This window comes from Apostichopus japonicus, chromosome 8 (genome assembly GCF_037975245.1).
Source record: "Apostichopus japonicus isolate 1M-3 chromosome 8, ASM3797524v1, whole genome shotgun sequence".
Taxonomy (NCBI): domain Eukaryota; kingdom Metazoa; phylum Echinodermata; class Holothuroidea; order Aspidochirotida; family Stichopodidae; genus Apostichopus; species Apostichopus japonicus.
Window position 1 is genome coordinate 40,241,686 of NC_092568.1, and position 288,358 is coordinate 40,530,043.

The 288,358-nt window shown below is 37.3% G+C and overlaps 12 protein-coding genes, 1 long non-coding RNA gene and 1 pseudogene across 18 annotated transcripts; 7 read left to right on the plus strand and 7 right to left on the minus strand.

Moving 5' to 3' along the window:
* The first annotated feature begins 5,835 nt into the window (after positions 1 to 5,835).
* Positions 5,836 to 13,769, plus strand: LOC139971996 (uncharacterized). Of its 2 annotated transcripts, none has more exons than XR_011794566.1 (3): positions 5,836 to 8,300; positions 8,784 to 10,113; positions 13,242 to 13,769. It is a non-coding gene; the product is annotated as an uncharacterized lncRNA (long non-coding RNA). The 2 variants fall into 2 exon arrangements; XR_011794567.1 differs by having other exon boundaries at positions 9,200 to 10,113.
* A 6,794-nt stretch (positions 13,770 to 20,563) lies between these two features.
* Positions 20,564 to 59,181, minus strand: LOC139971984 (acetyl-coenzyme A synthetase 2-like, mitochondrial). Of its 2 annotated transcripts, XM_071978847.1 has the most exons (15): positions 58,452 to 59,167; positions 56,072 to 56,168; positions 51,247 to 51,393; positions 49,703 to 49,755; positions 41,216 to 41,391; positions 39,919 to 40,071; positions 37,354 to 37,501; positions 36,514 to 36,651; positions 35,438 to 35,530; positions 32,679 to 32,788; positions 27,888 to 28,014; positions 27,175 to 27,302; positions 25,720 to 25,783; positions 23,295 to 23,416; positions 20,564 to 22,460 (listed from the first exon to the last, which is right to left on the minus strand). In XM_071978847.1, the coding sequence occupies exons 1-15, from the start codon at positions 58,840 to 58,842 to the stop codon at positions 22,293 to 22,295; spliced, it is 2,115 nt and encodes a 704-aa protein (XP_071834948.1). In that variant the 5' UTR covers positions 58,843 to 59,167; the 3' UTR covers positions 20,564 to 22,292. The 2 variants fall into 2 exon arrangements, 1 of the variants encoding a protein (XP_071834948.1); XR_011794558.1 differs by lacking the exon at positions 20,564 to 22,460 and having other exon boundaries at positions 23,341 to 23,416; positions 27,126 to 27,302; positions 58,452 to 59,181.
* A 2,741-nt stretch (positions 59,182 to 61,922) lies between these two features.
* LOC139972688 (U2 spliceosomal RNA) lies at positions 61,923 to 62,144 on the minus strand (annotated as a pseudogene).
* A 1,649-nt stretch (positions 62,145 to 63,793) lies between these two features.
* On the plus strand, positions 63,794 to 71,821 carry LOC139972005 (uncharacterized). Its single transcript, XM_071978867.1, has 2 exons — positions 63,794 to 63,951; positions 69,452 to 71,821. Exon 2 carries the CDS (start codon positions 69,506 to 69,508, stop codon positions 70,643 to 70,645), a length of 1,140 nt encoding a protein of 379 aa, XP_071834968.1. The 5' UTR covers positions 63,794 to 63,951; positions 69,452 to 69,505; the 3' UTR covers positions 70,646 to 71,821.
* Positions 71,399 to 94,351, minus strand: LOC139972006 (tubulinyl-Tyr carboxypeptidase 1-like). Of its 3 annotated transcripts, none has more exons than XM_071978869.1 (10): positions 94,190 to 94,351; positions 91,529 to 91,764; positions 89,444 to 89,544; positions 88,408 to 88,464; positions 87,437 to 87,511; positions 82,605 to 82,776; positions 81,320 to 81,365; positions 79,511 to 79,590; positions 77,336 to 77,419; positions 71,399 to 73,949 (listed from the first exon to the last, which is right to left on the minus strand). In XM_071978869.1, exons 2-10 carry the CDS (start codon positions 91,736 to 91,738, stop codon positions 73,776 to 73,778), a joined length of 999 nt encoding a protein of 332 aa, XP_071834970.1. In that variant the 5' UTR covers positions 91,739 to 91,764; positions 94,190 to 94,351; the 3' UTR covers positions 71,399 to 73,775. The 3 variants fall into 3 exon arrangements, with proteins under 3 accessions (XP_071834970.1, XP_071834969.1, XP_071834971.1); XM_071978868.1 differs by having other exon boundaries at positions 91,529 to 91,769; positions 94,190 to 94,349; XM_071978870.1 differs by lacking the exon at positions 94,190 to 94,351 and adding an exon at positions 94,062 to 94,089 and having other exon boundaries at positions 91,529 to 91,769.
* Positions 94,352 to 94,391: 40 nt separating this feature from the next.
* On the plus strand, positions 94,392 to 98,211 carry LOC139972008 (uncharacterized). Its single transcript, XM_071978871.1, has 5 exons — positions 94,392 to 94,538; positions 95,626 to 95,716; positions 96,022 to 96,119; positions 96,900 to 97,036; positions 97,628 to 98,211. Exons 2-5 carry the CDS (start codon positions 95,668 to 95,670, stop codon positions 97,776 to 97,778), a joined length of 435 nt encoding a protein of 144 aa, XP_071834972.1. The 5' UTR covers positions 94,392 to 94,538; positions 95,626 to 95,667; the 3' UTR covers positions 97,779 to 98,211.
* A 3-nt stretch (positions 98,212 to 98,214) lies between these two features.
* On the minus strand, positions 98,215 to 127,175 carry LOC139972004 (inositol-tetrakisphosphate 1-kinase-like). Its single transcript, XM_071978866.1, has 10 exons — positions 126,812 to 127,175; positions 124,909 to 124,933; positions 111,475 to 111,600; positions 109,884 to 110,001; positions 106,426 to 106,536; positions 104,307 to 104,350; positions 103,512 to 103,671; positions 102,426 to 102,493; positions 101,628 to 101,796; positions 98,215 to 100,264 (listed from the first exon to the last, which is right to left on the minus strand). The coding sequence occupies exons 1-10, from the start codon at positions 126,892 to 126,894 to the stop codon at positions 99,933 to 99,935; spliced, it is 1,236 nt and encodes a 411-aa protein (XP_071834967.1). The 5' UTR covers positions 126,895 to 127,175; the 3' UTR covers positions 98,215 to 99,932.
* Positions 127,176 to 130,384: 3,209 nt separating this feature from the next.
* LOC139972002 (26S proteasome regulatory subunit 4) lies at positions 130,385 to 139,205 on the plus strand. Its single transcript, XM_071978865.1, has 12 exons — positions 130,385 to 130,532; positions 131,795 to 131,854; positions 132,142 to 132,235; positions 132,620 to 132,744; positions 133,029 to 133,214; positions 133,517 to 133,645; positions 134,368 to 134,464; positions 134,935 to 135,023; positions 135,366 to 135,466; positions 135,770 to 135,921; positions 136,730 to 136,884; positions 138,012 to 139,205. Exons 1-12 carry the CDS (start codon positions 130,530 to 130,532, stop codon positions 138,144 to 138,146), a joined length of 1,326 nt encoding a protein of 441 aa, XP_071834966.1. The 5' UTR covers positions 130,385 to 130,529; the 3' UTR covers positions 138,147 to 139,205.
* A 1,625-nt stretch (positions 139,206 to 140,830) lies between these two features.
* LOC139972001 (poly(A) polymerase beta-like) lies at positions 140,831 to 185,350 on the minus strand. The gene is made up of 18 exons (XM_071978864.1): positions 185,083 to 185,350; positions 160,698 to 160,844; positions 159,481 to 159,629; positions 158,345 to 158,454; positions 157,727 to 157,780; positions 157,180 to 157,291; positions 155,499 to 155,588; positions 154,907 to 155,045; positions 153,975 to 154,050; positions 153,424 to 153,544; positions 151,264 to 151,348; positions 150,882 to 150,935; positions 150,238 to 150,360; positions 149,445 to 149,621; positions 148,505 to 148,868; positions 146,946 to 147,233; positions 145,010 to 145,063; positions 140,831 to 144,554 (listed from the first exon to the last, which is right to left on the minus strand). Exons 1-18 carry the CDS (start codon positions 185,088 to 185,090, stop codon positions 144,450 to 144,452), a joined length of 2,256 nt encoding a protein of 751 aa, XP_071834965.1. The 5' UTR covers positions 185,091 to 185,350; the 3' UTR covers positions 140,831 to 144,449.
* LOC139972000 (uncharacterized) lies at positions 169,119 to 184,833 on the plus strand. Its single transcript, XM_071978863.1, has 3 exons — positions 169,119 to 169,327; positions 171,493 to 171,606; positions 176,003 to 184,833. Exons 2-3 carry the CDS (start codon positions 171,568 to 171,570, stop codon positions 182,027 to 182,029), a joined length of 6,066 nt encoding a protein of 2,021 aa, XP_071834964.1. The 5' UTR covers positions 169,119 to 169,327; positions 171,493 to 171,567; the 3' UTR covers positions 182,030 to 184,833.
* Positions 185,351 to 196,129: 10,779 nt separating the features above from the next.
* LOC139972009 (piggyBac transposable element-derived protein 4-like) lies at positions 196,130 to 200,967 on the plus strand. The gene is made up of 3 exons (XM_071978872.1): positions 196,130 to 196,378; positions 197,700 to 198,068; positions 198,536 to 200,967. Exons 1-3 carry the CDS (start codon positions 196,178 to 196,180, stop codon positions 200,009 to 200,011), a joined length of 2,046 nt encoding a protein of 681 aa, XP_071834973.1. The 5' UTR covers positions 196,130 to 196,177; the 3' UTR covers positions 200,012 to 200,967.
* A 2,813-nt stretch (positions 200,968 to 203,780) lies between these two features.
* On the plus strand, positions 203,781 to 217,600 carry LOC139972011 (seipin-like). Of its 2 annotated transcripts, none has more exons than XM_071978875.1 (8): positions 203,781 to 203,858; positions 205,693 to 205,777; positions 206,436 to 206,511; positions 206,911 to 206,978; positions 207,950 to 208,084; positions 210,990 to 211,087; positions 213,196 to 213,434; positions 214,428 to 217,600. In XM_071978875.1, exons 1-8 carry the CDS (start codon positions 203,800 to 203,802, stop codon positions 214,745 to 214,747), a joined length of 1,080 nt encoding a protein of 359 aa, XP_071834976.1. In that variant the 5' UTR covers positions 203,781 to 203,799; the 3' UTR covers positions 214,748 to 217,600. The 2 variants fall into 2 exon arrangements, with proteins under 2 accessions (XP_071834976.1, XP_071834975.1); XM_071978874.1 differs by lacking the exon at positions 203,781 to 203,858 and adding an exon at positions 203,865 to 204,505.
* LOC139972012 (phosphatidylinositol-glycan biosynthesis class F protein-like) lies at positions 216,526 to 224,263 on the minus strand. The gene is made up of 5 exons (XM_071978876.1): positions 223,958 to 224,263; positions 223,105 to 223,217; positions 222,272 to 222,388; positions 221,532 to 221,640; positions 216,526 to 219,770 (listed from the first exon to the last, which is right to left on the minus strand). Exons 1-5 carry the CDS (start codon positions 224,207 to 224,209, stop codon positions 219,654 to 219,656), a joined length of 708 nt encoding a protein of 235 aa, XP_071834977.1. The 5' UTR covers positions 224,210 to 224,263; the 3' UTR covers positions 216,526 to 219,653.
* A 32,766-nt stretch (positions 224,264 to 257,029) lies between these two features.
* On the minus strand, positions 257,030 to 262,419 carry LOC139972014 (uncharacterized). Its single transcript, XM_071978877.1, has one exon. It carries the CDS (start codon positions 261,411 to 261,413, stop codon positions 259,971 to 259,973), a length of 1,443 nt encoding a protein of 480 aa, XP_071834978.1. The 5' UTR covers positions 261,414 to 262,419; the 3' UTR covers positions 257,030 to 259,970.
* Positions 262,420 to 288,358: the final 25,939 nt, after the last annotated feature.

Below are 288,358 nucleotides of genomic sequence, written 5' to 3' on the forward strand. Positions count from 1 at the left end.
TTGTACGCTACGCACCAACTAATGGTGGCGCTCCGCTTAGAAAGTGTCACAGGAACTTTCGGGCACAAATGTTTCTGCCCCAAAACTGAAATGGTCCCGTACGCCTATGATAACACGGCAAATGATTACATGTTATTAGCATGCGGTGTAATAACCGATGCAAGCCTATATGGACATTAAGGTGTTGAACGCGCGCGGAGCGCACGAAAAATTTGGTTATATTTTTCGGGCAAGTCGTTACAGCCTCCCCCCCCCCCCCCCCCAATAAAATTTGGCTCCTACGCCTATGGTTACAGTTTTATTAAACTGAAATTTTAAAGTCACAGTGCTTGTGATTTTTTTTTACTGTTTTTGTTTATAATATGATGATTTGTTTGGTTTTCCTTCTTTCCATCTATTCGTTTCTTTTTAGTTCGTAAGTTTTGATCATGATTTACATTTGTAGAACCGTGTCATTATCTATACCCACGAGGCCATTTATTATTGCAAATTCTTTTATTTCATACACAGTTTGAATGAATTATTAATATCAGCACAACTTTGGTATCACAAGATTTAATACATTAACATATTTATCGAGTATATAAAATGGCAATGTCAGTAAAGCTGGAACTCATTTTTAACTTATTTTTATCACTATATAATTTATCTGTTGATGATATAAGCAAGTTACGTTATGAGCCAACAACAAAGAGAAAGCTCATGAAAACTTGTTGTTTCACTAATCATAAACTTACACTTGAATTTACTGTGCTTGTGTTTGAAATATGTTCACTCCATTATATAACGGTTTTTCTTTACCTCTATCTATTCGTTTTCTTTTAGATGGTAAGTCTTTATCATTATTTACGATAGTAAATACACGTCATTGCCGACCCCGCTATCAAAGTACCACCAAGGAATTACTTCCTGTAAATTCTGTATCTTCATTCACAATTTGAATGATGCATTATAATTTGCACAACATTGGTAACGCAATTTAAAACAATAACTGAATTATAATGAATGACGAATTGAATGGACATACAACGATATGTTGTTAGCTAGTAAGGTTCTAAACCAGAAGCAGTGGGAAAGTACGGAAAACTAGTTTTTACAGTTATGGTAAACTTTCTAGTCCATTCATTACGCACAATTTAATGCAATATAATGGTCATCAATTACATACATCGTAATGCCAGATCAGACATAATTGTTTTGAAATGAATTTGTAAATCTATCATTATTCATAAATGTGGTGAGCTAGTGAGGTTCAGAACCAACAGCAGGGGAAAAGTTAAGGAAAACTAGTTGTTTCATTTATGATAAACTTTGCTAGTCAATAGGTCAAGCACGATTCAATACAATAAAATGGTCATCGATTACACAGATCGTAATGCCATGAAGAGAGAACGATTGTTTTGAAATGAATTTGTAACTTTAATATTTAACCATCAATGATATCAGTTAGTCAGGTTTAGAGCCACAAACAGTGGAAAACTAAAGAAAACTAAATATTTCACATGTAATAAACTTACATTTAAGAGCTACTGTGCTTATGTCCTTGCTGTTTTTGCTCTATTAAATGACGTTTGTTCTTTTCTTCTATCTATCCGTTTTGTTTCAGAAGGTAAGTCTTCATCATGGTTAACAATTGAACTTACATGTCATGACATATTCCCCTGTGCTAGTCAATTGGTAACGCACGACTTAATACAATTAAATGGTTATCGATCATATAGATCGTAATGTCAATGAAGAGAGAAGATTGTTTTGGAATGAATTTGTAACTCTTACATTATCCATAAATATATTGTGAGAAAGTGAGGTGAAGAGCAAACAGCAGGTGAAAAGTTTACGGAAATCTAGTTTTAACAGTTAAAGTAAACTGACATTTTCAAGTCACTGTGCTTGTGTTTTTACTGTTTTTTCTCTATTATATGATGATTTGTTTGTTTTCTTCATTCTATCTTATCGTTTCTTCATAGCCGGTATGTTTTGCTTATGATTAACATTTGTAGAACCGTGTCATTAACTATTCCCAAGAGGGCATTCAATTTACAGAAAATCCTTTATTTTCATACAAAATTTTAATAAAATGTTACAATTTGCACATCAATTTCGATCTTTTACATATTTTATCAGAAAGACATAGTGCTGTTTACAATTGTCCAGAAGGATAATTCTTTTTTATTTTCCAATGTCTGGAATATATACATTTAACAAGCTTAACTGATGGACAATATAAACTTTTATATTTAGTAGTTTGATAATTATTTACAGGAAGCGCGTATCTCGTACGATTGCTTGCTTAGCTTCATAACATGGTGTTCGTGCAACAACTTAAAACGAATCATAGAAATGATGAGAACGTTCTTTGTCGTCGTCGTTGTGCAAACGGTTCAAGACATTCCAAAGAGTGCGGTTAGGTAGACTATATGTATTTTATTACGCAGTGGCCAAACTGTAGGCTTGTAATATGCTATAGGCTAAATTTAGTTCATTGCAACTACCCAACTAAGTAGCTGAATCAGTTGGCCTGAATGTTACTACGATTGTATTCGGAGCTGACGAGTATTCAAGATCAAAAAGCTCTGACGAAATACCATGCCAAAAACAACAGTTTAAAAAATCCACATTGAAAGGGGGGGGGGCAGTCGCTCCACTTGCTCCCCTGGCTACGTCCCTGATTCCTGCGAGGGTAATCAATTCCTGTAAACTCTTCATTTCAATACACAATTTGAATGAAATATGATAATTCGCACAACTCTTGTACGCACGATTTAAAACAGTAACATGTTTATCGATTATATGATATTTAAAGGTGATGTTGTTATAATGGGCGACTTCAATTTTCCTGACATTAATTGGAGAGATGGTTCTAGTAGTAGGAAGGGTAGTAATTTTCTAGATGTTGTGCAAGATTGCTTTTTACATCAACATGTTACTTTCCCTACTAGGGGGGATAACATCCTGGATCTTGTTTTGAGTTCTAATCCAAGCAATGTTGTTGATTTAACGGGTCTAGGAAAACTAGGAACTAGTGATCATGATATACTAGCTTTTGATGTTGTTTGCAAAGTCGTAAATTCTGTTAGCAATGAAAAAGTCCCTGATTTTTCGAGATCAGATACAGAGGCAATTGAAACTTTACTAAAGGGTATAGATTGGATTAATTTGTTTAGAGATATGAGTGCTTCTCAGTCTTGGATTTGTTTTGCTGATAAACTAAAGGTCATTATGGAAAATCATGTTCCGTGGAAGAATCGTCGTCGTAAAAGCAGTATGCCTCACTGGATGAATAAGAAAGTTAGATGTGCAATTAGGCAAAAACGTAGAATGTGGAAGTTGTTTAGAAGGACTAAATCTGAATCTCTTTTGGCCAAGTTTAAAATTCATCAGCTGAAGATAGAATGCTTAGTCTTTGATGCAAAATTGAATTTCGAAAAAAGCATTGCCCTAAAAATTAAGGATAACCCAATGGCCTTCTTTTCTTATGTCAGGTCAAAGCAGAAAGTTAAAGATGCAATTGTTTCTCTCAGGGCACCACAGGCTGATAATATAGTTACTGATAGTCAGGATCTTGCAGATCTTTTGAACAACTATTTTGTGTCGGTTTTCACAAGGGAAGATACGAGTAGTATTCCAGATTTTCAGGGGGGCAGTGATAGGCCTAAACTGGATACGGTCTTATTTTTGGATGAGGTTGTCTTAAAGGAGCTGCTTCGTCTAAATGTTCTAAAGCTTCTGGACCGGATGCAATCCATCCGTATTTGTTGAAGACTTTTGCACACCATTTCTGCGTTTCACTGTCGTTGGTTTTTAGTAAATTTATGGATGAAGGTTATGTTCCTAGGGACTGGAGATGTGCTAATATTACCCCAATTTTCAAGAAGGGTGATAAGTCTAAGCCCTGTAATTATAGGCCCGTTAGTCTCACTAGTGTAGTTTGTAAGGTCATGGAGTCTATTGTTAAAAAGTCTATGGTCTGTCACTTCAGCAGTCAGTCTTTGATTAGAGAGTCTCAACATGGCTTTTGTCAAAAAAGGTCTTGTCTCACTAATATCCTTGAGTTTATGGAAGATGTAACAAGCTCACTAAATAGGCAGAGGTCTTTAGATGTTGTGTTCCTGGATTTCCAGGAGGCCTTTGATAAAGTTGCCCACCATCGTCTTTTACTTAGGCTGAAGAGCATGGGTGTCATAGGGAATTTACTGTCTTGGATCGGAAATTGGCTCGGTAATAGGGAACAGAGGGTGGTAATTAAAGGCTGTACTTCTTATTGGCAGAACGTTACTAGTGGGGTTCCGCAAGGGTCTGTATTAGGTCCCTTGTTGTTTGTTGCCTATATAAATGACATCAACGGAGATATTTTGTGTACAGCTAAGAAGTTTGCTGATGACACCAAATTGTATTCTGAGGTCTCTTCCAAAAGCGATTCTGAGAAATTTCAAGCGGATTTGGATAAGAATTTTTCCTGGTCTCAGGGGTGGCAAATGCTTTTTAATATTGATAAATGTTAGGTAATGCACATTGGTAGTAGTAACCAAAAGTTTACATACTATCCTAATGGTGTGGAGTTACAGGAGGTCTCTGTTGAAAGAGGCCTAGGCATCTACATTGACTCATCTCTGCAACCTTCTAAACATTGTCTTGAAGCTGCTAAAAGAGGTAATAGGGTTTTAGGTATGATCAAGAGGAACTTCAGTTTTCTGAAAGAGGACATCGTAGTTAGGCTTTATAAGCAGTTGGTTAGGCCTCATCTGGAGTATGCTGTACAGGCTTGGAACCCTTATTTTGCTAAGGATAAGGCAGTACTTGAAAAGGTCCAGAGGAGGGCTTCTAGGATGATTAGTTCCTTAAAGAGGGTTCCTTATTATAGGCGGTTACAACTGTTGAATCTCACCACACTGGAGCTTAGGAGGTTACGTGGGGACTTGATCCAGGTTTTCAAGATTGTGTATGGTTTCGACAATTTATCCTTTACCGACTTTTTCATGTTTGCTAACAGTAGTTGTACTAGAGGTCATTGTCTTAAACTCCAAAAGTCGCATTGTAGGATTAATATTCGGCATAACTTTTTTTCTAATAGGGTTGTGAATGAGTGGAATGGTTTGCCTGAGAAAGTTGTACTTGCAAGTAGTGTCAATGGGTTTAAGTATGCTTTGGACAAGCACTTTAAGCATTGTAATCGGGTCTGAGTGTTTGTGTCTTCAGTTTTTTTCCCTCTCTCTATAGGGTCCTTGATGCGGACTTAAGTGTCCCTCCTGATCCTTTTTTCTACTAAACTAAACTACACTTATGTCCTTGCTGTTTTTGCTCTATTAAATGACGTTTTTCTTTTCTTCTATCTATCCGTTTTGTTTCAGAAGGTAAGTCTTCATGATGGTTAACAATTGAACTTTCATGTCATGACCTATTCCCTGTGCTAGTCAATTGGTAACGCACGACTTAATACAATAAAAATGGTTATCGATCATATAGATCGTAATGTCAATGAAGAGAGAAGATTGTTTGGAATGAATTTGTAACTCTAACATTATTCATGAATATATTGTGAGTTAGTGAGGTTAAGAGCAAACAGCAGAGTAAAAGGTACAGAAAACTGGTTGTAACAGTTATAGTAAACTGACATTTTAAAGTTACTGTGCTATTACTGTTTTTGCTCTATTATATGATGATTTGTTTGTTTTCTTCTTTCCATCTATTCGTTTCTTTATAGTCGGTAAGTTTTGCTCATGATTAACTTTTGTAGAACCGTGTAATGAACTATTCCCACGAGGGTCATCACTTCCTGTAACCTCTTTATTTTCATATGAAATTTTATTAAAATCTTACAATTTGCACAACATTGGTAACGCACGATTTAATATGGTCATCGATTACATAGATCGCAATGTCAATTAAAAGAGATGATTGTAATGAAATGAATTTGTTACTCTAACATTATTCATATATGTTTTGAGCTACTGAGGCTAAGATCCAAAAGCAGCGGAAAAGTTACGGAAAACTAGTTTCTACAGCTGGTGAAATCTCTCGTGCGTGGTTTAGCCCTCTATGGTGCAGAAAGTTAGACATTAAAACAGAAGGGCGATGATTGCTTTGGAATGAATATGTACTATAACATTATTAATTCATGTTTTGAGCTTGTGAGGATAACAGCCAAAGATAGGTGTAAAGGTGCGGAAAACTACCTGTTACAGTCTTACTAAACTGACATTTTAACGTCGCAGTGCTTGTGATTTTTTTTACTGTTTTTCCCTATTATATGATGATTTGTTTGTTTTCTTCTTTCTATCTATTCGTTTCTTTCCAGTTCGTAAGCTTTGATCATGATTAACATTTGTTGAACCGTGTTATTATATATATTGCCATTATGGCAATTAATTCCTGCAAAATATTTCGTTTTTATATACAATTTGAAATAAACAAAAATATACAAGAGTGAAATATTATAACTAGCAAACTTTAGTAACGCACGATTTAATAAAATATATGGTTATCGAGTGAATGAATGACAAATTCAATGAAAATACATCGATATGTTATGAGCTAGTGAGGTAAAGAGCCAAACGCAACGAAAAAGTAATCGAAAACTAGTTGTTTCTGTGATCATCAACTTTGCTAGTCAATTGGTCAAGCACGATTTAATACAATAAAATGGTCATCGATTACAAAGATAGTAATGCCATGAAGAGAGATGATTGTTTTGAAATGAATTTGTAACATTAATAATTAACCATCAAATGATATGAGTTAGTCGGGTTTAGAACCACAAACAGTGGAAATCCGATGAAAACTCATAATTTCACATGTTATAAACTCACATTTGAGGGCCACTGTGCTCATGTCTTTTCTGTTTTTTGCCTGTATTAAATGACGTTTGTTCTTTTTTCTATCTATCCGTTTCTTTTCAGGAGGTAAGTCTTTATCATGATTAACGATTGTAGATACATGTCATTACATATTACTCTTTCAAAGAAGCCAACAGTGAAATCAATTCCGATTAATTCTTTATTGTCATACAAAAATTTTTTTTAAAAATATGATAAATTTCACAACATTGGTAACGCACGATTTAATACAATAACAAAGTTATCGAGTATATGAATGGCAAGTACAATGAACATACATCGATTGTTTTAAATGAATTTGTAACTTTATTATTTAACGATGATTGATATTATTCACACGTTTGTTCTTTTCTTCTATCTATCCGTTTTGTTTCAGAAGGTAAGTCTTCATCATGGTTAACAATTGAACTTACATGTCATGACCTATTCCCCTGTGCTAATCAATTGGTAACGCACGACTTAATACAATAAAATGGTTATCGATTACATTGATCGTAATGTCAATGAAGAGATATGATTGTTTTGGAATGAATTTGTAACTCTTACACTATTCATTAATTTATTGTGAGAAAGTGAGGTGAAGAGCAAACAGCAGGGTAAAAGTTACAGAAAACTAGTTAATAAATGAAATATTATACTTTGCACAACATTGGTAACACACGATTTATTACAATAACTTGTTTATCGAGTATAAGAATAACAGGTTCAATGAACATACAACGATATGTTGTGAGCTAGTAATGCTAAGAGCCAAAAGCAGGGGGAACAATACGGAAAACTAGTTGTTACAGTTAAAATAAACTGACATTTTAAGTCACTGTGCTTGTGTTTTGAATATGTTTTATCTTCATTATATTACAAGTTTGTCTTTACTTCTATCTATTCGTTTCCGTTCAGATGGAAAGTCTTTATCATTATTAACGATTGTAGATACATATTATTACCTATTCCCTTCAAAATAAGCCATCAGGGAATCAATTCCTATGAAATCTCTATTTTCATCATTGACAATGTCAATCAAGTATTACACTTTTCACAACTTTGGTAACGCACGATTTAATACATTAAAATTTTAATCGATTATAAAAAGGTAAAGTTCAATGAAGACAGATCGATTGTTTTGAAATGAAGTTGTTACTTTAATCTTTGAACATTAATGATATGGACCAGGGATATTTTTTCTGCTTATTTTCATTATTAAAAGAAATGTTACAATTTTCACAGCAATGGTAACGCACAACGAGCATGTTTATCGACGATATGAACGACAAGTTTCATGAACATACAACGTTATGTTGTGAGCTAGTGAGGTTAAGAGCCAAAAGCAGGGGAAACGTTACGAGTAACAATTTTTGTTGACAGTTTTAGTAAACTTACATTTTAAAGTCACTGTGTTTTTACTGTTTTTCCTATTTATATGATAATTTGTTTGTTTCTTCTTTCCATGTATTCGTTTCTTTATAGTCGGTAAGTGTTGATCATGATTAACATTTGTAAAAGCGTGTCACTATCTATTCTAACGAGGGCAACCACTTCCTGTGAATTCTTTATTTTCATACACAATTTGAATGAAGTATAAAAAATTGCACCCCTTTGGTAAAGCACGATTCATTACAATAACATGTTTATCGATTATATGAATGACTAGTGAGGTTAGGGGCCAAATGCAGGGAAAAAGTTGTGGAAAAATAGTTGCTTCAGTTGTAATATATTTTGCTAGTCAATTGGTTTTAAAATGAATTTTTAAATCTAACATTATTAATTGATGTCGTCAGCTAGTAAGGTTAAGAGCCAAAAGCAGAGGAAAAGTTACATAAAACTAGTTTTTACAGTTATAGTAAACAGACATTTAAAAGTCACTGTGCTTTTGTTTATACTGTTTTTCTCTATTATATGATGATTTGTTTGACATGTTTTCTTCTTTCCATCTATTCGTCTTTCTTTTTGTAGTTGGTATGTGTTGATTATGATTAGCATATGAAAAAGCATGCCATTATCTATTTCCACGAGGGCAATCAATTCATGTATATTCTTTATTTTCATACACAATTTGAATGAGATACTATAATTTGAACAACATTGGTAGCGCAAGATTTAATGCAATAACATGGTCATCGATTAAGGAGATCGCAACGCAATTAAGAGAGATGAATATTTTTAAATGTATTTGTAACTCTAACATTATTCATTGGTGTTGTGAGCTAGTGAGGTTAAAAGGCAAAAGTAGCGGAAAAGTTACATAAAATATTTGTTACAGTTATCGTAAACTGACAGTTTAAAGTCACTGTGCTTGTGTTTTTACTGTTTTTCTCTTTTATATGATGATTTGTTTGTTTTCTTCTTTCCATGTATTCGTTCCTTTACAGCCGGTAAGTTTTGATAATGATTAACATTTTTAAAAGCGTGTCTTGATTTATTCCAACGAGGGCAATCAATTACTGTAAATTCTTGATTTTCATACACAATTAGAATCAATGTTATAATTAGCAGAACTTTGGTAACGTATGATTTAATACAAGAACAGGTTAATCGACTATATGAATGGCAATGGCGATGAAGCTGGAACTCACTTAACAAAAATAACTATATAATTTATCTGTTGATGATATGAGCAAGTGAAGTTATGAGCTAAAATCAAAGCGAAAGCTCATGAAAACTAGTTGTTTCACTACTAATATATTGATAAATGAAGTCACTGTGCTTGTGTTTTGAATATTTTTCTCCATTATATAATAAATAATTCTTTTCTTCTATTTTTTTTTGCCCCTCAGAAGGTACGTCTGTATCATTATTAGTCACGTTATTGAGTCACGTTTGTGTATACTTATCATTATCAAATTACTCTTCAAAGAAACCACCAGCCAGGGATATCAATTCTTGTTAATTCCTTTTATTGATAAATAATATTAATGGAACTGTTTTCATTTAACAATATTGGAAATAAATTAATGAAATAACATGTTTGTCGATTGTATGAATGGCAGTGTCAATTAATCATATATATAATCATCGATGATGATGAGTTAGTGAGGTGATGAGCCAAAAGCAGGGAAAAACTACAAAAAACTAGTTGTTTCAGTTAAATTAAAAGAGAAAATATACTCTGGGGTTTTGAAGATATTCTTACATCCACTGTGGAGTAGTTGGGTTTTATTCTCTTACAAAATTGAACTACCTTATTTGGATTTTACCGCTGCAATGTTATTTTAACATGTTTATTTTATCTAAGTTCTTTCTTTGCAATTACAGGCCCCATACAACTAAGGGGGAGACTTTGCAGGTATTGAAATATTGCCTATTGGTACCGATGAGGTGATACCAATTAGCTACATATTATTTTTACGCCTTTTGATGAATCTTGAAAGAAAATCAATCATGTTGGTTTGCTTGAAGCTATACAGGCTTTTGTACGAAGCGCGAATTATGGGAATGACGAGTGGCCATTACGAGTAAAATATATGAAAGTATCAAAGTGGCACAGAAAACAGCTTCAGTAAGATGGAGACAAGAACACAATTTAAAATGAACACCAAGGTTCTTAAAATAATAGCAAGGTAACAAACCTACCTATAGAATGAATACTCGAGTAGTGATACAAATAATAAAATATCACACTATAACTGAGTGTATTTGTTATGTTCATTAATTATGTGTATTGGATTTCATATGAAAATAGGCAAAGCAAATGATTATTCTCACATGTAAAGAAAAAAGCAGAGCAAACAAAGCAAGCATTGTTAAAGTAGACAAAGAAAGGAATACCAAAAGAATGATATCAATGATACTTTGAGGAGCAACAAGATAAAAAAGAACAAAAAAATAAAACCCAGTTTCAAATATATATATATATATATATATATATATATATATATATATATATATATATATATATATATATATATATATATATATATATATATATATATGTTGAGACTAGTTGATACTAGTGGAACACTAGTAGTAGTATATATATATATACATATATAACCTATGCCTGGATCCTCTGAATCCAGGCATAGGTTAAAATCCTACAGATTGGGGTAAACGTTTACATATTTGGTCGTGTGACCAAATCCCACAGTGGGGGCATGGTTGATTTCCTTCTTAAACACCAACCACAAAACAGTACATATATAGAGTACACATCTCCAAGGGCCTTTTTGTGGCCAGGTAAAGAATATGTAACACCATTTTTGTTAACCTATGCCCAAACATCATTTAATTTCACTTTTAAGAGGCATATGTTAACACAGGCACAATATAGTGTTATTATGTATGGGAGATATAAAACTATAGCATGCCAGTTTGCATACCTACACATATATGGAATAGCAAAATCACAGTCACGCTTATATGTAGATGTAATGGCAATCTACCAGTGGTGTCCTGGAAGTGGTGTAGGCGGATTTGATAGTCTGGTGGCATAGATAACAAGGGGCATATATGGGAGGCATGGGCGCAGTGTTAATCATGCAGGCGTAGGCAGAAATTTGTGAAGGAGGGAGTAAATCGTAAGGCATGGTTTCTGGACACTGGTGTTATGGAAATAGTGTAGATGGATTTGATGATCGGGGAATGGCAGTGAGGAGAAGCATGGATAGGAGGCATGAGCGTAGCGGTAATCATGTAGGCTCGTAGCCAGATATTTATTTTTTTACTTAAAAATTATCTCGAGGCGAGGCCTTATTATAAATGCATGAACGATAGAGTGGAAGGAGTGTTTTTTTAATGACGCAACGAATACTGCGTTCGAACACATGATTTTTTTCAATTTGTATGCTGATTTTGATAAGGACGTTTCTCAAATCTGGCATGTAAACTCGTTAAAGTGGTTTATTTCATTCTGGAATTGTTTTTCTGATTATTAATAGAGTTGCATCTCAGATTTGAATAGATCACAATGTGTTTAGCCTTGCAGTTTGATTCTAACAGAAAAATTTACAGTATCCAAAGGCACTGATATTTTTTCGATCTGTATGAATTTGTATAGGAAAAGTTTCTCAAATTGAGCATGTTAACTCGAAAATGTGTTTCATCTGATTCCTGAAAGTAGAAACAAATTTGTAACAACATTATTGAAATCAATATTGGTGATTCTCAGATTTGAATATTGTAAACTGAATAAGCATTACCGTGACGTTTTTTGAAAGTATAAACGTATGCGAAGTACTTCAATCTGGGACCGTTTCTTAGTGAAATTTACTTCTGTTAGTTAAAAAATGTGTTATTTTTTATGATTCCTGAAAGTACAAAAAAAATACATTTCTGAAAATAAATATTGATGGTTCTCAGATTGGAATTACAATACAGACCTGTTTGATGTAACTGTACTATAGCATGTAGCCGGCGTAGGCGCGATTTGTCCAGAATTCGTGAATGTTAACTTATATTTTAAATTGGTCCCGGAGCCAGAATTAGGTTATTAGAAATGTTTTTAACATAAATTTAAGTTTTGAAAAGCGATCTTCTAACTAAGAACGAAGGAAGGAAGCTAAAAAATAATTATCATAATTGATTGAGTACATTTAAAAAAAAATTAACTTCTTTGAGCAGAACATCTCCTCAATTCGTGCATGTTATCTCTAAATATGTTTTCTTTGATTTCTAAAAGTAGTAAAAAGGACAAATGGATTAGATACATATTTCTCTCAGTGGATCCCAAAGATAAACACCAAAACAACCACTGAGTAAATGACCTCCATTGTCTTCCTCACTACCACAATGTGACTCTGGTGATATCTGACTTCCATGGTCATCCTCACTACCACACTGTGACTCTTATCTAGTGGTATCTGATTTTCATTGTCTGCCACACTACTACAGTGTGACGCTGAATATCTGACTTACATTGTCTTCCTCACTATTACAATGTGACTCTGTAATATAGCCAAATACATGCGACAAGTACTCAGGAAAAATTTGTTCAAATACATAATTGAAGAATCAATTGGGTTAACTAAATATACACACATGCAGGGGGTACGAAGCTTCCAAAAAAGTAGGGGCACAACATGCTATAAGCCGATACACACCGGCCATATCACTTAAATATATATGATGTGCTAGTATGCTATCAATACTATATGGTGCACGTGACTCTGTCAACCTACATCTGTACTTTTGCCCATCCATAATTTAGAACTTCCGCAAAAGTTCTCCTGTGTTCATTCCTTGAACAAAACTCTTTAGCAACCTCGGTTAAATCCTTAGCAAGTACAAAATATAAATAATTAAAATAAAATATTAGAATTAACAAGGCTTAAGGTATCCAAAAGACAGTTCTTCATCAAAGTGGCACATTTTATTTGCCAGTAGGGCTCATTTGCTATTTTGGAAAAAAGTGGGGGCACGTTCCCCACGTGCATGTGTATGATTCGTGCTGACAATGATATCCTTTGTTCTCTCCAGGCAGAATTCAATTGGACGTAATCCAACAGAATGCTCTGATGGGCCAAAAGTCAAAAGTGGTCAACCTAAGCTCCATGTTATGAATTCTTTCGAATTGGTGAACTGATTATGTGATATTATAGAGTAATAACTGAAGCTAATGGAATATATTTTTTCTACCAAAGCATGCAAAATGTGCTACTTATTGGGTGATTTTAACGAGGAATTAGAGAGTGCGACATGACGAAATTATTAAACCCAGTATCACTAGTTAATATGGAGAGAGATCCCCGACTTTTATCTTGATTGCTAGTTACTTATCCTGACGTAATGATATGAGACCCAAATATTTCAATCATTTAAATTATGCATATTAGGTCAATTAAATCCCCTTCCTGTCGGATATTTTTATTAATTAACTAATATTTGAGTGACTTAATTTATTTTATTTTAATTATGGAGAAACTTTCAAGTAATAATGACTACAACAAAAAATGATCATATATGACTTCATAACATGGACTAGCTTAATAAAGCCACGAACTCTCACTGCTGTCATTTGTGTTTCTTCCCTTCTGCAAATTTTATTCGTAAATGTTTGCGAACATTTTCTGCACTCTGTGTAGAATTGGAACGTTTATGCGCAAGCAATTTAAAGCGTTCAAGCCGAACATAGAATATGCTCTCTTTGTGCGCAAGACAAACGGTTGAGAACTGGCAAAATATGTGCATATTGTACCTTATAGTAGGGCATGCAAATACGTACTTTGAGAATGCAAGCTTTTCGCGCACAACAGGCACAAAAGTGTCAATATTTTGACGTATTTCGTGTAGAAAAACATGTCATATTCAAAATCATTTTAACTGCTTGTAGAATTTTAGCGCTCCACTCAGAAAGCTTCATAATGGTCCCTGGAAATGCCTTGAAATGCCCCCCCCCCCCCCCCACTTTCACACACACACTACTGTGTGTAATCTGTTCATGTAGCTCACAATATCATGTCAATTTTGCATAGTGAGTAGTAGTTTATGCAGGATAACAGATTCCCTCGTTATGTAGTGAAAGTGCAAAAACTTTGATGGATTTCTATATTCAGTCACAGTCACCAAAGTAAGAAATTTTAGCACGATAAGTGGCTTGAGTGAGTCGTTTTGCCTACAAAGCGTTGTCCGAACATGGTTAGTGAATTAGGCCTGGCTAGGTTGATTAGGCTTTGCCTACCTCAATACTCAGATTACTGGCTAGGCCTATACTGCTTACGCCCTTTTGCCACATTTACAGTGTTTGGAATATTTTTGAATATTATTATATTAATTATAGATATGTTAATAGTCTTAACTATTCAAGACTTAAGTTATGACCTAAACTAGCCTAAATTAGACCAAGAGCAAAGCTACGACTATACCCATAAGTTAAACTAAGCCTATTTAAGTAATATTTAATTGATAGTAATATAAGCCCAGGACGTCATAACTGTCATCCAATGTTATTCTGTCAAGTTTATTTATCGTTCGGGATACAGTTTCAATTAAAATGAGGAGGTGATAATTGTTGTCATTAGGCTTTAGTCATATCGCATGCGAAAGGACGCCGTAACCGGTATATGGGCCTAGGCTAACTACATCCAGGGTGCACTTATATCCAGAAGGCCTGGATGGGCAATGGATTGTGGGCACCTGATGCATGTATCGGAGGTCCATCAGGACAAACAATGATGTAGAGGATAATTAAAGGATAGGAGTCAATACTTAATATCCTTTAAAAAATGAGATATACAAGTGTTTTACAAGAGTTAATAGTCGTATTAAAAATTGCATTACATTAATAAATAAAGGTGATTGCAGACATTTGCTCCATAATATTGAAAGCTTTTTAACTTGTTCCTTTACAGGGTGGCATCATCTTGTCCAAGGGAAAATTGAAGGCACTGGAGGGTCAAGGATATCAGAACATACAAATAGGATCCTGGGCAATTTTTATGAAGAACCCCAATAGAGTTTCAGGTATCAGGAACTAACTCCTCGCCTGTCCCTACGGGGAGAAAAGAGGGCATGGGCAGGGCCTTGGGGGTAGTTCCCAAGTGCGCTCAACCATGGTTAACTATTGCCCCACTCATTTTGTGTTTGGGCAGTTTCGTAAAGTACCCAACAAGTTTGTTATTGATCAATCATTCCATTGTTCAGTTAGTATGCATACAAACTAAAGTGTCACACACAGATATGCCGACCTGACTTTATAGGTTCCATTGCTTTAAACGAAGAAACAAAAACTATTTCCAATAATTGATATCATCGCTGTTCAGCTATACAGCATGTCCTTCATAGTGTACACACCAAGGTTGTAACTGATTTCTTCACAAGGGACCACTTCACAGATAAAGGGGAGGAATGGCGAGTCTGGGGGCTATGATACTGTTATGAAAATCTGTGGGTACCTATTAGGTATTGTTGTTGCATTTGAACGTTATTAGGAGACATGTTCTTTTGATTTTAAATAGAAATACACAAGGACAGAGAAGTGTCTTTAATTTCAGCTACCAGTTATTTAGTTAGGTGTATTATACTTCTTTTATTGGTGAATATACTTTTAGACTGCTAAAAACTTCTCTCCCCCTTATTTTGGTGATATATACACCCGTGCGGATGAAATTCTCCTGAAAGCCATTTTAACCTACCAATTACAGTACCCAAGGCTAAGAACCCTAACTATAGTATCCCCCGCCTCAATACAATGCGCATGCCTAACAACAAATAAAATTTCACTCTATTCAAGCCCAATGTAAAGATGTAGTGACCAAAAATACCATACCCACCAACGTATTCGTAGGCGCCGACTTTATCTACATATGTGTAATATTTCATACCAATTAAGAATTAGGGATAGTTACTATATCTACACATAGGCATATATATATTCTCGCTCTGGACATGACTTTATCAAACGAATACAACATGTTAATGAGAATACATCACTTGTTAAAATCATCTGGGTTTTTCTAAAAGACATACTTAATAAAGTTTAAACTTAGCAAGACCAAATCATTTCACACGACAGCTCGATTTTACCTCTTTCACGAAGATCGATAACTACATCCAAATAAGATAGCGCTGGTTAACTAAATTTATTATTACCGCCACTTGTACTTAGGCTAATCATCAATCATCCTTCTAAACCTAAGCTATCCTAAGAATCTACAGTCTCGAAGCAAAATTCCAGCCAAATTGTATCCTCCTTCATCGACCTAAATCATTTCAATGCGCCTATAATAAGTTCGGTAAGCCATTCTGCTCCTCAAAAAAAAAAAACAGTATTTTCTGCTGACAAAAACGTTGTAAAGGAAAGTACCGTCAAGGGAGAATAACGGGAACCTTAATTCTGTCCATTCTTAAGCAGTATTAGAAGAGCGTGTAGTTTTTAATTATTATATTCTATAGACAGGTTTCTATTGTTAAATATATTTCAAGGGCGTAGGAACCGGGGGGGGGCTGGGGGGCGCCAGCCCCCAGTGAAAAATGTAGAGGGGCGGAAGTATCATTCCGCCCCCCCCCCCCGGTTCGCAAGTCAGAAAACCCCTTTTTCATTTCCAAATGAGAAAAAAAATCTCATTTGGAGCACCAAATTGCATCTAAGGCCAGGTGAAAATACAAAATTTAAGTTTACAAAATGGAGTGGGTGTTGAAGTGTGCTATATTGCACCAAATTGCATCTGAGGCCACCTGGAAATGCAAAAAAATCCAAAGGGGAGGGGGACACCCCCTCCCCTTAGACCCCTCCCCCAGGCTGGCCATCAGTCTTCAGCCCCCAGATTTTCAAAAGAACCTTCCTACGCCACTGATATATTTAATGTTTTTAGGGGGGAGGGGGTTGTTATACAATAAAGATATCAACAATGATGGCTCAACAGAGAATTATCCAGAAAAGTGTTTTGATTGTCTCCACGAAGAGCTAGGTCCTGTAGACTTAAATAGTGAGTCTTTGGAAGAAATTGTCAGCGATGCTTCTGTTTCCAGTAATGGAGAGAATGGATCGATGATGCAAGGTAGCGAAGATGAAACTATTTCCAAAGGAAGTCAGGCTCACTATGTTCAGAATCATAATTTCGTTGGAAATTTTAGGAGATTTGCAAATCTACACATTTTTGGAAACTGTATACTGTAAGCAATGAGAAAATCAATGTTTACTATTTGCCGGACGCATATATGGCATCCATCTTGGATTTTCAAAATGGCCGCTTTAAAAATGGGTGTTTATATCTCAACATGTTGGGGACCCAGAGTCCTGATTTTAACGGCTAAACCTACATTAGTAGGGGCAAGGAATCTAGTGGTACCAAGTGCAATAAGCTAAACGTAACCACAAGGCGGTCATCTTGGATTTTCAAAATGGCCGCCTTAAGAATGGGCGTTTCTCAGTATCTCAACTTCTAGGTGACATAGAGTCATGATTTTAACGGCTAATCCTATATTTTTAGGGGTGAGGAATCCTGTGGCACCAAGTACAATAGGGGAAACATAATAACAGATGGAGATGATAGTAGATGATCCCTTAGGCCTATTTGGTTTTACTCATGTTTAGCATTTGAAAGCACTAATTGCACTCAATAGAAGATGATTCATGGTTCTAGAAAGCCAGAAACCAGATTGTGACATCAAAAAGTTTTGATCCGACCAGGTAAGACATGAAATGTGTAGTTGATTTCTTAGGATATAACCCAAGCCTTTGTTTTATGTGTCTTTTCTAAACGTGAACAATTCTCTGTATCATTCTAAGGAGTATTTGTATGTAACTAAACGCAACTCCACTACTGTGTGCTATATGCAAAATGGACGGTATCCAGTCAAAACGTCCCTTTACCAAAACGTCCCCGCTTCTTAAGACCAAAACGTCCCCGCTTTTTACCAAAACGTCCCCGCAGTCAAAACGTCCCCGTGAGTCAAAACGTCCCCGCTTTTATAATCAGTTGGAATTCAAGTGTGGATGTTTTTAGTTCAAATCAAAGAGTAAGGATAGGTATAGTTTAGGTTGAAAACACAGTTTTTAGGAGTGGGAAGTGCCGGGTATGAGGGCGGAAACATTTTTGAGTATAATTTTCTGAGGTAAGATACTAGAAAAGGGAATGCAAGAGGGCTGTAGGGTAATAGCATTTTTTTAAACACGAGTTGGTTTCTGAATGAATGAATATATAACGATATTGAGGAAAGGGGAAAAGAATTTTTGTTTTGTTTATGTACAAGTTACTTTTAGAATATGCGAGACGGACTGGATGAAAGTGATATATATTTTCGTACAGCACATACGTTTATTTTTTTCTGAAGACACATTATATTTTTGATTTTCGTGATTGTTTGCCTATTTTGCTACCCTTCTCCAGAATTTATTCTGCCTTTCTTATTTTTGGATGGTCTAGAAGTGGGACTACGGCTAATGCCCCAGCCCCTTTCCCGTCTATGTCCTAAACGAAATATAGTCCTTCATGATTTATTTAGCGCCTGTAATCCAACTTGCATGCCGATAACTTAGCCAAATAATAACTTAAAATTAATATATATTAACAACTGTGAATGAATGTATTAGACGGGGACGTTTTGACTTACGGGGACGTTTTGACCAAAAGCGAGGACGTTTTGGTACGGGAACGTTTTGGTAAAGGGACGTTTTGACTGGTAAGCAAATGGACACTCTGTTTTTGGACATATTAAATAAGTTTTTGAGGTGTGAACCTAATTGCAAATTTCAGACAACTCGGTGCTTATGTAGTCTAGTATACCTTAATGCAATGAACAGTTTCAAAGTGTCGGGCTTGTCATTTGTAAAAGATGCACATTTAGCTAACATTAACTGTTTATATTCACCTTTAAGGAAAAAGCAGAGCAAACAAAGCAAGCATTGTAGAAACGTAGAAAACGAAGGAATACCAACAAGAATGACAAAAATAATCAATTGAGGAGCAAAAGATAACAGACGAAAGTATACCCAAGAGGGTATAATGACAATATGACTAGTAATGTTTTAATAGTGTTAAGACGGCAAAGGGGAGGCAGTAAATATTCCATTATGTTGAAACCCTACAAGTATACCGGTACGTAATTGCCCATGAAAAGTGTGAATAAATTGCCAATGTATGTAGTCAACGTTTTAATAAATACACCTCGTCAGTAACATCGAACAGATTACACACGCCCGGACATGTCTGACTTCTCCCTCAGTCATGGAAATTCGGTCACCCTGGGGAATCCCACCATGGGTGAACCTCCTAGAGAAGCTAGTCAGGAAAATTGACCATCACTATGGCATTTGTTGCAACTGACATAGTATATGTATATGGCCAACTGGTAAAGGCCCTACAATTCTTCATCCTCCCTATAAGAGTGATGACATGATAACTTTTACACAAATATACAATTGACATCATTTTCTGAATTGGATATATTTCAAACGTAAAACAGGTGTAAAGGATTAATAGGTATCAATAACACAAACAAATTATGACACATAATTGGAATAGAGAAAGAATATCCTCTACATGTTTGGCATGCAAGCAGGGAGAGTTAAATGCAACACGATAAATGGAGAAGATTGCAATTGAGGAAGATAATACTCAAAATTCTCCATTTGTAAAAATGAGAGATGAGATTGCTACAAAATTGCAATCATTCAAAAGAAAATAATGCACATTGTCTCACAAGTAGATATTGTGCAACTGCCTTCTTCTCTATTTCTTATAAGAAACATTCAAACCACAATTATCAAAGTATTTCTTTACAAAAGCACATGACAACATTTTGATTTCATTACGATACAAGGAAACGAGGGCAGACAAATTTCAGATAATCTAAGCCGACATATAATTTGTAGACAGTTCCCCCATTCGTTAGTTTAAAATCTAGCACAGATGAAATGCTGCATAAAACAATACGCTTGATGAAAAAGATGTATTTTTTATCTTCATTCCTCTATACCTGTGATATATATTAATAACATACTTGGTGTGGTAAAATGTATATGCATGAGTACAACACGTACAACACATGGTCATTTATGATCCATTAATACGTTAAATCCCACTAAGGCTTAGAATTACTGACAACTAGTTCCACTTAAAGTGTTTTGTTTTGCAAATCTTCCAATCAATGGTCATACATTAGTATTTTAAACCAAATAACACCAATCCACACATATTCACAAATTAGATATGGAATCATAGGATACATTAATATCTCATTAAGGTTTTATATTACTATATGTTTTTATGAAAATGAAATAATTAAAACATTCATAAAAACCACAATAACAATAACAGGAAAATAAAAGAATAAAAGAAAAGAAGGTATACATTCTAATCTTATATATGTCCATTTTTTTTATTGGGAGGGCACATTGCTTACAAAGTGTTTTCCCACAAGCTATTGCAGTTGACAATTGTTACAAGAGATCAAATGTAAGATAGACTTATGCTGTGTCAATTATCCAAGTTAAATGTATCAAACGTTTTGATTGGATGGATTTTAAATGGCCTACTTGGCTTTCCAAAGCCTTTCACTTGTAGTGGTTAACCTATGAGGTTACATGACAACTGTACTCATTTAGTGTAAATTTTTATTACCTTTCTTTGCATTTACTAATGCTTATTTTATATGTACATACAGTACAATGCTGCATGCAACACATATTTTGTTTTTGTGCATAAGATATTACTATACTTTAATCGAAAAGACTTGATTCTTAAAATGCAGATCCCTTCATGCATTTAATGTAAAACAAAGTAAAGGTGAAATGATTACCAAACATTACTGTGTAATTGCTTTGAGTAGTTTGCCCTCCTTAAAACTGTAGTTCTTATAACTACATATCCTACAGTTTATCATGATGGGATGAGTATCAACAAATAGTCATTGCAACTTACACATCAAAGCCCTTATAAAATATAAGCCTCTGCAGTAAAGGCCTAATGCATAATGCAATGTAATAGGCAAAAGTACTTTTATTAAACTAAATTAGTAATAATATTTAGGGACATGGACAGAGTCTAATTAAGCAGAAGTTGACATGAATTGACACTATTTCTTGTCTAATGTTTATAATTGTTTGTTGGAAGGGTAATTAAAGTAAATATACCTTAACAAAATAAGCACCCGTTGAACCACAAATTAGGCACCAAAGTGTGAGTAGGACTCCAAATACAAACTCTACAAAGAAAAAGAAATTACCATTTAATTTTCTTTTGAAAAAATATAAAACATGCCAGGATGATACTACAAATTACATCTATGTAATTTCATCTGAATGGGACACTACGATATGACAACTGTAAATTGTTATAACGTTCAAGTTAAATGAAAAAAAAACATTAGCCAGTTTACAGATACATGGATACCATGATCAGAATGTAACAAGCAACCATAACTTTGTCATCCTGTTAAGAAACATTTCTAAATGACTGTTACCCCAAACACAATTTAAACCATTACTTTTCAACAGTGTAATCCCCACATATGAAGCAAGTTTAAACTTGATGAAACAAGGCAGTTTTAACTTTTAAATGTGAGGAACTTGCCGGACATTTAGAAGAGCTTAATATTGAACGATGCAATTACGCTGACGGCAGAAGCGATCGGCAGAATCGATGCTTATTGAAGAGCTCATATGACCGACTAATTATCAGAATTTCCAGCACATTTGGTTAAAATATTGACGTATTAACATCAACATTTCAGAACGGGTAATATCACCAAACTGGCAATCACCATTAATTATCCTTTATTATATCAATATATTTAATTTACCGAGATCTTTCAGAGAATAAATCATCACTAACAAATACTTTCCTTTCATGAATTCCTTTAACCATTTGAGTCCTTTCGTTTCTTTAAAATAGATACTTTCTCAAATCTGGCAATAATCAACAATATTTTGTTATCATTTTCATAACAAGAATTTCATCTTATTTTCCAAAAATAAATCTTTTTAATCCATCAATCTATACCTGAGTGTCATTAATGTTGACCTTGATGAATACACTCAACGATCTAATTTTGTTTCAGTCTTTTATCTTTACCATCTCTCTTACTATGTTACTGTTTACTAGTCAGTTGTTCATGTTTTTCAATCAGTGTTTCCACTATGGAAGGATCGGCTAGGGTAGAAGTATCTCCGAGGCTTTCTTTCTCTCCAGCACAAATCTTCCTTAGTATCCTTCTCATAATTTTACCAGAACGAGTCTTTGGAAGTCCTGGAGTGATCTGTCACCATGATAAGAAAAAAAAGTATGATTATTATACAGACAAACGCAACCTACAGCTGGGTAATTCGACCAATGAGAACAGCAGGCGCAAGCTTTCTTCCAGAAAGTTGAGACATTTGTTTCGACGATACAGCAAACCCTTGTTACTCTCAACAACATTCACCTCATAAATTGCAAATAATTTACATGAAACACAACTCTATTGTTTTAAGCATTTAAATGATGCTTCCTTCATTTTCATGCCATCTGTTTTGTATTTGTTTGATCACGTTTACTTATGATCACCCAATGACTTTATTCAAACCTTCATTGATAAACCTTTGACCATAACTGACAGCCTCCATGCACTTAACAGTACAACTTCAGGTAACCTTTGACCTTAACTGACAGCCTCCATGCACTTACCAGTACAACTTCAGGTAACCTTTGACCTTAACTGACAGCCTCCATGCACTTACCAGTACAATTTAAGGGAAACTTTAACCTTAACTGACAGCCTCCATGCATTAACCAGTACAACTTCAGGTAACCTTTGCCTTAACTGACAGCCTCCATGCACTTGCCAGTACAACTTAAGGTAACCTTTAACCTTTAACTGACAGCCTCCATGCACTTACCAGTACAACTTCAGGTAACCTTTGACCTTTAACTGACAGCCTCCATGCATTTACCAGTACAACTTCAAATAACCTTTGACCTTTAACTGACAGCCTCCATGCACTTACCAGTACAACTTCAGGTAACCTTTGACCTTTAACTGACAGAATCCATCACTTACCAGTACAACTTCAGGTAACCTTTGACCTTTTACTGACAGCCTCCATGCACTTACCAGTACAACTTCAGGTACAGCATAGCCAGCTATCTTTTTTTTGGTCATTGCTTTTAATTCTGCAATTATCTGTTCTTCAGGTTCTGTTATACCATCTTTCAGGATTACATAAGCATAGACACCTGCAATAATTACAAAAACAATACAAAATAATTACATGAAATATAAAGGGATGTTAATGACAGCTGCACTAAGTATTAAGTTCTAATGTTATCTGTTCTTATGTTCTTTATGAGCTAAATAACTTTCAGAGCATCTTCTGAAGAAGATTCTCCTCTAACCACGACATCAAAAATTCTCTACTTTACTCACCCTCAGCAGGTAACACACTATAACAAATCCACCTTTTTTTTATCACTATGAATCTTTCCTTCTACTTCTGTCCACTTTCAGACAGAACCTGATTTCAGAACAATAACTTCAAGACTAAATTCAGCAGATAGAACAAGTGTCTATCAAAAATGTTATGTCAATACTTGTTTGTTCATCACACCTCTTCCACAAACCTTGAGCAAGCTAGAACAACGGCATGTATTTATTTTCAATATTTGGTTGCTAAGGAAGTTGTGTAAATCTACATCATTGCTGTTTCATTATAATCTTAATAGCAGGCAGGTCCAGCACTTTAATCTACATCTAGTTGCAGGTTCACATTGCTTACACATAAACAAACAGAAGTAAAAGTGCTATATACTGTGGATCTGACAACACAGGCACAATAAAAATAGAGAAAATAGAGAAGAGAGGTTTCATCCTGAATATTAGGTGTAAGACATCACAGTGTTTGAAAGTGCATGTGCAGGTGAGAAAAGAAATTTAACATCTTTGGTAAAAAAAAAACAGGTAAAGAGGTAAATATGTCAACAAAAACTGGCAAAAGCTAAGCAATGCTACATAACTCAGCCAGAAGAAACTATAATGCAAGATGTATTAAACAATAGCAGTGATCAATTTATATGCTTCAAAGAGATAAAAGAAAATTTAAGTCCAGCCAAAACATGAGGCTTGCAATAGATGCCTACATTGAAAAACATGGCAAAAATGGTGCACAACTTATTTGCTAACCACATGACAAAGAATATATAACATATTTGGCTTGTTGCTAGATATGACAAATGGTTTTGATGCTCTTTTCCAAGCAAGACAAACTTTCTGGAACATTTATATTTTATGTTACGAGTTGGCAAAATTAGAATCAACATTGTAATCAATGTAATATCATCCAGCATTGCACAATGATTTCACCAAATCTGTCAACAGCATTGTCTTTTGAAAATGATTTAATACTGTCCTTGGCATTTTCTGATACTATTAAGACAGTGTTCAAAGGAAACCTATATTCGTTGTTTCGATTGTGTAGTTTCAATATTTACTTTAGGTTTCACTACATTTATAAACTATATATTCCTCAGTGGCAAGAAATAACAAGTTTCACAATTGCCGCTACTATTGAGTTATGTAATTCCACAGTATTCTTTGATCAGGAATCTGTAGTGAACAGAGGTGAAAATTCGAATAAACTATATATCTCTATACATCCAAGACCAGTGCCGTAACTAGGTCAGTTAGGCCTCCAGAACATGGGCCACAGAGGGCCACACTGTCAAAGAACAAACAATATGAACATCAATAGGCTGTCTTCAACAGACAAAGCCTGAGAGGGGCACGTCTAGATGCCTAGAGGTGTCAAATCTAAAACCAACATGGAACATAGAGTCTCCTTAAGATTCAATTTCTATTACTGCACAGGTGCTAGGTTGCTCCTCGCTATGCCACTGTTCACGGCCGGTTTTTTTTATACCCTCTATGTCACTGCATGATTCAATACTACCACACAACCTAGTCAAGGTAATACTGTACCTCAGTGGCAGGAATAGACCAGTTTTAAAAATATTGTTTCAAATCAAGCCTGAACTGCACAGAAACCCACTACTCTACAGCTAGTTCATCTGTTGAAGGAATACACATATTTTATAACTGAGAGTTTTATTTCCCTTTTATGAGAGTATCTCTGATCTGGCAACAGGGAATAGGTGACATTGTTACTTCAATAAAGAGGCAACAGGTCTTTTTGGTAAATTGCCATGTCCATTACCCAAACACAAACTGTACCTTGGTGAAGACTTGAAGTCAGAATATCAGCTGCTCCTTTGAACACATATACCAATTTAACAGAAATATTACCATTCATCCCAGCATTCATTCGTCCTACCAAGTTTGTTACTTTTCAACAACCATAACTTAACTTTAAGAGAGAAATAAATCAAATCAATATGGCCTGCAGAATCCTAATCAGCTCCTGTCCTCCACATGCTCAATTAATCTCAAGTAAGGAGTTTTCTTTCACAGCTCATTCTAAAGATTAACATGATCTGATGCACTATCATACAAAACAACAACAACAAAAAATTTGTAGTTCCTTTACCTTCTCCTTTAATGTCATGAGGAAAACCAACCACTGCTGTCTCTGCCACAGCTTCATGTTCATCCTAGAAACAAAATAGAAAAGGTTAAAGGTCACAACATTAAAAAAAAGGCAACGCTAACTAACTTTCCAGCAACATATCTTATCCATTTCTGAGAGCAGCTCCATCTTTCTCAAATTAGTATAAATGGGAATGTTAAATATAGGACATCTTAGTGAATGGGGAAAGTTTCTTTCCAAAGTTAGCTTTAGAAAGTTACACAGTATGACATTAGATTTCAAAAGCAACACAATATGACATAATTACTTTTAAGAATTTACGAAGTGTGACATAGTTAGCTTTCAAGAGCTAAACACTGCTACATAACTTATAACTATCATGCAGGATGTATTAAATAACATAGCTAAGCAGTGATCAATTTATGTGCTCGAAAGAGATAAAAAATTACCATTCTGAGCTTGAAGTCCTTAACAGTTTAAGCTAACATTCTTCTGTATTTGCTTCAGTATTAAAGCTTTTGAAGAGAATGCTGCTATGATTGAGAAGTCAAACCCTATAACATTCATATGTTTACATTCGCAGGCTGTTTGCAATAGATACAATGCTTTTTCTCTCTTTAATTTCCAGTATTAATCACTTAGTTTTAAGAAGCTCAACATTATTACAGTATTAAGACTGAGGATATACAGGTTTAAGTAATAGTATCAAGTATCCAAACAGTATTACTTTCCCTAGTTTTAAGAAGCTCAACAGTATTATATGGCATTAATACCATTAAGCCTACTTTCAAAGGCTTCATTTATCTCAAAAGGAAGTTTTATTTCACAAAACAACTCACATGTTACTATACAACTATTTCATCATAAATTGCACAAGATAAATTCTACATGAGTTTCGTTCGTACAATATTCATTGTTTTTCTTCCTTACCTGCAAAGTTATAATCTTTTATGACACCACTATAAATTCCCTTTCACCATTCCATTTTAAACATACAAATGCTAATTCCCATATTGCCTGAATCACTAATCAGGAATTACTTTGTGTTTTTTCAAGATCAAATGCATTATAGGAGTGTAAATGGCGTGGCTCAAATGGTTACATCCACAGTGAATATATTTTTTCCCATCTGAAATGGTTTTCTAAATTGAAAAGATTCCAAATTTGCGTTAAAATGTTGAATTGGAAGCCACCCGACGTGTAAGTTGTAATCCATAAGCCCTTGCGGGCCTCTCCCACATTTGTGGTCGCTTAAGCGTGGTAAAAATAACTGCTGATTATTATTATTATTATTATTTATTATTGGTGTTATATTTCACATGTGACTCTCTTACCATTGCATCCTCCACCTCTGCACAATGAATACATTTATACCCGGTTGTTGATTTCACATGTGAATATCTTACCATTGCATCTTCCACCTCTGCTGTTATATTTCACATGTGAATATCTTACCATTGCATCTTCCACCTCTGCTGTTCCCAGTCGATGACCTGTGACATTGATGACATCATCCATCCGTCCTGTGATGTGATAGTAACCATCCACGTCTCTGTGAGCCCCATCCCCAGTGCTGTAATAACCTAATATATGCAAATAGATGGACCTTCCTCATGCAGTCATAATGATGATAACATTTTTTGGTTAATTGATGATAATTCCATTCTCATCCCTTTCTGGGTCCGTCCAGTTGCCATTGCAGTAATAACCTAACGTAATGCAAAGTTTTGAAAGGACATTGCTCACTCTTATTATAATTTTCTACATTTTAATTTTACTTTAATCATTTTCTAACTCCGATCACATCTCTGTCTGGTTCACCGCCACATCCTGCAAATGCATATGCATAATAACAGGACAATATCCAAACATACTGATGGGTAATTTTAATGTGATGATACTTTTCACATTTCATAATGATTCAGTTCACTCTTACAGAATCTCTTTCTGGGTATACCTTTTCTACAGTGCAGTAATAATAACCAGATTGATAAAAGTCAACAGGTTTACTGTTAACTTTTGACATTTCATTTTTAAATTGATAAAAAATTCCAAACTCATCTCACTTTTGGGGTAACTATTACCGTACGAGAATAATAAAACATTTAAGTGATAACTCTTTCGCTACTGCAATAAGACTCCAAGACTCAGTTGACCTGTGACCTCACCTGGAAAATCTTTGAGATATGTAGCGACGAACCTCTCGTGGTTACCGTAAATAGTTCTGGCCAAACCTGGCCATGGTTGTTTTATGCACAGAGCACCAGAGACATTGTTGCCTTGGATTTCTTGTTTCTATGGAGAAAACAAAATAAAAACATATTCAATCAATGAGGGCAGTTTTCTTTCACTTTCCAGAAGACAGATTCTTAACTGACAAATATGTAAAAAAACATCACTGCTGTATGGTTATTTTTTGATTGTATACGACAACCAGCCAAACCGCTTCAGGAAATACTGATGTATCCAATAAATAGTATTATGAATACATTTCAAAAAAGAGATGCATAATATTGGCATCAATTTTCTTGCTGCTTAGGAGGGCTGTAAAATGGCTGTTACCAAATCCTTTTTTTTTTGATCAATCTAAAATTAGGGATGCCATACATTTCACATATTTTTCACCCTCTTAAATAGTACTTCTGTTCCACTTTGTTGTTCTGACTTGATAGCTGTTCATTCTGGAGACTGGATTAGGCTACAATAGATATCACACAAATATCCTGCAGACTATATAGGTACAATAGATACCACACAATATTCTGGAGACTATATAGCTAAAATAGATGCCACACAACATTCTGGAGAGTGGAATTTTGCAAGATTTTCGAGAAAATTGTTTGCTTGAAGAGTGTTTTCCCGGACCATATGATATGCTCAAATAAGCAGTTTCTTTTGCATAGCATCAGTAATCGATATGATCCTGATGGCAACCCGTATTGACGCGCACATTAAAAATTATACAAAATTGGTCATAACTTCTGTTAGAAGCTTTTTTTTTATTTAAATGTCATAAAGTCATTTAATTGCTTTTGGCCGGACAGTTTTGTATGGTAGCAACCTTACTTTCTGAAAATACTAGACGGTCAAGTTGATCATGAACCTCGTAGAATTTTCAAACCAGTCCAGACATGTTTGGTTTCACCAAATCCTTCATACCATGCAACAAAAGTACATTTTTTGAATATTTTTGTGGTAATACTTGAATTTTTCATTTTGTTCAAACATGTGTTTAAGCATCATGTAACGTAGTTAAATACACATTTGCCCAAAATGCAATGATTAGGGGTACAGTAGACCCAGTATATTTTATGGGTTCCGGCGTGTCTACGTTCCGACAATTGTTTTTGACTCTGAAGTTCTTTTGACCAATATTTTTGACCAATATGTTTTCGGAGTTCGGACCAAATTTTTTTAAGACCCATAATTTTTTGGACCAAAATATTTTGATGACACAAATTGTTTTTACTCTAAAATTTTTTATGACCAATTTATTTTCGGACAAGCACTATTTGGGTCATAAAAAACTTTGGGCCCTTTTATTTTTTGGTTTCATAAATAAAAATTGGCGCGTCCGAAAAAAATTAGTCCCCCCCCAACCAAATCAGGTCAGAAAAATTGTGGGTCCAAAAAAGTTGATTCCACAAAAAAAAATTGGGTCCAAATAAAATTGAGTCCCCCCCCAAAAAAAAATTAGGCCGGAAAAAATTTGGCCAAAAAAAAATTAGTCCCCCAAAAAAAATCGGGTCCGAAAAAATTGAGTCCCCCCTAATAAATAGTTAGTGAGACAAAATTTGGGTCTAACAAAATTGATTCCACAAAGAAAATTTGGGTCCAAAAAAATTGAGTCCCCCCCAAAAAAAATAACTTACTGTAAGCCAGACAAAATTTGGGTAAAAAAAAAAATGAGTCCCACAAAAAATTGGGTCCAAAAAAATTGAATCCACAAAAAAATTAGTCAGACAGAATTTGGGTCTAACAAAATTGGGCCCCCCCCCCCCAGAAAAAAATTGGGTTCAAAAAATTAGAGTCCAAAAAAATTGTCGGAACTTAAAGAGACGTCGGAACATAGAGACGTCGGATATGTCACCCTTCTTAATACATTGAGAAATAACTAGTCAAAAATATTTTCTGAAGAAAAACCGTACGATATATTTCACAAATATTGATGCTTAGATAAGTGCTTCCTCACAATTAACGAGCCGCCCCGAAATTCACTCCGCTTACGTAAAACTTCTATATATATATAACACGTGGAAAAACACACATAATTCTCATTGACATTGTTTACGGAACATAAGTAGGTCAACGACATTCGAACTTGGCAACTTGCCCAAGTTCATTGCATCGTGGGAACGACACAACAAATTGTACATGATTGTACATTTTCCCGCCATCTGGACGCCCGAGTGTAACTTCTGATGTAATATGCAAATTATTAACGGTACTGTACGGTTAAAACTTAACCTATTGTGACACATACACATTTTGGGAAGTTGTTGTAGATGTTACTTTTGTATCAAATGTAAAGTACTGTATGGTACTATAATTTATAAAAGACGCTTTTCCTCAGGTGGTAGGGAAAAGGGGTATTTCGGTGAACTCGATCTCTTTGTATAGTATTTGGATACTTAAAATGACCATTTACTGTACATGCAGTTTCAATTCTATTTAGTAAGCTGTTCTTCGCATTTTTATCCTTTGTATATCTTTATTGGAATAAATACGAAATGTATTTTTTGACGCCAGTATTTAACGGTAAGCATTTTTTAAATTGTTGACTGAGCTTCAAAATCCATTTTCTAAAAAGTCGGTTTTCATGAAGGTTTTATCAAATATAGCTAGGGTAGGAAAATATTAATTAACCACATTAAAGAAAGTTTTTCTATTATCCAAATAAAATACATGTTTCTCGTACTGAGATCTGAAAAAAAAAACAGGCTGACGTTTTTCTTCTTTTCATGCGCTACTACTAGTTTGGAATATGTGGCAACCTTAACAAAATAATTTTTAAGGTTAGTTAGATTTCTTGAATCCGAATAGAGACTCGGGAATCAGGAAAAGGGAGGCCCCTTGCGCGGACGATGAAGATGTTTTGTTTTTAACCGGCCCTGCTTCAAAGTTGTTGGGTGGAATTTTTTTCCCTTTTCATTCTGTTCGAACCAACGATAAATTATACAAAAACTTAACACAAGAAAGGCTTAGTAGTACTTTATTATTCTTCAAAATGTTGCCAACTATTCAAAGTAACGTGGAGCATAATATCTACAACTAACACTACTAGTAACAGAAAAGTCGCTATCCGTACGTAACGTTACTGTTGTTAAATAAAAAGTTAAAGGTGTAAAGTTGTGAGCTGACATCAAAAAGTTTTCAAGGCGGAACCCCTGTAAAGATCGATTTTCGCACAGTAGAGTAGGAACTTCATGATACACGATATTACGACTTAACGAAATAGCGTGAATAATAAAAACCCAAAGCCCAAACGAAGTTACGAATTGTGATGCGCTCAGCTTGAAATCACGATCTCACGATATAACGTGTTTAGCGTGAATGTAGCAGTCATGCTTGCTATCGTGAAGGTCTGTTATCACGATATAGCGTGTGATCGTGGTATATAGTTATATCGTGGTAGCGTGTACAAAAAATTTACAGTAGTCAGGTTTCACGATAGAAAACGATAGAAAAAGATAAGGGCATCACGATACACGATGCCACGGCCGATTTAATGTGAACGGTACTGTAGCTAAAATAGATACCACACAAACTTCTGGAGACTATATAGGTACAATAGATATCACACAAACATCATGGAGACTGGATATAGCTACAATAGATACCACACAAACATCATGGAGACTATATAGCTGCAATAGATACCACACAAACATCATGGAGACTATATAGCTACAATAGATACCACATAAAACATTATGGAGACTGGATATAGCTACAATAGATACCACACAAACATGCAGGAGACTATATAGCTACAATAGATACCACACACACATTATGGCGACTGGATATAGCTACAATAGATACCACACAAACATCATGGAGACTATATAGCTACAATAGATACCACACAAACATCATGGAGACTATATAGCTACAATAGATACCACACAAACATCATGGAGACTATATAGCTATAATAGATAGTACACAAACATTATGGAGACTGGATATAGCTACAATAAGAAAACCACACACACATGCAGGAGACTATATAGCTACAATAGATACCACACAAACATCATGGAGACTATATAGCTACAATAGATACCACACAAACATTATGGAGACTGGATATAGCTACAATAGATACCACACAAACATCATGGAGACTATATAGCTACAATAGATACCACACAAACATTATGGAGACTATATAGCTACAATAGATACCACACAAACATTATGGAGACTGGATATAGCTACAATAGATACCACACAAACATCATGGAGACTATATAGCTACAATAGATACCACACAAACATTATGGAGACTGGATATAGCTACAATAGATACCACACAAACATCATGGAGACTATATAGCTACAATAGATACCACACAAACATTATGGAGACTATATAGCTACAATAGATACCACACAAACATCATGGAGACTATATAGCTACAATAGATACCACACAAACATTATGGAGACTGGATATAGCTACAATAGATACCACACAAACATCATGGAGACTATATAGCTACAATAGATACCACACAAACATTATGGAGACTTGATATACTTACAATAGTTATCACACAAACATGCAGGAGACTATATAGCTATAATAGATACCACACACATTCTGGAGACTGGATATGCCACACTAGATACCACACAAACATTCTGCAGACTGGATATAGGTACAATAACTAACACACAAACATTCTGGAGACTGGATGCCACACTAAAGTGTAAAAGATCCAAATATTTACCTCTTCATTTAAAAGCTGAGGATTGATTCCAAAGAAAGGCCTCATAGGGCCATGTTTGATCTCTGCGTTGGGGGCTGAGGGTCGGGGGCTGATACAAATAGCACCAGTCTCTGGAGGAAAAGGCAAAGACATAGAATATATTAATAGACAGCCTAAAAGGATTTTCTGGTGACAAAATATTTTAAACTTATGTTGAATGAAAATATTCCACACTGCTAGTTGAATTCCCCATCTCAATATCATGCCCCTAACTTGAGATATGTTTGATTGAATGCAACCTTTTCTGACTGGCTAAACCTTCAACTACTCCAGGAAGTTGGATCACAGTAGAGGGTCTGTGATGTCATTAAAAGCTTTGCTTACAGTAGGCTATTATATAATCTTCTTGTTGATTTATCCATGAAGCCTGATACATTTGGAATTTTTGCTTAGCTGTCAAATTTCTCTGTACAAAATAATTATATAAATTTCTTTTTTATGTATCTCTCTTGAGGAAACATTCTTTTCCTCTACAGATAAATGACTGACAGATTATAAAGAAAACAAAGACACTTTCAGCTGCAGTGTCCTATGACATCCATTCTGCTGTTGCCATATGCATTGACAAAACATCACAAATTTTAAAAATTCATATCTTTGCAATACAAAATGCAATGAGGATGTGTTTTTGACCTATAAGTTCAGAATTTTGTTGTTGTTCAGAAATCAACTTTAACCACTAGAATATCCCTTTACTAAATTTTATTCATTTGGAGGCCATTTATTCATTCAACAACACTCTGCACAAATTTTATGAAGTGCCCCAATTTCCATTAATTTCTTTGCCTTGATGATTAACTCATAGCTACGTTTCTTGCTGTTCAAAAAGGTCATACAAAAAGCCACAGAGCAGTTTATACTGACTGAGCAGCGTTTAGGTTCATGAATTACATGCACAGACTAGGCTTATTGTCTTTGCTATCATAGTGTGATAGGCTATGTCAGTCTTTAACTTGTGTTAAAGAAAGCAAAGACTTCTTAAATAACCAAAAAGGCAATAAGATAATAATGCACAATTAATACTTAGTTTCTGCTTAAGAGAACTTGCAATGGCAGATGATGAGGTCAACTAATTTAATTAACATGTACTACTTCTAAATTCCTAAGGACACCTAGCCAATTTGCCCTGGCTATATTCAGTACATTTGTTGTGTGTGATAATCTCATTCAAAATCTGTTGACATTTTTTGAAAAGCTCTTTTTGTTTCCAAGATATGCACATTTGAACTTTGATCAATCTGGGAAACTCATTAAATATTTGCAAACTAACATGAAGTGTTGCACTTATCAACATTTCTTATTTTAGGCCTTAAGAAGTTAACCCCTAATTACAAGCCCATATATGTCATTTGAATAACAAGATGTTCTTCTTTTCAAGGAAGACAAAATAATTTAAAATATCACCTTAGGCCACAAACCTGTGTTCAGTGTCTTTGAAACGAAGGTTGTAAAAACAAAGGATAACATTACAGCAAACTTAGGCAGCCACTCCTGTTATATCATCAATGTGCATAATCAGCTAATGTTTATTCATAAATGAAACTAGAATTAAGAAAAGACTTGTAAAATGGTCAATCTTCAATGGAATTTGATGGGAGTTGCAGCTATTTTCATGATTTCTACTGTCTTTAAGAGTAATTAGGACAATGTTGTTCATAGGTGCTCCCTAGACCTTAAACTATTCAAAGAAATAAAGAGAGTTATAGTAATAATCTTCTTGAAACCAATTGTGTGTCTGCAATTTCCATTTATTAAAATAGATTTTTAATATTGATGAGTAGTATAAGTTAGGTACTTGTATGTATATGGATGCCTCTACACCTACAATCTAACTTCCAATTTTCCCAAATTTATTCCCTGCTTTCTAATCTCTCAGTTATTTTTATAATCCTTCATGGTTTCAAAATTACCATACAACAATCTTCTCAGAGTAAGACAGATCTAGGCTTTGGATTGACAATGAGAAATTACCAGAGGAAGAAAGTCAAAATAGGAATAACGAATCACTCCAGACACTGAAGACTAAGAGGGATTTGATCCTTCAAGAGAGGGTGTGGCATTGTATCACTTTTCAAAAACTGAAATGGTGTTTGCATGAAAATTATTTCTTAAGCTTGGTGAAAACTGACATAACATAATTGTAAGTTGTTCCGCTCATGTGATTTGCAATTGGGGAGAACGTGTGGAATACAGAGTAACACAAACTGACACAAGAGTCACTCACCAATTTTCAACAAACAATCAAACAGACAGAGAAGTGAGAATAAGCCTAACATGGTTTCAAAAGCTTAGCTTAATGTGCAGTGTTTGCAGATTCTTCTTGCCCTCATGTACAGCTTTTCACCACCATTGTGTACAAGAGTGCAGGAGTGTGAGGAGACAGGTGCAGCATGGAAACAGAGTAAATGTGTGACCTAATATGACTTAAAACCTTTTCTTCAAACCATGCAGTATAAACAATCATATAGTATAGTTACAACACATTAAAAATCTGATATTTGCATATATATATATGTATATATCTGTATATGTGGTATAAATCTGATAGAGTCAGCACGTTTTTGCCAGTAAGACAAACAAGGCTGCAAATAGTTATTTTTCCAATTTGTGTTACAAATCATCAAGCGAGATTTAAAGAGCTAAATGTGGCTGTTCTATTAGGTAACAAACACCAGTTAATAACAACTTTCCTTACCTGAAACCAAGCATGTTCATCTTACCTGTTTGCCACCAAGTATCCACAAGATCACACCTTTTGTCACCAACGACATCATGATACCATTCCCAAGCTTCATGGTTCAATGGCTCTCCCACTAAAATTAAACAATAAGATAGCCTTGTACTGCTCAGTAATACATGTTGCAACCTTCTCCACTGTCACGTTTCATCATAAGATATGATTCATTAGTTTATCCTGTTTTAGCCTTCATAGATGTAAGAATAAAGTACATGAAATGCCATATGTGTGACTATACTGTAGGACGTTATGCACTCTTACTTACAGGTACATGAAATACCAAATGTATTACTGGACTATTATACAATCCTATAGATACATGAAATGACATAAGTGTGACTATACTGTAGGACTATATACACTCTTACAGGTACATGAAATGCCAGATATATTAGAAATGGACTATTATACAATCCTGTAGATACATGAAATGCCATACATATGAAAATTGGACTACTGAATATGCAATTGTATGGGTACATAACATACTGTACCATTAAACCTATGACTATAGGACTATGTTGAACTCAGTTAAAGTAAACTAATTAGATGAATGCATTTTGCAATACATAGAATTAACTGATCGATCTATTAGCAATTTCATCTCTTTAATGTGATAAAAACTATGCAATGATATAACAATATTAATGTGAAGAATTGTTCCTTCAACCAACTGATGAGAAGTATATTAAACTGTGCAATGTTCAGAAATATCTTTCAAACAGCTTCTTGGAAGCTTCTATTAGTGTTTTAAATGTCACACAAAAGTGAGCCAAATAGATGCTGATCAAACAACTAATTCTTTAGCAAAATGAAAGTTTGGGACTGAACTGGCTGTGGTACATCATTGCTACCCAAATCAGTGTGGAAAATACATTTTTCAAACAGTCTAATATCTGTGAAGACAACTTCACCAGATACAAAGTTATGGAGGGTCCTCAATTTGTACAACCACCTTAGACAGTCTGATACTTAAACAGCAACAAAGAAATAAATTTTCAGTGAAGTTAATCTGCTGCTCTCTGAGAGTTCAAAGCAATCTACACCAGCTCCACTTACCACATCCTAATGTCCGTAAGGAGGACCTATCATACTTCTTAACGAAAGTGTCACCGGATTTCAACAGCAGCCTCAGGGCTGTTGGGGCAAGATATATCTGGTTCACTTTAAGCCTCTCTACTATTTCCCAGTAACGACCTACAAATATAAGAAGACAAAAGGAAATAATGGCTTTAAAGACCTAAACATTTTAAGCACACATAACATGTAGACAGAAAAAAAACATGGAAAAGCTACAAAGAACTGTGTAAATTTGCATAGTCATATACTTTTGCTACACCTTTTTTGTCAAAATGCTGTAAATGTAGAAAGAGTTGGTAGATGCCTCAAACAAACATCAGTAATTTCATTACTGAACTACCATTTATACATATCAGATTTTATTAGGGGTAATAGCCAACCCATTTATACAAGTTTTTGCAGGATCTTGAACCTTGCGAGCCGCTCGCACAGATTAACTCCGAACTCTCGCCAATGCATGGTCAGCATGTTGCGCTGTTGTGCAACCCACATTCCTGCATAACAACGACTACAAAGGACTTGTGATATCTCGCAAACATTTGTGGCCATAACATCAACCACAAACAACAGTCTACTTTGCATATTAGAATCAAGGCTAAAGTTGTTAGTTTCATTATAGCTATAACTAAGGATAATTATTTTCAACTCCTGCTGTAAGAAGAAGTACTTTATAGTTAGCACAGACCATTGCAACTTGAGTGAATCTGTTGGGGAGTGAAATGTGGCCATGGAATGGAACTAACTGCCATAAACTGTTGCCAACTAGCACTGACTGTCAGTAGTATGATTTGCCATGGTGATGAGAACAACATAACTAACCTGGGTCTGGATAGGTTGGAACACTCTCAAAGAGTATTGAAGTAGCACCATTGCAGAGGGGACCATACACGACAAAACTGTGACCTGTTATCCAACCAACGTCAGCCACGCAGGCATAGATATCTCCAGGACAATAGTCAAAAACAAACTGACAAAAAATAAAAGAAAAATATGTACAACAACACATGGTTTACTTAAAAAGCTTAATACTACCTGCTATGATATATGTACTATTCAGGGCAATTTAGCTTGAAGCAAAGATCCATAAACTTGTCCATAGGATATTTCCAATCTGGGTGACAATCCCATCTGGATAAGACATTTTTCAAGAAAATATCTGCCTTTCTAGTCTAGCTTAGTATGTGAAAACCTTGCACCTACCAAGGCATGTTGGGCACTAGGCAGTGATAATAGCTGAGTGTACAAGGAACTTTCATAAATCTTGATTAATTTGTGAGAGAGAATCATACTAAAGGACTGGAAAACTTTTTCAGCAGGAAATATGAACTGTAGTCATAACGTTATAATGATTACTGTACGTGTTTTTAACTTTGAAAATGGAACCACTTGTAAAATATGACTTGTTTGATTAGTTTTTGCAATCACACAAGGGGTTTTCCAGTTTCCATGTGAAAGAATTGTCTGTTTATGCTCCAATTGATCGATAAGAATTATCTAACTGTCAACAAAGAAAAGGTGACCAAAACGTCACACTTTGCTGTAAGTATCAGCGCTGCATTGTTAGGTGGGAGCTATTGTATGCTATGGTACACTCTGCAACATAACAATAGCAGCTAGCTGTACTTAAAACATCAATAACAACCTGTTACAGGGCCTCAGACATAGTATCATTGAATTGGCCAAATTACTTTAGTGCCAAAATTTGATCAATATAATCATAGCATTTAGCAATACAACATTATATAGGATCAAGTGTCATAACATGCAGTAATATACCACTATAAAGCATCACATTCTCCAATCTCCATACACCATCATAGCATGTAGTAATATACCACTATATAGCATCAGGTTTCCTTCTACAGTATGTCATCATAGAATTTAGCAATATCTATAGAATCAAGGTTCCTTGTGCACCATCATAACATTAAGGAATGTACAGTACCACTATATAGCATCACATTCTTCATAACCTATCATAGCATGTAGTAGTATAACACTATATAAGATCACGTTCTCCATACGCCATTATAACAGTTAGTAATATACCACTATATAGCATCACATTCTCCATATGCCATCATAGCATGTAGTAGTATAACACTATATAAGATCACGTTCTCCATACGCCATCAAAGCATGTAGTAGTATAACACTATAGGATCAGGTTTCCTTTTAGGTCATCATAGCATGTAGCTAGATATATAGCAGAAAGCATGAAGTAATAATGTCATCATAACATGTAGTAATATCTTTCGCATTCAGTATCATTGTGTGCCATGAAAGCATGTAGTAATATACCACTATTTAGGATTAGATTTCCTTCTGTCATCATAGCATGTAGCAATATATAGTATCACATTCTCCATACACTATCATAGCATGTAGTAATATATCACTATATAGCATCACGTTCTCCATACACCATCATAGCATGTAGTAGTATAACACTATATAGCATCACATTCTTCAAATACTATCATAACTTTAGGAATATACCACAATATAGGATCACTTTCTCCATATGCCATCATAGCACATACTGTAGTAGTATAACACTACAGGATTAGGTTTCCTTTTATGTCATCATAGCATGTAGCTAGATATATAGCATAAAGCATGTAGTAATAATGTCATCATAGCATGTAGCAATATCTATAGCATCAAGTTTCCTTATGCGCCATCAAAGCATGTAGTAATATGCAACCATATTGCATCAAGTGTGCTGTCAAAGCACAAGATAACAAATAGTTTGCCTGTGTGGATTAGCTTGGTACTGGATCAAGCATTATCGATAGGCTTACACTACAGGGTCAAGTTACCTTGTGTGCCATCATAGCATGTAGTAATATACAACCATATTGCATTAAGTGTGCTGTCATAGCATATAACAAATAGTTTGCCTGTGTGGATTAGCTTGGTACTGGATCAAGCATTATCGATAGGCTTACACTACAGGGTCAAGTTACCTTGTGTGCCATCATAGCATGTAGTAATATACAACCATATTGCATCAAGTGTGCTGTCATAGCACATAACAAATAGTTTGCCTGTGTGGATTAGCTTGGTACTGGATCAAGCATTATTGATTACACTACAGGGTCAAGTTACCTTGTGTGCCATCATAGCATGTAGTAATATACAACCATATTGCATCAAGTGTGCTGTCATAGCATATAACAAATAGTTTGCCTGTGTGGATTAGCTTGGTACTGGATCAAGCATTATCGATAGGCTTACACTACAGGGTCAAGTTACCTTGTGTGCCATCATAGCATGTAGTAATATACAACCATATTGCATCAAGTGTGCTGTCATAGCATATAACAAATAGTTTGCCTGTGTGGATCAAGCATTATTGATTACACTACAGGGTCAAGTTACCTTGTGTGCCATCATAGCATGTAGTAGATAACCTGCCTGGGCGTGGATTAACCCTTTAGGTGATCCGGTAGAACCAGATGTGTACAGCATAAAGAGATGATCATTAGCATCCATAATTTCAGGAGGACACTCAGTTGATTCAGAAGCCATTGCCTGTAAATAAAATATTCATATTTTTAATGCATGGATGAAATAGTATTTGAGCTGACACCAAATTGGATCAATTAAGGCAATTTTCTGAAAGCAAAATTGCATGAATGATCAGATGTACAACAATCAAGAGATTAAACAAATGACTGTAACAAAGCAATCATAGTATAACAATTAGCATTGTTTGTTACACAAACAAAGTCTTTTAATAATACCAAATGGAAAACTTTTAAATCCTCCAAATGCTCCAAATCCTCCAAATCCTCCTCCAAATCCTCCAAATCCTCCAAATCATGTGTCTTGCTAGTTATTCGGTAGCAACGAATGGATGGAATCACCATGGAGTCGTTCTTGGGATAAATTTGGGCATTTTTTTATTTGATGAGCAAAACTAATAAATATCATATATGTAGATATATGACAGCCTGTTTACACACTGTGGTATGTTTTGGCCTATCATGCTATCATGATCTGACCTCTAAAGTTAGAATAGGTCTATATGGAGTTTGAACTGTTAGATATTGGATCCAAATGATACCAAATATGACAAATCACAGACAAGCAATATTTCATAGCTTGTTTGGAGCTATGTAAAAATTATGTATTATTATTATTGTTATTCTCAGAGGTATCAATAACAGCAACTGAAAGGGTATTAAATTAGGGGAATGTCAGTTAAAAGTGAACTTTATACCTTTCACCAATTTTCATCTTTATGCAACTCTGTTTAATTCCTTTTCATATTTCCTTTTTCATATTTTTCACTAAATGTGAAATTAAACACCTTATTAACTCTTCCGGCTTCACATACTGTAGTCTAACAATCAGGACTGGATTCATTAATCACCAATTAAGAGAGACTAATGGAAAACCATATTAAGAACATCACATACCCAATCAAGTTAATCAACCGCATTAATATCAAACATACAAACCACAAGGGTGAATAAACTTCAATACAAATAACTTTACCCAAGAAGATAACAGAACTTCCAAAATCAGGCAATTAAAGCTCTCTACAGTTCTTTTATCTCCTCTTATCTGCTTCTTAAATTTCTTTTGTACCAGAGCAAAGCGATTGTGGTCAATCTATCTGGAATTAATGACTCGTTCTGATATTAATACCATAACTATTGCTACGGGCTACCTGTTCTAACGGAATGTCTAGTTGATGAGCCGGGACCTGGTTTCCAGTTCTCTGGGATACAAACACTCTCTTGACCCCTGGACACTGATCCAGGGCAGCGTTGACTGTCTTCTTCAGCTCTATAAGTTTGCCTCCTCGGACTCCCTGGTCTGTGGTAATGATCGTCTCTGCACCAGCTACAGGACAAAAATCAAAATAATACAGTATTTCAAGAAATAAAGTGATTCAAAATGATTTCTCATATCTGAAAGGGATTTACGATGATATTTCTTCAGTCAAGAACTTCATTTCTTGAACTTCATTAATTAATAAATCATAAAATAATTAATGTAAACCTGATGAGGTACACGTTTGGGTCAGGAGTCCTGATGAGGTCTTGTACACATTGGGGTCATGAGTCCTGAATGACTGCATTGCAGTTGTTATTGTTGAATAAATATACCATACTTTCAGTTACTTTAATTTGCATCTCATAAATGTTGAATTTCTTTAGTAATAAATTAAAATAAATAACACTAAATTGTTTGTATCATTATTAATTTGTCAACCATTTCACATGCTGCTTGAATGAATGTATACATTAATCTGCTCCTTGACCATAAAATCAGAAGAAAAATTGATGCAAAATAGCGACAAAATTTCAAACTAACAGATATATTTTGTTTAAATTGTCCTTCTCTAAGAATAAAAATCTGTTCTCATTGTTAAGTATGTCTTGGTTTCTTGCCCAAGATAGCTTTGCCAGTTATCCAGTGCTGTTATTATTGGAATAGATAATAATGGATATTAATTATGCTACCACATAATGGTAATCAAATTTTAGAAATGAAACCAGATGAATAATGTATTTTTAGTTTGATTTTATATTTTTATATTTACTCAAACAGCGATAAATGCTATCGTACATAGTAGAAGGCACCTGTTATATACTATTAGTAACACTGTTATTCTAGAAGTAATACTATTACAAACTAGCAGTATAAACTAGAGGTAATACACTAATAGTATTGCACCAGTGTTATAATACTCGCATAAACTGGTAGTACAAAATAGTATTTTACAATTTAATACACTAGTATACTAGGAGCATAAACTAGTAGTATACACTACTAGTATTGTACAAGTATCATAATACTAGCATAAACTGGTGGTACAAACTAGTATTATATACTAGCTGTAATACACTAGTATAATAGCAGCATAAACTAGCAGTATACACTACTAGTATTGTACAAGTATTATAATACTAGCATAAACTGGTGGTACAAACTAGTATTATATACTAGCTGTAATACACTAGTATAATAGCAGCATAAACTAGTAGTATACACTACTAGTAATGTACAAGTATTATAATACTAGCATAAACTGGTGGTACAAACTAGTATTATATACTAGCTGTAATACACTAGTATAATAGCAGCATAAACTAGTAGTATACACTACTAGTAATGTACAAGTATTATAATACTAGCATAAACTGGTAGTATACACTAGTATTATATACTAGCGGTAATACACTAGTATAATAGCAGCATAAACTAGTAGTATACACTACTAGTAATGTACAAGTATTATAATACTAGCATAAACTGGTAGTATACACTAGTATTATATACTAGTGGTAATACACTAGTATAATAGCAGCATAAACTAGTAGTATACACTACTAGTAATGTACAAGTATCATAATACTAGCATAAACTGGTGGTACAAACTAGTATTATATACTAGTGGTAATACGCTAGTATAATAGCAGCATAAACTAATAGTATACACTACTAGTAATGTACAAGTATTATAATACTAGCATAAACTGGTGGTACAAACTAGTATTATATACTAGCTGTAATACACTAGTATAATAGCAGCATAAACTAGTAGTATACACTACTAGTAATGTACAAGTATTATAATATACTAGCATAAACTGGTGGTACAAACTAGTATTATTTACTAGCGGTAATACACTAGTATTATACTAGCAGTAACACATAATTAGCATTATATTTGCAAAATTAAGAAACCATTGTACTCTTAAAGTAACATGCTTAATAGTATACACTAACAGTACACAACAGCTCATACACTGTACACAAGTAGTAATTTAACACTGAAGAAGGTACAGTACTTGTCTTGTACTATTATCATACTAACACAATGCACAATGCAAAGTTTATTCACATGTACACATCATGTACAAATTAAAATTGTTGGTACAGTACATGTACATAAAACAAGTTTTAAATGATTTATGCTAACAGAATAAAATTTGACAAAATTGATAAAACAATAAATTCAAGACAATGGACTAAACTGAAAGCAAGGATATGAGGATACCTTTCCACTTTGATAAACCATAGCCATACTGTACTTATAAAAGTGGACATTTGAGGAAATTGATAGGTGGTAGCGGTAATTCTTTGATCTCAATTTCAGTTAACATGACAGTAAATTAATGCCGTCTGCAAACCCCTGTAACTACTGTTTTCCTACCTAAGAAAAGGAATACAATCATTTGAACATGTAGATACTGAAATTTTCTTAATCCAAATATGATTTATTGATATTATAACCAACTAAGAGGAAAATAGCTGGATAAAGAAAGTAATAGAAAAAAAGAAACTTAAAAATTGGAAGAAACACTGCTTAATTTATAATATAAAGGCTCAGTCAATTTCTCTGTAATAAACTGTTGATTTGTAATCAAATTTTCTGTATTCCAGTATACTTTCAAGTACTTGGTTATGGTACCAGGTTCCACCAAATTCCATGGCGTTGTAAACATGGTGAGATTTACTTTGATATTCCCACTCGTTAGTATAAAAAACGACTTACAGCATAAATAAGAAATGGTGGGAGGTGTTTGGGTCAAGGGCGGGATTGGTGACAAGTTGACTGATTTAGCAATCAGCCACTTTTTGAAGTACTGTATATAAAACAAACCTAAACAAACAAAAAACTGAGTTCATCTAGATACTGTGAAGAATTTTCTAGTATTACTTCAATATTTGATAGATTAAACATATACAAAGCAATTACTTCAGTTTTAAACAATTGAAGACTCATCACTCACAGGTTACAAAATCTGCAAAATCACCTGTTTTCTTATAAACAAGATTGGCACGAGGTTCACAAATTAATGGAGTGCATAATCATCATCAAAATTATAATGAAAACACAAAAAAAGATTTCAGGGACCTGTTGAATGAATAACAATTGCCAAGGTCATAAAAAAAGTAACACAATCAGTCTCCTTGACTCCTTCATAAGAAGCTGTTCATTGGTTAAAGGGATTCAATACCTCATCAAAACCCATTTATCCAGCAGAATATTTGGGCATTAACATTACTTATGCCTGAAGTTTGCTGCTACATATTGATCATTATAAAGATAACAGTAATAACATAATGAAAGGAACTTTCATGTGCCTTGTTTAACATTAATATGTAACATCTCTCTACCATGACTGACTTGACAATAATGTTGCAAGACCAGATCGATATAAGTCATGAAAACAATCAATATGGCTGCTTGCCAAGTAAAATGCAGGTAGTATGTAGGTTGTAAAATGTAGGTGGCAAAATGTAGGTGGTAAAATGTTGGTAGTCTGTGTGGAGGCCGCCATTTACTGCTTTAATGTGGAACATGTGGGTGTAATAAAGGACCTCTTTAGTCCAGCAGTGACGAGGCGATCCTGGAAAGCTATTCAACAGGCAACTGCTTCAGTCCCAGAAAACATGGTTCCCACTGGCAAATAAAAAAAGTCTGTCTTATATGAGTACTCATCTTCGGAGCCATCATTTACCAATTTTTAAGAATGAAATCGACAGAAACACGCACTTAATAATAGCCAAAAAGAAAAACATGAGGCTCTAATATAAGTCAATGGTGTACTTTGCTTTGGTCTGCAACTATGTATGTATATATATATGTATGTATATTAGATCCTCCTGCAAGCAGGAACTCGCGAAGAAGCCTCATTGGCTTATCAAAGCCGCAAGCTGACCGAAGTCAGTCTCTTACATTCATATTTAACGTCCATGATTATGAATTGTCAATAACTCTGTAACTGGACGACATACATTAATCTTGGAGTGACTTGAACCGGGACCTTATGATTGAAAGGCACCGTCGTTAACCACTGAGCTAACACTCCAACACTCCAAAACTATGAAATTGATCTCATATATAATTGGATACACCATAATATAAGACTTGCATGGAGTTACAACCATTTAGCAAAACCAATCTGGAGATTGTCATTCTGCTAAATATTATAAATCTGTTTAAATTCAAAAGTTCAAACAACAACATTCACTCTCGCTCTTTGAAATTTTTCGTGGCAGAAGAAATAAAATACAACAAACTGCTTTTAGGGGCTAATTAGAAAATACTGTGGCAATAATATATATGGCTCTTGTAGGCTCATTAATATTGTCTACAAACAAGCTAGAATGCCCAATAATGGTCAGCCATGCTCCAATACACACCATGCAGTTTACATTCCCTTCCCCACCAAACCCAAACCCCCACTCATTAGAAAAAAAAGAAACATTCACAGAGACATGTGTCCAGCTAAAGATCCGGGTCAGAATTTCTGAGTAATTCGACTAATTTTCCAGGTATTCTGGCCAGCTAAACTTTGGGCCACTACTCGTGACCATGCATGGAAGGTCATCAGAATTGGTGCCAAAAATGCTAGTAAATCAATTAATGGTCACCCATTTCATGGTGCAACCCGCAAACTATACACTGAAATTTCTATTTTAAAACTCTTCCATGTCTGGAAAATAATTTGGAACGACCAAAATTTCAAATTTCAATTTTAAAATATTTAGCCATTTTCAACATGTTCAAATGTGGTGTCACTATTGGTGACATTTTAATTTAATATTCCATCTTTTAAAAGAAAAAAATATTCAATACATGAACTGAGGAGCAGGGAGTGAAACAAGTTTTGCTTTATTACAACAATTATCTTCCACAACTTTATAAAGTTTTTCACAATACTAGAACTAAATATTAAAATATCAGATCAAAATTGCTCCAATTCGCTCACTTAATATAATTTCAGAGGAAATATATCGGTCGACAAAGCAAGAGTTGAAGTATCTTGAGCAAAGCTGCAAGTACAAGTGCCCCTAATTAGTCATCCACAGGAAAACAATTGATATGGAATGACACACCTTAATCAAACACCAACCATCAAATGGCTGTCCTCCTAACTAATTGTATTATCCATTGAATATTTTTAAACACACTTGGTTTAACAGACCTCAACGAATTGCTTTGTTCAATTGAACTCTGCTTACGTCAGAGACGAACCTTTCAAGTGATTGGCATTGAAATGTAGGTGTTAGTTTCAATATATTTCAAGGTAAAAGTCAAAAAAGAAAAACAAAGACAGCCAAAAAACATCCTTTTTGACAGTCATATCAAATAAATCTGTTTATATACTATTGTCATGGCAACCAAGCAGATTTTTATCATTTCCAAAAGCATGAGTTCAAACTTAATGCTATCATAAAACTCGGGGAACTGTGTGAACTACATCATTTGAACAGGAATGTTTTTGATTTTTTCAATCAGTCTGAAAACTATGACAATTTTATTGAATATGCTGCACCAGTTTTTGGTGTCAAAACCTCAAACCCTGACCTCATTTTACCAATTTACACGATAAAATAATGAATAACGTTGAACAGAAATGAGACAGCAGTTTATTTCTGAGAACACCCAACTGAGAACATCCAACTGAGAACAGACTTATATCTTAAACTATTAGTAACCGACTATAAATTTTTAACAATTATAACATTTTTCACATATCAAATGCAAAATGGTAAACTTTTAAACTTCTGAGCGTTTTCCTTTTTTTTTCTTTTTTCCATTTCATGTGTGTTTTTTGTTTTAAATGATTTGAAATGAAGGTTTAAAGATCAAGATAAAGGACTACATGTTTATGGGGATATTAGCATAAAAAAGATCATCAAATTTAATTTTTAAAGTTGCTTATTATATCCTTCTTTTTGCAATTAACCGTACCTCTTTGAGATTTCAACAAGGGAAAGGCTTCTGGCAAACCATTGAAAATATTAATGGATGAAATTTGATGACTTTCACCTCAGGTAAATTTACACATTTGATGCATTCTCCATGAGCAAACAAAAAGTGTTGAGTATTCTTACACAAGGTATGACATATCAGATCTTCTGAAAGTTCTGAACGAAATAACTAGCAATTCGACAAAGCAGCACTCTAGTCTCTTGAAGATTTTGAAGAGCTACCTGAACAGTAAATGTGTGTTTTTGATTGTTTATGTGTCTTCGTCACTGTTAATACTGGTGACGTACCCAGGATTTCCAATTCATTCTCTGAATTAATTGGTTACATATTTTGTAAATTCATTAATTTCTTACTGCAGTAAGTAAAGTGTATATGCAGTTATTTTTGAGTTTGATGTATGAGACCATTCTGCAATTTGCTTTCAGGACAATAGATATACACTGAACTAAGTCAAATTGCTTAAAAAAAAGGGGGGAAAGGGGGGGGGGGGGGTTTCATCCAAACTTACAGATTTCTGCTGGCATCAACTGTATGTTGAGTCTGCTGTGAGTGATGTGAGTAATTACTGTACTGAACAATGTCATTAGTTACACTTACAGGAGGTAAATAAAAATCTTGTTCCATTTGGGAAATATCCTGTGTAGTTCAAAGGTCATATCCGGGAACTATCAGTCGGTGAATAAGTGATGTGTCACAGAGCGACTAGGATATGAAACTGTTCACCTTTTCACATATTTTCCATTTCCTATTTTTCAAGTGTAGAAATTTAAATGTTTACACTGACACAAATGTCATCATTACGTCATGAATGCAAACAGTTTCAATATTTTAGATTCAGCATCTACAAAACCCATGTCCACTACAGAAAATAAATATATTAAGAAATACAGCAAAACTTGCAACACTGAAGGACATGTGGCTCGAGACGATGATGATAAATTTATTCGATTCTGCAAGCTCAAGAGTGAAGGAAGATCAACCCTGTGATTTCCCAAAGGAAGTATGATGTTTCCTTATCTGTTTTCAGAAAGTTGTTCATAATGGTATATCTCTGTCACAAAGACCAGTAATGTTTGTGACTCCTTTTTTAGGTTTTCCAAACAAAAGCACAAGAGATCTCTATGATCCCATAGAAATCTCTATGCTCCTGGAGAGATAACTATGATCCCCGAGAGATCTCTATGATCCCAAGAGATCTCTATGATCCCCAAGAGATCTCTATGACCTCCAAGAGAACTCATTGATCCCCAAGAGATCTCTATGGTCCCAAGTGATCCCTATGATCCCGAGATATCTCTACGATCCCTGAGAGATCTCTATTATCCCGAGAGATCTCTATGATCCACAAAAATCTCTATTATCTCCAAGAGATATCTATGATCTCCAAGATAACTCATTGATCCCCCAGAGATCTCTATGGTCCCCGAGAGATCTCTATGCTCCCGGAGAGATATCTATGATCCTCGAGAGAGATCTCTATGCACCCCAGAGATCTCTATGATCTCCCAGAGGTTTCTATGATCCGCGAGAGATCTCTATGATACCAGAGAGATCTCTATGATCTCCCAAAGATCTCTATGCTCCCTGAGAGATCTCTATGAACTCCCCAGATCTCTTTGATCCCAGAGAGATCTCTATGAACCCAGAGAGATCTCTATGAACCCAGAGAGATCTCTATGCTCCCAGAGAGATCTCTATGATCTTCCAGAGATATCTATGATCCCTGAGAGATCTTTATGGTCCCGGGAGATCCCTATGGTCCCTGAGAGAACTCATTGATCCCCGAGATCCCCGATGATCCCCGAGAGATCTCTATGAACCCAGAGAGATCTCTATGATCCCAGAGAGATCTCTGTGGTCCCTGAGAGATCTCTCCAGAGATTTCTAAGATCTCCCAGAGGTCTCTAAGATCCCAGAGAGATCTCTATAATCCCAGAGAGATCTCTATGACCTCCAATAGAACTCATTGATCCCCAAGAGATCTCTACAGTATGATCTCCAAGAGATCTCTATGATCCCCGAGAGAACTCTATGATCTCCAATAGAACTCATTGATCCCCAAGAGATCTCTATGATCTCCGAGAGATCTCTATGATCCCCGAGAGAACTCTATGATCTGCAAGAGAACTCATTGATCCCTAAGAGAACTCTATGATCCCTAAGAGAAATCCATGATCCCAGAGAGATCTCTGTGATCTCTAAAGATTACTGGACTTACAATTGGCAGTGTATTGTATTAATGCTAATGAGGGTTTTGTATGTGGGTATAAGCCTTTCCTTCTTGCTGTATTCTGATGTTATCCTTTCTTTCTGTTGGGATAAGCAGGGGAAGGGGTAGCAGCTTGTCTCAGTGTAGATGACATTCAGTTATTCATCGCATCAATCATTTGTTTTATAATTACTTGTGATCTCACTTACCGTCCCTTATTCTACTACCTAGAGCATCAGCACTGAATCCGGCAAAGACCACACTGAAATTTAAACCAAACAGGCAAATATTACTTCATATCACCAAAAATTGAGCATATTTTTGGCTAGAACAGCTGCAATGCACATGTGCTCCATTTCATTGTAGCCACACCAACTCATGCACCCAGGGCTACAACCTCTCATTTCTTGGTTTCATTTATAATGCAATCCTTTTGCTTGTAATCATGGCATGAAATCCCCACTTTATTAGAATATTTTTGGTTTTACATGACTGCACATTGTTTTCTGTCTATATGATGTGCAATCATGCAATGCAGTGAGTATATGTTACCAAATCAATCTCCTTTCGCACTAAATTTTGCTGCATGGGATGCCATATCAACTGCAAATTGCAGAGAACCTTGCATGCAATACGCTTTAATATTAAAGGTCCCATTACCTCTGGAATACAATACTATTTGGGTTAAATTTGAGCAAACTCACACCTTTTTGTAACAATCACTTCATTTACTTACCTCAAGTTAGGAGAACAGTTGGTGACCTAGCCTCAAATTATAACAACTAACAAAAAATATTTTGACTTTTATGCTCAAAGCGACATGTGGCACCTGGGTGCCTGGACAAAATCTATATTCGGATAATTCTCCTCCATTACTTTGGACTAATCTATGTCAATTAAAGTTATCTGCAATGCAGAATACTAGCGTCCAATATTTATCAAGCATTTTGCAAAATATTTACCTTAGACACCTCAAAGAATAGAAAGTAGCTTAGCAACTGGGGCATTATATGGAGAACAATATATCATTACCAATGTAGTGCAATGCCAAAAGGTTAGACACTATAAGGCAACTTTCCAGTAGCTGCTATAACACCCGACTATGACAAATTTTAAGTGGAGGCAATTAAATTTTAATAAAACACAATATAATTTAGAGCATTCATGATGTAGTCAGCAAAATATTTGAAATGCAGGCAAACACTTTTATATATCATGTACCCTTTTGAGAAAAGCAATCATGACCGACGCCCTATTTGACGGGCATTTTGACATGCCCCTTTATGTTGTTTACAAAAGAACTGGTCACAGTTTAAAACTACTGTCTTCTTAATCATTAGTAATTTCAGTCAAAATATGTCAGCAATTGCCTGTAGAACCTTGTGAGGCCACTGCTCCACTATTGTTGAAAAGACACAATTAACTACTGTACTATAGCAAACTTGCCTCAAACATTTAAAGCCAAATGACTAAAAAGCACCAAAATCCCATATGCATGCTGATAGGCTAGGCCAAGTACCTCAGCATTGAAAGTGTGGTAGGTCTACCGTAACTTGAGAGTCTTGACATTTATCTTGAATAGATACTTTAAGGAAAACGTTCTCACCCATGCATTTGGAATCATCTTTTGTATCATAATTACCAAACAAACAAAATAGTTTGTTTCTGTTCAAACCCATTAAAGCTTTTTCTGGTCTTCTATTTATAAACCTTTCTCATTAATGACAACACAAACTGTGCAAAGACACCATACCTGTGAATGGCACCGATTCGTACACAAGCCAGCATGGCAGCCACTGTAATTGGAGACACAGGCATATAGATGGCCACACGGTCACCTCTCTTCACTCCATGGGTCAGTAAAGTATTGGCAAGTTGATTGGTCATTTCATAAAGTTTTCTGGCAGGAGATTAATTAAGATGATGAGTATGGGAAATGATATAACTGAAACATTAAATACAGTATATACAATAAAGAACCCTTGGAACTCCTGTGCCAATTATGGTAATTAATTTGATCTGTTTTCATTCATTTCCTGATACCAGGGCTACGTTTTATTGTCTTTCAAATTTTACATTGCTTAAAGGAAAACCAGTTTCTATAATATGTAGTCTGTGAGCTCAATCTTACAAATGTTTACAGATTTTTGAGGGAAGCAAAATCTTCCCTAAATTCTGACAATCCACAGAGATGATCCTGGTTATCTGTCAAACGAACATCAAAACTGGAATGATTGTTTGTTTTAGTATCTGCTGTTCTTTGGCTGAACTTCTTCAGATACCACTTATCAGTGAAAATTGATTGCCAAAAAAAAAAATACTTCAGATTTTGGAATGATGCATTCTAAATTTCCATCGGCCAGCGAATTGAAAACTTGGATAACTAACCAGTGAGTGATGAATGGAGTACTAAAACAGTTTCCTGGATAAAAGAGACCAAAGTACAGACCGAATACTTAAAGCCTACTTCAGTTGGATTCCTTGGCAACAGAAAAATACAGCACTTATAAAAATTCATATAAGCAACTCCACATAGGAGAATGCAGATGAAGGATAACATGTCACAAATTGATCATGACAACATCAATTAAAGACGAGTTTGCATGCGACAGCGAGACTCTTTCTTTTAACAACAGAGATGATCTTGTGGAGTCTCAAGGTCATCAAAGTTTCCCTCAAATTTAGTGTTTTGAAAAGTGCTCAACGTTTCAAAGAGTACTTGCCACGACTTTCTCCTGATTATTCCCAGACAAGGAGAGAGGGTTCACTTAGATGATTTCAAATGTCTGAGAGAAGAACAAACCCTCTAAGTGTGTACGATAGTAAAGTGACTGTTCATGTCTTAAAAGGGGTGACCAATGTTTGGACTCTCTAGCATACTTGGAGGCTATACTGGCTATCCCATTCACACATAAGTTTCTCGTCAATTTTACAATGGTTTCTGTGGTTGCATGTGACAAGGTAGTGATTTTGTTTTCTTTGGACATCTACCTCAGGGGTCCTAAAGCACCTCTCGACCAGTCCTTGGATCCCTCCCCACCCCCTCCTCCTTCACACAGGCAAAAAAAGCCAACCAACATCTTCATTTCTTCTGAGACGTCACAACAAGTTGATCGACTGCTTTAACTCCGAGGTCACTGACATTGCTTTCCATGTTGTCATGGATGAGTTGAAAATGACAAGAAGGGGGAAACGGTTTGTCTTGGTACAACGAATGTTTACTTCAATCACGATCAGTGAACTGAACCATTCACAGCTTGTAGGCCACTTAGTAAATAATACAGAATAGAGATTCATAAAACAAAAGAAAGAAACCCTGGAAGGTACACTACCAAACAAAGTCAAACATCTTAGACTTTATATAGAAAACCTTCCTTTTGTTCTTAAATTTACTAGGTCCTTTGACCGTTACGATACCTTTCTTCAGATCAACATTCATCGAACCTCCTTAAAGCTAGCAGCCATTTTAAGCACAATCAAACTTGAGGCCATGGAGACAGACGACCTTAGAGGCAATAATTCTGAAAGTATTTAGACAAATTCTTGACAACTTGACAATAAGAAAGTTTACTTTTCTTCTCTAAACTGATCCTGCTTCATACAAATCCAAAACAAGCAATCAAACATGTTGCAGTCATTTAGTAATAGTTTAGGAGATAAGTGAAAGTTCAATATTTATCCAAGAAAGAGTAAACTATGGTGAGAAAAAGAGGAGGTGCATTGTAAGGGAAAGTTTAGACTAAAAATAACTCAAGCGTTGCCGAACAAAACCAACAGAAAGACAAAAGAACTGTGTGCTTGCACGGAGGTAGGCAAATAACCCTCTCTAACCTGTGTGGCTCTGAATGGAGTACTATCCACAAACTGAAAATATACTGCATTGTTCAAAGACACTGAGCTAAGAATAAACTTGAACTAAAGCAGAGAGTTTGCAATGAATGGTGAAGTCTACAGTTATAGAGTAGGGGACATATTTGGGTCTGGGAATAATGAATCTAATATTATTGGATTACAAACTGCTATAGATCTTTGGAAAATGAGCAATGTTCTAGAGACTGTTAAGATGTTTAGCAGTTTTTGTAGATTGATAGGCAACCATAGTATTTTATAAGAGACAAAAATCAACGCCAAGAAAACTGCTGCAAAATTAAAACACTAAATAATTCCCTTTTGCTGTAGATTAACTTCAAATGAATTGCCTGTACCGATCCTTGATTGGAATTATGGATTCCAGTGTCAAGAAACTCACATTTTGTCTTGTAACGCTGTATGCAATTGGTCGGAATATTGAGGAGACTGTATCTTAAGAGAATCAAAGGTGCCAATCACACTTCACCAATACTGTGCATAATAATTCAGCTCTAGAGCTAACATGTAACAGGGACTACAGCATTCATGGTTCTCACCATACTACACTTCTACAGTCCTAGATATAACATATACTGTAGGGCAGACCACAGCATACATGTATGGTTTAATTCACACTGAATACCTCTACAGTCCTGGATATGACATATAGGGCAGACTACAACATACTGTACATGTATGGTTTAACTCACACTGAACACCTCTACAGTCCTGGATATGACATATAGGGCAGACTACAACATACATGTATGGTTTAACTCACACTGAACACCTCTACAGTCCTGGATATGACATATAGGGCAGACTACAGCATACATGTACGGTTTAATTCACACTGAATACCTCTACAGTCCTGGACATGACATATAGGGCAGACTACAGCATACTGTACATGTATGGTTTAACTCACACTGAACACCTCTACAGTCCTGGATATGACATATAGGGCAGACTACAGCATACATGTATGGTTTAATTCACACTGAATACCTCTACAGTCCTGGACATGACATATAGGGCAGACTACAGCATACTGTACATGTATGGTTTAATTCACACTGAACACCTCTACAGTCCTGGATATGACATATAGGGCAGACTACAGCATACATGTATGGTTTAATTCACACTGAACACCTCTACAGTCCTGGATATGACATATAGGGCAGACTACAGCATACATGTATGGTTTAATTCACACTGAATACCTCTACAGTCCTGGACATGACATATAGGGCAGACTACAGCATACTGTACATGTATGGTTTAACTCACACTGAACACCTCTACAGTCCTGGATATGACATATAGGGCAGACTACAGCATACATGTATGGTTTAATTCACACAGAATACCTCTACAGTCCTGGACATGACATATAGGGCAGACTACAGCATACTGTACATGTATGGTTTAACTCACACTGAACACCTCTACAGTCCTGGATATGACATATAGGGCAGACTACAGCATACATGTATGGTTTAATTCACACTGAACACCTCTACAGTCCCGGATATGACATATAGGGCAGACTACAGCATACTGTACATGTATGGTTTAACTCACACTGAACACCTCTACAGTCCTGGATATGACATATAGGGCAGACTACAGCATGTATGGTTTAACTCACACTGAACACCTCTACAGTCCTGTATAAGATATATAGGGCAGACTACAGCATACATGGTTCCCCATACTGAACACCTCTACTGCCCTGGATATGACATATAGGGCAGACTACAGCATACATGATTCCACCCCCCCCCCTACTGCACACCTCTACAGCCCTGGATATGACATATAGGGCAGACTACAGCATACATCATATTGTTTAACTCACACTGAATACCTCTACAGCCCTGGATATGACATACATACTATAGCATACATAGCTACTCACATTGTAGAACTATGCAACCCTGGATATATATTTGCATACGTACAGTTCTTACAGTGCCTAAGTTATTCATACAGTGTTGTAGATACAGTAACATTATCTATGATATCCAAGTAACATACTTATGATCTTTTGTTATCTGGTTTACTATCAGCGCTATGTCAGATATACTGTATTCTACAGATCTATGCTATCTTAACATCACTAATATCAACCTAGATGATTCTTTGACTTTATGAGTGGATGACAAGTGACTGCACTCTGCTGTGTAAATAAAATGCAAACATAAACAATATTTACTCAGACTCATACTATGGCTTGCCTGTTAAGGGATAAATGTATGTAAAATAGAAAATATTTAACATCCACCCTTACATAAAGGCACCAACAGAATGTAAAAATCTATTTAGAATAGACAAAGCGTACTTAGTTTTATGCAGTACTCCAAAACTACTCAAACACAATTACAACTGGAAATTCAGGTGCTGACAACAGAGTGATGACCCTATATGACCTTTGACCTCCACCAAAATCACTAGAAAACTAACTATACTTTAATGGCCATGTACTCCAAACTTCCAAAAAAAACACAAAAACTGTTTAAAAGGTATTTTCTTGAACTCCACCAAAACTAAAAAAAAAAAAAAAACAGGTACTAATGACAGGGTACCTACCAACCTATCACAAAGAATCACCATGAAGCTTTAGATATTGAGGAATAACCTTGTTAACATGGTTGTTATAGTTTGGTCAAGTGGAATGGGTAAGTAATTGTTTGAGTATCACCAAAGTCCTCCCTCTCACTTACTGATAGGTAATCTTCTCCTCTTGGCCAGGTTCGTCTTTCTCCCAGATGAGCGCAACATTATCTGGATTAGCATCTTTGTGTCGATCAACACAATTTACTGGTAAAGAGACAAAATTGACATAAGAAAAATCAAATTTATGGTCTTTCCACAGACATTCTGGGCCTTGAAGAATGTATTATAAATTCAAGACCCTTAAAAGGACTCAAAATTTCTGGGTTTTGTTTTTTCTGGTTAAATGCAGTGGATTTAGCAATTTGCCAGTAGAAAGGGAAAGGCACTTGCATGTTTCTACAGGAGTCAGTAGACATTAAGAACATATGAATAAGTCGGTAATGATCATTAGTTAAAGAATCAGCAAATTTCGGCACCTAACATAAGACCCCCACCTATATTACTACTATATTATCAACAAATTTTATTGGGCTGTTCTCATAAGCCTGTACAGTAACTGATGTGTGCGGTAATTCAGACAAAAAAATTCAGAAGGTAGTGAACAAAAGGCTAATTTAATGACTGAATAATGGCGCTGTGAATGCTTAACAGGATAACAAAGGCTGAGAATTAACAAGGATACACACACTTGCAAAATGGATCACAACAATCAAACCTCCCAGCTTCATAATTTGCTCTGTTGCAGTTCACTCACATAATTTGGATGAGTGTTTTGTGCAATAACCTTTCAGGTCATACATGGATGTGTGGACTACAGGGACAAATTGCTTTTGGTTTCATTAAACTCACACATAGTGTGACATATTGTGAACTAACATATGGTTGTTATCATTCATAACTACAGTAGCACATTTTAGCAATGAAATGTTGCCCACTGTTGATTTGGCAACTTAACACACATCTTCTGGTCCTCAACCAATTATCAGAAAACTTCAATGTTGAAGTATTTTGAATCACATCCCCCAAACTGAGTCTCAGCATTGAGCATCAGCAAAATAGGTCTCCAAAATGGAATATGCTGGACATAATCATACAGGGACTCTCCTTATAATTGTAGAAGACAATATATGTTTTAAAAATGTTGTCACAACCAGCACATAGATTGAGATATATGTTACAGCAGTGATATACAAAATCATTAGAGTTCTATATATACTGTACATGTGCATTTAGGACCAAGGGCTGTATCTAACTGCATTGTTAGGACCACTATGACACGCCCTCTGCTGAAACACTGAAGTCTGCACTAAGTTTTACTCACTACTTGATAGTAAACCTCTGCGACTTAATAACAGCAGTTCTAAGTCTGTAATACATCAAGTAGAGTACATGTATATACAGCACAAACTGAGAGTATCTGAATATCTTTGATGATATCAAGCTGAGGCAAACCAAACTGTGCTTATAAAGTTCACTAAGTACTAGATTATAATACACATCAGCTGTATTTGATTTATCACTGATAGTGCCACTCTTATCTAAAATAAACATTTTTATCAGGTGAGGAACAAAGTCAAAGTTATCTCCAAGTCATTGATTTTATCAGGTAGTTGACTGCGTAGTTATCCAGCAGAGGATTATGTGATAGAATTGTACTGTGAAGTACACATATAGGAATCATAATAATAATGATTAAATTTATATAGCACCTGATCCAGAGAAAAGCTGCTCTAGGAGCTTTACAAACCAAATAAGAAGAATGAAAAATGCATACAAAAATATATACAACAGACAGAATGAATTATCAAAATGTAAATTGTAAGGAAAAAATTTTCTTTTAAAAGAGTCAACTGATGGGGACTGTTTTAGATGAATGGGTAGTGAGTTCCAGAGTTTAGGCGCCGATAGAAGGAAGGATAGAAGGAATGATTGAGAACATAACACATTATTACCTATTCATGGAAGAATTAACAACCTTCCTGGCCTGAAGTCTATTTATGTTTGGATCCTTGGAAAGTTTTGAACTACGTTTCCCCAATGTTGATAACATCTAGAACTAGAGCAATTGCATAATACCCCACAACTGACAGGCTTTTACATTGTTTACTTTTGGGACTTCCTGTCATAATCTGTGATACAGTATGGTTCAATCACCATTGCAGCCTAGCATAGCTAAGTTACACCTAGCATTAGGTATTTACTCCAACTATTAGCTTTTAGCTTCAGTAATTTAGTAAGCTGGTATCTTTTGGGTTACACTACAACTTTACAAGGTGATGAACATTTTGTCATTGCATGCTGTCTTTGAAGTTTTCCAAAAGTGCATTATCGGGTTTTTTTTCCAAGGTCAACTGTGTTTACCTAGCCCTAGGCCAGCACTCTTTGCACTGCTTGTTCTAGTCGAGTCGTGATATAATTAAAAGTTGAGACCGTGCAATAACATGACCTAGGGGCCTAACCAATTCCACGAAAAATAATGGTTCAAACCTGCTACGTTCAACTTTCCACCAGAGAACCACTTTATTTTGCCTTCGGCAAGATCACAGTCCGATACTTCATGGAAGTCTTGAGCCCACTTTAATCTAGATCTTGCAAATATGCCCCAGAATATGTCTGGATGTTGCAAGGAGAAATTATAGAGTTCTTGGTGGGTGTTGAAACCATAGCCTTTGCGTTCGAAGTCAGCTAGCTCGGGTATTTCACTTGATGAAATTTGGCTTGTTGAGACTGTTGGAGACAATGAAAAACTCCTCGAAAATTCGAAATGACTAAATTTACGACCTGATTTCGTGCCAAGCAAATCTGAACATTGCAAGTGAAATCGTACAACATTACATGATATACGTTTCCATGCCCCGATTAGTCTAGCGGACGCCATGATTCTTGTTTACATGTTACACGGCAGGGAAGTATTTCGTCGCGTAACACCTGTAGTGTTCAGTAGTAATGTTGATAAATATACGGAAATATGAGGTACCCAGATGAACACGTCATAGATTTTATGGCGGGAATCTATCGTTCATAGTATGATCTAAATTCCAAAAGAGCACTGCTGCTAATCAAGCACAGGTTTGAAACGGGAAAGGGGAAAGACAGAATATTGTTTGGTGGGGTTGGAGTTATCCCCTATGAAGACACCATGACCGCGTGGAAAAACTGATGTGAAAAATTATCCATAATTCCCTTTGCCCCGGTGTGGGGCCAGCTAGGTCCTGTTTCACGAGGGATAAGTCGCGTCTAAATAAGTATAGGACTTAGTGTTTCACATATCACTAAGTCGCGTACAGAATTAGTCCACTCTGCACTAAGTAGCGTAACAGGATGTAATGTTTCTCTTGACTCCAAGCGTGTATAATGCAAGTTATAATCACAAGTACAAACAGATGGAGAGATGTCAAAGAGCCTGAGTGTAACTACATATATCTTTATTCAATATGTTGGATACCACTCTGCTGATGAACAGCATTGTATATTGAATACACAGTAACTCTTGTGGTCAAAGGGGTCTAGAACTAAGCTGGCACCCAGCAAACACAAAACGTTATCATAACATTTTTAAAGAGCCTCTAAAATATGTATTTATAACGTAAATGTGGTGTTATAAATACGTCGGCATAACGTTTTTATGAGATATTAATGCTATATTAATGTTTTAACGCAAAAATGTTTTGAAATAATAGCCTGAAAACGTTTTCGTGACATATTTATTACACCACAATAAACGTTATCAAAACAAAAGACGAAACGTTTTAATAACGTTTTAAAAACGTTTTTGTGTTTGCTGGGATAATTGTCAACCATTATGACATCATCTAAGGCAGGGTTTTCCTATATAACTTTACCACACCCCCCCCCCCCCCACGGACAACCTGTGGATGTCAGAGTTGATCACGAACCCCCAACTTTTCGAGACACGAAAAGGCTGAGTCATTATTATACTTTAATACGCATAACAGCCCGTGTCTGTTCAGGGATTCATCACTGTACAACTTCCTGCAGTCTGTTTCATAATTCAGTTATTTATCACATATGCACGGTACTACTATGGCAACATATGCGTATGGAACGCGGATGAGATTGTCGACGATAGGTACGACTACTGTTCATTACTAAATTATATGATATATCAGATTTTAAAAAAAAAAGTACCCTAGTGTTGACTTTTAGAAACGTCTCACGAACCCCTGGGATGGACTCACGCACCCCCTGGGGGTTCATGCACCCCAGTTAGGGACCGGCCTGATCTAAGGGGTAGAGATTTTTACTGTGGTTTGGGATTGATACACTTTGTTACCAGGTGGTTTGCTATAGTTGCTCATCATTACACGGGACTTAGTCGACGTCTCGTCTGTACAAGACTTAGGGACTGATCTTAGTGTATTACTAGTCATGTGGTTGATCTGGTGCCAATTTTGAAACTGTTAAGGCTGTGCAAGTTACACTATAAACAAACGATCTCAACTTCAACGATGATGGCCCCACTTGCAATGATCTTATGCGAAAGAGTTGCTGCTGAACTACACAGAGAACACATATTCCGGCACCCGAGTTATCCTCTCGTCAGCTACAACGATGAAGACATGCATGAGCGATATCGTTTCACGAGAAGCGGGTGCAGGGTTGATGGACATGCAAGTCACGCAATTGACGGATGCTCTGCAAACAAAGATAATTCACCTCCGAAGGTGTAATATCTTTCTTGAAGATCTGTATCGCTCTACGCTTTTATGCACTGGTCACGCGTACTTGGATCACCACGGAGTGAGTAAAGGCGGGTGGGTGCCTGATAGTTCGGAGAGCCAGCTCTCATCTGATCAGGATGATCAGATGAGAGCTTGGGCGCCGTTACTAGATTCCTCACCACGCCACAATAAGTCATGGCAATTCGCAACGCAATGTGGGTGCAGCAGGCGCGTAGCCAGGAATTTGCCAAGAGAGGGGCGAAACTGCAGATTCGGCATTGCAAACTATCAGAGCCGTATATAGAGATATATACGGCTCTGCAAACTATCTAAGCGTAGCGCCATCATGGATTGGCGCGAAGCGTACAAGAAAATTTTGGCTGTAAATGCCTCCCAGATCGCCGGAAATGGCACTCACTTCCCATGCCTTGTAAGTTGCATCTTAGCATTTTCTCTTTTGAAAATACTAGCGATATTATAAAAACCTTTAAAAATTTTGTAAAAAATATGCTCAAGGGGAGGGGCGGTTGCCCCCTTCCCCCCCCCCCCCTTGGCTACGCGCCTGGGGTGCAGCAATGTTGCGGGATTCCATCGCATTGTGAGTACAGTGGACTGTAGTCATGCTTTCCTCCGGGTTCGCGACTTGTGGATGATACCTACGTTTACGTCAACCGGAAGCGCCGTAAGTCAACCAACGCTCATTTATGACAGACGTTACAGAATTACTTACGTTGTCCCCTCACTTTTCAATTGGGATTGACGCCCCCACTTCTACCGTCTGCTCCTGATAATGCTCCTAATACACGGTAATAAACACAGTCGGCGATATTGGTTGTTAACATAAAAACAAAAACAGGAAATAATTTGCAGCAAGCATAATTGTGATGAATATTTCAGTTCTGCCATGTGGTTATTTAACGCTACATGAGACATGAGACATGAGATAATTTGTGCTTTATTTATTTTTATATTTATTTTAATTTTTACAATTTTTTTCAAATTATAACAATCATAGGGGCATCACTCTGAACAGTAAACTGTTTTCTTTTCAAGTAATGAAAACACAGTAAAATATTATAACAAATAGAATTTATCGGCATTACTTGTGTTATGAATGATTGTCTGGATGACAGAATGCTGAAAATCGAGTTAGGCCTAAATTAATTAATTAATGATTCCCTTGTTATTTACCATCAGTAAGTGACATCAATCTTAAATATGGATAAAACATCCCCATGGTTGCGGGAAGTGTCGACCAAAATGCAAAAAGCTATACTTTAATCGATCTTAATCAAATGAAAAATACTTTTTAAGAAAAAGTCGCCCAGGAAAGAACCTGGGCACGAAAACCAAACTACTAAACGACTGATACGCTTCTAACCACAGTCCCCTTGCATCGGGACTGTGACTGTGTGATCATCGTCAGGTGTGCATCACCATTCCACTCGAAAGGGAACAGATACTACACAAGATCTTAGCCAAAAGGCCGAGAAATGATCAAATGATCAAATAATCAAATGAAAGATATGTCCATATCGCTGCATGTGGTCAAGTGGTTAAGGCAGTGGGCTTGTGCTCTAAGGATCACAGGTTCGAGCCCTGGCTAGATCATTGCGTTGTGTCCTTGGTCCGAGGCACTTTGTCTACATCGCCTCTCTCCAACCAGGTGAATAAATGGGGACTTGCGAGGTAACTTGTAAATATAGTTGCGTGCGCCGGTTTGTGGCTGCACCCTATGGGAAGTCCCCCAGGGGACACGTGGCTGGGGTGCACTGTGGTGCCCCAGGAGAGATTGATTGAATTGTGCACACTTTGGTGTGTGGGTGTGACAAGTTACCAATGACCAGTTACCAAGTTACCAATGTACAGCGCGGCGATACTTTTTTGTAAGTTGCGCTGTATAAGAACTGTTAATTATTATTATCATTACATAACTATTGCTGCATTATAATTAGTATTACATAACTAATGCTTCATTACCATTGCTGCAGTGGATGAAGATAATACCTTACGAGTATGGGATTGTTTAATTATAGTCTTCGCCATTTTTGGTTAATATACATAAGTGCCAACCAAAAACATTTAACTGCATTAATAATAAGGTATATGCGTTACATATGAAGAGTTTAGTGACATGTGCAAATAAAAGAAGTTCGTGTTCAATATGTAGGTTGTGTGCACACCACCCTAAGTATTATGAAAGGCAATGCATACCAATGTAATTGTACCTAATGGCATAATGGTAGCGCAGTGGTTTGTCAGACTTTAAGAAATTAAAAACTAGGGTATTTAAAATTGCAAACTAATGGTACTTTTCTTTCTGTCCTGCGTTCTCTTTTCGTCTTTGTTCTTCTTTCTTTCGTTATTTTGCGGTTTTTCTTTTCGTTTTTTTTTTCTTAAGCGGTTAATTATTACAGGTTTTTATATGAATCATGCGTGCTATATGTGATTAGAAAAGTGCAACTTGTAAAGGTGCCGATGACTTATAGTCACATGACAATATTGTTACGTAACCTGTCTTTCGAGTTATTGAGAAAGCACTGTCATGCACAGTCACGATTCCATTTAATATAGTATTCTGTGGGAAAGTATTGACATTATCATATAGGCATATCAGTGTAGGCCTATGTGTTTTTGATTACGCCTATTTACTTGACGTCTATTCGAACTGGAAAACAAATATAGGTGCAAATGATATATGGCAATCAACTCGACGTGGGAAATAACAGCTTATGACGTCATCTTTGACGACAGAACACTAGGGTGGATCCAAAACCTGTTACCTTGCTACCATAGATTTGTAACGCAAAATGCAACAACAACAACAAACAGTTGCTAGTGTTACTGATGACGTAAAAGTTACGTGCCCACGATGAAATATACGAACGATATATAGCATGATACCGTGGCTGATTTGATGAGGCGCTAACGTGTGAAGCGAAAAATCAAATATCTAGCTAAGTAAACATCAAATGCTAAGCAACTATCGTTTTTTTTTTCTAATTTTTTTTTTTTATCGAATGACAGTTAAAAAATGTATAGCTTCCTTTGGGCCAACCGTTCAACAATATATATATGACAAAATGCTTCAGTGGTTTTCAATGGAACCGATTGACGTTAAAGCTTTACAAATTCCTCTCTATTATTGTCTTTCTTACCTTTTGTTGTTGATTCACCGAAGTTGAACTCCCTTGGTCAAAATGAAAGAAGCAATACACGAGAGATCTGCTCATTGAGTGGTTGGATCGAATTAAAGTCAGACGTTCCACATTTTTGGAAAACTGGAAGGCATTATTTATATATTCGTAAGTTGAAATTAATCCTTCGTTCAGTAACATTAATACTGATTAATAGAGAGGTCAGTACTCTAAGTATACAGGTTTAATGTTTAAAAGATTTATAGTTATTGTATACTTTGTGGAATCAGCAACCAATTTCTCCCTATCTGCAACAGGCCTGCCCCCCCCCCTCACCCCGACCTAACCAGGGAAGGGAGTGAAATAATAACGTATTGTTATATATAATATCCTCAAGCAGAATAATTAGCAAAATCTTGTATGACCAATTTGAAAGTTGAAAAAGTTACTGTAAAATCCATGTTTCGATATATTTATGTAGGCCCATTTATATACATATATATAACAAGCTGTTTTATATTCAGAACTGTTATTATTTCTTCAAAGCATATATTATATCTGCTATATTCTGGAAGACCTACTTAATAGTCACTCTCTGTTGATATGTTATATTGTGATATTACTGTTTTTCACCTCTTTAGTGATCTGTTATATTTTGCTATTTTTTTCCCAACCTTGGTGTGTTTTGATAATATATATATATATATATATATATATATATATATATATATATACATATATATATATATATATTTATATATATATATTTATATATATACATATATTTTTATATATATATATTTATATTATAAATTTCTTATCTATTACATCTTAACATCTACTGCCGTTATCAATTCTTTATTTTATCTTGATCACCATTAATAAATGAGATCAAATGATTGCCTGCAATTCTTAACGTAACAAATATTATATTTATATAAGTATTGTCAAGCGGCACAACCTTTGGTGAAGTTAAGTTAAAGTACAGGGTAATTCAACGTTTTCAAAGGACAAAGAATAATAGAAAACAATAGGTTGGGTTCAGTACAAAAAACGATACACTTGTGGGCCTGGGAGGGGCGGATGGGGAGAGGCGGAGGGGTGGAAGGGTGTCATACAGCGATCTGTTTGCTACGTTTCATCCGTTCGTATTTCATTGACTGTAAAAGAATACCCATAATTTTACAGTATATGTAGAAAACCGACTGACCGGGTATACTCTTGACTCGAGCTGTATAGGAATCGAACTCGGACTCCAGTCTACCGGACTCTGACTGCAACCTACGTCACTAGTAGACTTATATAAATAACCACGCTGTACGCTAGAACGAGAACAATATGGCGGCGAGGTATTCATTTAAGTAAAAGATGTTTGTGATTAAATTTTTGGGTAAATCATTAATTTCAATAATAATCATAAATAACAATAAATGACTTGTTGAAGGTCCTTAGCTATACGGGCACTTAATAAATATATCAGTAGTGCAATGAATATTTCTTAAATAGTGCAGGTTATATTACGCAATAAGAATGCTGTTTCCAGTTTTGACTAAAACTACCAGCTACGGAATCTATAAGTGAATAAGAGTTTCATATACACTTGTACGAACATTTACGCCCAAGTGATATGCACTGTTTAGAATAGCAATAACATAAGTTATATATTGATTCCAATTCACAGCTAAATTTAGGCAAAACAAATAAATTACAAAATTGCAAACTTTGAAATTAATGTCAAGAATAGGTGGCCTACGAATGAAATTCCTTTAGTGACTATATACCATTAATTTGAAACAAACGTTCAGCTATTAATCACAGAAAAATATCCAACTTAGCAAATGCACACGGCGAGAAGGGTTCGTGGTTGCGATTATATTGTTAGCATATTTCTTTTAGCGCATTGTTTTGAGAAACTAATGTAAAGTATGTGATAAACAGTCAATATTCGACTACAGACAATGGAAAAGTCGAGAAAATATTCAAAACATTGACATAAACTACTATAATTTGGTAATAAAAATCTTCAATATTTGCGTCAAAAAGTCTACTATTAAATATCACCTAAGTCAAGAAATAAGTCAATAAAAGTCAGCATCTTGAAAAAAAACTAAAACTTTTGAAAACAATAGTTTGAATTTTGAGATAAAAAGTCGGAGTTTTGACATAAAATGTCGAAGCGTCAAAAATTTAGACAGGTTATGCGATAATTTCCAAATAAAAAGCTCAAATTTTGAGATAAGAATTAATCTTGAATCCGTTTCGACATAGTCCGTCGATGCTCTCGAAAACTTTCAAGATTTCAAGAAAGGTCGACATGTGAACATAAAATAGTGGAAATGCTGAGATATAAAATATATAATTTAATCAAAAGGTCTTGCTCTTATCGATAGCTTCATTCGCCGCTGGTTCGCCAGATGCAAGCAGTTAACAGCAATGGAACTGTGAATACACGAACAAATTATGAACGAACAATTTTCTCTGTGTTGTTCCGTTGAGTTGACCGTTGAATGGACCAAAGGTATACATCCTCTGAGGGAGCTATTTCGATAGATTGAATTCGGTGACAGTACTCTTTCAGTGGTACTAATTTTGTCCATGAAACGATACAAACATATTACGTCGGCCTAATTTGGGAAAAATTGTCGTAATCCTTGCTATATATATATATATAATCCATTCGGACATGCGAGAGAGGAGATGTAAATGATACATCGCTTTAAGTTGAGACAAACGGGTATGAGGGGTGTTATTGGATCATAAATTTTGCTTCCCACGCAACATACCCACCCCCCATTTCCCCGCACACTCGGACGTGAAGTACTCGGACAAACAGGTCTCGAGTACTCCGATCTAGACAAACAGGAGTACAGAAAACTTTATTTTGTTGTATAAATTGGTTTCCCTGAATCAAATATAGTTAATTAATCTTAAATCACAGTCTCCGTATTGTTGGAAATTTTGCTTTCATCTGAACAGACCGAAATTATAGTCATTAATCTTGGAAGTTTTCAATTTTCAGTTAGAAATACTTAGAATTTGCCTTCAAACATTGTAATTTGGCTTTAGGCCGTCGACGCAATATATCTGACAACAATCTCACAAATACAGGGTTAAAGTCAGCTGTTATAATGTCAAAAGTGGGTTACTAATGTTCCTATATTCTCATGATCTCTCCCACCCCGCCCCCCTCTCCTCTATTTCCTTTTGTGAGGGTGAGGGGCAACAAGCGGGTTGAGAAGTAGCTTGTCGGACTGAGTAGGTCCGTGCCTCCTGCCCTGTCCTCGCTGGTTACGTCACAGCGATAGTACGCCAATGTTCGCTTTTTCATTTTCTCGGCATCTTCCAGAATAATTCGGTATGATATATATAATGTAGTAGTTAACTTTCTCCGGCAGGGTAGTGAGCATATCCAATCCTGTACATGCCAAATACAACAAAATACACCATTACAGTAGCTATGCTGAACGTCAGGCGAGAAATCAACTAGGTCCCACTTTAAGAGTCTTATGTACGTGACGCAGCCGGGATTTGATCACTGCATGTTTAATTGGCTACAACTGATTATACAAACACTTGGTAACTGGTAACTTACTTGAGAAGCAATGACTTGGACGTTAAGGACACGAACACTAATAACTCGAACTCATATTTTATAGACTCCAATTCGACACTTTTGTTTCAATAAGAGGACTCTCAATGTAGTGGATAGAGGGTGGCCAAACCACCCCCACCCCCTTTCTTTAATTTCCATTTCTTTTGTAAGTTGTTCAAAGAGGGCGACATTTAAATGTCAAAGCACTGACTAACTGGACAAAGACCAACCAATAGTAATGTCGGGTTATTATCATGTGCTCCATTTCCTACTGCGTCATAAGTTCATGCATATGTCATTCGTGTTTTGCTATACCAGTTAATTAACTAATATGTACGGATCCGGTTAAAAGGTTCGTCTTCCCTTCAATTAAATACATATACATTCAGTTTTTATAACGTCTAACAATTACTGTACAAAGGGTCATTTATTTCCTCCTTTTTATAATACACTAGCCGGGGACCAAATCCCCCCCCCCCCCCCCAAACACACACACCCTTAACGTGCGGCTCCTTCACCCCATATACTTGTCAAATTGTTTCCAAATTCTATATCCATTTGATCACCAACATGCAACCGAATACTAATTTTACCCCCCCTTCCCCTTCCCCTCCCCATCAACACACACATATGAGTCACCTTCAAAGATCCCAGGTCACATCAATCCCTTCTAAACTCCCGACCCCCCCCCCCCCGCTTCCCCGTCGTTCGAGATAAACTGATAGAGCAGTGGCATAGGAAGCTATTAGAATGGAAAGAGGGAAGTAGAGGGTATTCCCCGGAAGAGTTTTAGTTTTGGATGTAACGTTGGAAATGTCAATAATTATCTCGAAAATTCGATGCGCTCCAAAATGACAACTTTTGTGTCAAATTTCGACCATTGGTTCAAAATAACAACCATTGCCTACGGGGGAAGGGGTAGGGGGCTGGCGAGGGGCTGAACATGTGAAAATCACACGAAACTTCTGGAAGTGGGTGACGGTCCATGATTGGAATTATCCCCTGCAATTAAATGTGTGTTTTGTCAGATACGTAGACACATGTAGACCTTTAGATCACATCTAAGGCACAATTACGGATAAGCACAGCATTTTTCTGCTCATAAGAACCCAAAACCCCTCGGATGAAAGGTGTAAAGTATATTACAATTGCGGGAATAGTCACAACGAAAGAAAGAAAGATTCCAAGAACTATACCAAGAACTAATTCACACGTAATCGGTGATTGGCTGTTGAAGTCAAATAACTATTTCAGAAAAGTTGTATCAATGCCAATGTTTAATTAGCTAAATGGGTTATTCGACCATAACCAGTTGAGGTTAGAGGTGTAACTGGAATTTACGATATAAAACAAGTTAATTACAATTTTTAAGGGAAAACCCCAACGTAAAATAAATGTATAGGTCCGTTACAAATGACAATCATCTAGCATTTACTTACTTCCTTGACCTTGTTCTCTTTGTTTTGCCTTCAAATATGGGAAGATTACTTTTCGATAGAAAGACATGAAGAGTAAATACAGTCAGGATTATGCTATGCTATTTAATCTATAATCTTGTCTCATCAAAATCGACCAACAAACTTGTCTTGAACAATCTAACACATCAAGTCCACGAGTCGCCCTGGTAACTTGGCGTGACATATTAGACAATAAGTCATCTCAAATCAGGAAGCAGATTGGTAAGGGGAAAACACCTCACAGCCCGAACAACCCACATTCTGCTAAATCACGAAAAGGAGCTTCTAACTCTATAACAGTTCCGTAGATTTATACCAGAATGCTGTTATATTATATAGGCTCTTGAACAAGGACGGTGGAAGGGGGTGGGGAGCGGGGCAACCAGAGGCGTAGCCTATGCCTACCATTACCCCCCCCCCACACACACACACTCAATTGGTGACAAGGGTAATACAAATACTTGCCCTTTGTGATGGCAAGTAGAAAGTGCCCATTTGTTGTAATAAAGAAGTACGATCAAGAAAAAAGTATTTATATTGAAGGTACTAACGACAGCTTCATCTTGGACGAGGTGAAAAGTAGTCGACTTATTTTTATTACTCATGTTTTCCCTTGTAGATATGATCATCAAATCCTTCCGTGTCCCCTCACCACAAATCGGGGTTTTTTACCATGGAGAAGTGGTGGCTGACGGATGACGTCGACCTATGTGACCCCGGTCGGTCACCCGATGAAATCTTTGGAAATCTTCCGAGTGATCACCTGTCAGAAAGTGTCTCAGAATTGTCGCTAGGTGGTTTTGATGACCTCGACAAGCTCCTGAACAGCTATAGCAGTTTTGCGCCACTAGTGGCGACATTTGATGATGATGACGTCATCAATTCACCGCCACTTTCAAACCAGAGTGACATATCGGATGGTATGACGTCACCAGATAAAGATGACTTTTGTCTCCTCGATAATCAAGGTTCGTTCGGAGTGAATCCGTCGCCTCATCTTGATAAAAGTGTTCCCGTGCCAGATTCTGGGTGTAGCGTTCCTAGTGTCTCCTCCCCTGATACAGCAAGCAGTGTGGACTTTGATAAAGCTCTGCCGACGATCACAAAATCACAATTTAATACGGCTGAGGATATTTTGACTTCTCTGATAGCGGAATCCTCACCAACTATGCCTAAAGCTGTAAATCATTTAGTAAGTGTACTCGATTTATCAAAGTCCGCCAATTACTCGGACAGCCTGTTTACGCCATCGCCCCCTGCAGGTTACGTCACACCGCCATGGTCCCCGGAATCCACCGCTCTCATCAACAAAAGCACTCAGATGTTGAATGGTGACGAAATTGAAAAGCCACGTTCACTTTCGGAAGGATGCCTAAATATTTATTACTGTCAGTACTGTGGACGGGAATTTAAGCACAAGATAGGATTAAAAAATCACGAACGCAGCCATCTTAGAGGTGAAACGCACATGTGTGGTTACTGTGGCAAAAAATTCCGTTATAAGAATAAGTTGCGTCGCCACGTGAACGTACACGCCCGAGAGCTAAGAATATGTCGTTTCTGTGGTCAAGTGCAATCGAACGACTACGAACTAGTTCAACACGAGAAACAACACAAGAAAGACGGCGAGAAAGTATCCGATATGAAGTCTCTTCCTTGTAACTCATTGAAATGTTTAGACAACCTTTTCTCGACCGACAAAGAAAATTCCACCAAGGTACCTCAATTCTCCAACCAACCATGGTCCTCGTTACGCATGGCGTTCTTGAGAACACAACCTTATCCCAAACCCATGCGTCTAAACTCAGTTTAAAAAGAGATTATGATATCAAACTATGCAGAGAGTGGTGGTCAGAGAGAGAGAGAGGGGTTGTGGGTGCGGGTGGGGAGGAGGGGGCTAAGGGATTTTCTTCACAAAAATCGTTTTTTTTTTTTTTTTTTTTTTTTTTTTTTTTTTATAAAAGCAAAGGTTGGTAACTGATTCAAATATCATGCCCAATGTTTTAAGGGCAACTGATAACCAAAATATTCATGAAAGAATCTTAATTTGTTAATTAAATTTTACTTAGTGCTTTTCGTATTCGCAGCATCACGTTGATCACCACAAGTGTTTTTAAGTTTTGTCTACAACAAGAACAGTCACCTTGTGAAATATACAGTCATCTTGTGAAGAAAATTACATACCCTTGGTCAAAACCTGAGAATATATTCCCTAAAATTTGTAGTTGCATAGAAGATACGTGGTTATAAGTCTCGGGGATTGGGGAAAATAGTTGAGTAAACATGTCCACTTTCGGATCTCTAGAGGATACTTTGGAGTAAAATTCTCACCCCTCTTTCCCCCTCCCTTTACCTACCACCAATTACTTGTCACAAGTATCCATGGTAACTGCTTATATTTAGCAAGAGGCAACTGGACAGGCCTGCCTATAACAGAAACAGTTGATACTTAAAACAGTAGAATATATAGTCTTGCTATATATTAATGACGACCTTCATAACAAGAAAAGTACTGGTCAGGTCAAATATACATATTACTAAAAATGAACAAATCAGTGACTGCATCTAAGAAATGAGCAATCCTTTATTTAAAAGTACCAAAGAAGCATCTGAACAAATAAAAAATTGGGGTCTTCTTTCACTTTTTTCCCTTTACTTTTTATTAATAGAAATTCATATTTTGATCTGTACTTCTAATGAAATTGAGAACCTTGCATAAAGTTTAGTGACTTGAGACTCACTTAAGATGAAATAATTCCTCATGCACTGCAAGGTGATACTGGCGTTCAGTAATTTACAGCATTGAGGATAAGTTGAGTTTGCAATTGCCCACTGTATATGATTGCCGCATTGCACGGACCATTGAGTTTTACCCAGATTTAGGCTTAATGCATATGTACATTACATAGTTATATTATATATGGAAATTATATATTAAAAGAAATACCAAATAGAGTAATATATACTTCTATTGCAGTTAATCCAACTTCAATTTTAGTGTGTCACTATTTTCTTTCTGTTCATTTATTTTTGCAATGAGAAGCTCATGACACTACATATGTTTATTTAAAGCTTATGAAAACCATGAATATACTACAGACCATGCAACATGAAATGTGGATTCTTCATTTCCTGATTACCGGAGGAGCTTCAAGCCTAAACATTTCCAGCAACTGGACTACAAATATATGAGCACTATATATATCTTTTGCTGCAAATGATCTGCATCTTCAGGTCAACAGCAATCCTAAAAACATTTTGTATCGTGGAACAAAAAGTCGTGAAAATCTTATGAAATTTAACAACTGCAGAGCTGGCAACAGCAGACTTTATTTGGTGATGTCTGCTTGGCAAATTTTGCTGAGAAATATCAGTAGTGTTTCTTTATTATTTTAAAAATCATTGAAGAAGCAAGTTTTGACACTGATACCAGTCTAATTGCAGTCAACTTTGACAACTAAAGCAAACGTTAATGTAACACATTTCAAGGATCAATTTGACAATCCACATTACATTAATGTAAAGCTTGTGTATTACATATGCCATGTTGACATCACAGATGACATGTGATGACCCACTTCCTGGAACAAAGAATGGGTTCATCTGGTAAAACTAGTTAAAACTTAAAAATATGTCTCTATACTTAGGAATATGAGACATTCAGATGAAGCTTTCAACTAACGAGTACCGAATCCTTTCCCTTTCATATATTTTTGTCACCAGAATTGAAATATTTTTGTCACCAGTAGTAGAGAACAACACCCTGAAAATTGTAACATGGTGACCAGCACCTCAACACTTATTCTCCTGGCTACACTGCTCTGTACAAACACAAACTCATAAATTACATCAGCACACACACACACATTTTCCGTTGTACACCCTTGTTTTAGTTGTAGGTCACAGGTGAATTTTTAACCAACCACACAGTACATTGTGTGGCATATATTATATGCATTGCATGTATAGTATATATATTGCCAGAAAATAAGTATTGGTCAGCCTAAATTTATATTTAGACCATAAAGTATATAGACAATATGGCATATGGTTAATCTAATGAAAGGTACAAAAGATTGTTGTAGAGTATTATTTTATAAAATTTTACAATAGATTTCTATTCTTAAACAAACAAAAACAAAACTCCTGAGAAAACTAAGAAAATACAAAAACAGTTCAAATGGTAGTTAATGGTATGACCTAAGAAAATTGACCTTTGCTTTCACAAAAGGCAGACAAACTATGAGAAAGTTTTGTCAATAATATAAATATGCGACCACAAATTATGGCCACACAGAGTAAACAAATTAAACAATATACTTAAGGCATATGAGACTTGCGTGAGAAACTATTATTTTTCAAGGTCAAACATAAAGTACTCGAGGAGGGGTGGAGGGGGTCAGTCTGTCTAATTATACATTAAAGTATTTGCATTTTGGGGGTTACTTTTGTTTTGTGTAGAAAATAATGAACCTTTTCCAAATTTCTAAATTAGTGCTTACTTTAAATAACTTTTCAGGGTGCTGACAAGGACAGGCATAGACATGTTTTAATGGAAAGAATTTTGCATAAACTTAAAAAAGATAATTTTCAAAATAATACATTAGGTTAAATGCCGTACTCATGGCTTTCACATCTGAATCTTTTCAGGTTAACGTAGGTAATGTTCTGTCACTGACCAGCTTTTAATCGATGATTCTTTAGGAAAGCTCTGTAACTATGACATGGTTCTAGATCTCCCTCTTCTCAGGTATAACATTGTTACGCAATTAAGCTTTATGGAAGACTTCCCTCCACTTTGTTCTTTTGTGGAAAAACAAATAAATATATAAAACATAGGTGATATTCTGTCACTACGCAACTTTGAAGGATTCTTGAGAACAGCTCTGTGAACTAGCTACTTCAGACAATATTTCCTTTTGAAGTCAACTTGATAGTTATGCTTAGTCACTCTCTACCTCTGTGTCTTTTGATGTAAACACCACTGCAGGGGAATATCCCCTCGAGTTCCTGAGACTGTGAGATCCCACGAAGGGTTCCTTTCTGGGAGATGTAGAGTATGGACTGAAATCTTTGACATGCTGATAACTCGATCCTTGAAAACTACTCCAGGAATGCTGAAGGAATATAGCATAAAAATATAAAATTATTACCATCAAATATACTCAAAATATATAACATAACACCAGTCATACATGTGAAGTTGATCAAGGGAGTGAAAGATTTCAAGCATTCAATTTCACTATCATGTATTTACATCCAGACGTTAAACTATAAAGTGAATGATAGAAAGAATGTTATTGTGTCCTAAATTACAACTAAGAGTGCATCTGCAAAGCACATCAGGTATGTCCTTGGGAATGATAGACAAATTAATTGGCTTCATCAAGCATCCTGGGAAGGATTTAATACAATTAAAACCTCATTATAATAAAGTAATCACACAAGCTTGATAATGTCCATTTGCTCTTGGCCGGAATTTAACCCATTCACAGTCTTTCAGGGGATATATGCAAAATTCAGACTATAACCTCGCCTGTGTTTACTCATGCAAAATTTTAATCAGAAACATGCACCGGCCAGTGTATTGACCTATCCATTTAAAACTGTACATTAGGATATATGCTGGACTATGTACTACTTGCTGTTGGCATTTATACCTAATGTTTGGCTCTCTCTAACACAACGTTACCACAGCCGAGCAAACCCATTGAATGACAAATTTAACAAATACCTTCGCGGCACGCCTAAGTTTTAATGGTTGTTCAGTCAACCGAGATATTACATTACAGAAATATAGTTATTTATATCATATTTAGATTAAATTGAAGTAAATACCTCCAAACAGTGAACAATGATAAATTATTTCACCCCCAAAGCTGGTATTCTATTCCCCAAACCTACACATCTCTCATTTAGTGTATATATTGGTGTTCTAATCACCAAACCTATACATCTCTCCTACAGTGTTCATATTGGTATTATATTCACCAAACCTAAACACATCTCTCCTACAATGAACATATTATTGTTCTATTCACAAAACCTACACATCTCTCCTACAGTGTATATATTGGTGTTCTAATCACCAAACCTATACATCTCTCCTACAGAGTACATATTGCTGTTCTATTCACCAAACATATACATCTCTCCTACAGTGTTCGTATAAGTATTCTAATCACCAAACCTACACATCTCTCCTGCAGTGTACATTTTGCTCTTCTAATCACCAAACCTACATATCTCTCCTACAGTTTACATGTTGCGGTTCTAATCACCAAACCAACACATCTCTCCTACAGTGTACATATTGGTGTTCTATTGGCCAAATCTAAATATCTCTCCTACAGTTTACATATTGGTGTTCTATTCACCAAACCTACACATCTCTAATAAAGTATACATATTGGTGTTCTATTCACCAAACCTATACATCTCCCCTACAGTGTTCATATTAGTATTCTAATCACCAAACCTAAACATCTCTCCTACAATGTACATATTGGTGTTCTTTTCACCAAACCTAAATAGCTCATACAGTGTACATACTGCTGTTTTAATCACCAAACCTACACATCTCTCCTACAGTGTTCATTTAAGTATAATATTTACCAAACTTAAGAGTGTTCACTGTGTAGCCTATATTGTTTTTGTTTTTCCAGTATGAATTAACTCCTATGGCCAATGCACTTGCTTAAAATTTTGAAGTGACTGTATGTGGATGAACACAGGAAAGCCTTGTCAATGTCTGAAGTTGTATTTTGCTTCTTCTCTGCTAATGGGCAAAAATGTTAGCAAAAAAAGTACCTTATAATGATTGTAAGATTAACAACAAGATATGAACAAGATATGCATGCCCATCATATGAATGCATGAACAAGATATGCAAGCACAAGATATGCATGAACAAGATATGCATGCACAATATGTGCATGCACAAGACATGCATGCACAATATATGAATGCACAAGATATGCATGCATGCACAATTATATGCACAAGATATGCATGCACAATATGTGCATGCACAAGACATGCATGCACAATATATGAATGCATGAACAAGATATGCATGCACAAGATATGCATGCACTAGATATGTATGCACAATATATGAATGCATGAACAAGATATGCATGCACAAGATATGCATGCATGCACAATTATATGCACAAGATGTGCATGCACAATACATGCATGCACAATATATGAATGCATGAACAAGATATGCATGCACAAGATATGCATGCACTAGATATGCATGAACAAGATGTACATGCAAAAGGTAGGCATGCATAAGATATTCAGATTGTCATAACTTTAGGTCAGATGGAAATTTATGACCCTGTGAGTGGTACCACACATTGTAGACTAGTTGGTAAATCGCTACATGTTGTTTTTCCAGCTGAAACAAATGCGACTTAACACTGCCAATTGTGATCAGTTGTAAATCTTGAGCACACATACACTGCCTAGACGATAAACACAATTTACCAAGTAATGGTGGTGGAATTAATTTGTGTAGTGATCTGTTGGACAATATGCAGCACAGCTTGATTCAAACAGATTTCAGTAGATTTATCCTGTCACAGGGAATGATAAGTGTAAGTGAAGAACAGGTACTTATATGTATACTATAATATGAAGCAAACATCACACAACAATTTTTTTTTAATTAGCCCTTTCTTCAGTTACAGTTATATTTTCACCACGGTTGAATGGACATACCTACGTAACAAACAATCCATAAAAATTTTATGATTTCCTTGATAATTGGAATAATTTCCCCCATTAAGTTTTACAACAATCCTCTGCTTTTTTAAAGTGTAATTTGTATTGTTTGCCACTGGAATACCCCTTTAATTGTTGTTAACTATATCAAGAAAGAGCTCACTGGAGTCGATATGTCTAAAGACCAATTTAATGGTGTGTGGATTTCAACACAAAAGCAGAACCGGTAAAATACTCTGCCAAGTGGGTATTGCTTTCACTTGCGTCACAACCATAATACTTTTTCACCGCAGACAATGAAGGCTCATTTTTTGTCTAATTTGTTTACCTTGGAATACTGATTTACCACAGAAGACAAACATAAAGTCAAACAGGATGTCATGAACAATCAAAACACTGGTGTTTCGGAAACTCAGTGGTGGAGACACTCTCCTTGAACTCTCACCCCTAGGTTAGGCAGGTGGAAGTTCTGGTAGTAAGAATCGGTGCAAAAGTTACATGTATCCATCTCTTTCTTACTTCTCTGGATGCTTAGTTTTAAGGAGAACACTTGCTATCAGTCGGGTGTTTATATCCAGAACCATCACAATGACAACTTCTCAAATCAGCTATGATGTAAAGATTCTGTAAGCTAACCATCAGACCGAACCAGATTGAACCGGACCAGGCCAGATTGAACCAGGACTGGGCCGAACCAGACCAGACTGAACTGTCTGCTTAATAATATAACAGACTAAATGGAAGATGGTGAGTTGATGAAGAGACTTACCCTGGTTTTCATCTCCCGAACAAACTTATCCAGACTTTTTTCTACATCTGGTCTAGATAGCTTCACCATCTTGAGAGTGGTAGCCTGTTAAATGACAAGGTTTATTTCATCTTAAAATAAAGTTGTACTGTTTAAGGAATTTGTTTGTCATAAGTAGGTTCAGACCTGTGCAATAAATGATATGTTGAAGGAGTTTACTACTGCAGGTGGTATCTCTCTCTCTTATGATTATGACTAAATATGGCGATGGACATGTTCAAGTGGATCAAGTCACCTATATGGATATCCTTTCAAGTCAAGTCACCTACAGTTTAAGGATATTCTTTTCAATTCAGCTCACCTACAAGGATATCCTTTCAAGTCAAGTCACCTACAAGGATATCCTTTCAAGGCTACTCACCTATAAGGATATCCTTTCAAGTCAAGTCACCTACACCATTGGTGACCATAGTCACCATAGTCACCATTTATGGTGACCATAGTCACCATTTATTAGAGTAAATAGTGTTCATAGCCATAACACAAGAGGTAGTAGTTTTAATTTTCAACTTCCCAAAATTAAAACACACTGTGCTGGGTCTTTTTATTACAATGCAATTAAAAACTGGAACAGGCTACCTGAAAACATAAAATCCATCCTGCTGAAATACAATTTTAAAAAAGATGCCAAAGCCTACCTTTTAAATCATATGAATGTCTAGCTTGTAAATATCTTTCTTTTTTACAGTGTTTGTATGCATGTTTTAGTTTTTTAATAGTTTATTTCTTATCTTTTGTATTTTAATGGTTTTAAGGACCCCTTTGGAATTAAGCTTTTAGCTTAAAGGGTTATCCTTGGCATGTTATCTTCTTTTTGATGCATTTAAGTATATTCCCTTCTTGTATTTTAAATGTTTATCTTTATGTGCAATTTTTTTTTTTTTGTATGCAGATGAAGATTGATATCTTGCCGAATAAATTCAAATCAAATCAAGGATATCCTTTCAAGTCAAGTCACCTTCAAGGATATCCTTTCAAGTCAACTCAATGGGTTTAAGAATGTTTGGACGAGCACTTTAAGCATTGTAACCGGGTCTGAGTGTTTGTGTCTTCAGTTTTTTTTCCTCTCTCTACAGGGTCCTTGATGGGGACTTGAGTGTCCCTCCTGATCCTTTTTTCTACTAAACTAAACTAACTCACCTACAAGAATATCCTTTAGACCTTGCAACTTTTTTGTTTTTCTAAACATAAAACGGAAAAATAGCTAACAATTTGCATAGACAACATTAGAATGCTAAACGAGTCCATATTTTGTTTCATTGTCAATACATTGACATTATGTTAATTAAGTTAATACTGGACAACATATCATATATAAAGTTTTAGATTCGTTGCTAGGTTACTACAAACTTGAGCCACTGCAGACTTAGGATTACATTGAGACACAACAGTTTGCTGTTTTTGTGTACTCTCTAAAATGAATTGTTGTACTCATAGGAAACTTAAAAAAGTTTAGCTTCAGTTTCTGCATTTTAAGTCCTGAACTAATGCCCAGACAACAACCAGGCCTTTGACCTGTGCCAACGACCTAAACGTTGTCAAAACTTGACTTACATCACAATATATGGCATGCAATCAGCTTCTTTGATTTTTATCTCTTTTTCAGTTGTTTAATTTCTTTTTCAGCAGGTTCTACCATGAATAAAGAAAGTATGTAGACAATGCCAAAAGCATTTGAACCAACAAGGTTTTACAAAACAAATTCAGGATCCAGCTGTTATGATCTCGACCTTTTGAAAGTCATCAAGTTTGCTTTGGGTTCGGGAATAACCAATTTGTTTCAGTTATTGTCTGTTTCCTTTTGTTATTGTTTTCTTTTGTTTGGTTCCTTTCATTTCAAATGTTTTAGTCCTTTGTTTCCCTTTGTCTAACTTCTGTATGTAGTTTGTACAATTATTTAGTACCCTTAGGGTAACACTAAACTATAGTCTACACAAATCAGTTGTCAGGAGCTAGATACAAATTTCCACTGTAAAATAATACAATTTTTGAATAATCAAATCATATATCATATTAATATAAATATATTAAAAAAACTACAATAATATTTGTAATTTTTCTCATGTCCTTTTATGGAAGGTTAGCTAGGGGTGGAAGGTGGCAAGGGTAATAGGGGGAAAAGATTTTAATAAATACCTTCCAATTAATGGTTTCCATACTATGAGGGTCATGTGACACTGGCCATCCAATCTTCACTTTCCTTAGGGTGTGAAAGTCTGAGAAAGAGAAAATGTAATCGTAAGCCTAGGTGATTCTAACAACAAATGATTAATATTGTAGAAATATTAATATTTGTGTGGGTTTGATAGAGTTATTAAACAAAGCACTAATCCTTGATAACCCAGATTAATTTGTTCTTTCAACTCTCATGTCAAATTGTTCGGTGCTGTTTCAGTTTACCAGTAAGGTAGTATAAAAATATCTTTCACACGCGACAAGTAATTAATATATTATGACTGTATATATTTTGAGTGATATCAATCTCTGGTTTAATACTGCACAAAGGGTTTCATTGCTAGAATTATTAAAACCTGACAAAAAGGATGGTTAGGTGGGTTTGGAAATAGAAGAAATTATCTTCAGGCCTAGAAATTCAGGCTTTTTACTGGCTAAATCCCAGAGGATTTAGCAGTTTGCCAGTAGACAAAATGGAACTGACATTTTTCTGCCATTAGACATTAAAGGGTGTGAAGAGTCGCGCACAAAGAAACGTCTCATGCCGGTAATCTGACCTAGTTTCTAATGAGGTGTAACAGAAGTGTTAGACACCACCATCGATCCCAGAAAATACACACAGAGCTTGCTACCGTCAGTAATTAGACACTAGTGTACAGTCAGTACATGCAGCTACAGTCAATGCCCAAAACACAGTGTACATAGCAGCGATGGACATCTCAGGTCTAGATAAAAGATAACAAGGTACCAGGTTTCATTACTGTCTGCATTTTGAAGCGACAAGAAGAAAACTTCACTTGCAAGCAACAGAAAGTTAACTTTTTCAGAGCGCAGCATGTGGTTTGGGGCGAGTCTTCAATGCCTTTAAGAACATGCATGCATACATACATACATAAGTCTATTATCAGCAAATACTAGTAGTCTGCTCTTAAAAGCCTATACAGTAACTATAAATGTGTGTGATAGGAACATAACATTGAGAACTTGATTATAGCCAGTTTTAGCTATTTACAATACAATACAAATTTGTTATGGAGAAATGGTGGTCATGAAATTTGTGCTTATAGATATCCTCTTTTCTGGCAGTGATATCAGAATTGATCAAACAATGGATTACCCTAAACAGTTGGACTTGGATTGTGGAGCTGAATATCAAATTTATGTCTTCAACAAAGCATTACAAATGTTTAACATGGTTTTTTAGTAGTAAATATCTTGAAATCTAAAATAAATCTTGAGCCATATATAATACCTGTGTTTACTTTTTGCTAATTTGTTGGTTTATGGCCTATCAAGGCTGACAAATAAATTATGTCTAAAGCCATTCTATAGCAAAATATACCAAGGGGAGGGTGGTGTGTATATCCAGGAGGGTAATTACATGTAAAAATAATTTGTTCATATCAGATATTTTGAAGACATGCAGCATTCTCTCTGTGTATATTAGGTCGCTATGTTGCTTCAAAGTAGACTGAAGGGAGATACACAAGGGAGAATCATTTATAGATTTACCTTGATACATACAAGGGGGAATTTATGACAAGAGGGACAGGGAGGTGCACAGAAGGGGTGGGGGAAGGGAGGGGGAAACAGCAGTCTGCTATGAAAAAGTTTCCTTAGATTACCAGAGGTGACGAGGTGAGTCCACATGCAATCTTATACCGATTACAATCATTTACCCTGCACTGTCATTAAGCAAAAATGTTTCTGACACATTCATAGATAATTATGACCAGTTTACACTGTATACCAACAAAACAACCAACTTACTGCTTGCATACGATTCCTCAAAGTCATAAATAAGGTCTGACAAGGACTGAAAAATATAAAGAGAAATGGAGAAAAATAAAAATAATTTAATATTTCAACTATTTGTTTTGGAATATACAGGAGGGAGATACATACAGAAAACACACCCACAAAATGGGGGGAGGGGGAGTTAAAGGGGGTGGGCGTAAAGAAAACCAATGCATTAGCACTGGAGTAAATTCACTGAATTGTGCAACAAAAATAAGATAACAAAAAAAGACCAAAGGGACAAATAACAAACTATTATTTATTAATAATTCATTAACACGAATGTTTGTTCTTTCAACGGCTCCTTCAGAGGAATAACTTGCCAATATAAGCATACACCGGCCTCTTTACTCTGTTTAATTTTAAAAAAAAGGTTCATCGACTGGAGCAAGACTGCTGTTTATCCATTTGTATCTGTAAGCAGAAACTTAATAATTTGATGTTTTTGAGGAATGGTACATAATTTCAAGACAGAATAGCTAGGGTTGATATATGTGTTATCTGCAGCTACATAATATCTATGTGTCAAAGCATTCTGTCTTTAATGTTTAGGAAGTTTTATGTTTGGCAATTAAAAACCTCATTGACAGTGGCGGAGCGTCCATACAGTCAGGGGGGGGCGGATGCCCCCCCTGACGGACTCAAATGGACTGCTGGCGCCCTTTTCAGCTCTTTAACACTTTTTACTTATTCGCGATTATTGACTTTTTTATTGTGCTCTCATCTACCTCATTTTGTTAGTGTAATTTGGCGATGACACCTATTTATGCTTCGTTTATCTGCAAATTAGCCAGGCCCGGAAAGGGTCATATCAGGCGATCTAGGGAGTATCTTTACTCAAAAAATTTCTGTACGCTACGCGCCAACCTGTGGTGGCGCTCCGCTTAGATAGTGTCGAAAGCGCCCCTACAGACCAATCTCGCCCCTCCTGACCAATACCCCTAGCTCCGCCATTGCTCATTGATGTACATGTATGAACAAAGCATTTAAATCAATTGTAATCTCACCAATCTTCGTTATTTAAACTTTGTCCTACATAGTTTCTGTTCTCCCCTCTTGATTACTGCATGAAGATTCGTTTGATACAGACGACAATTAATAGTTTTAATGAATTGGCTAGAAAACGAAACTCAACACAACAGGCAAAAACCTTTAGACAATATACAGTCAAATAAAGACAACAAAATTATTATTAAACAATTTTAAAGTATCAGAAATAGAAACACAAATGTAAAAGTTGATATTGATGAAGAGTAACCTGGAATTCTAAAGGTTTGTACATCAAATCTTCTCTCCTACTCATCCCCATGGCACCATACCTGCCGCTGGAACAGACCCCAAGAACAACATGGCTATGAACGTGACCAGAAAAGGAAGTCTTAAAACTGATGGGGAACCGGTGAAGGTTACTGGTACCGTTGGTGAGGTAACTGAATAATACAGATATAATTAAGGTGTCATTGGCACAGTAGAATGTATTTGGTTTTAATAATACAACATTTTTAATACTTCTTGCAGTCCTACTCAAGAAAATTTGTGCTGTAGAAAGAAGGCATTAAAAGTTAAGACTATGTACGTCTCATCCCACACAGCTGGTACTTCAGCAATTCTAAGAGCTGGCATATAGCTAGTCCAGTATTCTGATCTCCAAAAGCAAGGAGGCTATAGGCTATGTTTATCCAGTCTTAACAGTGAACTAAAGCTATTGTCTTATGCCATGATATCACAGTTTTACTCAATTCAACAAAGTTCTTTCATGTCATTGATATTTCAACCTAATTCAGTGACCTATTTATGTACAATTTTTCGTAAAGCAATGTCATTGACTTGAACAATGGAAAGTCAATATATGTCAGTAGTGATTGATGATCCTAAGCAAACAATGGAAAATATTCGTCAAGTGTGAAATCCCACGATAGCACTGACTAAATTCTACCTGATAATAAACTAATGAGAGTTCAAAATAATGCATTTCTTAACAGTATAAATCATTCAATTACAAGTTATTTTGACGACCCAAAACTTCAAACATTTAACTCTCAATAGAGAATTTTGTAGCCCATAAATCAAAGACTCAGACTCTCCAAATTGATCTGCATTCTCTTGAATGTCCTTGAAACAAGTCGATTTCAGGACATCAATCCTGTTTTTATTATAAACCAGTCATTGTGTATTAATTATAGCTGACACACCCTAATTGTTCATCAAGTTTTGGTCACTTCAAAGTCTTCGAGAAGATTATTGATAGAGTTTAATTGTAGAACCAGGCTTCAAAATTCAGGCAACTACTGGCTCAAAGTCAGTGGATACATCTGACTATTTACTGGTAGAAATAAAAGACAGTTTTCTATTGATTTATGCTGGTTTTCGTGTTAATTCAAGTGAAATGCTAGTGGGGATTTAATTTTAGACAATATAATTTTTCTATGTAATGGCATTATCTATCAAGTGGTCCAAATTGTGAAATTCTCAGCCTGTAGTTCTATAAATATTTAAGTCAGTTTTATTCTTCTTGTAAAACTTTTCTGTCATACACAATGTAGTCTAGGATCAGAGAGAAGACATTTCATATCTCAAGGGGGAACAAAATGTAAATTAATTATGAAACTTTACTACAAAATTCCACTGGAACCTTTTCCTCTTAGCCTTCATAAACCTCTTTTCTGAGCATGTAACATCCCATCCCATTATGTAAATGGAATCCCCCATACACGACAGAGCACTAGGTTAGGTGTTTACTAGTAACAGAATTTTGGTACCTTCAAGTTAAAATCACTCTTGATAAGAATAATGGGAGAAACCAAATGTTACACCTGTTGAAGCTTTTCAAGGCAATCTGATGGTGAGACAGTTTACACTGCAACAAAGGAATCACAAATGATTTCCAGTTGGTAAGCATCATGTTTCATCTCTATAGTAAGGCAAATATGTCACCAAAACAGAACTAGTATTGTTCGATACAGGTGGCAGACACCTACAGTGGCTTTACGACCTTCCTTACCGGTTTCGAACCTCTGGACATACAATCAGCGTCCATAGCCTAGTGGTAAGGGTGTCCGCACATAAAGCGGGAGGCCCTGGTTAAAATCCCGGTGGAGGCTGGAAGTTTCTTCACTGTTCTGGATTTTCCAACTCATTACGATATCAATTATATATATATTCATTCACCTTTGTTGTTTACCTCCATTTCATTAAAAAAAGTCTGTTTAAAGTATCTCTTTCGAGAACCGGCTTTAGGAATCACAAATGATTTCGAGTTGGTTGGCATTATGTTTGATCTCTAGAGCAGGCAAAAACGTTACCAACACAGAATTAGTACGGTTCGATACAGGTGACAAGCACATGAGTGTATATATATGTATATATATGTATATATATATATATATATGTATATATATGTATATATATGTATATATATATATATAGATATATATATCACATAATATACTTAACTAAACTACCATCATACTGCTACTCGGAGTTTAACGGGTACGGCTCGCGCACCGATCATCAGGCAACTGAACAACACAGGCTATCTCGACTTCAGGCGTGTGTGTTTACGGTTGCCATGGCGACAGTGCGATAACTTCTGTTCTGTTCTGGTGTGTGTCGGATTGCACCGCCTTACAACGCAGCGCTAAAGAAAAGCGGGTACGAACGTACCATCTCATACGACGACGGGGGCGCACCAACAAAACCCAAGAAAAAAAGAAAGAACCGCCAGAGGAAGATCACGTGGTTCAACCCACCATTTAGTAGGAACGTGGAAACCAACGTGGGGTCACAGTTCCTCAAGCTCATAAATAGGCACTTTCCACGTGGGAGCAAGCTGAGGAAGATCTTCAACAGAAACACAATGAAAGTGAGCTACAGTTGCATGAAAAACATGGATTCCATCATCAAGTCCCACAACGCCAGAATAATGCGGCAAAACAACCCAACAACAAATGCCACCAAAACTTGCAACTGTAGAGATAAAGGAGCCTGCCCTCTGCGTGGAGAGTGCTTAGCCGATTCAATTGTGTACGAAGCCACCGTCACTTCCAGTTCCGACTCGCAGCCATACGTTGGGCTCAACGGGGGTGATTTTAAATCTAGGTACCGCAACCACACGAAGTCGTTTCGCAACAAAAAATATGAAAAGGAGACAGAACTATCCAAGCATATCTGGGCACTGAAAAGCAAGGGGAGCGATTATACTATTGAATGGAACATATGGAAGCAATCCGACACACACCAACGCGAACCAGGATCATGCAATCTATGCATGGAAGAAAAGCTGGCCATAATACAATCGAAGGACAGATGCATCAACAAAAGAACAGAGCTGTTATCCCACTGTCGCCATGGCAACCGTAAACACACACGCCTGAAGCCGAGATAGCCAGTGTTGTTCAGTTGCCTGATGATCGGTGCGCGAGCCGTACCTCTGAAACTCCGAGTAGCAGTATGATGGTAGTTTAGTTAAGTATATTATGTGATATTCTAGCTCTGCCTTGGCATAGAGCACTCTTTGTGAATATTGGCCACCATTATATGTGATATATATGTATATATATATATATATTTATCTTTATCTAGGTATGGCAAACCCAATGCTCAATAATTGGACAAAACAGCTTTACTGACAGATAAAGCAAGTTTATCTATAATTATTTAGCATTTGGCATGTCATATTTTCATGCCTACTTAACAGTAGACAATCATGGCAATATGACATACACAGTCCAGCTAGTTATTAGGCGATTATGAAAGGTCGCACTGTTAGAATGTCGGTGATAGTATTGGAAATAGCCTCTCAGAAAACTCAGAAAATTAGAAATTATATGACGAGAAATATCAACAGAAATGGCAAAAGTATTTTAATTTTGACATGATTTTATCCTCCTTAAAAATGTCAATTATATCTTATAGAGGTAAATGAGTTTCTTTCTTTTCAACCCAAAGTACAGCTTAAGACCAATTCAATTTTAATAAACACTAACTTGCAACTGCAGCAGAAATCCACTTTCCCTTCCATGTATTAAACACATCCCATACTCCTCTAGATAAGGTTTACTTCGATCTTAACCCCAAAACATTATTTTGCATTTGCTAGTTATGTCATGAAGCAAGAAAAATGATCTTAAGGGCTAAGAAAAGTATGTTTTCTGGAAGATTTTGAAGCTGGACATTCATGCCAGAAGGGGGGGGGGGTAGGTGAGGGATAGCAATTTGTTTAGTCTCATGTACATTTCTAAGGTACAGCCATGAAGGGAAACTTAAGCTAATTCCTTCCTTTTCTATTTTTTTTTTTTTGTTCTCCTTAGTTTCATGTGAAGTATAAACAAATATTAGTGGCTAAATAATGTGTGCATTTGTAGTTACTACTTCTATACAAAAAGTACAAATTTATAAGCAAAGAAAAGATTAAAAATTATAGCATTAGTATCCCTGCCTTATTATTATTATTATTATAATTGGTTTAATAATTTCATCATGGATGTATGTACAGTAGTTGTATTCAGAGCAATGCTTTAATAGGTATCAAAATACACATAGAGATGTTTGCTTTAACAATTTTAGGGAACTGTCCACAATTAATGTTACTATATAAATTAGACTATCGTGAAGGCTGGTTATACCTACACATTCATTTCCAGGTTTGCATATATATATAGAAGTTCCCATTTTCTAGCTGCTCATTTTGTGAGGGAGCTGTTTAACAATTAAAATCATGACAATATGGCACTGTGAACTGAAGACTGGATCACATCTCATTTTAGAATGGATCACCATTGACATCGATGGCATAGTTAGTTCTTTACAGGACTAACATCATCTGATATCATCTTCTCAGCTTTTCATCTCATTTGTGAAGTCTATTTAGTACACTATTCATTGTTCATTAATCCAACTAAGTTGTCTGCCAATCTGTTTAGTTTTATTGTGTCCTTACTCTATTCTAGGTTCAGTTTGCCTTTGAATGAGAATTCCACTGTAGGAGGTGGAGTAGATAAATGAGAGAGACAAACTTCTAAGAGAAGCAACGAAGCATTTATTATTGGAGCAGCTGTCATAATCACAGAGATGAGTGTGTTTTAAGGATACATGCCAAGAATGACAGCTTCCAGACATTTGATGGGGAGAGATTCTCTGATCATGTCTTTAGCCACTTCTAGTAATCTATTGATGAAGAAAGAAACAAATGGAAATATTTATATTAAGGTAGCAGATAGTCCATTCCAGTATTCATCTTCTCAGGCACTTCCCAACCTCTTTTTGTGCTAAGCCTACACATGTGTGTGTGTGGAAGAAACTGAATGGCTTTCAACTCATGCTTCACTTCGGCTGGCTATCCAATTTAAAGTTTTAGATCATTTGTTTGTTTCGTTTAAGAGCATTTCAGACTGGACAACTGTGGATTTCTCCTGAAGAGACCCACCTTACGTTAGCTAGCCAAAACTCAAACACACAACCTCCTAGATGCTAGGTTTTGTTGCTTCGGACAGCAACGCCTTTATCAACTCAACCATAGCAACGGTTGAAATGGGACAATGGTACTCTTGGAAGGCTGAAAGAATTGATTGCCAACACATACAATCAGCATCTTTGATATCTTTTATAAAGAAAAATCCAGTAATAATACAGCACTTTATGAAAATTGCCATTTTTAAACTGTTTATGGAAATTTAAAATCTAACTATTCAATTACATTCAATCCTGTGACAATCAAATTGAGACACAAGCCAGTAAAACAAGGCCAAAAAGTACAATCAATAACAACCGCAAAGGATCATGAATAAAATTATGATTTCAAACTTTGGAAAGTATTGTAGTATTTTCTGCCAAATGGTTTGCTTATAACTTTACAAGTCTCTGCTGACTTTTCTGAAAACAATGAGTTCTGCTGAGATATGGGAAAGGTCTAAGGGGGTCTAAGGTATATTACAGTCTAACCTTGCTCTTAGGATTTTGATCACACAAACAAAAAAGAAACATTCCAATTGTCTATGGCAGTTGTCTACTGAAGCCCACTTACCCCTACTCTAATTTTCAATGCTAGTGGTAATGTTACTCACCCTGCAAGAGGTCTGGTCTTCTTAATCTCAAAAAATTGCATTCCAGTGTGATTATATCTGTCCAAGCAGTCAAGGGATCAGATTTCAGAAAGATATTAAGCAATAACAACAAATATGGTAAAACTTTAAAACAAAAAGAAGGATAATACATTATTTGAGAGGTATCTGTTTGGCAATACAGAATTAAGAGGGTAACAGCTATGGACAGGAATTACAGCTTTAGAAGTAAAAACTTGAAGGTTTTGTTTTCCAATGTAGACTTGCATGTCAGATATTTGCATTACATAATCCTATGAAAAGAGATAACAGGTCTGCATTATTTTTATGAGGTATTGCCTCAAAATAAGCCAGAAAATCAAATAATGATCAGTTATGGTTGTAATGCAATATCTTGATAAATTTCAATAAATATTTGAGTGATTACTAGCATTACCTGAATTTTATATACAAACATTGTCTAAAAATTGCATGTCAATATTGACCTTTGAAGCGACTGCTGAACTGGGATGAAACAATACCTTACACTTTAAGGCTTGCCCATAATTATTATACAGCTCTTGTGTAATCGACAGTCAGGTTAAACGAGATATAAAATTTGTCTCTAATTTAATCAAACAAGAGCTAGAATGTCAAATCAGTACTGACTTCTTGTTGTTATTGACTTCTCTTTGACTCGGCAAGACTAATCAAACACCTGGGCAATTTAAATCTAGACCTGCTGGAACATATTCCACAATACATTATATGCAATTCCAAATGTTTACAGGGAAACAGTTAACACTGTTTACAGTATATGGATTGTAATTATGTTTCCATACATTAACCTAAATAGATCATACATGTTTTGTTTTAGAGCAGTTTTCGCTAAAGTTTCATAACCTTTAGGACATTTCGGAAAACAACATGACAAGCATAATAACAGATGAAACAGCCTTGGCAGATGGAAGGAGAGAAATAGAGTGATGGGCTGGTAGGCTTAGAGGGCAGTATTTAAATACTGTTTGACTGCTTAAGAGACATATTAGTAAGAGGATACTGTAATTGGCTCATATAATGTTGTATGGACTGAACTTTAGAAGCTGGACTTGTGGCTGCAGAGGTTGCAGGATGAAAGCTTGGTGGCTGAGGTATGGCTACCTGCGAAACAAAAAAATATAAAAAAGTATTAGGCAAAGAAAGTCCCAATATTTATAGCATAGATCAAGATTTGTTTTAAAGCACTGTTCTGATGGCTGCTATGCACAATATACATAGTTCCAAAATTATCTTAAAACTTGATGGTGGATGAACACCTTTTGCTTATCGGCTTACATCTGGTGCTTTATAAAGTTACTTTTTAACTGATACAAGCTCTGTCCATCATATGGTTTGGGGAAGGGGGGGGGGGGGTCAGCACCCCATCATGAAGGCAAGAATTTGATATGAAGCCTGTCTTTTTCTCTGCAGTCTGTCCTGGCATGTTTGCTATGGTTTTTGCTGCATTATATTCTTCATGTGATTTTTTACTTAATGATGTAATTTCACATCATTTCATTCAGCTATAATGTTTATGACAGTGACCGTGAGCTAGCTTCTCCTCTACGTCTTACTCCACTTGTATGGATTGCTTAAGTTAATATCTAATCCGAAATGTAATGTCACAGATGAAACTTAAAGGATTGGTTCAGTTATCATACATGTTTACTGTATGTAATATGAAAGAGGACAATAAAAGAAACACAATGGTGAAAAACTGTTCAAATATCTTTTCAGTTAAAGAGATATTCAAGTGTAAAGTTTTATCAGATTGTGTAGAAACTGCTGAAATCTGACTAGCTGTGATGTCACATCCTCACATTCCTGAAAAGTCTTCGTTTTTTCCTCTAAATATTTTGTGAGATTTCATGACTTTCAACCAAAAGATATGTCAGGAGATCTCATATTTGTCAAAGGAAGTATTTGAGATTAAACATCTGAAGAATTTTTGATTATAATATTTTCAAATGTGTTAAAAAATGTAAATAATTTGTAAAAAGAAATATATTCACAAATGTTAAGGAAGTGAGGATGTGACGTCACACCCTCACAGTAAGTCTTTCTAGACCAGTCGTTTTCAAAGAAATTCTTCAAAGTGTCATATCTCCTTAACAGAGCATGCTATCATGGTACAGTAGTTTCTTCACTGTTCTTTTTGTCATTTTGTGCTCTTTCATACAAAATAGACATGTCAAACACCTGAACCAATCCTTTAAATATTGAAATACAATATTTCTCAAATTTAGATATGAGCAGAGTCTGTGACTTTTCAGTGTGCCATTAAGTTATAATTTAATCTCATAATAATGTAATTGATTTTTTGTTTGTTTTTGTATGTGATACAGTAGACTAGATTTTTTATGGTTGTTCACCAATTTCTGCTGATTTGATCAAGCTTACCGAATACTCATCAAATGATAATTTATTACGAATAAACTAAGACTCTGCTCCTAGATTTATCCAAGATATCAATTGCTGTTACTTCATAATTCAAGTTGATTATGAATCATTGTGATGATAACATACTTTTTTCATTGTAGTTGTAACCACAAGTATACAAAACTGTATATAAAGGAAATTTTACATACAGAGCTTTGGCCTTTTACAAGATCATTCTTTAAGATAAATTGCATTCATTGGTTTTACGGCAAATTTAAATCAAATGATGACAAATTCAGTGCAAAATACTAGTGCGATCATTGCATTGGTTGCTATAATTGTCTTGAGGTCTAAGAAATTTTCAGTGATTAAATGCCATGCAAAGAACAATTTAGGATACATATTTCAAGGCAGTTATATGATATATTTGATACATTTGCCACTGAAATACTGTATATTAAGCCATTTGGTCACTTACTGGTCAATTATCCATTTTCATTTATCATATAAATCAGACCTTATTTTACAGTGGCTATATTAGTCATATATACTTTTCAATCTGCAAATGAGGTTACATTTAGAGTCGGTATCCCATTTGTGATTGTCAATAAATGGCCCCTTTGCATCAAGCTCCTCTCAAACTGAAGTAACAGTTGTTGGTCCAAATGTCACCATCAAGCAGAGGATAGGCCCTTCAAAAGTTTAAAGTCCTGTGCCCCTAACTTACTTTAGGAAGACTGTCCGAAGTTTGAATGCCCTCTACCATCTTTTCTCCCTCTGGGTGCACCTTGGCAACATGGTCCCACATTTTCTGCAATGTCTTCGATGACAGAGGCACTCCATCCTTGTTAACATAGAACAGAACTCCTCCAGGAGTAAATGATGGTTCTTTGGACTTGTCATCTTCATCATCTGATTTTGATGCATCTCTATCCATCCCTCACAGGCCTTGAAATTTATCACCTTTACTATGGAAGACAAAGTATGGTAGGTTAAAGAAACTGTATGTACAAGTACGTATTGAAAAAGTTTAATAGTTTTATCATTTTCGTTCAAGGGTGTAGTTCGTTACTTTGCTAAGCCCACCAGTGTTTGTAATGCACTTCTTTTCACTTCATGCTTTTTCCTTTCATTTGTATGTACTCTTTGATTTTCTCTGGACAAAGGTTGTGAAGAAACAAATAAATAAATAAATGAAATGAAATGAAATTTTAGTATTTTGGGCCAAATCTTGTCACTAGATCTCATCGGCTACGAGCCTCATCTGTCAATTATTTCGTTTTATTGGAAAACAGTGATATCTCTTGTTAAGGCTTGAAATGATTCATGTGCTTCAGAAAATAAAATTAATGTTTTCCTTGGAATAGTTTTAACTATTTTCGTTGCATGGTGTTGATTCAAATAATATTTGAAAACGTGGAAACAATTTGGCAAATGTTAATTTTACTGACGATCAGGTAAATAAGCACCATTGCATTGCTTACAAGACAATAGCGTAATTAAGTACTGTAGCAGTGTCACATGATCCCTGTTGAACCCACGATCAGGTAAATCAGCACCAGTGCAATGCAAAATTAAACCAAAAATCAGGTAAATGTAAACAAGAGCGCCATCCTTATTGAGCTGGGGATCGAGTCATTAGTCACTAGTAGTCATGCTTATTGAATTGTGAAGGAAGGGAACATCCACTTTGATGGCTGTGGTTCTTTCACAAATTATTCCACCCTCTTACTAGAATTATACAGTTAATATTAATGCCTACACAAAGTTCGAAAGGTGGTCAACCGCTTCACTCTGCAGCTGGCAGTATATGAAAAACCATTATGCTATCTACCCTGCAGTCAGAGGAAAAGATTACAAGTTCAACCTGGTTTGCCCTCCCTTGGTTTTTATCAGGGAAAAACAGCAATTTTCTAGGTATCACCTGACCTACGAATTAACCAAAGCTATCTTCCTTATCTTAGCTAGCTATTTCTGGGTATAAACCAAGAGAGGACTAACCAAGTTGAACACGTAATAAAGGTCTATGAATCTGGCAGACGGGTCAATTCAGGGGATTCTTCATCTTTTAATTTCCTCTACAGCTGGATGAATAAGGGCCAAAGCAATTGCACTATTACCCTGGCTGCCAGGCCAAAAGAAAGGGTATCATGTTATTCACCCATCAGCCAGATAAACAGAGTCACAAATATGACTCTGCTGACAAATAAGGCATACTGCCCTCATATTCATCAGGATGCTTGGCGAATGAAAGGACCTGTTTCGTTGATCACCTGACAGCTGAACAAGTGTGAAATCGGATGTAAAACGCTGCATGTTCTGTATCTAATTCATAAAAATATTACAAATAGAATAGTGAACCTGTTTACACATGAGGATTAAGAGCCTACCGAGAAAGCTGGTTACTAAAATTGCACCTAATTAAATTAATTAAGAATCGATTCTCATTTTTTCAACACCATAAGGCATGTTTTAAACTGAATGTGCAGGTTGACCAAATATACTCCCACAACATATGGTGGTGTAAGGTAACTTCATGTCCCCAAAATTTGCTAAGTACTGACAGCAACTGTACTGTAGTTGCCATGTTCATAATATCATTAAAATTTACTAAGTACTGACAGCTACTGTACTGTAGTTGCCATGTTCATAATATCATTAAAATTGTAATTTGTAACCACTTTTTACTTTACCCTACGGAAAACGCCAAAATTGTGAAACAATTAGGAAACAACATTTTTTTATTTGGAGACACTTTCATGGATTATCCACCCAATTAGCTAAATTATACATTAGGCGTAGGCCGAAACAGATAAAGTTTAAACTTGCACCATGGGTCAAATTAGGGAAATTTTTCCTCGCTTCGAAAAGTTTGATTACCAACCTCTACAAGTATAATTCTTTCCATTTCTGCTGGAATCTGGTCAAACCATCCATAAAATCACATGTCAGAAGGATAGCCTAGAGCTAAGCCAAATCTGGGAGTTCATCAACACGGCTATGGTTTAAAATACATAAAGGTACATACCGCCATACCTTTCGATCCTTTCCGCCACTGCGGAAAGGATCGAAACCTATGGTGGAAAGGTACATTTAGCAATAGATTTTCCACTATTTTTTTTTTTTAATAACATAGACAAGTCTACCTATATACTATCGCAAATTTAGTGTAGGCAGTAGGCTATAACATTATCAATGCAAAGGTTGTGTTGGGTACAACGTTGGGAAGTTAATTGAATCATAAAGTTCTGTTATCTCACCCTACAGAATATGAAATAGCTTTATCAAATTTAGGGCTTTACTATTACATGTGCTACAGGTACCGGTTACACGAAAGTTCGCCGACAAATTCTTCACTTCATATATTCAACATTATAACTTTACTCACTGTTAACTGGTAACAAGTCACTGCTACCGACGTTACATGCGTCCTCCAACTTCTTGCATTTTTGGCAAAAAGTTAGCTTCTTACATGCAAACTTTTTCTATTACTGAAATGGAATCTGAGCGTGATACGGTGCTGGATAGAAAAATAGCGTTCTGGGCACCGTAGCAACGTGAGATGGCGCCGTTTACAAATTGTCATTTTGGCTTGCATGAATGCTACAAGTTTATGTGCAGCATACACTCAGCTGTAGAATTGTAGAAAAACAAGACGCACAACCAACTACTAAAAGTACTAACTAGTAAAATTGGTGTACCATGCAGATAGATTTATGCACACAGAGTCTTAGAAGGTAATATCTGATATTGCTATAATTATTAATTATTAAAACCATCCCTTGAATTTTCTGATTGTTTGTGGCTCTAACTTATGAAATGAATAAGTGATGCAACTACTAATACCATAGGCTAGGCTTAGGCCTATATTGTGTAACTAAGTAAGGCCTAGGCTTAAGACAGCCTGCCTAAACTAGTTAGAAATCGGCCTAATTAATTCAAACCTTGTTCCATTTACTTTAACATTAAGGAATAAATAGCCTAATGTGTTAGGGATAAACATACTAACGGGTAACCTCCACTCTTTTAACCTACATAAGGTTATGACCGTACATCAACTTGGATAATTATTATGCTTTTATGTGTTGTTTTGAATGTAGACCGATACAATATTGTTATTATGCCCAGCTTCAATCATATCCTGCAGATACCATGGCTAGGGATGAAGAGTAAATAGGCAGCTGAATAACAAAATAAGTAATTATTAATTTTCTAACTTCACACACAAACTGTACTTTTAAAGGTCAAAGGTAATAATGATATCTCTGACTTTGCTCTGTGGTTTATTTTTATTTTTTAACTATTACTTTGATCAGATTCAGCCAGAGTAATATATATATAGACTTGGAAAGGTCTTGAGATCTTTAGATCATAGGAAACAATGACTCATTTTTACCCACCGACCAGATGAATATGAAGGCACTATTCCATATTAACCTGGTTGCCTGGTGAATAACATGATATGTGTCTGCGGTCTCCCATCAGTTGTGTGACATATCTGATGAATGTGTTGCTCTCATCATAAATAAAATATTGTTTCAAAATTTCATGCAAAGGCAACTTAAAAGAACTGTTATGATGAATGAACATGATGAACATCCTATCACTGTTGAAAATCTTTGCTCTAAATGTATTACCATTAGCAGAGATCATATTAGGTTTTCCTTTTACTGTAGCTATGGTATTAAGTAGCAGTCATAACCATTTCTAGGTACATGTCTGCCAACTTACCAACATGTTAAAAATAGTTTAGTAATAACAGGAAGTATACTTTTTGCTTTATTTTGTTTAAAACTTTAACTCTTTCACTGTATACTGTTTCAGATGAAGACTTTTGGGAACTGAGACTCATTTTTGTCAATTAAGATGAATTCTGCTGCTGTTGGAAATGCTTCTTGGGACAATTTTGTTCAAGGTAAAGTCATCAATGACCAGAGTCAGAATGAGCTAAAGTTTCTATCATATGTTTCCTTACTCTGTTCCATATCATATTCATATTCATATTCATACATGTTGACAGTGACAGAGGTCTACCAAATTTGACAATGAAAGCTAACATGGCAAATGGATAAACTCAACTAACCAATTTCAAAATGTGAACATTTAAATTTAAAACAAAAGTGCTTGTAATCAATTGAATGATGCTTCGTCTAGAATAAAACAAACTTCAAGACTGATATCTTTATCATTTTCTGTCCGCTTTTGTCTTTGTTTGTGCAGATCATTTGCTCCAACATGGCATCATTGATGGAGTTTGTCTCATCTCAAAGCTAGGGCAGATTCTGTACCAGTATGGTGTTCTGGTGGAATTGACAGAGGTTTGATATCCATAGATTCCTTACTTAATGTGTGCAACACAGTCAAAGAAATTTGTGATTTATTGAGGAAGTTTTATTTGAAATTATTATATGCAGCAGCTACAGACAGTTTTAATGCATAGCAGATAACTGAACGGTAAATTGTTAAGAAACTTCCAAACATCAAAGAAAGTTTGGCTAGGTGGAGACCTAACTAGTGACAATGACCTTGGGAGTAGAATGTCTATGCTTTATCAACTAAGCCTATCCAGCCCCTAAATCATCCTTCCTCATGGCTAGTATGTCAGTCAAGAGTTGTACTACCTTTTATTTTACAGTAAGTATTGCATACCCATAGTATATGTGCACAAATAACACTGAAAAATGTCTTCACTTTTCATGGCAGTCAGTTTTGAAAATATTTGTGTATAAATAATGTCATGTAACTCTCATTACTATAATTAAAGGTATGGTTGGTGGCCGAGCTGACTTGTTAGCTCCAAATTGTTAAAAAAAAAGTCCATTTGATGATCATATTTCTATGTGTTTACAGTATATTTCACATAGGAAGACTGTTCTCTCTGGATGTTCAAACATTTTGGAATAAAAATTCTAAACTGTTAAATCCATACCACTGAATCAATTTGGTAATGTAAATAAGAGATGGACATCTCTAATCTTTTCTTGGTCTAACTTGATTCTGGGACAAATTTAACTCACTTAAGTCAGATGTGTTGAATTTTGAGCAAATTTATATGGCAAGCAATCACAATGCCAACTGGCTTTCTGGTTTTCTTTTAGAGTAAAGTCAGCCAATTCCTCCTCCATTTTGCAAACTCCAAGGATGAAGATGCAGACCAACTTATGCAGAGAGGGTTTTGTGTGACTTTAAAGGGTGCACCAGTGGCATTGCATATCAACAAAAAAACTAAGTCTAGGTAAGTTTAAAGTTTAAAGGAACTTACTTGACTTTATAATTCAAACAAAATATGGCAAAGTGAGCATATTTATCTTCAAAGGCTCAGCTAATATGAAATTTAAATGTGAAGGTCAGTCAGTGGCTTGGCTTTTTAAGGTCATGACCAAATGATAAAGCAAGATAACTTGTACCTGCAGTAGGAGAATTTGTCTGTCAAGGAATTTCTTTGTAACGTACTCATCCTTATTTAAAGATTCCTCTTTGCCGAGACATTGCCTTTTTATGTACATGATGAAGGTTGAAACAATGCTCAGCTGTGACTTGGTCCAAGATCTTAATTAATTAAAATTGATTTCTATTTAAACTCAAAGCATGAATAGACAGAACACTGGCTTGCTGACCTCCTTTCCAACTCAATCTCTTGTCTCTCTCACTCTTCTTCAGAATAAAAAGACAATTTAAAAAAAAACATTGGCCAATGGTCAACCTGGGCTGCAAACTTTCTGAAAAATCACTCTTGTAGTATCTTATGTGTTCACTTTTTTTGTTTATCAGTCACATACTGCTTTGTACAGATTATCTTCACCATGATTTCATGTTTACTTTGCAGTGTTTATGCAGTAGCTGGTGGCAGCCAAATGGCTCTGTTGGTCGGTAATCTTCCCCATGGTGTATTACTCTGTACCCATGTCCCTACTAACAAGACAGCTGGCCAAGCCATCAAACAGTTTGAACAGGTCTGTAGTCTGCTTCGAACCTGAGAGAGGCATCTATGGTACCATCTAAGATGGATGAGAGAACCAGAAGATGCAAGTCACAGAGGAGACGGAGGAAAAGTTGAGAGGACATCAAGTAGTCCTGCAAGGATAAAGGCTCTGTCCGACAGAAAGAGCTAAAATTGATAAACAAATCTGAAAAGAAATTTAACGAACCAACCAAGCAATAATTCTTCCCAAGTAACTTTCCCTTGGGATTTTGACAAACAGGAATCCATGAGAGGCATGAGAATGAACATGCTTGAGTCATTGGGTTTGGAGGTCCAAGATGTTTAGGAAAGTCTAACCATGATGAGATTGTTCCAGGTACATTATATTAGATTGTGGGTGATGTTAGTTGTATCTCTATTATGTGACCATGTAAACCTCTAGGCTGGCTGAAGAGACAAATGCAATCAAATAACCACACGCAACACAATACTGTTTTTGTCATATATTTATTGTTTACTATAATCGACCCACAGAAGGTTCATATTTGAAATATTTCCTTAACTGGATCAATTCTCTATTAATTTCTAAACCAGATAGTTGTCCTAATTCAACAAACAACCTACTTTTAACCTCTTGTAAGAACTTTGGATGAAGTCTGCCACTAAAACACATTCATCATCGTCGTTATACACTCAAGGATACTTTACACAGGATGTGCGCAGTAATCACAATTCATGGTTCACGCATGTCACTCAAAACAGACGGTTTCAAGATATGTCAAGCAAATGTGGAAAACATGGTCGCGTGGTCTTCACCGTTCAGATGGAGCGCTTTGCCTATGGGTTAATACATCGCATCTCACTGGATCAGAAAAACAGCTAGAATAGGTCTGCTGTTTGCTTAACCATTTTTGGTTGTCTTTTTCACTAATGATGAGTGTAAGGCTCATTGATTTCCACTATCATAGTGAAAAGCAGTTCCACGTGAATTCCAAATCTTATAGGAATAGTAACATTTCCTTCGGCAATGCCAAACCTAGAATATCAGATATACTGGTTAAAGTCACAGCATATGCTGTGCAATATTATGTTGAATAGTTCAAATTTCAGAAAACCATGGAAGAGATCTAAGAACAGAATTCTGAGCGATATTACGAGGAAGAGAATTGAAAAAATATCCCTTTCTAACCTTTGAAATGGCATTAAGTTTGCAAAACTTACAAATGTTTTAACTGCAGTGAGTAACAGTGAAGAGAGGAATTATCACAAAATTTCAAGGTTTTAATATGTGTCCTGTCAAATGGGGGGTACCTTGTTAATCTTACATTCAAATCGTTTCAATTAAACACCGGCAGACTCCAAACAAGTTGGACTTTGTCTTTCAACTACTACTACACAAAGAATTTGAGAGCTTTCTTTAAAGATTAAATATTTAACTTCTTAGGAATTGATATGTCCAACAAAAGGCAGCAGTAGTTAAATATGGAGCTGGTTGAAAAGATCCTTCCCTGAAAATTGTCGATTCATCCATCTCCTCTTATAGACTTAAGAAAGTGGTATAATCCTTTTTAAAGGCAAATACAAGTTCATAGGCGAGTAAAAAGTTCATAATAACAAGCACATATTTTGCACCAGCTTACCACCTGTTACTCTATTTGCACATAATTCTCATACAGCAATGCAAATATTCCTCACTTTGGTAATTTTAAAACAATAACTTCTTCTACAACCTGAACTGTCTTTTGACCTCCTTTTCACCTTTATCTTACCCTGGGTATGCAGAAATATTTATGAATGAATTAACCTTGCAAACATCTTCTTGAAATAAGATCCAGAATAAATCAATAAGATCCTACCTCACCTCCCCTCTTCTGCCCTCATTCCCACCTATTTCTGTTCCTCTCCCTCCCCTCCCCCTCCCCAGCCATACAAAAAGATTGAATCATCCCAGAAGTGATGTTGATACTAAAACGAGAATATTAAGAACATGAGCAATCCCAAATATAATAACTTGTTTCAAAAAGTGCTTGGTCAAACAAATATAAACAGCAACTTGCAAACTGTTAAAGAACTTGGTAACTTTTAGTATATATGCTTAAAGAAACAAATCACTAGAAAACCTGCCAGTATAAAAGCTTAGGTCATGATAGCCTTGTTTTAAAATACTTAAAACTGACATGCATAATAATAAAAAAAGATAGGGTAAGCCTCAGCTATCACTGTTGGCTGTTATTGCAGCTCGTTTTTGGAAGAATTCCTTCTCGTTTTTTTGTCCGTTTCGTAGATGATCGCTGAGGGTATCGCTACTGGATGATAGAGAGCGCTTCAACTGACGTAGCTGCCCATCCTTGCAAAGTTCTTTCTCTGTGAGGTCATAACTCAGGATCTCTTTGATCGATGCCTCCTTTGGGCTGCTCTCATCCTCTGACGACAGACAATTGTTCTCAGAGTTGAGAGGAAGAATGGAATTGGTCACTTTTGAAAGCTCTTGTTGCACATGATTAAATAAAGCTTGGCGAAACTCTGGTACTCCGTCATAACCTGTGAGCAAAACACACAATTGGATCATTAATATCTGGTACCTTGTCATAACCTGCAAACAAACACAACTCGTCATACATGTCTGGTACTCTGTCATAACATGTTCACAAAACATGACAGATCATGGATCTCTGTTACTCTGTCATAACCTGTGAGCATAACACACAACCGATCATAGATCTCTGGTACTCCGTTATAACCTGTGAGCAAAACACACAACTGATCATAAATTGCTGCCAAATACACAAACGCACCAGTTCTATGGTTGTGTGGATCAAAGGATTCAGTATAATGAGAAATGAGCCCGAAACATCATCATTTTCTTTCCAATTGGAAAATAACTATAGAGTGTTAATTGGACTACTTTCAAATTTGACATACATGCTACAAGCCATAGGACCCTCCCCCATTGTAATACACCTGCATTGTAAAATACCCATTTTTATGACATTTTTTTTTATTACATGCAGTAACTGTATCAATTATGAACTCATTAATAACAAATCATACTTGCAAGCTTACTTTGCAACCACACAAGTTTATAGATAACATTATTGCAATATTTAGTGCTTAGCCCTTAGCCAGGAATTCTGAGTTGAAGTGGCTAAAACAGTATATGGCGGGACCAACAATTTATGGAGCAGCACAAGGCTCATGTCCTGTATTCTTCATTTTTGTTGTTGAAGTTTGCACATATGAATGTGGAAAGGATGGGGAAGGGGAGGGGAAAGTAGTCTACAAGGGGATGACCATCCACCCCCCCAAACCCCTGCACTGGTCTGGTTACCAGACTGTCTTAGCCTGATGATAACTTCAACTTAATGTTATACAACCCTGTCAATGGCTAAGAAAACATCTGCGAAGCAGAAAAATACACAGCTCATCTGCTTCAGTTTGTTTGACATGACAATTATACAACCCTGTCAATGGCTAAGAAAACATCTGCGAAGCAGAAAAATACACAGCTCATCTGCTTCAGTTTGTTTGCATGACAATTACTTTCACTTTGTAAAGCATAGCGAAGTATAAGAGTCCACACTAGTTCATTATTAGAGTCCTTAGGGGAAGCAACAGACTGCGACAAAACCAGGAAATAACTTACAAATTCTAGAGATCTAAATATGTCAAAGTCTTTGCATATAATTGGAACCTCATCGTCCAGACGAAAGTAAAAAGAACGAAAGTGCACGATTGCAACTTTTACCCTTCGCCACTTTCTCCCTACCTCACCATCCCAAACCCGAAATCCTCAATTCATCCCTACCTCACCCACCCAAACCAAAAATCTCCAACTTGTTAGTAACCGATTACACAGTTAAATATACAATGGATATATATATAGTCCTTGCCACACTGTACATACCTGGGAATGCATTAATATCTATGATATAATGAATACCAGAATTATTCTCTACGATCACATCAACTCCAAACAGAGCCATGCCCAGTTCAATTCGTAAAACCTTGGCTAGTCTATTTAAGGTGTCTGATTCAGGTTCTATAGCTCGCCTGTTTAGATCCTTTTCGTCCAACTGAAAAGAAAACAACGAGAAAAAGATGTTGTCTCTGCTCTCTGAGGACAACAATCGAGACTTGTTCATCTTAACATTCCAGGTACTTAAAAGGTCAAAGTTCAGATCAGACATGACCTGAGGGATGTCCTCAGTAGTACTAAAACAATTCATAGTAGGTGAAGGACATACTAATACTGACTAATAATAAAGAAAAGAGTACTTTGAAAAATCATATTTATCTTGATTCAAAACACAAAGTAAATGCAGTCTCAATGATTAACTAAGTTTCATTTTGACAAAGTAATGCAGGTACATGAAGACAAACAACAAGAGCGAATTTCAGTTTCATTTCCATTTAGACCTCCAGTACAGTTTGTGATGAAATTTTGTGATGAAATTTTGTGATCTTTTTGTGATACATTTTGTGATCTTTTCAATACATTATCGTCTTAATTTTTAATGAATCACCAACTATGCTTGGTCCATCCCCTTTCTCTCTCTTCCTCACCTCACCAATCTCTGTCTTAGGGAATAGAAAGCTATGGTACATCAACAGATCAATTCACTACATTCTAGAAAAGCTAGATACAATATAATGATGAGGTTAAGTATTATTTAAATTACACTCATTCAAGAATTTTACTCACCTCGTTGAGAAAGCTAGAGGAGTTCGGTTTAGAGACATCATGACTGTCAAAGAATATTGTACTATGCTCTGTAAACAAAAAGAAATGATATAAAGGCATTGATTTCCTTCAGTCCCCAACTTCATCAACCCCAAGTTTTTTCTCAAGATAAGAATACCAAACTAGGCTTTAAAAAAATAAGCTCCTTCATATATAGCTATTGAGTTTTTATTCTACTGGCTTCTAAAATTGTATAACCCAAACATTTCATTTGCTTGTTGTTTTTTTCTATTTACTATGTCTTCCTTCTTTCATACCTTATATTTTTCTATGCATATCCATCCCAAAATTTTGTATTTCTACACACACATATTTTAGATTTAATTATTTGCCAAGAAAAACTGACTTCTCAAGCTGATGAATTGCCTTCTGAAGTTCTGATGATACTTACTGAAATTTTACCAAAAATCAACATTATAAACTGATTTAAAGTGTGACCAGGCAAGGAATTCATCAGATCATTATTCAGGTATTGTAATGAGTACTCCTGTTGATGAGTACTCCTGTTGATGAGTACTCTTGTTGATGAGTAGTCCTGTTGATGAGTACTATTGTTGATGAGTACTCCTGTTAATGAGTACTCATGGTACTGCACAATCATGGTTTGGACACCGTTAGTCCCAGTTTGTTTAACTTTAACTAGTCTGACCAAAAGTCATAAATTACATGTAAAAACTATGAATCTCTTGTGACGATGACATTTGACCTCTGTGACTATGACATTTGACCTCAGCAGCAGATCCTACAAGAGTCCATACATCAGGTCCTTTCAACTGCTACGAGAGGTCTCGTGATGAGAGGTACTCCTGGAATGACTCTTCTTCACAAAGCCAAGCAATGTTTTGGAGGAAATGGAGCCCAGAGCACACCAGACCAGTCAAGAACAGGCCGGGCGATTGTAAGAAAACATGGTTGAAAAGTGAACTGACAAAACAGCTTTTAACTTGGTATGGCTGTCTCAGATGTAATAAATACTGAGAAATAAGAAACGTTAGCTTATAATCATCTAACACTTACAACGTTTACCACGACTCAACCACTACTCACCACCGGCTGTGAAGTTTTTCAGCGATGGCCTTTGCACAGTAAAGTACTGATCCCCGATAAAGAATAGCTTATATAGAACTGCATTATGACTGATAAACGTTTGGGCCACGTAAGGAGCGACTACGTCTTTAAGACCAGCCTCGTTAAATATGATTGCCATCTGTGAAAGAATGCAGAACATGTTATGCTACAACTAAAATCTACAAATTCAGAAATAAAGTTAAAACTGTGGGCTCCTCAGAGGAGATGTGAAGTTGAAGCATTCAAAACACTTAAATCGCCCAAAAAAAATACTTGACCAGTTAACTGTCAGCTCATATGATAATCCTTTAAGAAAAGATGCAATCATGTTTGTAATACTAAAGCATTATTTTTGCATCGAATCTCACAACTTATTGTTTTGTGTCACAACTTTAATTTCACTGCACATGTTCCCTAAATTATCACACTTAATTCAGTCATGAAAAGCTGAGAGGTATTTGAATTAATTTTTCATCTGGTAGAGCAAGTGATTTTCATAATTGTTAAATGCAACAATTCGTCTCAGCAAACCAACTTAACAGAATGGATTCAACTGGTCCGAGTTTTGTCAGTATATTTTGAACAAAACTGGCCAATGGTTAAATGCTTGATAAAAGGATTCTAAACTAATGATAAAACAATAATGTCTCTCATTAATGTGTTCATGACATACTAAAGAAATGTTCCACTTGTAAGACCGTCGGCTTAGGTATAGTGAAAATGATTTCAGAAATTGTATTTTGTGGACAAGAACTTCAAGGTAGATGTGTTTACCTTGTGAGAAGTAACAGATCCGTGGGCCTGTGATGGCTTGCATACTGTAGAGAGAAGAGAGACATCGTTCCTTAGCCGAAGAAGTAAAGTCACCCATGACAAGGTGCTGGTAATGAACACCACTAACTCTCACTCACCCGCACCCAAAACTTACTCCTTCCCAACCTGCAAACCCCACAAGACGGACACTAGGGTAAGTATGGCATTACGTTGTACACTTTTACAAATATACAGATATGGTGGACAAAAGTAGCCATAAAAATGTAAACTTCTAACAACAAGATTCCTATTATTTGTAGACCAAAGCATTTCTACAGAAATGCAGATAATTCTTGAGTGTAAGTTATAACACTATTTGATCATACTTAAACTCTACACCTGTGACATGATCCTATCAGCTACAGCCAGATAAGTGCTGTCTCATTGAGATTTTTCATGCACCAATTTAGTCTCAAAACGATTGCTACTGTACTATATACAGTACCAAGTGAGATCCCCTTCACTGCATAATATTATCAATTCCACAGAATACTCTCCATGGTTGATGACTGTAAGTGTCAAAGTTCCCATCCTCAATCTTTGTCATTGAAACACTTTATCGAATAATGTCGATAGGCACTAAGCACAAATAAATAAAATACACACAGATGAAACGGTTTGAATGTAAAAGAGACAATTTACACAAAGGTTACTGGATACTTGTCAATGAGAGGCTATGATACTCTGATCATGCATGATCAAACAATTGTATCATTACTTGACTAAAAGTGAAGGTTTCTCCCTAAAACTATCTGTTGTGCTGCTTTTCTAACCACATTACTGAATCTTATCCACATCTGTGTGAAAAGGTATTTTACTTTTAACTCCTCCTATCTGTACTTTTGAAATAGTACATATTTCAAAAGATATGTCTGATTGCAAATATTGGCTACCTTGGCATACTTTATTTTCAATTTTTGTCAAAATTGAGCATACATAGAAATCAACTGAGATTTTTGTTTTGTCATTCTCTTCTAACATGCACAAAATGGTCTTAATCTTCATTTTGTTTTTTGTTATATAAAATGTGAAGGAACAACAAGCAGATGACCAGAAAGTCAATTGCTTTCCTTTTTGTCTACAAAGTTTTCAGACCTTGACCTATGTTGACCTCGAAGATGTACTTTTTGAGTTATATAGTGTTTTACAAGGTTCTAGACTTTGACCTCTGTCGTCCCCAAAATAAACTTTGACCTCTTGAATGCAACTAGACAGATCTACATGCCAAAGTTATAAATTTGATCCACCATGAATATTTCGAGTAACAGTGTTTATCAGCAGGTGTCACAAACACAAGCACCCACACACACACATACTGTACATACACACAGACACACTCGCCATCACCATCTCATAGATCCCTCCTGCCTCTGGCAAGCAATAAAAAAACAAGCAGATAAATAGTAGGAGCTAGACATGAAGGCACTTTCTGAACCTATCGGATGTGTACAGAATATGATGTTAGAACACCCTCTTGGACCTCTCCATCATCAAATTGAGTAGCCTGCTAACAGAGTTGGAGGAGAGCAAAAGAGCAACAGAAGATATATCCCAAGTAATGGAAATCTAATACTTAATAATAGAAAACTACCCAGCAATAACACTTCTTTCAATTCATCACATCTCTGCACTTGAGAAGGCTTGGGTCATATTCATGACATACTTGTACTGCGTAGACAAAGCGGAAAGCCTACAGCGATGCATTCATCTGACATTAGAGATGAGAGATAATGATCTGAAACTTCCCTTGAACTAAACAAGATACTAACCAATTCACTCAGAGAGATATAAATCATCAATGTTACTGAGAAAGTCATGTCTGGGGAGGAGGGGGGGGGGGTTTCATACCTGCCCCAAAGACGTACTGCTTTGGGGTATTAACCAACGACAATACTAACCCGTCTCCCTTACCTACGCACACATAAGTGAGGAGTGAAGTTAATACGGTTGAACTCACACGAACTTGCTAGCAAACCCAAACAAGATCATAACTGTAATAAAGTTTAAGTGTTAATATATATCTCTCATCTTGGTTTTTTTCTCCCAAGGTGATCATCGAATTGACAAGGGGCCCTCTTACCACATGGAAAACTGACTTGAGCACATTTGAGTGCGGCAGCTGCCTTCTGCGTGGAGATGGAAGAACTCTTGATTTCAAAGAAACGTGGAACAGCTACTTTGCCTTTAAGCTCTGGGTAGAAAGAAATAAAGAGAAATAAAGAGAGAATAATAATAATCATACAACCAACCGAATCATGAATCACACACATCGTGTCAAGCGATATCTACATCTCTCAAGGTCTGAGTTCATAACTACATCCATTCAATGTTAACTTCATTGATAAAACTTGAATCAGTTAAACCTTTCATTATGTGCCATACTGTAGGTAACAAAGGGTTTGTAATAGCAATAGTATAATGCTCTTTTGCCGTCGCCGCACCGGTGCTATGGAACGCTACACCAGTCAATATCCCCACATCTATGTCCACAAAACATTTCAAGAAACAACTGAAAACATTCCTCTTCAAAGTGGCCTATGAAGGTCACAATTTTGTCAATTAATTTGTCTTTCTACTCTGTACTTTTTCAGTCGTGAATTTTTGTCTGTGTTGTTTTTTAGGTTTCTGTGCTTTTTTTGTTGTTTTTCCAGTGCATCGAGATGTTTTTAATGTTTTTTGCGCTTCATAAGAACTGTATATTATAATTATCTTTACTCGTAATTTCAGTACAAATCGTTTTTATCGGGAATATTTACAGCCTACAGCACTGTTCAGCTGTATAATCTGACCATAGATGGTTAACAGTGATAAGGTTTCATTCTACAGTCTGCTTCAAAAAATGGGGTAAAGGCTATCGTACCATGGAACCGTAGAGGAAAGAGGAAACAAAAGTAGAATTACTGTCCTCTATGGACAGATAAAAGACTATATTAAACATGTCTGATGTATATATACCTTCTAACCGTGGTTTGTGTTTATCAGTATCTCAAGCAATCAACAGGCATATAACTTAGGCTATATAAAGTAAAGCTAGGACTGTACTTTAAGGAGTTTATTTATACTTAGAGTGCTTACATGACATTGAGAATGTAAACTTAAAATTAACATTTTTTTTTAAAGTCTTTTGCTAACCTGCTGGGGCTGTGATATCAGGCTTGTCCCCCCCCCCTCCCCAACACTAGGGAGATGTTCAGTATCTGTATCAAACTATAAGGAGCATCACAGTGTAAGAAACAAAGACCTTTGTCATGTGTTGTTTTAATTTTGCTATACAATGCCTGCACACAGTCAACATTTCTATTCTATAAGGTTTCTATAGACAGAAAAATCTGAATTGTTTGTTTAAATGTCACAGAGAGCTAGACTTCCTGCAATGAGGTACAGTATGGTTCAAAACATCTGCGCAGGATGTTAGGTTCACACGGAGTATCGACTACTGTTGTGATATACTGATATATCTGTTCAAGTACTGTGTATGGAAGGAGACACAAATCAGACCATCACTATTGGTCTATGTGATAGAGATAACTGTCATGAACAACTTCCAAAACAGCAACGAAAAATCTAAAATCTCATTCCATTTGGGAGACGGCACTGATTTTATGTTGCTTTGTAAATAAGGCTGGAGTCTTGATCAAGTCTAAATATGACACCATTGAGACACTTGTGCTTTAATATTTTGGTCTCTCTTTGTATATATATATTACAATGTTTATTTTCTGTAATGGAGATGGACTTTGCAGATGAATCATATATATTGAACTTCCTTAATTTCATGACCTCATGATGACATTGGTCTCTGAGTCAACACATTAACATTCTGTCTTGTAAATAAATAAGAAAGAGAATGTCAAAAGTTGCAGATGCTAATTGTACTATGCCATCACATATTTACAAAATGCAGCTCTCAGACACACCTTTTAAGCTACTGTAGCATATATTTCATAGATGGAATTTAAGATTTTTCTTTGCAGGAGTTTTTCTTCACAAATATCTCTGTCATATTATACAGCATACTGTACAGTATGCTTTTGTACGTGTCCATTATAATTATTCTCACCACAGAGACTAAAAAAAGCAAGCTATGTGCAAAGAATTTTCAATTTTGTAGACTTGAGTACAATTATTTTCTGAGAATTGCAAAGTTATTTGTGATATGCTAGTACCTCCAAACTGATCAGTAGCAAGCCTGGTACAACTGCATATATGATACCTACTTAGACTACAGGTATAATACTGTATGTTAATTTTTATATGCAAAGTGGATGCTACGCAATTGTCATGCAAATTGTGTACATATATGGTAAAATTCTCCTAAAGCCTCAAGGTCACTAAGTTGCAATGGGTGTGTGTCCTTTAACTACGTAGGTTTTACTTTACATAGAGTTGTAGTAATTGTCAAGTGCCCAAATGCTTTCAACGTTTATTCCTTTTCTTTTTTTATTCCATTTTCTTTTCCTGCTGACTTCAAACCCATGTGATTCTTCCTTTTTTGTTGCGTTAAATTAGTACACATTTTCAGTCAATGTAATATTATACATGAATCAAGAATATCTTGAATTTTCCAAATTTTCCAAATAAACAAAATATGAAAGGTTTGTAGCTTCGGCATCTACAATGTCAACTCTCTCTAATCTGAACTGCAGAGATCCCAATCCTTCCAATTTACACAGATGTCTAGGTAAACCAGACCGTCCAGACGCAGAAGTTATAGTATGGGTCAACCAAACAGAAAAGTTAACCAAATCAGCTAATATTTTGCTGAGAGTAAAATATTTCATGAGACAATGATGAATGCATCAGGCCAAAACAACATTCATTAAAGGATCTTGTTTACATTGGAAATTTACCAGTTTTGATCAAATAAAGTGATTGCAACAAGTCTAAGTCACTCACTAGAAGAATACTGCACTATCTAGCATTGAGTAATGCTCAACCTTACAGTATAAGGTCAGCAGCATTGCCAGATAGCAACAACAAAAAAGAAAATCTCATATTTTGTGACTGCTTCCTGCTTTACACAGTTTACTTTGTAGGTTTCATTTTACCAGTAGAGGATTGTAAAAGCAGCTTGATATGCTTACATATGTAGTCAACCTATAAATACATGTACTTCCACCTAGTAATCTTTAGCAAAGAGTCACCCAAATGCCAAGAAGACATATAAATACATCGTAAATCCTGTCAGGGCTAAGGAACCCTTTAAAACTGAGCAACAACAGTGGACGTTAATCAAAGCAATAAAACCTCAGGGACCCTCTTTAGTCTAAAGAATAAAAACATATCAGGATGGAGGGAGGGATATTGATCATTATCCAGAAACTACCTGTTTTAATAGGACTGGTATTTAAGTGAGAATATCTTTGCATGAAGCATACTCCATACTACAGTAAGTTAACTTGAAACTTCCTTCAAATTCATAGCATTGATAGCACTGTAAGTCATGAATACTACGGTAACTCAACTCACTAACAGTTGAATGTTTGTTGTTTTCTTCTTCTTTTTCTGGTCTTAGACTTCTTCATACCAATTACTCACCTTTGTTTCTTCTTATACAGTCCTGTATGATCTGATAACTTTGGTGTCTGTCCATGAGCTTTCTAACGGCATTGATTGGATCTAGAACTATTACGTGAGGGTGCTTTCGTACATACTCCTGCGAAGGAAAATAAACAAGATTCACATCATGACTGCAACACTGAGGATAGTCAACACTAAAACTCAATATGCACGTAGGTCATTTTTGAACAGTATGAAAGACACTCAAATAAAGTAGTTAAACTCACTATGTACTTAGGTCATTTTTGAACAGTATGAAAGACACTCAAATAAAGTAGTTAAACTCACTATGTACTTAGTTCATCTTTGTACAGAATGAAAGACACTTAAATAAAGTAGCTAAACTCACTATGTACGTAGGACATTTTTGTACAGTATAAAAGACACTTAAATAAAGTAGTTCATGTAGAACAGAGAGAGCATAGCTAAAATTTTACCAAGTGCTAAACACAAAGAGGAGCAAGAATGCAGTCATTGTGAGGAGACAGGGAAGGTGAGAGTGAAGTAACTATAAAATATTGTATCACTACCAAACAGTGCAGTTAGTTGAAATTAGCCTCAAATTCATCAACATATAAACCATGTCCGCCCCGATTCTTCTATGCAAAGTGAGCCATGTAGTAATAATGGGCTTGGGCTTCTCCCAATTTTGCCAACATTAATGGTCCCTGGAATTGTCCAAGTCTAATTAAATATCCTGATATTTTGTTCAGACAGTTAACATGAAGTTTTCTTGATCAATGACACTTGAGAAGGCTACAGAATGATACATTTCCTCCTTCACTGGACGCTAACTAGAGCAGCATCGGAAAAACAGTCGACCAATACTTGATTGTATTTGCGTATTCTGTAATATACTGTGTCAGACATACTGTAAATAACTCTTTATTCAGTGGTCAAACAGGATGCCATACTTGCTTCCTGCATGCAAATATAAACAGACGGCTACACTGGCTCTTAGCAACAGGCATATTATACAGAAGTGTACAATTAATGTTGATGCTATCCAGGGAATCATTTATCACCTATCGCATTGCAAAATGCTATGCAAATTTGGTCAACTTGGGTATATATCAGCATTTTCTTTACACAGGAACCAAAGTATTTAATAGGAGACTAATTCAAAGCCTTCAATACTGAGCTATGTAACAACATTTGAACAGTAAATTATTCCTGCTACCATTAATGGAAGTCATGCAATTGACTGGTTAAGTCAAAGAGATCTAGATCTAAAGACAGAGGACACAGTATGCTCTAAATTTTCTACATTCAAAAGTTTACTTAAGACCCATGCATCTTTTCACTACTTCTTTTGTAAATTAATTCGCTCTCTTTGTAAAGTGCCTTGAGCAGTGACTTTTGTCTACTGATTTGGCGCTATATAAGTCTCATTTATTATTATTATTATTAATATTATTATTATTAAATGAATGAGTATATTCCCAAGGAAATGAAGTCATGTTTTGCAAACTTTGTGTTGTTTTGAGAACTCCTGTAGTTGTCTCGAGGAACAACCAGAGGAAAGAATCCGTTCCTATTTGCGGAGTAAATTTGAAGATTAGTTTCTTACTTGTAGATTTGACATCATCTGTTTGGCTTTATTGTCTCCGTCCTGAGCTCGAGTGATGACATCTGTAAGTTTGTGAATGATGAGGTCATATGGTCCTTGGTCCTCCAAAGATTGTAGTAAGTCCACCTGAAACAAAGGAAAATAAGTTGTATTTAAAATTGGCAAATAACATGTACAGTAGTAGGATAAATCAGAGAAAATCACAAGAAAAAAAACACATCTCAACTGAACATTGCAGTAGTGCTAACCCAATATTTACCATTCATAAAGTATTACAAAAATTACATGGTCCGTTTCTGTGACTTTTAAAACTCATCAGGCAAACAAAGCAATGACAAACCTCTTAAACTCTTCAAGTTGAACACAACTGAGCATAATATACTGTAACCATCACAATATATTAAGCCTATATTTAAAAATATCAGAAATTTGACTTTACTGTATACTGTGAATTTACCACCAATCTGTATACAATGACCAAAGCTTTTCACAAAATATATACCTGCATTGAATACTGCAATGTATATATGGTTTTTATTTGTTTTCTAATTAAATACTTACATTTACTAATTGATTCCAATTTAAAACTAGTACAAAGTTACTACCACCCCATCTCACTGAATCCTCTCCAATAAATATCGAATGAAAAAAATATAAAAAAAAACAACAAGACACCTGATCAGTAACTCAATCTAGTCTCATTTTACTTACATTAATTTGCATACAACAAGTGCATACTTACTGTATGCAACGCCCAACAGATATCATATCCATATCACTGTATTGATCATGTTTGATCACTGTCAGTTAGTCAGTACTTTATACAGCTGTATTCATTAACGTCAGGCCCACTTACTATACACATTCTCTTACACAGGCTCTTTTATGGATAAACAGTTTGCTAACAGCTTTTAATTTTTTTTATTTTCATTAGTAAGAGTCAGAATATATGCTATACGGTCATCAGAGCTGTCGTGGTATAAATTAATGTTGCGAATTGTTTGCATTTTCAGAATTACTGTCCAATACAGTACTGTACTTAATTGCACTGTACATCTTCAGTAGGTAACAAACTAAGGTTAACCTGTCTGGAATTATCCTTCTTGAGGATGATATTCATCAGCATAACCTTTGTCATACATCAGAATATTATTCATTTTTACCAGTTGTTCTCCTAACTCTTGAGCCAATGACATCTCCATTTGTAGCACTGTATAATACACTGTACTAATACTACCTTTTACAGAGTATCGTACCTATTATATACAAAACACAAAGCAATCAAGATTTTAATTAAAGAACAGAAAGTACAGTCCAGTACCATACATGTGTGTAACTTCTCTAGTTACTAAATTTGAATAAATTTTCAGATTACATTCTCAGAATCACTGTCCATTGCGAATGCACACATCAATGAAAAACCTGATAGCACATTCAATCTGTACAAACATTTCTGTTTATTAGTCATTCTGAAATATTTCTTTTAAGATATATGCACGGCATGATTGGCATACATACTGTAGACCTTCATTATGTGATCTGCAAGTATGACGCTTCATATGGGTTATTACTGTCAACAGCTTTAATTACATACCGCAGACTCTGTAACAATGTCAAGTGTATACATAGATGTGCACAGTTATATTGACTTTGTCTACAGTAGTAGTGAAACTGTATTATTGTACAGTGTACGGGCTAGCTGTAGCCTGTAGCTACGGTAATGAGAACGATGAACTAGCAAGCCGACATACTGCACACCTGCTACGTATGTACATTAAATGATCACGGTATAAATGACGGGAGATGATAATAAAATTAACCACGCCTAGAATTTAACAATTAGAGCCGCATTCTAATAATAAATGTGCTGGCTAAAATCAAGTCCTCACTTGCAATTTTCCTAAAATGCAACTCATAACATTGATCAGTTACCATACAGGATTTAGAAAGCAGCCTAATATATCTTTCCTGATATATCAAGCAGTATTAAATTGACTTTTCTGAGATACAGAAATCATCCTTATTCTTCAAATAACTGAAGACTGTTACAATCCTTCATTTATCATGTGTTTAAGCTCTTAATGGCTACTGGCAGAAAATACCTACTGTATAGGTGCCTTTTTTTTCTATTGGCAAAAGTCAAATTTTACTGGGATCTAGCCACAAAAATGCTCAAATTTTCAAGGCCTTATTAACAATCTGGAGATCTCTTAACATTCATTAACTGATATGATTTCTAGTCCAGTTATTAACAATTCAATACAGTCTCAAATATTCATTTTACTACTCTCATTAACTAATTTGACTCGCTAGAGTGATTCCATGATTAAACACCGTCGTCCATTAATAAACCTGTGATACTGATTTCTGTGATTATGTTGTAGCTTAATTTGATCAGGGTTGGCGATTTCTTAAATATTTCTAATTATATGTACAGTACGTTTACATTTTTCATGCATTAATTGTTGTAGACACTTTGTGAACATGTTTACAGCACAGTGTACTTTTAATGGTGTTTATTGCCAATACTTGATTCCACAAACTTACTTCTGGAACTTCTGGAAAAGCAACCATAAAGATACTGAGAACTGCTAATAAAGCAAAAGGCCTGTTTTGAAAAGTGCGCACAAAGGCAAAAGTTCATACAGCACACATATAAATAAAGCATGATGCACTAAAGACAACTAAGATTTTGCACAACTGGTACATGTACAAAAAAATAGACAGGCATGACAGGAAATGTAATAAAATCTTCAAGTCCAAAAATCTGCAACATTTAATATGATACTTATCAGTGCTTGATGCAGGTAATGTTATATTGAATACAGGTCCTAGCTGCCTGCAGAAACTTCACCATAAACTTTTAAACCAACAAGATTCCAATGGATGTAAATCAAACTAGAAAAACAGTTGTGAGCCTTGAGGATGGTAGATTTGGAAGGAAGAGATAGGTGTTATGTGGGGGCGCAATGCTAAAATGTTACAAACTGTTATAGGCTACAGTAGGTAGATTAAGTGCATAAGTAGAATGGAGACATGTAAGAGAGCGAGGTGTGAAGTAATTTGAACGATTTTCATGCTACATTAAAGACTTAACCACAGAGAGTGTATTGATATTTTAGTATTTAAAAAAACAAAAATTATATCAACCAACCTGCCTTATATTAGATTGGCTAAATATTGATCACTTCCCTGTTTTACTACATTAAGTCATGGCTGGTCATGTAACAAATCTTGTTTTGTTTTTTTCTGTATGTCTTACATTCCTTCAGATATTATCATTAATACTCTGCCTAGAGAAGCAGACACCAGCAATTCCAGATTAAATTTAATCCCTGAAATCTGATACAAGTTTAATGGTGGTACCCCACCTGAGCAGTACGTACTACACATGCATACAACAAACTTTAACTGGTTCCAATTAAACACATTGACTGAGATACACTGTACACAAGTTTGTTCCACTTGTAATATACCTGTTTACAGCTACAATGTACAGTGGATGATGCTTACAACAAGTCAGATGCTTGAAGCAAGTCTGGTAGTGTTTATGTTATTTTCATCAGAAAGCGACATTACCTTTAAATTATGTGTTGCTTCATATGCAATTATTATTGCAAATCAACCAGAGGTCACATTATTGAACATTTTGCCCTTTTCCAATTTGCTCTTTGTATGTGATTACTACAGATATGGAAATGTATTGATCCGGGCAATCGTTCAAATTTATGAACTTTTCGCACAAGTATCAGAATTTATTGTGTAAAACTGTAGGAAATAGGAAGACCTATATCAATGTGAATTGCAAGGAATCATTTATCTAGTCCTGCATCACACAATGCTTATTCTTGGCCAAAACGTTTGTAATTCTCTTTCTCTCGCGTGCAAACTGTACATGCCTTAGAGTCTGTTTCTGCCTACCACAAATGTGTTTGCGCACTGTATTTTACATGTCTGAGGATCTGTCCGATACAAACGTCTTGGACATTTCTCCAAAGGGGGGGGGGTGAACTTATGCAAATCACAAAATCTTTATTCATATTATTATTACGAAATTGCATGGCATGTGAGATTATGTTTCTTGAACAGCAATTAGCGACCGTCTCGCAGTGTAGAAACTAATCTAAGGCCAAGTAATTGTTCACTGCGGGAGGCAGGGCTTGAATCAACATTTTCGGGGAAGTGGACCCAATTGGCAAACCTGATTGGCTTCTTCGCTTTTCCGAAGCAATTTGTCTTCCAAAATCAAAGGAAAACATAAGATACAGTAGCTTGGGAGGAATGTGCAAGACCCTAGTATCAATCTAAGGCATTGACGTGGGCATTCTCTGGGCAGTACAGCATATAGATACGGGAAAATAGCTTTGTGAAAAAGAAAGGTACACTAGGCTGTTCATACTAGGATACTGTAGTGCTCAGTGTTTACACACAGAGACCATTGCATTTTAGGAGAGATCAAATTAAGAGCCCTCAACAGCTACTATATACAAGTACACACACTATGAAAAAACCCTAGCTACAGTATGACTTGAACTGACTCATATCAATCTTTTCTTAACTAGCCCACTATACAGTAGGTCTCGTAAGATTGCTGACAAAGTGCAACAAACGGCCGTAATTTACAGAAAGTCTGGGGGTAATAATGCATCAGAAGTGATATGTGCATCTGTAGCCATGCCCATTAAAATCATACAATGTACTGTAAATAAGATATATAGTACAGTACAGTATTGTATGTGTAGCAACAAGCTATAATGCTCTAGTACACACAAGAACATACCTGTATGTAAGTACCCCTGTACATGATTAATAATGACCAGATTCAAGGATCTGATGCACTGCTACGTCATGAGAAAGATTAATTTCCTGACCTAATCACCACCAAGGAACAATCTCTTTAATTATACTACAGTTTGTATCACTAACAGGGAGATATATATTCAAAGTTATTCATTCTGTAGTAAAATATTTATGCAAGAACTAGCACGTTACATCTACTGATGTATGCTGTTCTTGTGTGTAATTAAGGCTTAGAAGCAAATGTGATTAGCTGTACACTGTAGAGCTCTACTCTACAGTACATACCTGTATTTAAATTATCAACTGACTTTGCCATCTTTGATTGTGAGGTACAAATACTGTATTTGAATATAAATTTAAAAAGCAACCAACATAAATGTTCTTGAAAATGAAACAGCCTATTACAGAGAAAAGAGAAATTGATTCTTTCTAACATTAGTGCTAGAATTTAAGAATCTTCCACCTAATTAGCCTCTTGCTCAGAGAAATAAGACAGTTTTGTTTGCAACTTTAACAAAGTTAAGTAGACTTTAAGTGTTTACAATCACAACAAGGCCTGAGACTTACAAAAATCCTGACACTTGATCTGCTGACATTTCAAATCCATCGGAGATCATTTAACTGTTAATGTATCACAAACCAAACTGAAAGTTTGTGCAATTATGAAGTTATTAAATTCAATCATAAAATTATAGCTCATGTGGCAGTAACATACAGAAAAGTATGCCACAGTGCCATTCACACTGTATGTGACAAACAACATTTCAACATACTGTACAATCGGATATCAGATTGACTGGTAATTGTCATTATATGCAGTATGAAGCCAATAATGTGCAATGTAATGGATGCAACATTGCATACATATCACTAGCCAACAGAGCTACAGTACCTTGAGAACCTGTTCCATGCAAAGACAGAAGTCGCATAATTTATATAACAAGTTGTGCATTGTCCTACATAAAGCACAGTGTACAGTAACAGTAATTGACTGTCTGTTTATTCAATTTACAAAATGTTAAAACACTTTGCAAGTGTTAAAGCAGTTGGATAAAAAAACTCAAGATGATTACAAATTTAAGATTTAGTCATTTTTTTTTAAACATTCTTAAATTTGGCAAAGTATGGTATACAAAGAAAAGAGATTAAATTGCAAGGCCGATCCATTGAAACATCTGTAAATTTATGGGGACTGAAAATATTCATATTACAGTACTACAGTAATCTGATAGTTGTATACTAATTACGCATTTTTATATTGCACAAGTTACATTATTTACACAGTTTTTAACAAGTTTTTGAGTGGTAATTCACCACTTGTAACATAATTAGGCAGTTCTGACAAAAATCTGTGGTTTTAGGTCATTGACCAAGGATATTCCATGTGAAATAAGCTGCGACTGATTAGACCCCAACCCTAATAATTGATGCTCAGAATGCATGAAAACTAGCTTGGACTATGGACCTGATGTTGAAAAAAAAAAAAAACTTCTAATCGATCTTTGTCAGTGCAAGCTCAGATAACTGATCAATTTTGCAAGACCTTGAACTTATTCTGTGACCCACCCAAAAAAATCTTTGTCCCAATTTTGGGTCTTCCCCCTGTTGTTTAAAGGCAATTGTTTTACAGATGATCAAACTCACCCAACATCATTAGTCAATATGGAAGAGACATAACATCTTAGAAAACTCTTACACTACAAAGCAAACCAAAGTGAAAGGTTAAAGGTTTCACATCCTTGTGGCAATACAGTATGACATTACCTTGTGGCAGTACAGTATGACATTACCTTGAGGAAGTACAGTATGACATTACTTTGTGGCAGTATACTATGACATTACTTTGTGGCAGTATACTATGACATTACTTTGTGTACAGTATGACATTACCTTGTGGCAGTATAGTATGAAATTACCTTGTGGCAGTATAGTGTGACATTACCTTGTGGCAGTACAGTATCATGACATTACCTTGTGGCATTACAGTATTATGACATTACCTTGTGGCAGTACAGTATCATGACATTACCTTGTGGCAGTACAGTATGACATTACCTTGTGGCAGTACAGTATCATGACATTACCTTGTAGCAGTACAGTATGACATTACATTGTGGCAGTATAGTGTGACATTAACCATGTGGCAGTACAGTATGACATTACCTTGTGGCAGTACAGTATCATGACATTACCTTGTGGCAGTATAGTATGACATTACCTTGTGGCAGTACAGTATGACATTACCTTGTGGCAGTATAGTATGACATTACCTTGTGGCAGTACAGTTTGACATTACCTTGTGGCAGTACAGTTTGACATTACCTTGTGGCAATACAGTATGACATTAGTTCCCTAACAGGACTAAGTATGAATCAACTGGAGCATGGGTTCCTTATACATGTGTTCATCACAAACTAGCTCTAGAAATCATGGAAGATAAAGATAACAGTTCCAGGTGGGATTTCTTGACTTTACTTATCTTTTACAGTTAGGCTTCTCATTCTTAAGGACAGCAGTACTTGCTCAGAATTTTAACATTCATGTATAATAACTTTTCCATCATCTTTTACTTATATCCTGGATTTCTGACCCTTGCAAACTTTATTCCTTTATCCATCATGTACTGTCAAAGAGAAATAGCTATATGAGTGAAATATACCTGATCCATGCTTTTATGCAAGCTCTGATGATTCTGTGATATTGTAGAGCTATCTCATTATTACCTCTTATTACTCCTTGTACATGTCAGTACTGAACATTGTACAGTACATTGCTGCATATAACTACTATACTGTTTAATGTAAGTACTGCAGACTGGCTGTGTCAACAAATTTCCGATGTTTTCATGATCAGTGATTCCTGATGAAACTGAGTGCAGAATCAATATGGGATACGTTTGCACAATTTGGTTGTATCTGGTTAGAGTGGGAGGGCTGAAAGCCATGAATATTCAGTGAGTTTGTTCAATTATATACTATCGACAGTTAATTAAAACTACACAAAATCTCCAACCTCCTTCCCCTGACTCCCTCCACTGATCAACTTACACATTCACACTGTAAAATACTGTACCGTGCAATAAAACAACCATCGGTACCTGTACATGCAGGTATCGTACGGTAGTCACAACCATTCTATTACATATGGACATAATATGTTGAAAGGTCAAGAGAATCATTATCGATGTTTGCACTTACAATAGTGTACAGCAATATATATCTTGCTACCGATGTCCCTGTGCCAAACTTATGTATCACTGCATAGCAACACTGATGACACAGAAGTACAGAGCAGTGTTATGAAGCACACATTAACTGTCATGAAGGATGTGATTGGTGAGGATGCCAAATGGGATTTCACTCTAATAACTTAGAGATAAAGTCATGAATCAACAGAGCAGAAACACTTCCAGATGGAAGTGAGTAAGCTCACCAAGCTACATAGAGGTTAAATCACAGTGGTTGTAACAGACTAAGGTTAATAACTAGTTATACCTACAGTAGTCGGGAATGCTCATGTCCAATTGCAGGGAAAGGATATGACAACAACAAAGAGTGTGGTAAAGAAGAACTTGTTCCCTTGATTCAAAAACAAGGATCAGAGTTTGATTCAACGTCAGAAATCACAGGATTGTAAAAGTCTGTACTACTAATAAATCGGAAAGCATTGAAACGGAACATAATATAAAATAAATACACTGTATTCCACTGACAGACATTTTGCAAGATATGTGCATTTAAAATTATGAAAGCTCAGTCAAAACATTACAACATTAATTTTTGTCCCAGGGATAGGTGAGAAATAAATCATGTTGTCACAGATAACAAAACATACCAGTCCGTTTTTTAGCCAAATGGGGACTCACTTGGAGCCTTGTATTGGCCCGGTATATTTCTTTAACTATGTCATTTTGTTAAATATTAAAAACTAACTATCCATAAATACACATCTAGAGTAAGTCTAAAGGTGAAAGGAGCTTTCAGAATTCAGCCACTTTGACTATTATCAGCAAATCTGTATTATTTCAGTATTATTATCTGTCTGTATTATTATCTGTGTCTGTATTATTATCAGCAAATCTTCCTGGTGTTCTCTGTGTCACTTCATAAACTGTATGAAATCATGTATACTTACATAAAAGTCAGTTTAAGATTTCTGATTAATTTGTTTTCAAAAAGTTGACAAAAAAATTAATCAACTCAACTTTACGGTTACTATATTTTGAATCACACGTCCTTGTTTTTTCCTTTGCCTTGTACCTTGTTTGTCTTATTTATTTCAACCCATACCTTATACACCCAGGCAAATGAACCACATGTTTCACTACTAATAAATTGAATATATACGACACATTTGACAGTGTGTATAGGTCTTCATAACTGTAGTTCTGTATTATGATACAAATGGAATTGTACATTAGGTGGAAGTGGGTTAGAGTGTACTCAGAGGTAAGACTACCAGGTTTTGTAAGTTAGGCTACATCGGTTGTACTTGTAGGAAAGACTTACACGTACAGATATTAAGAGACAAGTGAGTTTTAAACCAGTCTTTACCTTGCCCATATAAATTGTATCTATTTTGATTCAAAGAATCATGCACAGTAAATAGGAAATATTTGCACACTACAGTATTTATCCTGTAACATTTCATTTAAAACATTGCCATATGCACCACTTACACATTCTTTCTATTAACTTTACATTACTATAGTGTTCAAGATGGTACATTACCCACAGGTTGGATTCCATATCCTGTCTTATTACTGCCAGACATATAAGCTTTGATCATGCAGTCAGTATAGTGCTACAAGTTATGTAAGGAATGTCTAATGGGAGAGCTTGCAATATTAGCTTTGACTGATTAGTCAATGAGTCTTGGTCCTAGTGTTCATTCCAGGTCACAGCTGTTGAATAACCTATGTTGACATATTGTCATGATAACAATAACTCTTCAAATAAGATTAGAATGAGCACTCAAAATGTAGTGCATATACATATATAGCTACAGTACAGCAGAGAACAGTCTGTAACTTAATAACAGGAAGTACTGTACATGCAGATTCTACTCTTACCAAACAGCAAACACCTCTTGTGCAATAACTGCATGTGACACAAATGTTGGCACTTCCAGTACAACATAACAGTAATATATACCAGAAAATTCTAGAAACTAACTGAAAAACATTTGCATGTATGCAATATCAACTTTAAGAGCCATTTTATGTTGGTAATGTTTGTTGGCAGGGTTGGCATTTTCCCGGGAAAAACCTGTTTTTCCCACTAAGCGGTAAAAACCAGGTAAAAACCGGGAAAAACTGGTAAATACCGGTAAAAACCGCCTCCGTCTTGAAAACTAGTATTAATTGTCCGTAAAATGCAGGGTCATCAGTAGGCACGATATTGTTTCATGACAGGCATATTTTATTGAATATGGGAGTTTCGTAGATTCATTTTGAGCTATTTTATCACATTCTTATTCTACTTTTTGTGGAAAAAAGAGTATTTTTTGTATTGCACATGTATAGTTATTCTGTCACGATCTCTTTAGCAGTATGCATTGCCTATTGCCCAAACCATTATAGGTCTACACTGGGACATTCACCCCTCCTAAATTCTTCAGGCCTATTATGTGGCATGAACAGCGGAGGATAGAACGACGAGGCGGACCATGGCATCCAAAGCCTCAAAGGGACAAGGAACCATATAATAATATAATATTATGTGCTCAGACAGTTCATTCCATTAATACAGTAGGCAACAGTCTATTGAGGTGAACTTCAATCCAGGGGGCTCAATAGAAACTGCTTTGAAACTTTGTAAGGCACATGGGCCCAACTAAAGTATTAAACGCACAATGGCCCTATGGAGCCATTCACACAACCAAACTGTTTACCTTGATGCAAACATGGTCCAATTATTATACAACTTCATGCATGAGTGATTAAACACTTTGAGGTGGACAGGTGAGGTGATACTTGGCACTTCCTGTGTATAGGCTAACTGAAGAGGTAGGAGTATCAACAACACAAGTAACTGTTCCAATTGTTACTTATTCTCAAATTAGTTGATGTCACAACAGTCACTTAGTACAGTGCCTATAAGCAATATAAGCATAGTACAGTGCGAAGTGTGAACAGAGTACAATTTATCGCAGACATGAAGTGATCGTTCTTGGATGTGAATCATCATTTGGATCTGAGCGGACTAATGTGGCATGTATAATATGACGAACCATAGCCCTAGGAGGCACCAACAGTTTGATACGAGTCCATTCTCTAGATAATGGAATTATGCATCTCGATAGGAAAATAAAGTTGGTTGATTTGAGCATCCAATATATTATTTATTTGAATTATTTATAATAGTCTAATCGGTAAACTCACAAGTTATAGATCATAGCTGTTCTTTGGATGTAACCCAACCCCCTACCATAAGATGCCATTTTCTTGTAGATTCTATGCTCCTCCACAAGTTCCACATGAGTTTTTAGGAATTCTATATAACTTGAGGTTTTTCCCGGTTTTTCCCAGTTTTTCCCACTTATAGGTGGGAAAAACCTCCCGGTAAAAACCGGTAAAAAACTTGTTTTTACCGGGGCGGTAAAAACCGCCCGGTAAAAACCGCCCGGTAAAAACCGGCCAACCCTGTTTGTTGGACTCATGGATTTATGGTTTTTTTGTTCATTTTAACATAAGGTGACCATATTTGCCTGACTGGAATCAGGGACATTTATGGCGTGACTGATATGGGGGAGGGGTATAAGGGGATGGAAAATTTTCAAGTGCCTAAGGTGCTTAGATGTAAAATGGTGATACTAAGAAGCACTTTTTAAATCAATTTTATTTTAAAAAATGTAGCTTTTTCTTAGATGAAATTTACTTACTTTACGAAAGAGAGCTAGGCTAGAGAGAGGAGAGAGATGAGTAAATCCATCGGGATGCAGGGAAGGGAGAGATGAGTAAATCCATCGGGATGAAGAGAAGGGAAAGATGAGTAAATCCATCAGGATGCAGGGGAAGGGAGAGATGAGTAAATCCATCAGGGATGCAGCGGAAGGGAGAGATGAATAAATCCATCAGGGATGCAGGGGAAGGGAGAGATGAGTAAATCTACTAAATCCATCGGGATGCAGGGGAAGGGAGGGATGAGTAAATCCATCAGGGATGCAGGGGAAGAGAGAGATGAGTAAATCCATCATCAGGGATGCAGGGGAAGGGAGAGATGAGTAAATCCATCAGGGATGCAGGGGAAGGGAGAGATGAGTAAATCCATCAGGGATGCAGGGGAAGAGAGAGATGAGTAAATCCATCATCAGGGATGCAGGGGAAGGGAGAGATGAGTAAATCCATCGGGATGCAGGGGAAGGGAGAGATGAGTAAATCCATCAGGGATGCAGGGGAACGGAGGGATGAGTAAATCCATCAGGGATGCAGGGGAAGGGAGAGATGAGTAAATCCATCAGGGATGCAGGGGAAGGGAGAGATGAGTAAATCCATCGGGATGCAGGGGAAGGGAGAGATGAGTAAATCCATCGGGATGCAGGGGAAGGGAGAGATGAGTAAATCCATCAGGGATGCAGGGGAAGGGAGAGATGAGTAAATCCATCAGGGATGCAGGGGAAGGGAGAGATGAGTAAATCCATCAGGGATGCAGGGGAAGGGAGAGATGAGTAAATCCATCAGGGATGCAGGGGAAGGGAGAGATGAGTAAATCCATCAGGGATGCAGGGGAAGGGAGAGATGAGTAAATCCATCAGGGATGCAGGGGAAGGTAGAGATGAGTAAATCCATCGGGATGCAAGGGAAGGGAGAGATGAGTAAATCCATCAGGGATGCAGGGGAAGGGAGAGATGAGTAAATCCATCAGGGATGCAGGGGAAGGGAGAGATGAGTAAATCCATCAGGGATGCAGGGGAAGGGAGAGATGAGTAAATCCATCAGAGATGCAGGGGAAGGGAGAGATGAGTAAATCCATCAGGGATGCAGGGGAAGGGAGAGATGAGTAAATCCATCAGGGATGCAGGGGAAGGGAGAGATGAGTAAATCCATCAGGGATGCAGGGGAAGGGAGGGATGAGTAAATCCATCAGGGATGCAGGGGACGGGAGAAATGAGTTAATCCATCAGGGAGGCAAGGGAAGGAAGTGATGTGTTCGATATCTTGTGCCAAGGGGTAGAAAGATGCACAGCAGAAGTAGTCTCAAACCTTTCTTAAAATGGCAATTTCCTTAGGTCTTTTCATTTCCCTATAAAAAATTTCATTATCAAACTTCACTTTTAGATTTCAGTTTAATTGTAGGATTTCAGCTCACTGAGAGCAAATGCTAGCAATCAAAGATCATTGTGCAAATCATGAATGATACAATTTCTAAGTGGCCAAAGGTACATGAAATGACTGGATGTTAGCAACAATGTAGATTAGATTGTCTAGAAGACACTCAAATCAATACATCATTTTAACCTTAGATATGTTCCTGTACATACTGTAGTCTACAGCAGTATATACCTCCTCCATATAAATCTACATATTCCAGTCAGACCAACCAAACTAAAGACATACAAAGTTGTCCATTAGTGGACAACTTCTCCAAAGTCAATTAAGTGAGATATATGTAATACAACAGAGGACATACTCACCGGTGCTACAATGATCTCTCTGGCCCTGAAAAAGAAAGAAAAGAAACTAAGGTAACCTGTCAGAAATGAAAGACTTGAAAGAAGATCCAAGTCATGACTCAGATGAAGGACTGAGCACCAGGATTCAATGCTTGCAGTTACTAATAGATAAAGACTAGATGGATAAGAAAGTACATGATCTGAGGTGCAGAGATACTGTAGGAATGGAGTTTTGCTGTATGTTTCAGTCTGCTAAGTACAGTAGCTTTATAAAGCATTCTGGTAACTGTATTTTGAGGCAAATATGGCTACTGTATTTCCAACAGTTAGAGTTAACAAAGTCCTGTTACAAGCACATAGACTGTAGATGTATATAGAGCTAATCGAAGAAAGTTTCAGTAAGCTAGCGGAACCCTGCAAGTGTGAAGACAGATATAATTAACAACAAAGACTTAAAATCCACATGTATTTAACCATGTACTTAATCACATGTCTTAAATCCAAATGTATTTAGTGCCAACTTTTAGCATGCTACAAATTCTTTAACATTTCCAAAGTTCTACTTTTCCCACACATTAAAAGAGTTTAATTTGTACTAGATACATCCAACCAAACTGTTAAGTAAAGTTTGAGCATATGTGACCATAATTTGATATTTTTAGCATATTTGGGAAAGATATTCATGACCAAGTACTGTACTAAGGCTGTCTATACCACACAGTAAAACAGCACTCATATATGGGATGTATGCTGAAGGGTAAAAATAAAAATTACCCAATGGGATCTATTATTTTCAAAAAGTAGAGCCTTTTACACAAGAAATTTCTAAATTGGGAGCTTTGTTTGACCAAAGTGGGAGCTAATATGAAATGTATCAAATTTCAGTCTGTATACTGTATCAATAGGGCCACTGAATTTCCGTGATCACCCAAATTTTCATAGGATTCGGTGTTTGTCCCACAATTTTGCAGAATACACAAAACAGGTTAAAAAAAACAGACTATCTTTATCAAAACAGTGTATCGACTCTTACGAACTTAAACTTAAAACTATTCAATCAACATGTACATTAAAGACTGTGTATCTATTCCCCAATAACCTACAATTCAGTCTATCCAGCAAACCGTCACATTTGAAGGCGGTTTACCTATCCTTCTACAGAATCAAAAGAAGTTTCACTGTTTCCAGTGTAAAATCCATTCCTAAGATGTACCTTTCCGCCATAGGTTTCGAGCCTTTCCGCCATGGCTGAAAGGTATGGCAGTATGTACCTATCGCGGCATGTACCTATGGTGGAATGGCACTGGAACCGTACAGTATTACATCAACTTGAAAGAAGTCCATCAATGTTTGCTTTTCACAGAATTCACAGAAATGAATTGGGTATAATAAGAATGAGTTTCAATGGAAAGTACAATGAAATTAATAAGAATTCAATGCTCATTGCCATTATGCTGTACATGTTTAAATATTTGCCTATGGGATATATTGTAGATGGTTTGTATGTTGTGTAGGCTATGTCATTATGTTGTATATGATATGGTTGAGTAACCGTATATTTCCAAAGCTTTGCAAACTTGATGTAGCCACTCAAGTTGATGGGGTGTGTTTACATGGTCGGGTATTCTGTAATGCTCCAAACTTGCTTGCTCATTCCAATTTTGGATATATCCCCAAGCAATAAACCCTACTTTGACTACATCATACATGACATAGGCTAGGCCAGGCTCTAGTATGTGACATCAGTAAGCTTAGGCTATAGGCCTATTGCTTGTTTGTAAGTTATTCATTTCACTGTAACTAAGTGTATTGGTAATAGCCTAGTACTAGGCCTACAGCATTTACTTTTAAGGTATACAGCTATATGAAAATAGGCCTAGGCTAGGCCTATTCTATGATAGCCTAAGCACTAATCGCAGCTTACTTGCATAGAGTTGTGAAACTGTCGAAATTAAGTTTCTTCCTTTTCCTCTCGGGTAGAAAGTAACCAATTTTCTTTGCCTTCATTATTGGCTTCTAAAAGGCAGCATCGGGAGAAAATTTGTATTTGGTGGGTCTTCCTTTCTCGACAGGGTATGTTGGTAACGTTACTACCTCTCATGCAACTTGAAATAAAAACTTTCTGGCAGCAGCAAAATCATTGACATTAGTCCGATTCTGTACTGTATAGGCCCTACAGTAGTTCTCAATGCCCTTGCTTACTGTGTCAATGTGGCGCGTACACATGCAGACTTAACTAACTTTGGGGAGTAGCCTACACCCAAACATGTATACAGCAGGCTCAATTACCATACTATTGATCTATGTAAACATAAATTCTCAATATCTTATTACATGTGAAGTTGCACTTGGTTATACCGCCTCCTTTTCAGGAAAATAGAAATAGCGCCACGACATCAAACGATGCGGATCTAAGAGATCGGGAGCTACTTTTCGACCTGACACAAAATTTAAAAAAAGTAGTTTTAAGCGCAACCTTGCGTTGAATCCTATACATAGAATTAATTGATAGTCTTTTTATTCCTCAGAATGCACCATTTTGATCCCAGTAATTTTTTTATCTCGAGACGGACCACAAGACCCCTACAATGGAGTCGGCTTTAGTGACCCCAGTGCAACACTCCCCTCCGTTTAAAATGATGTTTCTGCCCCAGATAAATTTCTTGTGCAGTTCGGGTCCATGAGAGCTGGGGAAGGTGGAGTAGGGAATGATGTACTACCCTCTCCAAATAATTTGCAAAAGAAAGAAAGAGGGGAGAAGGAAGATCTATTCCATAGAAACTTCAGACTTATCGATCGTAGTTTGTTTCTCTGCGAGGCGGACCGACACAAAATGTATAAGAATGCTAAAGCCTCCGGGGACCCCATCGGGACCCTCCCAATTTGACGTCCTCCCTAGCAGTACTCTCCAGTCAATAACAACATATACTTTTGAACACTATAGAAACACCCTCCTACAACTGGGATATAAAAGCAGTGGCGTAGGAAGGTACTTTTGAGTGGGGGGGGGGGGGGCTGCAGACTGATGGCCGGCCTGGGGGAGGGGTCTAAGGGGAGGGGGTGTCCCCCTCCCCTTTGGAATTTGTTTGCATTTCCAGGTGGCCTCAGATGCAATTTGGTGCAATATAGCACACTTCAACACCCACTCCATTTTGTAAAGAATTTTGCATTTTCACCTGGCCTTAGATGCAATTTGGTGCTTCAAATGAGATTTTTTTCTCATTTGGAAATGAAAAAGGGGTTTTTTGAGTTGCGGAGCGGGGGGGCGGCGGAACGATACTTCCGCCCCCATATTTTTCACTGGGGGGGGGGCTGGCGCCCCCAGCCCCCGGTTCCTACGCCCTTGTATAAAAGGCTGGGGTCGCCAGACACAACATCCCCCGGATCTAAGCAGGACTTTCCCTCTTTCTTTGGCCGCCTGTATCGCCAGTTAGCGGCATCGTTTTGAAAGCTATCACCGTGAGAAACACCCTAATATAATTAGGATCTACGTGAGGCTGCCGAGAATCATGGAGGGTGAATGAAACCGAGCAATCGACCCACACAGAGGACAATTATGTAAACTCTCCATTTTAGCAGCCATCCATTGATCGCTGACCTGCCGACCACTGGAAGCAACCCCCCTCCCACCCCTTCCACTGAAGGCCATATTTTAAAACATATATTTTAAAGGTCAATATCTTGTAAATCGGATCTATTTATAGAAATTTATGTCAGCCGAGTACTCAACTTATATATATTCTCTTGCTTGCTTCTCGTAGAATGGATACTATAATTAAAATAATTTGGGTATATCATAAATTCGCAAACCTACATGGAACGCAAAAAAGGAAATCCTGGTAATGTTGCCTAACAGTATATTTTGTTGCTGTTGTTTTCTTATTTGATCAAGATAACATTGTCGTACGCAATTAACAGTTGTTGTTGTTTCAAATAAACGCGTTGTTGAAGATCTTTCAGTGTTGAAATAAAATTGATTGTCCTAATTTAGGCTGGCGGCTAGTTTCGTTACTTCGTTAAAATTTCATGCTGTCCTTGTTTGTCACACAGTTTGCTTGGGCAATTCAGCGCCGTACTTCAACTCAAATTTGGTGATCAATAATACTTGCTTTTCACAAATTGGTGCGAAGTACCGTTATCGCCTTCAATTAGTAGTTTGTTGCTGTTGCTGCATCTATGTTCATCTATGTGGCCTATGGTAGACCCTATGGGACAAAATGTACCATATTATATACGCGTATTAATTCGATTATATAGGCGTGTATACATGAGCAGCCAATCAGTAGGACGATTTATATAGTTGTATTAAAGCGAATATATACGTGCATTAATTCTGACTTATTTCTTCTGCTTCAGTAACGATTTTCAAGCACAAAAGTATCTTGTTATCAATGATTGTGGACTGTCAATTTTCTAACAACTCCGTTTCATACAACGAATATATTTATGCATGGCAAACGTTATTTCCTACAACTTGTTATCCACTATAACGGAGTTAAATCAGGCATGCAAACCTTCCTGTTTAGAGCTGGTGTACACGGTTTTCTTGAGTTGCTAAAATGGTGCGTAAGCCTACTATCCACCCGTGGGCTGTTTGTAGGCCTAATACTTAATGACAAAAGTAAAATCCACCAGGGAGATGGGGGCGGGGGGGGGGGGAGGAGTGAGCTACTAGCGAAAATAGGGAGCAAAATATATCTCTTGAAGAAAAAGAGAACCAGCCTAAGCTTCTCGAAGTAACAGAGACACACAATATTTCTCGAAAAATAGACAGAGAGAGACGCGAAAATATATTTTCCGAAAAGAAACTCGTTATTTCGTCAAAGGCTGCACATGTATGTACGGAAAAGTTAGGGTGCCTTGAAATGTTATAAGATCTTTCCGTCAATATAGTAGCAATTTTCAAACAAATGATAAATGAGCTGCAACAAAATGTTAAATTCCTTAAACAAACTAAGTTAGGAATTAAACATGTTGCTATTTAAAGACAAAATAGATATTTATCAAATGTCATAATTCATAAATGTAACAATTCTCAGCAAACTGTTGAATTGATCATTAATAATAATAATAACAATAATTAATACCATATATTAAAGTGATGTTATCATGAAATAAAACATGCTCAAAAGCACTGTACAAAAGAAACAAAACCTGAAATATAAAATTACTAAACTTAAGAAAACCTAAAAGTAATAAAAACAGCAGTAAAAGTAAAACATGATAAGACAGGGTAATTAATAAACCACAATAAAGGACATAAAAATATAAATAAACATAAATATGGGCACAGTAAAGTGAATGCATTTCACCAATTCAATATTTTGTAACAAAATGATGAACTGCACTCAGAAAGTCATAGCAAAGATGAAGAAGATGAATTGATCACTTTATATGTCAACATTTACGTCAAACTAAATATTGCCGAAAAAAATGTCGACGGCACTAATGGGCTCTCGTAATTGACACTGCGTGGCCTTGTTTGCTTGCCGGATTTAGCCGATTACTTTAGCTGAAAAAATACTCGATACTGGACACTTCCTTCATTTACAGAGGACATCACGAACGCAAAAACACCTACACAAACGCGTTCAAAATACTGACGGAATAGGGCAAGAAAATCAGTAAAACACGACCAAAGCATGGTAAGAAATAAACCTTGTGTCTCAGGTATTAAACTTCTGAGTCTCACTTCTCTTTTGATTAGCCCTGCGGATCGCACGAGTTCGATATGATCACATAGTTCTTGCAGGCTTAGTGGTAGACATATTATGATATGATTGGCATGATGATGCGGAATTGAAAAGATTACAACGATAGGCCCCTATAAGCCTAGTGTTAATAATAGTGGTACAGAACAATGTCTACCGAAGCAAATGTTCAACAGCGTTATACCTTAGTAACAGGTAAAGTACTGTATTATCCTACACTGAGTAGCTGCGCGAGTTTACTGAACCGACAAGTAAAATACCCAGCATACCCATAAAATATCCCATCTTTTTGTAATTTGCACCTCACACTTTTTTGCCTCGAGTGCACTATTTGTTAAAATCGTTAAATTTAGATGACCGTATCTTGGAAGTAGTATGTAGGAATTCCAACAACAAAAACTACAGAATGCTTAGGCCTAGGCCTAGATTGTATTCCCTTTTCACAAATTAAAAATATAAATTCACTTTTGCAATAGTTCTTGTTTGTGGACAAGAGAAAAACCACAGTATGGCTCATGCTGATCATAGAGCTGGATGAAATTGTATCAAAGTCATGGGTATATCTAGTATTTCCACTATGAATAGTTAAGAAGCACTCAGGCCGGGGTAAAAATTCATGTTCATTACCAGCTGTAAGCAAAGACAGAAATATGTCAGTGTGTTAGGTGATGAACATAGCAATTAGTTGAATTGATTTTGCTATAGTTTATTTACATGTCTATATGTAGAAATCTGTGTGACCATTATTCTACTTTGTTGTGTTATGAAAAGTTCAAGTGAAGTTCAACTAGGCAAAATTCATTCATTCATGTGGTAAACTTCATCTTCTGAAACAGTGTTAGAGATTAAGTGCTATAATGGGGAAATTGGCTGAAACTTACAGAAATAGACAAAGAAATATCAGGACTGTTTCAGGTTGTCCATTAATTATATACCCATGGAATAATTGAAACAGACTCACATCCCAAAATGAATGCTTCTACATTAAAGCTTTTCTGTGTGTATACATAAGTACCTACAGTATTATGTTATTTCAGTGTTTTGTGATATGGTAGAAGGCATGGAAATCTCAAAACAGCTGCACAACATTAACAGTAAATTATTTCCCTGTTTGATCTTGTTTAACATGAATGAACATGAAGAATTTGAACAAACTTCCTGTTTATTTTATATTATTTCTTTTGTTTATATTACAGGGCCAGAACCAGTCTGGTGCACCTGGAGGTGGTGACAAAAGTGGAGGGAAAGATGACAAGGTTTGATTAAAATAATCGTTTTCATTTTAGAAATAGTTTTAGTTCTTCCCCTACCGTTTTAAGCTTTGTTTTATTACATAATAAAACCCATGGAAAGCAACAAATGACCAAGATTTTGTTTAAAGTTTGAAGAAGGCTCAATTTGAGCAAGATAATAGGAATACTCTGCATGTTTCAAACATTTTCCTTTGCAAAAAATGGTGCTGAAAGTTAAAATGCAACTATGAATGGATCCCTCTCCATGAAGGTAAAAGTTACCCAGTTTCACTGTTAAATTTTTTCTCAAGGATAAGAAAAAGAAGCACGAGCCTCCAGTTCCTACTCGTGTCGGTAAAAAGAGGAGGTCGAAAGGACCAGATGCAGCTAATAAGTTACCTAAAGGTAAGCCTCCAAAGCCTTTAAAAGATTCCACACTACTGTTGATGAAACAATTACTTGTCTAATGACTAATGACACAAATGTCTTATGACACAAATGATTTGAATCATAATAAACAGTGGACTATGATTTGACTTGATTTGAAGAAATGCATCGAGGAAACCACTCTTCCAAGTTTTCACTTTGACAATCCTATATAATACCCTGAGTTTGCTTATTGATTTAAAATTATTTTTAACTTAATGTCCAAGATTGACAGGCATTGTTGAATTTGCTTGAAAGTATTTAGAGAATCACGTCATTGAGCAAGTTACGGTAACATGATATTACTATGTGACCCCCTCTGTGTGTCCTTTAAATACATGTGTACAATTTTCCCCCGGACAGTAACTCCACACACACGATGCCGCTTGAAGCTGTTAAAGTACGAAAGGATAAAAGATTTTCTGCTGATGGAAGAAGAGTTTATTAGGAACCAAGAGAGACTGAAGCCACAGGAAGAAAAAGATGAAGTGAGTTTCTTGTTTTTACTTATTAGGTAGCACTTTTGCAAACCACATCTGTTTGCTTTTATGATATTCATAGTATCAAGTCACATAATTCAACAGTTTCTTTGACTCGGTTATTTTTATTTTCTGCTTATTCTTGCAGGTGTAATTCATTAATAGGAATAATCAATAATCACCAATAAGGAGACACAGGTGATGGGAAATAGGTGGACCGAGTTGTCTCGCCCGCTTGGTATTGACCCATTGCTGCATGCATATTAAATGTTGGCTTTTATTTCATTTTGCAGGAAGAGAGGTCTAAAGTTGATGACCTGAGGGGTACTCCAATGTCTGTTGGTAACCTAGAGGAGATCATTGACGACAACCACGCCATCGTATCCGTCTCGGTGGGCTCGGAGTACTACGTCAGCATCCTATCGTTTGTAGATAAAGACCAGTTGGAGCCTGGTTGTACAGTTTTACTACATCACAAGGTAAGCAACCACTGATATTAAGTACATGCGAATCATAAATAAAGTACAGTCTATGCAAACAAAAGGATTGTTGGTTAACTTTATGGCACTTGGTTTCTGATATTTAATCTTCAATAAAATTGAGTATCACTTGCCACAAGTGGAAGTGGGGGAGGAGGTGGGGGGGGTCTGTTCAGGTAAGTGCTGAGGCAGTTTTCCTCAAGGATCCTTCATTACTAGGATTAAACAGTAATGTCATTGATATTGTATTTTGGAATCGTATATGACAGTCATCACTACCTTCAAGTCTTGTTTTATTTCAGGTTTTAGCGATCGTTGGGGTATTAAGCGACGACACAGATCCCATGGTGTCTGTCATGAAGTTAGAAAAGGCTCCTCAAGAATCTTATGCAGATATAGGAGGACTGGATTCACAAATTCAAGAAATAAAGGTAACTATTTCCAACAAAATCTGATATTATTATTACATACTTCATAATATGGTTGCTATTGAATGCTAGAAATGTTGGTGAGATAATGTGCAAAGGAAGAACTGTTTTATGGCATTGTAATTCAAATAGCAAGAGTGTTGTTTACAAACTGAAAACATTCAGTCGAATGGTTGAATAACATCAAGTTATACTTGATGTATGATTATATGATGTATAATTAGTTGTATAATTCTATGCATATTATATGCCCATGTTTCAAAAGAATTGTCAAAGAAGAACTAGCATATGTGACATATATGTTAGAATGATGGCATATTTATATTAGCACATTATATTATTGATTAGCTATAGTAAGAACACAGACGTGTTGTCTAATCATTAATAAGCAAACTTCGTATTCAAATATATGCATGCCTCTTGAAATTACTTCCCAAAAACTCTCCTGGATTCTATCGGATTAATTTTGGATTGTGATATGCAATAACATTATAGCCAATAACTTTGTTATTTATTTCAAAATCAGTTTGGTAAAAATTTCATGCTGTTGGTTATGATTGTTGAAGTGCAACCTTTCATCCATTACATGACCTGTGCGTGATTTCTCAAATTAAAGGGGAAGTGGTCTTGTTCTTTCAACTAACCAAGTAAATGACAATGGTCTTTGTTGTCATTTAGTGTGGCAGGTTAATGACCTCATCATTTGTCTGCTTTTGCTCTAACAGGAGTCTGTAGAGTTACCCCTCACTCATCCTGAGTACTATGAGGAGATGGGAATCAAGCCTCCCAAGGGGGTCATTCTTTATGGCCCTCCAGGCACAGGTAAGTAAATGTTTGTCTTGTTGGCATTATTAGAATTGAAAGATTACTTGTAAGAGTTGTTAGTCTGCTGAGAAAATGACATAAATATGAAATATTAATGTGCATTGATAAAAAGCTCATGCTATAGACAGTGTAGCATATAGTCATATCAAAGCAAAATTAAAATCACAGGAAATTTTAGTTTTATAAGTTTGGTCTATCATATTCTGCTCTAAGAGGTTTGTGTGCATGTGATGGCATTGTTTAATGTAACTCTTGTTGGAGTCTTAAACTCTTGTGCTTAATTATCAAACTCACTAATATTCAACATCACCTAAATTTTTCCTCTTAATTTTGGAATTTTGCAAAGTGTGATAGATGTAACTCCCTACATATTTATGTGATGTAATGTTCTTGGAAGCCATGGCTTTGGTTGTGGAGTGACAGAACTGAATTTGAATTTCATTTGAATTTTCACTTTTGCTTTTCAGGTAAAACACTGTTAGCTAAAGCAGTAGCCAATCAAACATCAGCAACCTTCCTTAGAGTGGTTGGCTCTGAGCTCATACAGAAATACCTTGTAAGTATTTAAACATTGTTTAAGCTAATGTCATCTCTTCTCTTTCCTGTCTCTCATAGATGCCCTCCTTGAATGATGGACATTTGAGTGGCAAGCATTCGCTCAAGATTGTACAGTACTTTAGCACTATCAGCCTTGTTTTTTATCTGTGATAACATTTAATTTTAATTCAATAACGTCTTGTGTGCCCCATCTTAACAAGAGAAACTATATTAAGTTTGCAAGCCATATTTTACCATGTGTAAATAATACCTTCAATTGTAATTTTTCATCGATTGAACATATTGGTCACTCATGTTTTGTTTGTTGTATTGATTACAATTCTTCTGTATCTCATTACAGGGAGATGGTCCTAAACTTGTGAGGGAGCTGTTCAGAGTTGCAGAAGAGCACGCTCCTTCCATTGTATTTATCGATGAAATTGATGCTATTGGAACAAAGAGGTATGTTACTACTTCTATTCTATTACTATGTAGTAAGCAAGGCATATATATAAATATATCTTCATAGAGAAGTGGAGTTGACAGCCCTTACTGTCTGTACAAATTAGTGTAAGACTGGGTGTGTTGTAGGCGGGGGGGGGGGGGCAGAAATAATCTTGTACACCATGGCATGCACTTCAACTGTAATCTAACTCTAATTAAGATTCGATTAGTTTGCCTTCCATCTTCTAATGTTGACATTTTACATTCTCTTCAAGGTTATAAGAAATGTTGATTTAATCAGTCTTGATTTTCTATTTCCAGATATGAATCCAATTCAGGAGGAGAAAGAGAGATCCAACGCACCATGTTAGAGTTGCTGAACCAGTTAGATGGGTTTGACTCCAAAGGTGATGTTAAGGTTGTCATGGCTACAAACAGAATAGAAACGTTGGATCCAGCACTAATCAGACCAGGTAAACCATACTTGAGCAGACTACGAATCAGTAACTGATGTCGTAGGTCATTGAGGTCATTCATGTTCATGACTTTTATCTCCTGGCTTCTGTAGTATGCTTACCTAAGTAAAGTATTGGAGAGCTTTAATCATTTTGTTATAGAAGTACTGTTCAGGCTGAATGTTTGCTAGATTTGTAATAGATATTAATGTAGGTCATTGAGGTCATTCATATTCATGACTTCTATCTCCTGGCTACTGTAGTATGCTTACCTAAGTAAAGTATTGGAGGGCTTTGTTTATTTTGTTATAGAAGTACTGTTCAGGCTGAATGTTTGCTAGATTTGTAATAGATATTAATGTAGGTCATTGAGGTCATTCATATTCATGACTTCTATCTCCAGGCTACTGTAGTATGCTTACCTAAGTAAAGTATTAGAGAGCTTTGTTTGTTTTGTTATAGAAGTACTGTTCAGGCTGAATGTTTGCTAGATTTGTAATAGATATTAATGTAGGCCATTGAGGTCATTCATGTTCATGACTCCTATCTCCTGGCTACTGTAGTATGCATACCTTAGTAAAGTTTTGGAGAGCTTGTTTATTATGTTATAGAAGAACTGTTCAGGCTGAATGTTTGCTACATTTGTAATAGATATTAATGTAGGTCATTGAGGTCATACATGTTCATGACTTCTATCTCCTGTAGTATGCTTACATAAGTATTTGGAGAGCTTTGTTTATTATGTTATAGAAGTACTGTTCAGGCTGAATGTTTGGTAGATTTGTAATTTGATTTTAATGTAATATTGTTTTGTTTTTCCTGTTAGGCCGCATCGACAGGAAGATTGAGTTCCCCCTGCCGGACATAAAGACAAAACGTCGCATCTTTAACATCCACACCAGCAGAATGACTTTATCAGCTGATGTTAATCTCGACGAGTATATTCTGGCTAAGGATGACCTCTCTGGAGCTGATATCAAGGTACTTTAAGACCCAAATGGATTAATTAATTCATGTGTTCATCGTCAACTGAATTTATGAATAATTCTGCTGTAAATGCATAAATTTGTTATATCACCAACATCCAACAGATGTTGCAACCCCCCCCCTCCCTCTCCTCACACCATCCCCTTACTCCTGCAGAGATTGAAACTTTGAAGCTTTGCATTCATACGCTCTGTGCTGCAAACCCAAAGAGCCTGCAGAAACTAGCTCCGAATATTGTCCCCAAACAAGGACAAGTTATTAAATATAAATATGCAGAAGGCAGTAGTTGCTAACTGATGGTAGGCCTATTAATGTGTCTCGGTTCCTTGTATAGTTCACACAATTCAATGCCTTAAAAGATGCTGGTATGTTTCAACTTGAGTAACCTTTCTTGCTTGTACATATATATATATGAGGATGACATTGCCTCAACTATTGTGGATGCACAACCAGAAAAATTGGATGTGCTGACTTACGATTTTCTACCCCTCCCCTGTGATGGTAAAATTAAGTATGATAATATGGAGTACTAAATTGAGTACTCTGATCTCTGGTTGATTGTACCCCAACCATAGGTAAAGACACATGAATGTAATGCCTCAATGTATAAATGTAGCAATTTAAATATAGCTGCAGCATTTCGAATTTGGTCAAACAATTTTAACCAGTCTTATTCAATTTTATAGCAATTGATTAAATTAAGACACCAGTTTAGGTCCTTGAAGGTAGTGGATGTTAATGAGCTAGTATTTAATGAATTTGATTTGATTTTCATCATTTCACTTCCTGGTTTCACTTCATATTAATCTCATGTCATTAGCAAAGTAGAAAACTTGGAATTTGCAACTATTACTGCATTATTTGAAAGTAACTTGGCTTGTCAGGCTAATGAAATACCTTGTTATAAGATTTAAGTATCAGATAACATCTTAACATTATCAGTATCAACTATAAAACTGCTATAAATGCTACAGCAAATGTTACAGCAATTTTTTCGTCCCCCTTTTCTTGTGCAAAAATGGTTTTCATTCTGTGAGAATTCTCCACTTTGAAACCAAATTTGCTTGTAATGTTGCAGTTTTGAGGAGCATATATTTCTAATATTCATTGTTCCGTTTCAGGCAATCTGCACCGAAGCTGGCCTGTTAGCCCTACGAGAGCGAAGGATGAAAGTCACCAACGAAGATTTCCGAAAGTCAAAAGAAAACGTTCTCTACCGAAAGAATGAAGGAACACCAGAGGGGCTTTACCTCTAGTCGATGTCATAAATAACTTTGTCGGTTAAGTTTCTCACAAGTGGTCATTTCGGCTACCGGATAAAGAATTTTTTCGTTACAAACTGCTGGTTTCAGAGTGTCTGATCAGTTTTGAAGATACCCATCTGATATCTAGTCGAGTCTTTTTTTCTGTGAGTGAAGGCTTTTTTTTCAATACTGATCAGAGATACAGTGAGGAACAGAGAATTGGTAACTTTCATCGGCTGTCATTTATACGGACTTCAGCTTTACATGCAAATGTAGACTTAAAACTGGCAGAATTAAGTACCCATTCTGCGCTAGTATTGATGGGCAGATTGTATCCAGAAACTGCATTTTTAGATTCCGAAGGCCTTTCGACGTTCGGCAAAGGTATTTTATACTGTGACATGACAGTAACCTGCATGTTTGGAAGCAAAGATTTCTTTCCAAGCAGTCCTTGAACTGGACAGATATCTGCCTCATATAACAAACAGTCCCCAGTATCAGAGAATGTGTTGTTGTAACCACTTCTCTATAGAAAGAATATGATAGTATTACTTGTATCATTTGTTAAAGCCATTACTCTATTATGCTAAAAGAAATGATAGTCAATGAGAACACGAATGTAACATGGCTGATTGTTACTGACATTCATGATGTGAAGAATGGATAAATGTTATAATGGTGATTCTTTAAGCACAGTTATAATTATGTCATTGTATATCCAAGTTCCACCTTGATATTGTGTATAGGCGGCTTTCAAGCCCCTAGTGTGGACTGCTATTTCTTGACGAATTTTACGACTGGACCCAAGTCTCCCCAGAATTGCAAATGAAATAGGGTAATGTAATAGTAATACATGTGGTAATGTAGTGATATATGTCTCTGCTACCATTCTGCCATTGAGGTAAATGATTAAACAAGTCACAATCTAGGTAGACGTTTTGAAAGTGTTATGCTCTCTGGAATTATCTGTACAAGAACATTGACGATATCAGTGTCGAGTGTTCTATGAGTAACTTTATAGATAATTCGAGTAAGTTAATAAAAAGGTGAAGACAAATTTGTACAAAATGACTCATAATTTGTTTAGCTTGATTATTTCACTGAAAATGGAAAGGTTGACTTCATAATTTGAATGCTGAGCCAGTGGGAATTGCCATGTGTGACAGGTTGGTACCAGGCTGTTCAATTAGTCAAACAGGGAGGAGGGTGTTGGGGGGGGGGTGGTTGGGTGTTATCCGCTACTTTTCTACAATCCCAATGCTTCCTAGTCCCTACATTGTTCTTAATCAATGTAGAAACTACAGCAGAGTAACGTTACATCAAGCTAACTGATCTACTTCCAGCATCGATTAATACAAGCTAAACAGTACTGTCAATGACCTACTGCTATTAGTTAACCTTACAATAGAATAACCACTTCATAACATCTGACCTTCCAATCAATCTCCTTTCCTCTCCCCTCAAAGGGGGAGGTGGGTGGGGGTACAGAGACAGAATAAACCTGTTAATAAGCATCATGAAAGCTAGTCAAATGCAAATTCTATATTGTTGAACATTTTGAAGCTATGACCAAATATATGATTCCCTTCTGAACACTATTGAGGAACATGTGTGCATATTCATCCAGACATGTAAAAGCTGAGCAGGAACAGATCCATTTTCAAACTATTACAATGAATAACACTTGCATAAATTTTGACCATCAGTGGTCACCAACTGCTCAACAATAACATGATACCAGTAACTTCTATTACACTACCCCTGCATTCCTGTGGAAAAATATGTTTTGGGGTTATCTGCACACACAAAAAAGACCCCCCTCCCCCACCACTACCAACTAAACAGAAGCCTAACATTTTCAGTAACTAATCTTTGGCTAGACCAATTGAACAGAATGGAAGGATAGTTTAGATTACATATAACAAGTATAATTATACACCAAATGATTATTACTAGCTAACAAGGTTCCATATAAATCTCACCAAACTAATTATAAATTTGATGGTACTCGATCAGGTTTAAATTACAAATGTACTATATATTTGAAGTTATTTTATGACTATAATTTAATACCATTTACTCCAAAGTTTTATACTAGTGCTAACCGTCCCAAAGTCAGGAACGCCTTGGCCGATCACGCTCATATCACATCACACTCCATGTCATTTATAGTCTTGCATTATTGGTTTCGATGACAATCATAACCTTTGCATTCATGATGGCGTATGTGTGAGTGTGTTTGTGACGCCCAGCTTGTAAACACGATATCTCAAGAAGGGAAGGTCAGACCATTTTCATATTTGGTATGTAGAAGTACCACAATGAGTACAAGAAGCCTATTGTTTTTAGTGGAGGTCATTTGGGGTCACCAGGGTTCAAATTGTGAAAACCTTGTAAACACGATATCTTAAGAAGGGAAGGTCAGACTAATTTCATATTTGATGTGCAGAAGTACCACATTAAGTACAAGAAGCCTAATATATTGGTGGAGGAAAAAGGTAATTTGGGGTCATCAGAGGTCAAATCATGAAACCCTTCTAAACATGTACACCCTCACTATACATTACGTCAGATTCATGAAGAAAACTGCTCATGTTGCATCATCAAAACCACAATGCATTTTTGCATTCTGGTTAATAATTATCCAACAATGATGAAACCTGAAACACAAAGATAAGAGAGTAGAAACAGCTAGATACCTTTAACAAGGGATTTCTTTATTTAGTTTTCTATTTTTATCAGAACATTTACAAAAGACAAAGACAAGGATTAATTAATAATAGGTACAAAAAGAAGACTGACTGCTGTGTCTCCAAATCCCGATAATGTTTTTTTTTTTTTTGGTTTTATTCAACTTTGAAAATAAAAGTCGAACATTTTTTGATACAAATATCTACCAATTATTTTTGATATTCCTTTTTGTGAGACATGAGATTTGCTTTACATTTGCCATAACCTTAGCTACTGGCCTAAATTATCACAAGTATTCAAAAAAATAACAAAACTAACTAACAAAGGCTGGATTTCCTTTCCCTTTGTTGTTCGTTACACTATTAACTTCCTGAAATCTACATTCTCGGACTTTTTTGTCATGTTTCACATTAGCAAAATATCTTCCATTGTATGATAAGAAGCTTTCTAGAAGAATAATTAACTTACTAAAAGTTTGGAAAATCAAAAGAAAAGACATTTTTTTATGTCTTCCTGTAAAATGTAAGGGTACATGAACTTTTTTTTGTCTGATAGTGGCTTGGAGCTAGATTTTCAGCAAAGTTTAGGGCTTCCGTAAAACCTGCTGGAAAACTTAAACATAATTTACATGATCCTGTTGAAGTATGAGACCTGAGTCTTGAATGAAACAGTTTTACCAATTTTTAGAGACAAATGCAGTGTTCATATATGCTTGGCTGTCATCTCTTCAAAGATATTTGGGTTTTTTTAATGTCTCTCATATTTACATTTGCTGCATTTTAACTATTGATAGATATATGATAGAATTGATAATTAAAACAAAAGAATCTAAAAATGTAACATTCTTTTCTAAATTGTTTGTATCCATTTTCATAAACAAATGTTTTTCTAGCGATATGATCTGTGTGTAGTTTAGTTGATAGGTGTGAAACGACAAAGCAGGGTCAAAGTTAACAGGTTCCACCTTGAGTTTGAACCTGTGCCTATGGAAGCTGCTGGATGGTACGTTGAGAGGATGGTCACATTCTCGTCTCTGACGAGCGGACACCAGTTCATCTCAGTCCAACTACTGCGCATATATGATAGTCTGTGTTCAGCCTTGATTTACTATATCAAGACTTCGGAATGTAAAAAAACAATAGATTTGGGAGGATAATTTTATTTCTTTTTTTTATATGGTAGAAATCCTGAAATATAACCCAAAAAGTTAAGACTTAAGTTGTTAAGCGTTTCAAAGTTGTCTTCTTCAGAGCACTTTCTTCGGTATATGGTAAAGTATGTATGTAATTCATCAACATATAATCTAACATCTTTCTACCAAGGTTGCATCAAGTAGAGAGACATTTAAGAATCTTGTCAAACCAAACAATCAATATCTTTATCTTCTTGGACTTCTACCATAGTTTTGCTATATTTTTATGTTTTTCTCGTACTCTAGTACAGAAGTACTGCTGAACTAAATTCTTCTTGATAAGTTCCGTGGTAGTTCTTATCAAGAAACTCAACATTTACAGAAATTGACGAAACTAAACTGTCACCCAGGGACTTTGTCTTTACAGAGAAGCCAGCAATTGTATTTAATGATAGGGAAAATATCACCAATCCTAGAATGTAAAGGTTTCAACTACAGAAACGTTATTTTAATTTGGATGAAGATTTAGACTACTTGTATTTGCTATAAACAGCTCCCTCTACCTCCATGAATGAAGAAAAAAAAAAAGAAAACTTAAGCACCTACCATTTTTTTTCTTCATATATTTATACATGACTTCTTGAATAGCAATATTTTCTTATTTTCTTTGCTGTGCTACTCTACCCTGAGACTGTGATTCGAAATGGATAATCATCTTGGTCAGATCATTTAGAGATAAAGAAAACCCCACATCCAAGACTTTATTAGAATATTAGATTCTATAATCTCAACAGGCTAGCTTATCTCATTTTCAAACATATACATATACTTTCACTATAAACATCCTCAGTTTGCAGATAGTTTAATCACTGGCTACTCTTGATAAGATTTGTTGCAAGTACAGCCCCATCTGCTATCAAAGACTTAACATATCAGAATGTCAGTGGTTTAGGCACCCCATGATGGTACCTGAAACTATTCCTGATCAACTTGATGAGCCCGATCTCCAACCCTTATGGACCACCTTTAGATTCAGTAAAGCACCTTTTCTGACAAAAGCTCTTTCTAACGCCTAAATGTTTCGACCTCTAACTTCTTTTTGCTCTGGTTACAGCCAAGAGTACTCCAATGTACACACTTTCCCAAATAAAAACAAAATGATGCATTACAACAATAATTAACCATGAATGACTGGACAGGACAAGAGTCACCCATACACTCCTCCTGATGATAATCAAGGGTGCTGTAAATGTGTAACATCACTCTATTAACAGTGGACAGACACACTACAGGAGTCTTAGTGTTAAAACTTGATTGAACACAACAGCATCACTTACAGGGCAAGTGTCACCTATAAACACCTCCTGATGATATTCAAGAGTGCCAGAAGGAATCATAAATGTGTAACATCACTCTATTAACAGTGGACAGACACACTACAGGAGTCTTAGTGTTAAAACCTGATTGAACACAACAGCATCACTTACAGGGCAAGTGTCACCTATAAACACCTCCTGATGATATTCAAGAGTGCCAGAAGGAATCATAAATGTGTAACATCACTCTATTAACAGTGGATTGACACACTACAGAAGGCTTAGTGTTAAAACGTGATAGAACACAACAGCATCACTTACAGGGCAAGTGTCACCTATAAACACCTCCTGATGATATTCAAGAGTGCCAGAAGGAATCATAAATGTGTAACATCACTCTATTAACAGTGGATTGACACACTACAGAAGGCTTAGTGTTAAAACGTGATAGAACACAACAGCATCACTTACAGGGCAAGTGTCACCTATGAACTCCTCCTGATAATAATCAAGAAATCAAGAGTGCCAGAAGGAATTGTAAATGTGTAACATCACTCTATTAACAGTGGACAGACACACTACAGCAGTCTTAGTGTTAAAACCTGATTGAACACAACAGCATCACTTACGATAGCAGTGTTGAGACATAGCATACGACTGGAACACATCTAAAGTGCTGAAAAAACAACCCTTTAGAACAAACACAAGAGAAAGACTGGTTTTGTGAAGCAAAATCAGTTATGCTCTCAAAGTATAATTAATGGGTGTTGTGAAGTTCCTGAAATGCTGGTATTTGTACCAGGCAATGCATTGGAAATTATATCCAAAATTAGCAGAGAGAACCAGCCAGATCTTGCAGTTACTATATTACACAATGGCTAAGTAGAACTTTCTCTTCATGTATTTCTGCCATGATTTCTTTCCTTCTTTCTTTTCTCCATTTCTTGTTTTTCACTCTTTGTAATTTTTTTTTTTTTTCATGGAACGTTTAAGTTATCCAAGCAAGGACCTTAATGAAATACTTGCAATCTTTGGATCAAACTCTGTGGTTTTCTTGATTTTGTAGCAGTGTCGGGTTCTGCTACGACTGGCCATTATTTTAATAGGGGCTATGACAGGCCCTCTTCCTCATCTTTATAACGGATGGCATTATCTCTATCCTGGCTGGCTTCTCTTTTACGTGTTGTTCCCTGAGAGAAGCTGGAGCTTGATTGGTTTCTTTGCAAGACTGGTTGGCTGTGGTGTTGGAGAGGCCAGGTCTGGTAAATCTTCACTCGATCTCTGAAAAATACAGAGACTGATGGTTAATAACTAAGATGATACATCTATACCATATCAAATGACCGCTCACGTTCATTCTTAGCTGCAACTGTTTGTCCTTCACCTATTTCCTGCATGAAAATACCCAGACAGTATTTTTGTTACCCTTACCTCCACCAAAAGTACCAATGACTCTTAAAGAAAATGAGCAAACAATTTCAGTGTCCAAGACAGCCATTGCCACATTGGCTGCTGCCTGTGATGCTAATGTGTTCAAACTTAAAAACAAATCACCAGCATTCATAACCCAGTCAGAAAGGAAGAAAAGCCAGCTTAGATATTCATTAAGAAGACAGATACTACTGCCCAAATGGATAAGGAACATCTTTATTGTTCTGTGTGCCACAAAACGGCATTTCTGAGTGAACCAAGTAAATTCCTAATTGAGACACCACTAGAATTACTCCTAGATTTACCTGCTTGATTATCAGAGGGGATGCGGTAACAGGTAATGTCTCTTGTCCGTTGGGCTGAAAAGATAAACAAAGACATATGCACAACGTGAAGCATGCGGTTGACAAAAAAAAATAGGCAAGAGCAAGCAGAAGTGTTTAAGGCTTTTGCAACTGAGAATGCAGACTGATTTAACATCATGAGAAAGGTCTAACTGTTAACAGAGAATGATAAACCAGGTAGGAAACCCAATGTCTGTCTGGACAAACCTTTAACAGTGAGAATGCAGACTGATTTAACATCATGAGAAAGGTCTAACTGTTAACAGAGAATGATAAACCAGATAGGAAACCCAATGTCTGTCTGGACAAGCCTTTAATAGTGAGAATGCAGACTGACTTTAACATCATGAGAAAGGTCTAACTGTTAACTGAGAATGATAAGCCAGGTAGGAAACCCAATGTCTGTCTGGACAAGCCTTTAATAGTGAAAATGCAGACTAACTTTAACATCATCAGTAAGGTCTAACTATTAACAGAGAATGATAAACCAGGTAGGAAACCCAATGTCTGACTGGACAAGCCTTTAATAGTGAAAATGCAGACTAACTTTAACATCATCAGTAAGGTCTAACTGTTAACAGAGAATGATAAACCAGGTAGGAAACCCAATGTCTGTCTGGACAAGCCTTTAATAGTGAGAATGCAGACTGACTTTAACATCATGAGAAAGGTCTAACTGTTAACAGAGAATGATAAACCAGGTAGGAAACCCAATGTCTGTCTGGACAAGCCTTTAATAGTGAAAATGCAGACTGACTTTAACATCATCAGAAAGGTCTAACTGTTAACAGAGAATGATAAACCAGGTAGGAAACCCAATGTCTGTCTGGACAAGCCTTTAATAGTGAGAATGCAGACTGACTTTAACATCATCAGAAAGGTCTAACTGTTAACAGAGAATGATAAGCCAGGTAGGAAACCCAATGTCTGTCTGGACAAGCCTTTAATAGTGAAAATGCAGACTAACTTTAACATCATCAGTAAGGTCTAACTGTTAACAGAGAATGATAAACCAGGTAGGAAACCCAATGTCTGACTGGACAAGCCTTTAATAGTGAAAATGCAGACTAACTTTAACATCATCAGTAAGGTCTAACTGTTAACAGAGAATGATAAACCAGGTAGGAAACCCAATGTCTGTCTGGACAAGCCTTTAATAGTGAGAATGCAGACTGACTTTAACATCATGAGAAAGGTCTAACTGTTAACAGAGAATGATAAACCAGGTAGGAAACCCAATGTCTGTCTGGACAAGCCTTTAATAGTGAGAATGCAGACTGACTTTAACATCATCAGAAAGGTCTAACTGTTAACAGAGAATGATAAGCCAGGTAGGAAACCCAATGTCTGTCTGGACAAGCCTTTAATAGTGAAAATGCAGACTAACTTTAACATCATCAGTAAGGTCTAACTGTTAACAGAGAATGATAAACCAGGTAGGAAACCCAATGTCTGACTGGACAAGCCTTTAATAGTGAAAATGCAGACTAACTTTAACATCATCAGTAAGGTCTAACTGTTAACAGAGAATGATAAACCAGGTAGGAAACCCAATGTCTGTCTGGACAAGCCTTTAATAGTGAGAATGCAGACTGACTTTAACATCATGAGAAAGGTCTAACTGTTAACAGAGAATGATAAACCAGGTAGGAAACCCAATGTCTGTTTGGACAAGCCTTTAATAGTGAGAATGCAGACTGACTTTAACATCATGAGAAAGGTCTAACTGTTAACAGAGAATGATAAACCAGGTAGGAAACCCAATGTCTGTCTGGACAAGCCTTTAATAGTGAAAATGCAGACTAACTTTAACATCATCAGTAAGGTCTAACTGTTAACAGAGAATGATAAACCAGGTAGGAAACCCAATGTCTGACTGGACAACCTTCTTACTTACCACTGAATGGTCTCCTTGTCCACTTGTAGGGACCATGGCCTCCTCAGATTTCACTCTCTTCGGCTGGTTTTCATTGTCTGTGTCCAGTTCTTCTGAGACTCTCTTAACAGGCCTCTTGAAGCTATTGTTACCGTCTGGTGGAGTTGATGATAAACCACCCAAGGCCTCCTCAGACTTTACTCTCTTTGGTTGGTTTTCATTTTCAGGGTCCAGCTCTTCCGATATCCTTTTTCCAGGTCTCACAGCGCTGCCGTTATCCTCGGGAGAGGTTGATGATGAATCAGCAATCTGGTGGTTGAAAGCAACAAAACTCAGTAACAGGATCCCAAAGATAAATGATGGCATGGTCAGGCAATCTACTTATAAGTGACACACTTGTCGCTTGCCATCAATGCCACCAATGGCATAATAAAATGCTAGAAACTCAAATAATGGTCACTTATATGCAAACGTCAACAACCACCGTACAGCAACCATGAAAACGTCAACAACCACCGTACAGCCACCCTGCAAACGTCAACAACCACCCTACAAATGTCAACAACCACCGTACAGCCACCCTGCAAATGTCAACAACCACCGTACAGCCACCCTACAAACGTCAACAACCACCGTACAGGCACCCTACAAACGTCAACAACCACCGTACAGCCACCCTACAAACGTCAACAACCACTGTACAGCCACCCTGCAAACGTCAACAACCACCGTACAGCCTCCCTGCAAACGTCAACAACCACCCTACAAATGTCAACAACCACCGTACAGCCACCCTGCAAATGTCAACAACCACCGTACAGCCACCCTACAAACGTCAACAACCACCGTACAGGCACCCTACAAACGTCAACAACCACCGTACAGCCACCCTACAAACGTCAACAACCACTGTACAGCCACCCTGCAAACGTCAACAACCACCGTACAGCCTCCCTGGGAGTATTTTCTGAAACATGCTTTTGCTTTATTCGACTCTCTGCAATGTCTGTTAAACCATTCAGAAAAAGTGCTCTTTGAGTATTCATCCACAGATTGCTTACACTTACAACACATGGCAAAAGAACAGAGCTTGTACAGCCATCAAATTACAATTTTAAAATGTAGTTATTGGAGTAACAAATCCTGATGTGAGAGTTTCGGTCTGGTTCTCAGCAAACCCAATTCCCTTTGCAAATTTGTACGGCAGACAAACTTAACTTTGTATTATAACACTGATAGCGCTTCAATGTTATTATTATAACACTATACAGTAACACCAACTACAACATATCTGAAGTACTCCATAGGTATCTAGGGTATCCAGTCTCTAACACTACCTGCAGGTTACAGCTCCTTGAAAGATCACATGTATACAAACAATCATCTCTATTTTAAGGATCCAAAATAAGCAAACTAGTGTTAACGGCCAACCACTACCCGCTTGTAAATATAGCTACAATATGAAAGAAACATGCAAATGATACATCTATTGATATGCTTACAACATTGTCAACATATGTTCATTTCAACAAGGGAGAAGTCTGTTGTTGATAAATGTTGATCTTTTCACCAATTGTTACCTCAGAAGTCTCCTCCGTGCCATTGGTTGTATTCTCATCTGGTTTCTCCTGTGTCTCTGCCTCTTGCTCCTCACTGACCTCGGTCAATGAAGACACAGGAGTTGTGATGCTTTCTTCAGAGCCGACTTTAACAACAGGACTCTGGAAATCTCCAGGTGTTGATCCTCTGGAATCAGTTCCGTATAAGAACTCATCGTCTGACATGTCTTCTGGCTTCTTGTGAGCCTCAGGGGTCCTTATCTCTTCTGAGGGGGCAGGGGTGGGCTTTGATGGGGTGGTCTCTGCAGATTGAGGCTCCTGTATCTGTGATCTCTTCTTCTTTAATTTTAAGACACTTTCTGGTAAATACTGGGAAAGTTGCTTCCTACAAAAAGAAATGAATAAAACAGGAAGGATGACGCACTTCATTTACCAAATTCACAAGGAAATATGTTTTCACTAGATTCGATTGATGTTGGCCTTAACTTGTTATTGGAGGGTTCTAATTTACCAGTCTGCTTGATAGCAGTTGAGAATACAAGGGCAAAGGTCACTGAACTGAAGCTCGGGAGCATTGCTAAGTGACTGCACAGGCTGTGTGCAGTCTAAGTGCAGTCTAAACTGTGTGCCACTAACTGACTGCACAGGCTAAAAACTACGCAGTAAACACTGACTTTGAACAAACTTTAATAGGTAGAATGGATCCGGGTGACAACATTTGTCATCAAATTTAACACTAATTTCTCTCTTTTGCTTCTTTCAAGATATGATTGAACTGTGATAATAACACAACAGGAAAACAAAATGAGACAAATCACAGCAGGAGTAAGAAACTTAACTGTACAAGTAATAAATGACTGGGTATACATAAAACAAGACATAGAAGAGGATACATGGTTAGTGAAGTGTGCTGTCAAGTTTGCTCTGTACAGTAGTTAGGTTTGATGAATGCTGCCCTCACCTCTTGACATGTTTAGCCTCGATTTTCATGCCTTCTTTCCACATTTTAATGGAGACGGCCTGCTGATGAGTGCGGTCCACGAAGAACCTGATGTCGTAGGTCAGATCAATATTAGTTGAGGTATCAAGATGTTGGAACTCAAGACCGATGAACCAGATGGAATTAAAGGTATCGTTCCTAAAAGATGATATGAAACCAATTTACAGAATTAGCATAATATTACACTTAAACTACTAGTCACAGTAGGGGGAAGAAAATACATGCCTAGATCAAGATAGAATCCATTTTAATATATAATAGAAAATTCAAGGAAATAGAAATGAAAAATCTGTTTACTTCCGATATAAAGGAAGTCTCTAGGGTACTTTACCATGGACCAAATGACAACCGTGTTTCTATTGGTCAAGGAAGGTGTTTCAGCTTAAACTGAAACTGTTGAAGTCTGCAGTACTTATCACACATTGGATTTAGTAACGGAGTGTATCAAGTGCAATCATGAGCCTTGCAAGAGAGACTGTATGGAATATTTACGTCAGATTCCACTTCTGATGTGATGCTTTTAGTTTATTCATATTCACATTTAAGCAATGTACCAAACAGGGCTAATATATTGATATCTACAGGGATCATTAGCATTGGTCCTATTCAGGAAATGAGGAGTTGCTATGGAGTCAAGAAGGAAGAACGACACATTTTGCTCACACATCTCATTTGATAATGTGTCTCATTAATGATGTACAGGATTAAAGAGCAAAAACTAATATTACCTTAGAGTAAACAAAGATCAACTTACTTTTCCTGTTCTTCCGTCGGTTGAGGTGAATGGCATTTAGGATTCACATGAGCCACCTTGATGTGAGAGTTACGCTCCAGACTTCCAACTAATATCCTGATTTTAGACTCCACCAGACCAACCCTTGTAAACCAAGCAGAGGAAAAATGTTTACCGTGTAATTAAGTGCAAATGTGGTGAAGTGTGCATCACCCTTGAAAGTCAAAGAAATGTTTTCTGTGTAAACTTGTTTGTAACATCGGAATTACAAATGAAAATCATGGAATGTCTAATATACTAACACACTAAATGTTTGAATCGGACCAGAATTTGCATATAAGGACCTTTGCTTGAAACCCTGCATGTTATATCATGGAATGTATGATATACTAACACATGATGGAATGTATGATAGATATATAAACACACTAAATGTTGGAATCGGACCAGAATTGGCATAAACATACCTTCACTTGAAGCCCTGCCTTTTACCTTATATGGTAATGAACACTTGCATTTCCTCTATAAACACAATCTTGGACTGAAGATAAGTGGAATTTATTTTAAAAACACCTTCCTCTTGAAGAGGAGGGGGTGTGGTGAGGTGAGAGGATGGAGATCAATGAGGGAAATGACAATGGAGGAGTAATTGATAGCAGACTTACCATTCTAAATGATGATCTTTAGATCCTGCACTTGCTATGAGTACTATGTAATGCCTGGCAAAGAGGAGAAGGGAATAATTAGGAATGAACAGCAAAATTTAATATCTTATCCAAGCCTATTAAACCTTCTTAGAGAGCTGTGCTCCAAAAAGCTCAGACAGGCCCATTCCCTCCATTACCTGAGGTCAGTTCCTGCGACCAAGACAGAAACGTAACCTATGATGATGGTAATATATTAGACATAATTATTCAAATTTACAGACTATTCCATTATCAAAAAACATGAAACAAAACTGTCATAAGAAAGCTACTTTTCAATTTATGATGTAATTTATAAAATTGAATTGAATTGAATTATAAAATTGTTATTTATTCAACTCACTTGTACTTCTGAAAGAAATTGGATGGTATGAACAATTTTTCCCAAGTGGCTTTTCCTTGTAAAATTTCCTGAGTGACTCCAAGACCTGGAATGAAGAGGAAAGGAGTAGCTATGAGAGAAACAGCTCCAGAAGAGAGGTACTCTTGAATATCTTTATTAAGGCCCAGTCACATCTCACCGGATTGCACGAACGGACAAGAGTACGTGCGAAAAACAGTCATCCGGTTATTTCCGTTGGCAAAAGTTGTCGCGCATGCATTTGGGGGTTGCAACGTACCGGACGTTCAACGGTGAAAACGGATTACAAACGTACAAGGGACGGACAGCAACGGACGAACAACGGATGAACAACGGAATAACAACGAACGAACTAACGAACACCAACGGATAGTAACGAATTTACAACGGACAATTAACGGATAAAGAACATACAAAACGTAGGAGTACCGGAAAAGTAACGGACATACCGGACTAGCAACGGAGAAGAAACGGTCTAAAACCGGGGCCTCCGGAGTGCCTCAAAATCAGGGGGCATCCTCATGAAGTTGATGAAAGATTTTGGTCTTCCATTCGCAGCTCCTGCATTAGTTTGTCATAAAGACCACACTGCCGTCTTCTCTGTGAACCTAGCAAGGCCCTAGACCAGCATTTAAGCCGAGCACGTCTCTTCCTTCTCTTCTTGACTTGTTCATTGGTCTTGATGTTGGCTTCAATGATAAGTATCTGTGCTTGTAAAGCTGACGCTGTGGTCTGAAGCTTGAATCTTTCTGAAGGGTCCATGATGTAGGTGTTGACGGTAGAGGTAGGAGCAGAATGAGGCGTGGGACGCTTGGAGTGGACAAGGTGGAGGTACGCTGCATCTCCGTTCTATGTCCGTCTGTTATACTTTTTCTGGTCTGAGTTCTTCCGTTTCTTCCGTGTGACGTCCGTTACATATCTGTTCATTGTCAGTTCCATTCCTTTGCACTTCCGTTATTTCTACGTTAGCGTCCGTCGAATATACGGTATAGGTACTGTACTTCTACGTTTCATGCGTTCTTTGTCCGTTAATGATCCGGTGAGCAATAGCAATAACCAGAGACCAACGGAGAAATACAGTATGCCAATCGCATACAGAACGAACAAAACGCATGAGAAACTGATAAAACGGAAGCTTAACAGATTAGTAACGAATAAATAACGGAGAAATTTTTCGGTGGATGTCCGTTTCAAGTTTTATGCATGTTCAAAATCGACACCGGACAAACCGGACCCTCCCGGTAAGGAAACGTAGACGGATGGAGGAGAACCGCATACTAAACGGATACTAACGTACATCAACGGAGTGCCATTTTTTATCTTCGTTCCCTCTCCGTTATTGCAATCCGGTGAGATGTGACTGGGCTTTTAGGGCAAGCAGCTACTTGAGCTGATCAACAGTTTGACGACACCTACAGCTATGTCTACAATACAACTATCGTAGATCGCAGTTAAACATTCATAAGACTTTTAATTAAGTTATTTAGAAAATCAGTTATTATTCAGTTTTTGCAGACCTGTGTAATATTTGGTAATATTCTTATCAAGCATACCTATGCAAACCTACAACAAGGCTGACTTAATCAAAGCACATTGTATTGAAATATTTATGTTTTACTTTAATATCCAAGAAACAGGAATAAGCTAGTGCACAAACAAATTTGCATTACTCCATGGGAGAGCTACATTCTGCATTCCATTATACACAGGAATTAAACCAATACCTGTCCTTATTGTATAGCTTGTTTTATTCGATTCTGATATTTAGCAAACAATCTCATAATCATGATTACATGCTTCTCTTCACAAAGATTGAGACAAGGAATAGTTTGAATAAGGCAACCTCCCACATTTAAAATAGACTTAACAGTTCATACTCAAAATATTACTGAGATGCATGTGCTTCCACCTACAAAATACTGGGTATAAACTGCATACAGGGGTGGGAGAGGAGGGCTGTGGGGGAGGGAGAAATTAATTTGAAAGTGAAGACAAAAAAAACCCAGCAACACCAAATATGAAATCATCATAAAGCTATAAACTTTTACAATCATGTCAACTCTGTCAATGAATTTTATCGTGTTTTCAAGATGCCTTGGAAAGCCAAAGAGGACAGTAATTGACCATGATCATCATCGTTACCTTCCTTCAGTTCTTGTTCCATGACAGCTTTGGTAGACTGAGTGACGTTGTACGTGGAATTCTGTTGAGGGTACGCTGGCGTGATGATCGGTAATAGATGGAAACGATCCTGGATGTTGACCTGAGGAGAATAAAGAAATAATGTATCTAGTGCAAACATTCTCAACTGGACCATAACCCTGTACACTACTGTCAGGACAATACACCCCACCTCCCTCCTACCCCCCCCCCCCCCACATCTCGAGACATTGTAAGGGATATTATTGCCTTTAATAATTTAAATCCTCTTCTCACTCATTTCCTTCAATATTACCCAGGATCTCAAATTAAAATGTTTCCACACTAAAAATTATAGCCAAGCAAGATGTTACTTACCATGAGATCTCAAACAGCAACCATTATGATTTAAATATTTACACATTTTTAAATCTAGAGATATTCTCTATTTATAGCCGAGCAAACTGTAACCTAGCCTAGGATCCCAAAAAGAAACTCATGATTTAAAAGTATCAAATTAATATCCTTTTATAATCAAGGGAGATGTAACCCACCCTGGGATCCCATACAGGAACATTTAGGTCATTCACGGCTTTCGGCTGCTTCAGTAAAACTGGCTGTGGCCAAGCCCTGTCAAGAAAAATGTGGAGTTGTTTGAAAACTATCTTGAAATCAATTTGCAGTAGGAAGACGGCAAAATAATGACAGAACTTCACATGTTAATGTAAATGGTGTTATCATTTCTTCAACGCAAAACATGTCTTCCATCCATATGTGAGTTTTGCAGAATTCCATTTTGCTGAACAAGGTCAGTTGTGGTGTACCGTGATTTGACAGAACTCTGTTATTGTCACATATTGGTACTAAACACTAACAGTACTGTGTAATACTTTTATCACTTCATCCCAATGATTTTCTCATCAGATTACCCAAATAATACAGTTAATTATACAAGAATATCAATAAATAACAAGAAGAGTGCACTTACTGTAAATAAACTAGTAACAAGATTTGTAATAAAGAAATAAAAACAACAAAAAAACAAAGAGAAGCAAAAGTGGCTTTTCATTGGCAGACAGCCAATACTACAACAATTAGATTCATGTAATTCAATATATCTGCCTTTCTTCAAACCACAAACAACAATTGAAACACATACACTACTGTAATACTAAACTCACCATTGTGTAATGACAAGGAAGAACAATTGAAACACATACACTTATATGATACTTAACTCACCATTGTGTAACAACAAGAAAGAACAATGGAAACACATACATGAATATAATACTAAACTCACCATTGTGTAATGACAAGGAAGAACAATTGAAACACATACATGAATATAATACTAAACTCACCATTGTGTAAAGACAAGAAAGAACAATGGAAACACATACATCAATATAATACTAAACTCACCATTGTGTAACAACAAGAAAGAACAATGGAAACACATACATGAATATAATACTAAACTCACCATTGTGTAAAGACAAGAAAGAATTTGTTGACCAGGGTGGAAGCTGCCACATTAGGGTAGAGCTGACAAGTCCTGGCTACTAACATCGCCCAGGAGACACCACCGAGGAAACCCAAGGCATTGGAATAAATACCCTTCTCTGTGAAGAAAATTGAAGAAGCATAAAATATCAGAACTTGTGACCAATTAATTATCACCATTTATCAATTGTCAGCGATAGTACTCGCTACAAAGAATTTTACCATTCTAAACATCGCTGGACGAAATGAGTTATTATTTTTCATACTCAAAGAAGTGATTAGCTGCTCATTAGTGTTACTGTTTAATAGTAATTACAACTTCCAGACAAGTCTTACAGCAAAGTAGCCTACCACAATGTACATCTGAATTGTCTTAGGATGAGGCTGATATGTTGATGATTGGTTTGATAGACAGTCAATAAAATCTTTCTGCCAGTCACCAAATGGTACTATATATCTGTTATTATGACTCTGTATCGCAGAAGCTGTTTATGTGCAAAAATAACTGGCTGTGTCCTGTTAACAGAACATGACTCATATTTAAGACAAAGATACATCATAAAAACACTTACTTTTGGCCCAGAGTTTGATTGCTCTAAGACACAATCTGAATGTTTCTTTGTTTGGAACCAAGTTCAGTATTTCATCTGTAACTCTACAACCTGCCAAGGCAAACACAGCAAAAACATGATTAGTGTAATTGTCATATAATATTTATCGTACTGTTTTTTATTCCATAAACCTTGAATCAAATACCTCATCTTCATCAATTTTTGGTTTAAATTGTACAATATTATCTATGAGTAATGAAGAAAAACATAAACAGCAATGGTAAGGACAGAGGTGAGAGGAGTGATTTACCCTAAGAGTATTGCGTCCCCACTGAGCACTCATACTTAATATTCACATTGAAGAGGTGGGGACCCACTGCTAACATGTTTCAGTCATGTATGTTAGGTAGAAGGGTAAGCGCACATGCATGTAGACAGGTCAGAGATGAGCGCAGTAAGTACTTGTACACTACTGCATACAGAGTCAATAACACATTTGTAGGTCTGTAGCAGTGCTTCTCTCTTATGTATCTCTGTGGTATAGTAAGTTTGAGCCCAGTAAATGCACTACTGCATACAGAGTCAATGTCACAGTTTAAGGTCTGTAGCAGTGCTTCCCTCTTATATGTCTCTGTGGTATAGTAAGTTTGAGCCCAGTAAATACACTACTGCATACAGTATTAATAACACATTTTAAGGTCTGTAGCAGTCCTTCCCTCTTATGTGTCTCTGTGGTATAGTAAGTTTGAGCCCAGTAAATACACTACTGCATACAGTATCAATAACACATTTTAAGGTCTGTAGCAGTCCTTCCCTCTTATGTATCTCTGTGGTATAGTAAGTTTGAGCCCAGTAAATGCACTACTGCATACAGAGTCAATGTCACAGTTTAAGGTCTGTAGCAGTGCTTCCCTCTTATGTGTCTCTGTGGTATAGTAAGTTTGAGCCCAGTAAATACACTACTGCATACAGTATCAATAACACACTTCAAGGTCTGTAGCAGTTCTTCCCTCTTATGTGTCTCTGTGGTATAGTAAGTTTGAGCCCAGTAAATGCACTACTGCATACAGCATCAATAACACATTTTAAGGTCTGTAGCAGTGTTTCCCTCTTATGTATCTCTGTGGTATAGTAAGTTTGAGCCCAGTAAATGCACTACTGCATACAGCATCAATAACACATTTTAAGGTCTGTAGCAGTGTTTCCCTCTTATGTGTCTCTGTGGTATAGTAAGTTTGAGCCCAGTAAATACACTACTGCATACAGTATCAATAACACACTTCAAGGTCTGTAGCAGTTCTTCCCTCTTATGTGTCTCTGTGGTATAGTAAGTTTGAGCCCAGTAAATGCACTACTGCATACAGCATCAATAACACATTTTAAGGTCTGTAGCAGTGTTTCCCTCTTATGTGTCTTTGTGGTATAGTAAGTTTGAGCCCAGTAAATACACTACTGCATGCAGTATCAATAACACACTTCAAGGTCTGTAGCAGTGTTTCCCTCTTATGTATCTCTGTGGTATAGGAAGTTTTGGCTATTGCAATCTCTAAGCTGTAATTTTAGGATCTTACATCACTTATATGAGTATTTGAGAGCACAACCAACATCACTGACTTTTGTTTACCTTTCTAGTATGGTTCACATGTACAAGCTTGACAAACCAGAGGCCTCTGAAGCCCAGCAATGTAGTCTAAGTGCTTACCATTGAGACTTCTCACACACTTCTGATCCAGGTTCCTAAGGATACTGTCATCTGTAAGGTCCAGGTTTTCGGGAATGGTACGAAGAGCTAACCTTGCAAACAATATATCCATCTGACGAGGGAAGCGAGATACATGTTATACATTATAACATTACAGGGAATCAACAACAAATCTTTAGCAACAGGTCAAAAGAAACTGCTTGAATCAAAGCCAACCATGGAGACTGAAACTAATGGCTGTTTAGGTATGAAGTTAATAATTAATACGATTCCTGAAAATCTGAGATTTGGAATACAACAGATCGCACAAAAGCTGAAAAGTGGCTTAATATTCAGTATATTATGACACCTACTGCATAGTCCTGCTTCATGAAATGTATCCATCCATCCATCTATCCATCCATGAGTGCATCCATACATCCATGATTGCATCCATACATCCACCCAACTGTTTTATTTGATGTCTTGCTCCCCAAGGCTACTTTAATTAGTGGGTCGGTGAGGGGGGAGGGGGGGGTGGTGGCAGGATATGGTAATATTGACTCACCTCTATGTTGTCAAATTCTAACTTAATTACTGGTACATAAGCTCCTTCCACTGGCTGAGGGAGAAAAAGAAAAAAAGGTACTTATTTATTTCAGACATATTTTAAAGATACACTCTCTGTGAAGGCCATGTTTTTGTGCTGAGTAAATATTGATAACAACAGATAGTCAGGTTTAGGCAACAAGGTTGAGGTGTGGGTTGTGATTGAGAGTGGGAATTTTGATATCCCACTTTCATGAGAAACAACAATTTCATGTTAACAATTGGAACAAAATGCTAAGTACTACACCCTCAAGCAGGAACTTAGAACATGATACTCAACTGCCTGACCACAGAACAGAGAAAGCATTATCGAGGTGACAATCTGAGGAAACTTGTAACTTTGAAAACTTGTACAGTGGCGATAAGATTTGCCAGTATAAACCTCCAATATTTGATGTATTTACTGTGCATCAACTATTGCATATTAAAAGCAATGAATGCACACTGTACATACAATATCAGTACTACAGCAGTGCGGAACACACTTATAAACACTGAATCACATGTTCCAAATTTCCACCAACGTCAATAACGACCCGCAATTATGGACTCAAAGTTGCTGACAATGATCACTCACCCTGATGTCCTTTGTGGTCGGCATGGCTTTCAAATTCTCGACAAGACTGCTGAAAAAGTCTGTGCGCTCTATATGAATCGGAGCCACACATAACGTATCTATATCAGCACCTAACAGTAACAAATGGAAAGGAAGGTATGGTTAGTCCTACTACCAATCAGAGTAAGTGTTGGTTGAAACATAGCACTTGAAACAAAAGCAGTCAATCCCTTTGCACCTGGGGAAAGGTGCAGTTTAATATTCACAATTTCACAGCCAAAGAGATCTGACTTTGAATGGCAGAAAATGTAAGGTGACAGAAATAAAAAAAAATCTAATTGAAAATTTCTTAATCTATTATTCTATGAATATTTTTCCCATTAGTTACTAATTAAATCTCTCAAAGTGCTTTGAAAGTAGATGACTACTGTAGAGATGTAAATATTTGTGCGAGACATTCTCTCATCCCCATTATCAACAATGAACTATCAGGAAAGGAATACCACACTATACTGTACACATACCTACATAATGCGGATATAACAATAACTAATAATAACTCACAATGTGTTTTTAACATTTCGATACATTTTCACTTGATTCATTTCATTGGGGTGCATGGATGTACTATCAGGAATCAAGAAGGGGTTACAAACTTATACTGTATATATACATATCTACCTGTACATGAGCATTTCTGAGAGACACACTCTTATTGCTAATATCAATCATGTACTATCAAGAATCATAAATACAAAATATTGTGACGGGAGTGAACATTAAGCAGAATTTTAGAAAAAAAGACCCAAAGAAACATGAATGTTAATGTATTAGCTCTTATTTGTGACTGATGTTGTATCATTGAAAGACGACTTGCTAATAAGTGATTGCAACTGCAGCTTTGAAATGTCATTCTCGGACGACAGTCTGTAAATTTAATATTCTTTCTTTGAAGCAACCGGAGGACCTAGAGCTGCGAAGTAATTCAAATAAACAACATCAACAGCAAACATGGCAGGCTCAACCTAGTCATCAAGGGGTATGTTGAGCTGGAGGTATAGTGTTTTATGTTTATGAAGTAGACACACACACACATAAACACCATTAACAAGATGACTTCCTCTGTACATATTTATCATAGTTGAACAAAGGCACACCTTTAGTATGAACTCCCAATCTGTATGAACCAAAAGTGTAGATTTTGCCACCAACTGTGTCAGCTACACTTGGGGGGAGATTCTTTGCAACTGCAACTTGCTGGATCCAGTCTTTTACGATTCCATCGAGTTTTGACAACACTCGTAATCTGTAGCAAATAAACATGACAAGATCATTAGAGCAAACCAACAAAAAAAATTCATGTATACAGCACCATGTTGACTGAGTTCACTGCAGAAAAGATGTGAGTTCAAGCAAGTCCAAGCTGTTGTCACAAATGTAGCTCTCGGAAGCTTTCGAATCATGTTTTAACTTTTATCCAATAGTTGAGTTACACTGCCACTTGAGTATTTAAACCATCATAGTCAACAAAACACACTCTCAGCTGTACATTAACTCATCCTAAGAGAAGACATGAGACAACAATTCTTTCTCCCCCCCCCCTTCCCTCCTACTTTTGTCAATACTTAATCATGAAGAATAGCAAAGAGATGAACTGATATACTGTACATCAGGGTTGTCCAACCTACGGCCTGCGGGCCACAGTCCGGCCCGCCGCGGTGCGAAATGTTAGTGAGCAGATTTACTGATAACAATTTTAAGGTATATAATCAATCATTCGAACCTTCTGGGTCCAAAAAACTGCATACAGGTGAGTTTGTGTGACACTCTCTCAGCGGAGGGGGGGGGGGGCTGGACTTTATTCATGTTTTATCAGGAAGGAAAATAAATCAGTGCGCTCCACGCGCAGTGTTCATATCTTGTTGCCTTGGGCTTTGGGCGAAAATCGAAAAATCAAGCGTAGGGTTCATGCGGCCTCTCCTTCATCATAAACATTCCATGCGGCCCTCCTCTGCAAAAGGTTGGACAACCCTGCTGTACATTATGGGCATAAAATTTCCCTGCACCTGGACAGGTCTGTGTCTAATAAGCCAATATTGGATGGTAGAATGAGAAGGAAGGTCACTGACCGGGTATGACCGGTCACTGAGGGTGCACAGTGTTAAAAGATTACCAGGGCATACTAGACACGGTAGAATGGGGTGCTAAGGTTGTGGGGAGACAGGAGCGGGGAACAAAGTAAATATATCTGTACCTCTATCAGTTAGTAAGTTTAACAGTCTGCTCGAACTTAGAAGTTTAACAGTCTGCTCGAACTTAGACAAGATTAAGTTTTCTTTAAATGTATTTCAACAAAAATATCAGCAGACCTCACCTGTGATTTAGCTCTTCCTCATTTTCAAAGACGCCGTGAGGTTTGAGAGCCTCGACTAATTGTTCACTGAGTTGGTGATCTTCTGGTTTTGGGCCTGCGAGGGTAATTGGTGAAGTGATACCATATGTCGGTTGCTGAGGGTCAGAGCTGTTGAAATGATCAAGAAAAAAAATGAAATGAGCACTTGAGGCAGAGTCACCCGGTATGCGTCAAGTTTATTTTCAAAGCTGTATTGACCATGTAATGCTTTTAAACAATCTAGAAGTAAAATGTACAAAGGTACAGGGAGGGTTCAATAATGATTTAGGATGGGGGAGGGGGGAGGGGGTGGATATGTGGTACTTTGCTCAAAACTATGGAGTATCAACATGTTCTAAAATGAATGATACACATGTATATGCACAATGTTTTACACTCTTTTTACATAACAACATAATTCATTTCACCAAATTCCAATTAAATCAAAGCAAATGAAAATGTAACTGTTACAATAATAAAATATTACACAGATTGAGGCTGTTCATAATGGTCAAGTATTTTGAAGTTTCGCACTGTAGACCAAATCAAGCCAAACACACCTTCTAGCTTTAATGAATGTTGATCGGGAACACTTTTCCTCATTGATGGGACAGTGATTATGTGGTGACATACTGTACATCTTAACTATATTTCACAGGGCTGACTTTATACTGCAAATGTCATTTTTTCTCAGACTCGTCCAATCAATATCTGATTAGGACTCTTCCAAAGTTGAAATCACTGTTCAATTTTGATGCAAACACTGGACCACATGGACCTAACCATTGTAACACTGAACCAGTAGACAGTTGAATAATTGCCCAAGGTTATCAAATCAAATTGAATTAATGATTCAATCTATCCATTGTTTAATTTGTTGGGGTTGTACTGTATGCCATTGTCACATTTCTACCCAATGTACTAACCCAATGAAGTGAATAAACACACAGTATTGTATATTACAACAAAGGAAGAAACTATTTGGTAAAAAGTAGGTTGAATCAGTTTAAAGCTTTATTTCACTATACCTGTATATTACACCCAATGTGTATATTTGTATACATATGTAAGTATGTACTGATGTACACCTACTTTCATGTATGTATGCATGTATGTATGTAATTTGTTATTTCTATATATATGTGGTTTTACCTGTGTTATAAGTCTAATAATATGATAATATCATTATATAGCTTTCCTAATCTGACTGTTGGTTTAAATTGTTTTCACTTATTTTTCTTATCATTATCTTTTCAAGCCCATTTTCACTTATTCTTCTAACTTTACAGTTTCTGCTTCTACTTTTGCATTTAATTAAACAACATTCCTTTTGTTTTATAATCAGATTATTCTCTCCTTTCTGTTTATGTCATGCAAATTTGTATTCAATATTTGTAAATTTAGGACCTTTAGACCTTTAGGAAGATAAGCTATGGCTTGCCTAGCCACCCTCGAATAAATAAAAATATAAATAAACATAAAAAATATAGCATTTTTCTTGGTATTATACTGTTCGTTGAATTTCAGCTACCACTTGAAGTAACCTTACTTAGGCTAGCACAATATGAAAATAATATAGCAACCGGCCAACAATATAGTTACACTGGTTGCACATGTTGATTTCAACTGACGCCTGAAGCTACAGTACTGTATTACGTTAACCCAACTTTAGCCTTAGTGTCAGCTAGTCCACAACAAAATTTCTGAAAATAGTTCATACATACTGTAGTACAAATTGTCAGGAGGAAAATCTTGAAAATTTCTGGTTTATTATTAGCCCTGCCATTATTGGTTTATCCCAACTTAATTTTAAGGTCTGCTATGTATGTTAACATTTCATGTTGTAAGTACTATAAGCTACAGTATAAGTACAGGAAACAAAACACTTCATCCCCACCAGAGGACTGCTCCCAATATTGAATTATTCATTGACAATAGGAAGATCTCTTCCATTTGAGAAACAAAATTTCTAGGTATTTTAATTGATACTTAGCTGGAATTCTCATGTTCCAAAGGTAGCTCTAGTACAGAATAATATTAAGGAACATAGGCATTATCTATAGAATAAAATCCCTTTCCCTCTTCACAATCTTAAAACTATCTTTATATAGAACACGTTGGCTTTGCCTCATTTGAATTACTGTGCTATTGTTTTTGGTAGCACTTACCCTTTGACTGTTAATCGCAAGGTTTATTATTCAAAAGCGTGCTGCAAGGTTTATTGTGAATGCAGACTACCGTGACAACACATCAACTCTTTTTGGTCAGAACTATGTTTATACTCTGTATTTTTGACATTTATCAATATCAGCTAGGAATTTTTATGTATAAGTTCAAAAGGAATTTAATACCTCCAAATATTTCTACTTACTTCACAATGATAAATGACGTCCATATATATGATACATGAAGTAAAGGGAAATTGTTAAGTCCTCTACAAGTCAACGAACTGTCATATATAAATGGTCCTAAGTTTTGTAATAATTTATTGCTTGTCGACTAGCCTTCATTCCTTCAAAACAGCCCTAAAGAATATTTATTAGATCATTGAACCTTATCCTTTCCCTGTTTGCTATTTGTGCTATCCTACCACTGTTGTTTTTAGAGGTTGGGTCGTGGGTGAGGCATTGAGTTCAGCAGGAGTGGGAGGGAGGGTATGCATGGTTATTAGTTAGTCTATTGGAGTAAGGGGAGTACCCTAGGAATTACAAGTTTTTTTTCTTCTTTATTAAGGTTTTTCAAGGTGGCCTGATCTCCATAAGGTTTTGCTTCTGTCAGGTCTCCTCCACTGCATTTATACAGTTGACTCTTTATCTTGCATACCAGGATTATTTATGTTTTTCTGGACATATTATTTATGTTGTACATATGTTACAACATGTATTTCTCAGTTATTCATGTGAAGTGGAAATATATTTAAAAATTTGTTTTTAAGTATGTCCTAAAGAGAGTTTATCTAACCAAAGTTGACTGTATTGAATACTTAGGTGTTTCTATTACTCATGACCTCAATTGGGAGAGGCATATACAGAGTATCTGCAATAAAGGAAACAGAATCTTGGGAACTTGTCATTTTGCTCTAGAGACGTAAAACTGGCTGCCTACAACAAAGGTCTTCTTAGGCCGGTATTGAGTATTCTGTACTGTCTGGGACCCTCACCAGACTTACAGGAGAACCTTGAAAGGATCCAGAGATGATCCCCTTCTAATTATTTCTTTTAAACCTGGATCTATGACGTCCCTTCTTAAGCATAGTACTTAGTAGACTGACTTTTTCTCTTGAGTAAAGGTGTCTTCAGAATCCTGGTCATAAGATTTGTAGTAATATGCATGATACGCACTTCTGTCAATTGTTTGCTGCGACCAATTGTTATGATAATAGTTTCTTGCCAAACACTGTTAGGTACTGGCATAACCTCTCTACCAGTCTTAATTCTTATCTAGCCTAGTAAAGGCCTAATTCTGTTATTGTTAATCAAATTGGCTCTGCAAAGTACATTAGCACTGGCAGTCATATTTCATATTAAGGCCTGAGTTACACTCAGTAGAAGCTAGCGGACAATAAGCGCGGACAATAGTAGCGGACAATAACAGCGTACATTAGCAGATATCAAAAGCAGAAAAATACTACGGTGTAGTGTAATGACCGTAATTAACCATTATCCTGTCACTGGGTTCTTTAAAGCCAGTCGAGAATATACGTCTTCGATTTTTTAGTCACAGGTATCGCAACAATGTTGGGAATCTCGATAGGTGGTGGGTCAATAACGGATGCTTTGGGTGTGGGATTGAACCAGACAATCCCTGGATCAAGTCCACTGCCCTAGAGGCACTTTTTCGTAGCGGGCGTCAGAGGACCCAGAAAGTAGGCCCAGCGGGAAAACAAAATGCGAAGTTGACATACCTTTTTGGCTTTGTAGCGGGCGTCAGAGCGCTTAGAAAATAGGCCAGCGGGGAAACCAAATACGAATTTAACAGGCCATTTTGGCAAAGAAATTGTTGTTGTAACGGCATACCATGGGGTGTTTTCTAATAGAGGAGGACACCCTCTACCACCCCTCTTCCGCTTCCCCGGGGGCAACTTTTCGTAGCGGGCGTCAGAGGACCCAGAAAGTAGGCCCAGCGGGAAAACAAATACGAATTTAACAGGCCATTTTGGCAAACAAATTGTTGTTGTAACGGCATACCATGGGGTGTTTTCGAGTAGAGGGGGACACCCTCTACCACCCCTCTTCCGCTTCCCCGGGGGCAACTCTTCGTAGCCGGCGTCAGAGGACCCAGAAAGTAGGCCCAACGGGAAAACAAAATGCGAAGTTGACATGCCTTTTGGCAAAGAAATCGTCGTTGTAACGGCATACCATGGGGTGTTTTCGAGTAGAGGGGGACACCCTCTACCACCCCTCTTCCGCTTCCCCGGGGGCAACTTTTAGTAGCGGGCGTCAGAGCGCTTAGAAAATTGGCCAGCAGGAAACCAAATACGAATTTGACATGCCATTTTGGCAAAGAAATCGTCGTTGTAACGGCATACCATGGGGTGTTTTCGAGTAGGGGGGGACACCCTCTACCACCCCTCTTCCGCTTCCCCGGGGGCAACTCTTTGTAGCGGGCGTCAGAGGACCCAGAAAGTAGGCCCAGGGGGAAACCAAATGCGAAGTTGACATGACTTTTTGGCAAAGAAATCGTCGTTGTAACGGCATACCATGGGGTGTTTTCGAATAGAGGGGGACACCCTCTACCACCCCTCTTCCGCTTCCCCGGGGGCAACTTTTCGTAGCGGGCGTCAGAGGACCCAGAAAGTAGGCCCAGCGGGAAAACAAAATGCGAAATTGACATGCCTTTTTGGCAAAAAAATCGTCGCTGTAACGGCATACCATGGGGTGTTTTCGAGTAGAGGGGGACACCCTCTACCACCCCTCTTCCGCTTCCCCGGGGGCAACTTTTCGTAGCGGGCGTCAGAGGACCCAGAAAGTAGGCCCAGGGGGAAACCAAATGCGAAGTTGACATGACTTTTTGGCAAAGAAATCGTCGTTGTAACGGCATACCATGGGGTGTTTTCGAGTAGAGGGGGACACCCTCTACCACCCCTCGTCCGCTTCCCCGGGGGCAACTTTTAGTAGCGGGCGTCAGAGCGCTTAGAAAATTGGCCAGCGGGGAAACCAAATACGAATTTGACATGCCATTTTGGCAAGGAAATCGTCGTTGTAACGGCATACCATGGGGTGTTTTCGAGTAGAGGGGGACACACTCTACCACCCCTCTTCCGCTTTCCCGGGGGCAACTCTTCGTAGCGGGCGTCAGAGGACCCAGAAAGTAGGCCCAGCAGGAAAACAAAATGCGAATTTGACATGCCTTTTTGGCAAAGAAATCGTCGTTGTAACGGCATACCATGGGGTGTTTTCGAGTAGAGGGGGACACCCTCTACCACCCCTCTTCCGCTTCCCCGGGGGCAACTTTTAGTAGCGGGCGTCAGAGCGCTTAGAAAATTGGCCAGCGGGGAAACCAAATACGAATTTAAAAGGCCATTTTGGCAAAGAAATCGTCGTTGTAACGGCATACCATGGGGTGTTTTCGAGTAGAGGGGGACACACTCTACCACCCCTCTTCCGCTTCCCCGGGGGCAACTCTTCGTAGCGGGCGTCAGAGGACCCAGAAAGTAGGCCCAGCAGGAAAACAAAATGCGAATTTGACATGCCTTTTTGGCAAAGAAATCGTCGTTGTAACGGCATACCATGGGGTGTTTTCGAGTAGAGGGGGACACCCTCTACCACCCCTCTTCCGCTTCCCCGGGGGCAACTTTTAGTAGCGGGCGTCAGAGCGCTTAGAAAATTGGCCAGCGGGGAAACCAAATACGAATTTAAAAGGCCATTTTGGCAAAGAAATCGTCGTTGTAACGGCATACCATGGGGTGTTTTCGAGTAGAGGGGGACACACTCTCCCACCCCTCTTCCGCTTTCCCGGGGGCAACTCTTCGTAGCGGGCGTCAGAGGACCCAGAAAGTGGGCCCAGCGGGAAAACAAAATGCGAAATTGACATGACTTTTTGGCAAAGAAATCGTCGTTGTAACGGCATACCATGGGGTGTTTTCGAGTAGAGGGGGACACCCTCTACCACCCCTCGTCCGCTTCCCCGGGGGCAACTTTTAGTAGCGGGCGTCAGAGCGCTTAGAAAATTGGCCAGCGGGGAAACCAAATACGAATTTAAAAGGCCATTTTGGCAAAGAAATCGTCGTTGTAACGGCATACCATGGGGTGTTTTCGAGTAGAGGGGGACACACTCTACCACCCCTCTTCCGCTTTCCCGGGGGCAACTCTTCGTAGCGGGCGTCAGAGGACCCAGAAAGTAGGCCCAGCAGGAAAACAAAATGCGAATTTGACATGCCTTTTTGGCAAAGAAATCGTCGTTGTAACGGCATACCATGGGGTGTTTTCGAGTAGAGGGGGACACCCTCTACCACCCCTCTTCCGCTTCCCCGGGGGCAACTTTTAGTAGCGGGCGTCAGAGCGCTTAGAAAATTGGCCAGCGGGGAAACCAAATACGAATTTGACATGCCATTTTGGCAAAGAAATCGTCGTTGTAACGGCATACCATGGGGTGTTTTCGAGTAGAGGGGGACACACTCTACCACCCCTCTTCCGCTTCCCCGGGGGCAACTCTTCGTAGCGGGCGTCAGAGGACCCAGAAAGTAGGCCCAGCAGGAAAACAAAATGCGAATTTGACATGCCTTTTTGGCAAAGAAATCGTCGTTGTAACGGCATACCATGGGGTGTTTTCGAGTAGAGGGGGACACCCTCTACCACCCCTCTTCCGCTTCCCCGGGGGCAACTTTTAGTAGCGGGCGTCAGAGCGCTTAGAAAATTGGCCAGCGGGGAAACCAAATACGAATTTAAAAGGCCATTTTGGCAAAGAAATCGTCGTTGTAACGGCATACCATGGGGTGTTTTCGAGTAGAGGGGGACACCCTCTACCACCCCTCTTCCGCTTCCCCGGGGGCAACTTTTCGTAGCGGGCGTCAGAGGACCCAGAAAGTAGGCCCAGGGGGAAACCAAATGCGAAGTTGACATGACTTTTTGGCAAAGAAATCGTCGTTGTAACGGCATACCATGGGGTGTTTTCGAGTAGAGGGGGACACCCTCTACCACCCCTCTTCCGCTTCCCCGGGGGCAACTTTTAGTAGCGGGCGTCAGAGCGCTTAGAAAATTGGCCAGCGGGGAAACCAAATACGAATTTAAAAGGCCATTTTGGCAAAGAAATCGTCGTTGTAACGGCATACCATGGGGTGTTTTCGAGTAGAGGGGGACACACTCTACCACCCCTCTTCCGCTTCCCCGGGGGCAACTCTTCGTAGCGGGCGTCAGAGGACCCAGAAAGTAGGCCCAGCAGGAAAACAAAATGCGAATTTGACATGCCTTTTTGGCAAAGAAATCGTCGTTGTAACGGCATACCATGGGGTGTTTTCGAGTAGAGGGGGACACCCTCTACCACCCTTCTTCCGCTTCCCCGGGGGCAACTTTTAGTAGCGGGCGTCAAAGCGCTTAGAAAATTGGCCAGCGGGGAAACCAAATACGAATTTAAAAGGCCATTTTGGCAAAGAAATCGTCGTTGTAACGGCATACCATGGGGTGTTTTCGAGTAGAGGAGGACACACTCTACCACCCCTCTTCCGCTTCCCCGGGGGCAACTCTTCGTAGCGGGCGTCAGAGGACCCAGAAAGTAGACCTAGCGGAAAATAAATGCGAATTTGACATGCATTTGGCAAACAACTCGTCGTTTTAAAGGCAAGACCAGCACGCCTTGGATCACTAAACCAATGGGTCATCTGAATTATTGCGTAGTACCCGGTCCAAAGAGTTCTTGACCAATTCAAATGTCCACTTTATCATGACTTCTTAAATGAATGTAACGGGACATGAAATAAAATCTTTAGGCCCTAATCAAGACCAGACAAATCGTCGTTGTAAAGGCAAGACCAGCACGCCTTGGACCACCTAACCAATGGGTCATATGAATTCTAAGGACACTGTCGAAGAGTACCATAATGCGTCTTACACTGGTCCAAAGAGTGCTTGACCAAAAAAAAAATGACTACTGTACAATCATTATCCAGTAGATTCATCAATATCTTCTTTTTTTTGAAGTTTTAATCTACGTGTGTACCAGTGTGGTGATAGATAACAAAAAGCAACACGTACCTTTGGCGCGCAAGTTTAATGCTTTTTGTTGCTTTCCGATCTTCAGCATACAAAGTAATTTCCTTCCATTCCCGAGAAACACACGCGCACTTTTTTGGGGGGGGGGCGGGGTGGTGCGCACCTTAGCTCAACTCCTTTTCTCGGAATGAAGGGATTTACTATGTAATAGTTCTACCCAGACATATCCTCTATGACGAAATCCCTTTCTGATTTATTTGTGGTCTCTATTAGTCATAGTTGCTAATGAACCAATCCAAGTTACCCTATATTGCCATTCACTGTTTTGATTTTATCGTGTTCCCATGTGCTTGTCCTTTCTTTTAGCGATTTTTCAATTCATCGTTTCTGTTGGAGTGTAGAAGGCAGATCCACCGTAAGAAGTTTCACTGGGTTTCTTCCAACTAAACATAGACCAGAGTTAGTGTGAGTTTTAAGTAAATTTTCTTTTTATTCAGTTTTACCTAAATATTAATTATAACTTCCATAATATAATACAAATTTTACTCAATACACAATACACATTCAATCCATAGACAAAAGTGCCACATTTTAGTTCAATTTTACGTTTCTTTATAGTAAGTCAACATTACACTTTCTAATCCCTAACAATTTTATTTAATGTATATATTCTTCGGTAATAAAATTAGGCTATTTGTTGAGTCAATTATGGGAGTATAGAAGTCAGGATAAATATTACATGTTTTATATCCACCCCCCCCCCTCCCCCAATTTATTCTCTGAATGGATTGAAATGTACTTGCAGAAGTGTAATGTTCATGACAAAATTACTTTAATCTGGTAAAATTGATACACTTTTTCCTATCTATATGTGCAAAGATGTTCCATTTCCCTAATACTCAATACTTCATAAGAGTCTTATAAGACAAATGTGAAGGAGCGGAACAAAGGACCATGCGTTCTGATTGTAATTTAATGATTCATTCAGGATGTTTCCTAGAAGTTTCTTCGTTTCATTAAATGCACCCTCTCGTAAAAGAGCGCTTAAACATTAGGCTCTAACTAATCGATACCGATGTACGAACTGACTGCCTACCATCATCAACGTCCATGGAATTACCTTTAAAAGGCTAAGAGTTCATATTTATCATAGCGTGATTGCTCCCTTGCGTCGAACCATTAAAATTCTTAAGTGATAGATAACTGAAAGAATCTGCAGCATGTTGTATTTTTTTTCGCATTTGTATTCCCAAATGAATTAAAAATCGGAAACAGTCACAATTTCGTTCTTTCCTTCTACGAATGCCTGACCCACGTTAGTGAAGTTAAAGTGATATAGTTCAATGTTTGAACGTTACTGCATGTGTCATTAATGCATGGTAGGCCTAGGGGATGGTTTATTTCTTTGATGTTTGTTCGACTGTAAGCTTCAGTTGAGCTTTTAGGACATGCCTGCTACAAGCCTGCTACAGCCTTGCTACAGCCCTGGAAAGATGCTGTCGCTTTATGCCATTGTGTTCAAATAACTGCCACATTGCAATGTTTCCCCTTTGATTAGGCTGAAATTTAGTGATTTTCGCAAGTTTAAGTGTTATATGTGCTGACATATTGATGAATTCGGAAGTCATTTAGAGGTAACTGTCTAAACTTGTATAAACTTTCCTTCAGAATTTGGCCCTACATAAACATGCGGTCATTAATTGGAATGCACTGAAAACAAGTTCTCTTTTTTCATTCATTGATTGTCCAAAGTGCAATTTGTAATGCTAACTGCTTACTGTATATCACACCAAGTTGAAGGATTATGCAAAAATTATTTTGTTTTTTAAGAAACATTATTTTATATTTTTTTGCTGAAGGCGGAAAGAATATCATGCGGTGACCATGGTGTGCGTAGATGTGACCATTAAAATATAAAGAAATGCATAAGCTTCCGCTGGGAAACCCTGGCATTATACGATCGATGTTCAGAATGCTCGTACAACCGACAGAATTTTCGTTTGAGTCCCAAGGCTTCCAAAGGCAGCGGCGTAACGCCTATGGGCTCGGACGGGGCAAATCCAGGGGCCCCGACCAAAGGGGGCTCCCGCTGCACTGATGTACAGAACTTAGAAGAGGGGTACTTTTTTTTTGAAACGGAACGTTTTCGTTGGAAAAGAAACTATAAACGAGACAATAGACATATTTTTTCTGTGCGTGAATACGTTCGTCATAAATCATATGCCCCTGCAGCTGCAAATCTCGTATCCTTCTTTCCTCACGACTGACTCAAGAGCCTGAGGTACACACTGGAACTTGATAGGCTACGCTGGTACATATTATAGCGAAATAGCGCCTCTAATTTCAATGAATTCGCTCTCGGTCAGGGTTGCCACATGACATTGGCCGATAACTGGCCAAATGACACAAATTCGACATATTTTGAACCCCTTTGGCTGATGCTTTCCTCAGCTATCGGCCAAATCGCCGATGCCTAAGATTTGTGTGTGGATTTGTATGTTTCCGTATCAGACAGTAAATCGAATTTGCTGAACTCATAAATGGGTAGGAGGAGGGGGGGGGGGTCACACATATAGACAGTGTTTGTTTTAAATAATCATATCCCAAATCCTACATTTTAAATTTCACAGAGCCTAAGGTTGGTCTTAACCGTCGCAGAATCTGCCTGAAATCAAGAGCAGAAAGTAGACCAGCATGTTCTCAAGATGATGGTCGGTTCGAATGAGCATTTTCCCATCAAAAAGGTAAGTTTATATAATCCGGTATATTCTTCGGTAAGTTCCGGGTCGTGTTGTACAACCTTAACCGTGATAGGCGTCCTATTTCTTTAACCTAGGGTAATCATACATGACGGGACCAGGCAGCAATATAGAATATTGAATCGTGACTCTATTATAACAAAAGCAGACCAGCAAACCTCTTGTCACATGTCTGGGCTTTCGGACTTCACCTCTATACCTGTTTGAATAATGACGGCAAATTAGCAGATGAAATAATGGACAAATTAGCAGATGAAATAATGGTTAACTGACATATGGCCGTTTTACAGGGATATCCATGATCAGGGTGTAACACAAACGAAATGATGCAGCTTTAAACTACAGATCGGTGGTTTATAATATACTATACACCAGTGTTTCTCAACGTGGGCTATATTGCCCCTGGAGGTGATGGAGCACTTGAGGGGGCGATAATTCGACAGAGTGCGATAGGGGTGGGGGGGGTCGACTTTTTGCCAGAAAGTAAAGGTACAATTTTATCTAAGCTCCTAGCTTGTAGACCTAATAGTTCAGTACTTCGATTCATAAACTTCTTACAATTATGTATTCTTTGTACACATTGCTAAACGGGTGTGATTTGTGGTAGCGGCATTAATATGCCTTACGAGGGTAATATGCACCAGTTCCACCCCCTGATTTACGAAGAAAAAAGTTAAATAGTATTTATTTTATATATCTGTAAACAAGAAATAAATAAACAATTTATAAACAAGAAATAATAAATAAATAAACAAGATGTGTGCCTTTTGCTCCATGTCATTGCCGTAGTGATAATTACACGCAGACGTGCACTTTTGCAGTTCAAGCTGCCCTCAAGAGCGGCAGAGCCGGCGCACACCCCCCCCCCCCCATAAGTTTATGTAAAGCATGCATGTTTAGGGATATGTTTCAATTTCAAAATGGCCTTTCCAAACCTTCCATCTTGCTACATCAAAATGGGCAAAAAATATATATTAAATTTACTTTAAAAGCAAAATATAGCCTCAAATTATATAAAAGGACCATTAAATATTCAAAAAATTCTCAGACCCCCTCCTCCAGGACGGCAACCAAAAACCGTATACATTACTTCAAAAGTTCCCTTAAAAAATAATGCCCCACCACCTCTGCGAAGCGCGCGAAATTGTTTGTACAATTCTTTGTCGGGGACTTAGCTGCCCTGTTAGGGACCTTAGGCCCCGTGTCGCGGATATCCTGGCGCCACCACTGCTTTTATATGAAAAGTCATAGAATTATCTATGAAAAAAACGAAGTCACATACCATTACCAATATTTTTAGGATGATAATTTCGTCCACCCTTACTCAACCAAATAAACTTACCTTACTGCAGCTGTCATTCTTGACGTTTAAAGGCAAGGGCGTAGGAACCGGGGGGGGAAGTATCATTCTGCCCCCCCCCCCCGCTTCGCAAGTCAGAAAACCCCTTTTTCATTTCCAAATGAGAGAAAAATCTCATTTGGAGCACCAAATTGCATCTCAGGACAGGTGAAAATGCAAAATTATATACAAAATGCAGTGGGTGGGTTGAAGTGTGCTATATTGCACCAAATTGCATCTGAGGCCACCTGGAAATGCAAAAAAAAAAATCCAAAGGGGAGGGGGACACCATCTCCCCTTAGACCCCTCCCCCAGGCCGGCCATCAGTCTTCAGCCCCCCCCCCCCCACTCAAAAGTACCTTCCTACGTCACTGAAAGCGGAAGTATTTTCAATCTGGAGAGGGGCAACAGTTTAAAAGGGCACTTTTATGGAAATGTATACGGTTTGTGATCGCCTTCTTGGGGGGGTGGGGGTCTTAGGGTAGGGGGACACGAACTTTGATTTAACTAAGGGACCCTAGGTGCATTCTGGTTCTATATTTTATATTCAATATATGAGCCTATTTTCAAAAATCTGTTTAACTTTTGGTTAGTCTGACCGATATAAACGGTTTTAATTAAGGTGGATAAGCAAGTTGCATCGCTCTGAGAAAGTGAATACTTAAGGGTCCTTAGATGTAATCAGCACTACCGAAATGGTATGGAACACATGGAGCATATATACTTACATGTATAGAAAAGTAATACACACGATATATATTTGTTTACCCATTTTGATGGGGCACTATGGAAGGTTTGGAAAGGGTCATTTTAAATCTGTAAAAAGGGCCCCTTAACAGAGGAGGGATTACAGGGGGCAAGCGGGGGAATTTGTCCCCCACCCCCCCCCCTTCACTTTTCCCCGACCTTTTTGAATTTTGGGTTGTCGTATTTTCCATCTGATTCGGCCGGTAATTTGGCCGGTTAAGACTCAGAAGTGCATCCAACTGTCCGGTAACATTTTGTTCTTGGGCGTAAAAAATATCTGAAAGGAAAATACTGACAACTTCTTGGTGTGAATGGGCCAAATGCAACATTGGTTCTCATTTTTTTCCCGTGGGCTTCGCGCGCGTACAATTATGTCATACATCTCACGCACATATATACACAAACACACTTATATATATATATATATATATATACAATAGACAAGATATACAATTTACTCCATATTCTGGAATATGGTGTAAATTGTATATCTTGTCTGTATGTGATATTATTGCTCTACTACGGTTTTGAGCACTTTCTGCTACTAGTACTACTGATTATACTTATACGTGTGATATATATATATATATAGATATATGTATATATATATATACATAAACATATATTTATATTTATATATATATATATATATATATATATATATATATATATATTAGTGTTTGCACGGGTTATCAGGGTACCCGGGTACCCGCCCGACGCGATACTACCCGGTTCCTAATTTATTACCCGAATCCTACGCAAAGTGTGATTTAAAAAAAAAAAAAAAAAAAATTGGCAAACCGACGGTTAGGCAGATTTCGCATTGACTTAGTGTGGTGTTAGGCTACAATGTGGTCGAAGATAACAGCAATAACGGAGGTACCCGCCCGACGCGATACTACCCGGTTCCTAATTTATTACCCGAATCCTACGCAAAGTGTGATTTCAAAAAAAAATTGCAAACCGATGGTTAGGCAGATTTCCCATTGACTTAGTGTGTTGTTAGGCTACCATGTGGTCGAAGATAACAGCAATAACGAAAGTATTTTTTCCATTGATATCTTATAACTGCGTCACAATTTCAGCTAATAAACAGATGGCTAGGCTAGATTACCCCCATTGACTTAGTGTGGTGTTAGGCAACCATGTGGTCGAACGTAACAGCAATAACGAAAGTATTTTTTCCATGGATGTCTTATAACTGCGTCACAACTTCAGCAAATAAACAGATGGTTAGGCTTAGCTAGATTTCTCGTTGACTTAGTGTGGTGTTAGGCTACCATGTGGAAGAAATTATTATTTATTCATTCGTTTATTTCATAGAAGGAAAGGCTGACAAGGAATTTTACGAGATGTTTATGGATTATAGACGGGATAACTAAAAAATAGTAATCGCAAGTGGCTTTTTACTAATCGTTTATTCCAAATGCGATCAAATTGCGCGAATCGCGCAATGTCGCGGCTAATGCGAACCCTGGGCCTGCATAATAGATAGTAGTAGTAGTAACAACTGTTTAAGAGCTAAATTGGATATTTATATGGTTTGATCCAATAGACGTGCACGAGCAAGCATAAGCAGCGGCGGCAGTGCGATGTTAGTAGTAATGCTAATTATAATTAAATAATTTATTTATTAACAAGTTAATGAAAGAAACAAAAGCAAATACAAATTATTGAGGAAGGTTTTATACCTTATCTTACACCTTCGTATTTGAACATGAAAACATTGTCAGTAGAGAATATAATGCATTTATTACAGCATCCAATATGTAATTTCTTGAAAATCGTGATACACGAGGGTAAACAAATTTTCCCGGGTACCCGGATACCCGACGGGTAACGGCCCTCGGGTACCCGGTTCCCGATTTTTGGACCCGTGTAAACACTAATATATATATGTATATATATTTATATAATACTAATATATATACGTGAGATATATATTCACATTTATATACACATATATGCATGGGTCATTTTTTTGGCCCCCTCTTAAAGCCCCAAGGTCCCCCTGTTGCTTCCTGGCTACGTGCCGGCCTTATATACCCCTCCCCAGGTTTGATCCCACTTTCAGAACCCAAATCCCGCCCCTGCCCCTTAACATATTTTGCATAAACTAGGGAGGGGGATGTGTTAAGGCCATATCAACCAGTGTGGGCACTTTGAAATTGTAACAGGGTACTTTTGCATGTGCGAAAAAAATGTGGGGGCATGCCCCCCCCCCCCGCCCCACCGTTCCGCCACCCTGTGTTTAGGAGTTTATGTTAAATGTTCCTTAATTTCATTTTTTTACAGGTACTTCAGGAATTGCATGAATCCAAAATACGAATCGACCTTTCGATACACAGCAAGAGAAAATGTGGTTCACTAGCAATGAAAGGAGGTGCCTCGAAAGACTGCAAGAAGAAAAAGACAAAGAATCCTAAAAGGAATCATAAAAAGAAGAGGATTCTTAAGAAAGTGGATTACAACGATGTTCGATCGGCAATAAGGAAGGTCATGAAGGAGACAAACAATTCTGACCCCCCGTTCGATAGATCGTTTTGGATGAGAGTTGCTGATTTACTCTCTTGGCCTGCATACAAATATACCAATTCAGTACACAGGCTGTTTACTATATGGTCAGAAAACCGAGGTAATGTGCAAAGTGTTCTTTCCAGAGAAGATGACAAAGAACACGTGGGCGGTGTCTCATATTATGATGACGAGGCCCACGAAGACGAAGGTCATATCGAAAACGATAAAAGTATGCAAAAGATGTCAAAAAGACTCAAAATTGCAAAGCGATTCTCAGACAATTGGGTTTCAGAAGAGTTATTTTGCCTATGTAAAAGAGTTTACAACAGTTCGATGCAGTATATCGAGTGCCAAAAGTGTAAGCGCTGGTATCATTACAAGTGCGTTGGCATTCCTACAGATGTTGTAAATGACGAGGAAATTCACTATGTTTGTGGAATAGATGACTGCAATGATAACGTCAAAGAATTCTGGTGTTATGGAAAGTCAGCCAAAGTCCCACAAAATAACACATTACGTAAAACGAAATGTTACAACAGAGAAATCAATGATGAACCCACTGATGTAGATAAAGCCTACAACAAAAACACCGAGACAGATAATGATTCATCGGAGTGTTTACCGGAACCTGATTTTATATATCACACCGTTGACGATTTTAATAATGTTTCAAACAAGTCTGGTAAAGTGGTTACAATTAATATAGAAGAGCATAATGATGGATTATTGTTTCCGCCAAATCAGGAGAAGACACACCCCAATGAAGATTCGGTGTTGTATTCGGCAACCAGGATACACCATTTGATCGATTCAGCGGCAGAAAATGACCAAGACGACAATTGTTCCTCGTGTACCTTAAGTAACAACCACTCTGCTTACTTCAAACACTGTCCGTCTGAACATGGAAACGAGTTCGATATAAACGACTCAGACAATGCGATGAACTCATCACCCAAGAATAATCACACAAGTTGCCATGACGACAAGCGGCATAGTCCGCATTCATTAGGCAATGAAGACAATACATCTTCATCTTACAAACCTAAATGTGAAACTGGTGGCTATACCATGCCCTCATCGCCCGAATATATAGACGATGCTGTATCTAATGCCGATTATGCATCTTCTGTGTTTTCAAATATAGAAGACTATGACCACGAGTCAGATGGAATCAATGCAGCTACTTTAAAGTCTCTTTCGTCGGTCGCTGGAGCAAAAACAGAAAACGACAGTTGTGACTTCGTTCGTTGTCTGCCGAAATGTGTGAATTTCTCGTTCCCAAGAGAAGAATGGCATAGACTGAAAGAAACACAAAACGGGAGATGTTTTGGTAGAGGGGAATGGCAAAAGTCTGTTCTGGAAATAATTAAAAAATCCAACCCATTTTGTTCATTCAAGTTCAGCAGCCACCGGGTTAGTATGGCAACATTTCGTAAAAGACGTCAACCGGCGTTCTCGACGACAGCCACTTGCCAGTTTGATGATTGCAATTGCGCCTTAAAATTTGTGGTATTCAAGGGACTGGATGGAAAATTAACCTATTCCGGCAAAGTCCAACACGCCAAAGATGATATCAAAGCTCGATTTATTCGACGGGCTGAAAGAAAAGACTTATACCACAAATTTTCGATGGGTTCGTTAAAACCGATGAAAATGCAGATAAGTAAGTTATCAAGCTTGCAAGGAGCTATTTACGAATCTGGAAATAGGGACGGTATTGGAGAGACACACCATGTTTTACAAAAAATCTCCAGCGAATCCCGATCACATGACCGGATGGATTCGGAGGAATTAAAGAGCCTGCTCGGCTTAATGAAGAAACAAAAAGAAGAAATAAATAAGGACACATCTATTCGAGGATATATACAGCACATATCTGTCACGCCACTGTATATCATTTGCTTTACTGAGGGTGGACTGAGAGCATGGCATGATATTTGTAATAATAATGTAGTCTTCTGGGATGCCACTGGTAGCTGTATACAGTCTACCTTGACAAATAAAAGACTCTTATATTACGAATTATCAGTGAGGAATATTGTATCTGGACAGACGACCCTACCTGTAACTATTTTAATAAGTGACGACCACTCATTACCTACAATTATAAATTGGTTAATGGTATTCAGACACCATGAGAAGAAAACATTTGGGCATAACAGAATGAGTGTCCCAAAACAAATTAATAGTGACAGAGCTTGGGTGTTTCTACTAGCTTCGCTGTTCGTATTTAATGGCGAAAACATCGACCGATTCTACGCTAGGGCGTGGAAAATCGTAACCGGCCAAGCTGATCAAGAAGATCTTAACAAGACCATTCCTCACGCATGCACCAGTCACCTAATGAATAACGGTAAAAGAATTGTTAAGAAGCACTTTACGAAGTATTATAGACTAGGCATGTATATGATCAGTATTCTTCTTAATAGTTCGACTTTGCCATATTTTTCATCTGCATTGAAGGACATTATCATTATATTATTATCACCGTTTGTTACAAAGAGTTTGAAATCTGCCATGAACGCCCTCGAAATCAGAATGAAAAATCTAGGCAGAGAATCTGAACAATTTGATACGGAACACAATTTAGAAGAACGACTGGAAAATGAAGACACGTCTTTTCAAAATTCTGAAGAGGAATACATGTCGAGACGAGGGTCACCTTTTACTAGTCATTATAAGTCGATAATTAACGAAGCGGAGAAAATTATTGAATCAGAGGAGACCGGAAAATCCAAAGAAGGACGGGAAAGAAATAGACATAGATCGATTAGCTTCTTCAATCAAATTGTTCATACTTTGCTACCATCATCTCCCTTTTGGTCGGGACTACTGCTCGGAGATCTTACACGACACTGCACTGCAGATACAAATAAACGTCTGAAACATATACAGCCCACAACAGCATCCCGTACAATAGGAATATCAGAAGAACGTATGGGGGTTTTAAAACATAACCAATTGTCGGGTAAGCGATATAACCGCCTGGATGAATTTTTGACTGTCTACACACAAGATATAGTTGGACTCGAGAGGAAATTTCGTGACACTCTCATTCTAAACAGACGACGAACAAAGCCCAAAAATCTAATCACTATAAAGGAAGAGTGGGCAAAGAAAACCCCCAGAAATATCAAGTCACCATTTCAAAGGCCAAGTGAGCAAGGTTTATTCATGGAGACAACCGTAACTCAAAACTTCGTAGCAACCGACGAGACACCAAACATACGACAAAAGACAAACACTGTAGATCGTCAAAAATGGGAAGCAACACCTGTTAATCAGGAACCACTAAAAGCCGTTACCAAGAAATGTGTCATTCCGTCAAAAAATCCTCTGCAATCTATTTCAGGGAGGGTACATACACAAACCAAACCTCCAAACAAACGAAAGTCTACATCAAGGCAATATAAATCTAGAGGTGTTCCTATACGAGATAAGAGAAACATTTTGAAGGTTAATTTCACTAAAATGGAGAACGCCAACAATAACTGCTGGTTCAATTCAACGATGCAATGCTTGGCAAGGTGTGTCCCATTTCAAGATTTCGTAACTACATTGCCCACCAACTTTGAAGACATTCTCTCACTTTTGCAGAGAAGGATTATCAATATATCGAAACACATCATCAATAAAACACCAAATCTTACATCTCAGAAACTTGCTGGTGTTCTCAACCTCTGTAGCCGGTTTGTTGGTTTAAGCTTTAATACACAGTGTGACCCACTAGAATTTATTACAAGAGCAATTGTACCAATGTTCCGAGCATGTGGACATAATCCAATACAGATAACATTAAGAAACAAATTTACATGTCAGACCTGCGACACGCCCATTGTCAGCAGTGATTGTTTGTCAAACGTTTATCTTAATATGGATATATGGGATAAAAATATCACATCTATATCATCACGTCTGAAACGACACTTTGAAGATGAGGTCATTGAAGGAATGATCTGTCATAGTGATCATTGCAACGGCTCCGAGAGATTATTTACCAATTGTAAGAGTGTTATCTCTTTACCGAGATTGTTGGTGGTGGTCCTCACACGGTACGACCAATACGGACAGAATGTGAAAATTTCCCATCCAGTTCCAATCGACGAAGAGCTTAATCTGACATCTGAAAGTACCAAATCTGCGCATTATAGATTACAATCGGTAATTCAGCACGCCGGACATTCAACTGTAGCTGGCCATTTTACAGCAGTGTGCAGATGTGACGATAACTCTTTTATTGTCGTCGACGACACCAGAGGGTATTCATGGAGTAAAGACTTTACAGAAAAAAATGCGTACATTTTGTTTTACTCTAGAGAAACCGAGGAGCAGATCATAGCACCAAATAATCCTTCTGATGATTCCAAACCAGATCACAATGAAGAAAGTTTAACTCAAAGTTCTTCATTTCCAGAAACAAAACTTGAATCAAGCCCTCGAAGCGAACCAACTCATCAGCATCTAACATTTCACAAACCACCGATTTCTTCAGAGGAATCCAAACGTGAACAAGCTTACAAATCAATGAAGTCTGAAATACTTGATAAATTTGGAGAACGTGCGTTATGTACTATAGCTAGAACGAGTAATTGTCATTCCTGTAAAGTTCATGTTGGTTGTATTCAAAAGGTTAAATGTGTATTTACCTTCACAAGTGTAAAGAAATGCTCAAATGAAAATAGGTCCTTAATTGATATGACAAATGAAGTTGATCATTTGTGTAACGAGAATAGGTTGGTAAGTTGCTCTTGCACAAAATCAAATTGTGCAAGTAAAGTTATGTTAACGCCAGAAATAATCCTAGTAGAAAACCAATCAGTCAGGCAGGAGTGTTTTCCGAAGTTATTGGCCCTTGTGGAGAGTTCACCGGTAACCCATCAGTTTAGCCGAACTAGATTTTATAAGGCTGTATATCTAATATACTTAGGTGATTGCTATGATACTGAAAGGGTTAACATTTCTAAAAGTAAAGAAATAATTACCAACTCACCTTCGGTTATTGTGTTTAAGAAGTATGGAGATACACCTCTGACATATGATGTTGATTGTGTACATGTTCAAAGGGTAAAATATTCTCCACTTTTATATTTGGTGTCACAGTGTACTAAGCCTAATTTTACTTTATCGAATTGTTGGCAATCTAATCTGACTCTTGGAACAGATGACTGGATTATTGAGGGTGTTACAGTTACTGCATATGATAGACAGAGACTCGTGAACGGTGAATGGTTAACCGATTCAATCATTGAAGCATATATTCGAGGTGTTTTACCGTTAAAATCAAGAAATATTGCATTTTGTTCTAGTCATGTTGGAATCATAATGCGACAGCATTTGGACATCACGCAAGAGGCACTGGTCAGAGAGGCATCGTTAACAGGCCTCAAGAAATGTAATTGGTTCATCGGAGTTGACATGGTATTTATTCCAAACAACTGTCAGGGAATTCATTGGAATATGTTTATTTTGCATCCTAATAAAAAACAAGTTGACGTTCTAGATTCCCTGAACAGCTTTGAAAGACATATGGAAAAGAGGGTAAAAGATTTACTTTTGGTAGCGTCACTGCACTTCTTTTCAGCGTTCAGAAAAGAAATGGATTTTAATGATTGGCAAATTTCATTCGTATCTTGCCCACAACAATCCGACGGGCAAAATTGCGGAGTGTTTCTCTTATATTTTGCTACATGCGTAGCTAATGGAGAGCCAATACAGGCACTTGATGAAGAATCTGTAAATAAATATCGGTGTTTCATTCTGCAGGAACTGTCTGCAAGACGTCTGGGCAAATATAAAGGAATATAATTTATTTTTACTATGAAGACATGGTGATATACGGAAGTAACGAAACAATAATAATTACCACTGGATCACAAGAATTTTATAATCAATATCAACTGAAGTATTGCAGTTTCTATTCTATTAGAGTAACAACAAAATCACTTATTTACAACGTGATTACAAACCATGAGGATTGTTAATAATCTACTAATCTATTAATAATCTTTAAAGTGTTATTTTCTGAAATTTGACAGGTCGTTGACAGTGATTACAAATCAGAGAGGTTACTGTGACTTCATATGCCTAAATAATTTCACGAAATGACATAGGCATGTATTCAGAAATGTATTTAATCTTCTAACGGTCTCATCGGTAGAAACATATGATGACGGCTTACTTTTTATATATTTAGAAGTTGATTTATCTTTAACGGTATAGCTCATAGGGGTAAAGGGTTGTAGCAATCATTATTAACCCCACCCAGGAGCGTGTTCATTATTTGTGCAGAGGCGCCTGAAACCGGCGCGTAGGGAGCCAGGGGCGGGGAACTGAAGTTGTATTGCAATGTTTATACGTTTAGGGTCTAAGGGAAGGAGGTTACTCCTCCGCTTTGAGAATTTATTTATATATCTGACTGCCACAAAGGGCAAAATATGGCGCCCAGAATTATGTTAGAAAAAGTTTCGTAGGAAGATATTGTGACCGGGTGGCTGGACTCTTTTTAGAAATTTCACGTTTTGTGACCATCGTCCGGGGTAGGGTATTAGAGGCAGCAGTGGTGCCATGATTTCCCCGACTGAGGTGGCTAAGGTCCCTGATATATGGGGGGGGGGCTAAGGTACCCCACAATTCGGGCTTTTCTGCTCCTCCTCCCCCTTCATATTGTTGGTGATTTAGAAATATTGTAAACGAAAACGTTATACAGCATACCATACTTCTATATTTAACCGCCAAACCAGGGTAGTGTTATTGACACATTTTTAAAGCAATCGCTTCATTATCGAAACATTTTGTAATTTATCACAATTTTTCTTACAAAAGACCAGGTTGATTAATAAGTTCATATGTCTTATTATATCTCGTTTTATTTATTTCTTTGTGATTCTGTCGGAAGAAGCTGTAATGGTTAAATCAATTTAAAGAACCCTAATAAAAGAAGCAATATAAAACAGAAAATAAGGTTATATTATTTTCAATAGGAGACTTCATAGGAGACTTCCTTTCCCATTGTATATAAATGAAGATAAAAGAAAGAAACAAATAAAAACTAAAGAGAGGTATATTCATGAAAGTATACTCTACGTTTTTTTACATGGGCGGTCAGGCGCACGTTCATTATTCTTGATGTTATAATCTTTATATATTTCTTTTTCCCATAGACCTAAAATATAACTATTGTTGGCGTGTAACGCTCACACCCTTTTAGATTTCATAGTCTTGCCGACATGTAGGGAAATTTGTCTCTCCAGATAAACCACCACCCCTTCAACAACTTTATACACACGCACACCCCTTCCCCCGAGGCAAAGAGGCCTCTGAAAATTACGTATAATTACCTCGCAGGCCACAGCTTCGGGGTTCTGCCTGCCAATTTTATACGTACCGTTACTATTAAAATTTCTTTGCTTAAAAAATTTCAGAATTTGTGTTTTAATTACACCGCTGACCCCTCTTTCTGGGCCTCTGATGTCCATTAAGACACATTACCCCCGGGATAGCGAAAGAGGGTACAAAAGTTGACGGCCGCTACTTGAAAACCGCTCATTGTATGCCGTTGCAACGATTATTTGTTTGCCAAACAGGCTTCTCAAAATCACATTTAAATTAATTACTCTGAGTCTAATTTCTGGGCCCTCTGGCTCCCGCTACAACATCGTGCCTCCGGGTTAACGGAAGAGGGGTATAGACTAAATAGAGGGTGTCCCCTTCTACTCCAAAAACCCTCATAGGATACCTTGACAATGAAGTATTGTTTGCTAAAAGAGCCTCTAAATATCGAATTTAGTCGACCCGCTGGGCCCACTTATCTGGGCCCTCTGACGCCTACTAAGATAATTTGCTCTCGGGGTAGCGGAAGAAGTGCAGTGGCTGAGGACCCTTCTACTTCGCATGTTATACCTACCTACCTATGTTATACGTACCTTTACTGTTTAGATTTGTTTGCCAAAAAAAGAATATTAAATTCGCATATAATAACCCCACTTGGACCTTGGGCCCTCTTACGCCCGTTGCGACAATTTTAGCGGAAGAGGGTAGTAAACAGTAATCCTCCTTAAAACTTGAAAGCACCATGTTATCGCGTTACAATGTTTATGGCTTTTTCAAAAAAATTGTCTTTAAATAGCATTTATAAACCCCGATATCCCACATGCCGGGTCTGCTGCGCCCGCCACAACAATACGCCACGGGCAGCTGAAAATGTTCATTAGCCTAGAGAGTGACCCCTCTCTATTCGAAGACACCATGCGTTCCCATGTTATTGCGTTATAATATTGCTTTGCAAAAAGTATATCGAAATCGCATTTAATTACTCAGCTGGGCTCACTCTCTGGGATACCAGAAGAGGGGAAGTTCAAAGTGTCCCCTCTATCCGAATCCTCCCCTTTCCCCCATGTTATCACGTTACAATATTTCTATGTTTGTCAAAAAGGGGTCTCAAAATTGCATTCGATAAACCTGCTGAACTGTGGCCTCTACAATTTCAATTCTGGCACTTATAAACTACCGTAGTCTTTTATGATTGCATATTGTGCGCTGCTACTGCTTATTGTCCGTAGCTATTGTCCGCTACTATTGGTTGCCACTATTGTCCGCCAGCTTCAACTCGATCTGAGTTACCTCTCGGCGCATATGTGGTGAGTTAATGTCCTTGTGGATGTTTCACCTTCTCACAGAAGAATATATTTCTTCCATGCATCCTGACAGATAATCGTAATTCTTGTCTACTCTAACCTAACTTAAGCCTATCCTTACCACTACATAAGTTCCTACAGTATACTTAGCAACTTAGCCTAACTCAGTGTTAGTGTTAGCCGTAGCCTGTTACAGAATATAAGTTAACATTAGGCTAGCCATACCTTGTCATTGTGAATTAATTCTCAGAAACCGATTCTCATTTTGTATTTTTGTGTCACTATCAGGAAAGTCACACTGATCAGCGTTCATTTGACAAGACTGAGGGCTGAACCACAGGGCTGCCACATCCATCAAATTACTGGGCCAAATTTATTCAGAGGCCATCGTTTCGAGTCGACAATAGTGTTCGTGTTGGATTAGACTTGCCGCGGTTGGACACAGTGTGAGCATATAACGGCACTATTTCTGTTACTGCGCACAGCGATGCACAAGGCTTCCTTTGTACGTATAACTGCTGGGTATGGGTGATAACATTACTACGTAACGCGTTCCAGGAAAAAATGGTAGAGGCCGCTATTTCACAAAACATGTTGGGGTATCGGTAAGAAACGTGTCTACTACCGAGCAATTGAAGTTTCAAACATTTTGTTAGATCACTGTTTTTGTAGGGTTTCTACGTTATTGTGTTGTATTTATTCACGTATTGTTATGCTCACTTACTATTGTACACTGCGAGTGGGGGCTTAGATTATGTGTGAGAGGGCCAAACCCTTTGTTTATGACACAATATAGGTTACACATACCTGTAACGAATTCAAATTAAAGATGCATGGAGAGGGGGTGATGGACAAACTTTGACCAAAGACCGTTGTGGGAGGGGTCTAATGGGAAGGGAGACGATCACTCCCTTTTGAAAATTTTGTCTAGGTAAGGGTTCTTAGATGAAACTTAATGCTATGAGTCCCATCACGTTTGCCAGTTTATATACGACTATGCGTGTCATGTGTAAATATGTTTTTATAATTGTTTTTGTTGTTCAGCGCCATTGAGTGTTTTTACAGTAATGTGCGCTTTACCAAGTGTTACCACCTTAACCTTAATTTAACCTTATGTTTTGCCGGATGCCCGTTTCCGGTTCCCTCAGTGTCCCTCTTCTCCACCTGCCGGAGTGCCGGTCACACTGATCAGTGGCGGAGCTATAGGGTATTGGTCAGGGAGGGCGAGAATGTTCTGTAGGGACGCTTTCGACACTATCTAAGCGGAGCGCCACCATAGGTTGGCGCAGAGCGTACAGAATTTTTTTGAGTAATGAATGATACTCCCTAGATGGGACAAACTATAACGAATGACAGCGAATGACCGAATGACAATTGACTCCACACAGGGTTAACTATCATTTGCAAATGACAGCGAATGACAACGAAGGACAGTGTTGAGTGGAGATAAAATGATTAACGGAGTGGAGTTACTTGGTTTTCTGCGCAAAAATGATTTGAGGAAAATCGCATGTTACGTGGTTGCAGGGTTTTGCTGTAATTTACGGATAGAAACCACAGGGAAAGTTTTTGTGTGAGAATGCGCTTGAGTGCTGTGCTTTTTACCTCTGTAGATTTATATAGAAAGATAACTGAAGCCGTTTCAAGATTATTGTATTGTTAGTTTCTAACAATTAATATCGGAAAAATGACGATAAATTTACTTTTTAAACTTAGACTTACAATTTGGCTTAATATAAGGTACGTTTTTATCTTGTCTGTACTTTACTAGATCTAGATACCCACGAAGTCTGAACTGTCATTCGTTTTAGTCAACGCAATTTTTTAGTGTGTACAACATATTGTCATTCTTTATGTGTTACGCAATTGTCATTCGTTTTAGTAACACCCCCCGAGATCGCCGGAAATGACCTTTCCAGGCCTTGCTAATTTGCAGATAAACGAAGAATAAATAGTAGTCTGGGAGCCTGTCCCATATGATTTCACCGCATTTAGCCCAGAAGGTTTGACCCCTAAAAGTTACTAAGACCATCTAGGCCATTCACAAAAAAAAATGTCAGCTCAACCCCAGTGGTCGGGTTCGGACCCCAGACCCCCTGAAAAAGACCCCCCCCCCGGACGGGTTAATTTCACCCCATCTAGCCCATGGACCAAACTTTGTCAGAAGGAAGTAGTATGGCTGTACATTAAAAAAAGGCAAAACTGACAAAATTCCTGGTCGGGAAGAGGTTGTCAGACCCCCACTAAGTCACCCGCAGTCGGGTTGATTTCACCCCATCTAGCCCATGGACCAAACTTTGGCAAAAGGAAGTAGCATGGCAGTATGTTACAAAAATGGCAAAAACTGACAAAATTGTTGGTCGGGAAGGTGTTGTCAGACCCCCACAAAGTTTACCCTGACCCACCCCCCCCCCCAAAAAAAAGGCGGGTTGATTTTACCCCATCTAGCCCATGGACCAAACTTTGTCAGAAGGAAGTAGTATGGCTGTACATTACAAGAAAGGCAAAACTGACAAAATTCCTGGTCGGGAAGGGGTTGTCAGACCCCAACTAAGTCACCCCCAGTCGGGTTGATTTCACCCATCTAGCCCATGGACCAAACATTGGCAAAAGGAAGTAGCATGGCAGTATGTTACAAAAATGGAAAAAACTGACAAAATTGTTGGTCGGGAAGGTGTTGTCAGACCCCCACAAAGTTTACCCTGACCCACCCCCCCCCCAAAAAAAAAGCGGGTTGATTTTACCCCATCTAGCCCATGGACCAAACTTTGTAAGAAGGAAGTAGTATGGCTGTACATTACAAGAAAGGCAAAACTGACAAAATTCCTGGTCGGGAAGGGGTTGTCAGACCCCCCACTATATTCACCCCCAGTCGGGTTGATTTCACCCCATCTAGCCCATGGACCAAACTTTTGCAAAACAAAACTTTGTCAAAAGGTAGTAGTATGGATGTACATTACAAAAAGTGTAAAACTGACAAAATTCCTGTTCGGGACCCCCCACTAAGTCACCCCCCAGTCGGGTTGATTTCACCCCATCTAGCCCATGGACCAAACTTTGTCAAAAGGAAGTAGTATAGATGTACATTACAAAAAGTGTAAAACTGGCAAAATTCCCAGTCAGGAAGGTGTTGTCAGACCCCCACAAATATCACCCTTACCCAACTAGACCGGCAGCCCAGTGCACTTTGATCAAACGAACGAGGTACCAATATCTGAGTATTGGAACATTTGTGGAAAAACCCAGTATATCCAAAAGTGGATGTCTGCCGTGGTCGCTCTGCTGCATGTGGCCCCTGGGGCCGGTTAAAGGGGGCCCAAAAATGCATCTGATCAAACGAATGAGGTACCACTTGAAACCAATGTCAACTTAATGCATGAATGCCACATAGTACTGAATGGCCCATGCCAGACAAATTTTCTGCTGCAAAGGGCCCGCCAGACGCCCAAGAAGGTCCCCTAAAAATGCATCTGATCAAACGAACGAGGTACCACTTGAAACCAATGTCAACTTAATGCATGAATGCCACAAAGTACTGAATGGCCCATGCCAGACAAATTTTCTGCTGCTAAGGGCCCGCCAGACGCCCCCAAATATGGCCCAAATGCCCATTACCGTAGCATTGACCCAGATTAAATATGCAAGGTACCACTCAAAACCGGTTTGGAATGTTCGGGTTGATCTTACAGACTATGGAAATCCTCATGCCAGACAAATTTTCTGCTACAAAGGCCCGCCAGACGCCCCAAAAGGGCCCATAAAAATGCATCTGATCAAACGAACGAGGTACCACTTGAAACCAATGTCAAATTAATGCATGAATGCCACAAAGTACTGAATGGCCCATGCCAGACAAATTTTCTACTGCTAAGGGCCCGCCAGACGCCCCCAAATATGGCCCAAATGCCCATTAGCGTAGCATTGACCCAGATTAAATATGCAAGGTACCACTCAAAACCGGTTTGGAATGTTCGGGTTGATCTTACAGACTATGGAAATCATCATGCCAGACAAATTTTCTGCTACAAAGGGCCCGCCAGACGCCCAAGAAGGGCCCATAAAAAAATGCATCTCATCAAACGAACGAGGTACCACTTGAAACCAATGTCAACTTAATGCGTGAATGCCACAAAGTACTGAATGGCCCATGCCAGACAAATTTTCTGCTGCTAAGGACCCGCCAGACGCTCCCAAATATGGCCCAAATGCCCGTTAGCGTAGCATTGACCCAGATTGCAAGGTACCACTCAAAATCGGTTTGGAATGTTCGGGTTGATCTTACAGACTATGGAAATCATCATGCCAGACAAATTTTCTGCTACAAACGGGCTAACAGACACACTAAAAAAGGCCCCCAAATGGGCCATGATCAATCATAGTTGGTACCACACAAAACCAATATTAAATGCAAAGGTACTTTCCACAGAGTAAAGAACTGCCAATGCAAGACAAATTTTCTTCTGCATAGGTCCCACCAGATAGAAAGTATAGGTGGCCCAATGCGGCCCTATATGGGCCTAATGAATTGTATATCGGTGCAGACTATATGAGCCTTGTGACATGACATTTGTAGCATTCCACAGAGTAAAGAAATGCCAATACAATACAAATTTTCTTCTGCAAAGTGCCCACCACATGTAAAAAAAAATATGCAGTTTAAATAGTTAAGATACCACAAGAAACCAATCTATAACAATCAAGAACATCCTGAATTATTCAAATTCCTTCCCGCTACATAGGCCAATGGAATAATGAGATTAGTATACTAGTAGGTGTATCAATTACTGAACATTTCATTGAGCAAAACAAAAATGACGCGAACTCAGTCTTTGAGGGAGATCCTGACAGTTATAATGCATTCTCAAATCCATTCTTGTTCCTTTTATCTATTCTTTTTCCTTTTATCCAGTCAGTACTTTGCATCGTGAGCAGTGTTCAACTTGACAGTTACTTTGTTTCGCTGGAAACACTGGAGCAGATTAAAATCAGTTTATGTATTGTAAATAAGAAACCCAAAATCATTTTGTATCTTAAAACACTGTGTTTACGTTAGCATTGTAAATCTACAAAGTTTAAAATCTTGAGAAAGAACGCTTAAGTGTCATCTTAAGACATACATGTAGTCGAACAAAAGAGATTGTTTTGTTTCTTAAGCTCAGACAAAGAAACAATTATCAAACAGTGGTGAAAATGCTTTATAACGTGTACTTAACGATAAAGGTTTGGGTTGAAACTGTCCAATATGGTTTTTAAAAGATACATAATTGAAGCATAGAAATGTATATGTACCTTTTATGCTAGGTACACTCTTTAAAGGACTTAAAATGCTAAGATTGAACAAACAAATACTGATATCACCACGTATGACTCCATTCCCTGATACAAAATATAAAATGAGTAATTGGCGTATATTACTCCATCTTGGTCTTTTAGAACTTCCATCATTACACTAATTCAATTCGAATAGCTTGTAACAAGTCCAACAAATAGATGTGGCATCCATTTTTCAGTTCGTTTGATCAAATGCATTTTTATGGGCCATTTTGGGGCGTCTGGCGGGCCCTTTGTAGCAGAAAATTTGTCTGGCATGATGATTTCCATAGTCTGTAAGATCAACCCGAACATTCCAAACCGGTTTTGAGTGGTACCTTGCATATTTAATCTGGGTCAATGCTACGCTAATGGGCATTTGGGGTCATATTTGGGGGCGTCTGGCGGGCCCTTAGCAGCAGAAAATTTGTCTGGCATGGGCCATTCAGTACTTTGTGGCATTCATGCATTAAGTTGACATTGGTTTCAAGTGGTACCTCGTTCGTTTGATGAGATGCATTTTTTTATGGGCCCTTCTTGGGCGTCTGGCGGGCCCTTTGCAGCAGAAAATTTGTCTGGCATGGGCCATTCAGTACTATGTGGCATTCATGCATTAAGTTGACATTGGTTTCAAGTGGTACCTCGTTCGTTTGATCAGATGCATTTTTGGGCCCCCTTTAACCGGCCCCAGGGGCCACATGCAGCAGAGCGACCACGGCAGACATCCACTTTTGGATATACTGGGTTTTTCCACAAATGTTCCAATACTCAGATATTGGTACCTCGTTCGTTTGATCAAAGTGCACTGGGCTGCCGGTCTAAACCCCCAAAAGGCGCGTTGATTTCACCCCTTCTAGCCCATAGACCAAATTTTGTCAAAAGAAGGTAGTATGTCTGTACATTAAAAAAGGAATATCTGACAAAATTGCTGTTCAGAAGGGGTTGTCAGACCCCTACAAAGAGCCCATACCCAGTGTCTTTTACCCATGAACTGAGATGATAAACACATAATTATTACAAAAATAAATAATTAGTGATCATATTTATGAGAGGAGATATTCTATGTAATTCAAAAGAGCCTTCAACGTCCATTATGGCTTGCCTTTCTTAATTGCTTCATCTTTTTTTGGTGACAAGCGACCTAAAGTTGCTAGGCAAGGAAGTGACGGAAACACAATGATGCTCCTGTTTAAAACATTTTGATTTTATTTAACTGTATAGCACCTAAGTAAAAATTATGGGTAGGCAGATTTAAGCAGTTAAATGGAAGGGCATATCCCAAAAATATTGTGAGTAATACCTAAAGGCAGCAGATATTTTTTGTTTTCCTGCCCTTTCATTTTTCTATAATACTCATGACTCCTTCTAAAATTTCATGTTAAATTTTGATAGTAATTTTTGTTTGTTTTGGCAGAAGATTGTTTGTTTTATTCATGTAAAACAAAAGACCTGCTATAGTTAATGACCTGCAACCCAGTTATCTGCTTGGTCCCATAATATATATATGGTGTTACAGCAGAGGTGGAACAAAAAACATATTGGGGACCCTTTGGCATATTAGATATCGTTAATAGGAACATCCTTCTAATTTCTGAAGCCTTTTCAAATAGTTATAGATATGCCAGGTATATAATTGGTAGATCAAAGAAGTTATTTGGGGGGGGGGGGGGGCTTGACCACTCAATTATATTATTGAAGCTGCCCCTCCCCTGCTTCAGCTGTTTTTGTGTTACGAATGCATACTTTCCTTGTGCAATTGTTTTCATTTCATTTTGGGCGTTTAAATATATATATGTATCCTATGGGTTAGATTTCTATAGTAGCTCCCATTGTACTATTGCAACCAATAATTAAGTACTCATATTGTTTCTTTTTAAACCTACAATTGGTAACATGCCAGTATAAAGATTATTTGGTTGAAATCAAGGAATATTTACAAAATCTGGGAGTTTAATTTGATTTACATCAGGTGAAAAGGCAGTATTTCCCACCCCCCCCCCCAAAGAGAGCATATTTCAACTATTTGATCTGTATTTAGTGTCGGATTTAGGGGATGTTGTGGCGGGTGTACCCTTCCCCTTTCAGACCACCCAAAAAAAGTTGTGTTCCAGACAAGAATGCTGGAAAATAAGTGCATTATTCAAATCGTGCAGATACTACTTGTCTGGAAATCAGATATTTGGATTTCCCTCTATTTTTATATCTAATAAATTTCACATTTCGAACCCAAATTTGGCAAATCAATCGTGATCGGGGCTTCATAACGGCGGTTTATCTGTCGAAAATCCTGTAACTGGTAAGCTTTACCTTAGCAATTTGTTTTCAAATCACACTTTACTTAGAATATTTGCAGAAGAGGTGGATTGATAAGATGGACACAACAGAATTATGCAAGTGACGTGATGGTGAACAATGACAAAGACGTACTGTATCATATATCAACAAGACAATATAGACTTTTAAGAATAACCATTTGCATTTTAAAACCTTTAAAGCGCATTGTGCCCAATAACAGAAGGGCCTTAAAACTGAGTGAGGGCACATTCTCCATGTTTGTTCAAATGCAATGTTTGGTGGGGTTCTAGCTGTAACTGTTTCCTCTTTTGTGGATGGTATTTCCTAAATTAAATTACCCGTTCTTGTTATTATAGTTTTCCATAACTGTTTGTCATATTGATGACACAAGTGTGGTAATTGGCAGTCCAAACATTCATGTTGAACAAGCAAACTTATTTTACCAACATGAGTGGGGCTGGTCCTGTTGAAAGCATGTTGTTATTTTCTACATTTGTCATGCAAAGGAATCTGCTTTACAAGTGTAAAAACTTTTCATATATAACATTTGTTCCTGGTTCTACATGTATCCATTTCTTGCTTTTACGGTATATATATGTTACACAAATACATAAGTGGCCCATGTGACCAGAATGGGCACATCTTTGCTTTCAGACCATTTGGTAAGTTTTTCCATGTTTTATAATACTTTTGAATACTTTTTTTTTAAACAAAATTCTGGTCTATGATTAGATTGCATGAATTGAATTGGCTGGGTGGGGGCACCTTGTGGGGGGGTCTGACAACCCCTTCCCGACCAGCATTTTTGTAAGATTTTCCTTTATTTTAATGTACAGACATACTACTTCCTTTCGGCAAAGTTAAGTCTGTGGGCTAGATAGGGTGAAATTTACCCGCCTTTTGGGGTTGGGTGAGGGTGACATTTGTAGGGGTCTGACAACACCTTCCCGACTGGGAATTTTGCCAGTTTTACACTTTTTGTAATGTACATCCATACTACGTCCTTTTGACAAAGTTTGGTCCATGGGCTATAGATGGGGTGAAATCAACCCGACTGGGGAGGACTTAGTGGGGGGGGGGTCTGACAACCCCTTCCCGACCAGAAATTTTGTCAGTTTTACACTTTTTGTTATGTACATCCATACTACTACCTTTTGACAAAGTTTGATTATGCCAAAGTTTGGTCCATGGGCTAGATGGGGTGAAATCAACCCGCTTGGGGTGACTTAGTGGGGGGTCTGACAACCTCTTCCCGACCAGTAATTTTTTTCAGTTTTGCCTTTTTTTTTAATGTACAGCCATACTACTTCCTTCTGACAAAGTTTGGTCCATGGGCTAGATGTGGTGAAATTAAGCCGTCCGGGGGGTCTTTTTTAGGGGGTCTGGGGTCCGAACCCAACCACTGGGGTTGAGCTGACATTTTTTTTTTTGTGAATGACCTAGATGGTCTAAGGAACTTACCGTCAAACCTTCTGGGCTAAATGGGGTGAAATCATACGGGACAGGCTCTTGGCCTAAAGGTGCCATCGCCATTTTGTCAGAAAATTACACCAAAAAATATGACAAATGTCAATAGGTAGATGCATATGAGAGCGCAATAAAAAAGGCAATAGTCCCGAATAAGTAAAAAGTGTTAAAAAGCTGAAAAGGGCGCCAGCAGTCCATTTGAGTCCGTCAGGGGGTGGGGGGGGGAGATCCGCCCCTGACTGTATGGACGCTCCGCCACTGACACTGGTGCTAGAACATGTAAGTGGCAATCGCCTTCAAATACCGAATGTATCATGTATGTGGACACTGAAAAACGGGTGTTACTATAAAACGAATCACAATTGCGTTACACATAACGAATGACAATATGTTGTACACACTAAAAATTGCGTTGACTAAAACGAATGACAGTAATGACAGCACGGACATTTGCTTCAACCGGATATCACAGTTCAGACTTCGTGGGTATCTAGATCTAGTAAAGTACGGAAAAGATAAAAACGCACCTTATAGTATAAGCGAAATTGTAAGTCTGATTTTAAAAAGTAAATTTAACGTCATTTTCCGATATTAATTGTTAGAAACTACCAACACTAGTTATCTTCAGTTATCTTACTACATAAATCTACAGAGGTAAAAAGCACAGCACTCAAGGGGTGTTACTAAAACTAATGACAATTGCATGCGTTACACGCGAATGACAATATGTTGTACACACTAAAAAAATGCGGTAACTAAAACGAATGACAGTAATTACAGCACAGACATTTGCTTCAACCGGATATCACTGTTCAAACTTCGTGGGTATCTAGATCTAGTATAGTACGGACAAGATAAAACGCACCTTATAGCAAGCGAAATTGTAAGTCTGATTTTAAAAAGTAAATTTAACGTCATTTTACCGATATTAATTGTTAGAAACTAACAATACTATATAATCTTGAAAAGGCTTCAGTTATCTTTCTATATAAATCTACAGAGGTAAAACGCACAGCACTCAAGCGCAATCTCACACAAAAACTTTCCCTGTGGTTTCTATCCGTAAATTACAGCAAAACCCTGCAACCACGTAACATGCGATTTTCCTCAAATTATTTTTGCGCAGAAAACCAATAACCGCATTTACTCCACTCCGTTATTCATTCTATCTCTTCTCGCCACCGTCCTTCGTTGTCATTTGCTGTCATTCGCAAATGATAATTTACCCTGTACAAAGTCAATTGTCATTCGGTCATTCGCTGTCATTCGTTTTAGTTTGTTAAATAAGTTTGATTAGCTTCTCATTTGGAGGGACTGTTAACGGCAGCTTTAACCTTAACCTTAACCTTGTCCCCACTAAAGCGCATTCTCACACAAAAACTTTGCCTGTGGTTTTCTATCCGTAAATTACAGCAAACCCTACAACCACGCATGCAACATGCGATTTTCCTCAAATCATTTTTGCGCAGAAAACCAATAACTCCACTCCGTTAATCATTCTATCTCGAGTAATGATTTTCTTAAAACATGGTTTTTCAGGGGACAAACTAAAACGAATGACAGCGAATGACCGAATGACAATTGACTCCACTCAACACTGTCCTTCGTTGTCATTCGTTGTCATTCGCTGTCATTCGCAAGTGATAATTAACCCTGTGTGGAGATAGGAATACACTAGAGAGTTCCCACTAGCTTTATTTTGCACAAAAGAAGCCTGCATCAATAAACAACCTTTTTCCGAGGGATCACACGGACTTTTTTTTTTGTCTTCAAAGATTTGTTTACATTCATAAATCGGTCGTTTTTTACCTTTTGACCCCTTTTTTCAAAAAAAAAAAAAAAATCGTGGGACCATTGAAACTAACCCTTACCAATACAACTAGCTAAGACATACAAGGACTGAAATCAGGAGCCTCAAATGCATATTTGGAGAGATGGCTCTGTATTTGAGGTAAATATGTCAAAAATGACGTTTTTAGGTCTAAGTTAGGGCCAAAACACGGTCAGACTTCCGAAAATATTCCTCCCGAATGTCACCATAAAGAGAAGAAGTTGAGCTCTCCAGAAGCGCCACACTGAAACGCATCAGACCGTATCGCTATATACGGCTCTGGAAACAATCTAGCAATTCAACTCGAGCATTTTTATGGTATCGAATTTCGTCAACCACATTTGAAACGTTTCGCGCGTTAAGCGCGCGTGGGCACGCTATCAATACTCACGTAATCACTAATCGAACAAATACATCATGGCTAAATATCAAGACGCGTTAGACATTCTTTTTATGGACAATTTGACCATCCAGCCGTTGGAGGATGACGACATCGCTGAAGCTGAAGATTATTCTGACGGTGACATCAGCGATGTCGACATGGCAGATCTTCCTGAAGAGGGTCTGGTCGACGACCCTGCCGCCAGGTCCTCTTTGTTGCTCAGTGATCCTGATATGGTAAGCCACACAGTGTATGCATGTATGTATTGTTTGTATAGTCAAGGCTTCATAATTGACTCACCCCCGTAATTGACGCATCTTCAATTATTACTTGCAGTGGTTCAGCAGGCCACCAAAACCTCTTGCAGTCAAGCAGAATTACATATTTCATGATTTTGAATCCATTTCAGCCATTTGCTGACCAAATTGTGGTATTTTTTAAGCTTTAACACCCTCCCCCAGTTTTGCACGTTTTTTGGGCATTTGGAAATCCTAAAAATAACCAACATTACCTCACTGTGGTAACACTCCTCTATGGGACCTGACCTGTCTGTGCTTACTGTAGGGGCTCAGAGCTTAGCAATCAGCATCTAAAGTCAATGGTTGCATACTACGGCCTACACTACAGTTAGCTTCTCGACAGGTCAGACATTTTGTGGTCAAATTCTGCTCAATTGTACGGTGCATAAGCACAGAACCTTAAATATATTGAGATCATAACATTTCTGAGGAACTAAACATAAGAAAAACAAAGTGGCTATTCTTACGACTAGTCTTAACAATAATTCTCTTTTGTGCATGCGCAGTTGCTATAACGTGGCTATTTTTACGACTATGAGTACTATTTTTACGACAGGAGTAACAATAATTTCCGGTTAAGGTTAGGGTTAGGATTGGATTTAGGGGTTAGAGTTAGGGTTAGGGTTACCCCTACTACATGCGCAGTTGCTTTATTTACTTTGAATTTGCAAGAATTCGCAGATGTCATAAGAATAGTTTATAACTAATTGTTACGAATAGTCGTAAGAATAGCCACGGCCTAAGAAAAACACATACAGTTGAGTGATTTGGATTTTTGCTTGATAGACATCGTTGATCAAATCCTTAAGTGCGTCAATTATGAGCCCACCATGCTACATGTACTGTACTGTAGTAGTACAATAGGCCTATACTGTATGTCTCATCAAAACGCAGGACTGTACCATTGTATTGCATGTCGGTCAACTAGTTTGGGGGGTAATTGATAAAGATAAATAAACTTGAAAACATTAGGATCATCAAGTTTATTGGGTTGGCGCCCTGTTGCAACTAAAAAGAAAAGGGTATATATTTGGTGTTTCAGTCCACCCCAATGCATAATAGCAAAAACCAGTGCTACAGTATACAGGCTGTTCACCTCCATAGGCCATATGGACTCTTCCAAATTCATGGCAAAAAATTGCAATTTTATAGAAAAGGGATGTCCAAACCACAAAGAACTCATCCCCACCCCTTGTAATGTATAGTAAATATATGTGTGTTGTAGCTTACCCTTTTTGTACCTTTTTTATGGTTGCAGAATATCACTGTAGAAGAGGAAGACCTGCCCATTCCAACACCTCCCCCCGTAGCAGTTGTTGGCACTGCTGGTGAGCAACAACCACCACCCCCAAAGAGACGCCGGGGTCGACCACCGAAGACCCCGGTACCAGCAGTGCCCCCACCACCACCACCACAGAGGCCTGCAACTCCTCCACCTGTTCTAGATGCCACTTCTCGTGCCGAGTTCAAAAGACGTTGCGAAGCACGCAAGGCAGCCCTTGGGGGCTACAACAAGAAGCTCAGCCCCCAAGAGGCCCACAAGAAGTGGACCTTACTTGTGGAGGACAATGAAGACAGGAGCAACTGCTGCGGGGACTGGCTCTGGGAAGACTTCACAGAAGATGTGGTACGTTTTGAAGACTGCCTATTAATGGGAATGTTTTTTGTTTTTGTTTTTTCTCTACAGGGTTTCCTCGACTCATCAAGATCTGAGGACCTCACCGAAGACTGGAAGATACATATAAATTAATTTTCCTTTCTACAGAGTTAGCTCAAATGAACAAGATGTAGTGAATAATTATGGAATAAATTTCTCTTTTTTTATTTCAAGGATTACAGTGAATCAATCAGATGCTGGATAACTATGGAAGAATTGTCCAATTTGTTTCTTGACAGGGTTACCTCGAATCAACAGATCTGAATATTTTCCTTCCTTCAAGTAGCAATATCTCAACCAGGAATTGCAATTTCCCGTCAAAAGTGACTAGTAATGACCAATTATATTCATGACATGTTATTTCTTGCAGCAGCAATTATTCATATAATATCAAAACTTATTTTGACACATTTTTTTTCTCTTTCCCCCCCTTACAGCCTTTCATCAATGAGAACGTCGACTTTGCGTTTGAGACACAAGGTCTTTCACAAACAGCAAAAGGGGCAAATTCAGAGATAGATTTTTTGACACTGTTTCTCACTGAACCAGTCTTGAAAAATTTAGTCGACCAGACTAATCTTTATGCCTCCCAAGAGGGGGTCAACAGAGTTGGCGGTGATGGGAAGTATATTCCTGTCACCAGAGAATCTCTTATGGCATTCATCGGGTTGACTATTGCCATGGGTCTCGCATGCAAGAGCAGCATTGCTGAATACTGGTCTACTGATCAGGTACTAGAAACTCCATGGTATGGTCAAGTAATGTCTCGTTCTCTCTATCAACAGCATCGACGTTATTTGCAAGTTGCAGATAACAAGATGGGAGAAAAGACTGCTGATGGAAGGTTCTGTGACAAGTTGTACGAGGTCCGTCCCTTACTTGATTCCTTGGTCCAGTCCTTTCAGAAGCACTACAGTCCAGGTAGGGAGTTGAGTATCGATGAGATGATGATTGGTACCAAGTGTCGTCTCAGCTTTCTTCAGTGTATGAAGGACAAACCAACGAAGTGGGGGCTGAAGGTGTGGACTTTGTGTGATGCCAAGGTTCACTACTGTTTGAATTTTGATCTGCACACAGGCGGCAAAGGGGAAAAAGGTTTGAACTTCCGTGTTGTGAATGAGTTGATGCGTCCGTACTTAGGGAGAGGTCATCGACTCTACACAGATAACTTTTATACGTCCCCTGAGCTATTGGCGCATCTACTCAGTCACAACACATTGGCTGTGGGGACGGTTCGAGAGAATCAGAAACACATGCCAGTGCGAGCAAAGTCTTCACAGACTAAGGTCGAGGTAGGTCACTCCGTTTTCCTCAAGAGCCATAAGATGACGGCCTGTAGATGGATGGACAAAGAAGATGTGTTTTGTCTGTCGACAGTGCATGGTAATTCTCTCACCGAGGTCACCCGCCCCATAAGGAAAGGTAGTGCAGGTGAAACAGAAGTAGTTCAGAAGCCCACCATAATTTGTGACTACAATGCGCACATGGGCAGAGTTGATGTCTTCGATCAACTGCTGTCTTACCATCCAATTGTTCGAAGATATAAACGTTGGTGGCTCAAGCCCTTCTGGCGAGCAATTGACATAGCAATTTTGAATGCATTTGCATTGTGGAAATTGAAACACACACAGCAGAGCTCAGCAACTCTACACAAAAGATTTCGCTTAGCTCTCGCAGAGCAGCTGTGTGTTCCACTCCTTCAGGCAGATGTCCCCCTAAGACAATTGGCTGTTCATCGATTGTCAAACAAGCACTGTAAGCGCATCACAAAATTTGAAACCCGCAAACAGTGTAGTGTGTGTAAGGACCCCCATAAAAGAATCAAAACAGGCTGTCTTACATGTGGAGAAGACATTAGACTTCATCTCACTGAGCCAGAGTGCTTTTACAGGTACCATTATCAATATGATTAGAATGTACGCTATCCCCCTAGTCTTTTCTCCACAAGACCGTTAGAATCATGTTTCAAATTTTTACAACTCAGAATTGCTATGCCAATCGTTTATCAAATTATGTCCAAATTTCCAAAGTTACCTCCAAAAAAAAATACCTAATATCAAAATGAGTTTTTCACCTCCACACCACGATGAGAGAATTATTGTGTTGCTGTTTATTTTTCACTCACATTTCTTTGTTTGTCTGTCTATAGGTTCTTATGCTGGTAATACAGAACCTGTGTTATAGTTTGAAATTTGAACGTTAACCTTCACTCTCTTCTTCTGCAGGAAATGCTTCTAACAAAAAAGGGGCTTAGATGCATGACCTGTCGGTTTTGTTGCGATATTCTTCTCCCTGCATGGGTTGTTGATTACTTGGCAGTATCGTGGTTTTTCTTGTTCTGATTAGTAGGTCAGTGTTCACACCTGTACATGGTGTCGACCTCGAGTGTTCAAAAAACATGACAGATTCTCTCCTCATATTTTTTTTTTTTTTACATTTTTTTTCTTGGGAGACAAAGGTTAGTTTGTTGCTTCTTGCAGTTTGTGAAATTCCTTGGGGCCATCTTCTGTGATGTCTGGATAGTCAAATTGCCTCAACTTTTTTTTTTATACATTGTATTTCATAATATTCTTTCTAGTACTTTTTTATGGGAGGGGTGAGGGAACAGGGATGGGGGACATGGCTGCAAATAGGATTGAATATGATTGAAAATTTCACAGCTATGTATTTTTTTTTTTTTTTGCGTATGGCAGAGTGCCACTTCTGAAGTGAGAAGAAGATTTGGGGGTGGGGGAGGGAGTTCATAGTACTAAAGAGGGGTAACTTTCGTTGAAAATTTTCCTTCTTTACTTTTGTAACCTTGATTGGGACTAGTGGTTATACATTTATTTACAATAAGCATATACTTTCACATTACATAGATGTTGCTATGGGGAGGGATTCATGTGGGGGAGGGAGGGATTCATGTGGGGGAGGGGGAGGGAGGGGGAGGGGCAGTATAAGGGGGAGGGGCAGTATAAGGGGGAGGGGTTGGCAACCTGGTAGTAGTTATGATTGAGGGGAGGGTAATGAACTGGTTTTGGAAGTTTGAATAAGAAATTTCAAAAGTCAAAGCAATTTGTGTATCTTTTTTGTGTATTGTTTGTACAAGTTTATAATTATGCGCATACAAAGTAGCCTTTTATTAGACCCTTGTTCCAGTTACAGCAAAAACTGAGGTGCCAGATATGATGTGGATGAACAACAGCCTCTACTTATCACTCCAGAAGAGCCCTTGACCAGCTTGGAGACCATAACTTTGATATAAACACTAAATTGGGTAGCCTGTAAAATATTATAATTTATTCGCAAATGAAAATTTAACAAAACGTCATAAAATCAGTCATATCCCTCACATTTGAACATCAAATTATATTTCACGTGTAAAATAACATGTCTTGAACTCATCAAACTATCAAAAGTCCAGCAGATTTCATCAAAATAATTTCAAATGGGCAAAGGAAAGTACTGTGTATGAATAATGACCTCATTTGCATATTTGCATATCTAATTAGCTAAATTAAAAAAAAAAAAAAAATAGAAACCTCATTTCAATACCTATCTGTCAAGACTTGGGTCCCTATTGACAAAAATGACCAAATTTTGAGTAATTACAATGTTTAAATATTATTCCCCAGGGACCTATGATATGACCTTGAACTTGGTTGTTAAGGCTCTTCGCTAAATAGAGGAGGGACACTAATCAGCACACACACAGTGATCGTTCCCCAGTTTGGGACAACAAAATGGAAGCCCATATTTACAAGCATGAGCAGAAGTCAAGTTACAACCATACTTGAATGCAGCAAAAATATCAGTTTAAATAAGATGGTCATATCTTCGCAATAAAATATGTTATCTGCTGTTGTAAGTAGTAATTACTTACAATGCTGAACTTTTTGTGGACACAATTCCTTTAATGTATGTAGCGAATGCATTCTGTGTGGATTTACTTTACCAAATTCAGCATGGTTTGCATTCTCCGGACCCAACCGATCTCTATCTGCTTAAAGAAAGTACATGTTTCCTTCTTGACTGAAATTGTGCAATTAGCTGACCATGCTGTATTATTAGTCCTAGCTACTAGTCCCCAGAACACATTAATATAGTTCTATAACTCTGGTTTCTAGTCTTTTATGCCCTGCTAGGCTGAGGTACGCAATAGTTCCTGTGGGGTGCCAGTTTGCTTCAATTTACTGAAAGCTATGTCGACAGTTTGGTTCAACACCGTCCTGGCAGAGGGATTTAGTTTTGCCACCACATGCATCAATTTAATTGTTTTGTAACATTAGTCTACACCGTTATTGTTATGTACCCCGCAACCGAAACGACCTTTTTGCTACCCAGTCAAATGTGGACAATTAAATTAAAAATGGGGATGGGACGGGTGGGTTGAATTTGTTAATTAATTAATGTAACTTACACATGACGAAACCGGCCATTGCTCCAATATTCATGAAATTAAAATCATTTATCCATAGAGGGTTGTTATATTTCTACAGTACCAAATAATTGCAGTTTGATGGATTAAAGTTCTCCGTAAAGAATGATTCAGCGATATCATTTTTAATAACCCATAGTAAAGATGCTGAAGAACGTCTGTACAGATCCACCTTCCCCAAACTTAAAGGTCTGCTGTAGATAGACCCCAACTAGAGCACGCTATCATAGAACAGTTTCTTCAGATTACGTAATCGACCTGCCTTGGTCGTAAAATGACCTCTTTTTACCAATTAGTCTGCAACGCCTGTCACATATTTTTTCTTGTATGAGGGTCTTTGTGTGAATGCTGCATGATTAACTACACTGTGGACATGAACATATATACACCGTAGAGTGTTTACACAAAGAGCCTAATGGTGTTAAGAAGCTATGCAGGCTACAGTATATGTAGAGCCAGAGGTCGATTGACGACCGTGGCAGGTCGAATCCGTAATCACAAAACTTTCCTATAGCTATAGCGTGCTATAATTGGAGCCAATAAAGCAGATCTATAAGGCCTTTGACATCCCGTAAGGAAGGCTTATCCATATAGGACCCTGGGATACATTCCAGAGCCTGGCAATTGTTGTTACCCTATCACTATTTTTGCGGTCCAAAGAGAAACAAGAACTATATCTAAAGTTCTGAAGCTTACAGGGGCCGCCCTTTTCTCTGCGGCCACAGACAATGCAATATAGTAATTATATAAGCAGGTTGCCACTGTTGTTTTATATTTCAAAGCAGTGCACAGATATGTATAGTCACCGCAGCTGTCGGTCTCGAATTCGATCAACATCCCTCTTGAAAATATGGTGAATAGAATGAATGTACGACCCTGGTTATATGACATTAAAGTTTTGTCACAATTTTTGCATTTCATAAATAAAAACTTGGTTCACCAATGAAGGGGCTCGATCGATCGATCCCCATTTGTTGTTCTCTCCGCCTCCCCAACCCCAATTATCAAATTACAAGCTTCATCTGTTACTGCGTGATGGTTGGCCCAGGGAGCTGCTGGATGGCTTTCCACTCGGAAAAGAATAGCAGGTTTATGTACAGTAGGCTGTGATATTTATACTTTTTAAGACAAGTCACCCAGGAAAGAACTTGGGCACGAAAACCAAACTACCGAACGACTGATCCGCTCTCAACCCCAGTTCCCTTGCATCGGGATCGTGACTGTGTGATCATCGTTGGCTGTGATCATCGTCGGCTGTGTCAGTGATATTTGTTATTTTAAATGTCCCGCTGCTTACTGAGTGATACAAGATTGGTTCCAGGGGTCGGACATTATACAATGCAAAGCAACTTAGTCCTATTGTTAAGCATTGAGCGAGTAATACTTGGATGTGCTTAGCCTACAATTAAGCACATGTTGCACCTGGTGTATTTTGCTAAGGAAATAACTTCCACACTGAGAGGCTTTAACCATTGAGTAATAAATGCGTGGGACAAAAAATTACCAGATAATCTATATCAGCCAGTGCAGTGCCATGACTGTGATTGAATGAGAGGCCTAACGTCAGGCTGACGTGATAGGCTAAGATTAGCGAACTCAGCCTAGTGTCAATGCACATATTATTTGTATCACTGTGGTAGTTCAGTAAGGGCAAATTCAGTAATAGTTTCAACAGAGATAACCCACATTAGCAAGGTCAAATGGACTTCGACAGATCAGTTCAAATTTTGCAAACTTACTTGGAAGATAATTTTACGTAGGCTCTAGCAAACAAATCATTCTTCCCTAGGCCTAGACTTGCTGACTGAAATTTAGAGCTGATGAGTATGGCTGACACAAGTACAACACAAAGGGTATTAGCTTCCATATTTACTGCTGTAGCAGTTATTTCAATACAATTATGGCTATCGATTTTTGGATACTTCACATTTTACTACGTTTATATGCCAGTAGAGAAGTTTGAACAACCTGTGTTTCTGGAATACAGGTAAGATATTGTAAGAAGAAACTAATTGCAAGTTTTTTTTTTAGCCTTGGTGGTTATTGATGGCTCAGGCTATTTGCATTGCCTAACTGTTATTGGAATCTAAAAGCTGTTAAACCAGGGGTAGCCTTGGCCTTATGTTGCAACTTTGTAAGGATTTGACTCCAGATTCTTCATAATTTGTTTCATCTTTTTGTCATAGTTTGTTAGATTTTCTCAAATGATTGAGAATCCAGAATTTTACAGTGTACTTTTGGAAGTCTTAGAAAGTGTGACATTAAAGGCATTGAAGACTCTCCCCAAACCGCGTGCCACACTCTGAAAAAGTTAACTTTCCGTTGCTTGCAAATGACGTTTTCTTGTCGCTACAAGATGCAGACAGTAATGAAACGTGATACCTTGCTATCTTTTATCTAGACCTGAGATGTCCACGCTGCTATGTACACTGTGTTGTGGGTATTGACCGTAGCTGTATGTATGGACTGTACACTAGTGTCTAATTACCGACGGTAGCAAGCTGTGTGTGTATTTTCTGGGGTTGATGGTGGTGTCTAACACTTCTGTTACACCTCATTGGAAACTAGGTCAGATTACCGGCATGAGACGTTTCTTTGTGCGCGACTCTTCACACCCTTTAGAAAGAAAATATAACATAAAAGTGTTGATATTCATTGACCGATATGAATAATGAGTGTCATATGAAAGCCACATTATACATTCCATTATAAATGTTACCAGAGATGGGAAGTGATGGAAAGTGATTTGAACTTGTTTTAGTAGGACTAGGTGTATCCCATAGCTATCAACCCAGAATTCCATATTTCAGTTGTATGGTTTGCCTCATGGATTAATGTGTGTCCAATTTTGTTAACCAAAATGAAAGTCTTGCAAGAAAAGAAATTTCATCTGTTTCTGTAGCATTTATTTCCTAGAAGGTGTGCTTAGGACTGGTTTTAGTACTGTACATCTTCTGAATGGGAATATTGCAATGCTAAATTTGATTACTGGGCTTTTGATAGAACTCAGAAAATTTGTTGGTGCATCATGTGCAATGACTAACTTAAGAGTACAAATTATTCCCTCTTGCAGATCTACCTTTGATTGGCTTCCAAGAGCACATATTATTTTTCATTCCAGCATTCTACCTTTGAATTGCTTTTGAGAGAACATATTATTTTTCATTCCAACAGCTCATGTAAACAGTTTACTGGTGTGGAGAGTTGTCCCTTCCCTGGTAGTAACATTACTCTGAGGACAGATTACAGCCAGAACAGGGTAATCAATTTGCTTACATGATGTAGACTCGACTTGCTTTAAATAAAATTATGCCGTAAATTACTGGTTTACCGTATGACAGCTGAGTCATTGTCGAACTATAGCTTTGGCTCAGATGAACCATGTGCTTTCACTGATTCATTAGATCTAGAGCCCAAGGTATAGATCAGCAATGACTCAACTTTACTACAACGATCTCATTAAGTCACCAGTTTACCTGGGAAATCAACCATTTGGGGGGGGGGGGGGGGAAGAAAACCTCTAAATGTCTTAAAATACCCAACAGAAGTGTAAATTTTGGCAGCAAAAGTGCCATTTTTCAGAGGAGAGAGAGGAAAGGTTCATTGGCATCATCATCATCCTCACAAGTTGCTCACAAGTTTTGCAAATTAAGTCAAGTTGAATTTGGTGTGGGTATCAATTTCACACCCTTCTCTGTAAATCTGGCATATTCAGGTTACAGAGAGTTTAACTTTGGATATTAGATGCCTGGTTTATTGTACTGTTACTTTAACAGTTGATTCGATAATATATCTACTATATGTAGCTCTTAATAAAATTAACATCCTATTTATGGCTGCATATAATCATTTAACTTATCAATATTAATACAACACGCAGGGGGTCTGTAATATCGATACCTTTCACTTTGTTTCAGGTTCTTATGAGAGGTCAAAGATATGATGTTGTGTTAGAGATGGATCTGCCTCAGTCCCTAGTCAACCAAAAACAAGGTACAGTAAGCTCCAGCCGTGAGATTTTTCTAACATTTTAAAAGAATAGTCCAGAGGAAATATTATTTTTGGCTGATGAAAGGTGAACACATGCCAAGCATCCTGGTGAAATTTGTAGTTTGCAATCAATTCCACTGTTCCCCAAGTTGATTAGGTGTTTCGTTGACAAAGTCAGAAAAAGATTCAAATTGCATCCAGGTGAAAACAGTTTATACTGCGGTATATCACCAAATCCTACATATGTCAAGACTAATAATGATTTGTAATTATTTTGTTAATGGTCATTACCGCATTGACAATGTGTAGCACTCTGTAAACCAGGATAGAAAATAAAACTGAAGAGCGTCAGAGAAGAATGTGGAAAGGTTAAAACGTTATTCGCTCTTTCTTCATATTTAGGTGTATTCATGGTCGAACTAAGCTTGTATTCAAAGCATGGAGAAGTCACCTCAAGAGCATCTCGACCTGTAAGTAATAACAGCTGCTACTTAAGGCAGAATATGCTTTTTGGCAGCCAGATTATAAATTGAGTAATTGCAGATTGAACTGTAACAATGTAATAATTAAACTACTAAGAGGGATAGTGAATTGAACATGTACAGGAATATATCATACAGAGTTGAAGAACTACAGTAGTCACATGTATCCACCCCTCCCCCTTGCAACCCCCACTCTCTTAACAGCTTGCTCTGTTACAGTTTTTGGGCCAGGGTACATTGATGTCATCCATGGGCTACACCAAAAACTGCTTTTCTTTCATTTTGAAATGATTACCTGACTTTGGGAAAGTAATTTAACTTTGTGACAAGAGTTAGGTTTGTAGGGCATACGGTAGTCAAGTGAGTTTATCAAACTTTAAAAAAGTATATTCAATTTGGAGAGGCATTTAAAATGAAACCAATGGAAAATGATAGTTTCATGTGTTGTCCATGTATGGCATCACAAAGTATAGCACAATGTACACTTATAAATATGAATTCATTTTTAGTTTTGTATTTCATTAATTAAAAAATGTTTTAAAGATGGGACTTGGAACAATGTGTTGCTGTCTACCTGCTCTTTTTAATGTTAATGGCGTAGGTCAGTGTTAGATTTAAATTTTCTTGCACGACGGGCCAAAAATTTCAAGCACTCTATCACAAAACTTTTCAAGTAGTCTATCACAGAAACTAAAATTCAACACAGGGCAAGGCTTAGGGCGATACAAAGACGGAAAAGAATATGACCAGAAGGAATCGATCCAATTTGCCACTAAAAAATTCATTTAAGAAGGTCGTTAGTTCTATGAAAGATGCACAGTTTTTTTCTTTCTGGTTTCATCTCCTGACTCGGATTGCGTATATCTCATATCTGACAATACTTCAGTGTGCTCTGGCGTATTTATGCAAGCTGCTAAGATGTAACATGTCATGTACTCAAACATCCTGCTTCTTTACAGATGATGCTGAAGTACAGATCTAGTTTACTGAGGATATTTGAGACTCTCCTTTATTCACCTCTCTTTCTCTTTGGGTACCGAGACGAGACTCAACACTTGATTGTTCCGTTAATGGAAGACTATGTAGATCATCCGGTATGGCCGCTGACATAGCTCATTGATTTGGTTTTCTTGCAATTCATACATTCAAATGTTAATGCATGTTACATTTAGGGTGGCCAGCATTAGGCTAGACTGTCCAGATAATCTGGTATGACTGCTGAAGCCCTCATTTCATTTATTTGGTTTTCTTGCAATTAATACATTCAAATATTGAAGCATGTTACATTTAGGGTGGCCAGAAGTCCAGCATTGGGCTTGACAGTCTGGATGCATCTATGCCTGCCAGTTCTAAAAAGAAGTAGGGATATGCAGACAACTGGTATATACACAAGTAGGGATATGCATACAACTGGTATACACTAGTAGGGATATGCAGACAACTGGTATATACACAAGCAGGGATATGCAGACAACTGGTATACACTAGTAGGGATATGCAGACAACTGGTATATACACAAGCAGGGATATGCAGACAACTGGTATATAAACAAGTAGGGATATGCAGACAACTGGTATACACTAGTAGGGATATGCAGACAACTGGTATATACACAAGCAGGGATATGCAGACAACTGGTATATACACAAGTAGGGATATGTAGACACTGGTATATACACAAGTAGGGATATGTAGACACTGGTATATACACAAGTAGGGATATGCAGACAACTGGTATATACACAAGTAGGGATATGTAGACACTGGTATATACACAAGTAGGGATATGCAGACAACTGGTATACACTAGTAGGGATATGCAGACAACTGGTATATACACAAGCAGGGATATGCAGACAACTGGTATACACTAGTAGGGATATGCAGACAACTGGTATATACACAAGTAGGGATATGCAGACAACTGGTATATACACAAGTAGGGATATGTAGACACTGGTATATACACAAGTAGGGATATGCAGACAACTGGTATACACTAGTAGGGATATGCAGACAACTGGTATATACACAAGCAGGGATATGCAGACAACTGGTATACACTAGTAGGGATATGCAGACAACTGGTATACACAAGTAGGGATATGCAGACAACTGGTATACACAAGTAGGGATATGCAGACAACTGGTATTAAGGGTGTGACCGTTTAAACGGTTAACCGTTTAACTGGCCGCAAATGCACTATCCGTTTAGAAAATCACAAACCGTATAAACGGAAAATTAAAAAAAAAATTCGAATCCATTTTAAACATGAAAATTATTTTAAAATATGTAAAGTACGGAGTAATGTACTGCAAACTATCAATAAAAAACAGAAAAACGATGTTTTAGGCATGAATAATGTGTTCAATATAATTTTATTAGTAGGCCAGTAGTCATGAACTCATGATAGTGTTGTCAATTCGTTTTCTCAGTTTATATTTGCGACATATATCACCTGTACATGTACATCGATCAATGGCATGGTGAAATCCCGTGTGAAAGTATGTTGACCCCAAAAGACGCAAATGGTCATTCTAGAAAGTACCGTAATAGCATTAACAACACAAGGCCAGTTTGCTCTCTCGGGTCCGCACTTGTACCGCCTTTTTTTCACACATGGTATTATACTGTGCATGCATTGCGGGCGATATTAGCTTTTTACCGTCACGATAAATAGTTTAAAAATTATCGCGATATTTCGATAATTACGATAATTTTTCCCCTAGCGGAGAATTAGCGTAAATGTAGAGCTTTGAGTGGACGGAGAAAGAGAGATATATGGAGGGGACATTCAAAGAGAATATCTGAAAAACCTTACAATATTTTCCACGAATGTTGATGCTTAGATAAGTGCTTCCTCACAATCAACGAGCCCAAAAAACTGGTATACACAAGTAGGGATATGCAGAAAACTGGTAGGGATGTGTAGAAATATACCTGCAAGTGTTGCTCTTCTCTGTGACCCTATAGTTAAATATGGGGTCAGAGCAATGATTTTCTGATAAATCAATAAAGTGATAAATAAACTGAAGGTAAGGTATCAGGTTACAAAGTGAATATTTTTTAATTTATATAGAGACTTTCACTGGGAAATGAAGGATTTCATCCAATCACAGTGTTTGATGATTGCTACATGTAATTCAGCCAAAATATTATGAATGTAGACATTAAAGTGTACCATGAAAGTGTACTATGGTTTCAGAAGATTTAGTTTTAGCTGGGACTAGAAAAGAAAACACTAGTTCAGGCTTCGAATTTCATAATTTTCAGCCACTTGATTAACAAATGCAAGTGCTTAAAAGCTCTACTGAATAAAGTCAAGTTCAAATTGGCCATTTCCTTGAATTTCAACACACATTGTTTACCGAACAGGCGGTTGAGAGCAGCCCAATTAATATTTGCCGATAATATGCAGTAATGCAGGGCTTATTTCAGGAATCATAGCGATTCTTTGACATATGATTGTCAACTGACTTACAACTGGTTTATGTACTAAACGTCTACTGGCAGAACATTTATCTACGGGCAAATCCAGTGGCATTAAGCCAGTAAATATAGCCCGACTTTCTAAGGCCCAAAGTTTACAGTAGCCTTGCTTGGTTGTGAAAGTGATCAGGAATCTAGTACTAAAATAAATATTTCTGAAATGATTTTGATATCAAGTTCAGCCTATAAGTTACAATTGTGTTAATGTCTTGATAGCAGGACATCTTGAGGTGATGTAACCATACAGTGTACTGCTTGGCGTGTAGATAATATCTCTTAGTACTGATGCAACAGTTCCCAATGCTGCAAGTTTAAACCTAAATCAAGTTAGTTTGATCTTCCATGGAAATCTTGTAAGTGGGTCTGTACATGTACATTGGACAATTATGGGAAAATTAGTAACTAACAATTGAAAGCATTTGCAATGTGTTTTTGTAACAGTAGTGTTTGCTTCTTTTAGTCTGTATATGGTTTTACCTCATCCTGCTATGTTTCTCTCTCTCTTTAGAATAAACCTGTCTATGGGGCTTACGTCGAGGTCAGAGCTAGACAAATTGAAATCTATTCTGCCAAATTTCTCATAAGAGCACAGTTCTCAGGGTTGAGGTAATAGTTTTAGTATTCATTTCCAGTTTGTGTTTTGTTCAAGTTTGGTATGCAAAATTAATGATTTTTAATCATTTCATTGTCTTTTGTTGTTTTGTGTGGGGAAAGTTGAAGGAATACTAGCAATTTCGTTTTTACTCTCTTTTCTTCATTGATGTAGTGAAATACTTGTGCTTTGTGTCATTGTCATTTGTGGCATAAACATACTTATTTAATGTTACCACTGTTGTGTGTGCCTTCCAATCATCCTTCTCAACACTAAGTGAATACTACTATTATAATTTGGCATTCTTTCTCCTTTTTTGACCTACTGCTCCCCAAAGGCGTATAAATCAGGTTACCCTAGGAAGAGTAATTCACTTACTTGTCAAAAGGGAATTAAAGTCATTGCCCACTGGATGTACAAGCCCCTATGTATATATACTAAACCATTCAGCACTATAGTAGTGACATTCCCAGAGCTCCCAACTGACCCGCAATTCGTGGGTCGGACCCGCATTCTAACACCCAAACCCGCTGACCCGCGCAAGCATCCGAAAAACCCGCATTGTAATTGTCAAGTATACATAAAAAAAATTGCATCAAATTTTGACTTAGCAAACATCATTTCTCTAGCATTTAGCATAATAGAGTATAAAACCTCCTTTACAGCATCATTTGAACCTCAAATTAGCCTATATTTCTTTTCATTGGGGCGAGCAGCAAACATTTTCATGCCACGGGAAAGAATGAATTATCACCTACTATTCAATTTATTGATGTTACACACAAAAAAATGCATATTTCCCAGAAAATTTTGGGTGACAAAAGCCTTTCTAAGTGCCGCCATTTTACATTTAGGCATCACCAGGATTCCAAAAAAAGGGGAGGGGGACACCCCTCCCTTTATGCCTCTCCCCCAGGACGGCGAATCGTGGCATGGACCAGCATTTGCCTTCTCAAGAGTTGGGAGCTATGCATTCCCTACCAACTATTTTGTTCTAGAAGTGATAGCAAAGGAATTATTAATTGGAGAAAGGTTTAATAGTTGTGACTTCAGGAGTGCAAGTCCTCTGTTCTTCTAATTGAATCATTGAGCAAGTGGTGTTCAACCCTTCACCATTCCTTTTCCATGAACAGAATGTCATGAAATTAGCTGGCCACTGTTGTGCATACTTAATAGGTTAGACCTACTGTACTGTAGTTACCCATTTGGTACCCCATTTGGTAAAGAAATTTCAGTAAGGGAATATGGACTGTCTTGAGCAAGTAATAACAAAGCTGTTTAAAAGAAGGAAGCTGAACAAAATATTTTTAAAAAGATACAAATGGGCTTTGAATTTCTTGTAATAATCAGGGATGTGCCCACGCTGGGCTGCCCCGCCCCTGCAGCACTAAAAATTACCGCCCAGCACTGTCTTAAAAAATTGTGAATCCCGCCCAGCACTATTTTCATCTAAAATCCCGACATTTCTAACATTATATTCAACATGAATTGGGCCTAGCCTATGCCAAAATCATACAGACTAATAATGCATCAGTTACGCATGCGAGAAACATTACTTCCAGCTCTCAATCGGTCCCTTGTAAAATCTCTTTGAAACAAACTAATAACTTTTACCTGGTACGTAATATATTTCACTAAAAATATTAAAAAATGTAAATTGTTAGCAAACCTAGTACTTGTGTATGTGCTTAAAAAGCTACACAAGTGCCAGCATTTGGCATCTGAGCACCTTAAAAAATACCCCAGGACAGCGATTAGTATACCTGGCACTCAGGAAATCCTGGGCACATCCCTGAATAATATATAGAGTTAAGAGAACCGTGTATGGTACGTGCTGGTGAATTAAATCATTAACAACATGAATCAATTACTGGCAGAAAGGAATTAAAAACAGTTGATGAGAAAAATTAAATACTACGACAATGTTTCAGACAGCACAGAAGTGACTAGCCAAATTGATTCTGGAGAAAGTTACACTGAATTAAGCTATGTAAAGATAAGTAATTATTATTCTTCTGATTCTTAGCCTTCATTTTCCATTCATTTTGCCCTATATATCTCTAAATATTAATGATTTATTTGATGTTTTTACATTTTGCCTGTTCCATCTTCATCTTGGCAGGTATCTCATGTTTTACTGGCCTTTATCTTCATCTTTTCTGGGGGTCTGTTTCAATTTCATCATCTGGTCAGTGATAACCTTCCTCTCCTGGGATCAGATGTGGTCATATCTCTTTAAGGACACTGCTAAGGGAACAGGAGATCATTGGAAGGCCCCAGAGGATGGTGGAGGTTATCTCGACCCTTTTCAGATACCGGAGAGAGAAGAGAGGAGAGTGAGCAAGGGAGACGAGAGAAGAGGTTGGTACTAGCCTTTACGGTGTTGATAAACTTGATTAAGGTTGTATCAAATTTGGAGAACCTGTTCCAGAATGTCACTGCCACATGCAGAGGAAAGGTACCCTTCCAAAGAGCAGATGTATGAAAAGAATGCTGAACATATAAGAAAAAGAGTTTGCACAGTCTTGTTAAATCAACTGATAAGGTCTGCAACATTGCTTCTCTCGCCATCAGACACAGTTGACTAGAAAGTATTTTGTTGGTTTTGTTATCTTAAATGTGACAAAATGTGTTTAAAATCTTGAGAAATTCTGTTGCTTTTAACAGCAGACTTGTGACACTTGTGACTTGTAACACTTATGACCCATGGGAAGGAAAACTCCATAAACCTGGGATTGAACTTAGTGAGAACCAGAATATGGTTATCACCATAACCAACTCCCATTTGTAATGTATGTGTTCCCTCTGGGAATTTTTCTTAGATGAGGCCAAGACCTTATTCATATCTATGTTGATATAGCTTTGCACTGATCTCACCACCAGCAAGCTTCTTGTAGGAAACTATCAACTCTTAATTAATGCCCTTCGTGGTGGTTAATGACAGGCACTCACTCAAGAGTCAAATGTATCATTAATTGTAATCCTTGGATACTATCTTGTTCACAGGTTTGTTTTCTTTTAAAGTGGTCTTGCTTTTTCATTTAGTAATTAGTAATCTCACCATCACTATACTTCAGGCTGCCTAGCAAATAACAAAATGAAGCCACAATGACATGCAACTCACATGTTCCATCTCTTGACTGACAGCCTTGTCAATAGAATAAGCATGCCACGTTATTCACCAGGCAGCCACAAAAGTGAGCTGTAGTACCCTTGCTCTTTATCCAACTGCTTGGCAACACAATGTGACAAATGTTAGCAAGTTTTGGTTGTATTTCTAATATGTTTTATCATCATCCTTGGTTACAACCGTTGTGAAGGCATTCTCACTTCACTTCTGTGTTATATCTCCAGACTTACTACAAGATCTAAAATCGTCCAAGGCCGGCCAGCAGAGAACATGGGCCTCTGGTCGGATTGACATCTCGTACAGCGATGACGATTCAGATGACGACATCTTGCTCTGCACGGATCTCTCGGGTACTAACAGAAGAAGAGACCCCGGGAAGATCTCTGAAGCTAATATTAAGAGTGGATCAAGTGACAGCTTTGAGACCATCGAGGACAGCAGAGATGATCCGGTTACCTTGGAGACAAGTGATCAGGCAAAGGGAGCAGAAGGCAATCCTCCTGGAGCCAGATTCAGACAAGGAGCAAAGTCATCCGTGGACTGATTTGTTTTTTATTGACGAATGCTTCTTCATATGGGAGATTACAGTTGAGATTCGATGGCTGCCAAGATCAGCATCACATTAGAGGTAAAGTGTGAGGAGTTGGACCAAGAGAATTGCAATGTTTACTGAACAATAATTCTCAGGGCAAAAGTGTTCGGTATTTCGTTTTGTCAGGTGTGTTGTATGTGTGCTGTCTGTTGGTACATTGCTAATATTTCCACTGTGTCGTGACCAGGATATTTTTAAAGATAAAATCCGAAATTTGATGGTAAGAACTTGACTGAAACCTGCTTTTTGTTGTTTGGTTGTAGCTTTGTGTCAGTCTGAGATGTAATAGTTACCCATAACTGGACACCGCTTAACCTAATTCAGAGACCTATGGGGTCACAACCATCCATGTAGCTGCTCCTAATGAAAGAGTGGCTATTAACCTGTTAACACAATATAGACCATCGAGTCTCATAAATTAATTGTAATGTTGTCTTGTTTCTTTGTTAAGCATTTAACGTTTGAGCCCATTTTCATCATGCCTTAACTAACAGTTGTATTAAGGTACCTGTTTCTTTCCTACAATGCTTGCTCTACCAGTTTCTTTCGTGTATTGCTGGAGTATGGAATCACATCATTGTATATCATAAATTTTAGTGCATACTGCATCGAATGTTATATGCTAAGTTTTGCACACTGAATTTACTCAATACGCAAACAACTAGTCCTTGTGGGACATAGTTTTTTCAGATTGCTGGTAATAAAGGGCTAAAAGTATAAAAACATTCCAGAATATTTAACCATGTGAGCAACTGGGCGTAGTTGACAGATCTTGGTCCCGGAGTCTGAGTATAGTTACGGCCGAGTTTGAACCAGGTCAGGAATAAAGTGGACTTTGGTCAAGATTCAGCTGTAGTTGCTCTTAGTGGAAGAGTGAGTAGTGACCTATGAACCCAAAGTACAAATGTAATGCATTGTTTTGTACAATTTGAAAGCCCTTGTGATCAATTTAAAAGTTTTGTCCATCTGATTTTGTTGGAATTAAGTAACAAATGACATTTGCAGGTTCTTATGTTTTTTTATTAACTGCCATCAATCATATCACCAGTTTGCAACTTGTAACATGACTAAAATAGTAGAGTTATTATCCTACTTAAAATGTACTTTTCCAGCATGTTATGGCAACCTCAATTTTCTTTCTTCGTAACATTTAAAAAAAAATATACACCAGTGTGTTCTTTATGTGCAATTGACCAAAGTTGAAGTTAACACATTCTTCAATGGATTCACAGTATTGTAAAAGCAGTGTTAGGATCACTTTAAATATTTCTTTCTTTTGTAGCTTTTAAGATCATATATTCTAATCAGTAGGCTCTTTTGCAGTCCATGTTGATGCTGTACAATGTTGTCATTGAGAGTGGGTGGGATGGGAGGTTGATTGAGAGGACCTTCTGTAGCTATTAAGATCATTCATTCTGTCCAGTAGGGTCTTGTGTGGTCCATGTTGATGCTGTAATGTTTTCATTGCGAGCCAGTGGGAGTTTGATTGAGATTCAGAGGCAAACTTTGAAAACTTGTTTCCCCTAATCTTTTCACATTCACAAATGGGTCATGCCAGTCATGGTAGATTTATCAGTTTAGTTCTTACTTTATCTAGAATGAACAGGTCAGATAAGTACTTAAATTTTATCTTATAGCAAAACATATCATTAGAAGGTTGAAGAAAGTTTACTTGATGCTTTCCATTGATTTTAAAGTAAAAACAAAACAAACGCAAAACCAAAAAAATATAAAGAAAAATGGAAATATGTATTTCTAATTTTGCAAGTCAAGTAAAAGTTGAGGTCTCAAAGCTACGAAACATTACATATAGTATTAGGCCTAGAATTTCCTAATTTCATCAAGCTACTGTAACAAAAGCTAGCAGGAATTACAGCTCACATTTGTCACTCAACAGGTTTATGGAAGCAGTTCAATAATATTTGCTGACAATAAGCAGTAATACATGGCTTACGTTAGGCACAGAAGTCATGCTGATTCTTTCACTCACGATTTTTACCCCATGTATGAACTTGTTTTTGTTCTTAATTTGTCTACTGGCAGAAAATCTCCAGAGCCTTTTGTTTATCTACTGGCAAAACAGTAAAATCCACTTAGCAAGTACATAGCCTGAATTTCGAGGTCTGTATATGATGCTTACTGACATAACCAATATCACAGAAGGACATTGTTACATCGTGGATGGTGATGAGGGTACTCTAAAGATATCGGACACATGATGAAGTGAAAATGACTTTAATTCTCCTTATTGCTGAATGTACTGAATGTATACGTCATATCATTAATTCAAGAACTTACAGAGGGAAGGGAGTAGATACGTCATCTAATTAAATCAGGATAGATTAAAATAGGAATGACAAGTGAAATATTTCATATCCATATCGTGCTGTGTGCATGTCAGTAAATCAACAATGGAGATCTAACTGGAAAGTTATCAAATTGGAAAGCTGCATTAATATTTTACGAAAAGTGTCTTTTCAAAGTTTGATGACAGCAAATTAATCGCCCACCAAATAACAATTTTTCTAACTTTCAGATAGCTACTGGTGTTTATTTTATTACTTATCATTATCATAATTTTATATATTTTTTTATACCAGGAGGCGGTGTTGACTGAACAGTTTCTGTTTCTGATGCACTCAGTTATTTGGATGTCTACAACTGTCAACAGGAAATGAGAATATGATTTCAAATGTTTTACAATATTAATTACATGTAGACATCTCTGACATTTTTTAAGTGCAATGAATATATTATTATGATTGTAAGCTTTTGCAGAATTAAAAGTTAGCTTTAACATCAAAATATCTGGACTTTTCCTTTTTTTAGTGCTGTTTATAATTTTTACTTTTGTGTTGCTCAATTAGTGCTCCCTACAAAAAGTCACTTTTCAAAGAATACCAAAATAAATCCAAGTAAATGAAGAATGGAGGTCACCTCTGGGTTACTGCACCACCAAGATCGCAGGTTTGAATCCCATTTCTAGCGGTATATTTCTTTGCTATTTTCCAGAGCTCAAAAACTAGCAGAATATTAACGGTTCACACAAATTATCAACTCCAAACATCTTAAATGGCCAAGCTAACCAGCTAATATATTTGAACAACAATAAGTCGTATGTAATGACACAAATTCTAACAAGGAATGAATTGGAATAAATTATTTGATCAATGTCTTCTCTTTAATGATTATTCTTCTTTGGGAGTGGTAAATTAGAACTCAATTTAGATCTTTAGAAATTTTTTCCTAAATAAAATGTATAAAGGGATATTTCAAGTGGCAAATAAATGTAACACTTATCTTGAAAAGAAAAATATTTCCCCCTATTAGCTGAAAACTTGTTTCTCGATACCTTGTTCATCATCTGGTTGATTGAATGTAACTTATTTTGACTGGCTAAACCCTCGATACCAGGGAGTGATATCACACAAGGTAGGGTGTGATGTCATCACCAAAACTTGATTACCCCTTTATCATAAGCTTGTTGATTTATCCCTAAACTGTCATACCTTTGGGAGATTTGCTTGGCAGTCAGTGCTCTAAGATTGTTAAAACTTAACCAAAACACAGCTTTTCTGTAGAAACGCTTTTACCTCTACAAATGAGTAAAATATTGTGAAGCCCCCCCAAAAAATTAGCTGAATTGCCATGCTGGCGCCACTCACTGTTGTTGCCAGATGCAAAATTAAAATATCACCAAATTGGAGCAATTCATATCTTCACCATACAAAAATGATATGAGGAATTGAGGTTGTAATTTCAACTACGGATGCAGAACATTTTCAACAGTCTTAGTTTGCAATCAACTTGTCACAGAAATATCTTTTTAAGTTTTATGTGAAAATAGACAAATTTTCAACATGGCTTGCCATTGTTCTAGATTAATAATTGTATTTTTGTATCTTAAATTAAACTCAATGTAATGAACCAAGAGAAAAATAGCAGTTTCAAGTACCACAATTTTTGTTGTTGTTGTTAATATGTTGGAGTAATATCTGGCTGATGTATAGGCCCTAGCAGGATACAACATATTCAGCCTTATGACTTATATAATCTCAACGTATATTAGCATTTAAGAAAGGCTGACCTAATGTACAAGGGGGACACTGTGTAGGTGTGTGCTACATATACTAACTATCAGCTGTTTTCAATATTTATAGAGCTGCACATGATATTCAGGCTCAAATAATCACTGTTGTATGTTGTTGTTGAATAAGGTTATACAAACCTTCCACTGAGAGAAGAAATACTGTAGCAATGTCTGTCATATATGGTATCATTTCTTGTTCTGTTTCCGTGGATAATTACTGCAATTTCTTTTCTGAGTACAGAGGAGGGATTGATCAATCAGAACTGATCATTCAACAAAGGTATTTAACAAAATGGAATCATGATTTACAGAAGCTGAAACCAGTGAATGAAATCTATATTCCCACCTAAATAGTTTGAAACTCAGAGCTAATTTTAGCAGACTCTTACAGTTCTTAGAAAATGGGCTATCAGAAATGTACGAGGGAAGAAAACAACATCAGTCTTTTGCCACAAAGTAAACTGCTTAGTGGTCAACTGAAGTCCATGAGGAATTGATGGCACAACTCCAGTGCAGAGTCTATATAGATAAAGTACAAATCTAATGTAACGTTTACATCAAGTCTGAGAGAATCCACTTTTTTTAGGGTGTTTGGCCACCTGGGCACCATCACAAAAGTAGCAGAATTGTGTGATCTTTCAGAAAAAGTTCTTCAAATGCCAATGATTGAAAGCCTGACCACAAAAGAGTAGCACAGCGACAAGATGTGATCTTAGGCGCATCCCCACACAAGAACTCTTGGAAAGCAATCTATGACATCCTTCTGAACTATCTGAATTGTGGCTTGTTTCCTTCAGTCATGTGATACAACAGGTGACAAATCGAGAGCAGAATGCCAGCTGTATGTCCTACTAATGCACCAATACATACTGTAATCGGCCATTCCTGAAAGAAAGAAAAAATAAATACATACCAGTAACAGTATGTTCATGTGCGTATTGGGTCCATTGTGAAAATAAAAAGCATTTTTCAATGTAATATTAAAATTGAAGTAACTCCCCAAAATGGTTATTTTAATTTACAATTTATCTACTACAGTTCCAGAATTGCAACAGTTGGTTGGAAATTATCAAAGTTGCAAAGTGGACTCAGGTAGTAAACTGATTTTCAAAAGTGATGTGACCTTGTGACTTGTCAAGTATTTCCAGTTGTCGTGACAACCATTGTCAGGAAAATTGATATTGAAGTGACAACTGACTGAGGAAGGTAACATGACCAGAGTTCTATTGTCTGAACTATCCAAACTTTAAGCCTCATTTTATTTTTGTTTTTCTTCTACATATGAGTGGGTAGTAATGCAATCAATGACGATGTAAATATGTGCTCGAAAAGTTTGGCCCATTTGTAGGGATTGAGCGAAGGAAAAAGGTCAAACCAAAGTGGGAGTACGCATTTTTTTTACCTTTTTGGCTCCCCACAGCTCCTTTTGTTGCATGGTTTGACACCCCGCAAAAATTTTCCAACCTGTTTCCAACTGTTTCTTTATGATCTGTGCAGAATTGTGCTCATAATCACAAACAGGTGCATTCAATATATCAGAAAATGTTTTTTTTTCCACCTATTGTGTGGCAATTTAAAAGCTTTATGAGGGTTCGCTACTGGGGAGCATTAATATGCCACTGCACATGTTCTTTGCCAACCAAACCAACGTTTTAGCTGTCATTTGTTTCACCCTATCTCTCCCCCTGGGTGTCACCACACTGACACCCTAATCACTACAGGCTTTACACCAATACAACTTTCCCATCAAAATGTAATTGGGATGGATATGCAGTCAGATGTATTGACCCTTCTCTTCACAACCATAAATAACGCTTTAAGCTCTCTCATATGTGACACAGTCACTATGTCAAGCACCATTTACAATAAGTCCGTCACAGAATAACATTTCCGCAGCAGAGTGAGCCGTTTGAAGGACACTGCTAAATCAGGGATCTGTTCATTAATTGCTTCACTAACAGTAGTAGCCATGACTGTGATGAGTAATGTTGTAGGTATGTTTCTCAAAAGGGATTTAAAGGGTGTGAAGACTCGCGCACAAAGAAACGTCTTATGCCGGTAATCTGACCTAGTTTCGAATGAGGTGTAACAGAAGTGTTAGCCACCACCATCGATCCCAGAAAATACACACACCAGCTTGCTACCATCGGTAATTAGACACTAGTGTACAGTCAATACATACAGCTACGGTCAATACCCACAACACAGTGTACAATGGACAATGGACATCTCAGGTCTAAAGATAACAAGGTGTCACGTTTCATTACTGTCTGCATTTTGTAGCGACAAGAAGTAAACTTCACTTGCAAGCAACGGAAAGTTAACTTTTTCAGAGCGCGGCACACGGTTTGGGTCGAGTCTTCAATGCCTTTAATGTGTGGAGGTCAAATCTCGCACATGAATCCAATTACTGTTTTTCACAACACCAAGCTCTGCGAATTGGCCAAAATTGTGGATATCATTACATCACCATGATTGTATGATTATTTACTAAACAATAGTTCATAGTAATAGTTCAATGACTGTAGAGTTAGGGATTGTTTTTTTTAAATGGAATTTCATAATGAGAATTTAAAGATTGGGGTTCTTCAAAATTCTGTACTTGAAGATAAACGTTAGTGACAAGAAAGAAAAAGTTTTTCATACCTGCCAAGGTCTCTCCCAGTCAAGGGGTATTGGAAATGCTCCTAACCAAGCACCAACATAAGAACAGACCACTATATAAAGTAAACACAACTCAGCAGCATTCTCTGGTCTAAAATTTGAAAGAAATAATTAATGAGAAATATAGATTACGATTATTTATAGTGCACATTTAATGATAAGCAAAGCATCATACAGCTCCACAACAGACCACCAAAGTCTTTACATAGAAAATGGCAACACCTTCCCCTTATCAAAATACTAGCTAGAGTAGCCTACACCGAACAGAGATTGCAAAATTTCAACCATTCATAAAGAACCTTTTCTGTCTTCAACAATGCCACACACATTCTGAAAATTCAAATCCCATCCACTCAAAATATATCAATGATTTCATTCAATTAAGAGGGCCTGGAAAACACTTTTGAAACATTTCTCCAATTTATGGAATGACCTGTAGCTTTTCCTTTTGTCTGACTAGTGTATGCTTCCTCAAATTCACTGCAAGCAGTTATTTGTACAATGAGCTCACTAGATGACATGACAAAGTTTTATAACACTGCAGTGCTGGACCTGATACGGATAAGAGAATCTTCCTAAGTTAAACTCCTAAATGCACAATCTGGTATCCCTCAAGAAGTCATAAAATATTCGGTACCAGAAGGTGGTTGGAAGCGACAAGACAGATGACATCCTGTAAAATAGCGTTTACGAAACATCTTTCAGTTCAAAAGTCGACTTACCTTCTCTCAAAGTATAATCTTGTCCAAGATTCAAAGTCTGTTCCGATGAATAAGAGGCAAGGTACTATTGATAATGTTGTCAGCAAAAGAGAAAATAGGAATGTTTGTTCCACATTTCTATAAAAAGAAAAGAAAGGACACATTTAATAGAAATCTTCAGAGGTAAAGTGTAAAAGCGTTGGAATTCATGCTGAGACAATACAACATGTAAATCCTCTTCAAAACTCTCCCAAAACACATGTGCTACTGAATCAGACAGTGTGTGACCAATTGCAAATAAATGACAACAAGCTGATAATGGATTTTCCTCCCTCAATCCACAACACTGCATCTATACAATTGTACTCAATCATAATGGGTAATCAAAATTATTGAGAACCCCCTTGTTCCAACAATTACTAAAGTTTTAATGATGCAACTTTATAGCTATTACAGTCTTTCATAATGTGTGTTTCATAATATAGGTAATTTAATCAGCCTCTACCTACTGTATTACTGATTTTGGATCAACTGCACAAAAAAAGGCAGAACTGCAATTATTATTATGATTATATATTTGACCAATTAATTTGTTACTATAAAGTTGGAGCAACAAGGCACTTCATCAACCTTGCTGATCAACTCTCTTATCACTAGAATGACAAATCTTTTATACACATTCTCCTTTTATAATTCCAATATCAATGTAAGGCTCTTTCATTTACTGGGTGTTGAATGAGAACTTTAGAGATTCTCCGAGTCCAAATAATCAAACTATGGTCAAGCTTTAGACCTCTATCTAAAACGGGATTAGAATACATTGAATTTGATCACAATAATGGTTACAAACATACTCAAATGCTGGAGCTCCATATAATACTGTTATTACATGGAGTAAAACACAGCTGGATAGGAAGATGATAACAGCCTTCAGTAGATTGTAGATATGATCTCTAAACTTCAGTTTCTGCAAAACGAGAATTGAAAGTATTATGCAGAAGATGAAAAATAGCAGCAAATATGAACAAAAACTGAATTTTACATTTTAATAGCCATTATTAACTTTGATGAAAGCGAACAATGCTCTGATGTAAACAAATATGGTACAAGAGCATAGTTCCTTCCTATGTGGTACGTTTCAGCTTGACAAGGCCTACAGTATAAATAAGCATCAGCATTTAGGCCCAGACGATGATCGAGTTAATAAGTATGAGTGCCATCATTATTGAACCCCCAATAGGATAAAAATGTACCATAACAAAGCCTATTGAACCAATCAAGTAAATTGGCAAAGAGTGTCATCCTTAATGAACTGCCTATATTGAGTATTGGGGTGACTAGCTCCCACCTTGGAGTAAGTAAGCAGTTGGAGTTTAGTAAGCAGTGAAGCTTATTATTAGCAATAATACGCTTCTTGATAATTGTAGGATGCGTCTATTCAATTGGCATGGTGTTAACTTCAAAGGTACGTTCCAGTCTAAGGCACTTTCATATTTCATCTTCGTGAATATTCACGCACAGTCACACAAAGTTATTTCTCGCAAAACTGGTATGTACCAAACAACTGAAACAAACTAACAGAGCTCAGATTACTAAATACTGTACTGATAAACTGCACCAAAAAGGTTTGGTCATAATCACATCAGAATATTTAACGATGGAAAAAAATAACGAAATGAATTACATTAAGCAAAGAAAAGAGCTCACCGTAGAATATGTGTTTGTAGAAGTCGTGAAAGAACCACAAAACAAGAAACAAACGGACTCTACCAAAGTTACGGCGACCACAGCTAACTTTACAGCGTCCTTAGTATGAGTTACGATGTTAAATCTCCATTCTACAACTAAAAGAAGAAAATTAAGTACAAAAAGCGAAACCAGAAGCAGAATATTCATGTACAGCAATCGCAATAATGACTGTTTTGATACTTCAAGAAGATCGCCTCGGTTGCTGGCCATGTTGACAACTTTTGAAGAAGGTAGTATCAAGGTATTAGAAAGTTCAATACCTTCGTCACCTGTGATACACGTCAAGATCGGACCGAAATATGATATATACAGCGAAACTAGCAGACAATAATCTATGTTTCGTCATTTGCTAAGGATTCACAACCAAACAAAATAGTCTCAAAAAGGAATTCGACTTGGCATGTTTGTGTCAGATTTGACTGACCCCCAGCACGGAAAATTATGACCCAAGATGGCTATGTCACAGTATCCTGGCACTCTTTTCAGGCACTTTCGTTGCATTTTGCTAGAACCTCTGTCAAGTTTTACTCGAAATACTAAGTAACACGATAATCGGTGGATGAAAGACGCTTGTGGCACTGGCCACACTGTTTTCTAGTGGGAGAGGGGGAGGGGCAAAGTCCCCTGATTTTTCTGGGTGGTAATTAAAGCTCCCCAACCTCTAGAAATCATATACATCATATACATGAGTACATAAACCCCGTTGGGTGCACTGTCCTGACGCCTATGGGCCGGAGTCATAAGACTATACAGCCCTGGGGTCTGGATGAATTACTGAGGGAAGTTATCGGTTGAATAATATGGTATAGTCTTATGTTCATAATGTACTTAAGGAAAACAAAGACTTCAAAGTAATTGCCCCCCCTCCCCCCTGGTCCGACTTGGCTTGATACGCCCGGGTAGGGGTGGAATTTAAAAAGACAGACACGGGCAGAAAATAAAAACACATTACTTACCTTCAGAAGTATCACTTCCGCGTCACTTTTGACATTAAGACGGAGACTGGTAGTATGACTTTGTGTATTTTGGTGGTATTGTATCGGGGATTGAGGAGCTAACATCCATTTTCCCATCAGATTATTCCCTTTCCCAATCAATTTCCTAATTAAAGTGAGCAATTTTTTCCTAATCCTCCCACTCAATTTCAGCCATTCAATTATCCAGTCTTTGAAATTACAAGCCCATAGTGGAGTATGAGTGTTGTTTGTACATTTAAATTTGAAACATATATACATGCTGATCGTGTTCACTTCCAATCTTGCTATACATACTGAATATACCTACAGCAATGAGAAAGGATCATTTCCATTGCTTTTAGCTCTCACGTGAATGGTTTATTATATCTAGTGATCGAAAAGGCAAACATGCAGGCCTACTTGTAATAGATGGAACGTGATAAGAGGCAACGTTTTCTTGAACGTGTGATTGTGTCTATAGGCCACTGAGATGAGATATATAGAACACCAACCTACATATCTAGTTCCACTTGCATAAATAAATAGGTAACCGAAGTAATGAGAGGAGTAGTCACAACTAAATCCTTCTCTTTCTGTATTCTCTAAGGCAAAACGTTTAAGAAAAGGAGACGCAAAAAAAAGAGAAGAAGAAAGAAAGAAACGGGGATTGGTGACAAATAAACCGTCCAAGAATAGATTCTCGTCTTACGTAATTTGAATATCTGCCCTCTAAAAATATCCGAACTCAAGAAGGGGTCAAGCTAATCACTAGAGAGGATTATGGCCAAAGGATGATCACGTACGGAGGGACTTTTGTCAACACTAATCTATGATACTCAATATAAAGCTGAATGTCAGCCCACAAGAGAATAGCCGCTCATGTGTGCAGTATCTGAAACATATTCGTACTATATAGATACTTACAATACATATCGCTTTCTGCTTTTGGCTAAGATTATTTTGTAGCGCTATATACCCATTGACGAGACTTGTGATAATTCACTTGATATAACACTGCATTGATCACATGGTCACAGCACAAGAATAAAGAGTACTTGTCTTGAAAATGGATTGCGTTGTTTGGTTTTATTGTACGGCCTCTGTATCTAGGGGAAATTAGTTTGTCTTTAAAGTGAGAACAAAATCTTAACAAACTGCTTATCTACTGCAAAATGACTAAGGACATCTCTAAAAAAGACAGACGGACAGAGACATCTAAATTGGACAAATTAACGATGAATAGAGCTAAATTAGACAGAAAAAGTAACAAAGATCATATGCTGTGTTTACCATATCGCGAACGATTCCATATGCTCTTACTTCAAAGAGGAATTACCGTAGTAAAGAACTTAAACCAGTTTTGAAATATTTGAGTTTTTCTTGTAATATTGCTATAGATTGACGTGAGCATGCATCCCAATGACTGAGGCTGTAAAGTGGATCTGAGACATCTCAAAATGCTAGAAGTGTCTGGTTGATGACGTACATAGTTTTATCTATAACAAGCTCTCAAACTGTGGAAGTAGCTGCATGCATGGAGTTATTGTTAATGTGTAAGAATGTCATGACACAGCATATCACGATACCGCAATCGATGACGCAATCTGATGGCAGATTATCACTTAATAATTGAGGACCAAAATAATGTACGTGACTTTTTGTCATTGGTGAAGCTACTGTGCCATATTATTTGTTATGCTTCTGGTATCGAATTGCATCAAGAAAGGTGCTCTGAACAGTTTGATAGTAGAAATCGATTATGGCCTGACGTCCAAATTGGCATTGTTTGTGTGAACATGCTATACCGCATACTGAATGTTTGTTTATTAAAAAGGGAATGTTGCCAAGTCACATTTGGCCATAAAATATGTTGAAAACGTTTGAAAATTTAATTAAACCAAAATTGTAATGTATTCTTAAGATCTTATCTAATCGAAAATTGGTCAGGGATAAGGTTATTTAGTTACGGTATTAAACCCGGAATGTTGCATTATCACATATATATACTAACACGGAATATGTTGCAATGGAAAGAAGAAAGAGAAACACACTTCAATAATCTTCTGCTTTTACTCCTTTTCGGATTTGATTATCCTTTCGCTCCTTAAATAAAGATAATTTGGAATATAAATGTTGAAAGTATATAACAGAACACGTGCATCATTGACTCCCCCGAAATGTACACGCGCGTAGATTGTTACGGAAAGTTATAACCCTAAAAATAGGTTTTAATCTTTCGTGAACAGCGACATCACAACGCTTCTGCTTGATGCAATATTACAATATCCATAATTGATAATAGCAATCATTCGTATAATGAACCAATTATGAAAATGCAATTATGTACACGAAAACAGAAAGATTGTGAGGAAATCCAAATTGTGTGATTGTGGACGACCCTTAACTCTGAAAGCCTTGTAATCATAGAGCAAAAAACCAAAGAAGAAGAAGAAAAAAGGAAATTGTTTGAGCTATATATGTACGACTTTGTAAACACTGATAATGAATTTGGTTGGCGGATTTTATTGAAGGTCTGTAAAAATGAATCATACACTGGAATGTACTATATTCTATAGTCAAGCGGACTTCCACATAATTATATACCTTTCCAAAGGCAGACAAAATAATATGATAAATATTATATCAAATTATATCTTCACAGGGGCGCACATACGTATGATTTCTAGAGGTTGGGGAGCTTTATTACCACCCAGAAAAATCAGGGGACTTAGCCCTCCCCCTCCTCTCCCTCTAGCAGATATATAGTATAACAAAATTTTCTAGTGTACAATAAATAAATATTACATGTATTGCGATACAACCTTACACAGTCGAAAATCCTTCAACATAGTTGGAAAATATAGTACCAGTTTGCATCCAAGCACCACCATTTTACCAAAACTCTCACAAGGGACACCCCTTCCCTTAGACCCCTCCCTTGCACGACGCAACATCTTTCCCCTCCCCCATCCCCTTCCCCAGCACGGTGGTTGCGCATCTGAATCTTCTAATAGTAGTTTTTGTTTTAATGTATTATTGAAATCTCCATTTAATTACTTTAAAACTGCATGCAATGAAATATGCGTGTATCGCTTGTGGCGCACTGCAGTATACGTGTTGGATTACATTACTCTAATTTAAATCGACACATAACTTACATAAGGCCAATACTGACTATCGTTATGCACACACTGATAGCCAAAGAGTTAGCTGCTAGGTCAGGTATACTGCAATATACCATTGCATCACCGACGTACCGACCAATGCTTGACCTAACGCCTGTTTTCAGCAACAATTTGTCCTTATGTTACTGAAGAATTAACATATTTAAGTCATTAAACGTGCATCAAATGGACCCGACACGTAGAGTTTTAGAATTGTACGTTTCTTTTAAAACATATAGCTAATATATCAGACTGATCAAATTGGTGATATCTTAAAAGCCTGATGTACGCTCGTTGGCGACGTCAGGGTGAAATATTCTAAGGCAATATATCTAATAAAAATAACTGTACTGTTCGTTTAATGTTTTGATATGAAGGCAGGTTTATTGTGACAAGAATGGATGCTGCATTGTTGCTGACAGAAAGGTTAGGAGATTCCTCTTTGAGCTAAGTTGGGTAATATGCAAGTGTGTCTGGAAACCCGAGAAGGTCAAAGGCGCGCAGCATTAACAGGGCTATATACCACTGAACATGATCGAGTTATACAGGCGGCGCAGTGTTTCAATGGTAATATGCTCTGGTTAAAGATACATTGATCATAGTCAGTCTGTATATGCCAGTGCGATGAAGAACATATATCTATATCTATATATATATATATATATATATATATATATATATATATATATATATATATATATATATATATATATATATATATATATATATATATATATATATATATATATATATATATATATATATATATATATATATATATATATATATATATATATATAGATAGATAGATAGATAGATAAACAAAATATTGGAATTTTTACTATTATTTTCATTCGAAAATGGGGTTTTACCTAATTTGAATATTCGGTGGAGCGGTTGTGGTGGGATAAAATGGGTGTGGTCCTAATGGAATTGAAGCCGGGGGGGGGGGCAGTCGGTCCTTCTCCAGAAAAAAAGGTTATAATAAAAAAAAAATAGACGGAAACTAATGCAGTCTAAGGCATAAGCAGGCTATAAAATAGATCTACACGCAAGGTGATGTGCTAATAATTCTTTAGTTTGGGGTTGATAACAGGGGAGGGTTGCACAGTCCCAACTCCTCCACGACGATTTGTTTACTATGAATGATTAGTTAACTCAATATATTAATGTTCTGATTAATTTCATCAATTAATTTTTTTACTTTGACTAATATCTGGTAGGTTTTGTGAAGATGCTCGAAACTCACAACCAAACGCCAAAAGATGATGTAAGCTATATTTATCCCACCCCAGTTGGGACAAGTTTTTCTATACTGTATACTGTCATGTACCGCTTCAGAGCACTTGTAGTGTCAGTATGAGCAGTATGGATATCATGTTTCTATCAGAAAAGGGTTAGGAATTGTTTGTACTGTCAATACGAGTGCCTTGAAGCATGATATGGGAGGACAGTTTAGAGAAATAGTAGCGTGAGGAAATTATCCCAACTGGCTTATTTATCCTGTGTTTGCTGCATGCAGGAGACCGAAAATCTAAATTATATGAAGGCTGAAAATATTTTCCTGCTTTTCTGAGAAAATATGACAGAAAAGATTGTTCAAGTTGGTTAAGTTTTCTATGTCAAGTCACTGGTCTGGAAAATAATATAATGTGGAATATATTGGATGGAAAGCCGGGCATGGGGTAGGTATGGGGTTGTCTGCTCACCTTGAAAGTAGAACTAATTCAATCTTGACTGATTGGCTCAAAAGATAATTGCTACACTCCCCGCACCCCCCCCCCTCCCACACCCTTCCTCCCCGCCCAGATTAATTTCCGATTAAGATATCCATTTCCCTATAACCGTGTGTTATTATTTCAGGCTCGTATAGACTTGAATGGTGCAGCACTATATATGTGGAATGTCGGGTCAGGACTCGGGGTACGTATGGGGTGCTCTTCTCGAAAAAAAGAACTAACGCAGTCCCTATAGATTGGCTAATGAAATAAATGCTACACCTGCACCTTCAAGAGTTACCCCCTTTCCCCTAATCGTCTCCCCCGTTTGGCTTATATGCTGAATATTTTCCCCTTTTCAACTGATTCTTATACACTAGTCCGCTAATGATTTCATCGGTGCGTGTTGCATTCTAGCTGTGTAAGCCAAAAGTCAGCCTTCGGATTAGCTAATATACACTTGTTGAACTTGTATGCATTGTAAAGTTATATTCTGTTACTACACTAAGTTCGTAATGTGGGACTATATGTAGGCTATATTCAGCTGACTCTTGAGACAATTTTTTCTCTAGCTATAACAAGGCTTTGATACTTCCTAGTCAACTGTAAACTATTTTTTGACACAGAATGCAAAGATAATTCTTCCTAATTTAATGAAAGTTCCCGGTCTTCTTTCTTAATCTCGACTCTTTCGTTTGTAGCCGCTAGCTATATTAAGCGCCAGTTCCGTGCATAAGAGCTCCTCAAGAAATTCAACTACTTTACAAGACGACGCACGGTATATAATACCATGAAAAGATAAACTGGAAGGCGTCTTATACATTTATAAACCCTTGTGTATAATACCCCAGGTAGATTAAATTTGCACTTGTAAATGTTCCTCAGTATATTGCAAAGTCTGATTACGGGAATTGACTTACTCCGTGATACATCAGCGTATACCGTATATACACTCTCTTGGCACGTAAACGTTGCATTAGGGTGGAAAATGAAGACATAGCCTCAAGCGTTGTAGTTTGCATTGGTCTGGAATACGGAAATAAAGAATGAGAGGGGGTTTCTCAAACGCCTGAGAGCAGAAAAGTTCGAGAATGCCCCTCTGCCTTCTCAAGTAGTTCCTAGAAAGACAAAAAAAGAAAAATACCCCCGAAACCTAGTGAACTCGAGACGACAGACACTTCAAAATAGACTCACACACGCACTCTGCTGTTCGTATTCAATGTTATAAGCATACAAGATAACGGAAGACTGAATATACTAACAAAACGCTACACGCAGTACTCTGTTGTTCGTATTCAATGTTATAAGCATACCAGATAACGGAAGACTGGATATACTAACAAAACACTGCACGTACTCTGCTGTCCGTATTCAATGTTATAAGCATACCAGATAACGGAAGACTGAATATACTTACAAAACACTGCACGTACTCTGCTGTCCGTATTCAATGTTATAAGCATACCAGATAACGGAAGACGGAATATACTTACAAAACACTGCACGCACTCTGCTGTTCGTATTCAATGTTATAAGCATACCAGATAACGGAAGACTGAATATACTAACAAAACACTGCACGTACTCTGCTGTCCGTATTCAATGTTATAAGCATACCGGATAACGGAAGACTGAATATACTTACAAAACACTGCACGTACTCTGCTGTCCGTATTCAATGTTATAAGCATACCAGATGACGGAAGACTGAATATATACTTACAAAACACTGCACGCACTTTGCTGTCCGTATTAAATGTTATAAGCATACCGGATGACGGAAGACTTAATATATACTTACAAAACACTGCAGTACTCTGCTGTCCGTATTCAATGTTATAAGCATACCAGATAACGGAAGACTGAATATACTTACAAAACACTGCACGCACTCAGCTGTCTGTATTCAATGTTATAAGCATACCGGATAACGGAAGACTGAAAATACTTACAAGAAAAACTGTACGTGCTCTGCTGTCCGTATTCAATGTTATAAGCATACCAGATGACGGAACGCTGAATATACTTACAAAACACTGCACGCACTCTGCTGTCCGTATTCAATGTTACAAGCATACCAGATGACGGAACGCTGAATATACTTACAAAACACTGCACGCACTCTGCTGTTCGTATTCAATGTTATAAGCATACCAGATAACGGAAGACTGAATATATACTTACAAAAAAAAAAAAAAAAACACGTACTCTGCTGTCCGTATTCAATGTTATAAGCATACCAGATGACGGAAGACTGAATATATACTTACAAAACACTGCACGCACTTTGCTGTCCGTATTCAATGTTATAAGCATACCGGATAACGGAAGACTGAAAATACAAGAAAAACTGCACGTGCTCTGCTGTCCGTATTCAATGTTATAAGCATACCAGATGACGGAACGCTGAATATATACTTACAAAACATTGCACGTACTTTGCTGTCCGTATTCAATGTTATAAGCATACCAGATGACGGAAGACTAAATATACTTACAAAAAAAGCACGTACTCTGATGTTCGTGTTCAATGTTATAAGCATACCAGATAACGGAAGACTGAATATACTTACAAAACACTACACGCACTCTGCTGTCCGTATTCAATGTTATAAGCATACCAGATAACGGAAGACTGAATATACTAACAAAACACTGCACGCACTCTGCTGTCCGTATTCAATGTTATAAGCATACCAGATAACGGAAGACTGAATATACTTACAAAACACTGCACGTACTCTGCTGTCCGTATTCAATGTTATAAGCATACAAGATAACGGAAGACTGAATATACTTACAAAACACTGCACGCACTCTGCTGTCCGTATTCAATGTTACAAGCATACCAGATAACGGAAGACTGAATATACTTACAAAACACTGCACGCACTCTGCTGTTCGTATTCAATGTTATAAGCATACCAGATAACGGAAGACTGAATATATACTTACAAAAAAAAAAAAAAAACACGTACTCTGCTGTTCGTATTCAATGTTATAAGCATACCAGATGACGGAAGACTGAATATATACTTACAAAACACTGCACGCACTTTGCTGTCCGTATTAAATGTTATAAGCATACCGGATGACGGAAGACTGAATATATACTTACAAAACACTGCAGTACTCTGCTGTCCGTATTCAATGTTATAAGCATACCAGATAACGGAAGACTGAATATACTTACAAAACACTGCACGCACTCAGCTGTCTGTATTCAATGTTATAAGCATACCGGATAACGGAAGACTGAAAATACTTACAAGAAAAACTGTACGTGCTCTGCTGTCCGTATTCAATGTTATAAGCATACCAGATGACGGAACGCTGAATATACTTACAAAACACTGCACGCACTCTGCTGTCCGTATTCAATGTTACAAGCATACCAGATGACGGAACGCTGAATATACTTACAAAACACTGCACGCACTCTGCTGTTCGTATTCAATGTTATAAGCATACCAGATAACGGAAGACTGAATATATACTTACAAAAAAAAACAAAAAAACACGTACTCTGCTGTCCGTATTCAATGTTATAAGCATACCAGATGACGGAAGACTGAATATATACTTACAAAACACTGCACGCACTTTGCTGTCCGTATTCAATGTTATAAGCATACCGGATAACGGAAGACTGAAAATACAAGAAAAACTGCACGTGCTCTGCTGTCCGTATTCAATGTTACAAGCATACCAGATGACGGAACGCTGAATATACTTACAAAACACTGCACGCACTCTGCTGTTCGTATTCAATGTTATAAGCATACCAGATAACGGAAGACTGAATATACTTACAAAAAAAGCACGTACTCTGCTGTCCGTGTTCAATGTTATAAGCATACCAGATGACGGAAGACTGAATATATACTTACAAAACACTGCAGTACTCTGCTGTCCGTATTCAATGTTATAAGCATACCAGATAACGGAAGACTGAATATACTTACAAAACACTGCACGCACTCAGCTGTCTGTATTCAATGTTATAAGCATACCAGATAACGGAAGACTGAAAATACTTACAAGAAAAACTGTACGTGCTCTGCTGTCCGTATTCAATGTTATAAGCATACCGGATGACGGAACGCTGAATATACTTACAAAACACTGCACGCAGTCTGCTGTCCGTATTCAATGTTATAAGCATACAAGATAACGGAAGACTGAATATACTTACAAAAAAAACTGCACGTACTCTGCTGTCCGTATTCAATGTTATAAGCATAACAGATAACGGAAGACTGAATATATACTTACAAAAAAAAAGCACGTACTCTGATGTCCGTATTCAATGTTATAAGCATACCAGATGACGGAAGACTGAATATATACTTACAAAAAACTGCAGTACTCTGCTGTCCGTATTCAATGTTATAAGCATACAAGATAACGGAAGACTGAATATACTTACAAAACACTGCACGCAGTCTGCTGTCCGTATTCAATGTTATAAGCATACCAGATGACGGAACGCTGAATATACTTACAAAACACTGCACGCACTCTGCTGTCCGTATTCAATGTTACAAGCATACCAGATGACCGAACGCTGAATATACTTACAAAACACTGCACGCACTCTGCTGTCCGTATTCAATTTTATAAGCATACAAGATAACGGAAGACTGAATATACTTACAAAAAAAAAAACTGCACGTACTCTTCTGTCCGTATTCAATGTTATAAGCATACCAGATGACGGAACGATGAATATACTTACAAAAAAAAAAACTGTACGTACTCTGATGTCCGTAGTCAATATTATGAGCATACCAGATTACGAAGGACTGAATATACTTGCAAAACACTGCACGTACTCTGCTGTCCGTGTTCAATGTTATACGCATACCATATTACGGAAAACTGAATATGCTTACAAAACACTGAACGTACTCTGATGTCCGTATTCAATGTGACAAGCATACCAGATTACAGAAGACTTAATACTTACAAAAGCATAATTCGACAAACGTATTTATTGTCTCATGAACTTCCGATATGACAGTGTATAATATTAATGAAGACAATGCTGGTGTTGAAGTTAATATTACCATATCACCCATATGTATTTCATAAAGATTGCAGTTATATTCCGATGCCTCTGTAAAACTATAATATATTGTAAAATTAGGCAATTTAATACCCCTTTAGGCCTCCCATGAGCGGCGTACGAAAATTGTTTACTACTGCGTGAAGATGTTTGTCGTGATGAAAACGTCAGGCTCTGATAGAAAAAAAAATCGTCTCTGTCATGAGACGGAAAATTGATGGTGCCAGGAAAGGCTAACTTGACAACTATCCAGTGATGTGTCATTGGGGCTTTTAATGGGCCTATGCTGCCATCAACTAACAGAGCAACCTTCTCAGCAGTTTGGGTACCATCAAGAGACTACGTTTCTTCCTCCTTTACTCTGTAGAGTAAAGACCATCGGTCCGATAACCTTTAGCCGAACATCTCCCCCAGAAGGAATGACGAATGACCTACCCTCCAGAATCGATGCACAGAATACATGAATCTATCTTGGACTACGGGCTTGGTGTTAAAACATCTCGTGTTACTTCCCGAGAGGAAAAACAAATCCCGCCTCTTATAATTTGTGGACCCTCGGCATATACCCTTTACCATGTTGTGGAAGACATGTAAACAGAATCTGACTAGGAAAAGCGGCGAAAACAAACCTCTTAAGAGTAGGTTTGTTCCTTCCTGAAATCATATTTAGTTGAGAAGTGTTTGCATCACTAATAATTGACTTTGATAGTACAACTGGCTTTAAAGAACTTCGTCAGCTATGACGTCAGAGAGTTTGACATGCCGGAAGTAGTTGATATTGTCAATCGATGCATTGTTTAGTAAGAGAGCATGTGGCTGTCCATCTTGTAAATCACTTTGATATATATATATATATATATATATATATATATATATATATATATATATATATATATATATATATAGCAGATATATATTTGAAATTCAAATGTATCCGTATCAAGAGGAGTAGGTTTTATACGCTGACAAGAATGAGGAATATCAGGTATTTTCTTCGCATTTCTCCACCTAATTTGCATAATGATTCCTCTTGTATGCCCTTTTCATAAGGAAAAAAATCAATAATTTTTAGACATAATGATGGAGATATGAAGTACACATCCATGCACTCAAATGAATTGATTATTCTTTTCATGAGAGGGACTCTGGGTTTCTGAACAACGCATGAGTTGGCCTATATGTCGAAATGCTGAGTGATTTTTTTTTCTGAGTTTTCTCAATCCCTAAATGCGAATGTTTGAAATTAGCAGTTGGCTAAGCACCCTGCAGCAATAAAGGGGCCTAGTATAGGTAGTGCGAAGAGGACCCATTTGATGAGAGAGTGCAACGCCATCTATCATCCATACAGCGTATGTAACAGAGATCGTTTCGTTGAACAACTTCCCCAAAATATTTAAGAAAAATCTTGCTCTTTTGGGGAAATATAGAGGAAAATTAATGTGTTGTCATGGCTATAGGGTGTAACTGTGTGTTACTATGTTTTAGTTTCCGCATTCTTTGTTATTTTCAAGTTAAATGTAAATATGTATAAACCGTATCACTGTTATAGAAAACAGACGTTATTGTCATCATACAGAAAATCCATTAATTTCAAAGATAGGTGGCACAGTGATAACATATTACCCTTGATCGCTATACTCGTCAGTCTCATATCTGAAGGAAACATTAAACAAGTGATATAAGGTAATTCTAAGCTGTTTTTTTTTGGGGGGGGGGGGTGGTGGGACTTTGCCCATCACAAGCACTCTATATATGACAGAACAAATGTTGTTACGGGCAATAGATGATTTGTTATTGTTTACTTCTTACGTCCTTATATGTTGAATATTTATAATGTTTTATTATATAAGTTAAAACTTCTAATTACGTGGCATGTATGTGATGAATATTCATTATGCTTACCGGGGTGTGTTAGCTATCCACCTGTTGCTTTGATATAAAACAGCTGTCGTTTCTTTACCATTTGAAACAGCTTATACGGTAGCATTGTATTGGCAAAGCAATTTTGGAAATAATTGAAAAATCATCTGTTTGCTTTGTTGAGAAGATTAATGCTCTAATGCTGGCCTACGGTGCAGACAGGTGGCCATAAGTCTGTTAACCAGAACTGTAAATCATTTTAATACTATTTTAAGCAAATTTATGTAACCACTTCAGTCGCAGATATTCCAAATACCTATTCTTGTGTTATTTCTAAAATACGTGTAAATAATATTCTTAATTAATGAATAAGTATAATTACCAATCTCAAATGAAGATTTCATTTACCGTTTCAACTTATGCACACATCCAAGTGTGATCGTTCGGATACACACAGGTTTACAAAATATCCAGATCACGTGAAGCATCTATATATTGCTTCCTGGAAGCCTCTGGTCGTTCTGTTGATGTTCTTTGTCACGTGATTACTCTGAGCAATTACATTATCTGCCGTTCTGATCAATTTGGTCATCCAATCTGTCAGCGAAGGTTTAAAATAGCCTCAGCAGGGAGATAATCATTTATATGCCAAGGATAAAATGAGTAAAGTTCGACAGCGTGAGTATGACTGCAAGTGTTACACTACCATATATTTTAGAACGCTATTTTCAAATCATATTAAATGATATAGACAAACTAACGGTACATTTGGGCAACCCAACCTCATTATCACACTAGTACACAAGTGAATGTGTTTTAATGTTATATAGTGTTGGAGAATATCGCTTATATAGTGTTACAGAGCGATCTGTATATACATTTTATTTATATTATGTATGTATGTATGCGTGTATGTATGTATCTATGGGCGTATGTATGTATATATATATATATATATATATATATATATATATATATATATATATATATATATATATATATATATATATATATAGTAGTGGTCCATACTGATAATATAAAAGATAAACAAGCGAATATTTTTAACAACGAAATACTGTTGTACAATAATTGTACAATTGCCTGACGATGGAGTGGTGACCACCCCGAGATATAGCAGTATGTCGTTGTTAAAAATATTCGCTTGATTATCTTTTATGTTATAAACATATATATATATGCGTGTGTGTGTGTGTGTCTGTGCTTTTTTTCCCCATGGAATAGTAATGTACAACGGCAAATACTGTAGCAAATAACAAAAATCTATACCTCTATTTAGAAAGAATGACATTAAAGGCTCTCAATTAACTTTATAAGAAATATGAGTCAATTCGTCCCCAGTATCCGGTAAATAAAAAGAAATTAAAAATATTGGAGTTTTGCTTCCCGAACCGAATACCATGGACAATGAAAATCGAGCACAACACTTTGTCGTCAAAATGAAATGAAGCGTTCCATTTTGCAACTGCTTTTGGATTGCTCCCAAAATTTGAAAATAAATATAACAACCTTTCATCAATTTGTAAGGAGTCCCAGGCACTTTCGGCAGCAGTGGTAAGAGGAGACGGTACCCTCCAGTCAGCTGGAATGGCCGAAATAAGACCCCAGTAAAAAGTAGATGGACACGTATTTTAAACTAACTTTAAGAAGGAACGTGACATAGGGAATGAAAGAACATCTGTTACATAAATAACCCCCCTTCTCGAACATAAAGCGATAGAAAATAATATTATTGTTGACTTTGATTTAGGAGTTATTCCAAATAATTGTCCGAACTTTTTGTCATGGACCTGAAAAGAAGCATTGTGCCAAGCGCGAACAACGTCCACAACAAAGACGTAATGTATAGGCCTGTATTGTGAATGTCTGCATAATTGCAATTACATCTAAAAAGAAAGCTTTTACCAAAACGGGCTAGTGAACTATCAACAGACAATTTCCAGAAATCTGGCCTACTGGTGTTATTACGACGGATCCAAGTACATTTTAAACCTGCAATCTAGGAATCTAAGTGAATAACATTGAAACCCGACGCCTGGTAGGGTTTATAATAGTATGACGGTTCATTTTCTCCTGCTTATATGTCTTCTATAGATTTAAATACTCATATAAATATTACTGACATAATCCTGAGCAACAGACAGCCTGGATCACATTACAATGTGCGTATATACTTTATATAGCGTTGTGCAAACTTCTGGCATTATATTCTATACAAGATAGCAGCATGTGAAAATCTTAAGTCGTATTGAATGCACTGCACGTCAGTTATCGCCTTCACATTTGTACAGCAATAATGATCCATTAGTATATATACAATCAGCATTATAACAGAGTGTTGTAACTAACGTCATATGTGAGTATAACTGATTAATCTCTCCTGTCGCGGTAAAATCATTTTCTGCATCAATAGTGTTTTTTATGCCATTTGCAATAAATTCATTAATGCAACCACTTACATCAGAGCTCGTGACATGATATTAATTGTCAAGTTGACAAGGTGAAATAAACAACTTCATGATAGGCTATAGCTTACTCCCTCATTTATCTAAAAATAAGTCTTTTTAATTAACGTGAAATGTAAAACGGGAAGTTTGATTATTTTTGCAACGTTTAACGAAAAAAGAAAAGGTTTTTTTTGGTTGTTGTTGATATATTTTTCTATATTTGCAGCCAAAATTAAACACGAATTGACCTTTGAAGACGTCATCAACAAGAATTGAGATGAAAATTTGTGCTCCATATAAATTCTCTGCCAGTAGTAATTTCTATCACGTTGCCATCAGCATCGTGGGAGTTTGCTTCCACGCAAGCCACATGGGACCCTTTCCCTTCAGACGGATCGATTGTTTTCGCAAAGAGCCTTAAATGATGGTAAGAAAGAAACGAGAAAAATTTGATTGAGATTTTTTGCTTATTTGCAGATTTCCCGCTCTTCGTTCATCAGTGCCCGCTGTTCTGTGTTTGTTTGTGTGTATGTAAATTACGACATCGTAATTATGATATCGTAATTTGTAAACAAGGTGAACAACTCCATGGATAAATGGGGCATACAACAAGTACAATGTAGCATATATATATATATATTTTTCTTTAAACAACTTTATCCTCAGAAGACGAGCATTTATTCTGTATTATTACCATTCATTCATCCATCCATCCATTCATTCATTCATTCATTCATTCATTTATTCATTCATGCATTCATTTATATATATATATATATATATGTATATATGTATATAAATATATATATATATATATATATATATATATATATATATATATATATATATATATAAATCTATATGAGATATGACATGGGACAAGCTTCTTTTCCCTCCTTCTCCCGGCCCCCTCATCGACTTCCTTATGGCATAATTCAGTGAGAAGGTATAAGCATCTGCATGATAAGTGCTGGTATGGAAAGTGTACAAAACACTCAAGTTTAGCCGCCATATACATTTGTTTCAGAATATCACGTTGCAAGGTTTTGTTGGAAAGTGACTTTATATGTTTATTCTTGTAATGCTAATCACAAGAAAGAGATAACAAGTTGATACTCTGTAAAGCGAGTCTATAGTTGGCATATTTGATTGACTTATTGAAAGATTGATCTATTAATTTGATTGATTGTTTAACTCCGAGCTTCTGCATCAGCTTTCACTGCTACAAGAATATCTGTTTTTTGTGTGTGTGCAAATGTTGCAGCAGGTGGAAGCTTTTTCATTTGCTCAAGTCAATGCAAACGTCCTAACCTTTTTGCTACAGGAAGGCTAAAACTGTTTCCCGAAATACTTAGGACCACTGCATGACATAAGAAAATATCTTTATCAGTGATGAGGCAGGTTGCTAGGCAACGTAATTCTCGACAGCATCCACTCTATAAGGCTTGACTATAGCTTGAACGTCTCGAGGGAATTTGTCGATACCAAGGTGAGGCTCATTTCTAGGGGCAGAGATTACTGTATTCTTGATCAATAAGAAATTGGTTATTACTTAAACCACACACACCCATTACAATTATAACCAGAAGATGAACAAGGTGACTGGTGAGTTGATCGTAAATATCGCTAATATTTCCATTTCTATGTGTGCGTGTATCTGTGTGTGTGTCAGGAAGGCTATAAAGATTACTAGCTGTGATTGGGTCATAATGTCATGTGTTAATTTTCCAATAGTAAATACGTCTACGTAAACCTTGGTTTTAACGAGCCTCTGACAATTTTAAACATGAAGTAAATTGTCATTTACATATCTGACAGTCATTTACGGATTTGACTTCAAATATGATGGCAAAATTCATTGCTTTTAGCAGAGCCAGCCAACAGCGATACAAATTAGACTTTCCGAACCGATTCATGGAATAAAATGTAATTTGAAGACATTTAGAAGAGAAATGTAAGGAATGAAAAACATGTCTGACTGCAATATTTCTTTGTTATACAATATGTTTACTCTCAGTCAACAGTGTAAAATGCAATTGAAAGTCGCTTGGTTAACTGTTCTCTTTCAATGACCCGGAAGATCTTGACGTTACTGGTTCTAGAATTAATTGATTCAACGTCCATGCAGTGGACGTGCATCAACACCGTTACAATATATATGATTCCAGAAATACGTCTGTAGAAGATACGGTGTTTTCACTTCCGTTTGTTCAATCGATTTATTTACTAGCTACCCGTATATATGATACAGTCTCTCCGCCAACGTCAGTCTTAGCACGTCTCTACTTCACAGTACTAACTACATTTCTGTGTTTGTCAATTATGGATCGCTTCTTCAAGTGCGAGGTGTATGATATCATTGATTCATAGCAACAGCTTTCCCGCCTAAATTACAGAGGCTTCCTCAAGGAGTTATATATGTAAATAAGACTGCACGTTGTCACGTTCTTTGAACTGACTGTAGGCTATTTCATTAACTATGCATGCCGATGAGAAAATGTTACCATGAGTATCATAGTTTGATTTAGTTTTATTACAATGTGCACCAAAGATATCCTTTAACACGCGCGTCAACAATTACAATTTCATCAATTTCAGGAAAGATGCCTAGCTAACAATAATAATCTAATAATAATGATAATGACAACAACAACAACAACAACAACAACAGCAATAACGACGATGATTATGATTTTGATGATTATGATGATGATGATGATGATGATGATGATGATGATGATGATGATGATGATGATGATGATGATGATGATGATGATGATGATGATGATGATGATGATGATGATGATGATGATGATGATGAGGATGATGAGGATGATGGTGATGATGATGATGATGATGATGATGATGATGATGATGATGATGATGATGATGATGATGATGATGATGATGATGATGATGATGATGATGATGATGAGAATGATGATGATATTAACAATAATAATTAATTAAGATAGCCCCTTAGGAAAATTCATCGAAAGTACTCAAAAAACGTACGGTATCTTTTATTCTGACTGTAAATATATATATGCTGCACAGCGCGTCTCAAAAAGCTATAAAACGGAATTGTTTGCGTTTTAAGTGCGAGCCACCACTGCCTTCTGGTATTTGTCATACGGACGTATATGTATGGAACGCCGAAAGGGCAATATATTATGTTGTTTACTTCTATGCTGTCGTTATCATGTTGTTGTCTCTTGATGTTTGATGTTTTTGATTAACAGCAATGGGATGCAGTGTCACCTAGACTTATATTAATATTAATAATAATATACGAAATACTACTATGGTTATACTAACTAAGGCATATACGGTACCTAACGTTAGGCTAGGTTCGTGCCTGTAACTTGACCACATGTATCTCTTTTTCTAAGGTTGAAAGACTTTCGTATGTTCTGCACCGATTTTACAGAGATTTCCATAATTTCTGCCTTCTTTTTGTTCGTATAACCTTGCCCTACAAGATGGGCTAGTCGGTCTCTTTCGGACATTTCGGCTAGTTGTAAAGCACTAAATTCTTTGAATTTGTATACGTATTTTGACGTCATAAAAGTGAACAGCGCCGCCAGCCTCAAAGGAGACAACAGCATCAACGTAGACAATAACGTTAAAGGAGACACAACATCAAAGGAGACAACAACATCGAATGAGACAACAACATCAAAGGAGACAACAGCATCAAAGGAGACAACAACATAGAATGAGACAACAACATTGACGGAGACAACATAAAAGGATTCAACAACTTCTAAATAGACAACAACATTATAACAGACAGCATAGAAATAAACAACATAAAACATTGCCCTTTCGGCGTTCCATATATATATTTGTAGCTCCGTATACGTGCTTGTCATACATAATGTATGTAATGTATGCGCCATTCACACGTATGGAAGAGTTAAGTGTGTGCGTAATCTGACAATGCTTACATACGAGCGGGTCCAAATACGTGCATATCAGCTTATCCGCACGTATATGGTAGGCCCTGCTGGACAAATGTACCATATAATATAAATTCGAATATACATACATATTAATTCGAATATATACACGTATTAAATCGAACATAATATATATATATATATATATATATATATATATATATATATATATATATATATATATATATATATATATATACGTATATTAATTCGACTTTATACGTGTATTCATTTGAATTATATACGTATTAAATCAGCCAATCACATTAACAGGAATATGTAAACTCGAATATATACATATATTAATTCGAATATAGCCCCATGGGCCCTACCATACACGTACGTATCCTTGGCCCCGTATACGTAGGCCTGTGTACCGTATGTGTCATTTCCACGTATGGGGATTTTATACATACACTTGCGGCGACATGTCATTACGTTTCTTTGGATATTTCAAGTTCGAAGTTGACCCTTCGAGTATTTCACTTAGATCTACTGAAAAGTAGTCACTTCGGCTGCAATGGATCACGTCCCCTTATTATATATGGTTTTTATTCAACAATGTGTTGTATATTCTTGTTAAATGTTATAGTTTCACTCTATATGGAGTGAAATATGTTTAGTCCTTAATGTTAGGTTAACCCATTTTCATTATATTTGTACGTGACTTACGTGATCTAATTTTAGATGTAAGGAAGCTTTTCAGGTCAACAGCTTGCTAATACACTGCAAGCAACCAACATAATTTTGTTGTGTCTTAATTATGTTAGTTGAAGAAACCCTATCTTAACCTTCTCGCTACAGTAATGCTGCTGCATGGAGGAAGCATTGAAACTACCTGTTTATCAGTGCGATCTTTTGCATTTGCTTCTACTTCCGATTCTCTCTAATCTATTTTTTCACATTTAAAATAGCTTTCCATAAAAAAGAAGTAGTTAACATTAGTAGTTCTTTACAGAGACACTAACATTTGTAATCGAAACACAACACATATGGAATTGAATCACTTAAAGAATTGAGTAAAAATTTATAGCTTGAATTGTACCTCCTTTCCACTGTCCCTGATATGAACTTGTCGTAAGAATGGATTTTTTACACACTTGGAATCTTAGTTGAGGTTATTCTGAAGGTTCATAACATGATTGAGTGTAATACTGCAGAGAACATTGCGCATGTATGGCAGCAAGTCTCTCTGCTTGTCACTGTGAATGTTGATACGCGAATCTCAATGAGATAATCACATATGCGGAGCACGAAGCAGCCGTCGATCGACGAGGACTGACTTCAACAATTCTTCTTGTTTAACGTGAGTTTATTTTAAAAACATATGTGGTGCCAGCAAAACGATAATACATAATGACTGAGCGCGTCTGGCTATATTATGCCTATCCTTTTATAGAACTACATTGTGTGGATGTATTGGATTATGTAATGTTAACTGTTAGTTCTGAAGGGGAAGCGTGATCAGACGTTTCCGATAAACTTTTAAGACTAATCAGATGCTATTTTGAGGTTCTCATTACCAATATTCTTTTTGACGAGTAGCTCTTTTACAAACATTATCATATACAATGAAACAAAAGCAGAGGAAAACAGGAAAGAGAGTGTATTGTTTGTAGAAAACAACGTTGGTTACATTTCATCAAGTCAACTTGTTGACATATTGACAGATTCACGTATTCCAAACGTAACATTTTAGTTAAAAATAGAAAACAAATTAAAGATTAGTTTTAAGCACATAACTGGCCGTAAATACCGGAAGCTTGCGCAAAGTAAATTCTACCTAAATAGTTCACTGGATTAGACAAGATATTTACTCGTGTAATTCGTAGCTTATTTGTTGACCCTGAGATATAAATAGAGTACACATGTACATCTCTATGGTTATAAAGAGAACTATCATACATCGCAGCCAGAAGAGAATTGTTATTCAGTGTCACAACAGAGAACTTACGTTCTCTCCTTTTAAAGGGGATTGTATCACAACAGAGAATTATCATTCTACGTCGCAGCAGAGAACTATGTTTACTCTATCACAACTCAGAACTATCAGTCCATCTAACAGGAGGGAACTACACAACGGTGTGTCATCACAAATAGGAAATAATCATTCTTTGCTGCGACAAATATTTGTATTTACTTTTATTATTAGAACTCAAAATATCGTTCTATTTCTTATGAGTTAACTACATTACGATGTGTTATCACAATATGGAAGTATCATTCTTTGCCACAACAGAGAATTTTATTCACTCTTTTACAACTTAGAACTATCATGTTATCTCACAGCAGAAAGTTGTTTTACATTGCGGTATCACAAAACAACAAATATCGTTCTTTGTTCAGTATATACAACAGTCTGGTATGCTCCTTTGCAGCAGAAAACAATACTTTAAAAATCTCATCAGGGAACTATATCATGCTGTGTCTCGACATAGAACTATATTGAATAACAACAGAGAATTATGATTCAGGTAAAATGTCAACATGGAACTATCATTCTATGATTCGACAGAGAACTATATTAAACTACAACAGAGAAGTATGATTCAGGTACAAATCTCAACATGGAACTATCGTTCTATGTCTCGATAGTGAATTATATTAAACTACAACAGAGACTTATGATTCAGGTACAAATCTCAACACGGAACTATGATTCTATGTCTCGATAGAAATTTATATTAAACTACAACAGAGACTTATAATTCAGGTAAAATGTCAACATGGAACTATCATTCTATGATTCGACAGAGAACTATATTAAACTACAACAGAGAAGTATGATTCAGGTTTAGTCATATTGGAGATCTGTCATTCCTTGGTGCAGCAGGGAAGCTACATTCTGTTTTACAACAGAGTATTATCTCGTCGCAACAGAGGAACTTTCTTATCATCATATAAGAAATACTACTGGCCAAGTTTTGAAATTACGATATTTCCATAATACCCTGAGGTCTGCTTTAGTAGTTGATTGTTGAGAACAATTTTTTATTGGATGTTTTGACACGAGAGTAAAAGCAACCTTTGTAGTTGATTTTGATCAATGTACCGATGATATTGGAGAGAAAACTTCATATCAATGAATTAGCTTACAAGAAAGTGTCATTTCAAATAATGTAGTTAAAGTCTATTGAAGTTTCGTACGGTTACCGTTATACATATGTATTTTACATGCTATAAATAGTAACACCTCACATATACTGGCGACGAAAATTAAGAACTGAACAGAATTACTAGTTGGTCTTTAAACCTACACTTGGTAAAAAAGCAATCTTAAAAAACAAAACCACTGATAAGTTGAAATGTATTATCGCTAGAGGTTCGAGGAATGTATGAAGTTACCAATGTGGCGTGTTTGTATAGTTGTAATAAAATGGACGTCAGTGACAGGTTGATAAGTTGTAGCCTAACATATAGTTAGAAGCCTTTCGTAACATCTGATCGCTGATAGTTACTATACCTCGTGAGAGTGATTGGGCAACTTTCCCTGTCTTTCCAGTTAAGAAGAATGGAAATGCTGTCTGTCGATAACGTTGACATAATTATACCTTTAAAGATGATGTAGCCTTTAATATATACAGAAAAGTATTTTAAAATATTGTTAATCTCTTTAAATTCTGAATGTATGTTTAATCTCATGGTAACTTGTCCCGCAAATTTCGCTGTAGTTATCCGAACGCGCATAATAACCGCCTTCTTCAATGGATTTGGTATTCAATATTACTATTATTTTAGTTATCATCTTCATTATCATCATCCACTTGTTTGTTTTACGTATCAAATCTGCGAGTCAATTATCTGTTTTGAAATAACGGAAAGATGCTTGACGAGAAAGGAGAGACAGAGATAGGAATCCAAGGACTCCAACATGTCCTTCGTTTATCAACGGCTTGTAAATAGTGCATAAGCTTGGTTCTATGCTACGATTATGTAGTCATTAACTTTTAAGTAACGGCATGAAGCAAATTTTTAAGCACTACTTAAAAAAATAAATAACGAAGAACGTATTAAACAACCTTGCAAGTTTCCAAGATTGTGCGTAACTGAAGATTAGGAGAGAAACGACCTCAAGAAAAAATGAGATAATATTATTCCTTAGCATTTCTTTACAATCTTTTAGTTGTCAAGTAACGTCATTTTGCGCTTCATCCTTTAAAAGCATGTATCCCCCGATATATATATATATATATATATATATATATATATATATATATATATATATATATATATATATATATATATATATAAATCGGTTGAAAATCGGTTGAGACTGACATAATTTAAAATACATATACGTTGGTACCCAACTGTGAATGTTTAGTATAGATAATGAATTTTATTGAACGTCCGAAGAAATCAGAAGAAAACGAAAAAAACTGTCGTTCCTGCTGATGCCAGTGATTAATCTACTTATTTATACTGGGGTGTACTTTATATCTCATTACTTCTCGCAATAAACTGATCATGAGATACCGTACCTCATTCACAATTTGTTCAAGAATGGTACCAAAATTGTCGCCTTTGAACAAACACCTGGTGGGTTAAGAGTTCGTTAGAGGCGGTACCATACGGTACGCAGCACAAACGACATTTGGTGGACTTACCAATATTGGTAATATGTGTGAGTCAAAAAGTAGTGTATGTAAAATTTAAGAAACCCCACAGCAGTTACACAAATGACCTTCAAACTTAACGCTATACCCCTGTTTGGCATGATAATCGCAGCGCCTCCGTGACGTCATAGCTTCAATATTCAAAAGAGAAAATAAAACCAAACACAGCATTTTGGTCATTTCACGAGAACCAAACTGGCAAAACGGAAATAATGCTCAAAGTTGATATCGTTGCAATTCATATGGGTCGTGAATTGGTTTGAGTATCATTTACGTGTTAGAAGCAACGAAAAGGTCATGCTTTTGGTGAATACAACTCAATATGTACATCATGAAATCAGGAAAATAGCCCTCTAAAAGAGTTGTTGAATGACAACACTTACAAAACATTTTAATATCCTTGTGTTCGAGTTTTCATATTTGGTCAAAGGTCTTCTTCTTTGAAAGAGTCGAATACGCTGTACCGTATTGATTTTTTTAATCAGTTATGCAATGTTTGATCTAAGAGAATTCTTCAAGTTACGAAACATTCTCCTATTCAAGAGCTTTTAGACATTACACAAGAATAGTTGTGACTTTAAAATCCGGTATTCTTACATGTGTAGTTGAGCAAAAAATGTCTTGTCATTCCCCCCCCCCCCCGTAGGACCTCTTGCGAGGTCGAACAGGGGTAAACTCCTTTTTTTTTGTTCCTTGTCGTCTTTCAGCTACGATTGCCTCATTCTTATTCTGTTTCTCCGGTTTACTACATTGCATTCAACACCTGCAATGGTAGTTGAGATTAATCATTAGCCTACCATAGCTGATCGTACGCTACAGTGACAGCCTATACCGTTATACGATAAACGTAGGCTGTAACAGTCGAAGAAATCAAAATTGACTGTAGATCCCTCCAGATTAAGCCAAACGAGAGGCATCTGTTTCCCCCCTTCAATTTATGCTGCTGGCTTTTTACATGTTATATTAAATTCAACAAAAGAACATCATATTTATAGGGGAGAAAGGGACTTTGAAGTTATCGCGAATAGAAATCAAATAAACCAAGGTCAGAGTTAATTTATAAACAGAGAGATATAACGAAACATAGCAGTTTAACTAAGGTAATGGTAGTACACAACATGTTGTGGTAACGAAATCTCAAACTACGGGTGTATTGTACTTGACCATTATAAGACAGATAAGGTGCTTGAAGACATAATATGATACAGCACTTTGTACACCAAAATCGAACCAGGGACAGACATTACGCGAAAGATACAGCTGTAAGAACCTAAATGTGTATAACGTTACAAAAACAAAATTCCACACGTCTTCCTCATGGCTGTCGATCGATATTTTTAATTTCATATATTTTTTTAATTTTTTTTTTATTGCTGAGGTTGGTTTCAAGGAAATATTGACAAACAAAAAATGAATATGGGTATTTTCCATAAAGAAAGTTTAAGCAACCTTTCTTTCTTTCTTTATTTTGGAATATTCAGTACATCATTCATGGAAGACAATATCGCCATTGCGGGAATTTCTGCATTTACGTCAGAAATGTGTCACAGAAAACCAAGGCGTACGTCAACAGGCATTGGTTCATATGCTCATTTGTCGCGTTGTAAATTCACGACGGCATTGACACATTATTTGCCGAGCGCTGAATAATGCCCACTTTACAAATTTACATTTCTCTACTCAATTACATGAAATTTAAAAGAGAAAACGTGCGATGAATGTCGATAAGAGATAGAATACCATATCTTGTATTTCTATATATATAAATATTTTTAATATTGTTTTTAGTTATCTTTGTAGGTGAATTGACAATTCATCTGGGTCGGTGCAGGGTAATGTTATGCGAACGAGTAAAAGTGATGTAACAGTTGAAAGTTTCATCAAATATTTGAAATGTTGACGTGCTTACACACCGCAGAACTAGTAGAATAAACTGTTCCTTTTGGATTCAGACATTTTTTATCATTTAGCATACAAACGACAGTGACGCACTCTTTCTTACGTGAAAGATCATGGAGAACGATTGACTCAAATTTCGATGCTAAAACAAAGATGAATTTCTTAGAACACATGGAGACACGTATTTCAGCGTGTGGAATTGACAGCATATATATATATATATATATATATATATATATATATATATATATATATATATATATATATATATATATATGTATATATATATATATATATATATATATATATATATATATATATATATATATAATTCAATTATATGTATAATTATATATATTTTAATTATACGTTTCCAATTACATATATCAAAGCAGGACTCACTATAATAACAATTGGTAACAGTAAGACATCAAGGCAGGACTCACTATAATAACAATTGGTAACAGTTATACATCTAAGCAGGACTCACTACAATAACGATTGGTAACAGTTATACATCAATGTGTAAAAGTAAGTAAGTCTGGCGTTTCGATCCTAGCAGGATCTTCTTCAAAGGCTAAATGCACTGTGGAAGGAATTGATGTGATTGATGAAGGTGAGCAGGCTATCCTCATCACTGGTCCAAACGAAGAAGATGTCATCAATGTAGCGCCAACAGATAAGAGGACGGCAGGGAGCTGCACTGAGCATGTGTTATTCAAGGCTAGACATAAACAGGCAAGCAAAGGAAGAAGCCATCCTGGTTCTCATGGCAATCCCTTGTCTTTGAAGGTAATGCTTGTCCATGAACGTGAAGTTGTTTTTGGTGAGAACCTGTTGCATGAGAACTTTGATGTCAGAGATGGGTGGACAAGGGTGGACCTTCTTAGACAGGGCTGCACATGTGGCTGTGATACCTTCAGCTTGAGGGATGTTAGTGTAGAGAGTGTGATGTCGAAAGTATCCTCTCTTTGTTCCTCCACTGTTTATCTCCTGCCTCTCCTCTTCCCATGTTAGTTTCTTTCTTTCTTCTCTCCATCCCTTGTCCACTGATCCCCTTACATCTATCTCTTTGTGTTCACCATGCTCATTAACCTGTCTGTATTCTGTGTGCGTTTTTGTCCCTTATGTTATTATTACTTGTCATTTAGCCTTTGAAGAAGATCCTGCTAGGATCGAAACGTCAGACCAACTTACTTTTACACATTCTCTTACACATGCTCTCTAGTGGATAAGCAGTTTGCTAACAGTTTCATTTTATTTTGAGTTAGACATCTAAACAGGACTCGCTATCTTAAACAATTGGTAACAGTTTTACATCAAGGTAGGACTATACACATGAACGCAGGACTCACTTATACTGCTTGGTAACATTCAAACGTCAAAGCATGACTCACTTTATAGATTGGTAAGAGTTATGAAGTTGAAGGTTTACAGTCTTGTATGAGGCTAAAGCCTCCTCACACGACTTTACAACTTAACCCCTGGTCATTGGTAACTTGTCACACCCACACACCAAAGTGTGCACAATTCAATCAATCTCTCCTGGGGCACCACAGTGCACCACAACCACGTGTCCCCCGGGGGACTTCCCATAGGGTGCAGCCACAAACCGGCGCACGCAACTATATTTACAAGTTACCTCGCAGGTCCCCATTTATACACCTGGGTGAAGAGAGGCAATGAAGATAAAGCGCCTTGCCCAAGGACACAACGTAATGATCTGGCCAGGGCTCGAACCTGTAATCCTTAGATCACAAGTCCACTGCCTTAACCACTTGACCACAACGCCCTCCAATATACATCAATATACATACGCCCTCCAGTTATACATCAAGGCAAGACTAATACTGTTTGGTAAGAGGGAGACATCAGGACATCACTCTCTAGTAATGATCGACAAGACAACAAAGCAGGAATTATATTGCATGATAACAGATAAACAATAAAACAAAATAAATATGAATAAGTGTAGAGTTACTTCAAAGAATGGAAATCATGAATCTGCGCCATTCCGGAATAAAGAACACAACTATAATGCGTGTATAATGATGTAATTTATTTCCAATGCAGACGCAATTCTTGCTTAACTCTTCACATTTAATAAGATGATCCGTAGAGTGTGAAACAAAGCAGTCGGTTTCAGTCAACCTAACACAAGCTCAGAAGCACACAAACATATCGTTTTTAAATTACTAACATTAACAACAGCAAAACGTGCCAAAATAAAATTTTAAAAACGAATCTCTCACGACATACTTTTATTTCTTAACATTATATGATTCTAATACGCCGAATTTCGTGGATGCTGAATGTAAATTATTAATATTGTAACGAGAATAATCCACGATATACTTTCATACCATTATAAGCTATAGCATAGAGTTACCCTGATAGCGTTTATCACTTGCAACAGAAGAACAAAGGAATGCATAGTTCATTTATTACGCATTTAGACGAACACACGGTCGTTTCACGAAGGGATACGTTGACATTACACTATATATTTTATATATCAGAGCGCTATACAGTCAAAAGTACGGTATTGATATTCAAATGCGAAATAAATAAATATATATATATATATATAAATATAAATATAAATATATATAATAAAATAATAATAATAAATAAAAATAATAAATATATATATATATATATATATATATATTAATATCACAAGAGGTTGATCTTATTATTAATAACAATCTAATAACAAAACCCCCTTCCTTCACCCCCTTGAATTAATCCATGCACATAACTATCCATTGGAGTGTGTATGTAATATCAATCGTTGTACACCCCTTTGCTATTTTTGATTAAGTGATGGACTCCACGATGCATTAACTATCGCTCTACTAAGAAATTAATTTTCTTTTCTGCCTATTTATAAGTGTCCCTGGGAAAGTATTCCCATATAATAGATTGCCACTTTGAAGAACAGGAGAAAAGAAAAGCGTAATGGTAGAGAAACCGGGTAAAAAGAAAGAAGATCTGTAGCCATGCAGAAAAAAATGCCGCTTGGCTGAACTCTATTTTAGTCATTAGCCATGCAGAAATTCAGTGATTGACAAAGATTTCGTCCGTTCATGCCACGCATCCTGAATCTGTATTCATTTGCATATTGTATGTGCGTCTTAATTTTATTATTCCTCTTGGCAAAGAATTTACGGTATTCACGCGTTTCTGCAAGACAACCAGATGGTAATTTCGTAAACTTTATCTTTTTTTGTTGTTGTTGTTGCGTTTGCTGTACTTTTACTTGTTGTGGGCAGATCGTATACTGTTTGCTATTTTATCGTCGATTTCACATATCTACACGAGTAATACAGGAAGGTTCTTGAACAACGGTGACGTATTCGCGCATGCATACTGAAACAAACGCGAAAGTACCGTTGTCAAATATTAAAGCCAAATTGAGAATTGTTGCTTCGTAGTCTGAAACTAGAAACAACGAAAGTCGGTGACAATATACATTCGGTCAAGTGACGGAGTTCCCCCCTCCCCCTCCCCCGCATTGTCTGGTAAACAAAAGCCGAAAAGATAATTGCACAATAGTGTGTTTTATCTTGTAAATAGATCACGTCACGTACATACCACCGTGGTGTGCAAACATCATATCAATACATTTGTGCTATATTGTAAGAGCATCAAAAATTCCCAAACGATGTAATGAGAGAGAAATTTATCATCGTATAGTGGAGTGAGGTCAAGACAATCATCCCGATTATTATGTACCAATATGAAGCAATAAAAATAATACCAAACGTCATTATCAGATTTAAAAATTATAGGATAAATATATCAATTTATTAACTCGAAGAACACGTTAGGCGCTGAATTCGACAAAGAATGCATTCTTTTGAGATTGTCCAGAATACCGCCCCTGTAGACAGGAATTCACCGACCACATATCAAGCGGGACATCAACAATGTAAGGAGGGGCACACCAGTCTGCGCGTAGCCGAGTAAACGGCCCCTGTTCCAGGCCTGATTACGGGCTTGAATTTTAGCTATTAATCTAGTTTAACTTCCAACTTTAGAAAAACCTTGATTTCCGATCAATCATCCTTGATATGGTTGATTTGGTTGACATGGTTGATTTCACACCTCGAAAGAGTCAACCTTGCAGTGGGTATAACATGTAGTGTATTCTAACTCTTTCTATTTTGTGTGTGTTTTGATAATCGAATAAATCTACTAGCAATGGCATGATCATTAATCGTTTTGACCGTTCTGAAGCCGAGGATGGTATCAAAAAAGAACTCACTTATGAGACGATATCATAAAATGTGCACGAACTTAAAGAATAATTGTCGTATGCTGATAATAGAAATGGAAAGCAGTTGATTATCTCTTATGTAAAGAATATGTAAGGATGTACGAGTTCATTGAGAGGTCGCAACTGCCAACTTTTCCCACCACTCCGCCCACCCCCATGACACACACATGCACACACGGGCCCTTATGAACATCAATTGAGCGTAACATTACTTCAACGAGCAGGATGTAACGGTGTTTTCGACCTTGTCAGATCAGAGCTCTTCTTCGGCAGAGTGAAGCCCCTGCGTTCTTATTAAGGAGTCCTAAGGGACTGAATCCCCCTTATGGACTTAACTATGATATTACAGTTCAGAATTAACCTTAAAACTACAAATGAGAAAGCTATCGACTTAATGGAGCGGGAAGAACTCTAGTGGATTCATTGTCATTATCGTTGAAATGGTAAAACTTAATTTACGTCACAATAGAAAGTGGGAGGAGCTTCCAGTAGTGCTACCACGTCACATGTTATCTAGTATTTTTTTTTTGGGGTGTTCAACCTGTTTTCAGGTGGTCCTTTGAATTTTAACCGCAAACAACAGATCAACGTTGCAACGTCCATAGCCTCAAGAGAGAACCCATTGATTATGCCCGTCTTCTTAATAAAAGCAATCGATATTACTTGTTTCGTCTTTTCATTAAAACCAATGGATTTTATTAGATGTTTGTTACACCGTTGTCATTTAAGGACACTTTAAGCGGCTTTTATTTTAAAGCTAGTTTGGGTCTGTATAAACCTTTCAAAATTGTCTTTCCCCTCTCTCCCGAAGTGTTGACCTACTTGTTTTAAGATAGTGTTGTCTCAATCAATTCACGAATCTTATTTTACTAAGTAACCACATCCCCTCCCCCACCCCCCCCCCAGATATCAAATTATTGTCTTTCATCTCTGAGCTACGAAACATTTAATTTAATAACAGCCTCACGTAACAGGCAGTGAAACTTATAGAAACATGACTGTACGTACATATACATGTAGAGTCCCTATTATACGTACATAGTGATATTTATGACGGCGTTTCAATGTCATAGTAGATAACGTCTCAACGGCGTTCCATCAATCTCTTAGCTAGTTCCGTCTGAAAAAAAAAATAATGATGAAGATGATAGTGATTGCGATGATGATGAAGAATAAGATGATGATGATGATAATCAGTTGTGTAAAAGGTTCACCGGTGGTCGATGACTGCAGCTAAAAACAAAACCGATCAAGCGTTTGGTCATAGCTTAATTAATCGCAACAGATGTCCATACTACCATTCGCTTCAGGACTGTAAACATATTCTATATATTATCTCACCTTAAATAACAGTTGCGGTATTTTGATCGGGTATCTTCGAAAGATGTGAAATTATTCATTTTTGTTATACGTTATGAGCGGGCGGACGTATACGCGTGGACTAATATATTTTTCCTTATGTCGAATAGCAGTGTCTATCACCTCATGCATACTCTTTTACAATCGCTGTATCTTATAGACGGATATTTAATCTATCCTGCCTACTGTAAGGCCTTGAAACCGTCTACGGGAGCATGGCAAATTTTTACCAACCTTCCGTTATATTCGTCGATAGTTTTTCACGCTAAAAGAAAATAGGAAATAGATCTGCAACGAAAGCTCAAGGATATAACTATAGAGAATTTTGATTATTCTTTCTTCATCTTATTATTATTTTTTTTAGTTGTCATGTCCTTAAAAATATTTCTTGTTATCATAATAATTAGTTTTTTTTCTGTAAGTGGTGTAAGTGTCTATCAAATAAATATCCGATAATGCATGGACAACATTAAATGAATATTGAGACAATAAAATGGTTAAAACATGGAAGATAATGGAGATTTGACAGGACTTGACAGTTAAAGAGAATATTTTCACTTAATACGTCGTCTGTTAAGATATAGGACGTCTCCATATGGCTTTTTCTTTGTTAATGTTACTGTTATTTCGGGGTTGTGGTGGGGAGGGGGGTTGCTTTGTAAGAATGAACTATGAACGCTGCGCTGGTAAAAGTGAAACAAACAAGAATAACTTATGTAGAGTTAGAGATAAAAGCAGGAGTCACTAATAATGATTGTTACTTTGACTGACATCAAATCAGGACTGACTTGAATTGCTTGGTAACAGTTAATAGCCAAGACTCACTTATACTGCTTGGTAAGAGTTACACATCAAAGCAGGACTCACTAATAACGATTGGAAAGAATTAGACACCAACGTAGGACTAATACTGTTTGGTACAGTGAGACATAAGACCAGGGTTCAATGGTAATGATTGCTAATTTGATTGACATCAAAGCAGGACTCATTAACAATGAATAAGATATCAAATCAGGACTCACTAATACTGCTTTATAACATTCAAACAACAAATCAGGACTCACTTATACTACTTGGTAACATTCAAACATCAAATCAGGACTTACTAATACTGCTTGGTAATATTCAAACATCAACGCATGACTTACTAATACTGCTTGGTAACATTCAACATCAAATAAGGACTCACTTATACTGCTTGGTAACATTCAAACACCAAATCAGAACCCAATTATACTGCTTGGTAACATTCAAACATCAAATAAGGACTCACTTATACTGCTTGGTATGCTTTCAAACATCAAAGCAGGACTCACTTATACTGCTTGGTAACATTCAAACATCAAATAAGGACTCACTTATACTGCTTGGTAACATTCAAACACCAAAGCAGGACTCGCTAATGATGAATCGAAAGAATTAGACACCAACGTAGGACTCCCTATAATAACGATTGATAAGAGTTATACATTAAGGCAGGAATAATATTGTTTGGTAAGAGGAAGACAGCAGGGCATCACTCTCTAGTAATGATCGACAAGACAACAAAACAGGAATAATATTGCTGGATAACAGATAAACAAATAAAAAAAACAAATATGAATAAGTGTAGAGTTACTTCAAAGAATGGAAATCATGAATCTGCGCCATTCCGGAATAAAGAACACAACTATAATGCGTGTATAATGATGTAATTTATTTCCAATGCAAACGCAATTCTTGCTTAACTCTTCACATTTAATAAGATAATCCGTAGAGTGCGAACAAAGCAGCCGGTTATAGTAAACCTAACAAAAGCTCAGAAGCACACAAACATAGCGTTTTTAAATTACTAACAATTACAACAACAAAACCTGCCAAAATTAAATCGAAAAACGAATCTCTCAAGATATACTTTTATTTATTAACATTATATAATTCTAATATGCCGAATTTCGTGGAGGCTGAATATAAATTGAATATTGTAACGAGAATAATCCACGATATACTTTCATACCATTATAAGCTAGCATATTGATACCCTGATAGCGTTTATCACTTGCAACGGAAGAACAAAGGTTGAATAGTTCATTTATTACGCATTTAGACGAACACACGGTCTTATCACGAAGGGATACGTTGACATTACACTATACATTTTATATATCAGAGCGCTATACAGTCAAAAGTACGGTATTGATATTCAAATGCGAAATTTGATATCTATATATATATATATATATATATATATATATATATATATATATAGTTGAGTTGGAAAATTCTGAACACTGAAAATACTTCCAGCCTCCACCGGGATTCGAACCCGGGCTTCCCGCTTTATATGTGGATACCCTAACCAACTAGGCTGTGGACGCTGATTGTATGTCCAGAGGGTCGAAACCGGTGAGGAAGGTCGTAATTCCATTGTATGCATTTGCCACCTGTATCAAACAATGCTAGTTCTGTTTTGGTGACATATTTAGCCTTACTCTAGATATCAAACATGGTACTAACCAACTCGAAATCATTTGTGATTTTTGAGGCCGGAACTCGAAAGAGATACTTTGAACCGACGTTGTTAAATGAAATGGAAATGACTATTTTGATCATTGAAGCATATATATATATATTATAAAATCTTTAAGGAAGAATACCAATTAATCACATTCCTTTTAATGTGCAAGAATACAATTCAATATATACTAGTACACATAGTAATGCCATGTACACGCATCCCTGTTTGTCTTGAAAATATAATCTACAATAATATAGGTATATACCCACATGTACTAAAAAAGAATTTCTCTGGTAACACATTATAACTTATAACGAGATTGTAAAGGTGTCCGAATGAAATTCGTGCAGTTTCCAGTCAATTAACATGCACGAAAATGCCCTCTGATTGCTATCAGGCAGTCATAAAAAGTGGAAAGGTTTCATATATCCATAAATCAAATTTAACTATTTTCTAACAACTTTTGTTTATTAAGAAGTGGAAACGTTATTAATGGCTTCTTGTTGTCATTGTCTGTGATTAATCTGTTAAAACAAGAGTTCGTTCGGATAAGAGTTTTGTTTCAAATGTGACGTTGCTTAAAACAGAATTGGGGAAATAACAACACAATTTGTGGTCAATAAATTAGTTATTTTCTTATTTCCATTTTATTATGTGGACATTTATGACTTGACATCTCACTCAATGCATGTCTCACATTATGAAGCCTTCTTCTTCTTCTCGTTTAATGAGACAACTTTTGTATTACATTTACACGCTAGTATACTCCGGGCATCTTACCTTGTATTAACATATACATGATGATTGGACGACTGAAATCAACAAATTATATGAAACTCGAAAAATATTTTTTTGACTGTAAAGTGACGTCACCATTGAAGCAGGAATCGACCATAACGCCTGAATTTATTTACAAAAGACACAACATTACCCGACGAAGTGCAAATTTTCAATTGTACGCATGGGTGTCGATAGACGGGTCTGGCCATGGAGTAAATTGTGTCATATTGGTCCCCCCTTTGTTTTTCTTTTAGCGGTTATATATAATTACCGATATGTGATGAAATGATAAGAAAACAGTCATAATCCCACATTTCGACGAAGCTCTCTATTGTCCTCGGAATCAGGGTAATCCGTTCCTCCCCCACCATCAGCGCCTTTCCGCCCTCTCCCAACACTTCTCGATCCCCGCGCAATCACCCCACAGCCAGCTTCGTGTGTCCTTTGATTAACTGTTTTAGATATCGAGATATCTTCGAGATGTCTTCTAGAAATCTGCTATACCAATTCACACCTTTGGTCCGTGAGAACAACAATAAGAGAATATTATTCAGGTCGAATCTCCATTGCCTTTGTCATTCTTGAAGACGCGATGCTTTGTTTTATTAATACTCTTCGGCCACTCAAGCTGAACTTATCTTACAATTTCGTGTAATTTCTAGTTAATGACTTGATTTAATGTATTTTTGTCGTAAAAAAATAAATAACAAGAAATAACAAAAAAAGAAGGAATATATAATGCACCTGACATAGATCGATATCTTAATGTATAACCTTGATGTGATTCTACTTCATTGAACCTGCTGCTTCACCCGAGTTGAATTGAACAAAAAAATATTAACCATTTCCATAAACTATCTTAACAGTGACAGAGATATACGTTATGGTACTTAATGGTAATTATTATCTATTTATGGACTTGGCATTTGATCTGAAGGACGGCTGGGCTTTTAAATGGAATGCTAACACAGCAACAACTTCTTCAGTTGTACGTAGATTATTTTCTTAAAAGTGAAATTAAAAAAAAATCCAGTTTAATTGTTAGACTAAAGCGCGTGTTAATGTGTCATTATGGACCTAATTTTTACAGATGTTTAAAATGCTTTTATCAACGTTTACGTTTTTGCGCACATCTACACAATATAAAGAATTGTAAATATAGAAATAAATAAAATCAGTACCGATTTTCTGTTCACTCTTTCTCTTACATATACAGCGAATATGCTTAAAAGGATCTTGCACGGTAAATATTCAAATATTACCCATCATGCAACATGAATATTCAAATAACCCATCGCTGAATAATGGAAGACAAACGAAAAGGAAAAACTGACAGTTAATCACTTTAAATCAAAGGAGGAAACTGAGATTTGTCCAATTTGCTATTTCTACGTCCATCTTTTTTAGACCACCTTTTCAAAGATTTTACTTCTCGATCTAAAACCAGTTCCCCATCGGATGAATCAGAAGAGCTATCTTCCTGCATTCTGTTTCTCCTTATTTTTGAATATCTTGATAAAGCGTCCGAACTCCTACTTAATGGAATCATAGCTAATAACTGTTTAGGATCTGCCGAGAGCAGATACTTTTGCTTCTTCCCTTGTATCTCATCATCGCTTTTGTCGCAAAGGTCTTCCAGAGAACTAGAATTCCTCCCGATAGCACTGTCAAAGCTTTTGGATTGACGCGGTGGTCTCGAAGCAGCTCCAGAAAATGGACGCATCTTAAAATGTTTCTTTGCGTTACGTTTCACAAACATTCCGTTAGTACAAACGACTGAAGCTACCTCAGAGTTTGTACCCTCTGTCTCCTCTTTAGCTCTTACCGAACTCGATAAAATAAACTCAGGTAAACTGGCTCTTTTACCATCTAAGTCATAATCGGTATAATGAGAGACGGTATCGTCGGGAACATCATCCTTTGATTGAGGAGAGGTGTCTTTCGGAGCTGAGTGAGACCTGACCCTAGACTCTACCTCGTGCTTCACGGTCAGGAGGTCTGGAGCTCTCTGGTTGATCTTTGGGAGGTTGTTAATATATTCCGTAGAGCTATCGTTACTTGATACGCCACTCGAATGGTGGAATGGATCAATCCTGGACGTGCGACGAACCTTCATCTTCAAACTGTTCATATCGTTCAATGTCCAACCGGAATCCTTGGCCCAATCGATAGCTGTCTTATTATGAATGAGGTCCTTTTGATCTACCGAGGCCCTCCCTTCTTGTACAAGGTAAGATGCGCAGAGCGTATGTTTCCTTTTTGCCGCCATAATTAAAGGCGTGACTCCGTCTGCGTTCATTTTATCCACTTCTAACCCTAACCGCCGAAATGATTTAGTTACAATTTCAATGGCTTGTGAGTTGCCCACCATTGCACAGTACATCAAGGGTGTATTACCGTTATTATCCTCCAGATTCGGATCGACGTTGTTCTTCACTAACAGGGACACGACGTCATTATGGAAAATTTCGCACGCATAACTCAACGGTGTCCTCCCCATATTATCCTGAGCGTTCACATCTGCTAAATGTTTGATTAACAATGTCATAACCTTTGCTCGAATTTGTTCGTTTTCTATCCGTACGGCACGAAGTAGAGGAGTCTTACCGTGTTTATCTTGAGAATTGACTGGCCCTTCGCCGTCAACTGCGTCTAAAATAAAACGAGCGAGGTGAAGCTTACCTTTGGCTACGGCGTCATGCAAAGCAGACGCCCCTGAGAGCTGCCCCATGCTCATACGCCTAGGCTCCTTGCGAGCTGAAGGTGTCCTACGAAATAAAGATTGCATCTTTATTACACAGTTTGAAACACGTTAAATATAACTTACTCCTGAGTTGATCAATTCCGTGTAAAAATATTGCGAATTCCCTGCATCAACAAAAATCATCCAGTTTTCATGAATATTCCATACCTCTGCCATAAAATGCTCGACCATCGTTTTGTCAGCCATCCTCAAGAAACTGAGAGAATGAATTGTTTCCAACGCCACTATTTGATGAAGTAAATAATCTCGTAACGACTGTTTTGCTTTCCTCCAACCTGAAAGATCGTCTATAATTATTGTCTTTACTTTTAACGCCCACAGGTTATATGTAGCGAGTGTCCACAAATGAAAGATATATTTGGTTGGATTCAAACTCTATTTGCTTGTCCAGCCAGTACAGAATTCTGCACGGCTACTGTTATAATTACTTCCCTCGATGAGCCACGAATCGAGTAGATACAGTGACTGTTGCTGTTGCTGCGATAATATTCCAAATACGGACATCAATTTCCCTTCAGAGGATGTAGAGATAGATGAACGACGAGTGACGATGATTGGTGGCGCACGACCAATATTAAAAACAGAACGAACATTTACCGGCATGTCACGACACGAGGCTACATTAGGGTGTTTGTAACTACTTGTATTAGGTTTTATAGATGTTACAGATTAAATCAAATTTAGATTGCGTATGCTATAGAACGGTATTTCTTCTTTTCGGATTTTCAATTAATTACAACATTTCACTCAGTGATGTTCAGTGAGTATATTCGGTATCGAGAAGCTTGGAAGGTTTGTTTTCTTGGAAGCGACTAATACTCTCATTCACTCAGATTTATCATACTTTAATTGAATTGGTTATTCAGTGCCACATTTTGGGTGTTTTATTTTCATTTTTGAAGACTTTGGGGCAACTTAAGAAGACCATAGAGTTTTCCTGCTTTACAGGATTCCGGTTGAATCAGACCAATGGTGTTATGGCGCCAATTACAAGCGAGCCTCAGATTGCATTTCGATGTGTGCGCTTGTTTAGTCAGGAAGAAAACAATGTACCACCGCTGTTGGCCTATATGTGTAACTGGTAAATAGTTACTTGTAATATTGGACTAATACGCTATAGGATTTTCTTTTGTCGGTGCCTTGTATGCTTATTTTAGTTTTGTTTTTAATTATTTCCACTTTCTATTTTCATAGCATTTTTTCAAAGAGAGGGCAGAAGGGATGTTAATCCTTTAAACAAATTTTAGTATCGTGGAAAGTCGCTACTAAGAAAATAAATTATAATGATATTTTCTTATGACATCAGACACTACTTCCAAATAACTTTTAAGCCGACTTTTACCTCAAAGCCCTGTTGTATACATTGTTAATAGCTTCCAGTTAATGTATATGTGTGTTAAGTACTGTTCATGCCCTTGTCTGCATAGTGTACTATGACTATGCTAGTCAGCTGGTTGGGGCATCCAGAAGCAAGAGAAGGCCCTTTGAAGATCAAATCCGAATAGAAGAAAATGAGACCATAAAAAGTTGCTATTTTGTTGAAGTCCTTGCAGATAAACAATATGGCCAATGAATGTGGCAGCTTCCGGTACTGGGTTAAGGTGATGCAGTCACCGACACCAACAACATTTAATTTGAAGTATATACGCCATCGCTATGACATCATAATGAAGTTACACGTGTAACTTGGCTCTAAAGGTAGTATTGTTCATAGGATATTATCAATGTAGCTTGCTCCACAAACGTACAGCACGTTTTACACTTTCAGGTAGAAACCAAATGATTTTTACGGTGGCGAAGGAATAAATGTTTTAAATGAGGAGATAATCTTTTGAGAATGCATCTGGCATCAGCAAACTGAAACAATGATTTTGCAAATTTAGATTGTTGTGAATGCATTTGGCAAAAGCAGAGTGAATGAACATAAATTTTATTTTACACTCGGTCTCCCCCCCCCCCCCCCCATGGCCTGCACTTGTTCAAGATCATCTTTCAGACGAAAACAAATGATGACTCCAGTTGGTTTTTATTTTAGGAAAGTCTGAAGTTACACCCCTCCCAACCCCCTACCCTCATCAGTTCCGGATTGTTATTAATCTTTTGTATTACTGACTGCAAGGTAGGCAGCGAAAACTGGTTTTCCTCTGAGATATTTCAGTTCTCAGATGGTTGTTCGTACCGGTGAAATGCTCTTCCGTTCGTGACTAACCAGATATGGATGTTACAACCTAACGCGGATATGACGCAGATCACATCTCTTAAACATTCTCTGTACTGCGCACGGCGCACGTCACCCACAGTATCAATAATAATAATAATAATAATAATAATAATAATAATAATAATAATAATAATAATAATAATAATAATAATAATAATAATAATAATAATAATAATAATAATAATAATAATAATAATAATAATAATAATAATAATAATAATAATAATAATAATAATAATAATAATAATAATAATAATAATAATAATAATAATAATAATAATAATAATAATAATAATAATAATAATAATAATAATAATAATAATAATAATAATAATAATAATAATAATAATAATAATAATAATAATAATAATAATAATAATAATAATAATAATAATAATAATAATAAGAGCAACTTCAATTGTCGCTGTCATTTTCCATGAACTCCGCATACGAATGTAAAACCACCTCCTTCAAATACAAAATGATGATTTGTCATCAGCGTCGCAGACGTCGGGTATACGTTTCCTCTTATAAGATGAGACATTTACGTACTGATCTATAACGAGTCCCATAAATAGACCGTTTAATTAATTTCTGGACAATTTAAAGGCGATGAATGGCAATGACCTTTGACATCGTAAGTTTAAGCATGTATCTGAAGGCCAATCTGATATTGGAAGAGAATTGAAGTCAATTCTCTACGAGGAGCACAATTTCCCATGAAAAGGAAATGTCATATGTTTGTTTACGCTTCTAAGATTTTAATAATAAATTGGAAATTGAGGCAGCTGGGATTCGCCGAAGGGAGTAGAAACCTGGGAAATGTAATCTACGACCCGACGCTACATAATAATTGGTTTGACGTCATGCGCACTCCCAAGAGATCTTTGTTACCTCAGTGAGAGAATTCTCCAACGATTCTGTATCGTTTACATTTGTTGTAAAGTTCGGTGATCCTTTTGAGATTTAGTCAGTTTCTCTCACAAGAATATGAATCAATCACCATTTTCAACAACAGATTTTACATGATTGGGTTGAATAATGTATTAGATGGATTAAGGCGTCCCGTGGCTGAAACTGATGGCTTCGCAAATTTGTTGCAAAATGTCTGCAACTGTATACGCTAAAATCATATCCTCATAGCATTTTGTGTAACGAAGATCTTTTATTTTTAATAGGTTATATTTGTAAATGCATCTAGCAACAGCTGAGTAAATGATGTGATCAGAGAAATTGACCAGAGAAAGTTTTTGTTTTTCTTTAGAATATTTTTTATAATTTTTCAATAGAGGAATATAATATTGCATCGAACATGCCAGGATTCATTTATTAATCATCTAGACGTTTTATAATAGCCTTCGTAAAGCACTTGAAACAATGGCTATACTCTGATGACATCACAGACCATTTAATTACGGTGATCAATGTGTATTTACTTTGTCTGCTTGCTCTTGGATTGCTCTTGCTTTTCAAGCCTAAAAGGGTACTTCGAAAATTCTAAAATCATTTTGTTTAAAATTTTGTTGTGATGAACAATCAAAATGAAAAAATGGAATTTTAACAAAATGAAATTTCCTGCATGGAGAAAGGGAAGTTTATAGCCGGTCAAAATGGGTTTCATTCAACCAGCCAAATCTCGGGTTAAGTACGAGATATGGAGATGCAGTTTTCAACTAACAATGTACAATTATGTTCTCTTCAATGATATATAGTGTTACACTGTCTACCACCTCAGTATCCCTTTATGTGATATAATGAACATATCTTCTACACCTACACGCTTTATTTACTCGTTTATTTCCAGACTAAATCAAGTGGATTCTCAAGAAATGCTGCCGTTTTCTTCAGGAATACGATGAACCTTTTTTCTTAGGGAAGCATAAGATTATCTTTGATGATAAATGTTAAACAGTTGGAATGAAACTAAGGATATGAAATAAATAAATATCATCGATTTTGTAAATGCAGGAACCACCGACCATTCTGCTCACCTAACCATTCATGTTCTCTATGTAACCCCAGGTTCAGCGGTCCCACCCAGGGGGCATTAGTTTTAAGGGGAGCGGGGTTCTTCGACTGTAATTGAGTCTCTTACATGCACCGAGACACTTGGTTGCTAGGAACATATACTACCCGATGCATGCGTCTTGTGACATATACAAACCTACATTACTACTGCAACTACTGGCTCGCCTGAGACAACACACAAACAAATAAAATTACATCAAACTCATATTTATGGCTATGCTATGTATGTATTCGTAATTAAAGAAGCAAAGAAAGAGAAGGTAAAGTAATTAAGAACAACAAAAGTTAATATCCAACATAAACAATTAGCACAATTAATCCAATCGATATCCGCACGTAACACAAGTAGGGGAACGGGGCTCACTCTCCCTATCTCTCTTAAAACCCGCTCGGCCATCTGGTGGGAAGGGCATCTTATGACCAGGGCATTAGTCACGCCCACCCAAACCCCAAAAACCTGTATATAAATTGTTGAGTAATTGCTAGTGATGATGTTTCCGACAACCTACTGATGACTGAGGGCTATTAAGTGAGTGGCCTTACTTAAATATCAAATATAATCATTGCAATGGGCCTAAAGCCAACTAAAAAGTTAGACAAATCTACAATAGGTACATGCAAATCATTAAGGCTAATATGAATAAAATAAGCTTCCAGTAAATAGCATGACTAATAAAACTATCATCTAGCTGACGTGGTAGCCAGTGGTGAACACCATACAGTAAGTCTCTGTCAATTGCTAATTGCCCTAAATGCAATAACTAGCATGTCCCTAATAGACCACTAAATGCATTAATACTAAAATAATATAACACTACATATACCCTATATAATAAGAATCTCTTATATGCTATATGCATAGCATAGCTACCATCAACAGTAGCAAACCTATTTAGGGTTAACCTCTGACAAAAATATCACCAAAGGAAACCAAAGAACATATCTCAGCTAATAAAGATTCCACAAAAAGATCATTTTTAATATAAATGTAGCGTATATGGGTAGTGTAACCAATAGAATGCAATACAGAAATAATTACAACGGGAAAACAACATTGGCTATAAGTCCCTATCGAGGGGAACACATTATTGACTAAATTACACAATGGAATATAAATTATATCTTCCTAAGGTATCACTTTAAATTAAACACAATACGTCCAAGAGTGCTTGGAACCATCCCAGAGTAAACGAATATTCTTTAACTAAAAAGCTTACTCCTGGAAAATATAAAGTGATTCATTCATGTATAGAAATTATTAAGTAGTTTCTAACGACGAATTTACCAAACAATTAGGGGTGCTACATCTACAAGCAACATTCCCCTCCATGCACGTCAAATGTATCTCTCTTAATTTAAAGCAAGAGTTTGAATTCATCGCTAAAGTTAATGGAAATGTTACCTTGCAAGCTACAGAGATATAGTATGATTGGTCAAACTAATACATGTGACCAAATGAAGATAAATTACTTAGCAATGAGAGCTTTTTTCATAGCAGTGCGGTATAAGCAAAAGAGCAATAGTTGAAATTTTAAAATTTGCCAAGTAGATAATTCAGCTCCAACGTAAGTAGTGAAGTGCTAAAATGAAGAAATGATTAGAAACGACACCTTGCAAGGTACATCTAAGGTACTCTGCACCTACTACTCAATCGCAAGCTGTTGAGCCCCCTCGGCTGATTCAAAATGAAGCATTTTTGCCAGCATGCCTGTGAGCGTCTTATGGTATTTCTTCTTAATCTCTTCCTGCTGCTTGATTAGCCACTTATCGACGTAGTTCAGGTCATCCGGCTCTTCTGGGATGCACTGCAGGTCGGTTCGAACTCCGGGAATCATGGCGTAAAATTCTTTGCAGCTTCCTTTTATCTCCACTGCTTTCTTTTTCATCATTTTGTAATGAAGCTTTTTGGGGTCTTCAACTGCCTTTTCTCCTTTGCCCTTGAAAGCAGTGAGCTCTTCTTTCATTACATTGAAGAAACCCGCAACAGCATTAAGCCCACCCAGGAAAGCGGAGAGTGCTGGAACTAGGGTCTCGCTAACAACAATGATTGCTGCCTTATTGATGTTTACCTGCTGACCGTCCGCCACCGCATTAGCTAAGTCCTCGTCTGCACGCATGTTCAGAAGAGAGCCAGCAATTGGACCCACAAATGGAACAAACAAAAGTCCAAAGGCCCATGACTTTTTGTTGGCAGCTTCTTCTTCCAGATTTGCTTTCTTTTGTATGAACCCTTCGTTTAGATCCTTAAGCTCGGAGACCAACTTCTTCGCCTCATCCTGTCTCTTCTTGAGGGGAACCATCATATCTTCGTGCATCCTCACTATCTCGGTGCAGCATTGCTGATATCCGATCACTTCATCCAGGATATCAGGAAGACTTTCTTTCCATTCGTCTAGTTCCAGTTCTTCATAGTACTCAAAGAACTCTTGGATGCATCTTACCACTTTAGTACACAGAGGCAAAACCCCTTTCACATAGACCATGGCGTCTCGCCTCGTCTGATCACGGATTTCATTGATACCAGTTGACTTGTTTGCAGAAGAACCCACAGCATTCTCCGCATATAGAGATCTAAGACACAGTGAGAATACTCGCATGTTTTTCGGCAACTCTTGAAACTCAACGATGAATGTTTCCACCTTTGTTTTGACGGGCATCTGTAAGTTGAACAACAGGAAAAAAGGAAATAAATTTATGGCACGACAATATGAAAACAATCGAACTTTTGAAGTCGCAAAAAAGGAAATGTCGGTATTAGAGATTGGAATTTGAAAAAAAAAACTTTCAATGTCCAAAGCAATGTTGAAATGTAACTACATTACTCGAAAATATGAGGAAAAGTGAATTTATTTTCAAATGAAACAGACGAATTGTTTGGATAAAGTGTCCCTCTGGACCCCCACAGGATCTAAAATGTAAAATTCTTCTGGCGAAGATCCACAAACTGTCCACCGTTATGCTGCCCTCTCTACCCTTACCCGTTTATTTCATAGCTTCTCACTCCACTGATTACTCTTCCACCCCGCAAGTTCCTAAACACTGACTTAATTATACATTATCCAAGGAGTTGCTGGGGTAACTCCCTGCATTATGTTTCCTCGGTAGGTGTATATAGAAGTGACATTGAGGTTTTCATTGCTACAACTTCTTGTTAAGATACCATCTTTCCCTGACTTCAAAAGACCATTGTATTTTTACTAACTAGAACATGAGCGACATGGTAGCTCAATTGACTTTAGCAAAGTGAACTGTACCATCTATCATAGTAAACCGTTCTGTTAATTGCGTATTTTGTTTATCTTTATTTTGTCCTGTTGCAAATTACTAAAGCTTGTTTTCAGTACCTCTGTACTGAGAAGAAAAAGATATTTGTGTGAGAAGCAAGATTTTGAACTTAGATTTGGCTTAAACTGGGATGACCTTGGTCTCATATTTTGTTAAAATTGTATTTAATTTAAGTAAAAAACAACTTCACTTACTTAGAATTCAATTTTACCTATGTGGAATTCTATTTCACGTAAGTAGAAATAAATTTCAATTCAGGAAAATGACATTTAATTTAAGTAGAATTCAATTTTAATTAAGTGACATTAGATGCTATTGGTCTCAACTTTACTTAAGTAGCATACAATTCGACTGAAGTACAATCCTATTCTACTTAAGTGAAATACAATTTCACTTAAGTTGATGCATTTCGCTTAAGTAAAGTTATGGGGTTAATGTTTAAACGGCTTGCTATAGGAGCGGATTAAAGCTATTGACGGAGATCAAATTTCATTTAATGTCAACAGAGATCAAAGTCTAACACGACAAATACAAAGGTAAAGCTTGGTAAAACTTGAGATGTGATATGAAGGTCTCTCTCAAAGGTTCATATTGCGTTTATCTGGCAATTTAGCATTCCATTGTCACTTACATTGATTTACATATCAGCAACTTGCGATTGATGAAAGAGAGATTACTGTGATATAATTTTTACATAGCGAACCCTCATTAACGAGTAATTAAACTTTTCGTTAAATCTTTTTTTCGGCTCAAACAATTATTCATGTACCATTTCTTATTCATATTTAGAATCAATCAATCAAATCTTCTCTATCACGTGACGTCAGCGGGAAAGCCGCCTGTTTCGAAACCGACATATATATAAATATATATATATATATATATATATATATATATATTCTGCAAAAACTGTGGTGTTAACATTTTTGGTTTAACTTGTTTCAGGTAGAAGTTTCAGCCAATCCCTTTTCAAATTGCATGCCTAGTAGTCCTAGTTGCAAACCTCAATAATCCACAAGAACACCTTTTTGCAGATTTTGCCTACAAAAAGACAAAACATGTGACAGGACTAAGACATTGTATCCATTGTTGCCGCTAGATGACAGACTGCAATTCTTAGCTCAACATAATCGATGAAAAGCTTTTTATATGTTGGTTTTGGCAAACTATGGACTGAGAATGAAAGCATATGTCTAGCGTATATGCTTAATAAGGCAAAAAAAAAAAAAAATATGGAGCGCTTCGTTGCATATTTACATCGTCAATCTTGATTTTGGAAGTCAATGTGATTTTACTGTCTTTTTTTTTCTGTAAGGCATATGCAGGGTGAATATATTGCAGTCTACATGGTAGTTTTATTAACATTAAATGTTGGCCAATTGCATCGTTACTAGTTAGGACATATTTATAATAAAACATCAGTTCGTCACCATTTGCATGACAAATGATGCTCTAACTCTTTGTCACAATGTTTTTGTTTGTATTCACTATCTTGCAAACATGCGGTTTGCTGGGAAAATGACTATTTGATAATGAATTAGACATGATGCTCTCTGTGCAGGCCAGCTAAAGGGAGTAAATTTAATGATACAAGGCCAAGAGATGTGAACAATTAATGCGTACAGACCTATATCAGGACTAATTCCTAACAAGATGGACCTTATTCATATTAATTACTAATATGCATGACTCAATCAAAAGTATGACACCTGCTGGCTTATTCCATTTTCTTTCACATATAATACAGCAAAGAAGAAATTTAAAATTGTTGAAGATGTGATACTTGTGGATAAAGAAGATGGAGCAGATATCGGTGAAGTTTCTCTTGTACCTCTCCTTGAATGGAGCCAAACGTAACAATCATGAATAACCTGATGTGTTCCCAATGGGGAAATGTGGGTTAGTGTGTAATGTATGAACATGTAGGTCAAGTGACATTTATGGACACGTGAGTGACAATGAAGCCATAAGTTGAGCATTCAACAAAACTAAATGGACTGAATATTGTAAGCAGACTGGTTTGTAATGTTTGTGTCCCGACAACAGTGTAATATGAAAATGAGTAAAGCTCCATCCAATGAAATTGCAGCAGCACTGTGGACTTGGACTGTTGTTATGTCATGTGTGTATGGATTGACAACAGTGTTATATGCAAATGAGGAAAGCTTCATCCAATGAAATTGCAGCGTCCATGAAAATGCAGAATGTCACACGTGACCCTCCAGATAGAAAACCATAGCATTAAAACTGTTTTAAAGAAGATCCTATGAAATATCAACATCAGTGCTGTCCTGTGGTCATTACTAGAGTCAACATTTGCATTGCAAAAATTGCATACTATGGAAACAATTCAGAATGTCACACACGTCACCCAACAATGTCACATACGTGACCGGATTTTTTTAGCTTTTGTAGTGTTATGCTCATTTTTAGAAGTGAAATATTTAGGTGAAATGTCTTGTTAGAATGGAAACACATTAATGTATAAACATGAGAAATTAGGGTTATCCAGCCCTGTTAGAAACTGAGGAATTTGCCAATCATTTTTTGTGCAAAAAACCCAGTTTCATTTCATGTCACACACGTGACAGACATTTATATGACCTCTGCCAGCACATGAATGTTCTGATTTTGGCTAAGCTATATGGTTTCGTAAAAGAGTCCCCTAGTGCATACTTAAGTACTACAATATAACCCAACTTTCTTTACCTAAAAGTAGTTACTTAGTGGTAAAGTGCAAATTCCCCATTTTTCCGTCACACAGGCGACCGAGAATGGCCTTTATGGTTCTTATGACTAGTTCTGTGGAGTTTTGAAATCAACGTGTTGCATTAATTGTTATTTTTTGTTTGATTATTGGTTTGATTACTGGTTGACCGATTGAAAATTTTGACTGGTTATTTGCTCATGGGGTGCTCGAAAATGCACATTCCTAATATTTCTGACAAGAAACATGACCACCTGTCTCTAGTTACATTAAGCTATATGCTTAACAGCATACTTTCCAGTTCTGGACCTCCAATGAAAAGATTTACTTAAAGGGAAACAGAAGCAACAACAGATGAGGCGGCTCAGGTAATCACTCATTTCATCATTTCTTTTAATGTTGAGGAGGGCTTTATACCATTCATTGGAAACCTGAAACTTGGCAGAACATTTGCTCCAGTTAACAAGATTTGTCATCCTCCTTAGCATGCAATATCTTTGTGTAAATCAGCGACGTAGCCAGGAATTTGAAAGGGGGAGCACTTTTTGTTGTAGGCACGACTATCTGAGCGGAGCGCCACCATCGGTTGTCGCGGAGCATACAAGAACATTTTTGGTTTTACAACCCCCCCCCCCTGAAATGGCCGGAAACGGCCCTTCCCGAGTGTTCATTCTGGCTCCCTGCAGGCCTCTTGCTAACTTCCCCCCTTCAATATCACTTTTAAACCCCCCAGAACAAACGAGTTAAAATAGTACGTAATTCAATACTACATAATGTATTTAAAATTAGCAAGGTACAAATGTACAGAGTAGTTTTAATTTCTAACTTCTGATACTTGTATAATACAAAGATAGGCCAGAAATATCTTTGATACAACTATAGCCAGTAATTGTCTTTAATACAACTGTAGCTAGAAAATGTTTAAGTCAGCCTAATAAGAGGAGAGAGCTATCCGACGATTGCCATCTGATGCAAATTTCTCAACTGTTTTCTCAACTGAAATATCTGCGAAAACGGGTTCTTAACTAGATGTTAAAAAGTGACAAGATCGGATCCTAGTCTTTTCCGGCGGGTAGAGTGTTGAATGAAACGGCGCGCGATAGAAATGACAGCCTAGATGACAGATAAATAGGTCACCTAATTTATTCGTGCTACGTTCATTTCAATAGTTTTTCCTGTCTAGACTCTTAAACTCGTCCAGCAAGCCTATGGATTTGAATTATGGGTGTTTAAAAAGTAACTTGGCCAAAAGAAAGTGTAGGCCCGGGCCGCGAATATTTTTTTCCCAAACTGAACTGACACTGAAATTATTTCCTCGATTCTGATTGGCTCTAAGCGAGCCAATAGGTTTCCGTATAGGTTTCCGTACGTATAGGTTATAAGGCTAAACAAGTAGTTAACAAGTCAAAAGACAAAGACATATCGTCAAATGCGTTTTTTGTGTACACTCACTGGCTGGCACACACTCGCTCGCCGTCTTCATGGCCACTGAATATTCGACTAGGCCTATCATGATTTCATTGACTGAATACATTTTGAATTTATGATTATAAAACTTAAAGTATCGCAACTCCGAATGTACACAAACACCTCGTACATATGTTCATCGGCTACATGTATACAATTACAAATGCATTGTGTTTTATTGTGTTGTATACTATACACTGTACAATAGGCTAAATTAACATGTGTTGTGTAGAGCGGAGTCAAGCGAGTAAACAAACGATCGAGGACTGCCTATAATGGGCGCAGTAGTTGGGAATAGTTGCTTCATTGTGTTAAGAACACTATATACTTTCGTTCATATATACCTATCAAAAGTTCTGAAAAGTTGCTAATGTGAATATCTTGAATTTGTTCGTGTTGATCATACTGATATCGTCAGAGTATGGAGGGATCCATGTTGAATATTAAAGTATATCACGTGTTCGCTGAGAGCCAATCAGAATCGAGGAAATCATTTCAGTGTCAGTTTGGGAAGAAAATATTCGCGCCCGGGCCTACAGAGCTACATACTGGCTACGCACCTGATCATATGATATCATGTTACGACCATATCATGTACTGCCGAGTACCAGTCCGTACGCTTCGCCGATTGTGTTAGTCCGCAAGTCTGATGGCAGTCTTCGTCTTTGTGTTGACTACCGCAAACTTATTATGAAGACCATTAAGGATGCTTATCCGATTCCCAGAATAGATGAGTCAATCGATGCTTTACATGGAACGAAGTGGTTTTCTACCATCGACCATCATCAAGTTGCCATGGAAGAGGCTGATAAGCATAAGACAAGTTTTACAACACCGTTTGGTTTGTATGAATATAATCGGATGCCATTCGGTCTGTCAAACGCTCCTGGTACCTGTCAACGGTTAATGCAGGCTTGTCTACATGACCAATTCTTCACCTCTGTGCTTTGCTACCTCGACGACATCCTGGTGTTTTCCAAGTCCTTTGATGATCATCTGGTCAATTTACAAAGGGTATTCGATAGACTCCGGCAACAAGGCCTGAAAATAAAACCATCGAAGTGCACCTTCGTCCAGTCTGAAGTGAAGTATCTGGGTCATCGAGTTACTGTGGATGGAGTAAGACCAGATCCTGACAAGGTTCAAGCCGTTAAGAATTGACCTGAGCCCCAGAATGTGAAGGATCTACGGTCGTTTCTGGGATTTTCTCCTTTTACCGACGGTTTGTCGTAGATTTCGCCAAGACGGCAAAGCCACTCCATGCACTGGTGTCCACTGGCCTACACAATCAACGTGCTAAGAAAGTAACACCGTTTCTCTGGACAAATGAGCATCAAATTGCCTTCCAGGAACTGAAGGAAATATGTCGACATGTTGTGTTAGCTTATGCTGACTACTCACAACCATTTGAAGTTGAAATTGATGCGTCACACCAAGGTTTGGGTGCAGTCCTATTGCAACGCCAAGATGGGCAACGAGTGAGGAGAGGAATATTCAGAAGTATTCCAGTTTCAAGTTAGAACTACTTGGTCTGAAATGGGCGGTAACCGAGAAGTTTCGGGAATACTTGCTGGGCAACAAGTTCATCGTCTACACGGACAATAACCCCTTAGCTCACCTGGACAATGCTAAATTTGATGCAGCATCACAACGATGGGTAGGAGCTTTTGCTTCATTCGTTTTCACTCCCAAGTACAAACTAGGACGGTTGAATACTGGAGCCGATGCCTTGTCCAGACGCCTACATGTGCCACAGCCTGAGGTAACCTTGAGTGGACTTGGTCAAGGAGTAGGACTAACAATTGTTCCCTGCAGAATTGATTGAGGCAATTTCCAAGCCAAATGTGGAAGTGAGTGTCAATCAAATGAATGCCGTGAAGACATCACCTTTGGTGTTCCCATCCTACACCAAGGACCAACTGAGAGATTTCCAACAGAACGAGCCAGTGATTAAAAAGTTCTACACTTTCTGGTTGACCAAGGTGAAACCCTCAGTTGAAGAACGGGTAAAACATAGTGAGATGTCCCTACTTGTAAAGCAGTGGGACAAAATTCAAGAGTATGAAGGACTCTTGTATCGGTCTATAGAAGATGGGAAGAAACTACAGTTAATTCTTCCAAAAGTACTCCAAGAAGAAGTGCTATTTGCCTGTCATGAGAAATGCGGACACCAAGGGTACAAGATGACGTTGTCACTCGTTCAAGATCGGTGCTAGTGGCCAAAATTTTCCCAAGACGTAGCCTCCTATTGTGAAAGATGTATCGAGTGCACATGGTGCAAAAGGCCTCCCAAGATCAGAGAACCACTGAAGAGTATGATGGCAATCAGGCCAAACGAAATCCTTGCTATAGATTTCACCACCATTGAGAAAGACACAAGAGGCAAGGAAAACATACTTGTGATGACCGATGTCTTTTCCAAGTTTACGCAGGCTATACCTACATCTAACCAGACTGCGGAGACAACTGCTGAGGTATTAGTTCGGAACTGGTTCCTTTTGTATGGACCACCAAAGAGACACCACTCTGACCGGGGCCGAAATTTTGAATCGTCCCTTATACAATGCCTATGTAAAGTGTATGGGGTCAACAAAAGCCGAACGACACCTTACCATCATGAAGGCAACGGCCAAACAGAGCGGTTCAACAGGACTCTGCATGATCGTCTGAAGACTCTGCCGCCAAACAAGAAGCGCCGTTGGTCCGACCATCTCCCAGAAGTCCTATATACTTATAATTCCTCAACACACACTTCCACGAGTCTGTCTCCTTTCTTCTTGATGTTTGGAAGGGACCCAATCCTTCCAGTGGATTACCTGCTGGGGCGTGTAGATTCTCCATCTGACCCAGACGACACGGATCCCATTTCTAACTGGGTGACGTCACATACCGAGAATTTACAGATGGCGTTCAAGAAAGCAGGAGAGCAGATATCTTTGGAAGCAGATGCTCGTAAAACCCAGTATGACAAGAAGGCCAAATCTCATGCAATCGCTGTTGGGACCAGGGTATACCTGAAGAACCATCCCCGTGGAATGCACAAGATAGCGGATGAATGGGGTTCCACAGTCTTCAAAGTGGTCTCTCGCCCCAACGAATGTTCTGTGTACGTCATTGAACCGGCCGTGGTAGTGGTGGACAACGAACGGTACACCGACGGGAATTACGGCCATGCCCACAGCTGATAGACTTACCATACTGTCTTCAAACCCGTTGCCCCAGCTCAGTGTGATCGGAAAAGGGAGTCTTCCAGTGAACCTAGCAGTGACGAGGAATATGGTTTCCGCCGACGCTTTGAAGGTGCGGTAACTAGACGTAATCGTTTCTTAGTACGATCACCCAGTGATGACTCCGATTTATGGTCTGACGACAGCGAGGTCACCCAACCACTACTTCGCAGTGCTCGGGTCACCAGAGGGTTTCACTCAAATATCAGCCACCTAACAAGAAGTATTAGCAGTGTGACAAATAGTACCTTGTATGATACCCAGTTATCAGATTTGTGTCGGCAAACCCAAAATTTGCTTGAGCGCGTCAAACGTTGTTAGACCAACCTTGATTGTAGATTAACAGTTTTTTTTTGCTAGCAATAGCTTTCCCGAGTACCTTTAGTTGGTAGTGCGGATACACATGTATATTTTTTTGTAAAAGTTTTCTTTCATATTAATCCATTTTATCGTATTTGAAGTATCTTGTATACATTGGTCGTTTGAGGACAAACTTCCTTTAGCAGGGGAGAGTGTGAGGTAGTGCCCAGTGAGCTACCGACTATTTACGTAATGTGCATGTACTCCCCAGCATACTTTTGGTCGACTTGGCGTCCCTTGTTCAGCGCTTGCGGTTTCGCTAAGTAGGCCCTGTTCGTTCTATCTTTATTCTATTCACTACGAAATCACCTAGCGTTACGTTCAACGGCAGCCATATTGTATATTCCTATTTTGTTCTTATTACCATTATTTATTGAGAGAGGTTGTTCATCAGCCACCATGTTAGAGGTAAATACTATCTTAACTGTATTTGTTACTTTTCGTCTCTAAATAAGTAGTTTTGAAAGCGAGATTAGGCAAACTTTTCGTAGACCCGCAGGTCGGGCCTCGTAAACACTCGCTGTTCAAAGTGTGCATACACCGTGCAACTTGTATTGTTCACCATATAGCCTCATTGTGTAAGTTACTGCGTGGTGTTTCGTATAAACCCCGCAGATGGGCTGGGCTTTTTCAACGTAAATACATTGATCATCGGGCTTGTATCATGTACATTTTATGTTCATTTTGTGGAGCAGATCCTTAAGATCACTATGGGATAACGTTGTATGAACACTATTGTTTTATTTACGGCGAAGAATAAGTTAAGTAAAAGTTTTTAAGACTGGGCTCTTTGTTTCGTTACTGGCCCAATATTATGTAAATATTGTATATATCGCTGACGGGATTTCAGGTTAGCGCCCTCTTTTAGTAATTAAGATGGCTGCGCCCATGTGCGCTACACAAATGTACCGTGTGGAGTTGTGTAGACCTGAAGTTGTTAACTGGCCTCGTTGTGCTGGAAGTTTGACTTGTATTTTAGCATGGATTGAGATTACTCTCATGATTATTTTATATTCTTTATCTTATGTTATTGTTTTCTTAACCTATTTGCCTGGACTATATGCCAATAGCCTAGGGCTTAATTACTTACCTCTACAGGTTATATTATTACCTCTTAAGGAAATGGGCTGGTTTAATTGTATGTTGGTTAAAGCCAACCTGTTTTCTATAATTATCAAAGACTGTTTCACGATTACGATGAAGGTTACACTTGATGTGTTATAGAGATTGTTTGGTCAGACGTGTCCTTGGATTTAAATATCCCTATCTCATTGGTTAGTTGAGCGAAGCTTTGTTAACCTGACCCACATGGTCGCAGTCTAATGTATTGGTACTAGGTTTAAGCGAGGGTGTAGGCTTAAATGTCAGCCCTATTCAGTATAATTCTCTGCTACTTTCAGAGTTGTCCAATGGATATGTTAGAGTTCAGGTCATACAGCTACCAGTGATTTTCATAGGATGTCTTGCCCATATATTTTCTTATTTTATTCTTATTAGTTTTCATCTTCATTTTATTTTGCAGTAATTAACTCATCTCCGGGAATAGATATTATCCACCGCCATCTTACAATGCTTAAAACTTAACCCCCAATAAAGTTGCCACCACGTACGGAGAAGTACGGAATCTATTTGATTTGTTTTGTTTGTTTTTCCTTACTCTCTGTCATTACACAGTATCACATGTATATCAAGTTATATCTGGCTTTATATGGCCAGATAAAACTTAATCTATATATCTGGAATAACTGTATATCAAGTTATAATTGGCTTTATATGGCCAGATAAAACTTAATCTATATATCTGGATTGACTACATATCCATTTATATCTGGCTTTATATGGCCAGATAAAATTTAATCTGTATATGGAATTATGTGGCTTTATATTGCCAGATAAAGCCTAATCTGTATATCTGGAAAAACTGTATATCAAGTTATATTTGGATTTATATGACCATATAAAACTTAATCTATATATCTAGATTGACTACATATCAAGTTATATAGGGCTTTATAGGGCCAGATAAAACGTTATCGATATGATTACATATCCAGTTATATCTGGTTTTATATTGCTAGGTAAAACTTTATATGTATATCTGGAATAACTGTATCAAGTTATATCTGGCTTTATATGGCCAGATAAAACTTAATCTGTATTTTTGGAATAAGTGTAGATCAAGTTTATATCTGCTTTATATGGCCTTATAAGTGCTTTATATGGCCATATTAAACCAGATATAAACCCAGATCTGGGATTTCTGTAAAGGGAGAGCTGGTAGAATTGACTTGCATTATACTGATTACTCAGAGGATGGTGATCAGATGCCATTTTTTATTAATTGATACTCATGCATTACTCGCTAACGTGCTGAAGGCCACTTTAAATCTGTCAGATAGAGTGAAAGCCTATAGTCTGTTCAATTGAAATTATGGTTTAAAATGCATAAAGAATCCTCCATGAACTTCTGTAAATATTAAAGCTCACAAATAATATCCTTCCCCAACTAACATTGAGATAATTCTAAGCTTGACTGAGCAACATCAGCACAGTTCTCATGTAGAATATAAGTGCAGGTATCAGCTACAGCCAAATTATGGAATAAGCATGCCACAGGGAGCTGCATGAAAAACAGCTAAAACAATTACAGCTTTCCAATGGCTTAGTAACACCAGTGTTATTAGAAAGCAAATGATCAATACTTGAGTTAATACCTCAGGCTATGCAAATAATATGAACCTCCCTCCCCATGCAAATTTCTACTTTTGCAGCTTGTTGTTGAACATTTCAAAACACCAAAAAAGATCACTGAAAACTTAGTGCCATATCCCTTCACTTAATACCTTTCCATTTTAATTTCTTAGGCTGGGACACAGAGACCGCTACCAAACTACTGGTGCTCTGTCTGTCACCACCTGCAAACCATGGACGAGCTGGAGTGTCAAAATTGCCAATGAAGCAGTGGACTTCCTCATTCAGTTTGAAAAGGTTTGATAATTTTTGTGTTAATGTATTGTGCAGAGAAGATATAGGTGAACATAGCACTGCTAGTAGCTCATTAAATGTCTGCTGTATAGACCCCAACTATAACACGCTATCATGGAAACATTTCTTGAGATCACCTGCCTTGGTCGTAAAATTATCTCCTTTTACCAATTAGTCTGCAACGCCTGCCACATCTTTCATCTTGCATGAGGGTCTTTGTGTGAATGCTGTATGATAAACTAAACTGTAGCTATACAGGCTAATTGTGGACCCTGAGGTTGATTTACGACCGTGGCAGGTCGAAGGTGTGTGCGAGGGGATGGAAGGTGCGTTCAAGGCGGTGGAAGGTGAGGCGGGGTGAGTGGGAGGGGGTTAAGGTGAGTGCGAGGGTGGAAGGTGAGGCGGGGGGGGGAGGTGAGTGGGAGGGGTTGGAAGGTGGGTGCGAGGCGGTGGAAGGTGCGTGCGAGGCGGTGGAAGGTGAGGCAGGGGGAGAGATGAGTTGGAGGGGATGGAAGGTGTGTGCGAGGCGGTGGAAGGTGCATGCCAGGCGGTGGAAAGTGATTGGGGGGGGGGGGGAAGAGGTGAGTGCAAGGAGTGGGAGGTGAGTGGGAGGGGTGGAAGGTGTGTGTGAGGCAGTGGAAGGTGCTATACACACAGGGGAGTGGTATAAATAGGCACAGTTATTGGTGGAATATCCAGGAATACTAACTATGACTAACTACGATATACAGTAGGTGGCAGCTCCCAATGTGCTTCTATATGGCAGTGGTGGTTGGAGCGGGGGGGGGGGTTGGAAGTAAGGGTGGTGACTGGACACAAAGGGGAAAAGTGTAGTGGAGTGTTGCAACAGTACAGTATAGGCAAAGCTATTGTAGTGAAATTTCCTTGAATACTAACTTTGATGCAATGTTCAGGTAATTAGCCATAGACAATAGGTAGGGTAAGACACCATGTCCCATTAACTGCATGCAAAACAAAGGGAAATTATTCACAGTCCTTACAAATGGGGTGTTATATATGAATAGTGTTATAAGATATGGCATTAATGTTTTTAAGGTATATATCTGGTGTAAAGGAAAGAAATGCAATAGATAAGGGAGGCAGCTAACAATAGTATTTTGCATTGCTTCACTGCACGCAAGGGTTGGAGGAGGGGGAGGTTAGGGTGGGACTGGACACAAGGGAGAAAATGTATCAAAGTTGTGTAACATTATATATAGGCAAAGTTATTGTAGTGAAATATCCTACAATACTAACTTTGATGTAATGTTCAGGTTACAAATAAACAAAAGGAAGGCCAGCACACCACACCCCCTCCCAAAATTTAAGAGCAAGCAAAAAAAAAAAAAAAAAGAGCAATACTTCACAGCCCCCCCAAATGGGGTGTATGTTAACCTCTACATACATTTAGCATTTGCAGATATAGCATTAATGTTGCAGGCTGGTCTTTATCGGGTGTGAAAGAAACAAAATTATGCAATTATTTAAGAAAGAAGCTCCCAATGTGTTTTTGCATTGGTTCACTTCACTAGGGGGAGAGGATGGGTAAGGGTAGGCCCTGCACACAAAGGGTAAAATGTTTTGGAGTGGTGTAACATCATATATACTGCAAATGTATGTGTGACATTATCCTGGAATACTAACTTTGCGCAGGTAACCCATAGACGATTTAGCACTTTTGTTTTGAAAGTCTATATCTGGTGTGAGAGAAACAAAATTATGCAATCGATATAGGTGGCAGCTCCCAATGAGCTTCTATATGGCAGTGGTGGTTGGAGCGGGGGGGGGGGGGCGGGAGAGTTGGGAGTAAGGGTGGTGACTGGACACAAAGGGGAAAGTGTTGTGGAGTGTTGCAACAGTACAGTATAGGCAAAGCTATTGTAGTGAAATTTCCTTGAATACTAACTTTGATGCAATGTACAGGTAACCCATAGAGGCAGCTCCCAATGTGATTTTGGATTGCTTCAGTGCATGCCAGGGATGTAGGGGCGGGGATGGACACAAAGAGGTAAATGATTTTGAGTGGTGAAACATTATATACAGGCAAACTTATTAGTTAATGCTGTAGGAATACTAACTTTTACGACAATGTACAGGTCACATAGAAAACAAGTAGGGCGAAAACCCCCTCTGACTAGTTGCATTAAAACAACAGGAAGAGCTTCACTATCCAAAAAGTGGGGTGTATGTTAACAAGTATATTTATTGTCATCAGATATTGCATCAATATTTTCAAGGTCTATTTCAGTTGTGAATTAAAGTAACAAAACTATGCAAATAATACGGGAGGTAGCTCTCAATTTGATTTTGCGTTGGGTCTACATAGCAAGAGATGGAGAATGGGTAAGGGTACAGATTGAAGAAAAAGGGGAAGGTGTTTTTGAATTGGGTAACATTAGTAAATGAAATATCGAACACTGTTAATTGGTGGGCAGGCTTTGTACCTCCCCCTATTTGCAAGACAGATACATTGGTTCACTGCATGACAGGGGTAAATGATGTGTAAGGGAAGCGATAAAAGAGAAAGAGGAAGATGTTTTGGAGTAGGTTCATTTAGTTTATAAAGGGTATAAGTGAAATATCCAGGACTGCTACTTCCTTGACCTGAATGGACAGGTCAGCCACTGAAAAGGGAGGGTTATACATAACACCTCTCCTTAGGTACAAAGCCAAGGTAAATTGGACAATTTTAACGCTCCTCTCCTATAGTATAGGGTTCAATCATGGAAAACTTGATTAAACCATTGAACCATGAACCATTAATGAATGGGTCTATTATGCATATAGGACAATACCAATTTGTGACAGTTCACTTTAAACAATACCTGAAACAGAGAACTGCATCACTATAAAATGCTTAATTTATGCAGAATTCTGGCCTTGAAATCTTATAATACCGGTACCACAAAATAGCGTAATATGAGCCTAAGTTGTTTCCTTCTGTCTTTTATATATTTTTTTATTTTATTTTTTATTTTCAAGCTTTCAGGTTGCTTTCTTTAACCTGCAAACCTAAGGGTAAAATGTTTTATCAGCGAATCTGGCTCCACAAGACCACTTAGCTTGACTACAGTGCCTTTTGTCCTTCATAAATTGTGAAAGTCTTTGAACATGGGATTGTCAGTGCAGGCCATAAAAGTCCTAGTGTATTTGTGCTAGACTGAGTAGTACTTTAGCTACTTGGAATGATTAGACAGACAACGATGCTGAAAGCGTAATTTTTCAGACAGTTATTTCCATTTCAATTGTTGACTGTACTGTTAAAAGTGTGTACATGATCCTTAACAAACCAAGTATAAAAGCACTTTCAGTGTGTATTTAAATAAACTAATTACATCTGAATGGTGGGACTATCTTTTTCATATTTTAAGTCACTCTCAATATTGACTTTCACAGTAGGTTTGGTGATTTCTTTCCATGCGAAGGGGATCAAAGATAGCTGCAATACATATGCATGAAATGAAGAATGCATATGTACCAGTATGCTATTTCTTTTTAATTAAGTGAAGTACATGGTGGCTACAGCACAAAATGCATGAAATGAAGAATTCCAATGTTTGACACTATGCTTGGTTATTTAATGCATAGGAGGTCAAAGATGGCTACAACACAGAATGCACGAGATAATTAATTTCAATGTGTGACAGTATATTAGGTGATTTATTTATGCAAAATTATGTTGACTATGGTTACAACACTGAATGAAAATGTCATATATTTTTAGGAAAATCCTTGTTGAATAATTGAAGTCAACAATGCCAAAACAACTCCAGAGATCAAAATGATCCAATGAAAAATGAAAATTAACATTAGGTCATTTTATTACAATAATTCAATACAATTCAATATAATATAATAATTCAAATTTTACAATGAAGACAGCTATACCCAAAACAAAATATGATGCATGTCTGCATTTTGTAGTTACACGAACAAAACTTCACTTGCAAGCAACAGAAAGTTATTTTTTTCAGATGGCCGCACGCGGTTTGGGGCGAGTCTTCAATGCCTTTAATCTGAAGTAACATAGACATAAAATACTATGGGCTCTGAGCTTCCTGGTTGACTATGGTTTTACTTCTTGACATTTCCAAAAGCAAAGCAAGCTTTTTCAGTCAATACGGTGCAAAAACACATAGATGAGTTTAACCAAACTTCAACTCTTGTATGAGACATAACTTGAAAGTTAAAGAGGGGATGAAATGGTAGATTTTCATGTCTTAGAATTATTTATCTACATTACTTCAACACCACCCATTCACTACTTCCCGTAAATGCAGCTGCCAAAGCTAGAAATTCTCTGTCGAAGTATTCCCTAGAGAACTCCCGAGCAGACACTCGTGAAAAAACCCACAGTTCATATGACGTCAGTAAAGGGACCATTTCAGCCAAAGCCGACTCCCCGATATTTACTGTTACGGCGCCATTCAGTTTACTACGTACAGGTAACTACAACAAACTCTCCTCATCAACTGAAAAAGTCATCTCCTGAATCTTCCGATTCCGAGGAAATGGTCCTTTACCTCTCAGAACATTCAAAAGCTTTGACAAAAATGATTTTCTTGAGGAAGAAGAGGAGGAAATAGTTTTCGAGCGTGATGAGGATATCGGTGTTTTATCCTATCATTAGAGCGCCCCTTGCAGAAGAATTGTAATACGTTCCCGATGGCCGAGATGCGTTGCTGCCGATGGAAGTCCCAGAGAAGAACGGTTGGACTATCCTGAACCGAAATTGGACGGTTGAGCATAAACAAAACCACCATTATTAAGACCATAATATGAGTTAAATTTACTCGAATGTCGATGATTCTGCTACTTAACATCGTAGCAAATCGTCTAGAAATTGTGTTACTTACAGTGCAAGTGCAAACCTATAGTACTAGTAGTAGTAACATGGGTCTAGACCTAACTAATAGACGTTATATAACAGGCTAGTATGTGTAAGTTGTATCATCCGACTGTTACGTTAAAATCATAACACAACGCCAGTTTTACCACAGAAGAAGAATTGCAGATCTAGTATTGACTGTTCTAAATCCAACTGGCCTGATAGTCGGGTCAATATATGGGGAAAATGGCCTCAACCTCAAAAAAATTGCAACAAAAAGTTTTTTTGCTTTAAGTCGCTCTATAGGTTACTGACATCTCCAGAAAAAAAGTCTCCCAAAATCGGAACCCGGGAAAGGGGTTAATTTGCATAATTCCAAAATGGCGGACCCCAAAGGCTTCAATGTACCGAAAACCTCCTTATACTTCAATTTTGGCATATGAAATGTATTACCAACCTATAGGAACATGATGCCAGAATACCAAATAAGCACATTTTAAATGTTATATGACGTCATCATAGGGTAGGGATGACGTATGTGACCCAAAATTAACATATATCAGCCGATTAGGTTGAAATTAACACATAATTTTCAAACGAAACCAGGCAGATGTAATACATAGAAGGGAACCTACTCGAATTGACATGTTCATGAAGTAGAAACGACATCGAATTACGTCAGCAACCAATTGATGCTCATTTTCAAGTAGCTATACCAAGGGCGCAACCACGTATAAAAGGTACGGGGGTCCCAGTCAGATTGTGTTGGAGGCGCTCAATCCCCCGATAAGTTTTCGTTTCTCTGCCAGAAGTTGAGGTTCCACATGAGGTTTGGGCGTGAGCCTCCAAGTGGTTGTGCCCTTGGGCTATACACGTAACATTTCAGATGACATTAGGATGTTGTGGAGGAATGACATAAACATTAGGACCAGCATTCTGAGGATATGACAATTAACCTAGTGCAACAGGGTCACATATACCTATGTATTCTACACGTCAACGTCATCATCGGATTCAATGTCTGGTCCCAGTGTCTGGTTAAAGGGGTTCTCACAGAAATCCACTTGGCATGGTCCACATGCTGCTGTGCAGGGTAATCCATACCCTCGTCAAGTACACCGCCTCGTTGTACACGCCGTTTGACAGTTACAATGTACAACCTTGAGTAAGCAGTCAGGGGCAGGCGACTTGTCACACATTACAGGCTTGAATAGATTATTCTCAAGCTTCCAGCCCCAGTCCGTTGCATGGAGGTCTTTCTCCTGGCCGCACCAAGCTCTGATTTGATAGTAACACCTCAATGAGTGGAATTTCGTCGCTGACGCAGTCGGGGGTAGCCGTTCTGGAGTAACAAAACTTGTCGCAGAAGCTGGAGACCTATCCTTGGGAGATGTTCTGGAGTTCGAAGTGACTCCTCCCCCCCCCCCTTCGCTTTTTGAAGCAAATGGTGTATTCCGGAAGCCAGATAAAGCACAGTTGGCGAGAGCTATTGAGGAGTTAGCTAATTGGCAGTCAGAGACAGCGATAACCAGTGATATCCCAAAGACTGAGAGTTATGTATTAGATGGCGGTTCACTGATGCATCGAGTTCCCTGGGATAAAGGCACTACATATGACACCATCGCCAACTGTTATGCAGATTTCACCCTTAGAAACTATGGCACTGCAACTGTTGTCTTTGATGGGTACCAAGAGACACCATCTACCAAAGACAGCACTCACGAGAGACGGCAACACAGGCAGCACCCACTGGTGAGCGTAACCCTTGGAGCAGTGTTCCGTGGGACAAAGGATGAGTTTCTCTCAAGGGGAAGTAACAAACAGGCACTAATCAACATGATAAGCAATAGGCTTCGAGAGAAAGGATGTCATGTAGTCAACTGTCAGGCAGATGCGGACTGTGACATTGTTCATGCCGCCATTGCAGCTTCCGAAACTGGAACAACTACTCTAGTTGGAGAAGACACCGACTTGTTGGTTCTTCTCTTGTTCTATATGAACCCAGAAAACAAAACTTTGTTCTTCCGGTCTAACGACAAATCCAGGCACCAAGTTCGAGTTTATAACATTAATGAGCTCAAACTTCTGCTGGGTCAAACCATGTGCTCTCACTTGCTGTTCATCCATGCTATTTGGTGTGGGGGAAAAGTCGTTGTTCCAGAAGATTGTCGAGGGGGACAAAGACCTAGTTTCGTGTGCAGTTCGTTTTGAGAGTGTCGGAGAAACATCTGACACTATTGAACAATGTGGAAGCAATGGCGTTACTCTTTGGTGGAAAAGCAACAGAGGATCTAGCCAAGCTGAGACATAAGGTATTGAGGAAGAAGGTTGCTTCTGGTGACAAGTTTTGTTACTCCAGAACGGCTACCCCCGACTGCGTCAGCGACGAAATTCCACTCATTGAGGTGTTACTATCAAATCAGAGCTTGGTGCGGCCAGGAGAAAGACCTCCATGCAACGGACTGGGGCTGGAAGCTTGAGAACAATCTATTCAAGCCTGTAATGTGTGACAAGTCGCCTGCCCCTGACTGCTTACTCAAGGTTGTACATTGTAACTGTCAAACGGCGTGTACAACGAGGCGGTGTACTTGACGAGGGTATGGATTACCCTGCACAGCAGCATGTGGACCATGCCAAGTGGATTTCTGTGAGAACCCCTTTAACCAGACACTGGGACCAGACATTGAATCCGATGATGACGTTGACGTGTAGAATACATAGGTATATGTGACCCTGTTGCACTAGGTTAATTGTCATATCCTCAGAATGCTGGTCCTAATGTTTATGTCATTCCTCCACAACATCCTAATGTCATCTGAAATGTTACGTGTATAGCCCAAGGGCACAACCACTTGGAGGCTCACGCCCAAACCTCATGTGGAACCTCAACTTCTGGCAGAGAAACGAAAACTTATCGGGGGATTGAGCGCCTCCAACACAATCTGACTGGGACCCCCGTACCTTTTATACGTGGTTGCGCCCTTGGTATAGCTACTTGAAAATGAGCATCAATTGGTTGCTGACGTAATTCGATGTCGTTTCTACTTCATGAACATGTCAATTCGAGTAGGTTCCCTTCTATGTATTACATCTGCCTGGTTTCGTTTGAAAATTATGTGTTAATTTCAACCTAATCGGCTGATATATGTTAATTTTGGGTCACATACGTCATCCCTACCCTATGGTGACGTCATATAACATTTAAAATGTGCTTATTTGGTATTCTGGCATCATGTTCCTATAGGTTGGTAATACATTTCATATGCCAAAATTGAAGTATAAGGAGGTTTTCGGTACATTGAAGCCTTTGGGGTCCGCCATTTTGGAATTATGCAAATTAACCCCTTTCCCGGGTTCCGATTTTGGGAGACTTTTTTTCTGGAGATGTCAGTAACCTATAGAGCGACTTAAAGCAAAAAAACTTTTTGTTGCAATTTTTTTGAGGTCAAATCCTATATTGACCCGACTATGAAGTTTTGTGCAAAATACCAGGTAACCAATAAACAAAATTGTCATTTGCTACATTAATGAGGCCTAGTCTGTGGTCATAACAAGTAATTTGGCAATAGTTTAGGCCCACAGGCACTCGTAACATTGTCTATGTGTAGTGTTTTGAACAAATCATGTCCAATTTCTTCGATTTCTGTCATCTTTTGGAAAAGCGTGCAGGTAAAATCCGTCTTTACTTGTGTTGGAGCAGCCTGCAACCACACATCGGCTCGGCATTATTAACAGTTACGAGATAAATTTACGTAAAAACAAAACTCCAAACACATAATCTCAATTACTATAGAGCAATGCAACAGTGTAATGTTGTGTGCACTCAGATGTTTAAGAATTTAAAAATAGCGTCCCGGAAGT

What these genes read in the sequence shown, in the direction of transcription:
- LOC139971984 (XM_071978847.1), bottom strand. Translation starts at nt 58,842, where the DNA reads ATGGCGTCCGCTAGACTAATCGGGGCATGGAAACGTATATCATGTAAT. An exon ending in ATGCTATGATGGCACACAAG is followed by an intron (nt 37,502 to 39,918) that starts GTAACTTGACCC and finishes ATTTTTTGTCAG; the next exon opens with TTTGTTTTTGACTATTGTCC. An exon ending in TCATGACATTAAAGGAGAAG is followed by an intron (nt 23,417 to 25,719) that starts GTAAAGGAACTA and finishes TAATTATTGCAG; the next exon opens with GTGTCTATGCTTATGTAATC.
- LOC139972005 (XM_071978867.1), top strand. Translation starts at nt 69,506, where the DNA reads ATGGAGAAGTGGTGGCTGACGGATGACGTCGACCTATGTGACCCCGGT.
- LOC139972006 (XM_071978869.1), bottom strand. Translation starts at nt 91,738, where the DNA reads ATGGATAGAGATGCATCAAAATCAGATGATGAAGATGACAAGTCCAAA. An exon ending in CTTCGGACAGTCTTCCTAAA is followed by an intron (nt 89,545 to 91,528) that starts GTAAGTTAGGGG and finishes TTTGTTTCGCAG; the next exon opens with GTAGCCATACCTCAGCCACC. An exon ending in TGAGGAATCGTATGCAAGCA is followed by an intron (nt 79,591 to 81,319) that starts GTAAGTTGGTTG and finishes TCTCTTTCTCAG; the next exon opens with ACTTTCACACCCTAAGGAAA.
- LOC139972008 (XM_071978871.1), top strand. Translation starts at nt 95,668, where the DNA reads ATGAATTCTGCTGCTGTTGGAAATGCTTCTTGGGACAATTTTGTTCAA. An exon ending in TTGGGACAATTTTGTTCAAG is followed by an intron (nt 95,717 to 96,021) that starts GTAAAGTCATCA and finishes TTGTTTGTGCAG; the next exon opens with ATCATTTGCTCCAACATGGC. An exon ending in AACAAAAAAACTAAGTCTAG is followed by an intron (nt 97,037 to 97,627) that starts GTAAGTTTAAAG and finishes TTTACTTTGCAG; the next exon opens with TGTTTATGCAGTAGCTGGTG.
- LOC139972004 (XM_071978866.1), bottom strand. Translation starts at nt 126,894, where the DNA reads ATGAAGGCAAAGAAAATTGGTTACTTTCTACCCGAGAGGAAAAGGAAG. An exon ending in AGTTTCACAACTCTATGCAA is followed by an intron (nt 124,934 to 126,811) that starts GTAAGCTGCGAT and finishes TTTCTTTTTCAG; the next exon opens with GGCCAGAGAGATCATTGTAG. An exon ending in AGATATTAATGCATTCCCAG is followed by an intron (nt 100,265 to 101,627) that starts GTATGTACAGTG and finishes TTTTGCTCACAG; the next exon opens with GTTATGACGGAGTACCAGAG.
- LOC139972002 (XM_071978865.1), top strand. An exon ending in GTGGAGGGAAAGATGACAAG is followed by an intron (nt 131,855 to 132,141) that starts GTTTGATTAAAA and finishes TTTTTTCTCAAG; the next exon opens with GATAAGAAAAAGAAGCACGA. An exon ending in CACAGGAAGAAAAAGATGAA is followed by an intron (nt 132,745 to 133,028) that starts GTGAGTTTCTTG and finishes TTCATTTTGCAG; the next exon opens with GAAGAGAGGTCTAAAGTTGA.
- LOC139972000 (XM_071978863.1), top strand. Translation starts at nt 171,568, where the DNA reads ATGATGGTCGGTTCGAATGAGCATTTTCCCATCAAAAAG. An exon ending in AGCATTTTCCCATCAAAAAG is followed by an intron (nt 171,607 to 176,002) that starts GTAAGTTTATAT and finishes ATTTTTTTACAG; the next exon opens with GTACTTCAGGAATTGCATGA.
- LOC139972001 (XM_071978864.1), bottom strand. An exon ending in AAAGATCATCATTTAGAATG is followed by an intron (nt 150,361 to 150,881) that starts GTAAGTCTGCTA and finishes TTGGTTTACAAG; the next exon opens with GGTTGGTCTGGTGGAGTCTA. An exon ending in GCACGGAGGAGACTTCTGAG is followed by an intron (nt 147,234 to 148,504) that starts GTAACAATTGGT and finishes TTCAACCACCAG; the next exon opens with ATTGCTGATTCATCATCAAC.
- LOC139972009 (XM_071978872.1), top strand. Translation starts at nt 196,178, where the DNA reads ATGGCTAAATATCAAGACGCGTTAGACATTCTTTTTATGGACAATTTG. An exon ending in TGCTCAGTGATCCTGATATG is followed by an intron (nt 196,379 to 197,699) that starts GTAAGCCACACA and finishes TTATGGTTGCAG; the next exon opens with AATATCACTGTAGAAGAGGA. An exon ending in AAGACTTCACAGAAGATGTG is followed by an intron (nt 198,069 to 198,535) that starts GTACGTTTTGAA and finishes CCCCCCTTACAG; the next exon opens with CCTTTCATCAATGAGAACGT.
- LOC139972011 (XM_071978874.1), top strand. Translation starts at nt 204,339, where the DNA reads ATGAGTATGGCTGACACAAGTACAACACAAAGGGTATTAGCTTCCATA. An exon ending in CCTAGTCAACCAAAAACAAG is followed by an intron (nt 206,512 to 206,910) that starts GTACAGTAAGCT and finishes CTTCATATTTAG; the next exon opens with GTGTATTCATGGTCGAACTA. An exon ending in CAAGGGAGACGAGAGAAGAG is followed by an intron (nt 213,435 to 214,427) that starts GTTGGTACTAGC and finishes TTATATCTCCAG; the next exon opens with ACTTACTACAAGATCTAAAA.
- LOC139972012 (XM_071978876.1), bottom strand. Translation starts at nt 224,209, where the DNA reads ATGGCCAGCAACCGAGGCGATCTTCTTGAAGTATCAAAACAGTCATTA. An exon ending in CTACAAACACATATTCTACG is followed by an intron (nt 223,218 to 223,957) that starts GTGAGCTCTTTT and finishes CTCGTTTTGCAG; the next exon opens with AAACTGAAGTTTAGAGATCA. An exon ending in ACTGGGAGAGACCTTGGCAG is followed by an intron (nt 219,771 to 221,531) that starts GTATGAAAAACT and finishes TCTTTCTTTCAG; the next exon opens with GAATGGCCGATTACAGTATG.
- LOC139972014 (XM_071978877.1), bottom strand. Translation starts at nt 261,413, where the DNA reads ATGCAATCTTTATTTCGTAGGACACCTTCAGCTCGCAAGGAGCCTAGG.